This window comes from Bombyx mori, chromosome 10 (assembly GCF_030269925.1).
Source record: "Bombyx mori chromosome 10, ASM3026992v2".
Taxonomy (NCBI): Eukaryota; Metazoa; Arthropoda; class Insecta; order Lepidoptera; family Bombycidae; genus Bombyx; species Bombyx mori.
In genome coordinates, this window is record NC_085116.1 from 9,679,414 (window position 1) to 9,967,771 (window position 288,358).

The 288,358-nt window shown below is 38.1% G+C and overlaps 9 protein-coding genes and 1 long non-coding RNA gene across 35 annotated transcripts; 4 read left to right on the top strand and 6 right to left on the bottom strand.

Annotated features, from left to right (window-relative positions):
• Positions 1–3,567: 3,567 nt before the first annotated feature.
• On the bottom strand, positions 3,568–27,199 carry LOC101745811 (receptor-type guanylate cyclase Gyc76C). 10 transcript variants are annotated; one of them, XM_062670629.1, is made up of 18 exons: positions 25,368–27,199; positions 25,223–25,286; positions 19,148–19,348; positions 17,248–17,445; positions 17,098–17,163; positions 16,738–16,978; positions 11,811–11,957; positions 10,590–10,783; positions 8,974–9,151; positions 7,795–7,952; positions 6,542–6,841; positions 6,120–6,233; positions 5,628–5,768; positions 4,853–4,924; positions 4,661–4,750; positions 4,413–4,488; positions 3,923–4,081; positions 3,568–3,811 (listed from the first exon to the last, which is right to left on the bottom strand). In XM_062670629.1, exons 3-18 carry the CDS (start codon positions 19,319–19,321, stop codon positions 3,618–3,620), a joined length of 2,502 nt encoding a protein of 833 aa, XP_062526613.1. In that variant the 5' UTR covers positions 19,322–19,348; positions 25,223–25,286; positions 25,368–27,199; the 3' UTR covers positions 3,568–3,617. The 10 variants fall into 10 exon arrangements, with proteins under 10 accessions (XP_062526613.1, XP_062526612.1, XP_012544731.1 ...); XM_062670628.1 differs by having other exon boundaries at positions 25,196–25,286; XM_012689277.4 differs by having other exon boundaries at positions 24,926–25,286.
• A 7,051-nt stretch (positions 27,200–34,250) lies between these two features.
• LOC101746037 (corepressor interacting with RBPJ 1) lies at positions 34,251–37,733 on the bottom strand. The gene is made up of 5 exons (XM_004924828.4): positions 37,482–37,733; positions 37,316–37,410; positions 36,634–36,884; positions 35,410–35,665; positions 34,251–34,577 (listed from the first exon to the last, which is right to left on the bottom strand). Exons 1-5 carry the CDS (start codon positions 37,551–37,553, stop codon positions 34,517–34,519), a joined length of 735 nt encoding a protein of 244 aa, XP_004924885.2. The 5' UTR covers positions 37,554–37,733; the 3' UTR covers positions 34,251–34,516.
• A 1,408-nt stretch (positions 37,734–39,141) lies between these two features.
• On the top strand, positions 39,142–73,784 carry LOC101736434 (receptor-type guanylate cyclase Gyc76C). 13 transcript variants are annotated; one of them, XM_021347095.3, is made up of 25 exons: positions 39,142–39,493; positions 39,841–39,995; positions 51,428–51,629; positions 56,613–56,810; positions 56,896–56,961; positions 57,088–57,328; positions 58,760–58,906; positions 59,432–59,625; positions 61,426–61,603; positions 62,868–63,028; positions 64,109–64,399; positions 64,936–65,049; positions 65,892–66,032; positions 66,941–67,012; positions 67,114–67,203; positions 67,382–67,457; positions 67,703–67,861; positions 67,973–68,162; positions 68,857–68,997; positions 70,425–70,647; positions 71,039–71,183; positions 72,520–72,722; positions 72,791–72,926; positions 73,003–73,168; positions 73,251–73,784. In XM_021347095.3, exons 3-25 carry the CDS (start codon positions 51,456–51,458, stop codon positions 73,672–73,674), a joined length of 3,930 nt encoding a protein of 1,309 aa, XP_021202770.2. In that variant the 5' UTR covers positions 39,142–39,493; positions 39,841–39,995; positions 51,428–51,455; the 3' UTR covers positions 73,675–73,784. The 13 variants fall into 13 exon arrangements, with proteins under 13 accessions (XP_021202770.2, XP_021202771.2, XP_037869392.1 ...); XM_021347096.3 differs by having other exon boundaries at positions 39,188–39,456; XM_038013464.2 differs by having other exon boundaries at positions 39,197–39,493; positions 39,776–39,995.
• On the bottom strand, positions 73,739–120,398 carry LOC101746180 (guanylate cyclase 32E). 2 transcript variants are annotated; one of them, XM_038013467.2, is made up of 27 exons: positions 120,172–120,398; positions 114,298–114,433; positions 113,653–113,768; positions 106,109–106,216; positions 102,914–103,036; positions 102,409–102,610; positions 102,260–102,337; positions 98,138–98,382; positions 96,891–97,036; positions 95,959–96,076; positions 95,193–95,283; positions 90,050–90,230; positions 89,216–89,309; positions 88,320–88,469; positions 85,054–85,158; positions 84,415–84,486; positions 83,945–84,116; positions 81,122–81,341; positions 80,426–80,560; positions 79,688–79,800; positions 78,713–78,864; positions 77,632–77,730; positions 76,888–77,032; positions 76,359–76,457; positions 75,460–75,709; positions 74,332–74,440; positions 73,739–74,127 (listed from the first exon to the last, which is right to left on the bottom strand). In XM_038013467.2, the coding sequence occupies exons 1-27, from the start codon at positions 120,193–120,195 to the stop codon at positions 73,903–73,905; spliced, it is 3,708 nt and encodes a 1,235-aa protein (XP_037869395.1). In that variant the 5' UTR covers positions 120,196–120,398; the 3' UTR covers positions 73,739–73,902. The 2 variants fall into 2 exon arrangements, with proteins under 2 accessions (XP_037869395.1, XP_037869394.1); XM_038013466.2 differs by having other exon boundaries at positions 89,216–89,313; positions 90,054–90,230; positions 120,172–120,378.
• On the top strand, positions 115,775–117,760 carry LOC134199531 (uncharacterized). Its single transcript, XR_009974067.1, has 2 exons — positions 115,775–115,914; positions 116,209–117,760. It is a non-coding gene; the product is annotated as an uncharacterized LOC134199531 (long non-coding RNA).
• Positions 120,399–121,992: 1,594 nt separating the features above from the next.
• On the bottom strand, positions 121,993–129,749 carry LOC101745993 (uncharacterized). 2 transcript variants are annotated; one of them, XM_062670601.1, is made up of 6 exons: positions 129,603–129,749; positions 128,791–128,990; positions 126,317–126,466; positions 125,992–126,150; positions 122,272–125,687; positions 121,993–122,195 (listed from the first exon to the last, which is right to left on the bottom strand). In XM_062670601.1, exons 4-6 carry the CDS (start codon positions 126,125–126,127, stop codon positions 122,181–122,183), a joined length of 3,567 nt encoding a protein of 1,188 aa, XP_062526585.1. In that variant the 5' UTR covers positions 126,128–126,150; positions 126,317–126,466; positions 128,791–128,990; positions 129,603–129,749; the 3' UTR covers positions 121,993–122,180. The 2 variants fall into 2 exon arrangements, with proteins under 2 accessions (XP_062526585.1, XP_012553009.2); XM_012697555.4 differs by lacking the exon at positions 129,603–129,749 and adding an exon at positions 129,062–129,390.
• An 11,736-nt stretch (positions 129,750–141,485) lies between these two features.
• Positions 141,486–145,006, top strand: LOC732879 (syndecan binding protein; the record flags this gene model as incomplete). The annotated part of the gene is given in 5 exon segments (NM_001046880.1): positions 141,486–141,586; positions 141,719–141,957; positions 142,690–143,015; positions 144,384–144,647; positions 144,803–145,006. Coding segments are annotated over 4 exon segments (861 nt in total). The 3' UTR covers positions 144,852–145,006.
• A 621-nt stretch (positions 145,007–145,627) lies between these two features.
• LOC101740142 (sterol O-acyltransferase 2) lies at positions 145,628–164,093 on the bottom strand. Of its 2 annotated transcripts, none has more exons than XM_038013468.2 (10): positions 163,631–164,093; positions 162,202–162,445; positions 159,334–159,485; positions 154,057–154,193; positions 149,525–149,667; positions 148,953–149,082; positions 148,692–148,838; positions 147,809–147,946; positions 147,307–147,484; positions 145,628–145,932 (listed from the first exon to the last, which is right to left on the bottom strand). In XM_038013468.2, the coding sequence occupies exons 2-10, from the start codon at positions 162,435–162,437 to the stop codon at positions 145,775–145,777; spliced, it is 1,419 nt and encodes a 472-aa protein (XP_037869396.1). In that variant the 5' UTR covers positions 162,438–162,445; positions 163,631–164,093; the 3' UTR covers positions 145,628–145,774. The 2 variants fall into 2 exon arrangements, with proteins under 2 accessions (XP_037869396.1, XP_037869397.1); XM_038013469.2 differs by having other exon boundaries at positions 163,826–164,060.
• Positions 164,094–170,029: 5,936 nt separating this feature from the next.
• On the bottom strand, positions 170,030–172,171 carry CP8 (cationic peptide CP8). The gene is given in 5 exon segments (NM_001043616.1): positions 170,030–170,261; positions 170,841–170,981; positions 170,984–170,986; positions 170,989–171,034; positions 172,112–172,171. Coding segments are annotated over 4 exon segments (267 nt in total). The 5' UTR covers positions 171,002–171,034; positions 172,112–172,171; the 3' UTR covers positions 170,030–170,151.
• Positions 172,172–211,279: 39,108 nt separating this feature from the next.
• Positions 211,280–263,607, top strand: Ser-4 (serotonin receptor 4). Of its 2 annotated transcripts, none has more exon segments than NM_001044037.1 (5): positions 211,280–211,582; positions 256,506–256,585; positions 258,025–258,285; positions 262,236–262,479; positions 262,558–263,604. In NM_001044037.1, coding segments are annotated over 3 exon segments (1,341 nt in total). In that variant the 5' UTR covers positions 211,280–211,582; positions 256,506–256,585; positions 258,025–258,053; the 3' UTR covers positions 263,423–263,604.
• The last annotated feature ends 24,751 nt before the right edge of the window (positions 263,608–288,358 follow it).

Below are 288,358 nucleotides of genomic sequence, written 5' to 3' on the forward strand. Positions count from 1 at the left end.
GCCCATAGACATCCGCAACGTCAAATGCGCCACACACCTTGAGATACAGTTCCAAGGTCTCAGCATAGTCACAACGGCTGCCCCACCCTTTAAACCGAAACGCACCACCGCTTCACGGCAGAAACAGGCGGGGCGGTAGCACCCACCCGTACGGACTCACAAGAGGTGCTACCACCAGTAATTACGCAAATTATAATTTTGCGGGTTTGATTTTTATTGCACGATGTTATTCCTTCACCGTGGAAGTCCATCGTGAACATTTTTTAAGTACGTATTTCATTAGAAAAATTGATACCCGCCTTCGGGATTCGAACACCAGTGCATCGCTCGATACGAATGCACCGGACGTCTTATCCTTTAGGCCACGACGACTTCAAATCTTCAAATCTTCAAGACTTCTATTGATTGCTGTTCCTCTATTTTCTTATGCTCTTTTCGATTATCAATGAAAAAAGTTTGAAGAGTGTGGGCAGCATACTGATAGGGCGATAATTGACTATATCAGTGGGATCGCCCTTTTTTTAGAGTAGAATCATGTCTGACTCTGATCTTTGATTCTGCCGGTCCTGGTAAGCCGGTCTTCGGAATTTCAATTTTCTTTTCCTTCGAATTAAGTAAAATAATACCAAAAACCTTTTAAATTTAATTATTTTATAATTGATTTGGCAAAGTATAGTTCATATTCTCGAATTTTATCCTCTCTGGTAAAAAGTTATATATATTATGTATAATTAGGCAGCGGCTTGGCTCTGCCCCTGGCATTGCTGAAGTCCATGGGCGACGGTAACCATTCACCGTCAGGTGGGCCGTGTGCTCGTCTGCCTACAAGAGTATTAAAAAAAAAAAATACGAAATCGAAAAAAATGAGAAAACTTGCAGCTTATAATAGATGCGCTAGTCATCGCTTTATCCGATTATTGATAAATGATTAGGGTTATAAAATCAAAACAAAGGGGTACACAAAGTGAGGACACATTTTCTTTCTACAGACTAGTCCTTTTAAACGGGCTTCAAAAAAGGAGTAGGATGGCAATTAGACTGTATTTTGTGAACCTCAGAACTTTTTCTCGGCGAACTGATTTTAATGGTTCTTTTTTTTCTGAAAGGTGGTGCTTCTCATGAGGTGCTTTTTAAATTTAGATCAAGATTTGATTTCATTAGTACTTTTTAGTTATCCTTAATTAATTAGCTTCGGAAAAGTTAATGATATTTTCATTTTATAACGTTGGAGTCAGTTTTCTTTTATGTAACAAAAAAAATTGAAGCATTAACTATTGAACGATATTATAATGAGCATAATGATTTAGTTGTTGCTCAAAGTTCTTTCTCTTTCCAGAACTTTGATTCTATAGAAGCTTATTTATTGATCACTAGGCCATTAGGGGCCATCCATAAAGTACGTCACACGTTAATGGGGAGGGAGGGTATCACCGAAGTGTGACATCGTGTGACAAGGGGCATGGGGGGGTCAATACTTTTGTGACGTCACATGTTAAAATTTAAAATACTAAAACGCAAAGTTTGTATGTGAATTAAAAATTTTAAAAATTTACAAACTTGATCTATATTTATTAATAATAATAAATAATTAAAAATGAAGTGCCTGATTTACCAGTAATAGCTGATATAAAAGAGTGGATCCAAAGTCCATGGACACTCGATAATTAAGTTTTTTATCTTTAATTAATATAATTAATCGTTTATTATTTTCTAACTAGTCGTTTGTTTTTTCTGTTTTATGAAATGTTGGACTTTATGTTGATTTTATTAGATTATTATTTAATAAAAATAAGTAAAAAATGAAAATAGCTGTTTTCTCTCGATTATTTTTAAATACATACATAAATTTAAAAAATGTGTGACGTCACATCAGGAGGGGGGGGTTATAAAAATGTGACAACCTGTGACAAGGAGGGGGGGAGGGGTTCAAAAGTCCTAAAATTCGTGTGACGTACTTTATGGATGGCCCCTTATCCGATGATGGGGTATTCGGATTTCGGTGATGGGGTATTCGTTGGAGTGTTCGTTCTTTCAAGGTGTGAACTTAGGTATTTCTACTGGTCATATAGCGCATTTGTCAGCCAGCATCGGCAATTAATGCCGTCGTGCCTATTTCTGCTTACTTAAAATTATGCCAGACATTCGCTGTGATTGTATCTTGCAATATATATGCATGTATTGTAAAGACAGTGTAAGTTATGAACATGACCCAAATAACAAATAAATAAAATAACAAAAAACAGGATTAACATGAATAAATTGGTTTAGTACACTTCACCGACTTGCTGATACTATGTATTTAATCCATGGGCTTACGCATTTTTTTAAAATATGAAAGCTTTGATAACCTGCCTATAATTATTATGTAGTACCAACTAGGTACTTTAGATTACCAATCTTTGAACCATACAAAATACCCAGTCAGGTTTTTTTTTGTATAAGAAACAGAGTAATAAAAATAATATTAATTAACAAAACACTAAAGTACTATATTATTATTCGATATACCATAAGTACAATAATGTACCATATTGTTTCGTACTGAAACAGATTTTTTTCTTGTTTCGTATATTTTATTAGTATCGAGTATTAGGTAAAGAATATATGTATTACATCTTCAAGACAACACAAGTCTTAACCTAGGCGCAGTAAGGTTCGATCTCGTCTGTAGACGGCCGACTAGCCAACCAGAAGCTTGCTGAGCAACCCCTCCAAGCCTACGAGGAGAGATCGCCGTCGCATAGAATACATAACACGCGTTCCGCGGCATGCATTAATTATTACAAAAACAAAAATTATCCAACGCAAGTCACGCTTAAATATAGAACCAGCGACAATATATTCATCGTGTACCAGTCAAGGGACAGACGGTCCCACCTCCGGAAACGACGCTGAGCCCAGGGAGCGCGAGGCAGTGGAAGGATCGGTAAGTCTTCAGGCACTTATTTCGTTCCTTACTGTACACATATTAAACTTTTAAAGGTGGCATTATAATATGCCAATATATAAATTAAACATTGTAGTAGTAATAATCAACTTCTTTAGATTACTAATCTTTAAATCGTACAAATCAGGTCATCATGTCAGGTGTTTTTTTATCCCCCCGGTGAAGGTCAAGGGGCGACCCGACCTTGCTGCCAGCTCTCTCACCAGTGGCAACTTCTGGGGGGCCCGAAGGCTCCGTCGGCCGGGCGTCCTTGTGGTGAGCTGCGCTGTCTGGTTGTAGTGTTGACCGCGGTAAGCCCCTTACCTTATCCTGGTTCTAACCTCTGACGGGATCGGACGCTTGGGCGAAGAGTTTATGGGAGTCATTTAGTGGGTAGAGTCCTGAAAACATCCTTGGGCCCGCGGTTTCGCAGAGCGAACCAATCCCACATTCCTACCCCGCGCGCCCCCTAGGCGCGGGGACCTCGTAGGAATTTCGGCCCCGGCCCAAAAAAAGTCTTTTTTGTAAAAGAGACAGTATTATAATATGAATTAACAAATACTAAATTATTATACAGTATATTATTGAATATAATTAAAGTGGCACTCAGCACGTGACCAATAAATGCATTCTGTGATATATTTGATATTAACATTTGACTTAACGATTTAAATAAACTAATTAGTTTCCCTTACTGTACCGATTTCATCTTCTTTAGTCTGGTTCTAATCGTAGGGAAGTCAGGTCTTGTGTTGGGATCTTCTGCCCAGCAGTCCTTCATGCACGACACGATGTAGTCGTCGATGCCGCCGTCGATGCTGCTCGTGTCCGGACGAAACAACTCTTCGCCGTCCAACTTCGGCCGCTTCAAGCGGTCTATTATATCTGAAATGTTAGTCCACGGTATACATATTTTTAAAAGAACGAAATATAACTTACTGCTAAGTAGTAACTCAAAATGTATTTTGTACTTTTTGTTTTCATTTAAAGGCTCACCTTTGGGCTCCATTGCGACATTTCCGAAAGGGCCTTTTCTCGCTATCACTTCGTATAGAATAATCCCAAACGCATAGACGTCACCTTTTTGCGTTCCGCCCACGATGCCATTCGGGTTGTTTAATCCTCTCAACAACTCTGGTGATTTCCAAAGCAAACCTGTAACACGTCACGACTTTGTGTTAATGCCGCAAATTATAAGAACTCGTACAATTTAAGACTATTATTAATATTTAGCTATTTACTTTATAAGCAGCATTTTTTATTTATGTGACTATATGCAAAATATTTAATTCCTACACCCCAGCAGAGGGTAATAGAAAGGAATGATGATGATGATGATGATGATGATATGCAAAATAAGCTTCGCAATCTTTAGCTATTTTTATTGCGGTGTCAAACAATAAAGTTTTTGAATACATCCTGTGCCCTTCAATCCTAGTATCCGATCATTTATTATAATAATATTATAATAATAAGGTTCATGCACCTCTATAATACTGATGTTCTCCAATAAACTTGTTTTCAGCGCAATATTTCAGCTCACGAAGATCAAAATCAGCTACCTGAATGGATAAATTAAACTATTTATTTCACACAAACAACAAATACATCAAACCACTCATTCGCCACGTTATAAGTAACATAGTCTAATGTAATGAATAACATAGTCAAAAACGATCGATTCGTCTTTGACGTTTAAGGTAATATTGTTTATTATCTCAAAGCTGAACTTACTTGTAACATCCATCTTGATGTAACTACACAATTCGAGGATTTGAGATTTCCGTGAAATATTAAAGGCGATGAATGAATGAAGATCATACCCTGGAAATAAAAAAAGACAAGTGAACGCTTTCAAAAATCTCAATTTTGAAGGAGCATTGATTGGTACAGTAATATTTAACTCATAGAAAAAAACAATCATACCTTAATGAGATCGTGAATAAGCAAAGATATTAACATCTGATCCAATTTGATATCTTCGTTTTCTATTATATCCTGCAAATTATTTAGAATATGTACTCGTAACACTCAAAGGTCGCACACATTTAAAAAAAATTGCTTAATTAGCAATAAAGTTACTTAATACAGGCAACAGATCTAAGCGTTTACCTATTAGGTAAGAATATTTATTGTTGAGAAAACTTTTTTTTTTTCTCTCTTTTTATCTACAATCCAAGTATCCAGTACTTTTATTAGATGAGTTGAAATTTTCTAAGGCAGTAAGAGCGTGACTCCAGCGAGCCATCTACTCTAATAAAATGAAATGAGAAATCTTAGATTAATTTATTTATGAACACTCCTATCTATACGCAATTGTTAACGTTTTTACAGATTGCCTACTGATTTTTTTCTATCTACGTGTATATAGGTATACGAAACAACACAAACAGTCAAGTACTATTTTGTGACTTAAAAAAACGATTTTTGTTTTTATAGTAGGTATCCTATAGACATTATTAGTATTACATTACAAGCATTAGCGTTTACGATGAAACAAAATATACAGTCGAGTTGCCTATTTGTTCCAAAAATATGTCAATAATGAAATTAAAGATGCAATAGGATACGCAAAACGATTCTAAATCTTAGATGTAACTGCTTTAGGTTGAATTTCGATAAACTTGTTCGAACGCTTATAGCGAAGTAATTATTATTATTCCCTATCTATTCCCCGGTAGCCTGAGGGGCGAGAACTCACATACAAGCTCCCCTTGGCACAGTAGTCGGTGAGGATGAGCACGCGCATCGGCTCCACGACGGCGCCGATGAACGAGTTGAGATTGTCGTGACGCAGCTCGCGCAGCAGCCGCATCTCTTTCATTATGTCCCGAGATATATCCTGAACAGATTATATATCGACGGGGTGACATTTCGCTTAATACGCGACATTTATCTTTGTAATTAAAGGTCACTTTTATTTAGTATTAGCATCAACAGTTCGATGTTTTTAATTGAACTTCAATAAATTTTAGTCCATTGAAATATTAATAATAATAGCTGAAGAAGTTTTTTTGTTATGATATTTTAAACTTTAAATGGCTCTCCTGTAAAGTTGCAAAAATTTCCCTAAAACCAAATAGCCTTTCACTCCTCGATATAAACTAATTAAAACTAAATTAATATTGTAATCTCGAGTTCGTTATTTAATGGTAGTGCTTGAGATTATACCTTTTTTATGATAAATTATTACCTTCTTTTTAGAAAACTTCAATGTTTTTATCCTGACTAAATTCCCTCTGTATTGCGCCGTCGTGGTGAATTTTTGTGGGCACATTTCGTATGATATACCGCTCGCTAGACATAACTGTAACGAAATATACTATTCAACCTAATGTCGGAAATAAAAAACCTTGAAACTAGTGAAATTAGCGGGATCTACAAATATTGAAAAAAAAAAAATATTGTTTTTAAAAATGCAAACGTATCTAGTTAATTTTGCTTTGTACACATGCAGACGAGAATACAACCCATTTCACAGAGTGGTTACTGCTACTCATAAAAATGGACAGTGTCAATCAATGTTCAATCTTTCTAAAAACTGGATATACTGAGTGTCGTAGTTGGCGTTACTGATTGCATGAGATAAAATAAAAACAACATAATATTATATACCTTACTGGGCGAGCACACGAGGCCGTTGTCGGAATATCCGGTAACTTCCTGTGCGTCTATTTCCCAAAGAAAACCTTCTATTTCTTGTTTGATCTTCCATTTTCGGTATTTGCTGACCGTGACGAATAACACACAAAACAAAGTCACCGCCAACGTTCCCGTCAACGCTAACGGTAACGCCAACGTTATCAGCGAGTTGTGCCTTGGACATTTCTCGTTGTTGAAACCGCAAGACGGTTCGTCCTCCGGTTTCACGCTGTCAGGCCAATCGATCGGTATACGAGAATTCAGTTTGTAATCCTGAGAAAAAAAATCCACGTCCAAATATTTAATTCCCGTTTAACTACGTACCTACATGTGACGACAACAAAGTCAATAATGGCTTAAAACAATAATTTTATTGGGTAGACAGTTTTTTTTAGACAGTGTAGGTAGGCAGCGTAGATTAGTTTCCTGGATATACGCGTACGAACCCGAAACAAAAAACCAGTCACGAGTTTGGGTGTTCGAAAATGAGTTAAAGCCAATAAAAATGTTTCGTTCACGGAGTGTTGCAAAAAAAATGGTGGCCACGTTTGTCTCCAAAACCGGCCATGTTACGACTATTCCTCTTGAGGGACAAAGAACGGTTAATGCAAAATGGTATGCTAGCATTTGTTTGCCACAGGTCGTTTCTGAACACCGTAAAGAGAACTGCAACCGCCGCATTATCCTCCATCACGACAATGCGAGTTCTCACACCGCGCACAGAACAAAAGAGTTTTTAGAGCAAGAAAACATAGAATTATTAGACCATCCGCCGTACAGCCCCGACCTAAGCCCTAATGATTTCTATACTTTCCCTAAAATAAAGAATAAATTGCGTGGACAGAGATTTTCATCACCTGAAGAAGCTGTGGACGCCTACAAAACGGCCATTTTGGAGACCCCAACTTCCGAATGGAATGGTTGCTTCAATGATTGGTTCCATCGTATGGAAAAATGTGTCAAACTTCGCGGAGAATACTTCGAAAAGCAATAAATACATTTTTAAATAGTAATGTTGTGTCACTTCGTTAATTCCCGAAATTTTCAGTGCTGCCCTCGTAGAAGAAAAAAAAACGTTCAAGCAATCAAGTCTCCCGGTTTACTTAGCGTCCGTGACCCAACTATTTATATACCCATATTCTAATCTATATTTGTATTTTAACAGTTTATAATAGTAATTCGTTTGTCTATTATTTTTCTGTCTTGTAAAAATAATTGGTACTCACAGGAAACTCTTTACTGTTTTGCTGGAAATGAGCAACCGGTATCATACTGTAACTGCAGTTTCTATCAATCTTGTTGTTGATCGGCTTGAAAGCGAGCAAGGAGAAGTTTCCCTCGGAATCGCCACGATCATCTAAACGTATCGTCAAACCGGACACACCTGTATAGAGAGAATGTACAATTATCATATTATTTCGATCATAACTTAAAAGAAAACTTTGGTACTGAGAAACAGACTTTAAAAAATTCTATTGTTGTTGTCTGCCCGAGACTTCCTATGTGTAACAATAAAGAGACAGCTGCAGTTTTTCTATCTATCTTTCATTCACTCCTATACTGCCCCTAGGCTGCCCCTATGCCTCGCCACAACGGCCAGTCCTACGCGGCCTGCATCCAGCGGATTCCCGCGCCCTTCAATAGGTCGCCAGTCCACATAGCGGAAGGCGTACCCACGATAAGTCTTGAGCTGCAGTCCCAACTCTATATAATATGAAACGTAAAAATCGACATTCCGTATAACCCTATCACTGTATAACATGAACCGATTATAATATTATGATCCTGAAATTATTTACGAAAAGCGACTTTAGTTTACAGAATGTAGTATAGCTTTCAGTTTATTCATGTGAAAATGTGTTTTTTTATATATGGAAAAACGACGAAAAAATTGGCAATTTTCGTAATTTTAGAAGAATCATATTAATATTACAAATAATATTTAAAATATGTATATAGGAATGTAGCAGTGTACTACTGTATATACATAGATCATGTATAAAAGTGTTTACTTGCTCTAGTTCATCGAGGAAATAGGGCATATTTTTATGGATCAAACGCAACCCGCGTTTCTTCTTAAGCGTCAAAACATATTTATTTATTATATCGAGGCATGAAGTAAGGCTATACCAAATAGCCTTAAGCGACATTTTTGCCCTTTACAGGAAAGCCATTTAAAGTTTAATATTTGGAAAAAATATCATAACAAAAAAAATCTTCAGCTATTTGAATGGAGTGAACTTAACTACAGTTCAATTAAAAACATCGAACTGTTGATGCAAATACCAAATAAAAGGCACCTTTAATTACAAATATAAATGTCGCGTATCAAGTGAAATGTCGCTTAAGCCAAATAGCCTTTCATCCCTCGACATCGTCTTGGTATGTAATACAATTTGACTTACTTTTGTATGGCGAACTTTTAATCATCTTCGCCACAATGGCTGTTCCGTTAGTGACAATATTCGTTAGCTTGGCCTGCGTCAAGGGCTCCTTTTGAGTTTCCTCCTTGATTATTTCATCTAGAGCTTTAGCATAGAGCTTCACCGAATCATACAAGTACGCAGCGTAAATGGATACAAACTGAAACAATTAAACTCGCATACGTATTAATCCTTTGCTTGAAAATAATTTGCTGTTGTTGCCTTGAACACGAAGTGAAAATTCCTCCAAGAAAAGTATAGTTTAAAAAGCAAAAACTAAACGCGCTTTAATAAGCAACCCGAACTAGAATTGGAATGAACTTTTTATTATCTCGGTGATGGTTCTGGTCAGGATATTAGGCTAGGATAATTTAAATTATTGTGTATTTCCTTCGATCTTTGATATGTTTGAAGATTTCCAAGTGAATCCGACGTTAGGAAGTTGGTGAAAATTGCCTTGATAGATTCCGTCACATAGCTGAACATATATAAGCCAATGGTCTATAGTGGAAGCAGTCCGCTGTCCAGTACCAAATAACACACATCTATTACGCTAGATTCCACAGTAATATGGTTGCGTCGCATATGGAGCTTTACAGTTGCTTATCTAAGAAGGGAGAGACCACTGAACACGGAGCCACTCAGAATGTGCCGCACTTTTGTTATGTTTAAGTCTGTGGCTGGATTTCGTTTGGCGCATACTACATTGAACCTTAACTCTTGAAATAGATCAGTACACCCGCGATTTAAACATTAAAATGTAATTCAGTCAACTGTTTAATAACTTTGTACGACCATTTGAACCTGGTATCTCTTTAAATAATTTGTCTCGATACCCGAGAGACCAATAAATATCTCACGAGCAAGACAAAAAAAACTAGACACGAATTAATACTAAAAAAAGACTAGTAAAAATCAAATACTTTAAAGAATATTTTAATAGCATAGTGTCCACCAATCAAACTTAAAAAAATATGGTGTTTTAAAATAGTAATTACGTAGCTTCTTGTTGATAAAGCCAAGCGATCGTATTTCGTCTTGTTTATCATTATAAATTAAATACAGCAATTCAAATCATATTTTATACTAATATTATGAAGCTGAAGAGTTTGTTTGTTTGTTTGAACACGCTAATATCAAGAACTACTGATCCGATTTGAAAAATTCTTTCAGTGTCAGGTAGCTCGTTTATTGAGGAAGACTATAGGCTATATAATATCGCTAAGCCAATGCAAGCGGAGCACCAATAAATAATGTTTCAAAATCGGGTTTTTTTTCCGTTTTGAGAGCTTCCACTGCGTGCACTGCGGAAACGGTTAAACTTTTAATTTTAATCAATTTTAATTATAATTAATTCAATTTTAATTAGTCACTTTTAAAAGATCTAAAAAAATGTCCGCGACAGCATATGTCTATATGTTAAGTTTGGCTCATTACAAGGTTTTTTATGCTAATCAAATTTGTTCCAAAATAAAGCATTATTTTCACTTTCTACGTAAATGAAGAGGCAGGTAATATTTAGCGTTATGCCAGAGTAATTATTCCACACGGACGAAGTCGCGGGCAAAAGCTAGTATATAATAATGAAATGCACGTACCTTAATGTACTTGCTGCCAAAGACATCGGGAAAATTGAATGGTTCTAGAGAATTGTATTTCCTGACTTTAGCCGTAAACTCTTCATATTCCGGGGATGGTTCCGACGAAGCTATCACCAGTAACGACTGGGCTCTCTTTTTAAATTCAGGCGTGTTCGGACATATTAATGTCGACGATAAACGATCTTCGATTTCTGAAAAAAGAAATTCGGAAAAGAAGGTTATACAATTCCAAACCTATCCGTACATATTAGGGGCTAAAGTATGAATGTGCCGATTTGTACAAAAAAAAAAAAATTGGTTTTTTTGATTTAACATATTTATTTAATCAAAATATCTACCATTGTTATCTATACATTGCTGCCATCTAATTAGAAGGTCATTTATGCCTTTGCTATAGAACTCTGGTGATCTAGACTCTACAAACCGTGTGAAAGCATTTTGTACTGCCTTTTTAATTTTTATTTTCTTGCCTAGATGTGTGGACGAGCTCACAGCCCACCTGGTGTTAAGTGGTTACTGGAACCCATAGACATCTACAACGTAAATGCGCAACACACCTTGAGATATAAGTTCTAAGGTCTCAGTATAGTTACAACGGCTGGCCCACCCTTCAAACCGAAACGCATTACTGCTTCACGGCAGAAATAGGCGGGGCGGTGGTACCTATCCGTGCGGACTCATAAGAGGTCCTACCACCAGTAATTACGCAAATTATAATTTAGCGGGTTTGATTTTTATTACACGATGTTATTCCTTCACCGTGGAAGTCAATCGTGAACAATTGTTAAGTACGTATTTCATTAGAAAAATTGGTACCCGCCTGTGGGATTCGAACACCGTTGCATCGCTATATACGAATGCACCGGACGTCTTATCCTTTAGGTCACGACGACTTCTATGGGGGAAGCCTCCTGGGAAGAAAATTTTTTATCACGTAGAAAATTGTCCAAATCACGATAAAAAGGGTAGTCCGTTGGAGCAAGGCCTGGCAAGTACGAAGGGTGACGAACGGTTTCTAATTGCAGTTCCTGTCGAGTTAAAACGGTTCCTCGGGCTGTATGAGGTCTCGCGTTATTATAGAGCAATAATTGTGAAGATCGATTCTTGAGTCGGAGCTGTTTCACTGCAAGTTTTGCTATCATTGTTCGGAGCTCGGCACAGTAGACATTATTATATGACCATGGATTCTATCATCACAAGCAATCGTAGTATACTCACTCAACAAATACTTGGCAGAGTCTTTAAGAGAGTACGTCATCATGTCCACGAATATAACCATGTACTCGCCCTTCGCGAATAACTGCAGCGACTCCATGGCGGTCATCATCTCTATTAGTCCCGAAGTCGACCCAAGGAAAACGTAAACTGAAACATGTAGACCGGTCATGTAGAAAAAAATCCAATATGCACTATAACCGTTAGTCGGTTTTTTTTTGTGTCTATGTCATACTTTTTTTTTAATATCCCTCTCTTTTATTGATTTCCAATTAAATATGTATTACTGCTACAATTAAGGGATTGTTAAATCAGAAATGAGGCAACCGTATATAATATATATACCTAGTCAGGTCATAAGTATTGTCACACAGTAAAAACTTTTCTTTTAGAATGCTGGCCACAAAAAAGTTTATTGAATTCTAATTTCGAATTGTTCATGAACATAAAAAATGTATACTTTTAGAATTTTACTCATTTTTAAATATGGAGTGGACGTTTAAAGAAGACCGTGTTGCAGTTATTGCGTTGCATCGTTGCGGTTACGCGCCAATTCAAATTTTTAACATACTGAAAATTTTGAATATAACCAAAAGATTCGTTTATCATACCATCAAACGATACAATGAAGACTCTAGTGTAGATGACAGGTCAAGAAGTGGTCGCCCTCGGTCTGTTAGGACTCCAGCAGTGATAAAAGCTGTGAAGTCGCGAATTCAAAGAAATCCCAAACGTAAGCAGAAACTGTTGGCTCTTCAGATGGGGTTAAGCAGAACAACGGTGAAAAGGGTGTTAAATGAAGACTTAGGGCTTCGGGCATATCGAAGAAAAACAGGACATCGTTTGAATGCTCGTCTAATGGACCTGAGACTGAAGAGATGCCGTGCTTTGTTGAAGCGGTACGCGGGAAAAAAATATCGGGAAATTCTTTTTTCGGATGAAAAAATTTTTACCGTAGAAGAGAGCTACAACAAACAAAATGATAAGGTGTACGCACACAGCAGTGAAGAAGCGAGCAACCGTATTCCGCGTGTCCAACGAGGTCATTTTCCATCCTCGCTCATGGTATGGTTGGGAGTTTCTTATTGGGGCTTAACAGAGGTACATTTTTGTGAGAAAGGTGTAAAAACGAATGCAGTTGTGTATCAAAATACAGTCCTGACGAACCTTGTGGAACCTGTTTCTCATACCATGTTCAATAACAGGCACTGGGTATTCCAACAAGATTCGGCGCCAGCTCATAGAGCGAAGAGCACACAAGACTGGCTGGCGGCGCGTGAAATCGACTTCATCCGGCACGAAGACTGGCCCTCCTCCAGTCCAGATTTGAATCCGTTAGATTACAAGATATGGCAACACTTGGAGGAAAAGGCGTGCTCAAGGCTTCATCCCAATTTGGAGTCACTCAAGACATCCTTGATTAAGGCAGCCGCCGATATTGACATGGACCTCGTTCGTGCTGCGATAGAGGACTGGCCGCGCAGATTGAAGGCCTGTATTCAAAATTACGGAGGTCATTTTAAATAAACTTTAGTGTTATAAGAATCTATGTTTTGTTAAGTTCATTTTGGTATATGAATGGTTACATAATGAATAAACTTGTTTCAATTATTTTACATTAAACATGTGACAGAATTTATGACCTGACTAGGTATATATTTTTGTTATGCTATTTCGTCACGTAAATTTAGCAATAATCATATACACAGACAAAATATATTATGTAGTTCCGAAAATTACGCCGTTCCTCGAAAATTGTTTGTAAACATAAACATTTAAAGAACGATGCGATGGAATTACTTTCACAAATTTTTTTGAAGTTATACTTCTTTAGGCGCGTTATGAAAATTTATGAGAGTGAAATTTTACGATGCGCGCGCACCGTGACACAAAATTAACAGAATGAAGTTGCCCACTAAATCGCTCATTACAATACGACCGACGTAACTTGGCGAGTCTGAATATAGCCGCAGGTGAACTTTCCGAACCGTATCGAGAATTACCGAATTTATACGATGTCAAGAAAAGGGATGCGCAATATGCGTGTTTGAGGAAGTTGTTTAATCGATTTTTTTTCAAATTGATTAAAATTTAAATAAAAAAAATAAATTTTAATAAAAATAACGTATAACTTCTTACGCGCGTACATAATAAGTACACGAACTCTTTTTTTTTCAGACCAAACGATTTTTTTAATTCATAAATATTGACAGTTTGGTATTTTAAAATTTAATCCGTTGTTTTTTTATACATATCAATTAATACAATAAAGCTTTCGAAATAAACACATGACACCTTAGATGAATACTACATACGCCATCAAATATCAACTTTACGTTAAAGTTAGTAGGCGAGTTTGAAACTTATTTCAGATCGAGATTCGATAGCGGCCTAAGAGGAAACTAATGACATCTTATATAATAATATATCTATATATTAATACGTGAAGCAAAAACTTTTTATCCCTTTTTACGAAAATTGCGCGGACGGAGGAGTATGAAATTTTCCAATTCCAATTATAGTCGAATTTCGACTACTGCGGGACCTTTAGTCTACATAAATGTGTGTAAACCCAGCTGGGTTAGTAAAAGGTAACGAAAAATAATATAGAAACTAAATGCAATCTCTACTTTCTTTCACAGACTGTACAACCTACAATTCATTCGATAAACTTTTAGGCAGTAAACACAGTTTCTACAAATTCCTATGCAACAAGATGTACAGAATATTCACAAAGAAAAAACAGATGTATGTCTCTTTTTTTTCCTACCTAAGCTGATAGCCTTGAGAGGCTACGTCAGCGTAACCGGGCGAGTAAAAAATAATTCCAAATTCAAATTAGGAAAATGTGTTTTTTATTTATTTTCCGTACTGTCAAGATGAGTGATCTACTGAAGAAACTCGATACATTTTAAAAATTTACTACAAAAAAGGTAAAAATGCAACACAAGCCGCAAAAAAAAATTGCGATGCTTATGGACCTAGTGCAGTGTCTGTGAAGAGTAGCACAAAGGGGAATGCCCATTTCAGGCCCAAAGCGGACAATAGATTAGAGAAAAAATACTTAGTGCATTAATTTGGTCATAAATAAATATGCATTTACTTTCTTCCAAATGAACGCTACTCCACTTTACAATAAGTAGTTTAAAAAACGTAACTCTATTGACAAGGTTTTTGATTTTTGCGGGAAAAATATTGCCAGCATCAAAACCTTTTACGTATTAAGTAAACATTTTAAGTATATAAATAAAACCTAAGTATTCTCAAATACTGAAAATGTTTTATTTATATGTTTTGTATTATTGACTGACACTTCGCATTTCGCTTGCTGCTTGTGCTTACGTTCAAAATGGATGTGTTTTGATTTTTCTTCGATTTATTTTACTGGCTTTGTTTTATGGATTTTATCCTCCCTTCAACGACCACTTTGGCTCAGGAGTTAAGGATCACAGCTACATTCGATTATGGATACCGATCAATAACGTTTCACACTACGACTGAAAAACATTGTATGAATTGTGGTTTTAACCTGACCGAGATTCAAAACATACATTGGATAAAAATACCTTAGGAACATCTCTCTTATCATAATTAATAAATTAAACATAAAGAAAAGAAAAGTTCTTTAAGTATCTCACAATCCGACACTTATCTATATTGAAAATTAACCTCAAAACTGTTTTTTTTTAATTTAATTTTTAAAATAGTGACGTCGATTTCAATATATTTTTTAGATATCTAATACATTTAAGAATTTGAAACAGTCTATTTTTATAGTAAGTAATATTTGATGTCCATCTTGGGCCCAGCACACTATGGAGAGTGGGCATTCCCCTTTGGTTTAAGCGTTTTCAATCCGGAAATTTTAATGTCAAAGATGCACGTCGCTCTGGCCGCCCTATTACGGATAAAATGGATGCCATTTTTTAAAAATGGAGCAAGATCGGCATATCCGTAGTTACGACGTAGCTGAAGAACTGGGAATTGACCACAAAACTGTTTTGGCACATTTGAAAAAAACTGGGTACACAAAAAAGCTCGATATTTGGGAACCTCACGAGCTCACTGAAAGAAACCTAATGAACCGTGTACTCATTTGTGATTCGTTATTAGGACATAATGAAACCGGACCATTTTTGAAGAAGCTAATAACCGGTGATGAAAAGTGGATTACGTACGAAAAAAACGTGCGAAAAAGGTCGTGGTCAAAGGCCGGTCAGGCTTCACAGACTGTGGCGAAACCCGGGTTAACTCGCAACAAGATGATGCTGTGTGTGTGGTGGGACCATCGATTCTGAACTTTACTGCGAACAACTGATGAGATTAAAGCAAGAAGTTGAGAGAAAGCGGCCGGAATTAATCAACAGAAGGCGTGTGGTTTTTCATCATGACAACGCTAGACCTCACACATCTTTAGCCACTCAGCAAAAATTAAGAGAACTTGGCTGGGAGGTGTTAATGCATCCGCCGTATAATCCTGACCTTGCACCTTCAGATTTCCACCTGTTTCGGTCTCTTCAGAATTCTTTATTAGGCAGGTCAGGTTCACGTCACGAGAGGACTGCCAAAACCAATTGTCGCAGTATTTTGATCAGAAGCCCGAAAATTTCTATAGCAATGGGATCATGTCCATATCTACAAGATGGCAAAAAGTTCTCGAAAAAAATGGTACATACATGGTTCCTAGTTAAATGTAAATAAACTATATTAAAGAATGTTGTGAATTTTCTTAAAAAATGCGAAGAAACTTTTTCCCCAACCTATTATTTAAATAAAACGAATCATTCGTATTATTAATCGCGTAAGGCAAAAAATTACAATAAAATTGTTTTAGATCTCTCTAAGTTGTACGAAGATGCGCTATTGCACTTATTATGTTTGATTTTAAATATTAGGGTTGTGAAACAATTTTAGATTATAAAGTACTTACTTCTTGTTTTGTTTTTTGTATCATGAATGAACTGATACCAGAAACCGGGTGCACAGCAAGCCATTTTCTCTACGCAACATTTAAAAGTATTTATGACGGGACTCTGATGGTTTACAGTCATGTTAAAATCCTTGGCATAGTTCGCCAACGTCAGGGCTACCGTCATCCAAGATTCTTCATACAATATAGAGAATTTGTTCCATCTATAGTAACGTAGCAACGATATTAACGCTTTTGTCGCCTAAAAACAGCCGCAAAAACAGGTCATAGCGTATCTATTTTGTCTTTACAACCACTGATGATGCATACATTACTGACTCACAACACACTGCGTTGATTTAATAAAAATAAAAGACCCACCTGAACGCCCGGAGGCTCTAATCGAGCAAAGTTTGGTAGCCTAGATACTTGGTAGTCTGAGCATTTCTGAAAAATAAGTTGATTTATGAATTTTACGTTGATCCGTAACATTGATTTAAAGGAAAGCATGTTATATTTAAAATAACTCACGTAAGAGATCATAGGCAAGTTTCTGGATTGCGCAATTATGGCTTCAGTTTCACAGCGACCTTCGGGTCCGAAAAAGGCTACTACACCTGCACGACTCATTTCGGTGATGAGCCTGGTGGAAGTTACCATGTCATATTTCGTGTTGTTCCACTGCATGTGAATCTCCACATCCGGCAGCAGATCGACTCCATTGTTCAGCTATGAACAGTATTATTACAAATTAAACAAATAAAAAAAAATAAAAAAATCTATTACTTAGTTGCTACGAATAACTTATTATATTTTATTCGTAGCTTAGCTGTATTATATGAAAAAATTAACAGTACTTCTTCCGTTCTGTTACTTTGAGGTTCAAAGTAGGTCATAACGTTGACGAACTATTAAGGTGGATAGTAAGTAGCAACGTACAGGCGACTGCATAAATGCATGAACACCTCAGGGTCTATATTTGCTTGTATACTATGGTGATGGTAGTCGAACAACTTGCCCACATGCGACAGCAAGGTAATCGGTCGATAGCTGGAGAGCCTTCTCCTGTCCTTGTCGGGTTTGGGAAAGACGATAATCTTGCCAAATTTCCAAGTTCCGGGGAAGTGTCCTACCAGGAGAACGGAATCTGTCATTACTGACACGATTGAAGGAGGGAGGTTTTGTATGGCGAGGGGAAGAATACCGTCCTCGCCGGGAGCTTTGCGCCTCTTCATCGATTTGATGAGGAGGCGTAACTTGCTGGAAGTGACTAAGTCGTCATCTTCCCGGCGATTCTGGTTTAAGAAATTGGATTAAGAAATTGGACGGTACAGGAGTATGACCCGCAGGTCATTCTCGGATGTCGGATTATCTCCGACCTTCGGGACCCTATCCCGTCGGATTCCAACAGATGATGCGCAGTTCATGGCTCAAGCATTGTGCATCGAGTAGTCAACGTTTCAAATTAGATACAACCTTCAGCAATAAAGAGACCGACTCCGAAGAAGTTCATGGCTAGCCATTAAACTGCGCAATCAACCGGCAAATCCCCGAAAGCAGGGCCCCGAAGGGGCTGGCTCCCAAGGCGACCTCACGGATCACTCCAGAGATCACCTCGGATAGTTTCTCCCACAACGAGAGGAGTCAGGCAGCAAAACCAGCAGGCTGTGACTCCTGCCGACAACTGCGCCGCTTTCGTTGTGGGCGGGATGTTAATGGGAGCTGCGTGTTACCCAGAGCGCTGGGTTGTGTCTGGGGTGCATTTGCCCTAGGCTCTGAAGGCTGGCTTGAAATTGAAGCCTCCATAGTGTTGGCCTCCGATGAAGCTGTTGGGGTCTTTGGGGCGATTTGGTCCTCTTTCAACAAAGCAGGTTCTTCTCTTTCTTTCTTTTTTCCTTTCTTTGGTCTAAAAGCACCATTAATGGACCGGGAGGATCCGTGATGAAGTGTTTAGGGCGACGTTGACTGTTTACTATTCGGTCCACAGGATTGGGTACGTAATTTCCGGCGACCAAGAGGGTTTTCGTGTCGCGCCACCTTCTCAAAGTGGCGCAACGATGCCGACTGTAAATACTTACTGATTGAGTCAAGCTCCAAATCATCATGGAGATCCACATTCCTTAGGAACCATGGTGCTCCGACGGCTATCCTGCAAGAGCGTGTCTGAGAATTCCCCGTGACTACGAAAACTTTGTGGTACTGTATTCGGAACTTCAAAAGCAGATAATAAAAGCGAACCTTAAGAGTAGTTTTAGTTAAGAAATACGACTCGCGAAAACCGAAGAAAATAATATTTACTTTACCTTGTGCAAAAGTTTCTGACCTATCCATTTATTCTACCATAGACACATAACAGTACCTGACTACAATTTTATTTAAATGCGCTGTTAGAATTAAAATCGGTAATGTCAAATGCCATCGAAGAACTGACCTCTTCAAGTGCCAACGACAGTGCCCCGGAGACTGTGAGTCCTTGTCTGTCTCGCAAGTCACCGGTAAGAGCCGGTAAGTAGCCAATGGTGATATTGAACTTCTTGTGGGCAAGCGAAGGCCCAGCCAGTAAGCCCAGCGCCGCGAACACCAACACCCGCGCACCGTGCCACATGCCGTCGCCTTCACCGTGACAGTTTCACTTGAAACAATAACATTTAAGATAAACAAACGACAAAATCAATAAAATACTTAGAAATAAATTGACCAACATTTATATGAATGAATTAACAAAAATAATCATTTTTAATGGTAGTACTTATGTTGACCAAATTATTGCTTTCGTATGCTTACTCTCAGCCACCACAGCAAGGAACCATAATCCTATACTCAATGCAACCATTAGTCAGTTTACGCTTTATCTAATGAGCCTGAGCATCTTATGAACACATTCACGAACTGTGAGAGTATTGGTCATACGGTGCTCACTGTTCTTTCAACAGAAATTATCTCCGACCAGACAACACACGCACGGCCAAAATTAATACGACAGCAAAGAGTCAAGATTACACCGAGTACGATTATCGCGACAAGGTTTACACAAAGTGTTAATCTACACAGGGCAATACGCTTATTCTAGGGCCAGTTGAATGACAGGTTGATCCTGGTTTATTTAGAGCTCATTGTGAATTTTATAAACTGTAGATGGCTATAGGCTTAGGTCTGAGCGTGATATGACACCACGCTAAGGCTGGACTCATACATCCGGAATTCCTATCTGAATTCAGAGCACTACTTTTAGCATTAAATAATAAAAAAAAGAAACGCAAACGAATACACTGGATTCATCCTCTTAATGTGAATAGAGTAAGGGAAAGTCGGTCCTACAGTTCGGCTAGAAAATTACGACAGTATCCTGGCAGATTTTTTGATTACTGCAGAAAGTCAGTAGCATCGTTTGATGAATTACTATTGTACACGACCCGGTCTGTATGGCTGTTTCCGAGTCGTGTAATAATTTTTTTCTGTTGTCTGTTTTTGCGCTGGTAGAAGACGGCTGTTTCTTTCGACGGGTTTCGGCTTCTGTAACGAGGTTTCACAGGTAACTGTTTCACTAGTAACTGACAACTAACTGGTTCACTTGTAGCTGATTCACTGGTGGTTTTCTGATAACTGTACTATGTTCTATCTCGGAGATCCGCTGGTAACTGTTTCTGTCTTGTTGATGTTTCTATGTCGGAGATCCGGTGGTAACTGACTGTTTCTATGATGTTTCTATGTCGGAGATCCGCTGGTAACTGACTGTTTCTATGATGTTTCTATGTTGGAGATCCGCTGGTAACTGACTTTTGCCGTGGGGTCGTCGCGTCCCCTTGCGGGGTCGCGGAGCGGGCCTCGGGGAAACCCCTTTGCCCGGACTGAACCTCTCTGTCTATTGAGGCAGGGGTGATGCACTGCGGGATGGTGTGTAGTAGACATGTGTAAGTAATGCGAGTGATATTACTCCGGTAATATTACTCTACGATGTAATGCAACATCACACATTACGTGAAGGAAACAGACATCACACTATCACCCAACATGTTTCTTTCTTTGTCGTGTAATGTTGCTTAATACACGAACGGAACCGAGCGAGCGAGACAGACCTATCTACGCAAAAGAAATGAGCAAGCGACACGGAATTATTCCTAGTGATTTTGAACCGTATGCCCTGGCCGCTAGGTACATTTTTATACCTATGGTACGTCTGAATTTTAATATAGGTATTTGTGTTTATATTTTTCATGCGGCCAGCCGGTAGTTCCCCGCAAGTAGTTACTTAATTTTTTATTCGCAACTTTTGTAAAATCGCTAGTCGCTCGTAATTGTTTAGTAATATTTCATATTAATTTTTGTGTTTGAATTACTTAAGCACTTGTTTGAAGATAGTTTTATTATTTGTTTTAATGCGTGTTTAATAAGTGAAAGAAAGAACGGCGTCTAAATGAAAGTACAGTCCTCCTTGGATGCACTTTGAGGATATCGCGCCTAAACAATGCATCTACTGCTCTCGTATATTAACATTATTGTCGAGCTCAATTTGCAGTCTAAGTCGCCATATGAAATCCGTTCATCCCACAATAAATTATATTAAGTAAAAAATAAAATTATTATATTATTAAGTAAGTCAATCTCTGTCAAGTAATATAACAGTGTATTACAATATAAAGTTCATACTTTGTATTGTAATACACTACTGTAATGACACACCCGAATCATTACCTAAGTGATGTGTATGAACACATCATTTAGGTAATGATTCGGGTGTAAAGATACAATGTATTCGTCGTCACAGTATCTATTGAACACACCGAGTAATGTTAAGAGTGATGTGTGATGTTTTCGAGTAATATCACCTGTCTGTAAAAGTGATGTCATATCACATTACATTGGGAAGTGATGTTTTGCGCAAGTCTAGTGTGTAGCAGGCTTGGGGTTTTGAGATGGGACGACTTCTTTTCTTCCCTCTTCTCTCTTTTCACTTCTCACTTGATTTTTAAACTTCTTACTTTTGCCTATAAATGGCCATCCTTTTATATTTATTTCAGTACCTCATCTCGCGACGCGCTATCGTCGCGCCACTTTCAGAGGGTCCCGTGATCTGTATGTTACCGTAGCGAGAGCGCTCCAAAATCTTTCCTATTGGTCTGTTTACATTCTCTGATCTGATACACTCACATATTGCATATAAAATAATTTAAGATTATAAATTTTTTTACGTAATCACTTATTAACTAAATATATTAATTCTATTTGTTTGACAAAACTATTAATACCCTATTTCGTCCTGCACAACTCTGTTTGCTAGTGTATAAAATCCGAAATAATTCATAATCTGATTCCGGCGTGTCCTCGCGTGTTCGAATAGAATGTAGAAGAAGCACGCACGTTATGAAATCATAATCTTAAATGTACCGATCCGGAATTCAGAACGCTCGTCAGTATCATTCTTACCGATCGATCTGAGAAAATCATAATCTGAAAAAATCAGAATGTCTGTGTTTCTGAATGAATAATATGAATTTAGATTATGGATTCAGAGACGAATTCCGGATGTATGAGTCCAGCCTAAGACCAATACGAGCGGAGCACTAAAAATAATGTTTCAAATCGGGCCTTTTTTTCCTTTTGAGAGATTCCGCTGAGTGTGCTACGTAACGGTTAAAGTTTTGCTATAATAATGTATTACAGAATTGTTCCCCTTTAAAAGTTCTAAAAAAAGTCCGCGACAGCATATTTCTATGTGTTAAGGTAGGCTCACTATAATGTTTTTTTTGCTAACCAAACTTGCTAAACTAAAATAAAGCATTATTTGTTCATTTTTGTTTATTTTTTCGTTCAATTTGGCATTTAAAAATGTATTAGTAATTTTATAATATTTTTGCCTGGGGTTTCGCTCGTATTATAGTCAGAAAAAACCCTACTTTTAACCGACTTCTAAAATATTATCAATTGATTCTGTTTTATACATACAGTGATGGTTGTATAATTAGAAACACTACCAACGGCCCTTGACATTATGTAAGATACTTCACCGCAATCGTTTTTATTTTGAAACTTGCGACCCGCCCTCCCTTTGCTTCGGAAACATGAAATTTTATTATTGATAGCAGAGTCCCGCGATATTACCCAGGATATTGTCGTACCGCGGGTGACGCCGCGCGGTGAAGCTATTCTAAAAAAAGTACTAAATAAAATGCAGATTAAATTTTGAATTGCCGTCAAAATAATAGAAAAAGTTACTATTGAAAGAAATGTTATTCACCAATTTCAATAAAAGAACGAGCTATAGCTGCTTTTTTAAAATGTTTTTAATTAGGCGTCCGAGCGGCCAGTAATAGAAAATAAACACCTCCTCCTCATTTTGTAATTAAAAGTAAGATATTATTATGTTATATATTTTATGCAATTAATGAGTTGCTATATTATTGCTTGGTTATTAATTCTAATTATATGACCACCACTGTATATAAAATAGGTTGGGGAAAAAGTCTTTATAGTATGTCATTGTATGAACTTATAATAAAATCTCTTTGGCTATACTATTTGTATGTGGCTGGTTTTGGTATCATTAAAAGTTTAAATTTTAAGAAGATAATTCCAAATTCAAATTAGGAAAATGTGGGATTTCTATTTATTATTCGTACTGTCAAGGTGAGTGAATCTAATGAAGATATTCGATACATTTTAAAATTTTACTACAAAAAAGGTAAAAATGCAACGCAAGCCGCCAAAAATATTAACGATGTTTATGGACCTAGTGCAGTGTCTGTGAGAGTAGCAGAAATTTGGTTTAAGCGTTTTCAATCCGGAAATTTTAATGTCAAAGATGCACGTCGCTCTGGCCGCCCTATTACGGATAAAATGGATGCCATTTTTGAAAAATGGAGCAAGATCGGCATATCAGTAGTTACGACGTAGCTGAAGAACTGGGAATTGACCACAAAACTGTTTTGGCGCATTTGAAAAAAACTGGGTACACAAAAAAGCTCGATATTTGGGAACCTCACGAGCTCACTGAAAGAAACCTAATGAACCGTGTACTCATTTGTGATTCGTTATTAAGACGTAATGAAACCGGAGCATTTTTGAAGAAGCTAATAACTGGTGATGAAAAGTGGATCACGTACGAAAAGAACGTGCCAAAAAGGTCGTGGTCAAAGGCCGGTCAGGCTTCACAGACTGGCGAAACCCGGGTTAACTCGCAACAAGGTGATCCTGTGTGTGTGGCGGGATTGGAAGGGTATTATTTATTATGAGCTGTTACCACCAGGCAGGACCATCGATTCTGAACTCTACTGCGCAAGAAGTTGTAAGAAAGCGGCCGGAATTAATCAACAGAAGGGGTGTGGTTTTTCATCATGATAACGCTAGACTTCACACATCTTTAGCAAAAATTAAAAGAGCTTGGCTGGGAGGTGTTAATGCATCCACCTGTTTCGGTCTCTTCAGAATTCTTTAGGCAGTGTCAGGTTAACATCACGAGAGGACTGTCAAAACCAATTGTCGCGGTATTTTGATCAGAAGCCCCAAAATTTCTATAACAATGGGATCATGTGCCTACCTACAAGATGGCGAAATGGTACCTACATATTTTAGTTATATGTAAATAAACTATTAAAAATGGTGTGAATTTTCTTAAAAAATGTGAAATAACTTTTTCCCCAACTATTATATTACACATATATATTTGTATATACAAATATATTAGTATATATATAATATATTTAAATAGATAGATAAAATTAGAATGCAATAAATAAATAGATATTTCAGGTAAGTAGGTATGCATGTGTTTATGTTGTTTTAATCATAGTAAAACATACATGACATAAAAAAATATTTTGTTATGTACTTCATTCTATCATAAATGACACACCAATCTATTTATCACATCACTTTCTGCAAAATGGCTAGTACTAGCTGTAGGAACTTCATCTTCATCGTCATCATATGTTTCAGGTTCGAAATCTTCTGCATGTTTGGTATCCGACATGCGACCTTTGTCATTTTGAATCCAAAACATAAATAAAAATATAAATGAAGGTACATATACTTTACTGTTAATGAAAAATTGCATCATCAATTGATGTTGTTGATGTTATTTCTTATTTTATCAGTAATAATGGTTACTTTAGTACCTAACTGTATAATTATATTTTCATTTTGGGAATAAAATTTAAAATATTATATTATTATAATATATTTTTATAATGATATTAGGATGATAAAAACTTACCAATAAACAGTATAAATTAAATGAGGTTAATAAAAAAAATTGTGGGCAATAAAATTGTATGAAAGTATAGTTTGCTGCAATGATGCGCGTGCACAACACAGGGAACCAATCACAACTGACGGCATGTGACGCGACGCGATCAGATCCAATCACGTAATCAACATGGCCGGCACCACCTGCCCCTCTTGCCTTATTCCCCCAAAAGAGACCCAAAAATGGACTTCTGCGTACGTCAGGGTCAGAACTCAATATTCGTACCGATTATTATACCTATATAAAAACTCGTGAAATGCCCACCCACAAATCACTCTAATTATCAATATTATATTTTTAGTACAGCTAAGTCTTTTCATTGAAATGCCTGAAAAGATTTTTCATAATAAAATCACATCACACAGGGTAAACAAACATTTTAATGCCAATGAATCATGTATTTACTTACCATGAATGGTAAATATTCCTTGTATTGAAATGTGTCAACTTGCTCTTCATCAATGGTCAAGACATTAATTGGTCAAGATTGTCAACACATTTAAAGCCTTCAAGTACATTAAATTTTAATCTACACTTTCTTCTCTCATGTAAATATTACGAGACCTAAATATAAAGTTTTAAAAATATTCACAAAAGAATGAAACGTTTAATAACATAGTAAAAATAATTCTTCAAGATAAAACAGTGCGAGTGTTACAGAGAATAAATAACATTGTGTAGAATCGGAGTAAGAATGCAAGTTTTAATTTTACGACTTATTACACAATTAATAATTTAAATAAGTACCTACATATTTGTGACGATAAAGTAATAAATTTATTTAAATTTACGTCGAATGTCTGATACGCGCTAAACTCGTCACGAATAACAATTTGCGAGATACAGATATTAATAAAATGTTTTAAGCAAAATTCGAAATGTCTAGCTTATCCAAAGAATTTATAATTTTGGTGCAAACTGTTATCATTGATTTTTCGCTGAAATTAGCAAGTTTTAAGGTTTAGACGAATTAACCACTTCGTTGACCAAAAAAATATTATAACTTAACATCACATCACAAAGTATTCATTCCCCACGGCACTATCGATATTTCAACCAATCTTTTTTTTTTATTGCTTATTGTGGTTGGCGAGCTCACAGCCCACCTAGTGTTAAGTGGTTACTGGAGCCCATAGACATCTACAATGTAAATGCGCCACCCACCTTGAGATATAAGTTCTAAGGTCTCAAGTATAGTTACAACGGCTGCAACGCCCTTCAAACCGAAACGCATTACTGCTTCACGGCAGAAATAGGCAGGGTGGTGGTACCTACCCGTGCGGACTCACAAGAGGTCTTACCACCAGTAATTATGGTTATCTATGGTTGGAATGGTATGTTCGCAATTCAGTTAAGTTTTATAATCCTACTTATGCTGATAGCCTTGAGAGGCCATTTCAGCTTTTCCTTGACGTGTAGGTGAGCTCTCGGGGCTCTAACCGGGAGTTTTGCTAACACTGGCCCTACCAAGAGCAGTGCTTCGCAGAATCTACCACCGGATCGGAAACGCGACTCACTGAGAAGATCCGGCGAGAAACTCAGTGGGCTGTTTCTATGGGTTAATTCACTCGTCGAGCCCTTCGTCGCAAGCGACGGGTTCGACGAGGACAGTGACCGGTGCATGTGGTACCTTAAAACACCGTTAATGGATCGGGAGGATCCGTAATGACGTGTTTAGGGCGACGTCGACTGCTTATCATTCGGTCTACAGGATCGGGTATGTAATTCCCGGCAGCCACGACAAGAGGGTTTTCAAGTCGTGCCGCCTTGTCGAAGTGGCGCAATGATGCCGACTATAGATACTTACTGACTATGTCAAGCTCCAGGTCTTCATGGAGATCCACGTTCCTTAGGAACCATGTTGCTCCGACGGCTATCCTGCAAATCAGTTAAGGAAGAAACCTGCTGACATTCACGCCGCAACATTCATGTTAGATAAAGGACCAGATGCAATTGATATCTACAATAGTTTTAATTTGAATACAATAGACGAACAAAAGTTAAGCATCATCATCGGAAAATTCGAAGAATATTTCCCGCCGAAAAACAACGTGTCGTTCGAAAGGTATGTTTTCTTCAAAATTGAGCAACATGAAGAAGAATCATTTAACGAATTCATTACTAGAATCTAAACACAAGCAAACATATGCGAATTTGGCACTCTACTTGAAAATTGTAATTTCGGAATAAAATCAACCCAAATCAGAGAACAATTACTCACCGAAGCAAAACTTGATCTCACAAAAGCTTCAGCCATCTATAAAAACAGTGAACAAGCCTCCAAACAACTTAACTAATTTGAGAATAGTGAAAAAATACTCACAATAAAATAAAAACTTCAAAAATGAAAAGTTTGATTGTTAAACATCGTGGTTCAAACCACAAAGCTAGGGAATGCCAAGCTTACAACAAATTATGCACAAAGTACAACAAGGCTGGTCATTTTGCAAATATTCCCAAATTCTACTGAAACAAAAAAATACTTTAGAAGAAAATTCTACTTCAGAGAATTCAGATGAATCATTTATAGGACAATTATGTGTCGCAGCTCCAAAGATTGGACAGAAGGTGTCCAAACTGGTAACACCAAACTTACAGCAAAGCTTTTTACTGGTGTGGAGTGCAACGTCCTTCCAAAATTCATAGTACAGAAAACTCAAGCTTGTATACAACTAATTCGCACAAAAAATTAATAAGTTTCTCAAATAACAGAATGTCAGTACATTTGGAGAAGTGACGTTACAATGGAAAATAAACGAGAAAACTGCTAAAATACAATTTAAAGTTGTAGCTGAAACAGTCACGACAGTCTTAAGATTAAACACTTGTGAGAAGTTGGGACTAGTCGCACGGGCTGAAACATTGAAATAAAATTCATTCAATGATGACATATTTAAAGGGTTAGGTTGCTACAAAAATTCAGAGTATAATATTGACCTCAGAGAAAACCCTAAATTTGAAATAAAACCGCCAAGAAAAGATCCACACGTCATAAGAAATGAAGTAAAACAAGAATTAGATAGAATGGTAAAACGGGATGCCATCACACCTGAGACAGAACCGACACCAGCAGTGAGTCCGATGGTGGTAGTCAGACAAAAAGGAAAATTGAGAATATGCCCATCAGATGTGAACAAAAATATTTTAAGAAGACATTTCCCACTTTCAACAATAGAAGAGATAGCAGATAACATTAAAGGATCAGAATACTTTTCCCTACTAGACTACGAGGATTTTGACAAATTAAATTGCCAAAAAGAACACAAAATATACTAACTTTTTCTACACCACTGGGAAGATATTCATTCAAAAGGTTTCCATTTGGAATATCGTCAGCACCTGAAATTTTTCAAGAAATCTTAACTAATCCTCTCAGCAAATTCAAAAATGTAAGTATTAATTAATGATATCTTTATTCATGCCAAAAAGAAGAAAGAGCTACTTAGAAGGGTCAAAGAAGTAATAGAGACATTGGAATTTTCTAGTTTCAAACTTAATGAAAGTAAATGCACCTTTAAAGCCAAAAGAATACATTTTTTGGGTCATATGGTCTCAGCCAAAGATTTAGAAGCAGATCTTGAAAAAGTAAGAGCCATATAATTCACGAAAACACCACAGAACAAAAAAGAACCGCAAAGGATATTATGAATGATAACATATTCAAATAAGTACATACCCAACATGTCAGAATTAACCAACCCTTTGAGAGACCTGCTTCACAAGGACAAAGGTTTCAATTGGGAACTCTATCATGATGAAGCATAGCAGTTAGAGAGACTCAATAAACTTAAAAAATTTTTACAGAATCAATCAGTGTTAAAATTATATGATTTAAACAAATCGGTCAAAGTATATTGGTGCAGCACTCCTTCAGGCCAACCAGTAGCTTATGAAGTCACAACATTGACTAAATCTGAACATAATTATCCTCAGATTAAAATGAAGTAGGTATATTGGGCTAAGCTAAGCACTACTACTACTTGGGTGTAAAAAGTTCCGTGAGTATGTCTAAAACAAAGAGTCGAATCAGATCATAAGCCGCTCGAGGCAATATTTAGAAAAAAACATACAGTCAGCCCCAGCTAGATTTCAAAGTATAATGCTCAACCTAACAGCATATTCACCAAAAATTACATTTAAAATAGGCACAGAAATACCATTAGCATACTTTTTAAGCCGTGATTGTGACAATTCAAAACTGAACGACTATTATCAAGAAGACATGAAGATCGCAATAATATTACCAACAACATTTGTCTCCACCGAAGAATTGATCAAAGCAACAAAAGAAGACCCCCACCTGAAATTGTTGTTAAAAACAATAATGAAAGGATTTCCAGAAAAGGCTGATCAACTCCCTACGGAACTGCATCACTACTTCAATTTCAAAGAAGAACTAACATACTTCATAGTTCGTGACATCTACTGTATAGCGTACCTTTATCATGGATTGGAACAACACCAAGGTGATGCGAGTTCATTGAACTCCTGCAAAATGAATCGACCATATGGGACCCTCAAAAGAAATCCCATAAAAACAGAATGGCCGTTAATGATGCCTGGGAAAGAGTTAAAAACTCTTTTTCTCTTCAATGTTCTATTGACGAATTAAAAAAGAAGAGAAATTCGTGAGACATTCGTAAACAAGTGTAGGAGGAATCGCAAACGGGTTCGCAAATTGAATACCGAACCTATTTGCAGAGTTCGCGCGTATGTGAGTGGCCGGCCTTAGAAGCATGTAAAAATCTACATAAGTATATACCTATAACAATAAAAACGCCCGATCGTAACGCTGTCATTTATTCAAAGAACCCAAACATTAATATACCTAGCGCTGATCCATAAGAAACGGTCTATTCGCTGCTATAATAGTCCATGGTAAAACAGATAAAAAGAAAAACGCTACTTTAACTCGAGAACACTGCATAGTGCTTTTAAATAGAAACTTCATTATATAGAAAACGGGAAAATACTTCGAACGGTATTATTGTAGAATAGCTTTGACATCAATATCGCAATTGCTCTGTACTTACAACTCTTTCGATAACCTTTAATCTTGTAATCATGCAAAAAAATACTGTTTGTGGTTTACGCAAACTTAAATAACAATCTCTTTCCTAGAAATAATATACATAATAATATTATTAGATAATTATAAAGAACACTAGCTGACCCGGCAAACATTGTTTTGCCATATATAAGATTTCTAGGGAATTTCTAGTGTAGAAAAAAAAAACTAACTTATTGTAAGTGTGTAAGGATGTGGTAAATGAGTGAAAGAGGTATGTAGTGCTGTGAACGATGAGGGAATATATAATAAAAATAACAAAACCTCATTCAACCACATAATACCTCATTATAACAACAAAAAAGTCCAAATAAAAAAAAATGTTAGGGGTGGACAACCCTAATCACTTAGGGGTATGAAAAATAGATAGTAGCCGATTCTCAGGCTTACTGAATATGCATAAAAAATTTCATGAGAATCGGTCAAGCGGTGTCGGAGGAGTATGGGAACGAACATTGTGACACGAGAATTTTATATATTAGATAGCGACCCGCCCTCGCTTCGCTTCTGAAACATTAAAACACACATGAAACCAAAAAAAAAATTTAAAAAAATAATTTAAAAAGTAGCCTATGTTCATCAGGGACAATGTCGGCTTCTAATGGAAAAAGAAATTTTCAAATCGGTCCAGTAGTTTCGGAGCCTATTCGAAACAAACAAACAAACAAATCTTTCCTCTTTATAATATTAGTATAGATATAGATTAGGACAACTTCTAGATTTTAAGCACATTTCGGCATGGTGATGATAATCTTTTGTAGATATTTTTACGCATCCCCTAAAATTCAGGTTAACATTTTTTTTTATGAACATTAAGTTGGCGTCACTTTGATAACTTACTTACTTATTTGTATTGAAAGAAAAATTTTATATCTAATACTTAATTTCATACCATATATCTTCACAGTTTCTAGGTCAGTAAATGAGGTTGAAGAAATTAGGTATTTAGCACTTAAAGACCGAATTGTGGACCAGACGCCCGGTGTTCTTGTATATAAAAATATTTGCAGGAAGGCATCCATTTTTTTAGACATACCACATACCTAACACATGATCACGATCGACTTCCGCGATGAAGGAATGACATCGTGTAATAAAAATTGAACCTTCCAAAGCTTGCATGGGCGAACGAAATCAAGGCTCATCTGGTATTGAAGTGGTACCTGAGTCCGTAGGCCGTCATCACAAGGAGAATGCTGCCAACCATCTTGAGATTTGAGATCGAAGTTATAACTGTAAATACTTTAATATGAACGGCTGTCGAACTAGCGTTTCATCACAATTCTTTTGGAATTTAGGTAGGGATACAATTGAGGTTCCCAGGCCTTATTCTTGATGGTCGTTGTACCTTCTTGTCCGACCGTCCTGTCTATTTCTTGTGCCAAGCAATCATACGTTCGGGCTTGAATGGTAGGATAGCCATAATACACTTGAAATTTCTACTTTAACAAAAAATATACAAAGCGGCTTCCCGGATTTTTTCAAATGTCCTTAACCTCTCAATTCACCTCTGAAAATTTCTACCACCTCTGAGGCCCTCTGAGGGCCCTACTCACTAAACGACTCCCCTGCACTCTTCGCCCAAGCGTCCGATCGCCTCCGAGGTCAGAACGCGGATGAGGTAAGGGAGTTACCACGGTCAACACTACAATCAGACGGCGCAGCTCGCCCCAAGGATGTCTGGCCGACGGAGCCTTCGAGACGAATCGGAGTCTTTGAAACATCAGCCGTCTCGGTAGGGCAGCCCGTCAGGCCGCCCAGACGGTGCCGCTGGTGTCCCTGAATACCCCGCAGAACCAGAACCAGCCTGCTGGGTCGGGACGCGATACGCCTCCAACCGGTTGCTCTTTGATCAGGATTATGATATTTCTCCTTGGCGGCGCGCTAAAGTGCTGGTAGTGCGCCGCGCAGCCTCGACCCCTTCAGGTCATCCCGTGACCTTCACCGGGGGGAAGCCAGATACAATGCGGAATGTATCTGGCTCCGGCCAGATGCGGAATGTACAAGGGGCGGAATGTGCGAGCATAATCTCTCCTCCGGTCCCCGGCTCGACGGCGACGAATCGGTGCGGAAAGGGAAGAGCTCTCCCTCTCTCGTTCCGTCGCCTCCTTCTGCGATATGGTGGACTCGCAGAAGTCGAGCATCGCCTTCCAGGACGCGTCGCTGCTGAGTATCGTAGCCACGACGCGTGGCAGCGTGAGGTACTCTCCTATGACTGCGACGAGGGCGACGCGTTGTTCGTCAAATCCAGAGCAACACGCCAATGTCCGTTCCGCTGTGTCATCCTCGTCGCGGTCCGCGTAATGATGGCACTGCACCGTCGGTTCACTTCCGGCTATCTTGTGTAGTTACCGGCCAAAACAACCATGGCCGATCAACATTTGAATCAGCCGGAAGGTAAGGCGTCCGCGGTCGCGGCCCACCCAGTCCACGAGAACCGGGCGGACCGTCTCGACTGTACGGACTCCTTAAGCTGTCTTCAAGACATAATTAAATTTCCATCGCATTCAAAAATCAATTTTGAAATTTTATTAATTAAAGAAATTTTGTTTCAATGTTACTGCTCCGGACTTGATATCACTCTCGTCTGGATCCCAAGTCATAGCGGAATTAGTGAGAATGAGTTTGCTGACTCATGTGGCAAGGAATCTGTTGACATACGCTGTAAGGCTGTAACAAGTATAACAAAATTTTTCCTCGAGATTTACATTCCCTGGCAAAACCTGATATGCTTCAATCTTGGAATGAAAGCTGGCAGTTTTCTCGTCGGTAAGCATTATGGTAACTTGCAATCGACCATGCCCTCTAAGCAATGGTTTTCCTCCCACCGCCATCTCCTTTAAAAAAAATGTCTCAGCTATTATCCGTCCCGTTTTTCTTGCCAAAATTAGAGTCCGTTAGAGAAGAAGAAGAAGAGAAACGTAGGATATTTCCGCGTGTAAAATTGGCAAACACGCGGGATAAGATGTCATACTTTTTTCTCGCGGTGCACATACTATTTTTTCTCCTACCAGGCCGAAAAATCGTGGAGTACCGAGCTGGGGTCCAGGGGCGAAGCCCTGGCCGGGGGTAGGGGGACTCCGCTCCCCTGTACTCATAAAAAAACAATTTAACTGTTTTTTTAATTTTTAAATTAACTCATCTTTGTTAATACTTGACTATTAAATTTTATTGCCTTTTGTTTATTTCACTTTTACACTAAACACAATATAATATTACCAGAGCATAACATGGCGGAGAATTTTAGGTGCCTGAGAGCAGATGTAGACACTAACGCGCATGTGCACTTGTTAGTACCTAGGGAGGAAAAGTTACACTTTCTTCCCTGTATAGCGGGAGGAAAAGTTAGGCTTTCTTCCCTGTACAGCGGGAGGAAAACAGAACTTTCGGCGTAGGTAGGAGAAAACAAAAATCTCTCTAAGCACCTGTCATTTTTGTGCATACCGTATCTACTGTGACATTGGCAAAATCAACGCCAAAGGCGTTGGAGCCTCGCCGGATCTTCTCAGTGGGTCGCGTTTCCGATCCGGTGGTAGATTCTGCGAAGCACTGCTCGTGATAGGGCCAGTGTTATCACACTCCGGTTTGTGCCCCGTGACCTCACCTACACGTTAGGGGGAAGCTGAAATAGCATCTCAAGGCTATCAGCATAGGTAGGGGAAAAAAAACCCCCAGGTTTAAATTATTTAGAATTGTACTATGGCATCTTTAGGAAAAAGAGGGATTTACATGATTATATAGCCTCTAGAAATGTGGGTATGAATTTAACTACAGTAAAAACATTATTGGCAGAAAAAGTAAACATGATTGAGAATGAAGACTGGAAAAAGGTTTGCGATCATGCAATTAAATGTGAGAATGAATTTCGAAGATTTCAACACGGTCTAGATAATTACACTGATAGACTCGTAATAAATACGTCTGATAGCGACAATGATATTGACTTCATTGCTCATAGTGAATCGGAAGGAATTGAGGATTAATAATTCCATTTCTAAAGTAAAACTTCCACATATGTCTCGTATTTGGCTGCGGTTCACTGTAGCAATGCGACGTGACGAAGGTATCTATCGTAGGATCATGAATATGGTGAATGGACTTCGATCTTCTTGATGAGGAATGGTAGATTCAGATTGTCTTTATATTTCTTCTATACAAACATCCAGAGATAAAAAAAACCTGCTGGAGTTTTATCTTCCTAAGGAAATAAAACATTGACAGTAATTTGTGTTCCCGGAATGATCGAAATTCGACCATTATCATAAATTTTATTTTATTAATTTTATATATAAAAAAATATTTAGTAGTTATTGGTAATATGTACTTCATCAGTGCCAATCAGTGGCTACTAAAAAAACTATTGACAGAGAAAAAAATTGGCTTCATTCAAGCAATTATTAAGAAAAGTGCTAAGCAGAATGACTGAAATATATTGTTAACATTCTTCTGTCCTTCTAATTTATTTGTATGGAGAGTTAATTCATTTTTGTTCAGTGTTTTGATTTATTCCTGAGTTTCTTCTCCTTCTTCTTTTCCAATTTTTCCAATTTCCTGAAGACAAAATAAGATTTGACTTTAAGGTGTGGATAAAGTCTGAATGAGAGTCGAAAAGTTGATAAAACCATATTTTATCAAATAGTGTTTTTAACACTGTGAGTAGGTACATATTAATGCATTACTTTTTAATACCAGGTGGACCCATTTCTTGTTTGGATGTTATGTTGCATATTTCAAATATCACATTTCATTCTTTAAGCCTATATAATTTTTTATTTATTGCAGCCTATATAATTTTTTATTTATTGCTTAGATGGATGGACGAACTCACAGTCCACTTGGTGTTAAGTGGTTACTGGAGCTCATAGACATCTACAACGAAAGTGCGCCACCCATCTCGAGATATAAGTTCTAAGATCTCAGCATAGTTACAACGGCTACCCCACTCTTCGAACTGAAACGCATTACTGCTTCAACGGCGGAAATAGGCGGGGTGGTGGTACCTACCCGTGCGGACTCCCAAGAAGTCCTACCACCAGTGATTACGCAAATTACAATTTTGCGGGTTTGATTTTTATTACACGATGTTATTTCCTTCAATGTGGAAGTCAATCGTGAACATTTGTTGAGTACGTATTTCATTAGAAAAATTGGTACCCGCCTGCGTGATTCGGACACCGGTGCATCGCTACATACGAATGCACCAAATGTCTTATCCTTTAGGCCACAACGACTTTTTAATTTAAAATTATGTATTATTCACAAGTGCTCCACTTTGGCACCTTGTTAATTAGGTATTTTACATCGTTGATGGCATGGTCATATCTTGTTCATCCATAATATGTTGTTTATCCAAAGAAATGTTTATATGAAAGCATTCACTCACTTCAATAACTTTTTCTTTTGTTTTTTGCTTAGTTGACTGATCAGGTCATGCTCAGTAAGATTAGTAGAGTCATTATCTTCAACCTTAGCAGCAGTCAGAGGCAGTGCTCCCGGTTTCATGATGAGGCCCGTGTCACGCATCTGTTGCATGAGAGTTGGTACATCTGGTTTTTCTTCCTTTTCTTCAGGAGTTGAAGTCGATGCTTGTAATGCACGTGCCTCACTCATGGACAGTGTATACATTGTACATTCCTTATCTGAAGAGGTGAATTTAATATATGTTATTAGTACAAACTGAGACACTTTTTTTTTCATTGTTTCATAAGTACTTTTGAACTTAAATGATGAATGTTATGATCTGGTATGAGGGTATTTAAAGTAGCCATGTTGAGGAAAGGTGGAAAAATTGAAGGATAGGAAGGCAGAAGTTGAAGAAGCCCTAAGGGATCTTCTGTAAGCTGTTTAGGTCCTTGGACATCACAATGATACCTTGATACCTTGCTACATATTGAAGTCTTAGTTATGTGCTATCCTACCTTTTAAACTAGAATTTGAACTCATGACTTGATAAAAGCAGAAAAGTTCAATTTAGTAGATTTTATATTGTAGATTATACTGAGAAATTTATGAAATGACCATGGTTTCTCACCAACATCACCACCATCTAGGTGTTACCATTGTAAAGAAAGAAATCCATAAAACATAATCTCATACAGACAGATACCAGGAAAGGCTGAGGGACCATTCATAAATGTGGTAAACATCACATCGGAATTTGTTTTCAGTTTTTTTTTTGCCTATATGAATGCACACTATATGGGCCCACCTAGAGTAAAGTGGTTACCAGAGTTCATACTAACATGAATACCACAGAGAGAGAACCTACCCAGAGTTGGTTGAAGGTTGAAGTCTCAATGGTATTGTTTAATGACTCTCTCACACTCCATTGCGGAACACATGAGTGCTTCACAACAAAAATATGAAGGACAGTAATACCTACCTATGCGGGCTCACAATACATCATACCACTTTGCAATTTTCACAATTATATTGTATGCTGGTATAATACAAAGAGAATGTTACCGTTCTTTCTCTGGGAAAACTTTTGGTCATAACATAATTTGTTTAACATTTTCAAGTATCTTTAATTTTAAGTGTTTAATTTTTGGAATTGATTATTTTATGAGCTATATTTTTTCTAGAACATTTTATTTAACATAGTTACCTGTATTGATATGTCCCCACTTATGACACTTAATGCATCTTACATTCCTGACAAGTATACCAAAAGGCTGATCTCTGATTTCATTGTCTCCTTTACAATAGCTTTCTCTAGGAGCATTGTATTTCCTTTGCCATTCAAATTTATATTCTGGTTCATTGTCTTCTCTTTCCCTTTCTTTCTTTACACCAGGAGGAGGCTCATACATGAAGTTTAAACTCAATTTGTCTTTACTTTCTTTACTTAGTAATGCTCTAAAAACAATGTATAAAATGAAATTAAGATAAAAACTAATTTAATTTTTAGTAAAATAAATCAGGAATATTGTTATTGGTTAGGATATCTATTTACATATCTATCTCGATTTATGATACATATACACAAGAATAATTTGTATTATGTAGTGAATTGAAAATAATGACGGGAGAATAAAGTAGGACACTGTTACTACTGAATGATTACAATGTACTGGAAATTCACGATTTCTTTTATGGATTCCTAATAAGAAATGTCAATAAATTGATGGATAACTGATTCGTATGCTTTATTGTTAAAAAATATATTTTAAGCTTTTCACAATTTTTTGTCCTCAAAATAATATTTTATGGCCCTAATTTACTAACTATTATTATTAAACGGATAGAACAAAATCAGTTGGCTGAAAATAAGCAAAAAAAATAGGTACTTGTTCTCATGTAGATCCTGTTCTTTTTCATATTGTAATCGCAATTCTTCTTGTTTTTTCTTGTATGCATCTGTTTTCTGTTCTGCCATCCATACCTATAGCAATAACAATGATTATTATTATCCATTGATTGTTTACAACATAATTGCAATGCATTCATACAAACCCTTTTCAAATTGTCTCTTGAAGCGGGATGGAAGAATTTTTTACACATATAGTTATTGAATCCCTTTCCCATTTTGTTTTTTACAACTAGCTGTGTTTCACGAAACTTCTGAACCAAGCTCTGAACGTATAGTGATATTTATCTATCTTTTATGAAAAGTTACGTTTCAGCCCCATATAACCCATAAACATTTTTTTTTAGTACAATTTTTCCTTATTATGCACGCCAAAGGGATCTAACCCATACAGCCTTAATACCCATAGACAATATACTTTTATTGTTTTTTTTTGGAAATTTTATGACCTGGTAACTAAGACCTTTAGGTCAAGTCTTATTTTAATTTTTAATCTTATTTTTATGAAAAATAATAATATGGAGTGAAATGAAATGAAGATGATTAATTTAAGACATTAATCAACTAGGATGAAATAAAAGGAAATGAGATGAGATGAAATAAAATCTCAGTAAAATAGTGGTTATTTACTGAGATTTTTTCAGTGGACTTTTTAGTGGATCCCGAGAAGTTACGTCCAGTGGCTTTGTTTCCCACTTTCTTTCCACCAAAGTCTTTGTTACCAGTTCATAAAATCAATTAAAAAAAAATTTACAGAGGCAAAAAGAAATTACAGTTAATTTTTGCTGACAAAGAATGAAACCATTTGTATTGCACGAAAAATAAAATGGAAATAAAAGACATAAGGCAAGACAAAAGCATAGGTTTTGTGTGAGAATTAATCAACTGACCTCTCAGTAAAGCAGAAAATGTTTACTTCTGTGGCAGCTACAAAATTCTTCATTACTTTGCGGACCGAGGACTAGCTGCAACCGTTTAGGTACAACGATTTACACCCATTTTGTATTAAAGTATGGAGGTTTTTCATCATCTCAGCATCTCCACTGTCCACTGCTGAACATAGTCCTCTCCAATTGATGTTCAGTACGGTCGGCCCGTTGCTACGAGCATCCGACGTGATCCAGCGATTCTCATTAAGTCATTGGTCCATCTGGTAGGTGGCCGTCCCACACTGCGCTTGCTATTACGTGGTCCCCAATCGACGATCCTAGTGCCCCCTTGGCTGACTGACCTCCACGCTATGTGGCCTGCCTACTGCCACTTCAGCTTGCTCATCCTACAGAATATGTCAGCACCTTTGGTACTTCTACGGGGCCTACGACTCAGTGACGCACAATGCCGAGTTATGCTGAAGCTTAGTTGAGCATTATGCCGCATAATGCGCTCTTGTGCTGTAATTGGAAAACGGCCCGGATCTGCTCATTTCTAATACGCTGTCGTCGAGAAATATCAAGAATAGCCCCTTCATATCTCACTGTGCGACATTAAGTTTCCTAAAAAAAATTTTGTGAAGCCCCACCAGGAACCGTAAGTCATCACTGGTAACACACATTTAATATAAACCTTTATCTTGGAGGCGTTTATCTAACTTAAAACCTACAACAGCATCATACACAGAAAAATGACTTTTTGTGTCCAAAGATGTATCTAACACTCAGCGATTTAATATGAATAGATTTAGTATAAAACCACAAGAATGACAAGTTAATCATTATTATTGATTAGGTGAAGTTTGCAATTTACCAATTAGAAACCAGAAAGAACATTGTTGTCTCACAGATTTATGGCATATGAAACAAAACATCTGTGCTCTAGCGGTTTTTAAGTTTTAATCGTGTCTTGTTATTTTTGTATAATCTATGGTTTTGATTTTAGGGTAGTCTGTGGCGTGGTGATTAGTGATGGTGGACGAAATGGAATTATTGTGTACTTTGTAAAGCAACAAGTTTTTTGCGCACATAAACTGAAATAGTTGGAACATCGATAGTGTCGTGGGGAATACTTTGTGATGTGATGTTATAATAAAAGGTTTTTTTGGCCAACGAAGTGAATGCCGTAATTCGTCTAAACCTTAAAACTTTCTAAGTTCAGCGAAATATACGTAAAAAATCAGTGTTAACAGTTTGTACCTAAATAATAAATTCTTTGGATAAACTAGGTATTTCGAATTTTGCATAAGTACAATACAAAACATTTTATTAATATCTTAAGTATCTGTCAATTTGTTATTCGTGACGAGTTTAGCGCCTATCAGATATTCGACATAATGTAAATAAATTTATTACTTTATCATCACAAGTATGTACTTATTTACATTATTCATTGTGTAATAAGTCGTAAAATCAAAACTTGGATCCTTACTCCAATTCTAAATAATGTTATAGATATGCGTTGCTTTCTGTAATACTCGCACTGTTTTATCTTGAAGAATTATTTTTAGAACTCCGCATACTATGTTAATAACGTTTCATTCTTTTGTGAATATTTTTAAAACTTTATATTTAGGTCTCGTAATATTTACATGAGAGAAGAAAGTGTAGATTAAAATTTAATGTACTTGAAGGTTTTAAATGTGTTGACAATCTTGACCAATTAATGTCTTGACCATTGATGAAGAGCAAGTTGACACATTTCAATACAAGGAATATTTACCATTCATGGTAAGTACATACATGATTCATTGGCATTAAAATATTTGTTTACCTGTGTGTAATGTGATTTTATTACAAACAATCTTTTCAGGCATTTCAATGAAAAGACAGCTCTTATCAGCTGTACTAAAAATATAATATTGGTAATTAGTGTGATTTGTAGGTGGCCCTTTCACTTGGTTTTTATATAGGTATATGTTATATTAAAGTAGACATTTTTTGACTCATGGATAGTTGTTGAATTTCCTTTTCCAACCCTTGTTCTAACTGTTGCTAGTCAACTGTTTTGCTGTTTATGTTGTAGCTTTCTAGATGACTTGAATATTTTTTATCTGTACATACTTTTTCTAGTACTGCTTTAAGTAGGTGTTAGTAGGTTTTGTGAGTTTTTGACATTAGTTGGAATATAAAAAATATGTTTGGATTTTTTGCAATAAGGATATAAGGCAAGGAAGTTCCTAGTAACTGAATTTAGGACATTCCGAGTGCTGTGTAACTGGAGTAATAGAAATCTTTGATGCAACAAGGCAGTTTCAATTGTATGTGATGCAATTGCCTAAAGTTAAGAATTTTTGCTCCAGATTACTTGTATGAAAATTTTATACTTTTGAATTGCTCCTTAAGATATATCGAAACTACTAAAAAACCTTGCAATTTCATCTTAATTACTGAAATTATTGGAGAACCCAAAAAATGCCCCAATGCTAGCATGATGTAGAAGGTAGGAGCATTACCTGTCCATGTAGAGCTTTGGTTCTCATTGTACCTACACTGCAGTAAAAGTGTAAGATCAGCTTAACTAAAATAAGAAAATAAAACTCCAATAAAACATTAAATGTTTAATTAACCTGTTATTAGTTCGTTTACTATAATTGTGCCACCACCATATTTTTTTGTAGGGTACTGTACAGTCTGGAAACATCTTTTCTTGGGCAGTGTTGAACTTAAATTCTTCATTTTGAACTGAATAGTTCAAACATTGATTCATCAATTAGCAGAGGTTTTCGAATGGCGACATGATCATACAACTTTGCATCTCTCAGTCGCCGTTTTACTGTACCTAATCAATGATAAAGGTTTAACTGAGGTTTTTTTACTTCAATGTGCATTTCTGGAGCTCTTAAGCATCTATTTCGCTTGCTGATAACAATAATGAAATGAATGTGGTAGCTCTGGGCCTTTCCAAGCGTGGACAATCTTTTTTTTATTGCATAGATGGGTGGACGAGCTCACAGCCCACCTGGTGTTAAGTGGTTACTGGAGCCCATAGACATCTACAACGCAAATGCGCCACCTACCTTGAGATATAAGTTCTAAGATCTTAGTACAGTTACAACGGCTGCCCCACCCTTCAAACCGAAACGCATTACTGCTTCACGGCAGAAATAGACAGGGTGGTGGTACTTACCCGTGCGGACTCACAAGAGGTCCTACCACCAGTAATTACGCAAATTATAATTTTGCGAGTTTGATTTTTATTACACAGTGTTATTCCTTCTCCGTGGAAGTCAATCGTGAACAATTGTTGAGTACGTACTTCATTAGAAAAATTTGTACCCGCCCGAGATTCGAACACCAGTGTATCGCTCAACACGTTTCCACCAGACGTCTTATCCTTTAGGTCACGACGACTTCAAAATTAAGTCATCATTCTTCAATTCATCATCGACTTCAAATCTTGAAAATTGCCTGCGACCCTGTATGTAGTTATTGTGCCACGAACACAAGTCTTGGATAACCTCAGTTGTGATGTAATCCCACGTTCGGATTTGCCTTCATTATGTAAAACAATGATGACAGAATGCATTTCACGGCTAATTTCTCATGCTTTTCCCATTTTTTTATGTCTTCAGTGTAGAAAACACAAGTTTAGACTAATTGAGATTGTTTGTGAACAAACCAAAGTAAATCCAGGTAATAAGAAGTCAGAAACATGTGCTTTCAGAAGATAAATAATTCTAATTATTTACCAATGTGAAACAAAAGCAAAGTAATTAGTTATGAGCACAACATAAAAATATTATTATGACTCTACCACCTAGCTCTAGTGCAGCGTTTGCCGTTGTTTGAAAACAATAGATGATTATTGTCTTATAACTTGAAAGTAAAGAAAATAATGATAATTCTTTAAATATTCTAAGTATATTAGCAATAGAATATGCAGATGTGCATTTCTTTCATTTATCTTATGGGATTTTATTACAAACGATAGGTAATTATGTTGCTTAAGTGCAGTCTTAAACTGTTCGCCGGCAGTGTATGTTTCAAATCGTATACAGATATAAAGTATTTGTATACATATGCTTTATATTTTAAAATTGCAATTATAATATTTAGTAACATACCATATATAGATAGAAGATGTAAAACTATTCATAATATTACATATACTTTTAAACATATAATCCTATTAATATTATATTCTGATTAGGGTAATTATAATTTTTTTATTAATCTACTGAATCTAGTGAAATGAAAGATCTTGTGTGAAAGGTTAATTATTCTGTATTTGTACTAGCATTATTTAGTTCAATTCGTTCTACTGTCCTGTATATAATGCAAATTTTTATTTCAATTTCGTTATTCCCCAATATAGAGAGCGAAGGTATGTATTTGTGATGTACACAAATAAATAAGTATATAAGTAGACTTGGGTGGACTATATGACCCTAATTAAAATAAATACCTTTATAAAGAAATGATAGAAACATAATCAATATATATATATATTAGTGTTGCAAAATTATCAGCAAGGAATAAAATTGCTTACTAACAAAGAAAGTGCATATATTTTTTTTATTTCGTTTCAAAATCTGTATGCTTTGTATCTATTATTAAATTTGAAGTAAAAAAAATATCTCTGAAAGAAAAGAATATCTATTAGTGTGAATATTAATAGAGAAAATAATGAGTAATAAATTCGAAATAAATTTTGTGACTTTGATAGTAATACAATACAATGCGCTATGTTTTGCATTCATAGTTATTGACACCTCATAAAAGAGTTCTGGCAACATACTACAAACATACAAATGTTCACTCTTGTTCAAAACCAAGATAATTGTATAACATCCATGTTGAAGTACTTTCCAAGAGCTGTAATGTGATATCGAGAGTTTTGGATGGTATGGAAAGATGACCTTAAGATGCTCATACAAAGATGCCTATGATCTTTTCCAAAGCCCCCTTTGCTTTTATAATTATGTGGAGTCCATTTTGTCGATTTATTTTAAGTCCATTGAGTCATAAGCATTGAATATTGCATATTCAATTTTTATGATGTTCTCCAAAACAATAACCACTAACCAACCGTATTTTAATATTTTCTTTCACTGAAAAGACTGAAAACTGTCCAGAATGATAATTACACTTCATTCTGCTTTTCTCTTTTTTTTCTACCTATGCTGATAGCCTTGAGAGGCTATTTCAGCTTCGTCCTAACGTTTGTAGGTGAGCTCACGGGGCTCAAACCTGACTACGATGCTAACACGAACCCTAGCAAGAACCGTGCTTCGCAGAATCTACCACCGGATCGGAAACGCGACCCACTGAGAAGATCCGGCGAGAAACTCAGTGGGCTGTGTCTGAGAGTTAATTTGCTCGTCGAGCCCTTCGTCGCAAGCGACGGGTTCGACGAGAACGGTGACCGGTGCTTGAAGTACCTAAAAGCACCGTTAATGGATCCGGAGGATCTGAGATGACGTGTTTTGGGCGACGTCGACTGCTTTCCATTCTGTCCGCAGGATCGGGAATGTAGTTACCGGCGGCCACGATGAGAGGGTTCTCGTGTCGTGCCGCTTTATCGAAGTGGCATTCTGCTTCTTTCCACTCGGCAACTGCGTGTGAAACTGTTTTTTTCTGGTAGTAGGTGGCATTGTAAGCACGCACGCGTGCGTAATACCACCACTCAGCCTATATATACCGTGAAGTAGTCAAGCATTCCAGCTTAGAATGGTATAACAGCCTTTATACAAAACAAATTTGGACTACGCCCTCGTGTCCAAAAGCGGCGTTTACGTTGTGATGTCTATGGGCTCCACTCAACTTCAGGTCGCCCCTGAGCGTCTTCACTCATCAATGCAATAAAAAAAGCCTGAAACATCAACCCATAATTTTTTAACGATGAGAAATTGCGTGTGCGTAGTTCAATATTATGTTAAACCAGTGACAGGTTGTCTTAGCAATGGGAACCTATCCAGGCGGTAGAATTTATTGTGTAACACGTACTTCTTATTTACACCTAATGGATAGTGTTGATACGGATTTTTAAGAAAAGTTATGCAAAAAATGTGGTGGCTGTAGTTGTGACTGAAGAAAATTGATGATGATAGACCAATAACGAGTTTTTGATTACGCGGACGATAAGCATATATTAGGACTGAGGGCAAACAGCTTAAACGTTATGTGAATGCTGCCACACACCTTGAGATGTGAGGTCGATGCGATTTGCCAGCTTTCAAATCGGAACACAATACCGTTTCGTGGCAGAAATAAGCAGGAAGGTGGTTCCTGTCTGTGCGGGCTCACAATAAAGTCTACCGATTGTCAATATTGAGAAATGATTGAGTTGTGTTTGTGACATTCGGTGTTAAATGCTAGAGAAAATTGTAAGTTTAGCTCTCAAAAAGTCGGTATTGATATTCATATTAAGTCAATTTGAATTGGATTTGTCTAAGTTTGATACAAGTATGGTACCGTTATGGTAAGACTATAACTGAGACATAGTGTGGCACAATCGATTTTTATTATCTTAGGGTGGGAACGGCAGGGAGCGGCAATTCAAACATGACGCCAGATCGATATTGTTAGGAACTATTCCGTAACTGCACGTTCTTAGCACCCAAATTGAGTCTTGATTTAAAATGTGCTCATAATTACGGCAAACGGCGTGCGTTCAATTTCTATCAATATTATGTTTGTAGATGAGAGTCAGTATAATTTTGTATGTATTTACAGTCGAAGGCTTTACCCAAAAAGCGATATAATGGACAAAATAAATCTTACGAGGTAACTAACAACTTCATTACAATAACAAAACAAGAAATTTGGGTGAATAATTAATTCCCTCAACACATTACAGTGAGGGATTATGAAAACTAGATGATGACCGGTTTTTTTTTGATAACGCCATCTTGTTGTGCCTTTAAAGCGGTTAGTTGCCCTCCATTAAGAAAAATAGTATTAATATTCGCCAATAGATGTCGAGAAGACTTGATTATTGAAAACACGAATAAAACAACATTTTCTGAAAATAAATCGTAGCTAGATCGATTTATCGCCCCCGAAATCCCCTGTATACTAAATTTTATGAAAACCGTTGGAGCCGTTTCCGAGATTCAGATTATATATATATATATATATATATATATATATATATATATATATATATATATATATATATATATATATATATATATATATATATATATATATATATATATTAATATACAAGAATTGATCGTTTAAAGGCATAAGATTCAAATATTTGAAATCGTATTATAATATAAATGCTCCTTGAAATTATTTTTACAATTTCATTTTGCGTCAATTATTTTCATTTTATTATATCTGTCTTTTCTAAAGCCACAGTGAAAGGGCTTCAGCATTCCTGCCGTATATTAAAGGAGTACAGATGAGATTGGCAACATTTATTTAGGGGTGCGTTTATAAAATATTTATATACAATGTACAAGAAGCTAGGACAGTACTTAAAATCTGTTGTGAAGTGTAGCATTGCTCTGTAGGCTTCTGGTGTCTATAAAATGCACTGTCATTGTAAGCTCTCATACATGGGACAGACCGAGAGACATTTCAGTAAGGTTAAGAAGCACATTGCGGATGTCAATAAGAATAACTCAGTAATTTTTTTCCTACTTATTCGCTGGTATCTTAATAGGATATTCCAGCTACGCCCGGGCGGATAGGTGAGAGAGCGGGCTCAACTTGAGAGAATTTGCTAACACTAGCCCTAGTAAGAGCGTTGCTTCGCAGAATTTACCACCGGAGCGGAATCGCGACCCACTGAGAAAATCCGGCGAGAAACTCAGTAAGCAGTGTCAACGGGTTCGCTCTTCGAACTCTTAGTAGTAATCAACGAGTTCGACGAGGATTGTGACTGGTGCTGGAGGTTCCTAAAAGCACCGAAAGTGGTGAATCCAGGGGATCCGACAAGACATGTTTCGGGTGACGGCGGCTTTGCGTTGCCCCGTCGCGGTTGGATAAGACTCAGTACAAAAGTCTACATATTTTTTTAAGCTGGTGGTCTAGAGAGACCATGTCAGCGTTACCTTAACTGGTAGGTGAGTTCACGGGGCTCAAATCTGACGATGTTGCTAACAAGAACCCTAACATCTGGAGTTCTTCTATCGTAAAGATGAAACCTACGTCAAGAAAAAAATGAAATATAAAAAAAATATGTTAAAGTTCATCCACTACGATATAATATATTGTTTAGGCTCCATAAAACTGCACTAAATTCACAAAATTAAGAAAATGTTCATAAATACAGTCGCGGTTAAAAACCGAGATAATGGTATCTTGGGATAAGAACATTTTGTTATTCTGCAATTTTATTGCCATTACAAATACACCACTTAGTCATATTTTAAAAATACACGAGTATATAAAGCAATGCATGTATGACGGAGTATGACTTGAGAACGGTACGACCGATTTGGCCGATTTATTTTTTATTGTGTACGAATTTGTCAGGACAAGGTCTGTATGTAAGATTTTTTTTAAAACCCATCGATCTCCAAATTTTTGTACGATTGGCGATAGTTACTTGGGAGTGTAATTTCACTAGAATTGTATATAATAGGAACGCGGTGTCGCCACCATATCGTTTGATCTCATCTAAGCGTGCTACGTTTGAAGAGGGCTAATGAATGCACTATACGTTCTTTGTTTAATTGCTATGGTACTTAAAACTTCGACTTGCAGAATAAATCCTGAGAGATATTAGGCATGAAGGTAAATAGTGAATTCAACGTAGAAATTGAAGTTGATCCTTATCAAATAACCATGGACTTAGCATCATAAATAAACAACACTACCAACTAGACTGAGTTTGCGCCAAATTCAATTTAAAAATGAGTAACCCGAGAGCTACCCACCTCATGAAGTAATTGGTCTACATATTTATGGAACAACACCTTCAACATGTCTTTTTGTCTTATTGCACTTGTAACGTGTCTTGAGAAGCCCGTATACACAATCTACTTAATTTCTCGCTTGATCTTCTCACTGGATCGCGATACTGATCCGGCAACAGATTCAGCGCAGCACTGCTCTTGCTAGGGCTAGTGATAGCAAGTCCTTTCCGGTTGAGCTCCGTGAGCTTACCTACCAAACTGTACGTAGCTGGTAACCTATATGTATTCCTTTATAGTCCCTTAGGATATGAGCGATTAGGGAGGGAAAAAATAATCATGAGACGCAGATTCTCTACGACAATCTTAATTCAGAAATGCAGTGATTGAAACTCAGGTCAAATACCGGGGCAACGCTCTAATGCGAATCTAACCCATACGAAAGTTTTGGCGACAGTGGTCATTTCAGACTATAATGCACAATAGCTCTTTGAGATCTGGTACAGCAATAACAGCTAATGTCTATCGTGAAGAACTTCGAACAATGATGGCGAAACTCAGATAAACGGGCTCAACTTGTCAATCGATCTTCGCCATTATTGCTTGCATGATAACGCAACGCCTCACACTTGGCAAACCACTCTAAAATTACAACACTTTAGTTAGTAAAAACAAATAATTTGTAATAATTATAAGTAATTTTGTTTTGCGCTCGTATGTAAATGTTTGAAATTTACATGATTTATAATCAAACACAATACAATCGCGTTACCTTTTTTAAGTTCTAAATATAGCTCATGAGAGGCGTTATCGACGTAGACGTTATCTCAAGGCGAGATCGTGCAGTTTCATGTCGCCACTGTCGCTCTCCGGCTGAGCCGAGCGTTGAACGTCCGTGTCCCTCTCGACAAATGAAATATCTGCAAGGGTCTGTAATGTATAAACTGGAAGCTGGACATTCGAACCTATACTTACTATATACGGTTATTGACTCCATAAATAATGTGATAGTATTACTGATGCAATGAAACACCTAACTGTAGCATTTTATTCCTGGAAATTATTAATTGCCTACAACGAGGCAAACGAGCATACGACCCACCCGATGGTGCGTGGAAACCGATTCTCATGCGCGGTTTTTAATAAATTCTCATATCTGACAAAAATAAGATACGTAATAACTGTGCTTTCAATTTTCATTTTTTTTTATGCCTGTGAAAACGCGCGTGTTGTCAAAACAGCGGCACGTCAATTGGTCTAATCAGTCGCCGGCTGTGAGGCAATTACTTACTTGACAGCGTGGAAGCAATTCCTGTCTATGAACGCAGCAGGAAGACTTCCTTTGAAGTAGCCACCAAATATGTGTATTCTAGCGAATTAAATGTTGTTGGTAACAAATAAACAATGTAACATAGTTATACCTAATTGATTATACAGCTGATTCGATTTATAGATGTAATGACTACACATCGACCTTTTTAACACGCTTTTATTAGCTTGACCTGTATAATCTATTTATCTGCCTTTGTAACGGAATTATTTAACGTAATTTTCATCAACTTCAAGACGTTCGATTAAATTGAAAATTTGCACACGTATCAAGGTCATATTGAAGTACAATAATTATTATTTAAAATTTTATTATTAGGATTACTATAAACAACAAACACCACTAAGATTTAAAAAACTGATTTGAGTTTTTGGTTAGACTCGCTGTTAACGCATGCATTTTTTTGTTTTTATATGTATGCTTAGATTTATTACGAAGTGCTCGCTAATTAAACCCTTACCGAAGTTTTACCTTTAACTTTATATAATTTAAACTCATTAAAAAAAAAATTGTGCATCAAATATTGAACAAATGTTAGTTATTAACCAATATTTTAAGATAAATAATATGCACGGTGTAACACTTTTTCCAAAACCTGATTAATTGCGTGTGATTCGTGGCATCCTGTCGCATTCTTTCGAGCAACTTCCATCCGAATGCGATAGATTTGTGCTATATTTTTCTTGCCATAAATAGGGTAGGAAAAACCATATTTTAAGAGTATACGTTTTTTTTAAATTAAGATACTGTCTATGTGTAAAATATCCTGTATCAATAATTAAAACAAGCAACCATTAACAAAAATGGTTTTATGTCGTATTGAACCAAGCAGAAGACTAAATCTCCTGCGCTTATAAACATTATAGAAATATATTTATTTAGTTTGAACAATTTAAATTCAGAGACTTACACATCAACAAACGTATACAGTAAAAAATATGTAAGAATTCTCTGTTCTTTGGATTTTTCAATTTCTTTGGTTTCAATGCAGGATTTATTATAATTCGACACATACTTAATCGCTTTTCTCTCCCGGTCCACCAGTTCATTGGAGTATTAAGCACCGTTAGGGGTTGTCCGAAAGCAAAAGATTTTAGTGCCATTTTCTATCTAGTTACTAAATAAAAAGGTTTACGGCTTGGTTAATTTTGATTTTTTATCCGACCAATTACTGTACACGGTTACAATATTCTGTGAATATTTTCACAAAAGCCAATCTCGGTATATTCTCTTTTCGACTAGATAGTGATATTTTAACACGTACTTTGCCATAGCTCTACTACGGTAAGCACAATGCTGAGTTTTTTTATTATTTATTTATTATTGCCCTTGTAGGCAGACGAGCATACGGCCCACCTGATGGTGAGTGGTTACCGTCGCCCATGGACTTCAGCAATGCTAGGGGCAGAGCCAAGCCGCTGCCTACCGAAAGAAGAAGAAGCTAGATAAAGCTTTGCTAAGAACGAACTCGGCCTTCATCAAATAGTCATCTCCTGCTGAGCATTAGCTAGCTGAACATTTGCAAAGCTTTTGTTTCAGTGCTACTATTATTATCTGTTGGTTCTCTTTTTTATTATCGAAAAATTATAGATTTATTCATCCTCTGTCCTAACTAATGGTATTTTGTAGGGTATTATGAAGAGATTATATTTTTATAATTGAAGAAATAAATTTACAAATAATAATAAGTGGTCCCACCGTAGTCGAAATTTGACTATAATTAATTGAAATCATAAGCTTGTACACCATTGTGATTCTATTGTCAAAGACTATTAAACTTCTATAATCACAGATTTCGCCAAGACTACACTTTACACAAATATTAATAAAGACAAACATTACATATTTAATCTACTCTTAATTTGACCACAGACTATAAGCATTAAGAAAAGTTTGACAATAGTCAAATATTATGCATGCGTGTGTGTGTGTCAAATACATGGTAGTGTACGTAATGTTTTTTTTATTGATTTAATGTATTTTTTATGCATAACTAAAAAAAAAAAAATTACATTCTGCAATCCTTCTCTATATTCTCTATAAATGTGGTCTCCTCCGACCGCGTAATTTTCCTAAAAAGGGGTACAAAGGTTTTGTTTCACGTACTAATATATAGATTATCAGAAGAATGTACATAATAGTGGTATATTTTTTTTACATAAGTCAATAAGTAAGATGTAACTTGTGTATAATAGTTGCAACTTCTAACATTTCCATTACATGCATCAAAAATTGAGAGATGTTAATGAGAAAACAAAAACCATACTTTGCATTCTAATCGCATTCGTTGTGCTTTGACCGATGCGCCTTTTTGCGACTTTTTTGGCTACTGTCTACAAAGTCGTTTAATTTACTCTTATGAAAATGCCTTACGAACAGAAGAATGTGTTTAGTTTTTCGAGTTTAATAATAATAAAAGTTCTCATTCTCTACATTAAAATAACCTGTGGTTGACATTGTGTTAATGTAGAGGGAGAGACATTTATAAGCGATAAATTGTTACTCGAAACCGAATAAAAAAATTCACAATGAGCTTTATATAAACCAGGATCAAGCTGTCATTCAACTGGCCCTAGAATAGATTAACCTGTGTAGATTAACACTTTGTGTAAACCTTGTCGCGATAATCGTACTCGGTGTAATCTTAACTCTTTGCTGTCGTATTAATTTTGGCCGTGGGTGTGTTGTCTGGTCGGAATTAATTTCTGTTGAAAGAACAGTGAGCACCGTATGACGAATACGGTTCTCACAGTTCGTGAATGTGTTCATAAGATGTTCAGGTTCATTAGACAAAGCGTAAACTGATTTATGGTTGAATTGAGTATAAGATTAGTATGGTTCCTTGCTGTGGTGGTTGGTGGCTGAGAGTAAGCATACGAAAGTAATTGGTTAACGTACCTACTAGCATTAAAATTGACTGCTTTTTGTTAATTCATTTAAATATTGGTTGGTATTGATTTTGTCAAATATTGGTGGGTATTGATTTAGTCTTTTCTTTATATATATATTTTTTGTTTCAGGTGAAACTGTCACGGTGAAGGCGACGGCATGTGGCACGGCGCGCGGGTGTTGGTGCTCGCGGCGCTGGGCTTACTGGCCGGGCCTTCGCTTGCCCACAAGAAGTTCAATATCACCATTGGTTACTTACCGGCTCTTACCGGTGACTTGCGAGACAGGCAAGGACTCACAGTCTCAGGGGCACTGTCGATGGCACTTGAAGAGGTGAGCTCTTCGATGGTATTATTGACGTTACCGATTTTAATTTTGTTTACAGCGCATTTAATTAAAATTGTAGTTAGGCACTAGTATGTGTTAATGGTAGAATAGATCAATAGATCACAATCGATAGATTTTCACAAGGTATAATAATTAAATAGTATTTTCTTCGGTTTTAGCGAGTCATATTTCTTAATTAAAACGAAGTTTCGAATACAGTACAGCAAAGTTTTCGTAGTCACGGACGATTCTCAAACACGCTAAAAGTATGAATAAGTTTTAATTAAACTAAATGGTTTAAAACATTTAACACATTTATTCTAATTATATTTACACTGGAAACATTTGTAAAAAAAGATTACGACTTCGTTTTAAACAAGGATCTGAGTTTCCCGACTCTATATAACTGACTTTTAGTTTTGTGCGTTTGTCTGATTCTTTGTCAATTTTAGTATTCGAGTATTGTCAATAGAAAAACTCTGTTTTAGTAAAAATTTCGTGTTTAAATGTTAGAGTTAGTTAACATCTCTAGTTTTTTTTTTTTTTTTTTTTTTTTTATTGCCTTTGTAGGCAGACGGGCATACGGCCCACCTGATGGTGAGTGGTTACCGTCGCCCATGGACTTCAGCAATGCCAGGGGCAGAGCCAAGCCGCTGCCTACCGCTTAATACTCTCCACAAGCCTCGTTTGAAGAAGGACATGTCATAGCGCTCGGGAAACACCGAGGAGGGGAGCTCATTCCATAGCCGGATGGTACGTGGCAAAAAAGATCTCTGGAAACGCACTGTGGATGACCGCAGTGGCTCCAGGTAGTATGGATGAACTCTACTCCGGTGGCGGGCGGTGCGATGGTAAAAACGAGATGTTGGTATCATCTCGAACAATTCCTCAGAGCACTCCCCATGGAACATACGGTATAAAATACAGAGGGAACCGAAGTCCCTCCGCAGACCCAGAGGCTCCAAACGATCCGAGAGAATGGGATTATCGACAATCCGAACGGCCCTCCTCTGTATGGAGTCAAATGGAAGAAGCTGGTATTTGGGAGCCCCGGCCCAGAGATGGGAGCAGTACTCCATGCGAGGCCGGACTTGTGCTTTATAAAGCAAAAGTCTTTGTCCAGGCGTGAAGCACCGCTTCGCTCTGTTGAGGACTCCCAGCATTTTGGACGCCAACTTGGCTTTGCCTTCCAAATGACTCCGAAACTGGACATCGCTCGAAACGTCGACCCCAAGTATCCCGATACTCTCGGAAGGTTGCAGGGATACTCCTTGGAATTGCGGCGCCATGACAAAGGGGTCCTTCTTCGCAGTGAACGCGCAAACTTGTGTCTTTATCGGGTTGAATTGAACCAAGTTCAATTCACCCCATTCGGAGACTCGCCCCAGAGAGTTCTCCACTTCAGACACAAGTTTTGATCGTCTCTCTTGCACCACGCTCCGAGAGAGACTCTGATGGCCGATATATCGCGCATCCCCCGTGCTATCATCTGCATAGCAATGCATGCCATCAATAGACAGCATGTCATTGATATACAGGATGAAAAGCGTGGGGGAGAGCACCGAACCTTGTGGAACGCCAGCGTTAATGGTCATGGTATCAGAACAGTCACCGTCTACAACGACCGTGATGCTCCGCCCATCCAAAAAGCTAGCGATCCACTTGCAGAGACCCTCGGAGATTCCGTAAGATGGTAACTTCGATAGAAGTGCCCTATGCCAGACCCTGTCGAAGGCCTTCGCGATATCAAGGCTCACAGCAAGAGCCTCGCCCTTGCTCTCCAAGGCTTCAGCCCACCTGTGAGTAAGGTATACAAGAAGATCGCCAGCTGAGCGACCGTGACGGAAACCGTACTGTCGGTCACTGATCAGCTGGCGATCCTCAAGATACTTCAGGAGTTGTGTGTTTATAATTCGCTCCATCACCTTGGAAAGCAAGGAAGTTATCGCGATAGGCCTGTAGCTCGATGGGTCCGACCGGTCACCCTTCTTGGGGATAGGGTGGACGTGGGCGGTCTTCCATGAAGACGGAACCCTGTTAGTGCAATAAGAGAGGCGATACAAACGCGTTAGCGCAGGTGTCAGCTCAGGGGCGCACGTTTTCAAAACCACTGCGGGGATGCCGTCCGGCCCACTCGACTTATGGACGTCCAGGAGTCGGAGCTCCCGCCTGACTGCACACTGTGTGAAGCAGATATCCGGCAGGGAGCTATCACACCGGGGGATGTTCGGTGGTGTGGCACCCCCGTCGTCCACAGTCGAGTTCGAGGCGAAGAGTTTGACCAGAAGGTCAGCCTTCTCTTTCGCGCTGTGGGCCAGACTGTCATCGGACTTGCGCAGTGGTGGGAGACTAGACCTGCAAAAGTTTCCTTCTGCAGCTTTGGCGAGCGACCAAAAAGCACGGCTCCCGGAGGGATAGCTCTTCAATCGCTCGCCAACTCTAGCAACGTGCTCCGACTTCGCCTTGGCAATTACCTTCTTGTAGGACCTGGAAGCGGCGTTATATTTCCGCCTTTCCCCTGAGATGTTAGGATCCCGACGTCTCCTGGCATTATCCCATGCCACGTATGCGGACCGCTTGAGGCGTGCAGCATCCCTGCTGGCATTGTTATACCAGGGTCTGCTGCGACCCCCAACGGGCACTTCAGAGGAGGGAATAAACAATTCCATCCCCTGGAGCACCGCGTCTTTAAGACGGTCCGCACAGACGTCAGGATCAGCAGAGGAAAAGCAGAACCGCCCCCATGGGTAGGATGCGTAAAATTCACGCAATCCATCCCAATCTGCTGACATATACCGCCAAACTCTTCGATACCCGGTCGTCGTTCGACGATCAGGACGAGAGAGTGGTACGGCAGCACGAATAAGGCAGTGATCAGACGATCCAAGCGGAGCGTCGACCACCACACTGTATCCGGCCGGATCTGTGGTCAGCAGAAGGTCCAACAAAGAAGGCTCGTGCCCCTCGATATCTGGGACACGGGTGGGCTGTGTCACCAGCTGGGAGAAGCCGTAGGCCAAGGCGAAATCGTAGGCAGTCCGACCCGGGAGGTCAGTGGTTCTGGACCCCAACCACTCTTGGTGGTGAGCGTTAAAGTCTCCAAGAACCACCACCTCCGCAGATGGGTACTGCTCAAGCACGCGGTTAGTCCCCTCTTGCACATGCTCAAACAGAGCTGAACCTGCATCACTGCTGTGGGACCTGTACAGGCACGCGTAGATTCGGCTACGGCCCCCGTGATCTACGCGCAGCCACAAGAGGGAGACGATCTAGCCACGATGGCGAGAATCGGAGATAACATTAAAAGCACTAACGTCTTCGTTGCGTCACGCGCAGATACCACACAAGGTGACCTCTCTTTTCAAATGCATCCCAAGTTTATTGCGGGTGGAACAGTGGGTCACGTGTATTAATATAGTAAATAAATAAATCGTTGGAGAACCTTGTACTCTTCTACATAACGACCGACCGTTATAATAATGTATTATATATTAACGTTTATATTGCATTAGCAGAATCTATTAAGATAAATCATCGTACAGAATGTGCTGCATGCTCCTAAATCGACGATATATTTTTATAAAAAATTGACCGCGTTCAATGATAAAGTTTGTTTGATCAACGCAAACCATATCTACATTTCCGTGGCTATTAATAGTCACAGCGCAAACAAACCGTTTTTGAGAATGTCGTACACAACCGAATGTCCTGTTTTGTTATTTCAGTGCAATCACAGTAATAACTCAAGACGTTTTAGTATATTATGTTAGAGGAAAATGCGTATTAATTTATAACAGTTCAACTAGAACAGACAATTTTATTTAATTATATTAAAGTTTTTGATTAACGGCGACAGATAAATGAGCCCGATGACCTTATATAAAAATAAGAAGGGTCTAATGTCAGCCTAGATCCTGAATCCAGCTGTATAGCTTGAGCTCGGAAGACGCACGGTAGTCTCAATGACATCGGAATAATTTTTTCTGTCTTTCAAAGCGGAACGTGTGATTTCTTCAAGACCGAAATAGCATGAACTCACAATACACCATAAAATCTACTGTTTTAACCCAATACTGCTTTACCACTAGCAACCGTGCAGAATGTCTTGGGAAGATATTGTCCTATTTCGCAATATTATTCCATAATATTGCGTTGGATATTAGGTTTTACTAGGTTAGGTAACTTTAATAGTAAATATATATGTAGGTAATGATTCCAGAATGAAGTCACGTGACAGTTGTAAAATGAGTAACGGTGTCGAATACATCGTATTTGCAAAATAAAAAAAAAAGTTTTAAAACGTGTATAATAAAAATAAAAAACAAACACGTGTATTTTGATAAATCAGCGAATCTATAATATTATGTATCATTCAATTTATGGAATGTTCATGTTTCATTAGAATGAAAACTAACAACGTAATTTTGTTTACTTATGTGACACAAATTGTTTTAAAAATAGATTCCTTATCGTGTATTTTGAGTAGACTCGTCTAAAATGTTCAATGTTTAAAAATAAATTTATTCGCTTCCACACGTACATATTATGAGAGTAAAATAAATGATTTGGTTGTGTATGTAATATGTTTTTTTTTTTTTTTTAGTAATTATTAACTATTTATACATATACTTCTCCCAAGTAGTTCCATTTACTTTGTCAAATGTAGTTCTTGATTTGTATAAATGTTTTGTTCGTAATAGATGGTCAACTCAGTGTGTGTTGACTGGTTAGCGAAGCCCATAAACATGTACGTTGCTATCCACCTTGATGGTCCGTCAACGTTATGACCTACTTTTAATCTCAAAGTGGAAGAAGCGAAGAAGTATTGTTAAAATTTTTCATATAATACCGCTAACTAATGGAAAAAAAGATGCATTTTTTTAATACAAATACATATTTATAAAAAAGCTTAATGAGATTTTGCCAACATTGCATTACCTACTTAATTTTGAAGGGCTTCTTTTAAAACTGTAATAATACTGTGCATAGCTGAACAATGGAGTCGACCTGCTGCCGGATGTGGAGATTCAGTTGCAGTGGAATGACACGAAATATGACATGGTGACTTCCACCAGGCTCATCACAGAAATGAGTTGTGCAGGTGTAGCAGCCTTTTTCGGACCCGAAGGTCGCTGTGAAACCGAAGCCATAGTTGCGCAATCCAGAAACCTGCCTATGATCTCTTACGTGAGTTATTTTTAATATAAAATACTTTTCATTGAAACAATGTTACGGATCAACTTAAAATTCTTCAATAAATTCTATATTTCAGAAATGCTCAGACTATCAAGTATCTAGGTTACCAAACTTTGCCCGATTAGAGCCTCCCGGCGTTCAGGTGGGTCTTTTATTTCTATTAAATCAACGCAACAACGCAGTGTGTTGTGAGTCAGTAATGTATGTATCATCAGTGGTTGTAAAGGCAAACAGATGCGGTATGACCTGTTTTCGCGACTGTTTTTAGGCGACAAAATCGTTGATATCGTTGCTACGTTACTATAGATGGAACAAATTCTCTATATTGTATGAAGAATCTTGGATGACGGTCGCCCTGACGTTGGAGAACTATGCCAAGGACTTTAACATGACTGTAAACCATCAGAGGCCCGTCATCAATCATTTTAAATGTTGCGAAGAGAAAATGGCTTGCTGTGCACCCGGTTTCTGGTATCAGTTCATTCATGATACAAAAAACAAAACAAGAAGTAAGTTCTTTGTAACCTAAAATTGTTTCACAACCCTAATATGTATTTAAAAGCAAACATAATAAGTGCAATAGCGCATCTTCGTACAGCCTAGAGGGATCTAAAACAATTTTATTGTAATTTTTTGCATTACGCGATTAATAATACGAATGATTCGTTTTATTTAAATACTAGCGATACCCGTCCGCTTCGCTGGGCATTAAAATTAACATTATTATTTCTCACCACCACAAAAATTCTCATCATTAACGCCCCAGCAACTGGTGTAGGGAGTCCAACACTCATAGTAGCCTATCCATTAAGTACATGTATTTTCTACATGGATACCAAGTTTCAAGTCAATCGGATGTATGGTTCAGTAGTTATAACGGAACATTCGTAAAAACCACTGTAGATTTATATATTAGTATAATAGATGTCACGTAAGTGTTTAACATTTTCAAAGTACTAGAATCAATAATAAAAATATTACTGTTAAATGTATTTTTTCCGGAATGAAATATCCAAACATGTCTTTAACTTTTATGACATAAACCTCGAGTCAAGAACGTCCTTCTACTTTTCATTTGAGTAGTTTAAAAAGAATTAATTGTTATGTACTCTCGGCGTGAGCGACAAACAATTGTTTTTTCCTTGTGAATACTCCGTACATCTTGTCGCATTGAAATTTGCAGAAACTTTGTTTACTACTTATAACTTTATCGAATGAATTGTAAATTATAAAGTCTCTAAAAGAAAGGACAGATTGCGTTCTATATTATTTTTCGTTACCTTTTAGTAACCCAACTGGCTTTATATATGTATGTTTTCATATAAGAGGTTGTTAGTTTCCTCTTAAGCCGTCGTCGAATCTCGATCTGAAATAAGTTTCGAAGACGCCTACTAACTTTAATGTGAAGCTGTAAATCACATAATTATCATATTTGACGGCGTATCTAGTAGGATTTATCTGAGGCGGCATGTGTTCATTTTGAAGAATTTCTTGACTTAATCTTGAATATGAGTAAAAGTAATTTTCATGATTGGCCTCCGACAAGTGGGCCGACGACCTATTGAGGTTCGCGGGGTTTCGCTGGATGCAGGCGGCGGAGGACCGATCTTTGCGGCCTAGCTTGGGGGAGACCTATGTCCAGCAGTGGAATAGAATAGAATAGAATAAAAAAAGTAATTTCGGAACTATATTCTCTGCGTTCATAGATATGATTGTTAAATCTATGTAGCGAAATCAGATAACAAAAGGTAACATAAAAAAACGGGTACTTCATTTCTGATTAAATCAATCCCCTAATTGTGTCAGTAATACATGTTTATCTGGGAATCAACAAGAGAGGAGATTAAAAAAATATATGCCATAGACACGAAAAAAAAACCCGACTAACGGTTATACTGCATAGTGGATTTTTTTCTACATAACCGTTCTACTTATTTCAGTTTACGTTTTCCTTGGGTCGACTTCTGGACTAATAGAGATGATGACCGCCATGGAGTCGCTGCAGCTATTCGCGAAGGGCGAGTACATGGTTATATTCGTGGACATGATGACGTACTCTCTTAAAGACTCTGTCAAGTATTTGTTGAGTGAGTATACTACGATTGCTTGTCATGATAGAATCCATGGTCATATGGTGTTAGTGACATGAACGCGTGCGGTCATCCAAATTTTTTTTTAGTTATAACTTATAGAGATAATATACTTTATTGCACAATACATAAAGCACACATAGTTGCTAACTTACGCATTTAAAAAAAATGTGTAGTAAAATTTTTTGCTGTTTTTTTTCTATTTTTGTGTAGCCGCCGCCCGGCGCTTTGTTGGGTGAGGCTGATAGGACAAGTAATTTTATACTTACGAGTGTTCGCCCAGTGATCAGATTTCGACCATAATCACTGGACACCGTACAAGTACGATTCATTTTACGTATTAACCTAAAAGTACTCTTTTGTTATCGACATGTTAAAAAACCGAAAGTGAAAATCTCATTAATTTTCTTAGTAAAACCGAAAAAGACGAATCGAGAGAAAAAAGTGTTTCATAATTTTTTTTCTTTTTGTCTATTTATATGTACGGATAGGTAATTTTCTTTTCTGAATTTCTCTTTTCAGAAACCGAAGATCGTGTATCGTCGACATTAATATGTCCGAATACGCCCGAATTTAAAAAGAGAGCTCAGTCGTTACTGGTGATAGTTTCATCGGAACCATCCCCGGAATATCAAGAGTTTACGGCTAAAGTCAGGAAATACAATTCTCTAGAACCATTCAATTTTCCCGATGTCTTTGGTAGCAAGTACAATAAGGTACGTCCATTTCATTATTACGTATCATGGTTTGAATTGCTGTATTTAATTTATAATGATAAACAAGACGAAATATGATCGCTTGGAATTATCAACTAGCAGCTACGTAATTACTATTTTAAAACACCATATTTTTTTTAGTTTGATTGATAGACGCTATGCTATTAAAATGTTCTTTAAAGTATTTGATTTTTACTAGCCTCTTTTTAGTATTAATTCGTGTCTAGTTTTTTGTCTTTCTTGTAAAATATTTATTGGTCACTTGAGTATCGAGACAAATTATTTAGAGATAGCAGGTTCTGCCTCAATGCCTCAATCTCGCTTACATCATTTTCAAGATAAGCTTGCATTAATACAAGTTCCGAACAACAACATTAGGACCGTCGGTCTACCGAGCAATATCACCCGCTCGGTGGAAGATCTTTACTTTGTAGCATGCCTACTGGTGGTAGGATCTCTTGTGAGTCCGCGCGGGTAGGTACCACCACCCTGCCTATTTCTGCCGTGAAGCAGTAATGCGTTTCGGTTTGAAGGGTAGGGCAGCCGTTGTAACTAACTATACTTGAGACCTTAGAACTTATATCTCAAGGTGGGTGGCGCATTTACGTTGTGGATGTCTATAGGCTCCAGTAACCACTTAACACCAGGTGGGCTGTGAGCTCGTCCACCCATCTAAGCAATAAAATAAAATAAAATAAAATAAAAACCTACAAACTAGTTTGTACAAAGGTATTAGGTATACTAAAAACTTGTATATATGCAAACTTATCTTGAAAATGTCGTAAGCCAGAGATTCAGGCATCTGTCAAATATCTTGTGTTCTGTGATGGGTACGGCCACAGACTTGAGCACTTCAAAAGTGCGGCATATTCTGCGGCTTCGTGTTCAGTGGTCTCTCCCTTCTTAGATGAGCAACTGATAAGATCCATTTGCGGCGTAGCCATGTTTCTATTGAATCTAGCGTAATAGATGTGTGTTACTTGTACTCGGCAGCGGGCTGCTTTCACTATAGACCATTGACTTGTATATATCGAGCTATGTGACGGAACCTATCAACGTAATTTTCATTAACGTCGGATCCACTTGGAAATCTTCAGACGTATCAACGACCGATGGAAATACACAATAGTTTAACTTATCCTAGCTTAATGTCCTGACCAGAACCATCACCGAGATAATAAAAAGTTCATTCTAATATTTCGTCGAAGTCGTCGTGGCCTAAAGGATAAGACGTCCGGTGCATTCGTGTTGAAGCGATGCACCGGTGTTCGAATCCCGCAGGCGGGTACCAATTTTTCTAATGAAATATGTACTCAACAAATGTTCACGATTGACTTCCACGGTGAAGGAATAACATCGTGTAATAAAAATCAAACCCGCAAAATTATAATTTGCGTAATTACTGGTGGTAGGACCTCTTGTGAGTCCGCGCGGATAGGTACCACCGCCCTGCTTATTTCTGCCGTGAAGCAGTAATGCGTTTCGGTTTGAAGGGTGGGGTAGCCGTTGTAACTATACTGAGACTTTAGAACTTGTATCTCAAGGTGGGTGGCGCGTCTACGTTGTAGATGTCTATGGGCTCCAGTAACCACTTAACATCAGGTGGGCTGTGAGCTCGTCCACCCATCTAAGCAATAAAAAAAAAAAAAAAAATAGTTCGGGTTGTTTATTGAAGCGCGTTTAGTTATTGCTTTTTAAACTATACTTTTCTAGGTGGAATTTTTACTTCGTGTTCAAGGCAACAACAGCAAATTATTTTCAAGCAAAGGATTAATACGTATGCGAATTTAATTGTTTCAGTTTGTATCCATTTACGCTGCGTACTTGTATGATTCGGTGAAGCTGTATGCTAAAGCTCTAGATGAAATAATCAAGGAGGAAACTCAAAAGGAGCCCTTGACGCAGGCCAAGCTAACGAATATTGTCACTAACGGAACAGCCATTGTGGCGAAGATGATTAAAAGTTCGCCATACAAAAGTAAGTCAAATTGTATTACATACCAAGACGATGTCGAGGGATGAAAGGCTATTTGGCTTAAGCGACATTTCACTTAATACGCGACATTTCTATTTGTAATTAAAGGTGCCTTTTATTTGGTGTTAGACTTAACAATTCGATGTTTTTAATTGAACTGGAAAGTATACCCTATTTCCTTGATGGACCAGTTCTTTTTTTTTCTAATCTACGCTGATAGCCTTGAGAAGTTAGCGTAACCTAACAAGTCAATGGACTAGAGTAAACACTTTACTCATGATCTGTGTGTATACTGTAGTACAATTTTATTTCTTAGGTGGGTGGCGCATTTACGTTGTAGATTTCTATGGGCTCTAGTAACCATTTAATACGAGGTGGGCTGTGGGCTCGTCCACCCATCTAAGAAATAAAACAAAAATGTTCCTATATACATCTTTAGAATATTTTTAATATTTATATGACTCTTCTAAAATTACGAAAATTGCCAATTTTTTCGTCGTTTTTACTTGTAAAAAAAATCACATTATTGATCACAATCATGATTTAAGTAAAAGCAATAATTTAAAACTTGTCTTTTTTTTGTGAATACTTTCAGGTAAATAATGTTATAATCGGTTCATGTTATACAGTTATAGGGTTATACGGAATGTCGATTTTTACGTTTCATATTATATAGAGTTGGAACTGCAGCTCAAGACTTATCGTGGGTACACCCTACCACTTTGTGGGCTGGCGACCTGTTGAAGGGCGCGGGAATCCGCTGGATGCAGGCCGCGTAGGACCGGCCGTTGTGGCGAGGCTTGGAGAGGCCTATATCCAGCATTAAATGAAAGACAGATAGATAAAAAAGCTGCAGCTGTCTCTTTCTTTTTTGACGCATTAGGTCTCAGACAGGGAAAAAAAATAGATTTTTGAAGTGAAAACTTTTTGAGCATAGTTGTGATTCGAAAGTCGATGAAACGAAAAAGCGACAGTAAAAAGAGACAGACATATGTTCATAAGATTTAAGGTGGGAGGAAATGAGATAGGAAGCATTATATAGTGTTTCTTATGTTAGTGGAGATATCACTATGATCATTACTAAAACCTACAATTATCCTCTTCCCAAAATTTTACCTTCGTCTCCATTATCTTGAAGCCAACATTTTTTAGGGTTTCACTTCTACCACATGTGAATTGCACACATGTTTTTTTTTTGTTTCTCGCTACCAAAGTTTTCTTTTAAGCTATGACCGAAATAATATAATTGTAAATTCTCTCTATACAGGTGTGTCCGGTATGACGATACGTTTAGATGATCGTGCCGATTCCGAGGGAAACTTCTCCGTGCTCGCTTTCAAGCCGATAAAATTCAACGAGATTGATATAAACTGCAGTTACAGTATGATACCGGTTGCTCATTTCCAGCAAAACAGTAAAGAGTTTCCTGTGAGTAATATAATACTTTTTTACCAAAGAGAAAAATAATAGTTTTATGATCAAACGAATTATTATAAACTGTTAATATACTACAATAGATTAGAAATATGGGTATATAAATAGTTGGGTCACGGACGCTAAGTAATCCGAGAGACTTGATTGCTTCAGGGTTTTTTTTTCTATTATAAATTATTCCTTTACAAGGGATTCTCTTCACGTACTGCCGTGTAAACGCTTGGTATTACTCGAGCATTTTTAGACGCTGGTAATGCTTCATTTTATTAGATTCAAGCGGAGAATTTTGACTAAATAATTCAAGAGTACTACACAGAAGCTTAGAAGCCTTCATGATGTTTTTAATTAAGGACAACGTAGAAAATCGTTTTAACAGAATCAAAACAAACATATTCGAAATTTAAATTGAAATAAAGAATGTGCTAGAAATTGCGACGCGACTAGATGTTTGGCAGCAGGGGGACTATTATTGTTTCTTTCGTAAATTGTCAAGTATGATGTACGCTCTAACTGAAACTAATCTACGTACGTACACTGCTTAAACAAAACTGGACTTTTTGGCGGGAACGCGAGGAGTGAAGTTTGTGATTTGTTTTATTTTGTCTATTTAATGTTTCTTCAGGTTTAAATGTGTAATAAGAGTGGTTTATAAACTGTTTATTATCTGTGAAAGTGCACAAATGTGGGAAAATGAAACAAAGCCGCCGAACGTAACTTCTCGGGATCCTACAAAAAGTCCGCTGAAAAAATCTTAGTAAATGGTCACCATTTTACTGAGATTATATTTCATCTCATCTCATTTCATTTAATTTCATCCCAGTTGATTAATGTCTCAAATTAATCATCTTCATTTCATTTCACTTTATATCATTTTTCATAAAAATAAGAATATAAATTAAAATAAGACATGACTTAAAGGTCTTAGTTACCAGGTCATAAAATCCCTTAAAAAAAACCGGTTTCTTTCATATACCTAGTCAATACCCAATAAAATTATTCTTTTTAAGCCATTATTGACTCTGCTGTCGCCTTAAATGAGAATTAAATATTTGGACGTGGATTTGTTTTTCTCAGGACTACAAACTAAATTCTCGTATACCGATCGATTGGCCTGACAGCGTGAAACCGGAGGACGAACCGTCTTGCGGTTTCAACAACGAGAAATGTCCAAGGGACGACTCGCAGATAACGTCCCTCGTTGTGGCGGGAACGTTAGCGGTGACTTTGTTTTGTACGTTGGTCGTCACGATCAGCATATACCGAAAATGGAAGATCGAACAAGAAATAGAAGGTTTGCTTTGGAAAATAGACGCACAGGAAGTTACCGGATATTCCGACAACGGCCTCGTGTGCTCGCCCAGTAAGGTACATATGTTTTTTGTATTTTATATCATGCAATCAGTAATGCCAACTACGACACTGAGTGTGTCCAGTTGTTAGAAACATGTCATTGACACTGTCGATTTTTATGAGTGACGGTAACCATTATCTGTGAGTTGTGGGTGTATTCTCGTATGCAAAGCAAAATTAACTAGTTACGCATGTTTTTATTTTTTATTTTTATTTTTTATTGCCTAGGTGTGTGGACGAGCTCACAGCCCACCTGGTGTTAAGTGGTTACTGGAACCCATAGACATCTACAATGTAAATGCGCCACACACCTTGAGATATTAGTTCAAGTGTATAATCTATGTATTAGTTCTTAGGTCTCAGTATAGTTACAACGGCTGCCCCACCCTTCAAACCGAAACGCATTACTGCTTCACGGCAGAAATAGGCGGGGCGGTGGTACCTACCCGTGCGGACTCGCAAGTGGTCCTACCACCAGTAAAAAATGTTTCACTTGTTTCAATGTTTTCTATTTCTAACAATTAGATTGATTTAAATTAATTTCCTTACAGTTGAGCCTAGCGAGCGGTATATCATACGAAATGTGCCCACAAATATTCACCACGACGGCGCAATACAGAGGGAATTTAGTCAGAATAAAAAAATTGAAGTTTTCTAAAAAGAAGGTAATATTTTATCATAAAAAAAAGTATAATCTCAAGCACTACCATTAAATATATTATCCATATGTCATGTAGTATCGGTATCGTAAATCTGTGACCATACATCGCGAACTAACAGTATTGCCAATAGAGAATATTTGAAGGCTTAAAAATTTCACGTCTCAGTCTCAATTTGATCTTGCTTCAACGAAAATGAACAGCGAGCAACTGGCCTTTAAAATCATTTAGAATTGCATGTGTATTCGAAACATTCTGAATAACGAACTCGAGATTGAAATGTTTATGTAGTTTTAATTAGTATATATGAGTCGTCTATTATCAAAGGCGGCAATCTGTACATTTGGACAAAAAAATTTTATTGATATGTCAATACAGATTTATTTGAATATAATCGTCTCCTTCAAAGAATACGGTTCAAAACCTGCATTAAATAAAGGTTAATAGTTAACCTGTTATTTATCTAAGATGTCGTTCCGAAGAGTTTTGTGACTGCCAATGGAATACAAAGTCAATAATTCGTTTTTCTGATTTACCAATCATTGTCCAAAAGTCAGATTGCCGCCTTTGATAATAGTCGACTCATATATAGGAGTGAAATGCTATTTAGTTTCAGCAACATTTTTGCAACTTCACAGGAGAGCCATTTAATGTTTAAAATATCATAACAAAAAACTTCTTCAGCTATTATTATTAATATTTCAATGGAGTAAAATTAATTGAAGTTCAATTCAAAACATCGAACTGCTGATGCCACTGATAATACCAAATAATACGAACCTTTAATTACAAAGATAAATGTCGCGTATCAAGTGAAATGTCACCCCGTCGATATATAATCTGTTCAGGATATATCTCGGGACATAATGAAAGAGATGCGGCTGCTGCGCGAGCTGCGTCACGACAATCTCAACTCGTTCATCGGCGCCGTCGTGGAGCCGATGCGCGTGCTCATCCTCACCGACTACTGTGCCAAGGGGAGCTTGTATGTGAGTACTCGCCCCTCAGGCTACCGGGGAATAGATACGGAATAATAATAATAATAATAATAATCAGAAGTACTTAGTGCGAGCTTTTTAACGCTCGCGATAGCGTAAAATTTTGCTCATATTTGTATGGAATGGGATCGTTTGCCTACGTTTGCCGCTAGGGGCGCTGTTCCAACTGCATACAAAATTGGATTAACTTTTACGCTATCGAGAACGTTAAAAAACTCGCACTAAGCACACTGAGTACTTCATGTGACTTCGTTATAAGCGTTCGAACAAATTTATCGAAATTCAACCTAAAGCAGTTACAGCTAAGATTTAAAAATAAATAACTCGACTGTATATTTTGTTTTATCATAAACGCTAACGCTTGTCTATAGGATACTATATAAAAAATGACTTTTTTAAGAGTCCCAAAATAGTACTTGACTGTTTGTCGTTGTTTTGTTGTTTAATGTAGATGCCCAAAAATCAGTTGGTAATCTCTAATAACCTTAAAAATTGCCTATAGATATGGGTGTTCATAAATAAATCTATGAATTCTCTCTCTCTCTCTCTTCCCAGCTATTTATCCCACATGGTGGTGGGGTCAGCTTTCCTGACTTTACTCCTCCACTTCGCTCTGTCTTCGACATCCTCGTCAGCAACATTGCATTCTCTTTTGTCCTTCAGCACTACGTCCCTCCACCTTGTCTTGGGTCTGCCTCTAGGTCTGCGACCGGGGAGGTCGAGCAGTGGCGCCAAATTTCAGACGTAATAAATAAATCTATGAATTCTCAAAACCAACTAGTCTTAGCTAGGTAAACATTGAGATGTTAGGTATATATGTATATTAACTTTATTGGTAATTAAACAAGAATGTTTTTTGTTTAACGTAACCTTTAAATACTATTCTAAACAATTTCCAGGATATAATAGAAAACGAAGATATCAAATTGGATCAAATGTTCATATCTTCGCTTATTCACGATCTCATTAAGGTATGATTGAATTTTTCGATGAGTTAAATACTACTGTACCAATCAATACTCCTTCAAAGCTGAGATTTTTGAAAGCGTTCACCTGTCTATTTTATTTTCAGGGTATGATCTTCATTCATTCATCGCCTTTAATATTTCACGGAAATCTCAAATCCTCGAATTGTGTAGTTACATCAAGATGGATGTTACAAGTAAGTTCAGCTTGGAGATAATAAACAATATTATGTCAAATGTCAAATACGAATCCATAGATTTCAACTATGTAATTTATTTTATTAATGCACGTCACGTGTAACGCGTTGATCGAGTGTTCGTTGAATGTGTTTGTGGTTTATTGTGTAAAATAAATATTTTAATTGATTCTTTCAGGTAGCTGATTTTGGTCTCCACGAGTTGAGATATTGGGCTGAAAACGAGTTTATTGGAGAACATCAATATTATAGAGGTTCATGCTTATTATAATAAATGATCGGATGCTAGGATTGAAGGGCACAGGATATATTCAAAAACGTTATTGTTTCTCACCACTATTAAAAATAGCCAAAAACTGAAAAGTTAATTTTGCATATAGTCTCACAAATAAAAAAATGCTGCTTATAAAGTAAATAGTTAAATAATAATAATACATAGTCTTAAATTCTACGAGTTCTTAAAATTACCATATTAACACACAGTCGTGACGTGTTACAGGTTTGCTTTGGAAATCGCCAGAGTTGTTGAGAGGATTAAACAACCCGAATGGCATCGTGGGCGGAACGCAAAAAGGCGACGTCTATGCGTTTGGGATTATTCTATACGAAGTGATAGCGAGAAAAGGCCCTTTTGGAAATGTCGCAATGGAGCCCAAAGGTGAGCCTTTAAATGAAAACAAAAAGTACAAAATACATTTTGAGATACTGCTTAGCAGTAAGTTATATTTCGTTCTTTTAAAAATATATATACCGTGGACTAACATTTCAGATATAATAGACCGCTTGAAGCGGCCGAAGTTGGACGGCGAAGAGTTGTTTCGCCCGGACACGAGCAGCATCGACGGCGGCATCGACGACTACATTGTGTCGTGCATGAAGGACTGCTGGGCAGAAGATCCCAACACGAGACCTGACTTTCCTACGATTAGAACCAGACTAAAGAAGATGAAATCAGGACAGTAAGGGAAACTACTTAGATTCCTTTTTATTGCTTAGACAGGTGGATGAGGTCACGGCCCACCTGGTGTTAAGTGGTTACCGGATTCTATAGACAACTACAACGTAAATGCCGCCATCTACCTTGAGATATGAGTTCTAAGGTCTCAGTATAGTTATAACGGCTGCCCCACCCTTCAAACCGAAACGCATTACTGCTTCACGGCAGAAATAGACAGGGTGGTGGTACTTACCCGTGCGGACTTATAAGACGTCCTTCTACCAGTAAGTAAATATGCAGTCGAGACAGCGCCCCTACCGGCAAACGTAGGCAAACGTCCCAACTCCCTACAAATCTTGAGTTCACCCTTACGGTTTCGAGAACGTTAAAAAACTCGCACTAAACACACTAGGTTGCCCATAAAATGCAACAAGTTTTTGTTCTGTTCCTGGTATCGCATTTAACACGCTTTCGTACCCTCAAATATTTATTTAAAGCAGTGTTGGCACAATAATAAAAATTGCATACACTTACATGCATTACATTTTCTCTTTCTTGCTTTGTGATTTTCATTTTGTATATAAAAGAAGATTTAAAAAAAATCGTTGATAGCTACAATGCAACAAAGAAATTAAATGCTCAAAGTAGAAAATGGTGTCTAATTGTATTTATTATTTTTTAAAATAAAATAAAAACTAATTTATTAATAATTGCAGATCAAAAAATATAATGGATCAAATGATGGACATCATGGAGAAATACGCTAATAATTTAGAAGAACTAGTCAATGAAAGAACGAGGCTATTGTACGAGGAGAAACAGAAAACCGAAGACTTATTACACAGAATGCTGCCAAAGTAAGCACAGATTATCTTGACTATTGTCTATGACGACTGATACTAATCTTTAAGTTTTTTTTTCTTCTAAAATTTATAACTGCCGACACAAGGGTCAAAACGAAAAAAATTAAAATATGAAATGTATCTAAAATACAGAACAATTCTGATTCCCCAGATAAATTTATTAGAAAAATCGTGAAAGAGATATTTGTGCCTTGTTGTTGCATGTACATGTTATTAATACTTTTTTTTTTGGTAATCAAACTCCATTTCAAACTATTGAGAGGTGTGTATATGTATAAGTATGTACTAATGTAAGGTTTGTAGCTCATATGTATGAGGTGAGCACAGAACAGGAGAAGACGCAATTACAACAAGCTGTAACACGTGCCTGGTTGCAATCGGTTTGCGTACTGGTTTACATTTTGTCCAAGTCTGCTATAACGCTTTAGATTATTGTTATATCAAACGCAATTTTATTCGCTTTTATTACATCATTCAGGGGGTAAGTAAATTTATAATAATATCTTACGCACTGCAATTCAATCAGTTCACTCGCATTCATCTCTTGGTGTAGCTGCTAAATGAAGAAGTGTCTTTAAAAGAATCGCGTTCATAAAAAATAATAATCACTCCAAATGATTCTGAAGTTACCTGCATAAATTCGTGTAAAACGCAGGTAGGTAAATACATTTCGTCGAATCACCGACGAGGACTTAATGTAAAACAGTTGTGCATTTTCTCAAAAAAAAAAAAACAAAAAAAAACAACATGTTAATGTATTCACTTTGTTGTACTTGTGTTCTTTTACAGATTTGGGGGTTGAATCCATTATAGAAATATCGTGAAAAATGTCTTGAGGTAATTAACTCCCTATTAGTGATTGTAGATTAATTTGGTTTGCCTCACACGCCGGGCTCACAACGTCGCATTGTCCCAGCACACGAACAACAATGTCGCGGCTGTGGGTCACTGTTTTCATTAACACAAGTAGTAGTAGCTTGCTTTGGGGGTTGCGGTGATTTAGCGGACGCATCGGGACGGTGGAGGCGTAGCTCTATCGGTACAGACTGACACGGCATCATTATGTTCTATTAAATATAAATGATTCAACGATTCGCGGCGCATGTCATTACCGAGTAGTTGCAGTATATTATTTTTATGTAGTAATTTGTTTCGCAACGGTTATGGTATTGTTTGGTAGTGTATTTAAAAAATGTAGACTTTTTTTTTTTTAATTGTTTCCATTGATCAATCGGAACAGGTGTGTTTTGTGACTGTTTGATGATTCAGTTGTTATTAGTCTACAGTCGGGAGTGTTTTGTTGTTCTGAATACAAAAGTAGCATGAGTAGTCGGTACTTTTGTTGCGTTGATCTTGAAGTATTTGAAGCAATCGTCGAAGCAAGGTTAGTTAGGGGTAAATACAGTTGGACGTTGTTGCAGGTCAGTAGCTAGGAGGCTGACGTCCGGGGAGGGGGTTGAACCGGAATCGTTTGACTCGGTGACGATTTACTTCAGCGATATCGTCGGCTTCACGGCCATGTCCGCCGAGAGCACGCCGCTAGAGGTCGTCAACTTTCTCAACGATCTGTATACGGTATTCGACAGGATAATAAGGGGCTACGAAGTGTACAAAGTGGAGACCATAGGTGACGCGTATATGGTGGTAAGTAATTCTCTTTCTTGTAAATAAATCCTCTACTTATTAAGTAACGCATGCGTGGCATATAGGTGTCTGTTATCTATATCTATACTAATATAAAAATCTACAGTGGTTTTTTCGGATGTTCCGTTCTAACCACTGAACCATGCATCCGATTGACTTGGAACTTGGTATCCATGTAGAAAATACATGTACTTAATGGATAGGCTAATATTTGTATGAGTGTTGAACTCCCTACACCAGTTGCGGGGGCGTTAATGACGAGCATCTTTGTGGGGGTGAGAAATAATAATGCTAATTTTAAATGCCCAGCGAAGCGGACGGGTACAGCTAGTTATATACATAAAAATGTCATTCAAACATAGGTCTCTCAGGTTTTAAATTAATTTTCCAGGTATCCGGCCTTCCCATTCGAAATGACGATCGCCACGTTGGTGAGATAGCGTCGATGGCGCTCGAGCTCTTGAACGCCGCTAAAAGTCACAAAATTTCACATCGACCGAAGGAAACTCTCAAACTACGGATTGGAATTCATACGGGTATGAAAATGCACGTGTGTGTTCTACGTGTTGTACTTTAAAAATATATATATTATATTTCACGTACCGGCCATAGCGTAGGTGGAATAGCCCCTTAGGTTACCAGCGAATAAGTACGAGAAAAAAATACACATTAAATTAGGTATTGTAATGTTAGGTAAAATTGTATATACAGGGTGTTAAATTTGTAAGCCGAAAAGCTTGTGGTTTTTTTTATTGCTTATATGGGTGGTAGAGCTCACGGCCCACCTGATTTTGAGTGGTTACCGGAGCCCATAGACATCTACAACGTAATTTCCGCCACCCACCTTGAGATACAACGGCTGCCCCACTCTTCAAGAAATAGGAAGGGTGGTGGTACCTACCCATTTGGACTCACAAGAGGTCCTATCACCAAAAAAAAAATCGTATATATGTTTTTTTTTTACTTTAGAACACAATGTATCGATTATTTGCTAACCTAGTGCTTTGTAGTTCGATTCCTCACAATCTAAACCGAACGGTATAATTTCCTTGCTTTTTTACTTTTTTGGAGGTTAGGCTTTCGCATTCGACACCAAAAAAGCTTCACTCGATATTAGAATTTTTAAATATAATATTTCTGCAATATAATTATACTAATTTCATTTTCAACGAACATTCGTTCCCTCAGCGATAAATAAAATCACTATGGCAGGAAACTGTATTATTCCATGTCTATAGAATTAACCTTATTGGAAACTCATACTTTCGTTCCGTGGTAATCATACATTTATATATAAAACGCATTTTAACTAGTAACCAACCTATGTACAATATGAGAAACTAAAATAGGCGCACGGTCATATTAACAGATTTAGAGATACTTAATAACATAGATTTTTTTAAATAAAAACAAAGTAATTTAAGTAATAATACTCCGTTTATGGTGTACTGTCAGTTTTAAGATTGCTTCCCAGATGTGGAAAAGAATGAGTTAAAATGTTCGCGATAGAGTTTATAGATATTAGAGATGCATGCATAGCATCCATGTCTAATGTCTTCTTCGGTTTTCGCGAGTTGTAGATTTAAGTAAAACAACTCTTACGGCTTAATCTCGCGTTTTTTTTTTGTCATATTGATTCCGACTTTTCGAATACAGTTTTCATGATTACGGACGACTCGTCGTGCGTTGTCGTGTCGTCGTGTAGCCGAAATTTTGGAAATAATAACAATAAAAAACGCGATATTAAAACGTAGGAATAGTTTTAAATTTTGTATATGAACGAATTAAATTTATTTGATTGTTTCCTTGTACGCTTCAGTCGAAAGTGGTATCGAATCAAAAGTAATACGCATGCGCGTCGTACAATTAAAGGAGCTGTGGTGGCGGGCGTGGTCGGCCTCACGATGCCGCGCTACTGCCTGTTCGGGGACACCGTGAACACCGCGTCGCGCATGGAGTCCAACGGGGAACCGCTCCGGATCCACATATCGCCGAGCTGCAAGCAAGCGCTCGACAAGATAGGCGGCTACGTCGTCGAGCCCAGGGGCACGATATCGATCAAAGGAAAAGGACAGGTACTTCGACGAACACGATCTGTTATACGGCACGCGACGAGAATGATTGCGGTGATGTTTTCTTATAGCTCCAAACTTATTGGCTCGTGAGCGCTACCGAAAAAGCGATTCAGAAGAGGCCCGTGGAAGAGGAGGAGCGGCCTCTGTTCCGCCGGCCCAGGAGGAGTCCGCGGCTCACGGACTCGCGACACCCATCAGTCACAGGTCTGTGTACTGATTGGCAATTTAAATAGACATATTTTCATTTGAGGCGGCTACTTTAAATAAACCAATTTCACAGGAGTCATAGGCGGGGCGGTCCGACAGAGAGTATCGAGCCTAGCGCGGAACAGCGTGGAGCCCATCGTCGACAGCTTCAACCGCGGCTCGCGCGCGTCCCTGCCCGCACCCGTCTCGTACTCGCCCGTGCGGAGACGGTCGCGCACGGACTACGGTCAGAGGATCAGGTCAGGCTCAGGCTACAATAACTTTCACCAAGAACCTGCGACCTCATACGATCGTGCTTGACGAATACGGGTCTCCCTACAGGAACGCGCTGAGTTCGATCGCGTCGTCGACGGCGTGCGAGCGTGCGCGCTCCTTGGACGTGTTCCCGGGCGAGCACGGCGCGCCCGCCGGACCGGCCGTCTCCACAGTCTCCGGCGAGCGCGTGTTCAACGGGAACGCGCTCCCGGACGAGCCGCCGCCCCCCGAGGAGAGCCCGCTCCTGCGCAAGTGCAGCCTGTACAACCGCCTCGACCTGCCGCGCCGCAAGGTGCACGACTCGAGCTACATCGAGTCGTACAAGCGGTCCCGGTCGCTCGAGAACGTGGGCGACGACAAGTCGGACCGCAAGCCGGCGCGGCTCGCCATCCGCTCGTGGCTGCTCGACATATTCGGCGGCGCCGCCCGCGGCAGCAGCGCCTCCCTGCGCCGCGCCGCCCCGCTCCTCGACCGGGAGTCCGCCGTCTGATGTCCGATATCGTGTATGTATATGAAAAGCTGTTGTAAATAATACAAATAAAACGATGTTACCGTCAATTGTGAAATGAGAGTTTAATGTTATTAAATATTTCTATTGAATGCGTTATTTTACTAAGAATAATACTGACGTGGATCACTGTGCGCCCCGGACTCCGCGCCCGGCCGAGGGGCTGCGTCCTTTGACTAGGGTAGACGCGTCCGACGGCGGCCCGGCGGGTCAGGCGTCCGCCAGTAGCGGGACGCCGGCGCCGTCGCGCTCTGCGAACGAACACCCGTTGATGACCAGCTTAATGTCGCACGGCTTCACGTCCGGCAGAGGAGGCGCCGTCGCGGGCGCTTCCGTGTGCTCGATGATGGGGCACGAGACGCTCGTTTGTTCTTGCCGAAGGCTGGGGGCTTCCAATAGGTCTCCGCCTGGAACCAGCCTACTCTCGCCGATCATCTGAAATAGAGATGACGACGTACTTTTGAATTTCAAAATGTCCTCAATTTATAGATTAACAATTGATTGACACAACAAATGTAATTTAATTTTCATACGAAATCAATTATGTCATTAGACTCCAAATAATCAAGTATTTCATTGATCTCTCTCAGGCAGTCAAAGCATGGTATACTCAAAATGAATATTTACGTGATGATTTACCTCCATTAGATATTCGTCGCTTCTGTGATGCATGACATTGTCGTTATGAGATTCAAGATGATTGCCAGAAGCGAAACGAAGCTTTTTCGGAGATTCCAAACTGCAGCATCTGAAAATTGTAAATTCATGTAAAATACATATTTTTTTAATTCATAACTTTAAATAATCTGTAAAGTAATTGTGATGTAAAGGATAAAGCGCTGGCGTACTCGTATCGAGCGATGTGACTGAACCGGCGTTCGAGTCGCAGACAGGTACCAATTTCTCTAAAGATATACGTACTTGACTCATGGTCACGATGGAGGAATAACATAATTTACAGACTATATATTATACAATATACTATACATAATAGAATACAGACCTCAAGGCTCAAGGTGGGTATTTACGTTGTCTATGGGCTCAGAAAGCCACTCAACACTACGTGAGAGGTAAGCTTGTTCAACTGAATAATCGATAAAAAAGTCACAGCTTGCGCGTGCGTATGAAAAGTTTTTGTAATCTATGCTTCAGAGTTACCTTGGGAAACCCGGGAGAGGGATGAGACCTCTATTGTTAGTTGATGTTCTCCCATGCTACCAGTACAATGATATATGTTTCGAAATTTGCTAATCCCCCTTCTTTTTTTTCTTACCTATGCTGATAGTCTTGAGAGGCTATTTCAGCTTCGCCCTAACATGTAGGTGAGCTCACGGGGCTCAAACCGGAGTGTTGCTAACACTGACCCTAGCAAGAGCAGTGCTTCGCAGAATCTATCACCGGATCGGAAACGCGACCAACTGAGAAGATCCGGCGAGAAACTCAGTGGGCTGTATCTATGGGTTGATTCGCTCGTCGAGCCCTTCGTCGCAAGCGACGGGTTCGACGAGGACGGTGACCGCTGCTTGTGGTGACTAAAAGCACCGTTAATGGATCGGGAGGATCCGTAATGACGTGCTTTAGGCGACGTCGACTGTTTACCATTCTACAGGTCTATAGGTTCGGGTATGTAGTTTCCAGCGGCCACGACAAGAGGGTTCTCATGTCGTGCCGCCTTCTCGAAGTGAATCCCCTTACTCAGCGTTTTTATCGTGTCAGTCCAACCCGAATGTTCTACTCAACTTAAGCATTCGATTTCGGCATTTTTACCTGTGCAAGCCCCCGACTTGGTTCTTCCAGTTCTTAGTTTTGAGCGAGCTCCTTTGTCCGCGCGCGTGCGGCGGCGGCGCGGCGGCCCGCTCCCGGCGCCGCGCGCGCGCGCTGTCCTGCTCCCCGCCCAGCCAGTACGTCAGCTGGTCGCGCTTGCCCTTCATCGACACCAGCCCTCGCTCTTCCAATATGTATCCGCCCAGCTGATCCAACAGCGCTTTACACGCAGAGCTGCAGTGAATCTTGAGTGCTGTATTTTAAAAAAGTGACATTTTCAATAAATACACACTGGTGGTAGGACCTCAATGCTTTTTTCAGAAGTCGGTGCATTCGTATGTAGCGATGCACCGGTGCTCGAATCCCGCAGGCGGGTAGGTACCAATTTTTCTAATGAAATACGTTCTTAACAAATGTTCACGATTGACTTCTACGGTGAAGGAATAACATCGTGTAATAAAAATCAAACCCGCAAAATTATAACTTGCGTAATTACTGGTGGTAGGACCTCTTGTGAATCCGCACGGGTAGGTACCACCACCCCGCCTATTTCTGCCGTGAAGCAGTAATGCGTTTCGGTTTGAATGGCGGGGCAGCCGTTGTAACCATACTGAGACCTTAGAACTTATATCTCAAGGTGGGTGGCGCATTTACGTTCGTTCCACCCAACTAAGCAAACAAAAAAATATATAATCTAAATTTGCTCCTCTAATGGGACAGGGATTTTTACGAATTGAATAAATTGCTTTACTTTTCCAACAAAAATCCATCAATTTGTATTGGTACTAAAACAAAATAAAAGGCGATTTAGCTAACAATCCTGTACGACTAATTCGTTTCCGGCGACTTCTCATTGTGCCGGTCTTTTGTTTTTCAACTAAATATGTGAAAGGTTATCTTACGTGCTCCCGTTGATTCCAAGCGACTGGCCGTGTTCACAGTGTCGCCAAACAAACAGTATCGCGGCATCTTCAAACCAACGACGCCCGCGCAAACCGGACCTTAAATAATTTGGATCGGATTAATCAATCAAAACCTGTAACTCGACTTAATAACTTACTTTTATAAAACTTTAAATTTCTAGCGCAGTTATAAAAAGAAAATTACATATCTTCACTTTTTTTAAAGGAATACTGCTATATATGCGAACACAGTTACGATAGGATTCATTAATACACAATTTTTTTAAGACAGGAAAAAACTAGAATACTTATTAAAGCGGTTTTTGTAGATCTTTATGCTTAGTTAGAGTTTCTTAACGTTCTCGATAGCGTCAAAGTTAACTCAATTTTGTCTGCAATTGGAACAGCGCCCCTAGCGGTTAATGTAGGAAAACGTTCCAACTGCACACAAATTTGAGTTCACTTTTACGCTATCGACAACGTTAAATAACTAAGCACACTGGAGTAGTTTACATTGTGTTTTAATTACCGGAATGAATGCCGACACGCAGCATTATCCGATGCTCTGGTCGATGCCGGACCCTGAAGGCACGTGTTGCTGACAAAAGGGCCAGGGCCATTGACGCCACTTCTCCTGCGTGCATAATGCCGTTTCTAATCGGCAAACCCGATACCTGATAACAGTATTGTTGGGATATGTAATCACTACATAGTATAAAACAAAGTCGCTTTCTCTGTCCCTATATCCCTATGTATGCTTAAATCTTTAAAACCATGCAACGAATTTTGATGTGGTTTTTTTAATAGATAGAGTGATTGAAGAGGAAGGTTTATATGTATAATAACATCCATTAAATAGTGGAGAAATCATTAATAAATTAGTTTCCGAAGCGAAGCGAGGGCGGGTCGTTAGTGTTATAATGAAATACTCAGTCAATTTTTCATGTATTTGATTAAAAATATACTGAGACCTTAGAACTTATATCTCAAGGTGGGTGGCGCATTTACGTTATAGATGTCTATGGGCTCCGATAACCACTTAACACCAGGTGGGCTGTGAGCTCGTCTACCCAATCTAAGCATTAAAAAAAATCCTAACCTTGACATCTACCTTTAAAATAATGATTTTTTTATTGCCCTTGTAGGCAGACGAGCATACGGCTCTCCTGATGGCGAGTGGTTACCGTCGCCTATGGACTTTAGCCATGCCAGGGGCAGAGCCAAGCCGCTGCCACCGCATAAGTATATAGTATTTAGTAACTAGAGCACTCACCACCATATAGGCGTCCCCGATAGTTTCTACTTTATACACGTCAAAGTTTTCTAAAATTGAGTCGAAACACGTGTAGAGGTCGTTTAGGAAGTCCACAACCTGAAAGTAAAATAACGTGATTAGGAATTTTATCACGAGCGTTGATGTGAATACGTACGACCAAAGTAAATGACAAATGTGTGTGTTCCAGTTCAATGAAGTTGTTTAGGAGATGATTAAAACTAATGTTACCGTTTTAATTTCGGATTTTTTTACTGGCAATAAATTATTTGCGTCGTTTCGAATACTTTACGGTTTTCGTGGTCACGGACGCGTGATGGAGATAAAAACTTAAAAACAATTTAAATTATGTCTGCGACTCGCAGAAACCGAAGAAAATACTTATAGATTGTTGAGTGGAAAGTTAAACGATTTAAGATTTTGTATTTACTATTTTAAAGTCAACGTTTTAGTATACATGAGAATCATTTATTTACAACTAGCTGAACCGGCAGACTTCGTAGTGCCTTAATCGATAAATAAAAGACCTAAGCTTTTGTATAAAATAAACTTAAAACAAACTAAAGGAATCCGTCCGACGAGGGACACATCAAAGAAAAAACAAAATTGTTATTTTTATTTAACTCCGAGCATTTTCATATTTATTCACCTTTTAAACCTTCCACGAATAATTCAAGACCAAAATTAGCCAAATCGGTCCAGCCGTTCTCGAGTTTGAGTGAGACTAACGAACAGCAATTCATACAAAGACAATAATTGAGGAAGTTTTTAATTGATTAATTAGGTTAGGTAAGACAAATATTTTATGAGTTTTAATAGTAATAAATTACCGGTTAGTCTAGTATTTGCATATACTTCTTTATTTGATGTTTGAGAAGGAGATTTGCAAACGTTCTCTCCTTGCACATGGGTTTAATTGGTTACTGGATTCCGCAGACAAATCAATCTTGAGACACGAGATCGCAGTCTTATTAGAATTGTACAACGTTTGTCCCACCCTTAATCCGAATACATGACTGCTTCGCAGCAACAAGAACAAGGCTTATAACACGTCCTTACTACTCTCTACAATACGCCTTACTTGCAGCGGTGTGCTCTCCGCGGACATGGCTGTGAACCCCACGATATCGCTGAAGTATATAGTAACGGAATCATAACTCTCTGGCATCACTCGCTTCCCGCGCTTCAGCTGCTCCGCCACGGGCGCTGGCAACATTTCCTCTAGCAGGGCCTCTGGAAATATAATAATTGCTTAGTGCGAGTTTTTTAACGTTCTCGATAGCGTAAAAGTTAACTCAAATTTGTATGGAGTTGAAACAACGCCCCTAGCGACAAACGTAGACAAACGTTTCAAATCCATAAAAAAATAAGTTAACTTTTACGCTATCGAGAACGTTAAAAAACTTGCACTAGGCACACTGAACCCATCTCGCCGCCCTTGTGACAGGCGGTGAAATCTCGATGATATTGTGTGACAACTGTCCCACCCTTCAAATTGTAGTGTAAAGTTATTAAAAGAGTTACTAGGTACTAAATATTTCATTACCCACGGAGAAACAACTACCTACATTTGCCGCTAGGAGCGCTGTTCCAACTCCGTAGAAGTCTTAATGTAATTCCCGCCGTCCACCTCGAGATATGGGTCGCAATCTCGTACTATGAAATTACTGTCGTACCTTTTGTTTAACACTAAAACTACCGATACGGGTCAAATTGTAAACTTTTATTAAATTTACACGTTTAACGTTATCAACAACTTAGAATATGCATATAAAATTGTCATCACTCTTTTCCACGAAGAAATAACCCCGGCGGATAGCATTGAATATTAAAATCGATAACTTTTTTAATCGATTACGGGTAATTCGACTGATTGCGGGCATACCAGAAGTGTTGGTAGGTTTAGTGTTAAACCGGAACGTATGGCTGCTTCATAGCAGTAGTCGACAAGGGCTGTAGGGTACTCGCATGGCACAACGGGCCCTACGACTAGCTGAGCGGTTGATGTAAGGATGCCCGTTTACTTTGCAACATGGTTGAGTCCATGAGCGCTTACCAGTCTTTTTTTTCTCCTCTTGTAGTTGATCAGTTCGCTCGTCAACTAGAGCTTCTAGATTATTCGCATATTTCTCCATCATGGCTATCATATTATCGAATATGTTTGGTTTCCTGAAAACGAACGACCCAATTAAAACTACTTTATAAGCACGTTTACCACATTTTACCTAAGGTGGTAGAGTGAAAGCTCGCCCGGATGGGTACCACCGTCCTGTCTATTTCAACCGCCAAATAGTTGTACTATGTTCCGGATTGAAGGGCAGGATAGCCGGCCTGAGACCTTAGAACTGATATCTCAAGGTGGGTGGCGCATTTACGTTGTAGATGTCTATGGGCTCCAGTAACCACTTAACACCAGGTGGGCTGTGAGCTCGTCCACCCATATAAGCAATAAAAAAAAAGGTTGATTGTTCTCCTAAGAGTCCTGCTCTCTTATGAAGCTTTACGATCAATGGAACAGTGCAACAAAAATAAAAAATAAACAATTCTTTTAGAATGGTGTAGGTACTAGACAGAGCGCGCACTATAGTGACAAATGACGTCAGTGTAAAACGCAAAAATATACTAACTTTAAGTGAACTGTCTTATTTGTGCCCATGGCATTCCTTAAGACAACTACTATGAGGGCCGGCTTCCGATGTCAACAAATACATTAATGATATATCGATAGCAATAAAAATCATAATAATAATAATATACATATGTCAAAAGTATTGGCCCGTGCATTAATACTTACATTCCTTTACGCAACGGCCTCAATCTAGTCCTGATAGATTTGAAGTCCGGTCTGGTAGCCGGATCCTCTGCCCAGCATTCGCAACAACATTCCCGAACGCAATCAAATCTATCTGCTAGTACTTCTAGTGGAGGTCTGCGGGAACATGTTGGTAAATAATACAAAATAATTCTGGAGACTCGATCACAATAAATTACCCTTAATTCGTGTGATCTTTAAAATTGTATCTTTAATAAAACATATTTGTTAAATTCACATCACAACATTAGTTTATTCAGGATATAAATTCGGGTACTCATTATTTCTTCTAACTTCTTATTATTTATAGCTGTTCGAATTAAAATTTTTGTATTGCACAATTGACTCAGATAAGACTTCTTTAAAAAAATTAATCAATGTTATCTTAAAATTTACGGTGTAACGGAAAGATTGACAGTTTCGAGGTAAAAATGCTTGCTGTTTGTCTGGGTGTTAAATATCTATATGTGTATATTTATATATATATATATAAATATGTAGATTAGTCATTGGTTCCCATATTACAGTAGTTTGGAGCCGGATGACCACACATATGACCGTGTGCGACTTGTTCCCGGTTATTAGATAAAGTGTCTGGGATGCATTACCCGTTTTGGAGTTACATTTCCGACGCGTGCTGTAACGTTGAGATGTGTGTCGCGTGTGACACGTACCTACCTGTAAGGCGCGGGGTCGGGCAGCGCGAGGCGGCGCAGCAGGCACGGCGCGGGCGGCGCGTCCGCTCCGAAGGGCCCGCGTCGCGAGTGCAGCTCGTACAGCACCAGCGAGAACGCGTACACGTCCGCCGACGCCGACCCGTGCTGGTCAGGGCCTCGGGCCGGACCGTCCTTGCCCCAACCGGCTGCTCTGAGCAACTCCGGCGACAGGTAAACTAGACCTGAATCGATTCACGACATGTGGCTAATACGTTCGGGATGGCATCTGCAGATTTTATTAGCAGAACTGGTGGTACTTACTGGTGGTAGGACCCCTGTGAGTCCGCACGGGTAGGTACCCCTACCCTGCTTATTTCTGCCGCGAAGCTGTAATGCGTTTCGGTTTGAAGGGCGGTGCAGCCGAACTATACTGAAACCTTAGAACTTACCTAGTCAGGTCATAAATTCTGTCACATGTTTAATGTAAAATAATTGAAACAAGGTTATTCATTATGTAACCATTCATATACCAAAATGAACTTAACAAAACATAGATTCTTATGACACTAAAGTTTATTCAAAATGACCTCCGTGATTTTGAATACAGGCCTTCAATCTGCGCGGCCAGTCGTCTATCGCAGCACGAACGAGGTCCATGTCAATATCGGCGGCTGCCTTAATCAAGGATGTCTTGAGTGACTCCAAATTGGGATGAGGCTTTGAGCACGCCTTTTCCTCCAAGTGTTGCCATATCTTGTAATCTAACGGATTCAAATCTGGACTGGAGGAGGGCCAGTCTTCGTGCCGGATGAAGTCGATTTCACGCGCCGCCAGCCAGTCTTGTGTGCTCTTCGCTCTATGAGCTGGCGCCGAATCTTGTTGGAATACCCAGTGCCCGTTATTGAACATGGTATAAGAAACAGGTTCCACAAGGTTCGTCAGGACTGTATTTTGATACACAACTGCATTCGTTTTTTCACCATTCTCACAAAAATGTACCTCTGTTAAGCCCCAATAAGAAACTCCCAACCATACCATGAGCGAAGATGGAAAATGACCTCGTTGGACACGCGGAATACGGTTGCTCGCTTCTTCACTACTGTGTGCGTACACCTTATCATTTTGTTTGTTGTAGCTCTCTTCTACGGTAAAAATTTTTTCATCCGAAAAAAGAATTTCCCGATATTTTTTTCCCGCGTACCGCTTCAACAAAGCGCGGCATCTCTGCAGTCTCAGGTCCATTAGACGAGCATTCAAACGATGTCCTGTTTTTATTCGATATGCCCGAAGCCCTAAGTCTTAATTTAACACCCTTTTCACCGTGGTTCTGCTTAACCCCATCTAAAGGGCCAACATTTTCTGCTTACTTTTGGGATTTTTTTGAATTCGTCCTAACAGACCAAGGGCGACCACTTCTTGACCTGTCATCTACACTAGAGTCTTCATTGTATCGTTTGATGGTATGATAAACGAATCTTTTGGTTATATTCAAAATTTTCAGTATGTAAAAAATTTGAATTGGCGCGTAACCGCAACGATGCAACGCAATAACTGCAACACGGTCTTCTTTAAGCGTCCACTCCATATTTAAAAAATGAGTAAAATTCTAAAAGTATACATTTTTATTTTCATGAACAATTCGAAATTCAAATTCAATAAACTTTTTTGTGGCCAGCATTCTAAAAGAAAAGTTTTTACTGTGTGACAATACTTATGACCTGACTAGGTATATCTCAAGGTGTGTGGCGCATTTACGTTGTAGATGTCTATGAGCTCCAGTAACCACTTAACCGCAGGTGGGCTATGCGCTCGTCCACCCATCTAAGCAATAAATAAAAAAGAATTTATGCGATTCTTGAATACTTTTTTAATGCTTAGACGGATGAACGAGCTCACGGTCCGCCTCGTGTTAAATGGTTACCGGAGCCCATTGATATTAAGAACGTAAATGGTGCCACTTAGCCTGAGACATGAGTTACAAGTCTTAGTTCTGTAGTACAAAGACTTTTTTTTTCGGGTCGGGTGCCGTACCCCTACGAGGTTCCTTAGCCTAGGGGGGCCGCTGGGTATGTAAGGCTATGCGTCATGATAATCGCCTTATCGTTGCCGCCGCTGATTACTCCCCGAATCCTGATCACGCAGGAGCAAGTCACCGTCGTCGCCCTAGACACGTCCTTACGGATCCATCAGATCCAATAACTCTTGCATTAGATACCTTCAGCTCTAACACTAGGAGCAGGCTGAGGAACCTCGGTAACCGTACTCGTCGAACTCGACAAAGAGGTCGACGTGCAACCTAACCCATGCATCAGCCCGCTGAGTTTCTCGCCGGATCTTCTCAGTGGGTCGCGATTCCGATCCGGTAGTAGATTCATACGCGAAGCAATTGCTCTTGAGTTGTTAGGTCTCCTTCGGAGGCGCTCGGGCAGTTGTTAGCAAATCCCCCCCTCCTGGCTGAGCCTTTGCTCGCCCACCTGTCCTGGTGAAGCTGGAAAGGCCTCCGGGCCACCAGTAATCTTTCAATCATAAAAAAAAAAAAAAAAAAAAAAAAATGTGGGACTTGAAGATCTGCAGAGGTTGGTAAAGACCGTGGGCCCTAGGATGTTTTAGGGCCCTACCGCACTAAACGACTACCATGTAGTACAGCGGCTGCCCCATCCCTCAAACCGGACCGTAAGGACCGGACTGTGCGGCAGAAACAAGCAGGGATTTAACTAAAATTTATTACTACCGATCTTACTCAATTTATTTTCCTACAATCACGTAGTTACTAAGCTTTTAACGATTCTATTTTATGCAATATTATAAGTGTTGACGACCGTAAATACATAAACAAGAGACTCACTGTCGACATGCGACCTCAACGCCGTTGGTTCTGAAGGAGGCAGCTCTCCTCTCCTGAACTCCTTCAATCCAAAGTCAGAGAGCTTGACTACCCATCGAGCATCCACCAAGCAGTTAGACGGACGCAGAGACCCGTGGTACTGCAGCGGTGACTCGTGAATAAATATCATACCCTGAAACATAGTTTGTCGTCCGAAAGCTATGGTGGAATCAGTCGCTCAGGGTGTACGAGTGGACACAAAAGAAGACACGTGACTCCCGCGTGATCCGGTTCGAGTGTCAATAATTGTACAGCTTACCCTAGTAACGTCCATTACCCACAGTGGATATTATCATTCACTAAGGTCCAATAGTCATCTTACACGCGATATTATCAATATACACTATACCCTTATGGAACTGTATGTAGCAATATCCACACCTGTGTATTAAAACGTAAACATTTGCGAAGGATATACGAAAATAACTCACCCTAATAATATCGCCAACTAAAGATGCTATAAACATGTTGTCGAGTTTAATATCTTCATTTTCGAGTATATCCTGCGATTACATCGAAAACATTTTAATGAAACATGTTCAATAAGATACAAAACATTTAATTGCTATTATAAAAAAAAAATGTTTGCCTGTACTAGTTTGGATATATTCCGATTTAAAAAAAAATTTATTTATCTGTCTTGGATGCGTAGAAGGATGAATGATTTCACAACTAACCTGTCTTGAAGTGGTTACGGTAGGTCATAGACATAAGAACATTAACACCTTCAACCATATTTAGCCATGAGATCGAAGTCTTAGTTGCATGTGTGATTGATGGCTATCCCACTATTAAAATCGAAAGCTTCGCGCCAAAAAATATTTTGCATTTTTTTTATTGCCTTTGTAGGCTGACAAGCATACGGCCCACCTGATGTTGAGTGGTTACCGTGGCCCATGGACTTCAGCAATGCCAGAGCCAAGTCGCTGCCTACCGCTTAATACTAACATACGCATAACATATTAAATTGAAGAAGTTATGAAGGTAACCTATAATATCATATTATAAATACGTACTTATAATATAAAAAAGAAATAAATAACGAATAATAATTAAAAATAATTACGTACCTTAAGACTACCTCTCGTGCAATATTCCGACAAAGCGCATACATTGGGAGGTTCGATACACGCTCCCACAAACCCGTTTATGTTGTCATGTTGAAGGTCCCGCATCTGTGTAAAATCACTTTTAGTGGACTTTATTCAGTTGCTTTTTATTAAGATAGATGAGCACACGAATTCGCGTCCCGGAGCCTACATACAACTCAATATGACGCCGCAGACCAGTGCCACTCTTAACTGGTGATATTGAGTCGAAGACATTACAAATTGAAGTCGTTAGTGAACAATTACCGTAAAATGGGGCGATTAGGGACAAATTCCAACTTTATGAGCAATTTTAAGGTAGTTGTTGATGTATATAATGCTATATCAGGATCAAAATGATTGAGTCTTGGGCGCATCTTTGTTGTCTAATTTAAAATTATGCAACTAGCATTCCAGTTTAAGCAAAAAATGCAAAAATAGGTGTAATCCCTATTTACCCGAAAATTGCGGTTAATTGGGACGAAATGAGAAATTTGCTAGGGTTGGCACTACTTTTATTTTTATATATAATTTTAATTTATTTATTTATTTACTTGCACCAACAAAGTGATCATCAATAAAAAAAATTGAAAAGTGACAAAAGTACATGGCAGACATCACCTCAATTATAGGTGCAATCGACAGTGCTGATATTTCTATCTGGGTTAAGAGATTAGGTGTGTCGGTTATTCCATGGATTAATCAGATGAATACTCCCACTCTGAACAAATATTAAATATTTTATTATGTGTTACTTAGACATTTTTGTCCACCTTGAGATTTCATTGATCTTGTTACATGTCTCTGCAAAATCGACTTACTTATATTAAATTGCTTATCTATTTCAACTAAAGACTTATTCCCAATTTCGCTTCGAATAAACCAGATTTTTACCAACAAATTTAAAAAATATTGTTATAACTACATAGACAACCCTACAAACCTGTACCTATTTATACTTAGGTCGTTTCCATTTCACGTATTCTCATCCCAATTGACCCCTTTTTCGTTGTTATTTGTACCTAAGACGTCCCCAATATCCCCAAAAACAACAGATTTTTACATGTATTTTTATTTAATCAAATACTTTAAAACCAATAACAACTGAGACTTAACTTTAATATATATGCTGGTTCAAACACTAAATAACGTTTATAAATCATAGTCGTCTTCTATTATTATCAAATAAATAAAAGAGAGCAAAGTTTCTAGCACTAAAATAATTACCACCACAGGAAGTTAATTTGAAACGCGATTTTTTATAAGTTAGCAGCTATTATCATGCATATTCAGAGTTGTTTTGTGATCTTTCAACATTCTACTATTAAACTACAAAAAATGGAAGATTTTGCAACGAATATAAAACTTATATTGAGCGTCGAAAGATTTTCCCGGTTTTTTCCCGATTCGCCTTTCAATCCCTAATCGCCCCATTTTACCGGTATATAGATATGCTGTACCACAATATTTCTTAATACAATGTCAGTACGACGGTTTCATTGATGTAACCATCGAGATGTAACAACCCACAGACACAGCCCACTGAGTTTCTCGCCGGATCTTCTCAGTGAGTCGCGTTTCCGATCCGGTGGTAGATTCTACGAAGCACTACTCTTGCTAGGGCCAGTGTTAGCAACACTCCGGTTTGAGCCCCGTGAGCTCACCTACATGTTAGGGCGAAGCTGAAATAGCATCTCAAGGCTATCAGCATAGGTAGGAGAAAAAAAAATGATGTAATTTTCCTCATTTTTTTGGTGTTAGTAATGAAATCCAGATGTGAAAACTTAAGATTGATAGTTTAATATTTATTGCGCCCGTGGCTGTAATATCATCATACATCATACAGTATCTACATTATATCTATTAAGTGACTATCAAGTAGATTTTTAATAATCGCTATTGGAACTAACAAGCTCTACAGTTCTATAGCTGAATTAGTTTTATAATAATCACGGAATACAAGAAGATAGGTAGGTACTACGACCAAACTGTTGTTGTTGTGATTTATAGGAGTTAAGAAATGAGCGAAGGCATAAAAAATAGTTTATCGACATCTCGAATATGTAATATTGTAGCTTATATTATGTCAGATGTTCCCCACATAACTGTCACAAGAGTATTTTTTTTTTCAAATGTTTCTACGAATTAAATGCGTTTGGAAATAATTTTCGTAAACTGAATTTAACAAAATCTACAACGTGTCAAGTTCTTATGCTATAGAAAAGCAAAGGAATCGTTTTTATGGCCCACTTAATTAAAAAGAGACTATAAAGGTTTCAGTTCGATTCGCAAGAACTATAAAACTTAATCTTCGTTACCGACTGAACAAGCTAAATGATAGCTCATTTATAACACCTGGAAGTAACTGAAAAAAAAAACATGTTTACAAAAAAAAAAGAGGACTATTATTCACACGCAATTCTTGTTATTGTATTTGGCAAAGTTGAACGTATTAAACCGATTTGTCTTAGTCAGTTCCTTCGTGGGAGGAACATTGTTTATTTTATGAGACCTTACGGCTCAAAGGCTTTTCGTTCCCATTTCATTCGGGCTAATGCTCTTATAATGTGAGTAGTGAATTCTAATTGATACACAGCAAATAAATGCGAGTGCTTTAATATTAGGTACATTATGGGCGAGTGCGGCCTCGATTCCATAATACTGACTAAGAAATACCTATTCGTACCGTAAAGCTCGGCTGTTAACCCAAAAAACATCGGACGAGTCAGTAGCAAAATTTCAATGTAAAATTTAAAATAGATACTGTAAATATCATAAAAAGAATGGATTTATGTTGTCGTATTCTTGCGCGTATCATTCACATTTCAACATAACCACTCAGATAGTTTTCAATGTATATTTGGTTATGTTTCCGATGAAATTTGAAATGGTTCGTCGATACATATATGCAGTTGATGCATATGACTAACTACCTGCAGATCGTTGAGTCTCACATACCCCGCGCGCCCCCTAGGCGCGGGGACCTCGTAGGAGGTTCGGCACCCGGCCCGAAAAAAAAAAAAAAAAAAATGACTAACTAGTACAATGAAAAAAACACACAATACCAATTTCTTGAATATCGACGAATCATCTATAAAATGGATACTGTTAAACAGATGTAAAGTGGCATTGCTGAAGTCGCAATGACGGTAACTGCTTACTTCAAGTGACTGTATGCTCGTCTGTCTACAAAGGCCATAAAAACAATCATGAAAGACAAAAATCCAGAAAAGTACTATAATGCTTACAATTTTAAGTTCCTTTTTGATTTCTCTATTGATGTCGATGTGGTGTCGTCTAACTCGCTTGACAGCGACGAGTCTGCCGCGGTAGAATGCTACTTCAGTGAAGATCGCCGAGTAACGGAAGTCTAGGTCGGGGTTCGAACTTAGTGACACCTTAGAAAATATATAAAAATATATGTTAGCATCTACATATGTATACGTATATCCGCATATCACAAAACCAGTATCATAAATTCAAAGACCTCATTGCATAGCAGGTATTTAGCAGTTAGCGGCTACAGATGTCAAGATATTAACTTATGTCATGAGATCAAATCTTAAATCTTAATCCAATTTCCAAAGAGACCTGTCCAACATTGCAAGCAGGATCGCATGGTTGCTTCACCGTAAAAAAGGCAGAATGGTTGTTGGATCATTGTGGGCTTACAAGACAACTACCATAGTACTAGTAGCTACCAGTACCCAAGATAGGTGTTAGAGGGAGCGAGGAAAATAAGGCGAGGTTTTTAGGCGAAGTTGTCGATAGATGGCGTCATTTTAAAAAGCTAGGCTTGTCGCCTACGGCATCAGCATACACAAGCTCTTCACCATTAGTCTAAGTCCATGATCGCTGGGTCGACTTCTTCAAGTAAACTATGGCGTTATCAAAGTTCAGTTTCCTCGTACGGTCGCAAGCCGTAAAAGTTAACAACAGTCGAAGTATTTTTCGTGTTTTTTGTTTATTTTCTGTGTTGTTTCCTTTAAACCCTTAGAATGTAATTATCTTAATAAAAAAAAAGGTAATTTAGAATGACTCGAATTATCTGGAACTGGCTGCATCGATTAGCGGCTAGTGTTGTTGTATAACTTGACCTAAGCTAAGCCTTAACCTTAACCTAAGCCTAACTTGAGCTAATCACCTGACTTGAGCGAACCCCGCCGGTGCTGCCTCCTCCATTCTTCTCGTTGTTACCAGCGGCGTTTGTCGTATTGTTGATGTGAGCCACCGCGCTGCTATCTTGCTGGAAAAAATTAGCTCTGACTAACTCGCTAAATATTAATCACAGCTATAACTGCAAGACTATAATAACCCTTAGAAGTCAGAATTTTATTCGAAACATAACGAACGTTTAAGTATTTTGAAAACTACAACACGTTTGCAGAAAATACGACCTTGACTGCGAGAGATAAGGTGGACATTGACAGTATAATGTCTGCAATTTTCAATAAATAAACGTTCAGAGCTGTTTGTTAACTCTGTGAAATAAAAATGCAAATGACACAAGGCGTAAGATAAGTTTAAATAGTAAAAACCTATTGTATTTAACTTTTCTTAATTAATTTAATAACTTCGACGAATTTAGTTATTATCTAAATGTATTATCATTAATAGTATCTTCTGTGGGTATCCTTGTAGGCCCGTTTGCTTGTCTAACTTCTAAAGCCAAAAAAATGACTCATGAAACAAAGCTTACAAAGCATTCAATAAAATTATGAACTAATCTGTCATTTCAAACTGATTAATTACGTCACGAACATGAGATAAATTGGCGAAAGTACGCACGAGGGCAAACGAGGCTAAGCATGACTGTACAACTATTTACCAAACCGAATTAAAAGAAGAGATTAGGATTGGCAGTTTATAAGCAGTACAAAAACGTTCGCGTTTAACGACTTGTGAGTAGACATGGGTGTATTCAAAAACAAACCTTGTGTGAGCATGCGTGGGTACAACATGTATAAATTCCGTTTACCTACTCAGTTTGTTGGCTCGCTGTTCTTTGTCAGGAAGGTGCAGGTCCCTGAAGTCTATCTTCCAAAGTAGTGAGTCTAATTCTTGCTCGTAACGCCAACCCCGATACAAGGCGAGAGCAGCTAGTGCGAGCAATGCTAGAGTCCCGCCCGATGCACCCAGAGCCCAGGCTCCGATGTGGCCTTAGAAATTGTTTAACCACTCAGTTATTTAGTGTTCAAAATATTACGAGTTCACATGAAATGTAATACTAAAAACCAGAAGGGAACGTATTATGATTTTATCGATGGTACGATCCATCGTACGACATATGTGTATCGAATTATTTACTGTTCTAAATGTGGTATATACTTATAAGCTAACTAGCGACCCGCCCTCGCTTCGCTTCGGAAACATTAAAACACACATGAAACCAAAAAAAAAAAAAAGTAGCATATGTTCATCAGGGACAATGTCGGCTTCTAATGGAAAAAGAATTTTCAAATCGGTCCAGTAGTTTCGGAGTTTATTCGAAACAAACAAACAAACAAATCTTTCCTCTTTATAATATTAAGTATAGATAAACTATCACAAAATCTAATCTGGTCACAATTTTATTACACATTTCACTGAGCCTTTATCTCGAAATTTAGCTGGTTGAACTAATCATAGGCAGAAGAAGCCCCTTTTTAATTGTGGTTTATTACCACCTCTTCCTATTTCTGAACCGAAGCAGTAATGCATTCCGCTTTGAAGGATAGGGCAGCCGTTGTACTATAAATCTGAGACTTAGAACTCATGTCTCAATATGGGCGGCTGCATTTACATTATTGATATCCATGAGCTCCAGTGACCACCATGTGGGCCTTGAGCTTCTACAGACGTCTAAGCTATAAAAAAATACATGAAGCTTTTACATGTTCGTGTAGATATAATAATGTTAAGGGGTGTTAATGGGAAACAGATTTAGCAGCGAATTATTTCAAAACTTTGATCTATGAATTCGGCAGACTAGGTATTCAATCGAAATGTAAAGTATGTACGTCTTCCTATATTTTTCAAAGACTAAAATTTCTACATAGACCGTATAGTCATATATGGGCATTAATTTTAAGTATTTGGTCTTATCTCACAAATAATACAATACGTCGAAATACCAATATTTAAAAAAAAACCGATACTCCTCGAATCAAAAGTTTTTGAAATTCATTAAAACTCGATTTGTTATAATTATTTAAACACATCGTAATGTATTTTCTCCCACGATAGGCGAAGAAGCTTTCAACAGTTACCCAACAAAAACTAGCGTTACAGCGTTGCTCATGTTTGTTGTTGTTTATATGTTTTTGCTCATGTTGCATAATAAATTCCCAATTTTTATCAAAACTTATGGTTCAGCACTAAAAGTACACCCATGAACAATCACGGAAAAATTCACGTTATATACCCCCGGCGCTAGGGAGGGGGGGGGGGGGCTATTTCTGAAAATGAAGGTACAAGGGGCTGTGTTATCGATTCATAGTTCGATAGCGCAATATTAGAGTCCAGACTAAATTGGAAGTTCAGAAAATGTGAATAAGGTTTTTTTTTGTAGAGTTAGTACTTTATTCCCTTTTCGGATTTGCGAAAAGGGTTTTCCCTGGCTAGCTCTAAAGAAAACTGAAAATTTCAAAGTAATTCTGTCTCGAACTGAGCCCTCGCGTGATGACGTGCGAGAAGCGTAATTCTCGTTCAAATTTAGTTGTTTGTAAGAAATCGCTTTTAGTCCAAAACAGCTTTATTCTTCTCCGTTAGAATAATATCATTGCCTGAATTTTAACTGCAAAAAGTAATGTTACATTATTAATTTTTAGATTTCTTCACTTTGGGAACTTTTTCAGAAAGTCCGTTTTCGACCAAAAAAAAAATCTTAAAAAAAGAAGCGCTAACTTTTCTAAGTTAAGTAATTCATTTTGTTACTTTACAACGATTTCTCGTCAAAGACGTTCTAGTAACTACATCGAAAGAACGGAACAGTTGGATTGGGAAAACGAGGAAAATTGTGAACAAAGGAAACCGGAAAACTCTGTTAATGATGTCTTGTATTATTCAATCTGCAGAAGAAGAACTATTGAATTAAACATTATTTGATGGTTATAAACGAACTGAATTTGTATTTGAAAATGTCATTGATTATTAAACTTGTAATTGCTAATTAACTAACTCATTATGTTCAAGGTTCCGTGGCTTAATAAATAAGGGTAAGGTGTCCAGTGAATTCGTAGCACGTAAAGTGACTATTGCAGGGTCCAATATATATTTTTTCATATAATTAAGTAGGTAATTGGCCCGGTTTTGTATGTAATGTACAGAACGAATAACATCGTGTAATAAAAATCAAACCCGCAAAATTATTATATGCGTAATTATTGGTGGTAAGACTTTTTTTTTTATCGCTTATATGGGTGGATGAGCTCACAGCCCACCTGGTGTTAAGTAGTTACTGGAGCCCATAGACATCTACAATGTAAATGCGCCAGCCACCTTGAGATATAAGTTCTAAGGGTTTCAGTATAGTTACAACGGCTGCCCCACCCTTCAAACCGAAACGCATTACTGCTTCACGGCAGAAACAGGCAGGGTGGTGGTACCTACCCGTGCGGACTCACAAGAGGTCCTACCACCAGTAATTATGCAAATTAATAAATTTGCGGGTTTGATTTTTATTACACGATGTTATTCCTTCACCGTGGAAGTCAATCGTGAACATTTGTTAAGTACGTATTTCATTAGAAAAATTGGTACCCGCCTGCGGGATTCGAACACCGGTGCATCGCTACACACGAATGCACCGGACGTCTTATCCTTTAGGCCACGACGACTTGTGAGTCCGCACGGGTGGGTACCACCACCCTGCCTATTTCAACCGTGAAGCAGTTATGCGTTTCGGTTTGCACAAAGAAGAACCGCCGTTATTTTAATTCAGTATTCAAGTTATGCTGCCAAGTTAAGGACGTCAGAATTGTCTGTAGTAAGTAATAAACCAATGGATAGTCCAAACCTAGTATGTATAAATTGTATAATAACAAAAATACGACATTTTATTCATTTTAGTTCATCTAAATTTGAAAAATTCTGTAACAACAATGTGCATGTTTGTTTTATAAATTTCAGAATCGGATTCAAATCGAACACTAATATTTTTATGGCCACAATATAATTAAAGATAAATGACTTTATAATTATCTTTAAAGGATTTAAATACAGATTAATACGGGATTAAAGTTTTACTCAACCTCGTTCGATAATCGATTTTTTCCGATAATATCTTGGTAATATTAATCTGGCATCTATCCTGCGTATCGAGCAACAAACATGTAACAAACATTAACAAACTATATAGCTCTTGGAAAAAGTTAAACCTATACATATCTATATGTAAGTACCAAATTATAGAGTAATTCCTCGCGATGTCATGAGCAGCCGATGTGACAAAAATACTCTTTTACGTTTTAATCTTGTTTCTATTTTATTCGTTTTGTATTCTTCTATAGAGTTTTGACGATAAGCACGTTTATTATTTTTTATTATTTTTTATACCGTATTTATTTTTTAAGCATCACTTAGGTAATGGACCAGTAGTTTCAAGGTGCAAGTCCTAAGTCGTCCTTTTTAATAGAGCGACATAGTCCTGGATTGATTTTCCTAGATAAAGTCTTTTGATTTGTGTCCTACATACGATTCATTTGAAATATTTACTATTTAGATCGCTATTTTAGTAAGTAGTATGTGGGCGACTAGGATCTCTGTGACAAACAGAGAACGTTTAGGTAAACTTATCAATAGCCAGGCATATAAACATTCGAGTTATACCAAACGGAAGACGAGTTCGAAAAATTGCAGTTGGCTCCATACGTACTTTATATAAATATAATGCTGTCAAAGTGATAGCTTTATTTATGACCAAACACCGTGTTCATATCACAAAAATATTTAACGAAAATCTAGTTTCGCGGAAATGAGAAAACATAACTAATAATATGAGCATGACGGGCTCCAAATTCAAATGAAAAGTTATTTTTATTTTTAACTGCGACAATGTTTATGGCCAGTCTATGCAGAGAATGGTGAGTTTATTCCTTAAAGAAAGAAGTAAAACGTTAAACATTTAAATAACACGATATTGTTACACTTTTAGTGTTATTTACACTTTTACTTTTACTATCCGTTACTGCAACAACTAATTTTGTTTTTTTCTGATTTACTGATAACGAAGTATTGTTTAATTATCAGTAAATTATAAAATATAATATATACATAATACATTATTATAAAATTACACGACCGGTCTGACAAGAGTGATACGACAAAGAAAAAAACATAACTATTTCTAAACGTGTTAGACATTTAGAAAATTTTCAGATTATTTAATTACCCATTAATAAATCGCACCGATTCGCGGAACAAAATTTCATGACAACATCGTGCGTTCCATTATACATACAATTCAAGTTGGACTATCACTCGTAAACATGCTGTTGACAACAGCGACACACTCATCTAGCCTTTATCTCATTTCCCACATGACGACGCGCTGAGAATAATGAAATATTATGCGAGTGTTTCACTAAACAAATGCCCAGTTTGTGACCAAAGGTTACGGTGAAATTAATGATTGTTTTTATGTGATTTAGCAAAGTATCCTCTTTTACTACTAGCGCAGACAGACAGCTAGTTTTGGGATAACGTGTATTATAACAACTTTGGGACAGATAAGTCGATGATAACAATCAGTGCTGGCTCGCTTTGTTTGTTACAAGTAGACAATTTGAAATAAGACGTATTCTTTGCGAGCCGGAGTACTAGGTATGTATTAAGGTTCGTGTCGGGAACGCAGCGGGTAGTCGCGTGCGGGCGATGGGTGACTGCTCTGTATTGCTTGTCACTAGAACTCGTTACGACAGTTTTACGGCTCTCCGTACTTACACTAGCTAACAAACCTTGCAGTTAATGCCGCCCCGGGTCCCGGCTACATATTAGTTTTTTAGATCGCGTTGGCAGTAAACGAAATGCTCGGCTTTGTCGCGACGACACCCTTTACTGAACTAGGGTAGGCTACTTACCGATGTCGTTTACGTGATGTAAAAGATTCTTTTGGAGCCAATTAATTCAGTTTGTTTACTTACTGACGCATTTTTCTCCCCTAAAACCGCAAGGCGGCTCCGAAAGCGGTGCTTGTCCGCCCGGCCATTCCAGTTCACGCAAAAACCGTACTTCCTGTATGGGAAGGTGTAATTACAGATTTAGCTCGGATTTCGGAGTCTCGCATCTCGGATATCTGGCTAAGGAAACCGTAGAATTACGAATTACGCTATACGTTCCAGTTAACAAGTTTTTAGTGGTAAAATTAAATCTATGTGATAGTTGGCATCAGTCAGCAACTTCGAAGCCAAAATGTGACGTAAACTCTTGGAGTAGACAGCTAAAAGACACAGTTTATTCCGGCCGCGTTCACGTATGTAAGTATACTGTACGTACGTGTGTCCATCGCTTAATAACATATCTATTGAAGCTCACATTACGATAAAATTTATTGGTAATTAATTCTACATATGTACGCTTTTAAAAGCTATAATACTTTAGTACATTAACATAAAGTGTATTTTTGGATGAGTCTTTAAACGGATATATGGATGAAACATAACTTATGTATAATAATGATATTACTTACCAATTTAAATTACAAGTTATAAGTTAGCAGTTACCAGTTCAAAAATAAAATTAAATACATCTTTTAATACTATGGAAGATACTATGGAAGGATTATCTGTGTTAAAACACTTTTAATAAAATATTGATAACTGCGCGCCTACTTTAAAGCTAATCAAATCTTGTTGGTAATGTTAAAGATAATTCGTATAGAGACGAAAGGAGATATAAAATATAACAAACCGGATAAGATTTATGTAGCACAGCGAGCGGGTAGAGTCCTGGCGGTCTACTCGGGTCAATGGACAGCAGGGTGTAGTTATCTTCAGCGTCGCCATTTTCATCCATATGCACCCAGTAACTAACAAAAATACAAAAAAATCAAATAAGACTGCAATTCTTTAAATTACGTACTTATTTATTTTATGAATAAGGTGACCTTTCTTTGTATCTATTTAACATCGACTTAACCAAAAAATTCTTGGAAATTGTATTAAAATAAAGATTCAAAAGGCGAAGCGGCTTAAACATGAAGAATCTAGTTATCAGATTGAGACCGTTACGACATTACAAAAACAGTTGCGTGAAAAACCACGAAATTAAATACATATTTAAATACAGGGTGTAAAGTAACAGTTCTCAAAGCCGAAAAGGGGAAAAAACTAGTTTAAATAACTGAGCAAAAAAAAATTCCTTATAAATACGTTTGTATTTCATGAATCATTACAACCTGCATGTCAAATTCTATTGAAATATAAACATCTATATTTTATATAGAGAAAAGACAATGTGAAAATGAATCGTTGTCATTAATAACACTACTAAAGGGGAAATGGGTACACGTCCAAACAATCAACTATCAACCATGGTAATTATGAGATAATAGCTCGAGGCATTTCTTTTAAAGCTGTTCTATTTTTAGGCAATTATTTTAAAAAAATCAACGTAAATATTTTAAATGTAACATTGAACTCATATTTTATATGATACGATTTGACATCTTGAAAGCATATCCAACAATTTAAGTCATAAAATAGGTAATTTACATTCATATCCGGTGATATATTGTTTACCAAATAAATTTAATTTTTTTTCAAAGCTTTTTTAGTTAAACGTTATCAGTCTTTTATACATAGCTTTTAAAAATATAAAAAGAATAGTAAAAATATGAATACCCCATAACGCTTTTGTAGGTAGTGTTCAGCATTCGAGATGCTATAGCTCTGCCGTCGCGCGAATCTTCTCCGGACCTCAGAGCATCAGCCAGAGCGCGAGCATATACCCATATGGCATCGTGAAGCCATGCTGCTTCAACGGGTATCTAAGCAAAGAACACAGTCTTTGAACAGAAAGTAAATTAAAGAATAGGTTGAGACGACCTATCCGGTATTAACTGGGTACCAGAGCTCACAGATACAATATAAATGTCACCGCACATTTCGAGGCATGTGGTCAAAGTCTTACTTGAATTTATAATGGCTATTTTAACCGGAACGCAAAACTTTTCGATGCTGACACAGGCAAAATGATAGCATTTACACGATCGAGAAATATGACGACTCATACCATTAATTTGTTGGAACATTTATTTTTGTGTAAAATTAAAAGAAAAACATGCTATGTTTATGTTGAAGTAAAGACGGAAAATATCCTTTTCTCTCTCTTCTAAGAAGTTTTACTCACACGCTGTCACATATATCTATGCAGATTTTTTTCTTTGTTTTACTTTTTAAGTTTTCACCAAATAAATGCTAATTTATTCAACGTGCGGGTGTTTTTGTAACAGTTTTAATTTGCAATTTCTAAGCGACATTGTCGTGTTCCGTGACATCTTTTACTGGCGCACTCATTTTTCATGTCCCCAAGTTATATAACTTCGCCTCAGATAGTGCACGATCAGAATCTAAATCGTCCGTCTAACATCTTTAAACTCTACGCACGGATTTCGAAGAATGTGTAATAGAATAATTCTAGTTGACGATACTTGACTACAGAATAAGTAATTGGTTTTGGTCATTAAATTAATGGACCCCTAACTAGCCCTTGCGGTTTTATTAGGGCTATTGTTTGTTTGCATTAAAACGAATGTGGGGTGGTTTTTATTCGAATGATCATTTTATAAATTGATTGGAATACTATTGGTATCATGTTTTTTTTTTATTGCTTAGATGGATGGACGAGCTCACAGCCCACCTGGTGTTAAGTGGTTACTGGAGCCCATAGACATCTACAACGTAAATGCGCCACCCACCTCGAGATATAAGTTCTAAGGTCTCATGAGTTGCGGTGTTTAGTTAAAATTTCAATTATTTTTACAATTAAATGATTACATATTTTAATCATGTGTTCATTTCACTTTCGTACCTAATTTTGTGGAAGAAATGTTGTCTATTTTAAAAAAAAACACATATCTCCAACTCACCACTTTCCCACCACCAAGGAATTGCAGCGGATTGTTAAAATTGAACGGGGGCATCTGCAACCTTCTGTTCACTTCTAAAGCAAAAGCAGGGTAGGATGGTGACGGAGACGGCGCGACTGCAAGATATGAACGAAACGCGCGCAGAGTTCTTGGTATTGGCTCTTTCAGCAAAGGCCCGGACAGATACCGGACAGCTTCGTTAGATTCGTACTTTTCGACGTCGACTCCAATAGCGGCATACTCTCCTATCGAGGACAGAAGATGGAACATTATTGGCCTAATATTTATGGTAGATTTATGTTGGTCCGATGACTAGTGTCAGATACTGTCATCAGCGAATTGTGCCGCTCGACTGCGATGCTTATAATTAAGTGGTAACAGGATTTCATCTTGTGAGGAAAGCTATGAAAATTAATTTATTAAAAAAAAATTTTTTAATGCTTAGGTGGCTAGACGAGCTAACAGCCCACATGGTGTTAAGTGGTTACTGGAGCCCATAGACGACTACAAGGTAAATGCGTCACCCACCTTGAGATATAAGTTCTAAGGTCTCAGTATAGTTACAACGGCTGCCCCACCCTTCGAATCGAAACGCATTAATGCTTCACGGCGGAAATAGGCGGGGTGGTGGTACCTACCCGCGCGGACTCACAAGGGTTTCTACCACCAGCAATTAGGCAAATTATAATTTTGCGGGTTTGATTTTTATTACACAACGTTATTCCTTCAGCGTGGAAGTCAATCGTGAGTTGTTGAGTACGTATTTCATTAGAAAAATTTATACCCGCCTGGGATTCGAACATCGATGCATCGCTCAACATGAATGCACTGGACGTCTTATCCTTTAGGCCACGACGACTTTTTTAATACAGCGATTATCTTGCAAAGGGGATGCAGATGACGCCTAGAGCAATGGTATGATAAGTAGATTCATTATACGACCAACATCATGCCAGCGCTGGCATGTCAGCGCGACTATGTAAATCCGCCATATTAATAAACTTTTTAACATGTCTCTGACAGTATTGTCATAACGGATTTCTGTAGTCAACGGTTTTATGTAGCGTACGTCTTGAAAATATATTTAAAATTATGTAGCGTATGTCTTAAAAATATGTTTAGAGTTTAAGAACATGTTCTAAAAGTTTTGTAGTAACTTTGATTGCCAAATTTGTATTAGATTCTGTTCTAATGATAGAAAATAGAAGCGATTACTATCTTAGAGTTATACCAGTTAGTCAATATATGTATTTTATATAACTAAGTACCTACTGATATTACGATTAACGACAATATAATAAATACCAAATGTATATTATACAACGTCTACACCAGTATTTGTGTTAGTAGTAGTGGATGTTAAGTCTGGACGTTGCTCTGCCTATTTCTTGTACGACTTAATCAGACACTTCGAGGGGAGTGAAACCGTTAATACAATTCAGTTGACTGTAATCTCATGTTCCAGGTTTGGTTTCAGCTAAATTCGGGCTGTTGTTTCGTTTTTGCTAACTAGTTAAAACTATAGGTAGGTAAAACTAGGTAGGTAATGTGTTCATCTACCCTAATAAAAATATTATAAGCTTTATGTATAGCGTGTATTTGAGTTTGTATACGACTTGTTCTTTAACATTAAGAATAATTTGTACTTCGCACATCATGCTTTATCTGAATTCAACGGTCCAAAAATCGGCTAAACCCATGTTTTGTATTCAATTATGCGGAAAGCGCGCAGACAAAGTCATTGAAACGAAATGTGAAGCTGGTAACAGTTTTTATGTGAGCATTGCAGAAAAACACGAAAATTATAAACTGTCGCAATCCAGAAATCATAATATTTTTATATTTTCCAATATTTGTGCAAATTATTTAAAAACTAACAATACTTATTCGTATAGAATGTTGAATATATTCACGTAAAGTATAGTGTGTTGAATGACACAAAAACACGATGTACTTACATATATTAAAACTCAAAGTTAATGATTGTGTTTCTGATTACTATTTTATTAGTGGCATGAAAAATATAATTCACGCGCTGATAACACCGTTTTATCCCTTTATTTATCCTAGCTTATCTAGAATTTCGTGAAACAGCAACGTCGCGAAAGTGTAATTCTTGTCACTGAATGAAAATATTTGCTTCGCTCGTTTCATTACTTAACGCAAAATTTAATATTATTTACTTAGCATAGAATTTATTCTAAATATCGCTTGCGTGCCTACTGCTATGCGTGCCAGTTGAAAAAGCCTTACTTTAATATTGAACAAAATTATTATGCTTAGTGTAAATTATAACGCAAACCTGTCCTACTGATCACCGGTAAACATGTTTCGTCACATGATCGATTCCCTTGCTTTCATGATCCGCGAATAAGATGGATGCAGATCTAAATGGGACTAGATATTAGCTCAACTTTCAATGAACTGTACTAACAGTATAGAATGTAAGCTTATCGTTCGTATAGCCTTTCTTACGAAAGAATTTGTTCGGAGCGTGGAATGAGAACGGTATTTTCATTACGTGTAAGTATAGTTGTGTGGGTTAGCTCTCAAGTTACGCTGAAGTTGTTGATTTTACTATAGAAATTTTTAAACTAGAACCATGCAAGAAATTGCTATTTTTGTGGCCAATCTTTTTATAAATGTAGAAATTTGTATTATTTATCAATTTATTTATCGCTCTCTCTGTTTACGTCTTATTAAAAAACTGTAACTGAAATGAGAACATTGAAAATATTTTGGGGTTTTCTTGGCTCTGGCTCCATATAACCTGATTTTATTTTATTAATTAATTGACTCTGCAAATAAGTGCCTCCAATATATTGGATGGTTCTTTTCATTAAAAAAATCTATTTCTCCTTTATCTATTCTATCTATTCTGTTTGTCCAAATTCATTGCTAGTTGAACCGAAGGCCTATGTAGTGATTGAAGGTCGTATATAAAAAAAAACGTTGGGACGGCTCACAAAAAGTAATTTAAGCAAATGATCAATTACGCAAAAAACACAAGCAATTTAACACTTGAAATGGCATTCATTCTTCTGTGGACTTAAAATGGATGGCACCCGTTACGGTTTCCGTCGCCGAATAATGGTGTGTTGTCGTGCCAACGAATATCTAGAATTATACAGTATGTCATGATTTAGGCTACGCTATACAAACAGCGCTATCCTGTCCAATATTTTAAACTTTATAATATCTTATGCGATTAAAGCAAAGACTAAGAAAATGAAATACATACATATGTAAGTAGATTGTTGTTCTTGTTAATCAACTTTTACAGATTTCGACAATTTTATCGTTATGTTTAGTTTCGTTATTAATTTTTTTTAAAACAAGATGCAATATAAGTGTCCTAAGGGGTGCCTTGCCGTTAGAAATTTTTTTTCCTACCTATGCTGATAGCCTTGAGAGGCTATTTCAGCTTCACCCTAACGTGTGTAGGTGAGCTCACGGGGCTCAAACCGGAGTGTTGCCAACACTGACCCTAGCAAGAGCAGTGCTTCGCAGAATCTACCACCGGATCGAAACGCGACCCACTGAGAAGATCCGGCGAGAAACTCAGTGGGCTGTGTCTATGGGAATGAATTAATAATTCCTCGTTGAAATCTTCGTCGTAATCGACGAACTAACCCAGTGGTCGATTCTAAAAAGCACTGCTAGCTAAGGCTAATGTTAGTAAATTCTCTCAGGTTGAGCCCTTGAGCTCACCTGCCCGTCTGGGCGTAGTTGGAAAAGCTTAATAGGCTACCACCGAATAGGTAGGGAGAAAAAAGGTAAGTAGCCCCGCAGAGTAAGTAACCCCGAGTAGAAGTTAAAGAAAACATTTATTTCTAAATATAGAGAGTTTTGTAGAATTTAATTTAACAAAAACAGATTCACGAGCTTCGGAATGTCATTATACTTACTGAATTGCTTCTAAAAACAAAACCATCTTATATCTCGGAATAGTCCCGCATATATTATTCAAATATTCACACTCACTGATAAAACTTTCTGAATACATTGCTTAAAAAAAAAAAACGATGTTTTCAAATTTAACAAAGAACGAGAATTTGACAGTATTGAATGTACCTAATGAAAGACGTATAATAAATAAATAAGATGTAAGAATAAACGTACCTGAATCTAGCAGATGGAGCGTGTCTAGCGCCAGCATCAAGGCTATATGATCATGATAGTACCCCACAGACACGTAAACTGCAAAAAACACAACATTTAAATCCACCAAATTACTATTTCACAGTGAATTTACATCTATAAATACGTACTTCTTGTATCCTTATATGTGTCTCGCACGATATCCAAAAACGGATTACGGGAAAAGTTCCCTTCCTTATTTTCATAGTAATAAGGGTGCGTATAAGCCTGGATTGCACGTACGGATATATGTTTCTCTCTTGCTGCCTGTTTTATGGCATAAGCAAGTCGAGTATAATCGTGATTTGGCGCATTCAAGTAAACAAAGGCCACCTGTAAAACGAAATTTACGACTTTAATTAAACACCCAATTCGAATCTTAACGATTGGGTATCGTGAAATTTATTATATTCTATAAACAAACATTCAAGAAACATTAAATCCCAACAAAATATATCTTATTTGATATTATGACAAAGCCTTTTCAACGAAAATACTTATCGTGCAAACAATGTAACGAAATGTTGAGTGAAGTGGTTCCAATAAATCTGTGATATTTACTAAAGGTATTGAGTTACGAGAGGGCTTTTGAAAGGTTTTTCGATTTTACTGTGTAAATATAAGAATAACGTTTACATGCATGAAATTGAAATGCTTCAGCACGGCGACCACGGAGCGTGATATGTCGACATCTGAGGGCCTGGTGCGAGCGAACGTCGGGTAAACACGCTTGTTTGAGTTGGCCACGTCCCGACAGTACTGCGAAATCATAATGCATCTCTGAAAGTTCTAGAAATACATCTTACCGTTTCGTCTATTTACTGGAAGATCATGTTCCACCCTAAAATAACGATTTATTTCAAATCAACCGTTAAGGAATAAATGGGTCGATTATGATCATTTGTAAATTTGGAAACTGGAAGTTTTTTGTAATTAATTTCGGTATTAGTATATTATGCTTTAGGTATAAGAAAGTAATTGTATTAAAATTAATGTAGAAATGTACGGCCTTGTTTGGAAACGTGATTGTGTGTGTTAAATGGAACCGAGATGAGATATCATCTGAAAACCAACAAGAGACCAAATTTAAATATTCGTGAGGGATCTTTCAAGGACGTTTATACTCCGTATTCAGATTTAATAGGGCGGAATTCATCACATGAGCTGGTTTTTTCCACATAATAAGCGATTCGGCAAGTCCCTTGTCTCATCTTTTAAATTACGTAAAATGAAAAGTTACTGTATGATGAGAACGATCAAGCTATTCGTTGATTTGTTTGAGTTTGTTAGATTATTTGTGTGAATAACCTAAAGTTGTTGAATGTATTCCTATTATTTGTGTCAGCTATAACTGCTTATAGCTTACAGTTTTGCGATGCATTAAATAGGGTATCTCTGCTGTGAACTCGGAGCTAATTAGCATCAATTCCAATCTAAATTGAGAATAAACAAAAGTCCATTATCTACTACTATTTACTTGAATGAGAAAATTTTGAAGATAATAAAAGAGATTTCAATCCTGCCCATGAGGTTCCTTCATATTACTTACGTTCTTGCTTGCAGTGTTATTTTATTTTTTAATTTCCCGTTTCGGTAAAGTAATAGAATTAAAATAGTTATTGGAAAATGTTGAAGAAACACACAAATAGAGCTATCCATAAGTATTTATCTAAATAAATAATAGTTTAAAAAAAATTAACAAAATACGCTTTTATAGAAAATCCAACTGAAAAATAGAAAATAAATTTTAATAAATTTTACTTAGCGTAAGAAAAAATGTTTTTATTGTAAAAAAAAAGCGTGGGGTGCTTTTCAGGATATTATCAAAATAACCCTTCTACTCATATCTGTTCATAAAATATTTATAACTACTGATACCATGCGCCCCACGCTTCTTTTACAATAAAATCATTTATTCTTATATTATTTTAAATTTAAATGTATTAAAATTTATTTTCTATATTTTAGTTGGATTTTCTATAAAAGAGTATTCTGTTAGTTTTTTTAACTATGATTTATTTTTAATTTTTTTAGTTGAATTTCAATTTTTTCAATTATTTTTTTTAACATTTTTTTTATATTGAATTGTCATTGGTCCTTAATAAGTATACCAAATTTCGAGTTAATCCGACGTTTTAAAGGGGGTCAAAATCATGTTCAAAGATTCCGTTACAAACATACATACGTCTGAAGCTAAGAAAAGCGTATTAAAAAGTCTCATTATTCTGCAAAATGTTGAGAAGAATTTAGTAACGCAAAATAGGAGTTTGAAAGGCAATTAATGCGTTTCTCGCACATTCTCGTAATAATGCATAATCTTTTAAAATTTTATTGATGTTTTACAGATCAAGCTTACCAATTATTTTTTTTTTTTTTTTTTTTCCCCAGGAGAACATCGCCGGATCCCCACCCGCGCGGCAGGTGGGGATCCGGCGCCGGTATGTGGGAGTTGAACCTCACTAAAAACTCCTGCCGCTCACAACCGGCGCCCTACCTCGGACCGGGCCGGAGCCCAGTCGGGGCTATTGAAACGGCGGGACAGGGTTGACGCAGAGCACATTACATCCATCCCACCGTCCCACGGACGCCGGACCGGTGGCCGCCAGCGACACGACCACCGGTTCCCTCGTTCAGCGGGCCGAGAGCCCGCTTTGATGGCGCCGCGTTACACCTTCCCCCAGAGCGGTCGGGGGAACGCGGTCTATCATCACCCGGCTTCCTATTGCGGGTGAGCGTGCAAATCACGCCACCCCACTTCTGGATCTCTCCCCGCACAAAGCGGGTGGGACCCCTAGCTCTTAGGGGGCCAGGTCACGGATACGACCCCGGTCCCGAACCCCCTGCTCGGCGGCGGCGGGTTTCTGCGTAGTGAGGAGAGCTTTCCCTCACTCGCCCCGCCGCCTCCTTCTGCGAGATGGTGCACTCGCAGAAGTCGAGCATAGCCTTCCATGACTCATCGCTGCTAAGCATCGACGCCACGACGCCAGGCAGCGACAAGTCAGGTCCTATCTTTGCGACCAGGACACGGCGCTGCACCTCCCACGCGGGGCAGACAGCGAGCGTATGCTCCGCCGTGTCCAGGTCGTGTCCACAATGGTGACACCTCGTCGTCGGCTCAGCCCCTATCCGGCGCAGGTACTTCCCGAAGCATCCGTGCCCGGTCAGCACCTGCACCAGACGAAAGGTGAGACGTCCTTCGCCACGATTCACCCAGTCATCAAAGACCGGGTAAACCGCCTCGACGGTCCGTAGCCCCCACGTGGGGTTGGCCAATCGCCTCGACCACGACTCGAGCACGGACCGCCGAGAATGGGCCTTCCGCGCCCGCAGCTCACTTTACAAGCTTACCTTAGCTTACTTTTAGTTTTTATGACATAAAATTCTCAAAAATTTTCAAATACATCTTTAAGCTTTTTCTTCACATTTGTTCTGTTGAAAACATTCGGTACCTACGAATAAACTACAAAGGTATTACGAAAAGATTATTAAGATAACAACAATTTTATTAGTATCCGTCCCTTATTGGGTACTTATTATATGAGGAACTTATTTTAAACTAGTATATACTCGTATATCTAAAAATAGTGGGTTAACCTTTTTTTCCTACCTATGGTGATAGCCTTGGGAGGCTGTTTCAGCTTCGCCTTGACGTGTAGATGAGCTCACGGGGCTCAAACCGGAGTGCTGCTAACACTGGCCATAGCAAGAGCAGTGCTTCGCAAAATCTAATATCGGATCGGAAACGCGACCCACTGAGAAGATCCGGCGAGAAACTCAGTGGGCTAGGGGTTAACATTTCAATAGTTAAAAGGAGTCCCGTTTTGTACTTACGTAGCTAATCATGGGTAAGTTGAAAGCGGCGGCCATGCGGCCCTCGTGCACACACGTCTCTTGTGGACCGATGAACGCAGACACATTAGCCGCCCACAAAGCTGCTACCTATTAAACATACAGCTTTAACAACTTTTATATTATCTTTAGTTATAATGCTAATCATGTGCTTATTGTAATAGATGTGTAGCAGACTGGTACAGTGTGAACGCTGTGTCCCACTTTCAGACAAAATTGATGAAAAGGTTTTATTGTGTTTGCTTTTTATTTGCTTGGTTATGTGAACGAGCTCACCACTCAGTTGGATTTAAGTTGTAACTATAGTCCATAGACGTCATAGCGTGAATGCCACCGTCCGTCCATCTTGAGGCTTGAAGTCGAAGTCACATTTAAATTACGTCTGAATAATTGAAGGGTTGAAGTAGCAGTTATACTGTCATTCAGTATAACGGCTGTCCCAACTGTTCATGCCGGAAAGCATGATTAATTTGCAATACGTAGGATAGTAAGTACTACATGCTCGTGTGGGCTTACAATACGCTCTCAAAATTTTAATTACGCTAGTTTTTTTATTTTTTATTGCCTTTGTAGGCAGACGAGCACACGGCCCACCTGATGGCGAGTAGTTACCGTCGTCCATGGACTTCAGCAATTCCAGGGGCAGAGCCAAGCCGCTGCGCTAATTTATAAATTTAGTTACTTTATATTTATTACACGCTGTTATTCCGTGATTATGAAATTTGTTCCCGAAAGCGTGCTACGTACGAGACGAGTAGGCAACGGCTTGGCTCTGCCCTTGGAAATGCTGAAGTCCATGGGTGACAGTAATGCTCCCCTGCCTACAAGGGCAAAAAAAAAAAGAGTACACCGGGCATCTTATCCTCTAGGCCGCGACGACTAATAACGATGACGAAAGGGCTTTCCCGACATGTTCCCATTAAGTCAGTTATTGTCAAAGCGCTCGATATAATACCCGAGGGCCGTTATAAAGAAAATAATAATAAGTGGAAAAAATTTGGGAACGTATGAAATCAACATTATATTAATTAAACCATTTTTACGGCTTAATCTCACGTGTTTATTGTCTTTTCGTACAACTAATTTAAATTATGTTTACGAATTGTCGAAATCCAATAAAATACCAATTTTGAATTGCATCGAATTGCAAATAAAACCTTTCCTTCGCATTATCTTTCCTTTCCTATTAAACCTTTATATGAATTTTTTTGTACGCACATAAACGTATGGAAATTAAAGAAACACAATATATATAATATATACTCGTGTTTTTAAAATAAACTTTAATGATAACACAAGAAACTCATCTTGAAATCTACTAGTACAAATATCTGTCGAAATTGAACATTACAGTTCCAGCAAAGAAATACGACACCATGCTTTTATACCTTGAACTTAACGAGTTCTGTGATAAAGTGCTAAGGGCATTTAAAATAAAACGCAAGGGTTTTTTCTTTGGATCGGTGATTTGTCGGCCGTTAAACATCCCAACTCGTAAAGTTAAGAATATTGTAGTTTTTTTATCCCAAAAAGCAATAAAATACAATAGTAAATTTGTGGTTTTACATTCAGAAGGCAAGATATCACGACACAATTTTAATAAATGTTCCTTTTTATAGTTTTGATGTTGTTTTTTGTATTACGCGTTTGAAATAAACAGAGCAATCGCAATGTGTTTTCATTGTTGAACGAAAGAATATTGTATTTGTTTTTCAACTTTAAAATTTGCAACATTTTCAGTAAGTCCTACCGAATACTAATACCGTTCTTTATTCTAATTTAAACACGTTATATAAAAAAAAAAACTACTCATTAAGCATTAAAAGTAATACCCAAGTAACTATACCTCTACAATTAAACAGCTCAGACCAATAAGAAAACGCAGAAAACTAAACAGATAACTTGGTAGTTTAATTTATTGTCTATGATTGTGAGCATTTACGCTAAGATAATGAATTTTACAGAAGCATTAGCGTGCCGGTCGCCCATTTTCCATAATGAAGTTCGCTCGTTGAGGAAATTAATCAATTCTTCGTAAAGTTGTTTCAACATTTCTATCCCATCTATTAAAATGCAAATATTAAATGAAACTAATCAAAGACCATGGAAAAGATCTTTTTTTTTAGATTGAAAGATTACTGGTGGCCCGGAGGCCTTTCCAGCTTCACCAGGACGGGTGGGCGAGCAAAGGCTCAGCCAGGAGGGACGGGATTTGCTAACAACTGCCCGAGCGCCTCCGAAGGAGACCTATCAACTCAAGAGCAATTGCTTCGCGAATGAATCTACTACCGGATCGGAATCGCGACCCACTGAGAAGATCCGGCGAGAAACTCAGCGGGCTGATGCATGGGTTAGGTTGCACGTCGACCTCTTTGTCGAGTTCGACGAGTATGGTTACAGGGGTTCCTCAGCCTGCTCCTAGTGTTAGAGCTGAAGGTATCTAATGCAAGTGTTATTGGATCTGATGGATCCGTAAGGAGGAAATGATCTGAACATAACAGGGACATACTACATATTTAGAATTTTAAATGAAAAGGTGCCGTTGCCTATTATTGAAGAAAACTCGTTATTCATTCGGTTTTAATTCTGAAATTACAATGAATCACACCTGAATATTGCATATATTGCTTTTTGCTATTAAAGCAGGTTAAAAGTAGCAAGCTGCGTTGTGCCTTTGAATCACTCTGAGGCATTTTTTTATCGTCGCTGCGGCTTCATTTGATTCGTGTAAAGTGGACACAAGATACATTTATTGCGTCTAAATCTAGCGGTTAATGTCAAATAAAACATGATTCTTACGGATTTTGTACTGTTCTTCGCTGAATTTGTATTCTCAAATTGTAGATTAGTCCCGTAAGATGAAAAGCTTAAGATTCTGCAATGATTCCTAATTTACTATAGTTTTAAATAAAACTACTTTTACTGTTTGATCTCGCGTTTTTTTTTTTTTTTTATATGATCTCTGACGTTTTGCATACATTACAGTTTTCATTGTTATGGAGGACTCGTCGTGTCAACGAAAACTGTAATGTATATAAAACGTGAGAAATAAGCCGTCAAAGTCTAGGATTTTTAATAGCCGAAGAAAATGATTAAGAATTTTACTACAAGCAATTAAAACCGTGGCTAATAATAATTCTTTATACAAAAAGTTACGAGGAAACTATCTATTTTATGAGCATTTCAGATGTCTTTGTAATAAATCGTATCTTACAATTTTATTTTAGGTAAGTATTCATTGGATTTTGGAAACTACTAAAGTTTCAGATGTTTCCTGTTTACTATCGTTTTTTGTTAGAATGAAATGTAGTTTGTTCGTTATACTGAAAGCAGCATTTCTTATCGTCAGTGAATTTTACAAAAAAAAAAAACTTCTTGCATATTACTTGCTGATGGCAGCGAATTAATGAATTATTTCTGTAAAATCCGAAAATTACCTCCGATCTTCATTATTTCTATCGTGAACTAATCTCGTAAACCGGACGCGAAAGGTTTCTTCTAAGTCCCAGAGAAGGAGTATTATTTCATAATGGACTACGTTCTCAAATCCGTCGTTTCTCAAAACCCAAGAGTCGCACACTACCATAAAACGAGGGCCAATGGACATCTCTAATGTTGCGGTTAATAATTTTGATAGGTACTTCTTTTACCATCGCACAGCCCGCCACCGCAGTAGAGTTCGTCCATACTGTCTGGAGCCACTGCGTTCATCCACAGTGCGTTTTCAGTGACCTTTTTTCCACGTACCATACCGTATCCGGATTTGGAAGGGGAGCCCTTCACGTTGTTTCCCGAGCGCTATTTGTACACATCCTTCGAGAGATTCTTCCTAGAGATCGCTCATAGCGATAAGACCGTCAATTGTACTTTTTTATGTAACATAAGTAGTGAAACCCGCTCCGCTGTGCATGTTGTTAATTTTATGTAAACCATCGCTTTCTTGAAACTATTCGCGCATTCTTTGTCTTTAGCCGATGGATGGAAACATTCCCTAGAGAGACAACAGCAACTACACTAAAATTTCATAACAATAGTATGACTGGTTGAAGAACGCATGAAGAATAATCATACAAACAAATATTCACTTTTTTATTGAAATTAATAATTTAAAGTTCAGAGTATTTTAATGTTAATAGTCTCTCCGGATATATGTCAGGCATAAATTTTGAGGCTATGTGAAAAAAGTGTAAATACAAAAGTTTTAGATCTTTTTATTACCTACAACTTTGACTTTTTTCCATAGGACTTTTAGTTTTGCCGGAAATCGAGAAAAAACGTTTTTTACCCTTAAAAACTCACCCCCCTCCCCTTCCCGACCTCAGATCGTCCGTAAATTATTTTTCCTTTCATTTTTATAATATTCCCCTCCTTTTCTAATGGGTTTCATCCTACTATAATTTTTTTTGGTTTTCAAAATTATCGACCCTGGTCTAATAAGCTAATCAGAAGATGAAACTGGATCTGCGATCTTTATTTTCTCAACTATATGTCGTTTGATCTATTCCTATGCTTATATACCATTGTCCGTCATCAAGAGGGCCGTGAGCTCCTCCATCCAACCAAGCAATAATAAAAAAATCGTCTTGTTATTATAGACAGGCTCCAGTGACCACTTTACAAATAAATAATAAAGGAAGAATGCATATGCCTAATGCCTGCCTATTTCTGACGCGAATCAATTACACGTATTAGGTTGGAGATAGGCAGAAAGTGGGCAACGCGTTAATATCATCGTGACCCAAAGGGCTCTGTAACCTACTTCATACCAGAAATGAACTCGTCTACCCGTCTGTGGCTTGCTAGTTATAAAAAACAATGTCATACTAATGAGATGCTTCATTAACTTCCTAAGTTGTATTCCCTCTGATGACAGCTATTATCTAGAGATAGTAAGTAGGCCGCTGGGAACGCGGAGAATATAACTATACGTATTGATCATTTAACGACATCCCACAAATATGTATTATAATTGTTATGCTATTTATGTTTTATTATAATAACACAATTTAAGATATCAATTATTATAAAGAGCTCTTTAAAGTCTCACACACACAACTAAACAAAGTAATAACTATACATTTAAATTATTCATTAAATGCGCTAATGTAAGGTAAATCAAAGGAGATTTTGTCATTCGTATACCTTTTATAATAACGTAACTCAAGTCATCAAATTCCAAAACTAATTCCGTAGAGATCAAATGTCCATTCTGTTCGGTAGAATTATAGCCATTGTAAACTTCTGTCTATGGCCCATAAAAATTGATACTTACAACGCACGCATGCTGTAACCATCTTATCTGGAAGTGCCAGCCGCTGTAACTCATTTATTTCTGAACATTTTTATATTACTTCTACGCAGTTTGCTACGTTAATGGAAAACTGCAATTTATCTTTTTTATGGCAGATTATAAGCGAAAGTGAGTTGTTGCTCAATAGATGAGTCAATAATTCGCATGAGTGCTTTTGTTCAGGGTTCGGTAATTTATGAAATATACAGACAAATTATTTATGTTTATTGTCATTAAGATGACTTTAATAACGAAAACGCAACGAAGGAATCTAATTCTTAAAATCAGTTATCCTTTTGCTATAGAAGGGCGTATATATAGCCCGTCTGGTAATAAGTGGTTAGCGAATCTGCTTATGAAGATTGAAGTTGCGAAGCTTCGGAAGAGCAGTAACATAAGTAATGATAATGAGTGAGCGATGTGGAGGTGTCAACTAATTTTGGAAACGATAGGAAAAACTGTCAGTGCAGATTGAAGTTAATTGAAACGCTCCCATGAGAAGATTCTTTGACTTTCTCATTAAGGGGTGGTAATATATAATTTTTGAGTTCCGTAGCCAAAGGACAAAGAACTGAACCCTTGCATTTCGTTATTATCGTTCGCTAAATTTTACTCGGAGATTAACGGCTCTAAAATATATTGATGTAGATCGGTAGGTTAGACTTAGGCTAAAAGGTGAACGACCTATTTGGCGTTAAGTGGTTGCTAATCTCAATAGGCATAGCCACGTGAATGAAGCTACTTAGCTTGAGATGTACCTTCGCATACTTAATTCGATTATTTTTCTTTATTGCCATTGTAGATCTGTGGAGTAAGGAGTCATTGTCACTCATAGATATCAGCAATGACAGGGCCACAGCCAAATGCCTACTATGTCAACTCTTCAACCCAGAACACATGTATGATTCAGGGTGCGGTCACAAACAGCTCTACAAAAGGGTGGGTTCGATTTTATTACACAATGCTTTTTTCAGAAGTCGTCGTAGCCTAAAGGATAAGACGTCCGGTACATTCGTATGTAGCGATGCACCCGTGTTCGAATCCCGCAGGCAGGTACCAATTTTTCTAATGAAATATATACTCAACAAATGTTCACGATTGACTTTCACGGTGAAGGAATAGCATCGTGTAATAAAAATTAAACCCGCAAAATTATAACTTGCCTATGACTGGTGGTAGAACCTCTTGTCAGTCCGCACAGGTAGGTACCACCACCCCGCCTATTTTCAGCCGTGAAGCAGTAATTCGTTTCGGTTTGAAGGGTGGGCGGCCGTTATAATTATATTGAGACCTTAGTACTTAGGTAGGTAGGTACCTCAAGGTAGGTGGTGGCATTTACGTTGTAGATGTCTATGGGCTTCGGTAACCACTTAACACCAGGTGGGCCGTGAGCTCGTCCACAAATCTAAGCAATAAATAGACAAATATGAAGGCGTTTGTGGGCACTTTTGAGTAAGTTTTTTATGTAGAAGCTTTGCTGTTTAGGAGATCGAAATGCTGGCGCATCATGGAAATGTATAGTTATTGATGGTAAGACGTAACGTGAGTTCGCACGGGTATGTTTCATCGTCCTGGTAATTTCTCTAGCAGAACAGTTCCAGTTTCCGGGGTGGAACAGCTGTCTCAATATAGAATTGAGACTTCAATCTTTATATCTCAAAGTGGGCGATGGCGTTTTGTTAATATCTGTGGACTCCGGTAACTAGTTAACACAAAGTTGGTTGCAAACATGTCTGCACACGTAGAATAATATATGTGAAGAGAAATCTTTATCATTTAAAATCTTTAAAACACTTTAGTTTTAAAAAAATATTTTTCTTAGGCGGAATCACTCACCTGTCTGTCATTCAGTGAAGAGAGTATTTCAGTTTTGCTTAATATAATAAGACTGTATAAAATATAAATTTTCAAAAGACATTAAGGTCTTTAAATATTGTTTTCTTATTATATTAAAGAAAACGCAATTAAGTTTTTTATTATTCATTCATTCTGGAGTATTCCATATCATTTAATGTATAATTATTAAATAAAATGTCTTATCATTCCGTCATGTACGCTTGTTTCCGGAACAATTTTCAGTATTTACATGAGATTTTTTTATTCATTATTTAAAATACCCCTCTTAATTTATTCTTGTTACAGATTAAAGTATTAGGACGGCGTATTAGATTAATATTGTTAATCAAGATCAAACTAAACAAACTAAGGTATTTTGTTATGTTGAAAAACAAATCACCTGGCGTATAGATTCTTCTTCTTGTCCGTATGTTTCAGCTACAACGAAGTCCAGGGAATGTCCCATCGGCCCCAATAGTTCTTTGTTAACTTCATCCACAGCCATTGATATTGCACCTATTGAAAATAAAGTCAGAGAGAGCAAACATTATTTTGTCGCGTTCGTCACGGTGATTTACTACACTGTATCTTATTTGCCAAATGTTTGTATGCCTCGGACATTGGGTCAGGTCGATTTGGCGAACGCCGTAAACAATTACGTTTATCTCAAAGAAATATTTATGTACCGTTTGATAAATAGCTATGCGACGAAAGTGTTCAATAAAGGACTTGTTCGAAGATTGGTTAGTCTAACTTTCACACCACAGGCGGCGTCTTGGCGTTAATGGAAATTTCAGCGACATGGCAAAGCTTTTTAAGCTAAGTGCTTATTTAGCCGCATAAACATATAAGTATATATTGTAGGACTATAATTATTATTGCTCGACGCAACGAGCTTTAATGTATTTACCCACTTAGAATGTATAAATTTTTTTAAAAGCTCTTTAATATCTCGACATGAGCGAAATCAATTTTTAAAAATATTCATAAAAAAAAGCACTTAGACTCATTTATTTTATATTTTATGTTTCGTTTACAAGTTTACCTGAAATCATTATTCCTGGTTTAGGGTACGTGAAGTCTCCGGGACGTCGTTGTGATCCGGTTAAGTAACCAAGTGTAAACTTCTCTCCATTAGAGGCTTTCAGAGACATCATCACGACACACAGACTGAAACGAAACTGCGAAAACAAAGTTTTTTTATACCACAAACAATGCTTTCATTAAATTTACTACACGGCAAATTGGATCAAGTTTTAATGTCTATGGGTATCACTTCATAAACCTAGATAATACGAGAATAAAGTTGCTACTCTGAAGTATGCAGTAAAGATCGGAGAGTTCTAATTTAAAAGTTTACAGCGGCAAATCGTTCGGAGTGCACGTGCGACCAACGTTTTTCCAATACGGTTCGCTCGTAAAAATCGTAAATCGACAAGAAACTGGCATCACCACTTGAACAACGCGTTAGAGAGGCTTTTGTTATAATCCTAGTACTTCTTTAACCTTTTTTTGTAATTATGCTTCAAATTGTTTATTAGTTTGTACATTAATGTACATAGTTCTAGTCATGACTCATAAAAATCTAAGAAAAGATTTAGATTAAGAAAAAGACAGAAGAATGTAGATCTTCATGTTGAAGTCTTAGATACATCCTAGTGGATCCACCTTATCCACTCTCGCTGCTATAGGATCCTTCTAGTTCTATGGCAGCAGCAGCCAAGGCGTAGGTCGTTGTACTCGTCAATGATGGCACACTTAGTCCTATGGACGTTAGGAATGTCTTCGTCTCAAGACGAATCGGCATAGTGTTTTGCAGTTATAATTAACCCATACGAGCGACGTTAGGTTACTTTTTACACGGTTTCTTCTATGATTCTAGAATTGACTTTATAAATTATTTATAAATCTAACGTGAATGAAACCGCGGGGCAAACGTTTTACGATCGCTCGTCAAACGGAAAATGTTATCTAAGACGTTTTAACAGCTATGAACAATTTAATGTAGGTATCTAATATTAGGTTGCATATATCTTTGTAATTTGGCTGCTTTTGGTATCCGTAATTCTAGGTCATGGTTCCGTGTAGTAGGGGAGGAATGTTTTTATTTTAATAAGCTTACTGCAAGAAACATCGACTTTATTTGGAAGTTACTTATATTTTAAAACCATTCCGTTGTATCTTACTAATGAAATTATATTTATTAATGAAAACGGCATAGCACTTTCCACATTTATATATTTATAAAATACATATTACTTTGGTCAACGAACGCTCAGCAATTGTAAATTTATTTTCAATTGACATTAAAAAGACTTTAGGACGAGGTATACTGCTTTAAACGTTTTGATAAATAAGTCTACAATTACCAAGCATTTATAAATTTAAGCATTTTTCAGAGCCGAAAAAGCTACTTTTCTACGGCTAAAACATTTGGTGTATTCATTTAACGAAATATCAAAGAATCAGGTCTGTTACGTAATAAAACGAATGTAATGTCGAGAGAACCAGTCCGACGAAGTGACAGGTTTGTAAGTGCAAACTCGCACATACGATTTGTTTCACATTCGTTCCTCATAATATGTTTATTAAATGTGTTTGCGTACATTTTAGAATTTGGGACGGAGTATTGAAGGAGATCTCAGCTGTTGCCTGACAGTCCGTACGTATTTGATCTATAATTAAACACTATAATGAAATAATTCCCGTGACTGTTTTACATTAAACTAATTATTTGAAATACTGCTATTTATCCCCACCGACTACATCAACAAATAGGCAGTAGTTATTTCTGTAGCTCTATCTATTCTCGTATGAAAAACACAACAAATTTCATTAAACACTATTTAATACTCAACCGTTTCTATAAATAAATATGGTTTAGTTTCGATTGGCTGGATTGTAGTTCTATACATTCTGTATTTTTTTTTAATCCTCATTAACTTTTACATTTCAGGAGCGTCGTGTTTCAGTTCGAAAACAAGGTTGCTACTCGGATAAAAACATCGTAACTATATAATTGTAATTAACTCAAAGGCACATACTATTTTACCGATTTGCGCTTTGTCGTGTGTGTATCTACGCAGACACATGTCTGTTTGGCATTAGAGTAGAGGGCTTGTTTTGTGTAAGATATAAATATACAACTCGTGGGAGATATTTGTGCGACTATGACCGGGTTAAGTCGGCAAATATCAAAAATAAGTGGCGGCTAGCTTTCATGCAGTTGCATCCATTCATATTAACACGTCTCTAGTGACTTTTGTTTAAGTTACGATATAATTGAGCGCAAAAGACATTAAGGTCTGTCTAATGAAGAGATTTAAACAAGAAATATTATAGAAGTCGGTCTTGTAATTATTGAATACGATTTCTAAGGAATTCAGAATTTATTTTTGAGAAGTTATTAATTTAGAATTACGGCAGTGTTCTTATAACGAGCTTAAAAAACTTCGATAACTGATTAGGAACGAAACCGCAAGTATTTGTTATATTTGTTTGTGGCCTAGCTTCGAAAAATAATGTTGTTTTCGGCTGCTGTTTGTGTAAATTATCTTGGTATGTTCACGCCCTGTAACGTCTTTAAGAGTTCCGTTTCACTCACATCCTAAGAGGGTCCAATTTATGATGTCATTGGTTAGTGATAAAGATATTCAAACATATATTCCCGATTTTCGTTTTACTTAAAACAAAAGTGTATGAAACTTTCTTTCCTTCCTTTATGACTTTTATAGCTCACTCGCAGTTGTGATATATATTCGCGATTTGTAAATTTAGTGCTAGCAACGGCCTCTCTTATATAGAAAGATAGGTGTTTTAGTTTTATTGTCGAATAAAACAAACCGTGGTGACAATATTTTACTATAATCTATGGTATACTGTCATGTTGTTATCCACTATAATATAAAATTAATGTAAGTCAGTATCTGTACATAAATTGACAAAAGCAAAACGGTTATAGTTTCCTTCCCTTTTTATCAACCGATTTTTTTTTCGAGAGTGTCAGAGGTTTCTATTTTTAAAAAGAGTCAATATATTATATACTTTTTTTCAAATTGTTATTGTCAAAACAATAGAATGTAAATACATAAAGTGAATAGAACCGAATTCGACTTTCGTTCATTGATCGAGCACTGTTACTTATGATTTCACGAAAATGGATTAGTGTTGTGTGACGTCCCTATACTTAGTTATTACATATATAAATAAATTATAGCATTAGTAAGCTCATCGAAATTTACAAAATGTCCGGAATTTTTACATCTTAACATAAGAAATCAATTAGTTAAATGTTGCTGTAAATTAATTGCTTCACTTTTAGAAACAAGTTCACACACAATTTGTGGGCACATGTTATACTTTAGTCATGAATGGACTCTTACCTCCACGATTGAGATAACTGTAGATTGCATAACCATTTTAATCATAAGCAAATACTAGATACTAGTTACTACACCATACTTTTGAATTTGGATATTTTGTCACAAAAATATACCTAGTTCTATTTTCTTGGTTTGTAATTTTTACATATTTTAATACACGGCTGATAAAACTTTTTCGACTGTAAGCGGTATTAGGATCTGGGATCTTTATTTTCGCTTACATGGATGGAAGAGGTCGATAAGAGCATGATAGTGCGCAGCTACGCGGGCACGGCATTGACATAGTTGTCAGTGACGCCGCGTCATCGCGTCAATGGCCCTCGAGACACGCGTCGGTAGGAAATAAGTGAGGATGGTCGAACAAAATTTTGCAAAAAGCTTATGGGATTTCGTTCGACTCTACTCAGTGAATGAGCTCACGTAAGTGGTTGCTGTACATATCAGTGTAAATACCACCATCCATATCAGGATACGACCAAAAGATCACTTCGAATTGACATCGTTCCAGCCCTTTGATGATTGCATTACGGCAGATCCTAGTACATAATTACTTTTCATCAGACGGGATATGTCCGCTCTTCCACAGCAAAAGATAATACTATCCATCCGCGCAAGCTCACAATACTCAAAAACTTATTTAAGTGATTGATAAATTAAGTTAACTTGGGTTGGTACTCCAGTCTTAAACTGGTATGATAAAACTGGGTCTAGTGAATTTAGCACATCAATAATTTCGCCAGCACTTTATTAAATAAATTCAGAGTTAACTGCTCATTATTTCCTGTCGAAAATGTGCCAATAATATTGAAAGCTAATTTTGGAGTTTACCTATGTAGGTTTCGCGAGAATACATGTTCATTAGTATTCACGTGGTAGATGTCCCGTATAGTACGAATCAATCGATCGTACCCGCATCGACTTTTCGTGCTTTAGCATTGACTCTTGTACGAGTTTGACGAGCCGCAAGCGCCCACGCATATTGACCAATTTCGCGCCTAATACAACGATATAATAAAATTCTTATACTAAACTCCTTCCTTCTACCCTTATACTAAAATCCTTATTCTTATAACAAAAAAATAGTGTAAAGTTTTTAATTATACTCAAAGTATTTAAGATAATTTCTGATATAAATCATAAAGGTATTGAAATTTTACCTTATGATAAAAATGTGAAAACGTTATAAAATAAACCTAGAATTTTTCACTTTAAAAATTAAAGTTTTTGCTGATTCAATATCTGCTTGGTGATATTGATTAAGCTTACTCACTATAAATTAATTTACTTTGCGTGACTTGTGTTCCCGAAAGTAGGTTTTCAAGCCAGCAATTCAAAGTGAAGGTAAAGAAGCTACTTTAAATTTCATTGAATTTATGATCTATGAATTTAGAATGCATAGCTTATTAAAATAATTACACTTCATATATCAAGCATGTTTATCTCATAAATTGGAGAATATCTATTAAGCTTTCGTGAGTATTGAATGCTATATCAAAGATGATATCTATAAATTCTTTAGATTTTATACTTACTTGAGCATATTTAATATAATAGGAAATAAAACATTCTGAGGACAGAGTTTTTTGCCTAACTAGATTTCGTGTTTCTTGAGTCTAGTTACGTGTGAGTGATTTAGAATTAGATTATTCAAAACTCTATTACTACTTTTCCCCTATCAGTTCGTAGTCCGCAACAATCCTAATCTCATAATTTAACTAATTTTCTCCCAATTTCTATCTTGAAGCACGAGTGTACAATACAAGTGTCGTGCTTATTTTTATCGCGATGTAATTATGTGTTCCGATCTGAAGGGTAACTTAGCTGTTATTTATATGATAATACGATCGAACATCTCAAGATGGGTGATGGCTATTATGGTGCGGATTATGAGTTTCCGTAATCATACCCCGTGAGCTGATCTGCCCATCAACGCCTATTAAAACAATACGAATGAGATAGATGGTCAGTCTGTATTCAATAAATACCATAACTTAGTTACTATTATTATATTATATAGTTCAGATTGAGTGTGGCATCACTGAAATGTGAATAATTTGTAACTTCAATACTACCACTTAGGTACTACTTAATCTCGTTTTTATGCCCATTCAAATATTTGCATAGTAATATTTGTGTGGTTATTTTGAACCATTCTTAATTTCTTCTTTTTAAAACATACTAGCAGGAACAAAGATAATGAAATTGACATAAAAATGAAAAATTTAAAATGACTTATGCATGTAACCATTTTTTATACGAGTATCATGTGCTGGTTGTGCTGGCACGTAATTTAAAGAAAGAAAAAACCGATAGGTTTTACTTATTAACATACGCATGTACTAAGTTCGATTTTTTTTCAAATTTTTTTTTAAATTTCACCAGTATTTTAATTCTACCATATCAAAAAATTTTAATTTTCTTAGTATTAGTTTTTTTTAAATTATAATCTGGTTAAAATTAAGGATCCGAACTTTAAGTTATATTTTTGGAAGATTGATAATTTAAACATACGTAGGTATGAAGTTTTAGCGACTTACTAGCGTCCGCATCGAGGATTTCATGATTTCCTAATTTACGAAACTTTCACTTCTGAATTTTATTTAACAAGTAATCAATCTAAAATCGTCCAATTTTAAATACATTATTAATGTCATTTTATGTAGAATGTTCACTTAGTTTCCCGCCATTTTGCGAAGTATTTCCGCAAAAATAGCGGGTGCTGAGCTCACGACTACTTTCGTCCGCTGCCGGTATGAGACTAACTTACGATTACGACAGTAGACTGTATAGCTGTGCCACTTTGCTGAGGACCAGGATTAAAACTAACACAACGTAAAAAGTTCGCACTTCACTCAACAACAAGCCTTACACACCTCGAGTAGAGTTCGAGTGTTGTCTAGTCAGTTCAACCGTGACTGATACTTTGAATGGTTTTGCGTGATTCATTAATTAGACTCATATTATCTTAGTTACAGACTGCATTTTTACTATTTTTCTCGACCCATGTTATCGGCTTTGTCGATAGCTTCGTTGGTTTTCTTTAGTCCTGAGTTTGTTTTTTGTTTTAAAAAGTACATAATATTAGGCTTATTCATCAAACAAACGTTATATACTTAATTGGCACACATGAATTTATTTTTAGTCGACCGCTGTCACTCATGTCTTTCGAACAAGAGGAATAGAGGTTTAGTGGGTATCTACCACTATGTGTGATTTTTTTCTAAAAGCCACGTCATGGGTGCTCCTGAGAGACTGTAAGTAATGCATCGATATTTTTAACGGTATGGCTTGTCTTTTGATCGTCTGCCAGCGTCGGTTATTATTATATAAAAAAATCCACAAGTAACTTTTTGTAGTTTGTGTCAAAATTTTAGAGTAAATGTCCAAAACAAGTATTATAAAAAGAAATGATACCAAAGACTTTCGTTCGGAATTTTCAGAGACAGACAGTGCAACTTTGTTAAAATTTTGTAATCATTACCATGAACGTAGTACATACTACATGCCACGAGGTCGGTCAAGGTAAACATGAAACTTGTTTCATTTCTTGTAGGTATAGATAGGTTTTAAGTTACATATGAAATGCGTCATACTATATAGTGTATCTGCTGTTACGTATAGACGTACCTAATTTAATAATGCGATATTCTTTCCAATCAACTTTAATATTTTTTATTTCTTAGGGTGGTCGGTTAGGTGGGAGGGACGAGCTCACGGCCCACCTAATGTTAAGTGGTTACCGGATCCCATAGACATCTAGTGACATCTACAACATAAATACCGCCACCCACCTTGAGATGTGATTTGTAAGGTCTCAGTATAGTTACAACGGCTGCCCCACCCTTTAAACCAAAACGCATTAAACTGCTTCACGGCAGAAATGGGCAGGGTGGTGGTACCTACCCGTGCGGACTCGCAAGAGGTCCTACCACCATTAAAGGTATTGGTGTTGTTTCTATCGTAAAGGATTATTTTTGACGTTTGACGTGGTGGAACACATCAGAAGCTTTCGTCAACATGTCCGGGAGCCGTCGTACCGGTAGACGAGGAGACTTCGCCCACCCCTGGTCCCCCTGAGTAAATGTTTAAGGGACCAACGAAAGAGCCTCTGAAAACTGATTATAGGGCTTCCATTTTTTCCCCTACCAATTCGCTGGTAGCCTAAGGGGCTATTTCAGCTAAGCGCTTCCGTGGCGCTTTGATTTAGACCCAGCGGGGTATACCGAGAATGAACTGTCTAGGCGAGCTCGGTGTGGCTCGAGCTCGATCCCAGTGGGTGGGGATGGCAGACTAAATCCAATTTTGGGTAAATTGAATTCGTTTTAATGCTTTTAAAATAACCGAATTAAAATTGATCGTTTTAGTAAAAAAAATATTTAATACAATATAAAATTCATTTTGAGTAACAAATAATAAAATACATTTCCATAATATAATAGTACGTAACAATTTTATTAATACTAGTTAGAAATATTTAACTTCATTGTATGCAGTACGAATGTAATATTATTATAATAATAATTCGAATTTTGTCTTTTCTCGTTTATCACGACTGGACCTTCTGCAATAAAAGAGATTAATAATAAATAATTTTTTTATACAATTTAACATTTAAAAGAAAAGAATATTAAACTTACCATGGTTATTTCAGGGAATATAGTGCTGAGATTGAAATTGGCCCGAGATGTTCCCGAAAAACTGGCTAAAGTTCTGTCCACATTATGCCCCATGGTTTGAACGTTCGAAGTAACAAGATGACTATTTAGGAACTCTGATTGATACTGGGAAGCCATCTGATTACTCACATAGTTTGTAAATGGAAGTTCTTCGGGCATTAAATTCGCATGTCTTTTGTTGGAATTTCTATTCTGCCACAATAAATGAGAGGAATCATTCCATTCTTCCGTTTCAGTATTGAGTTTGGTTCTTTTACTTTGAAATTTTTTACTGGTCTCTTTTTTAGAACATTCTAGCTTATGTTTCGTAGCCGATTCCCTCCTGGAAGTCTTGTAATTTGACGGCAGTTTTTCTTGTTGATAATTCGAACTGTTTCTCATTTTCAGATCTTCGTATTTATGACTTGTGTAATTGTGACACTCTGTAGGTTGGTTGTAGTCAATAAAATCACCGGGAAAAGGGCCACTTGCGTAATTCCCAGTCATGAGGTTGCCGCTATTCTGCATGAAGTTGCTGTAGAAAGAGTTCGAGATTGTGTTCGTTGTAGCGTTGTATAGATTAGTGCCAGGGAATTGTTGTTGGTACGTATTCTCCGTGTAATCTAAGATCGGCGGGAAGTGAGACACTTGTGCTACACCAGTTTCTACGGTCGAATTAAACTCGTTATATTTTTGAGAGGATGGCATGTATTTAGCACTACTAATGTCCTGAATTTTCTGATTACAGCTCCCACCCCTGAGTAAGGCTTCGGCTGAATAATTGTTTTTTTGTGATTTGCTTTTTTCATTTTTGTTTGCCTTGGGTTTTGTTTGTGTATACGATACCATGTTATTATTCTCGTAAGAATTCACTATTTTGTGATCATTAAAACCGTAACCGTGCTGGGGCAATTGGTTTTCTATTCTGGCCGCGGCATTTTTACGATTTTCACTACTGAAATGTGATAAATTTTGATCGTTTGATCGAATCGGAAATTGTTTCACCGTTTTTGACGGCTCAAATATCGGTGGCTGATAGCGGGTATTCATGTTTTCGTTAGAGCGGTTCATGAGTTGAGTTACAGATAAGAAATTCCCACAGTTTTGCATGTCACTCTGTGGCTGCAATTTATTTATGGCCTCCATATTCTTCTTTTTTTCATGAGGACCAAGAGCTAGGTCACCCACTAATGTCGGCAAATTAATGGGCGGAGGATCTATACTGATTTCAGTCGTACCGAGGGGTCTTGCTGAAGGCCATATTTGAAATTCTTCTTGAGTTGTTTGAGCGGGGAAATTAGGCATTGTAATGGGAAAATAATTGCCATCGTGATAATCATGCTTTTTCGTGTTATTATTTGTGTGATTATATGTTGGTTTTTGATCCAACTGATTGTAAGCCGTTCTTTGAATGTCCTTCGTCTCAGCCGTATGATTATAATTTTGCATTGGTCTTATTTCAGATGTCATCCAATTGATGTGCATTTTGCTAGGCGATTTCTTCGTATATTTCTCCGGCAAATTTACTCCTAAAATGGGCTTGACACTATTACTATTAACAATCGCCTCTCCAACTTTCGTGTCGTAAATTTTCGGTTCATTAACTTTAGCATTCGGAATGGTTTGTAATGGATCTGTAGGCAAGTACTGTGGTTTGCAATTTAAGGATTTAGTTCCACCATTGTTTGAGTAAAACGGCGATTCTTCTGTCCATAAATTCGTGGGTTGCGAGTAAAGGCTGCTAATTGTATCTACAAAGGAACTTCCCTTGTTTGTTATGTTTTCTTTTGCATTCGACACCAATGGGATATGGAATTCTGGATTAAACGGATTGTACGTCGTCGAACAAGGCGCCGAAACTGTTGTTAGTATGTCCTTACTGAACGTAGCGTTATTGGTTGTGCAGTTAACGAAATCAAGGCCTTTATGTGACCAACCCAGGTCAATATCGTAAGTTAGTCTTGCAGAGCCCAATTTCATGAGGTTTTCGTCTACATTCGAGAAGTCGGATTTACTTTTCGAAGTGTACTTTTCCATGGCACAAGGATAAAGACCGAGGCTATTAAATTCGTGCGTGGAAGTTATTGTGCTTGTGCTGTAAATAGCATTTTTTACGGAACTAAAGGGATCCCCCTTATAGAATAAGTTGTTACTGTAAGTCGTCGTTTGATTTGGTAATGTTTTATTCATATTACAATCAAATTCTATTCCAAATGTCGGGTCGGCTGGTGTGTAATTAGTCGAAACTATGGATGGGACACTTAAATTTAAGAAAGGGTTTTCGTTGTTTGCCGTCGATACTGCTATATTAGTTGTTTTAGGGGGTTGGAGCTCTTTGATTGCTGGATTTGGTTTTTGCTTTACTTCTTGTTCGCATATGGTCGCTTTATTGTTTGGCTTGATTTTGTTAAGATTTACGTTGTGCTTGTCGAAAAACGTACTAGGCTCCTGTATTGGTTCTCGACGTCTCTGATTGTTTTCTTTGGGAGCAATAGGTACGGAACTTTGAGCATCTTCAGCGGGACTGTCTGCCCTATTACCGCTTACTAACGGGAAAGACATTAAGAACGCGGCCGTGGGTGATGCGGCGAGTAATTCTTCGGCCAGTTCCAATCTAGCGTTACCGCCGTCGACAGTTCCATCGCACAACGAAGTTTCTAGTATATTTGGCAATTTACTTTCTTTGTCTCCTTTTGTAGTCGATTTTTCGGGAACTTCGATGTTTACAATACTAGTATCATTAACGGGTTCCGTGTTCGTTTTCGATTCTATTGATTTATCTGTTGTTACAATTGAATCAATATTCGCTTGTGTTACCGTCTCTTTAAGAGAAGTTGTAGTTGGGGTAGATGCAGGGCTTGCTTGTTTTGTTGTTAGATTAGGGCAATTAGGTTTTTCAGTATTTTCATTTAGTGTTAGACTATGACTTTGAATATCATCACCCAATGGTTTTGCGAGTTCACAATTATTCGCTACTTTCTGAGATATATTCTCAGTAGATGTTAATGCTTCTAATTCTACATTGTCTGGTTTATGGTCAGATAGCGTTTTCATTTCATTAGTTTTAGGTTGATCTTTATCAGTAGAAGCTTTAGACACTTCTACAGGTCTGTTTTTTTTAATATTCCGTTTATTATTGTTATTTTTTAATTTGACAATACTTTTTTTATTTTTCGCAGACAAAGGACGTGAATACGCGGATATCGGTAAAATGTTTACCATTGTTGTTTTTGTAATGTCGCTGTTGTGTCTGGTAACCACCGGTACTGATGGCTTGTTCGTTGACGGAATGTTTGGGTTTACGACAACAAATGCGGGTGCTATTGATGGAAACAGCAATTGCCTCTGAGGAAAAATATACGGTGCTGCGGGTAGAACCACAATGGTGTTGTCTGGAGCTGAAAAAAAATTAAAGTTTTTTTATTGTAAAGTCATTTATTGTATCGAATATTAGAATTAATTGGTATAACTTGCGTAATTACTAGTGGTAGCATGAATTAACAGTCCGCTGGGATATGTGCCGCGTTGCTAGCTGTTGTTACTGCGATAGCCATTAAGCAATTGAGTCTTAGAGATTTCGATCTTGTCTCCGGCAGCAACTTTGTACCAGATTGCCTGTAAGCTCATCCACTCATCTAGTGTAATAAATGAAAAATCTAGAGGACGCAATTTTCTTCTAAATTTATTCTTCACACATAATACCTTTTAATGCAGGCTTTATTTTTGGTAAGATCTTCTGTTCTTTTAAAATTTGCTTAGGTAGAGATCTTGATTCAGTAGTTGTTGTGGCGGTCAAAAACTTTTCATTCTTTGTATGTTTTTTTGACTTTTGCAACATTAATAATTTTACATATTTGCTATCTGAAATGAAACAATTTATATTTAATTTATATTTACGTAATAATATTGAGGTGAAACTTATTTAAGGTTCGTTTAGAACCAATTTTTATCTTCTCAAAAACTGGAATAATCATTTTTGCTTGAAATCGTTTTTCAAAGTAGATAATTAAAACTAAATCATACGTACTTTTTCCTTTCTTTTTAACACCAATGAAGACCTGAGTGGACACATCTCTTTTCTCTCCTTGAATAAGCACTTGGGCGCAAGCGTCCTTACTGTCGCCTTTGATCGAAGTTGCACTTTCCAACTTGACTTGTAAAGCTAATATCTCTGCTTCTGAAAAAAATAAGTATTTTTATAAACTTAATTTAATAAATTTAAATATACTTTAATTAGCACATAATGCATGACACGCAAGCATATGGCGGCTTATGTTATGCTAAATAAATGGTTGATACTGGTTACAATAGTTCACAGGCAGTGGTAACACCACCCTTTTTATAGTTTGATGGAACTTAGGCGAAATGATTCCTTGAAACTATGAAATGGGCCGTAACATACATACATTTTTTTTTTTTTTGCTTTTAATGGTGGACGGGCTCACAGCCCACCTGGTGTTAAGTGGTTACTGGAGCCCATAGACATCTACAACGTAAATGCGCCACCCACCTTGAGACATAAGTTCTAAAGTCTCAAGTACAGTTACAACAGTTGCCCCACCCTTCAAACCGAAACGCATTACTGCTTCACGGTAGAAACAGGCAGAGTGGTGGTACCCACCCGTGCGGACTCACATGAGGTCCTACCACCAGAAAAAAATACATATATATTTTTCGGTTACATTACAAGTAGAAGGCATAAAGTTTGCTCCAATATTACAATGATAGAAAAGCCTTTATTGGTAGTGCGTCTAGTGAATCTGCTGGATTACCCTGCTTAATTCTGGGAAAGGTGGGACAGCTGTTATTCTACACAATTGAAACTTAGACCTCATGTATCCAGTTAGGGGGTGGCATTCAAGTTGTTGTGCCTATGGGCTTCAATAAGCCTTTCACTCCAGGAGGGTAAGCAGATTTATAATGCTATAGAAAAAACAATATAGAAAAAAAAGTATGTTTCATTACAACAAAAACCTTAAGTTTTAAAAATTTATCCACACATAATTTAAAAGCTTTTACATGGTTTCAATAAGTGTCACTATCCTGAATATTTAATAAAACAATGCTCAAAATTGATATTTTCATGTTTGTTTCACAAGACAATTTATATTAAAAATATTGAGTTTTAGCTCATTACAAATTTATCTTATTTCCTCTTGCAAGTATACTGGGTGAGATTTTTTGAGAAATCAGCAATACAAATATTTTTTTCATACATAGTTTTCCAATTCTGGTTTTTTATTATTTTGTTTATACAATTTTATTTTGTTTATTTAAATATTTTCTGTGATCCCGTTGTGTAAAGTTAAAAAAAAAATATATAAATCTACATAAATTAATACTCAAATAAAATAAATAAAAAAACGAATGCAATATCAAATTTACCTTTGAGTGTGAATGCAACTTGCATAAGGTCACTTGTGTTAAAAGTCATCAGAGGCTGACTTTTATTTATTTAGTAATAAAAAAAAATTACAAAAACAAGATAAATAGAGTACATAAAAACTAACAAAAAGCATTCAACAAATTGAGAAATAAAAATAAAGAAAAATAAAAGTGTAATAAAAAAAAATGTATAGACAAATGAACTGTACAGCTCAATGCTTGGATCTTAAATTTATTTTATTTAATTAGAGAAGTGTGATAAACAAATATTTAGATTTCATCATGTATTATTGTTGTATGTACTATTGTTGTCTGGGAAGTTATACAACAGACAAGATAGTGTTGGCTGTGAGAGGTTTAAACGATGAAAGGAAAGATCTTCCACAAAGCAAGTGACATTATTCAGTAGACTGACTGTCCGAACGTTGTTGTTCGGAGCTTGTATATATGCAAGCTTATCTTGAAAATCTTGTAAGCGAGATTCAGGCATTTGTCAAATATCTTGTATCGTATGATGGCTACCTGCCACATTGGCTAAGGTTACTTTTACTTGTTAGTAGTTTGAAAACTTTCCGATTACATAAACGGCTGCCTGAGCACAGCTCACTTAAGTAAACATGTTCAAGTGTATCTAAGAAATCTATTATGTTATGTATAAGCTTATATAGGAACACAATGTTAGCAACTATACATAGTGTGCTTTTTGACTGCATTGCATAAAATGAAAGAGGTTTAGGTAGGTAGGTAGATTAGATTAGGAATGAAAGGTGATAAAGGAACCATTTTTTTATTCTTCCTATCCTATTTGCGTGTACTTGATAGCCGGGGCTCCAAACTGTACAGCAATTTCCCAGAATGTTTTGTACAATCATATTGTAAATAAGAATGGTTCAACTAGGTAACTTAAATATTTTCATTGGTCTATTGATGAAACCAGAAAGACAGGAAGTACTGCTAATAATGTTATCAAATATAAATTTCTTATAATTATTCACTTAAAATATAAAATTCTGAATTTATACTCAGGAAATTTTGAAGGCATCATATTTTGAAGTGAGTATTTAGCAAGCAATCTACAATTTTAGATTACTAAAATTACCTATGCTCTTAACTTACTGAGTTGTGTTCGTTCTTGAGTACAATTAGTTAGACACAAAATTGCTTGTTGAACAATTTCAATTTTTGGATACTGTACATTTTCATTTTCTGTACTTCTAGGATCCTTGGCTTTATTCACTGCTTTAACTGCTTCTCCTAATTTTGATATGGCATCGTTAAATTTATTGCGCCTTTGTTTTTCCCATTCTCGACAACGACTGTAATTTAAGCAATTTATCAATCCTGTACGAAATACACTAATTTTACGTCCGAGATAATATTTGTTTACCTTGGAGTACGCTTATTAGTATTTTCCATGACTAACAGCCTACGAAATTGCTTTTGGGTATAAAAATATGATTTAACTTAAATTTTAACCATTTATCATAGAAAAATAAATATAGTAAACAAGTTTAACTTTAATGTTATTCTCGGGCATCAAATTGATTACCTAGTTATTATAAATCACATAGAAAATACACACATAAGCAAATAAATATATTATTCTTAAATACATACGGTACATACTACATACATAAATAATTGTGTTTTTTATTATAATAATGACATTAATGACCTAGAAATATATAGGTATGTACGGTAGGTATAAGATTTTTTATGGGATTTTATGACCTGGTAACTAAGACCTTTAAGTCGTCTTATTTTAATTTATATTCATTTTTTATAATGAAAAATGCTAGCATGGAGTGAAATGAAACGAAGATGATTAATTTGAGACATTAATCAACTGGGATGAAATAAAATGAAGTGAGATGAGATGATATGGGATGAAATATAATCTTAACTTAAAATAGTGGTCATTTACTGACATTTTTTCAGTGGAGTTTTTGGAGGATCACGAGAAGTTACGTCCAGAGGCTTTGTTTTCCCACATTTGTGCACTTTCACAGATATTAAGCAGTTAATAAACCACCGCTATTACACATTTAAACCCGAAGACACACTAAATAGCAAAATAAAACAAATTACACAACTTCACTCCACGCTATCCCGCCAAAATTCCAATAGAGTTTATGATATAGAATTTATAGAGTATTACTTTGGCTTACTGAATTTGGCCTCTTTTTTTATTTTCGGATATTTATAATTATTTGTTCGTCGTTTGTTCGTTAATGCTCGAATGTAAAAATTGTTTGTTCGTCTTTTATTTATTTATAATTAATTAAATAAATGATCCCCCTAAAGTTGGTCTCTCTTACTAGATATATTTATTTTTATCGCTCAGATTAATTAATTTTGATCAATTATCGTTTGTTCGACGACTATTGGTGATTGTTCGATCATAAAAACAATGAAATTCCCAATTATTAATTATTTTATATCTAATAAGCATCACATTCATCAGCAAACCATCACCTCACGCCTACATTGCGCATGCGCCGGTTTTGTCAGTCAGCTGGCAATGGGCGTATTTACTAGCGTTTTGTTAACAATTAGGTTATACTGTCTAATTATTTCATAAGTAGATCAAAAAAATATTGAAAACTTCAACAAACTTCAACAATACTTCAACAAAAAATGTCATTGAAGACAGCCAATTAGTCGTTAAAATACGATTAGCGCGGTTTTAATAAATTCATTTATTTTTAATGATATTGAATAATAACAAGCTTAAATAAATTTCAGTGATTTCTAATTATTCTAAGAATATTTTAGTACAACTTTCGTGTTAAAATGATACTATTCATTACAATGCCATAGGAGATGGATATGATACTTATATTTTATAATAAAATTAATAATTCCTAAATTCATTACGTAGTTCAAAAAATGTAAATGTAATGCACACAAAATCTGTTTTTGTTGAAATGATAATTATTTATAAGCTCAAGAAATATATTGCAGGGACATTTAGTAGAAATTCATTTAATAGGGAAGAAAAAACTACGTATATATTAAATGCTTTTGGGATGGCTTAAACAACGAAAGGAAGATTTTCCACCGAGCGGGTGATATTTGCTCGGTAGACCGACGGTCCGAATGTTATTGTTCGGAACTTGTACTTAAGCGAGCTTATCTTGAAAATATCGTAAACGAGATTCAAGCATCTGTCAAATATCTTGCGTTGTATGATGGCTACCCGCCACATCACTCCCCTCCGAGACTGGAGATCGTGTCATTTGGTGAGCGATGTCCGTACTGAGATTAGATTGCTAGGGCCAGTGCTGTTCGAAACCTGCGGTGAGTCGAGGCTGAGCTTGAATGCTACGTGAGTGTCGCCAGTGCTGCTCGAAGTTTGCGTTGAGTCGATACTGCGCTTGAATGCTGCGTGATCGTCACCAGTGCTGCCCAAAGTCTGCCGTGAGTCGAGACTGAACTTGAATGCTGTGCGTGTCGCCGGTAGTCCCATGTGATGCAGAGCTGCCACGCCGGAGATGTGTGATCCCAAGCGTTGATGATCCGGCCGTGGGTTGCGTTGAACTGTAGTGTCGTGATGAGGAAGTGAAGATACGTGCCGTAGAAACAGGAAGCGCGGTGAGTCGGCTGCGATGGTCCTGTTGAGGCTGCGATGCTGGATTGCTGTAGGACGACTGTCAATGACTTGCTTTTATCTGCGAAAATGCGGGAATTGTGGTAGCCGAAGTTCTTGATGCGCTGATGATGAAGTGTGAAGACTGCAATTGTTCCGTTGCAGGTCACCAGTTTGGGATGGCTTAAACGACGAAAGGAAGATTTTCCACCGAGCGGGTGATATTTGCTCGGTAGACCGATCGCCCCGCGGCGTCACCCGCGGTACGACAATAAACGCGGGTTATCATAAAATTTAATGTTTCGAAGCGAAGCGAGGGCGGGTCGCTAGTACCCTATAAACAGGATTTTATTTTAAAAAAACCTGAGTATGTGTCACCTAGCACTCAATTGCAGCTTCATGGAGTTTTTTATGTTTTAGAACTGCAATGAGTCATTTAATTGTGATTTTTAATGAGTAAAAAAATGTTATGTTCTTGTGTTATTTATCAATACAATTGATTCTGAATAAAAAAACAGCCTTGTAATAAATATCAATCAAGATACTTCTCGATAATAATAATTAAGTTAATATAGACGTAAAAAAATATTTTTTTAAATAAAATCCTGTTTATAGAGTATATATACTAAGTTTATTCTTCCATATTAAATGAATTTCTCCTAACTGTCCCTGCAATATATTTCTTAAATCTAAAAATAATTATCATTTCAACAAAAACAGATTTTGTGTGCGTTACATTTACATTTTTTGAACTACGTAATTAATTTAGGAATTATTAATTTTATCAATACATAATCGTAACTGGTCGCTGTCTGTACAAGGAAGATATCTCAGGAAAACTGTTATAGGGGGCTTTATGAACGCAATAGAAACCAAAAAAATGATTTTTAGAATTTTTGTCTGTTTATCTCTTTGTCTGTGCGTTTGTGCACGCTAATCTCAGAAACAGCTCTGCCGATTTAAATTTGGTTTTCACTAGTTAATGTGGTAAGCTTTACTTAACATTTAGTGTTTGTTTCATGTCAATCGGTTCATAAATAAAAAAGTTTTGCCAATTTAAAGATTCACGTAGCTGGGCGTTTGTAGATTGTTTACGTCTGTGCAGCCGCGCGGGTATACAAAGCGCGCCGATGCCACGCCTTCTTCTGCTTCCTTGACGAACCCGTCGCTTGCGACGAAGGGCTCGATGAATAAATTAACCCATAGGCACGTTTGTTTTCTATAGTTAAAAGATTAGGTTGACACGACTTCATAGTTATTAATAATTAAAAAACTGTAATAAAGTTAAATCGTATAATAATCTGTAAGTATTTATAATTTAGTTTTATGATAAGTACGTGTTTACCAAACAATGTTGTGTTAGTAGGGACTATTTATTGTAAGAATGCCTCGAAAAAGATCCAACCTCTCCCAGTGCAGCAGCAATGCTAAAAGGATGAAATTAGTTCGATCACAGGAATCTGAAGCAGGTCATGAGGCAATGCTCACTAGATCTCAGGAACGTCAGGCGAGGTTTCGTGTTAGAGAAACTTCGGCTCAGCGAGAATCTCGATTGAGTTCACATTGTTCTCAAAAAAAGACCACTCGAATTAGGGTGAACAGGGAACAGCGTGACGCAAGCTTGTCCATCGATCGTGAATCTTATACACTATCGCGTGAGTCTGAGACTTTCACTGATAGGGAATCCCGCCTGAGCTCCTTAGAGGGTTTGGACAGCAAATGCCCGGTTTTAGGAGACACTTGAAGAACGAGAAACACGTCTCACTGCCGATCGCGAGGCACATGCACTATCGCTTGAGTCTGAGACCTTTACTAATAGGGAAATTCATCTGAGCTTTCAGAGGGCTTGGAGAGCAATTACCTGGTCTCAGGAGACACTTGGAGAACGAGAAGCACGTCTCTCTGCCGATTGCGAGGCTCATGCACTATCGCTTGAGTCTGAGACCTTTACTGATAGGGAAATCCGTCTGAGCTCTCAGAGGGTTCGGACAGCAAATGCCCAGTCTCAGGAGAGACTTGCAGAATGAGAAGCACGTCTCACTGCCGATCGCGAGGCCCATGCACTATCGCTTGAGTCTGAGACCTTTACTGATAGGGAAATCCGTCTGAGCTCTCAGAGGGTTCGGACAGCAAAAGCTTGCCCGGTTTTGGGAGACACTAAAAGAACAGGAAGCACAACTCACTACCGATCGCGTTTCCAGTGAGCCTATGCTTCGTGATGATAATAAAGGTCAGACGCTAAAAGTTGTGGGTGTAGATATAAGTGTTAACTGCTTTTCACATAGTCAACTCGGTCACACGGTTATGTAGCTCTGTCACATGTTAGCAATCCTAGCAACCTGTATGCTTTGATCTCCGATGGCTATACGTCTATGTCGTATATAGAGAAGCAGAACTTTAAATTAGATTTATCTAAATACCCAAATGACGGTGCTTATATACCAAAATATATGTCTGCTGCCCAAAGTCGCTATTCCACGCGGACGGAGTCGCGGGCACAGCTAGTTATAAAATACAAGTATCATAACCATCTCTTTTTTTTATGATTGAATTTTTACTGGTGGCCCGGAGGCCTTTCCAGTTTCACCAGGACAGGTAGGTGGGCGAGCAATGGCTCAGCCAGGAGGGGTGGGATTTGCTAACAGCTACCCTAGCGCCTCCGAAGGAGACCTAACAGCTCAAGAGCAGCTGCTTCGCGAATGAATCTACTACCGAATCGGAATCGCGACCCGCTGAGAAGATCCGGCGAGAAACTCAGCGAGCTGATTCATGGGTTAGGTTGCATGGCGAACTCTTTGTCGAGTTCGACGAGTACGGTTACCGGGGTCCCTAAGCCTGCTCCTAGTGTTAGAGCTGAAGGCGTCTAATGCAAAGGTTATTGGATCTGATGGATCCGTAAGGACGTGTTTAAGGCGTCGACGGTGACTGGCTGCTGCGTGATCAGGATTCGGGGAGTAGTCAACGGCGGCAACGATAAGGCGATTATCATGACGCATAGCCTTAGCGAAGTACCGTTCCGACGCTGATTTCATGTATTTCTGGATAGACTCGAGGCCCAGGTCGTCGTGCAGGTCAACGTTCCTCACGAACCACGGAGCTCCGACGGCTAACCTGCAAAAGCGAGATTGTAGAGATTGGAATGTGTCTATGTGTGTGCGGGCCGCGTGAGCGAACACCACACTCGCGTAAGTCATGACGGGCCTTATGCATGCAAGTTTTGTAAAGTGTCACCTTGTTCCGAAGGGACATTTTACTTCGCTTACAGATCATGGGGTAGAGTCTACCGAGAATAAACGCGGCACGGTCACGGACTGATTTTATATGCGGGCGGAATGTCATCGATGCATCCAGGGTAACGCCCAGGTACTTGACCTTCCTAGCCTAGGGTATGGGTTGTCTAAAGAGAGTAATTGGGGGTGTGAGATTCCTCCTCCTAATCCGGGAGGAAATCCGTGTGGAGCTTCCCCTCTGAAATAGCACCGCAGTACTTTTCGCTGGGTTGATGTCTATGCGCCATTTTCGGAACCACTGTCCTAGGGCTATGGCTGCGCTCTGAAGCTTCTTCGTGATTAGGGACTTGTTTCTACTGGAATAGTAAACAGTCGTGTCGTCGGCGAATAAAGCTAACTGGGTCGGCGGCGACCGGGGAATATCGTTGACGAATAAGCTAAACAGGCGGGGTGAAAGAACAGAGCCTTGCGGGACTCCAGCTGTGAGAGGTCGTGGGGAGGAGCGGGTTCCCTCGACTCGATATCGAAAAGAGCGGTTCGACAAGAAGTCCCGTATGATGAGCACGAGACTATCCGGCACGCCCATGTTGAATAGTTTGAAAATGAAACCGTTGTGCCAGACTTTGTCGAACGCTTTTGCGACGTCGAAGAAGAGAGCTCCCGTGTATAACGGTTTTGGTCGATTTAGCCCCACAAAAATGTGCTCCGTGAGGCGGTGCACCTGTTGAACGCATGAGTGATTTGTACGGAATCCGAATTGTTCATCGATGAGAATACCCTTGGATGAGACGAAGTCTCTGAGGCGTTTGTAGAGCAGACGCTCATACAGTTTGCCTAGAGACATGAGGAGGCTAATCGGGCGGTAGCTCGTCGGATGATTTTTTGGTTTACCGGGTTTATGTATGCCGATAACGTCCGCTTCTTTCCACACTGCGGGAAAGATACAGTTCGCCATAGCGGCATTGAAAATAGATGCCAACATCACGATGAGTTGGACGGGTAGGAGTTTAATAACGCGGTTGGATATACCGTCGGAACCGGGAGCCTTGCGAGGACGTAGGTCTTTGATCAAGTCTTTAACTTCCATCGGGGTGACGGGTGGTAACGCATCCGAGGGTGGCAAGGAGACTCTGCGTTCTACCTCACTGTCTACTAATTCTACATGAACAGGGTCCACGGATTGAGTGCTGGGCGTGCACTGGGCTTGCAATGTATCAGCCAGCAGCTCTGCTTTTTCGTCATCATCGAACGCCGCGAGTCGGCCTGAGGGGCCTACGAGGGGGGGGGGGCGTAGTTACTACCGTATCAGATTTGAGAGTACGAGCTAAGCGGTAGTAAGACCTTTGGGAGGGCGCGAGTCCTTCTAAGAAATCAGACCATCTGGCATCTCGGACTTCGGCGATGCGAGACTTTACGTCGCGTAGTAAGGCACGCATTCGAATACGATTATCCACGGTAGGATACCTATCGTAGGCGCGTATCGAGGCATTCTTAGCTCTAAGGAGTTCCCTAATATCGTCGGGCAATTTGAAGCGGTAAAGGAAGTCCTCCGCTACAACTTGTTTCGATGACCTATCTAATGTCGAGGTGATGTGTGACGTTAAGATGTCTATGGCTTCAACGGTGTCTTGAGGAGACGGGGTAGAGTCCGGGCTAAACGGGAGCGATGGTGGATCAGATTCAGCCAGGCTGATGCCCAGCGTGTGCCAATCCACTACAGTCCTCGTGACGAGAACGGAATCGGGAGCGCGACCGAGCTTCATAACGACGGGACGGTGGTCTGAGTCTAACTCTGAAACTACTTCGATCGAGTGTAGGCGCAGAGATACGTTTTTTAATAACGCTATGTCGAGTATATCCGGGCGATGCGCGATATTTAGCGGGTAGTGAGTCGGGGTTAGCGGAACGACGATATCGAAGGCGAGATCATCGACTAACGCGTCAAGCCGCCTACCATTCGGAGTTGTGGTGTGTGAGTTCCACCTGATGTGTTTACAATTTAGGTCGCCCGCCAGATGACAGAGCTTCTCATGTCGAGCAGCGCCTCGATATCACTGCTTAGAACGATCTTATCCGGTGGAAGATAAACGGACGCGATAACGACCGGCGCGTGTCCCGTCAGTGAGATTCGGCACACTGATGCTTCGATATTAGCGAGCCCGGGAGGATCGAGCGGGACGCAATGCAGGGCTCTTCTATAGTAAATGACGGTACCACCACCACGAGCAGAGAGCCTGTCGTTCCTGACCATATTATAGTTCGCGATTTTAGGGTCACGGCGCGCGGGCTTAATTAGGGTCTCCTGCACTAAAAAGATATCAATTTGATGGTCACGCAAAATGTCAGAAACCTGATCACGTTGATTTGCGAGACCGTAAGCGTTAAAAAATCCTATCGTTACGGATAGGGGCTTTATTCTACTTATATACGCCATTGATTACCGGCGGAGTGAGGGGAGGACGTACGTATTTAATGACGCGTATACGTCGGCGTATTCCTGCACAACGGCGATAAAGTGTTGTGCAGTGGAGGCAGCGCGAATGGCGTCGCCCAAAGCGTTAACGCACTCAAAGTTGATCGACTGAAAGAAGTCGATCGCTAAAGCGAGATTGTCGGACGCGGTCGGAGGGCAAGTCGCGGGAGTGGGACGAGTCGCGGGGGCAGGATGAATCGCGGAGGAGGGAGTTGTAGCCGTGTTCGTGTACGGCAGCGGTTTCGCCCAGGCCGAGACACTGGGCACCGGCGCCGGAACGAACGCTGGCTTAGCCTGCGACACAGAGGGTGCCGAGGCTTTGATGTCTTATTTTAGGGGCTCGTGGTTTTTTTAATTTTTTTTTATTGCCTTTGTAGGCAGACGACCATACGGCCCACCTGATGGTGAGTGGTTACCGTCGCCCATGGACTTCAGCAATGCCAGGGGCAGAGCCAAGCTGCTGCCTACCGCAAATTCGGTAATTCGCGGGGTGAGCCTGTGTTCGACACAGGACGCAGCTAGGCGGTTCCGTCACGGTTTTTTGGTCGCGAGCGCAGAGGGCCGTGGCGTAATCGCCCAAACACTTATTACATCGGGGGCGTGCGTGATAGTTACGGGAAGAGTGCCCGTACAGTTGACAGTTATGGCACTGGCTAGGAGTGCCTTTTTTATGGGGGGCTTCGACGGCGATACCGGAGAGCCTACAGACGGTCTGTGTGTTGAAGATTTTCTTACCCTCGGGAGTAGGCTGGAGGGCGACTAGAACTAGACTAGAACTAGAACTAGATATGGCTCCCTACCGCGACCGGTGTGCATACGGTGCACAGAATTCACTGGTAAGCCCTCTTCTAACAGATCGGCCTTGACGAGCTCTACATCTAACTCTTTAGGGATTCCGCGTATTACAACGCGGAGTTCGCGCTCCTCCTGGAGCGTATACGCATGGAAACTTATACGCTTCTTACGGAGGTAAGAAGAGAGGGTCCTATGGTCGTCGGGTGTTTGAACCTTAATTTGAATGCCGTTCACGAGGTTACGGGCATTCGTGAAATTAATATTTTTGGCCTTAAGGGCCAGGCAAACTCGATTCCAAGCTGCCTTCTCCTGAAGGATAACCGGGGGAAGGGTCTGGCTTTTATTTTGTGCCACCGGACGCGGCGACGGAGTGGCACGGGCTGGGGGCGCAACGGGAGTCTGAGGGCGGGGGCGCGACGCGTTCGCGGCTTTGCTAATTTTAGCGGCCGCGGGAGCTCGAGACTCCGCGGCACGCTTCTTACCCTTCTGTACCAGGGTGAATCCATCCGTCGATGAGGCTGGGGCGAGGTCGACCTCCATGTCCGAGTCAGAGTCGGAGCACGAGGAGGCGGGCGCAGGCGACCTACGAGCAAGTGTAGGTGTTTTAGAGGGCGCGACGGAGGCCGCGGATGATCGCTCAGCAGAAACGATGGTCACGGCGGACGACGCAGTAGCTTTACTCGCCAGTATAGGCGACACGGGAGCGGCAGGCACGACGGAGGCTGCGGCGCTCGATGCAGAAGCTTTGCACGCAGGTACAGGCGACGCAGGAGCAGCGAGCGCGGCGGAGTCCTCGAGAGGGCTCGCAGTGTGATTGGCCTTGAAGGCCAGAAACTCTGAGGCGAGCTGTGGGTGGCGAAGTCGGAGGAATTCCGCGAATACAGCGTCCATGATCGCTGAGTGCCCAGGTGGGGCGGCCCCGGGTCTTGAAAACACTCGCCTTGCGGCGAGGCCCCAACTTCTCGGACCTGAGCGGTCCTATTGAACACAGGAACCATCTCCTATTGCATGGTAATGAATAGTATCATTTTAACACGAAAGTTGTACTCCTAAAATATTCTTAGAATAATTAGAAATCACTGAAAGGGGATGGCCCATTTTAGGCCCAAAACGGACAATAGATTATAGAAAAAATACTTAGTGCATTAATTTTGTCATAAATAAATATGCATTTACTTTCTTGCAAATAAGCGCCACTATAGTTTACATTAAGTAGTTTAAAAAAAGTAACTCTATTGAAAAAACAAGGATTTTTATTTTTGCGGGAAAAATATTGCCAGCTTCAAAACCTTTTACGTATGAAGTAAATATTTTGAGTATATAAATAAAACATATAAATAAATCATTTTAAGTATTATCATTAATCAATCGATTTTAATGGATTTTATGCACATAAAATAACATCGAAGACATACCCATTGGATTTTTACCTGTAACTATACTTGAGACCTTAGAACTTATATCTCAAGGTGGGTGGCGCATTTACGTTGTAGATGTATGTGGGCTCAAGTAACCACTTAGCAACACCAGGATGGCTGTGAGCTAGTCCACCCATCTAAGCAATAAAAAAAACTTTACTAGTATTGTTATTTAAATATGTACAACAAAAACAAAAACATAAAAAATAATGTGTACTCGTAAAAAAAAGATTAAGATATAAATCAATTATCGGTTATTTAAAAAAATAATCGATAGATGAATTTCATGTAATTATTTTTCTTTATACTGTCAACACTGAATTTAATCTGACTGACTGACACTTCGCTTGCTGCTTGTGGTGTTGTGCTTGCGTACAAAATGGATGTGTTTTGATTTTTCTTCGATTTATTTTACTTTTATCAATAACGTTTCATACTACGACTAAAAAACATTGTGTGAATTGTGGTTTTACCCTGACCGAGATTTTAAACCGTGTATATGAGTCGTCTATTATCAAAGGTGGCAATCTGTGCATTTGGACAAAAAAAATATATTGATATGTCAATACAGATTGATTTGAATATAATCGTCTCCTTCAAAGAATACGGTTCAAAACCTGCATTAAATAAAGGTTAATAGTTAACCTGTTATTTATCTAAGATGTCGTTCCGAAGAGTTTTGTGATTGCCAATGGAATACAAAGTCAATAATTCGTTTTTCTGATTTACCAATCATTGTCCAAAAGTCAGATTGCCGGCTTTGATAATAGTCGACTCATATGCTCTCCTTTGCTATTTTTAGATGATACTAATAATTGTGTATGAAGATGAAGAAAATATAGATATTTAAAGAATTAAGTGTGTTTTTATACCCTATTGGATAAAAATACATTAGGAACATCTTAAACATTAAGAAAAGAAAAGTTCTTGAAGTATCTCACAATCCGACACTTATTTATATAGAAAATTAACCTCAAAACGAATTTTTATTTTTATTATATTTTTTATAATAGTGGCGTCAATTTCAATATATTTTTTAGATATCCAATACATTTAAGAATTTGAATCAGTACATTTTTATAGTAATATTTGATGTCCATCTTGGGCCTAGCACACTATGGAGAGTGGGCAATCCCCTTTATTTAGCTTGTTAATATTCAATATCATTAAAAATAACTGAATTTATTAAAACCGCGGTAATTGTACTTTAACGACTAATTGGCTGTGTTCACTGACATTTTTTTGTTGAAGTATTGTTAAAGTTTTCAATATGTTTTTGATCTACATAAGAAATAATTAGACAGTATAAACGTACTTATTAACAAAACGCTAGTAAATACGGCCATTGCCAGCTGACTGACAAAATCGGCGCATGCGCAATGTAGGCCTGAGGTGATGGTTTGCTGATGAATGTGATGCTTAGTAGATATAAAATAATTAATAATTGGGGATTTAATTGTTTTTATGATCGAACAATCACCAATAGTCGTCGAAAAAACGATAATTGATCAAAATAAAGGTAATATAATAAAGATAAAGATAATAAAATAAAGATACCTAGTAAGGGGGGCTAACTTAACGGTGATCATTTGTTTAATTAATTATAAATAAATAAAATACGAACAAACAATTTTTACATTCAAACATTAACGAACAAACGACGAAGAAATAATAAAAAATAAAAAATCCGAAAACCTAAAAAAACGTGAGCTAAATTCATTGAGCCACTATGGGCACTATCAAAAAAGACGTCTTGTAATCTGTGGCACTGTTGCCAGCCCTACAGTTTTTCGGAAATTCTCTTAATTTTCAGTTTAGACCTCGAAATCTACAGTTTTTTTATGTAAGATGTTAGCGTCAACTATTTTATTAGTCCGCACGTTGGGTCAGAAATTAAAAATAGTTTCGAGCTTAATGTTGTCACATTGACACAATGACTATTTCAAAAAATTCAATAAAATTAAGTGCGATTTCTACAAAAGTAAAGATGAAACGGAAAATCAGGAAGACTTACAAATTGAAAATGGTTTATTAGCTAGTAATAATATCTAATATGCAGACACTGGAATAATTGCAACTTTGAGACTTTTGTTTTTGACATTTGACTAGATTAAATTTTGATAATTACACGATTTTTCTTGTTTTTAATGCCCTTCCTTCAATGTATTCTATTTATTACTATCATTAAATTATAAAAAATATAATATAAAGATAAAGATGTAGATTTTCTGTTTTTTAAGTTGATATTAATAATATAGTTTTCTACAGTTTTTTTGAAGCATACAGTTTTGCTCTATGCTGGGGCTGGCAACCCTGATCTGTGCTGCTGAAAAGTAGATTCGAGTTTAAATGTTTTAAAAAACACAATCTGTCGTTTAACTAGCACTTATTTGGAAGCAGAGTGTAGGTATGTACCTACTGTGAGTAAAATAGAAACTGTTGTGGGGAAAACCTCTGAAAAGATTGAGTTATAAATTGCCTTGTTTTCCGGGTATTTTGGCTTAACTATAAACTATTGTATTTTTTTTATTACTTTTAGAATTCAGTGTATCAATCATGTCGTTCTATCCGTCTCTGGAGGATATGAAGGTGGATAATATGATGAGGGCTCAAATATCGCAGCATCAAGCACCACCGTCATATGTTGCTCCGCAACTTTGTGCCACGCCTAGTGCCCCTAGTGCTACTCATGTTTACCCAACATTGGGAGAATATATGGGCATGGAGCTGTCCCAGGCTGTAATTGCGCTTAACATGCCCGAATACCAAATACAACAGGTAATATTGTCATTTTCTTAGATATTTTTTTCCTAGTTTCTTTTAATTGAAATGCTACTTAAATAATTTTTAAATAAATTTAGTATGCTGCAAGCCAGCTAACATGCCAAAAAGGTATCCCTTAAACTAAAACAATTAACTGGCTTAGTCACAAGGCTTCTGTTGTCAAGTTTGTTTATGAATCATCAAATTACTGATAACCTAATTACAATCATGTAGTTCAGTCAGTGCTATAATTTAAATATTGTGTAATTGTTATGAAAAATATACATAGGATCTAATTATTTTGAATTATGAAAGCATCAAAAAAAGTCATTTTAAGTGCCGTGGTGGAAGTGGTTTTTCCTCCTATATAATGAAATTTTGTATTAAAAGACAACACATTGTTCTTAACAAAAATAAAAGATGGGCTACAAGTTACACGCTCACGGGTCAGTGGTTGCAGATTCCATAAATAGTATAATTTGAATACTGCTGGCTACCTTGTAATGAAATATTAGTCAAATGCAATTGTTAGCCCAGAGTTCAAGGTTAGGTATTTAAAGGAACAATTAGGATACAACTGCTACAGACTACATTTGTAAAATGCATAGGCCAGGGCCCCAAATTTACTTTTCACCCTTAGCCTAAATACTATTTGGAAGAATTTCATAAATGTCAAAACTATTTTTTTGAATTTTCCTGCATATTTTAATGTCGTTAAAAAGTCAAAATCTACTTTTCATTATACAGGTTCAGCCAACAAGTAGTAATGTGGTTGCACCTCTATCATCCCAGTCCCTTTCCCTGCCTAAGGCAACTGTAACTCAGGCTATCAGACAAGTTGTTCTTTGCAAGGACAGAAATGGAAAGTGTGGCTTAAGACTCCATTCAGTTGACAGTGGAGTATTTGTATGCTATGTTGCTGCTAACAGTCCTGGTGCCTTGGCCGGCTTAAGGTTTGGCGATCAGATATTAGAGATCAATAATGTCACTGTTGCTGGAATGACAATGGATAAATGTCATGATATCCTTAAGAAAGCTCCTGCAAATAATATCACCATGGCTGTTCGTGATAGGTAATTAAAACAATTTTCCTCTTTGGTTTTTAAATAGATATCGACCCTTGAAAGGCAAACGTTACTAAGCGACAATGCGTGAACTTTACAGTAGACTAATTTAAAGTTGAAATCATCATCATCATCATGCTTTCCTATTACCCTCTGCTAGGGTGTAGGGCTCGAATAAAATTTTTCCATTTATATTTATAAAGTTGAAATACCTGGAAAAAAATATTATTTTAACGAATCTAGCTGTAGTAGAATCTAGCTAGTAGCTGTAGGATTGAAATGATTTTAATAGACCTAGAAATATATATTTTTTGCACATCGAATATGGTTATTTTCTATCATTTATGTACAAAGCAGTTATTGTCGCTTAGTCACGTTTGCCTTTCAAGCGTCGATATGTAAATATGTTTTAAAGAAGGCTTTAATCTCACTAACAAATTTCTACTAGTATTTATTAAAAAAAAACATAACATTGACACAAGACTAAATTATAAACTGTTGTATTACCCAATCAAATTGATGTTTTCACAACAAAACTGAAGGATTGTGTGTTATGTTCAATAAGAAAAAACATTCTCTTAAGCACATTCTGTTAACGGACATCGGCTTGTTATTAGTATAGCTAGTATAGATATGTTATTAGTATAGCTAGATGGCTTGTTATTAGTATTTCATTGCTATTGTAGATGGCATAACATATTCACTATCTTATATTTTATTTTTAATATAGGATTTAAAAAAATATATATGTTTGCTTTTCTATATATAAATGGTGAAGAGGTTGTTTCTCTTATACACAGCATTCCCTATTATGAGTCAAATTTGATTTAAGGATGACAAATGAAGAAAACCACAAACTACACACCGCACAAGAATTTTCACTTCTTTCATGTGCACCAAGCTATGCACCGTTTATTTAAAAATTATATATATTTTGCAAAAAAAAAAAATATTACCAGAATACGAACATACCGCCTATCTGATGGTGAGTGGTTACCGTTGCCCATGGACTTAGCAATGCCAGGGGCAGATCCAAGCCGCAGCTCAGCCCACTGAGTTTCTCGCCGGATCTTCTCAGTGGGTCGCGTTTGCGATCCGGTGGTAGATTCTGCGAAGCACTGCTCGTGTTAAGGCCAGTGTTAGCAACACTCTGGTTTGAGCCCCGTGAGTTCACTTACACGTCAAAAAGATGAAATAGCCTCTTAAGGCTATCGGCATAGGTAGGGGGAAAAAAGCCGCAGCTTATATTTCTTTTTTAATGAATGCCTCTAAATATCCAAAACAAGCTCTTTTGAAATGATACTTCACTAAATGATCATTTGAAATGTAATAATAGTAAATGGATGCTAATATTTTTTTTGTATTTCACATTTTCAGGCCATTCGAGAGAAATGTAACTTTACACAAAGACTCTTTGGGTCATGTGGGATTCCAATTCAAAAATGGAAAAATTATAGCATTGGTTGTTGATTCATCTGCAGCTCGGAATGGCTTATTGACAGACCACCAGATACTGGAAATAAACACAATAAATGTCGTTGGCATGAAAGATAAGGAAATATCTAAAATTATTGATGAAAGTCCTTCTGTTGTAAACATTACAATAATACCTTATTGTATATATGAACGTATGATAAACAAGTGAGTATGAAAGGTTAATGTTATTTATCTGTGTATGTTTTATATCAGAGTACTTTTAAACAAGCTCACTGGTTAAACTCAAGTGAGCTTTTATTCTGGAATGTTGAGTTAATCTAGCTTTCAATCGAAAAGTTTTTACTTCGCCTCTGTTACAGGATGTCATCATCGCTTTTCAAGGAACTGGATCGCACACCAGCAGCTTGAACGCTGTCTTGCTTGACTTGACATCAAATAATTCTTATCACAACTCTTTAAAATATTGTGCAATTAATATCAATGTATTCTACTTTTATTACTTTTTTTAAACAATAAAATTAAAAAGTATCATAAGTCAAATCTTTATGGACTTATCTATCACCTGCGAATTTATTTTAATCTAGGACAAAATAGTTTTAAACATAAAGTAGTGGAAGGGCTGTGAGAATGAAACATAAGCCAACAATTGAAATGAGATATGCTTAGTATGTATCTATAGTATGTAAATAAACCATTCGTGATTAATTGTTATACTTCTTACATTCAGTTAGTGCTGTTTTCACATTGTAATAAAACATTACTACCATTTTTGTAATTCAATCTGATGATTTGGTGAAAAGCAACATTGTTTGATTGTATATAGATTGTTTGAACATGCCTAATGCGAAAGAATGGTCTAGAACAACAATATTGTCATATTTATTTTTCTCAACATAATTATATGTCTTTTGCGTCGGTACTTGTTTAATTGGGAGTGCTATTCCATAGAATTATAGCATTGTGAGTAATGAAGACAATTTTTTTTTTAAATGTCTATAACTATTATTTGCCTCCTATATTATTATTATAATTATATGTTGCACTAGTGAAAATGTAATAGATTATTACGTTTTTTATTGCAGTTATTCTAGTTATTCAATATTTTGCTTTTGTATTGTATAAGCGTATAAAGTTTGTATGACAATATTACTTTTTTATTAAATTAAATATAATAAAACTTCGTATTCCATTCAAAATATAAATTTATTATTAAATAAAAAATAAGTATTATCATACGGTTTTTTTTTTTATTAATATGCAATATCAAAATTACAATAAATCATTGTACTATTAAAGCTATCAACGCTAAATTGGCCCATATACAACCTTTGTCAATATAGGACACTTAAAGGATTTTGGAATGTCCAATCCGGTTTAAGTACCACTTCCGGGCATGACCATGATTTTGGTATGAAAAAACTGTCGCTTTGTGAGGGTGGACAATTTTTTCGAGCGAAGTATTCCATTGAATAGAGACTCCAGAGAAGTCCTGCAAATTATGAAAAATATATTAATCAACACTTGTAAGAAAGCAGACAGTACTTCGTTTTTATTGTAATCACGACATTTTTCCAATCAACACCCTCACACCCCAAATACCACAATAGCCAATAAATAGGCTTACCCAGGTATTTTTTTATTATGAATACCTAATTTAACTTTAACTGTTTATCTTTTGTTCAGAGAAACACAACATTTGTTGTTAGTAACACTTCCATATCCTATTCATAACCACGGATCTCGAATATACCGCGAACTTACAACCACGGAAAGCCTTGAAAGCTCCGACTGTATCTAAAACCGCGTGTTAAAAAATTTACCCGCCCAACTTATAATCATGTTGGCCGCTATTTTAAATGCCGCTTTGACGAACTGCATCTTTCCCGTGGTGTGGAAAGAAGCGGACGTTATCGGCATACACAAACCTAGAAAACCTAACAACGAACTCATAAGCCACCACCCGATTAGCCTATTTCCAGCGTTAAACAAGCTGTTTGAACGACTGATTCGTAAACGGACGGTGATGAATCACCTCGAAAGACATCCTAATCGACGAAAAGTTTGGATTCACCGCAAAACACTCGTCCATTCAGCAAGTGCACCGCCTCACGGACCCCATCTTAATAGGGTTAAACAGACATAGATCCGTCTCCATCGGAGTCCTCTTATTCGATATCGCGAAGTCGTTCAACAAAGCTTGGCACAACGGTTAATTTATAAACTGTACACAAAGGGAGTGCCAGATAGTCTCGCGTTCATCATACGAGACTTCTTGTCGAAACGTTCGTTTCGGCATTGAGTCTGGAGAACTCGCTCACTCCGGCAACAAATTTCGGCCGGAGTCCAATAACGGTCTACTCTTTCCCCGCTACTTTTTAGCCTATACATAAACTATATACTCCGGTCGCAGGAGACCCAGTTAACCCTTTTCGTTGATGATACCGTTATCTACTACTCGAGTAGGAAGGTGGACGTCGCCCTCCTCACACCACTGCTATGCACTGAGTCTGTGAGCTCATCTACACGTCTACGCGTAGCTGGAATAGCTCCTTAGGTCACCAGCGATTACGTAGGGGAAAAACGTGACTATTACTACTAGCCAACTCTTGCCCTAAACCACTTAAGGTTTTTTTCCCAAAAATACTAGGGGATTTATATCTATTTTGTATAAAACACCTACGATTGAACGGAATCTTTTTTAATTTGTCAAGACCCAAAGTAGGGTCTGTGGTTATTTTTTCAAAACAATATCTTAATGTATTATCGGTCCAGTGGTTTATTTTCTCTATAATTACTGACATAATGATGTATTATTAATAAGAACGATTAAAACTAAACACTCTATTCAATAAATAATACTTACCGTTTCCAAAGAAAAATGAGAGCCACATTATTAAATTGAATGCATTAGGAAAACGCCTTCCACTGCTTGCGGTGAGTGGTAACATCAACAGTCCGAATACACCAAATTCCATTAACAAAACAGGGTAGAAGAATCCAAAGGATAAGGCCAATATTATTTCGTGGGCCACTGCTGAAACCTACAAAATTAAGTGCTTTATCCAGTGCTTCGATTTTTAGGATTAGGTAAATAATTAGGTATCAAATTCAAGTTTCAATCGGCTTATTACGATTAACTGCTCGATGCTAACCTTGAGAATGGTCACTATTTATTAACAATAATTATTGCGGTTTTAGATAATAAGGAGAGCATTCTTTCTACTACTTCGAACTTGTGACGGGGAAGTAAGCGGTGTGGGGCTAAGCTTGGTCACATTTTCGTAACTTCTATTATTATCAACTTCATATCTTAATCGAGTTGACATTATTATTTATTTTTATTATCATGCTTTTAATATACTTACAAAAAATACGATGAATGTGGAAATGGCTCGACCGGCACGTGGCGCCAGTGGCTTGTAAATGTGGTCTCTCAGCCAAGAATGTACAACGCGATTCCATGCTCTGTAGTAGTGTGAGAAACGAGAGGTAGTCCACCATTCCTAAAATATCGAAATATTTTGTTAATTTGTAGTGATTGTTTAGATTACATTTTTTTATTTTTTATTTTTTTTTATTGCTTAGATGTGTGAAGGCTACGACCAATTAAAATAATATTAAGGTGATCTAGATGCGTAGATAATACAACGAAACCTTGAAGGTAATAAATACGATGTGAAATGGATGACATTAAAGTTTAAGGTTGTAGACAGTAGGTACGTGTGTTGATATTCAAGTTCAACGAGGCAGTATGCGATCTAAGCTTTTCGAGCAAACCTTCACAGTTAATCAGTTTTGTTAAAGATATAATTCATGACTTCGTGGGTAAGAGAGCTAGTGAACTTGTGTCTGGTTAAGTGACGACAATGCTTGGGTTCATATCCTTCCCCCGAGTACTAATTATTTTGAAACAAATATGTAGGTACAACCTTTATGAGGAAATGATACCGTGTAATCTAATCAGTTTCTATAAATTAGGCATTTACTGGGGGTTTGCCAAATGTTTTTTACTTATCCTGATAGGGAAAAGCGTACTTTGTACGTTTACGTACTTTGTATAATACCTACCGTGAAGCATTCATGCGTCCCGATTTGATGGGCAGGAAGCCGACATTACAGTAAAATTAGGACTCAGACTTCATGTCTCAAAGTAAATGACCTTAGTAGCAGTAGTAGTTAGTAAAATCATAATCTTAGTAGTTAGTAAAATCATAAATGACCTTTACCTGATTGTTTGGTATTTATTACCTCGTAAAATAATCTGTCTCCAAATTTGAGCATCTCAGCGAAGGCATTTAGCCACGCATGAAGAACACAGTAGAAACCGCAGAGAAATGATATAAATCCTGGAAGTACACAAGCGAACATTCCACGAACTACCAAACCGGCTTCCACCTGAGAAATTTTGAAGTTTATAATTTAATATAGGTATGTACAGTAAAGAGCAAGATTGAACCCCACAATGATAAATTCTATTTTTCAGTACTAATTTTGTGACATATTAATTACCTTGCTTTGTCTTCCATAATCAGACCAGTAAGGTAATATGAATCGTTCCCAGAGGAAGCTGTTGTATAAAATTATTGCGGCAACTTCGAGGAAGTGAAATAGTACGAAGGCCCACCTTATTGTCTTTGTTCTGAAATGAGGGTTTCATTTAGACTATACGTACATGATAAAAGGAATTTTGTTCGAACTAAATGCTACTTATTGGGTTAGGTATATCTGTAATTTTTTCAGTAAAAATACATTACAAAAAAAAATTCATGCATTATTGTACTTTTTACAATTTGCAAGAAAGTGTATAATGAATAATTTAAAAAATTCAATATGCAAGAACATATTTTTTATTGACAGTCTTTGTGTCACTGATTTGTATGCAAGCTCTGGGTCTATGTAGTTACATTGTTTCTTGATTTATAGTGTTTTTAATTGAACGGAGAGTACCTACTGTAAAAAATATTCGTGATGATACCATTATACCACCACACCATGATGATACCATTACACCATGGCTAAGCCTGCCACTGTATTACTAAGAACTCTCACCGATATTGTTTTATTAAAAAAAAAAGAGTTACCTTGGATAATGATCTCTATAAACGAGCGTGGGTGCAAATAAGAAGTAAATATAATGCTTGAAGGTCGGTAGCGCTGGACTCTCGTTTTCACCATAGGGAGCGCACGCTATCGCTACTGCATGAATTTTCATTAAGAATCTGAACTAAAAAACACATTTACAGAGTACGTTTTCAAATAGTATTTTTAATGGCTGCCCAGGATTGAGTAAAACAAGTGCGCTTTTGTTTTGCACAGGCAGCGGCTAGCGAGTTAATGTTTATGAATTTCATAAAATACATTTACAACTCGACCAAGCTAAGTTTGCACGTCGCTGGAATGCGGCGCTCCGCCCGCTTCCCCGCTCACCTTCCCGCGATCGCCCTGTCGCATCAGTACGGTTAGCATCTTTGTTGCCGACACGCGTCATACGAGTTTTCGTCTCCCTATCCGTTGAATTTTAATTTTTTTAATTGTTCTAGTTAGGTTTTTTGTTGAAGTTTAGTTATATTAATCGACTACTTTTGTTAAGTTTTTGTTGAACTGTTGTTACTGAACGCTTAACCTTTTATTAATTTTTTTACTTCGAGAGGATTGTTTTGGGCAACAAAAATGAAAGGAAAGGTCACAGTGAAGGGAGAAACATAATCCTGAAAAGGAAATATGAAGGAAAATTATTACTGAGCAATTGGGATACAAAGGGGACGGCCCATTTCAGGCCCAAAGCGGACAATAGATTAGAGAAAAAATACTTAGTGCATTAATTCTGTCATAAATATATATGCATTTACTTTCTTGCAAATAAGCGCCACTACAGTTTATAATAAGTAGTTTAAAAAAAGTAACTCTATTGAAAAAACAAGGATTTTTTTTTTTGCGGGAAAAATATTGCCAGCTTCAAATCCTTTTACGTATGAAGTAAATATTTTGAGTATATAAATAAAACATATAAATAAATCATTTTAAGTATTATCATTAATCAATCGATTTTAATGGATTTTATGCATATAAAATAACATCGAAGACATACCCATTGGACTTTAACTTGTAACTATACTTGAGACCTTAGAACTTATATCTCAAGGTGGGTGGCGCATTTACGTTGTAGATGTATGTGGGCTCGAGTAACCACTTAGCAACACCAGAGTGGCTGTGAGCTCGTCCACCCATATAAGCAATAAAAAAAACTTTACTAGTATTGTTATTTAAATATGTACAACTAAAACAAACACATAAAAAATAATGTGTACTCGTAAAAAAAAGATTAAGATATAAATCAATTATCGGTTATTTAAAAAAATAATCGATAGATGAATTTCATGTAATTATTTTTCTTTATACTGACAACACTGAATTTAATCGGACTGACTGATACTTCGCTTGCTGCTTGTGGTGTTGTGCTTGCGTACAAAATGGATCTGTTTTGATTTTTCTCCGATTTATTTTACTTTTATCAATAACGTTTCATACTACGACTAAAAAACATTGTGTGAATTGTGGTTTTACCCTGACCGAGATTTAAAACCGTGTATATGCTCTCCTTTGCTATTTTTAGATGATACTAATTGTGTATGAAGATGAAGAAAATATAGATATTTAAAGAATTAAGTGTGTTTTTTATACCCTATTGGATAAAAATACATTAGGAACATCTTAAACATTAAGAAAAGAAAAGTTCTTGAAGTATCTCACAATCCGACACTTATTTATATAGAAAATTAACCTCAAAACGAATTTTTATTTTTATTATATTTTTTATAATAGTGGCGTCAATTTCAATATATTTTTTAGATATCCAATACATTTAAGAATTTGAATCAGTCCATTTTTATAGTAATATTTGATGTCCACCTTGGGCCTATCACACTATGGAGAGTGGGCATTCCCCTTTAAAAAGTGCAAGAATACCCGGGTGGTCTTCATACAAAAACCCGATATCGCTATATTCTAATGTACCTATGTATAATATATTGTTAAAAACAATAAATGCAAAGTAAAATCTAACAAACATTTGTTTACATTTTTAAAGTCATAGCGAATCCTTTTTTCAGACTATACCTAAGCGGCAGTGTGACGTAATCGATGCGAGGTGCAAACTTAGCTTGGTCGAGCTGTAAGTATCGTGTTTCCGCGTAGCGCTTTCGTTGGTGCTTACACTAGTCGTCGCAAGCTAAAAATATGTATAATGTAATGCGTTGAAATATGTACTATAATGGTTAAAAATACTATTCTGGTCACCTTTGCTGACAACAGATAAAGTGTCCCAAAAATTCCTCTGCGAATTTCATTCCCGTGGTCATCAGTGCGATGGAAAGTATCGTCAAATTCAGTGCTTTGAATGTGTATAATACAATATTGACAAATATAATTCAGTTTGCATTAGTTTATAGTTTGATTTAGCATGAAATTTCTAAAATTTTACGAAATCTTTAAATACCGATAGCTTTATTTAGCGATAATTTTCGATATCAATTAAAAAACTCTTTAATTTGTAACAAATTAATCCATGTCTATCTATTTATTAAAACTAGTGGCAAGAAAATCCGATCAGTATGGAGATGTGCACGAATAAACAAATAGCTACTTCTATAATAAACAACACTGATTTATGTTCTAATACTCGTAGATACGTCCGCGATTTGGTCCGGAAAATAATGTAATTTTATATTAAAACATAAAAGTTAAAAATAACATCGTGTAATAAAATTCAAACCCGATAAATTATACTTTGCATAATTACTGGTGGACGTAGGACGTCTTGTGAGTCCGCATGGGTAGGTACCACCGCCCTGCCTATTTCTGCTGTGAAGCAGTAATGCGTTTCGGTTTGAAGGGCGGGGCAGCCGTTGTACTGTAAAAACGGAGACCTTAGAACTCATATATCAAGGTAGGTGGCGACGTTTACGTTATAGGTGACTACGGGCTCCGATAACCATTTAACACCGGTTGCCCCATGAGCTCGTCTCCCCATCTAAGCATTAAAAAATATATATATATATGTATATAGATTATATTGATTTAGTAAATTGGTTTTGTGAGACGAGATTCCTAATTAAATCCAAATTTAATGAATTTCATTTATGTCACACTTCAAAAGATCTCCAAAGTTCAATCAATTAACAGTCAAAGGATGTTTTTGGCTCTCCGTCTTGTCGTTATTGATTTGTTAATAAATGTTTATTAAGAGGTTGTGGAATTACATTAAGTTTTGTTCTTAAATGAAAGTAATTGAATTGTATTGAAAGCAACAGAATTAGTGTTTTAAACATTACTTTGAAGTAGTCTAAAAACATATACATTTTCATAAGTTTTATAGGTAGGTAAACTATAAGATATAAACTATTACATGTATTGTTAAGTGAAAAGTAAACGAATATATTATGGTTTTTTGCCGATTAGGGGGGTCTAATGTATCACCATTGTTATACTACGATGTTGATTAATGACGTGGGCGCTGGTTTCATTTTCAGTACTACAATAGATTCGATGCTCTAGACTTGGTTATATAGTAGCTATATCTTTGGACAACATTAGCTTGTCCTCTCTAATTATTTTTAAGTCTAAAGTCCTTAAAAAAAAGTGTGTGTGTCCGCTCCGACGCACGACTGGAGTTTACTGGATATAAAAAATTAAACGAAACAATACGAGAAATAGTTCTATATTACGACAACACGATACACTACAGATTATTAACAAATTAACGAGACACAAAACAAACGACTAACAAATATATGAAAATACAATAATGAGAGAAACGCGCGATCAGTACGAGGCTTTGTGGCGGACTGCCGGCGCAGCAGCCCGGCGTCACCTGCGATAACGCATTTCGTGTGACATGCGCAATCAGGCGCATAACGCATTTCGTGTGACATGCTAGTACGATTTTGGTCCCCATAATTTTCATACCCCGGGCCTATATATGTAAATCGATTCTAAAGGAGTAAACTCCAATAAACTTTGATGAGCAGCTCGTAAAGTTATAAAAATCATCCTCGTAAATATTTTTGTGAATGAATATCCGTTGATGATGCTTCGTCAGTAGCAGTTCCCCGTGATTAACTGACGCTAGGCACGCTCTCTGACAAGGGTTTCAACCAGCTGATTTATGTTACATTTCACTTTAAAGGTCTCCTTATTTTTACTAAGTCTTTGTAAAATACCGAATACTTTTGCTTGTTCATTACACAATTACGAAGTGTGAATTACGTGATATCCATTTTCAATGATGCTGTATGCAATTTTATACCTAGTACTTATATATCGCACATCCATTGGCGGACCTGCTAAATTGTACAGCCAAGATCTTAGATCGATAATGTCTAGAAACTAGATGTCTACTGTATTTGGTCTTTGCAGTTGAGTGAGTTAGCTAAGTTCATAGGTGCTTACGAGAATCTATAATTTACTAACGTAATAATTTTGTTAGAGTCCTACATTTTGCAGCTATTTTGACAGCGAGATAGAGAAAGCTGTAGGTTAACGAATAAAACAGTTATGTATTTATGAATGTATGTTTAACGTTTGCAAAATTTTATTTATTAAACTTCAAGCTTACCATTTCACATGTTACAACTGCCGAAGATGCCAACGCTAGATGTCTCCTTCCCAAGTCCACAATGGGTACCCCGATTAATACCATTTCCACGGCGATCAAACCAATAACCCCCAGTTTAGATAGACTGTCACGAACACCTGTGTTTTTTTAAACTTTTTAATACAACCGTAAACCTCTGAAATAAGCAAAGTAATCACATTGATTCGATTCGGTAAAAGTTTAAATTAGAAATGTTAATTCGACCGCGTAGAAATTATTTTAAAATCCTTTTCTTGTTTGTTCGCCTAACAAACAAATGACATGATAGCTAATAAAAACTTTTTGAAATGTTATTAAACTTAAGACTTTGTTTCAAGACGATTAAATTTATCACTTAAATGTTCGTTTTTAATTAATTTCTTTGCTGAGTTCAGTTTTTCACCTCATTTTTACATTTAAATTTATAATAAGTTCTACGCTATTCGGCCGATTTTGAACTTACAAGTGATCATCGTAGCAGTATGTAATTGTATTGATAAATAGTATTATCGTATCTAAAACAAGCAAATCTAGACAGCGTCTAAGAAGACTAATTTATAATTGGTGGTGGTGGTGGTGAAGGTGGGTGGCGCATTTACGATGCAGATGTCTATGGGCTCCAGTAACCACTTAATACCAGGTGGGCTGTGAGCTCGTCCAACTCAAATCTAAGCAATAAAAAAATAATTACTTAATTACTGGTGGTAGGGCATCGCACAGATATGTACCACAAGCCTGCCTATTTCTGTGAAGCGTTTCGGTTTGAAGGGTTGGGAAGCCATTGTATTCTAAAACTAAAACTCAGAACTTATGTCTCAAAGTGGATGCCACGGTCCACCTTGAGACATGAGTTCTAAGTCTCAGTTTTTACAGTACAACGATTGCCTCACCCTTGAAACCGAAACGCATTACTGCTTCACGGCGGAAATAGGCAAGGTGGTGATACCTGTCCGTGCGGACTCACAAGACGTCCTACCACCGGTTTGTTAATATTGTGCTGTCCATAATTAATTGTGTTATATTCTCAAGGAAACGACTTTTTAAATATAATTCAGTCAAAGATTGTAGGAGTAAAGAAAAAAAAATGTCTCTGTTTTGTCACTACGTGAAGTAATCACATTGCAACAAATCTTTCGCGATTATTTCCGGATCCAATTAATCAGTACGCAGATTATAAATTTTAGGAAGATTAAAATAATAGCCAAAAATATTATGTAGGTATCTATCAATAATTTCATGTTATAACATAAGTCACTTGTAATTTTGTTTAAAGATAAAATGTTGGGACTTCCTTTTCCTCATTCCTTCGTCAATCCCCTATCCACGCCATCTGTTGATACTACAAGAAAAACTACGCGCGTATAAAAATGGCGCGAAGTGTGTAAAAAAAAACTAAAACATGGTGCCGGTGCAAAAACAATAAAATTGTGATTTGTTGATCAATCAGCACATATAACTCTCGCCAGTGAGAAAAATTGAATAGTGCATCAACGAAATACAGAGTGAGTCCTAAAACTTATCCTTTTTCCAGTCCCAAACATCTAAATTCAAAACATAAAATAAAGTATTTTTTTTATACAACATGTATTTATTTAAGCCGTGTTAATAGTTCATGCACATGGTTAGCCAAGCGATTAATTGGAGGATACGCTGAGAGCTCGGCTCTGTGCGAATTGTAACAAAAGGATGAAGCTGCAACTCAGTGCCTTTAGCTTTGAAATTTTACTATTTTATATCAAAAGAAACGTTTCTTGATCCAAAGGTAGTAAGTAACTTTTAAATGCGTATGACTTACCTACGGAAATGTAGGTAATGTTTTTAATTGTCTTTGTAACAAACTTCCGTGATTTCATTGATAACGTTTGATGTATTCGTACTAACTAGTATTAAGTGATAAAACTATAGGTAATGACAAAGGTAAGACTATCGAATGGAGATTATTTGGTAGGAGGACGGTCCGAATTTTCCAAATGTCAGCTTCTCTTGGAAATATAGGTAAACCTATTCTAGTTTGCCGGATTTGTTCTTCGGTACAGAGGCTGAGACGCATTTTTCTAGATAAAAAGATCTACGATCTATCTATCTTACGAATTACGTACAATTTACGAAGGAAATAGGAAAGACCATCATGTATTAAAAATCAATAACATGTAAAAATAGTTAAAGAGTGTAGGTAATGTTAGCACGTATCCTTAAGCTCTTCCTACTTAAGGAATTATGCTTTCCGTGTTCGAAGGCTAGGACAATTACCTTTTATTTATTTATTTTTTATTGCTTAGATGCGTGGACGAGCCCACAGCCCACCTGGCGCTAAGTAGTTACCGGAGCCCATAGACATCTACGACGTAAATGCGCCACCCATCTTGAGATATAAGTTCTAAGGTCTCAAGTATAGTTACAACGGCTGCCCCACCCTTCGAACCGAAACGCATCACTGCTTAATCACCTCTAAATACAATTGCAACTTTGACCGTATGTATCGTGAAGATGCACTCATGCCAATGGCTCCCTGTAATAATTTTAAATAACTAAGCTATATCATAGATGAAATTCTGTAAGTTTCACCATCACAAGTGAATAACACATTTATATTAATAGTGCCATTAGTAGCACACAAAGGATAATTAAATCCAAAATGTCACACGTGGCAAATGTGCCTATTTATTCTAATGATATCATACAATCTAAATGACATTTTCAGTCTTAAATGTTCGTAATCGTCGAAACTGATTGAGGTATTAAGGGTTGGTGTTTTCAAGCAATCATTATTAATTGGCAGTTACGAGCTTCAGCAAGATTACGATATTTATCTAGTCGAAAGCGATACTAAAATACTGATGTTAGATAAGTTTAAGAAACTAAAGACAAAGCACTCCAGTGCATATGAAACAACATATTATATTTTAGATAATAACATAAAAGCCTTTCTAATAACATTTAATAATTAATGACTTTCATTCGTACGCTTACAGAGGTTTGTAGGGGCTTAAAAAACGACGCTCCTTTAATTTGAATGTTTCCATTCTGAAAAGCTCTTTCATATTTGTGACACAAAAAAGCATATTCAAGATAATGACGTGGAATATTCAAGGTATTATGAAATGGGTTTTTAGGCTATTGTCTCGTATCCAAAGCGCTAGTACGAACGGCATTAAGATCGTATTGAAGTAAAATATTTAAATTTATGAAGTTTTCAAAATATAAGTAAAACAATAAATACACTGATATTTTCCAAATTAATAAACTAGACTTAACTTTACTTACTTATAAATAGAAAATCTGCGTTAGCTCACCGCCGGTTGGCAGAGTTCCTAGAAGGCTGGCAGCATTTCCACGTTGGATAGCAATGCTAATTCTTTGTGTAAAATACGTACCAGCCTTCTGGTCTCCCGAGGCCTCAAAAAGTTTTTTTTTAAGGCCCTTAAAAAAGCTTTTAGCAGATGGGCCCCAGGGGCCCAAAGTTTCCACCCCAAACGGAACAAAAATGTAATCTTTAGAGAGATTTTCATATTTCCGTCGTTTGAGGCCTTCAGCCGTTGAAGCAGCGCTGCCAGCGTTAGAATTAGTCCCAGGAAGATGTGTCGGTGCCGTGGTATCTACACAAATCGCATCCCAAACGAGCGACCGACCCATCTTCCAGGGAATTATCGACATACCGTCTGGTCTCTTACCATCGCCTCGCACCAAACCATTCGGTTCTAGAATGGCTGGCACGCCGGCGCTGACAAGGGCCCGACGGATGATGTCATTTATGCTGGCGTGGCGGGATATTCTGCCAGCGTTTATCACGCATGAGAGCCCGTGGTAACCAAAGCGGTCGAGAATGTTGCCACACTGGCAGTGATGCTGAACACAGCAAGGTGCCCCCAGGCGAAGACAGGTTGCTAAACGAAAGCTATTGTCGGACATTAGAGTGCCGGTGTGAAGTGATGGATGGGCCTGCAACCATAGCCCCGATTCCCATTCTGCAACTGCGAGGAGGCGAGCACGCTCTGTTAAATCTCTACATGAGTCAAGTAAATTTTTACGTATTAATTCACAGAGCGGCTCATCCCACAATCGCTGAGAAGTCGGGACCGTGGGCAGATCAGTATTAGGGCAGGTTAGTAACCACTCATTTCTTGCTTCAGTCATATAAGTGATTTTTGGATCCAATAAAGGCGAAGACAAAATTTTAGAAACGAGTTCGTAAGTACTGTGGACTGACCCAAGAAATGCTGGTAATGAAGTAATGCTGAAGTTTTCCAAGTTTGCATTCCAAGTAACCTATTCAAATTAATTTTTAGCGCACATGACCATGAGGACTGTGTGCTCGTCGGCTTAAAAAATCTTCATCAATGTGCAGAATAAGGTCTTATGTGATATATAATAATTAGAGATTAAAGATGTTTAAAGCATAGGTAAGATGGTACGTGAGCCTACATACCTAATATTCTCTATATTCGAACTAGGCAGGGTTATAAGTTGCGTTAAATTCATATCGATTTCGTTTGCTTTAAAATTTAAAAGTTCTGTAGTATTTATATTACATATAATTTGTCTTGTCTTGTAAGAAAAAATGTCTGATGCAATTATGATGCATACGCAGGGGACTGAAAATAATTGAGGTTCAAAATACCGGCGACATCCCTATTCTGCCCCGGCTCGACGGCGATAATTAGTGCGAAGACAAAATTATTAGAGTAGTTGCTACTGCCTACTTAGTTGTTTACCAATAAGACTATTAAAGTTTACCAAAAGTCTGCTTACAAACTATTTGAAAAAAAAAAAGATGTAAACCTAAGTCTTGCCTGTAACCTTTTTTTTTGTTTGTGTTTTTAACTGTTTTAAATTATACTCAATTTTGTTACTACTGTGATAAATAAGTAGATATTTACTGATATCAAATCGGTCAATATTGACCCCGATATCAAATCGTTACAGTGAAATGGAAACTTTTATTTGTAAGAGTTCATTCCTGATAACAGATATCGACATTGAATACAAATTGTACTTACTGCATCGTATAAGAAAACAAAAACCGAATTCAATTTATTAAATGAAGTTTTTCAAGGACAGAGTAGAGCAATTAAAAAAAAAAATACTACTTCTTTAATATTTTTGTATAATCATCCTTTCTTTCCCAGTGCGAATCTCGTATACGTGTTTTTTGTTACCATAGCCTACGACAAAATCCTGTGCTGTAGTATATGTAGTAGCCTTAGCCCTTTAAGCCTAGAATTAATTACTATAGCTATTGAAAAATATCATAATAAATACCTGTATTTTTGCGAAATAGTTTCCTCGCCGCCGCGTATATTCTTAAAGCCGGGTAAAATGCAAGGACAACAGCGAATTCAAACAGCCAGAGTAAAGCTCCTCTTTTTATGTCGCCAAAACCGGAGATAATCACATTTAACCCAATATTTATTCTGAAAAATATCAAACGTATTTATGTATTTTTTATTCAATACGAAGCTTACTTTTGAAATGAATTCATAAGATAAGATTTAACAACTGAATATCATTATTAGTTATTGAGTTTTTAGCAAATTGTTACGTGTAAATGTTTTTCAAGGTTAATAAATAAATTATTTCAAGGTTATTTCATTATTGTCAGATAGACGGTAAGACGAAGCCCCTAATCCTTTTTTCAGACATAGGCCAAAGTTTCAATAGTATTGTATAAGGATTGTTCCACCTTTTAAAACGGAAAAAATGAGTGATTCGCGGCAGAAATATACAGGATGGTGCTGCCTATGGCACCTAATTCGATTCTCATCAATATTTTCTCCAGTCTTCACGATTAGTTGACACAATTAACACTATTGTTACGGCTTAATCTCGTGTTTATTATTTTAATTTTATTATTTCTGACGATGTTTATAGGTATCTACTTAACGTTTTTTTGACTAAGATGTTATTCATCGAAATTTTAATTAACTCATGCCTTTTTTGTAATCGAAATTATTATGACTATAATTTACAAATAATCATAATGGAACAATTTCCATTATGATTAGTTATTCCAATTCCCATCGTGAACAATTTCACGATTATAGAAAACAAAGATTTTGTATTTAACATTAAAATTTATAGGTTGTACAATTAATTTTGAGCGTAGAACTAGTGCGGGATCGAAATCGCAAGATTCTTGACGGCAACATTTAATCTGAGAATGTAATTTAGTTTAGGAATCTAATCCCAAGTGTTTGTGGATCTCTTTAAGCTCTTAATGTGTATTGGACATTGGGATCACTTAGTTTCGTTTGCTTTTGTGGTGTGATCAATTAAGTCTGTTCAAGTTGAATCACCTCTAGCTTACAGTTTGTAAGTAGATTTAGGAGTATTACAGTAATTTAAATTTAAGAAATAAAATGTAGACATACAAACATTGATTTTATTTAAAAATAATGTAAAATTGTCTAAGGTAAACTTTATTTAGGTATCTTATATTATATTTATGTGTATAAAAACGATTCAAATAGAAAAAAAATATGTTTAAAAATATTAACAAAATACGCTTTTATAGAAAATCCAACTAAAAAATAGAAAATAAATTTTAATAAATTTTAATTAAAAATAGTGTAAGAAAAATGTTTTTATTACTGAAACTGAAACTGAACCTATATGAAACTGACATTATTATTTATTTTTCATTTTTAGGTTGAATTTCAATTTTTTAAACATATTATTTTCAATTTTTTTTAAATATTGAATAGTCATCGGTCCTTAATAAGTAAAATACCAAATTTCGAGTTAATCCGACGTTTTGAAGGGGGTCAAAATCACGTTCAAAGATTCCGTTACAAACATACGTCTGAAGCTAATAAAAGCGTATTAAAAAGGATTAGTAATGCTAGTAACAACTAGTACCATTATATCTGTTTCGATAATGGTATAGCGAAGCAACCGTCATACGTTTTTTCGGGGTAAGAACGAACAACATTGTGTTTTGCTATTTAAAGCTTGTTAAAACGTCTTCTAATGTGGAATTCACGAGCGGCGCATTCTTCCGAAAAGTATGCATAACTTTTGCATGCCCCGCAAGTATTTAACACAAGAGAAATGTCGTAATTTTGAACAGCTCACACAAAAATATATGAGACTAGCTGACCCGGCAGACTTCGTAGTGCCTCAATCGAAAAATAAAAGACCTAAACTTTTGTATAAAATAAACTTAAAACAAACAAAACGAATCCGTCCGACGGGGGACACATCAAAGGAAAAACAAAATTGCTATTTTTATTTAATTCCGAGTATTTTCATATTTATCTACCTTTTAAACCTTCTCTGGACTTCCACAAAAAATTCAAGACCAAAATTAGCCAAATCGGTCCAGCCGTTCTCGAGTTTTAGTGAGACTAACGAACAGCAATTCATTTATATATATATAGATATAGATAGATAGATAATGTTTAACTCGTAATAAATTGTATTGTCAAAATTTTAGATCATTGTAGACAGTATCAAATATTTTACACGAAAAAGCAACTTAAATGAACATCGAATATTTACGGTTGTCTAAACTAAAAAAATATATAGGGTTTATTTCTTTTATCTATCAATATATTCCCTACACTGTTTTATTCCATTATTTTTACTGTATTCGGCGAAATGGAGTGAATTTAATTTTTGCTGTCTTGCACTAGATGTACAAAAGATAGCTTACTTTTCGTTTAATCCTCACAAATAATTATTAGTACTTTTTAAAATTACCAACGTTTTTCATTTAATATCAATTTTTCCATAAACTATGACGAAGCTCACTTAATTGTTAAATAATTATATAAACGAAAATTAAACTAATTACGGAGGTGAAAGTAAAAAAAAAAATTGTATTTCAAGTTCTGTATGGGTATTTTCACTCCGAGATCGATCTGTTCATTTTGTGCCCTGTCTGAGGGGTTTTAAGGGAGAGAGCGTCAATAGAATTTTAAGTACATGTAAAAGTATTTCAAAGTTTTCGGCACCGGAAATTCCTCTTAAACTATTACCGGAACCCTTAGACTCCATAAAGCGGATGTCACTGCATACCTTGAGACAAGATGAGGTAATAGAAAGATGAATATGTGATAAAAATTTAAGCCCGTTCTAAAAATCTAGGTGACTTATTTTTATCAGTAAGAATTGTTTAGTTTAGCTTACTTTCCTCTTTCCACAAGGTCATAAATCATGGTGTCGAACAGCAGCATCAGCAAAATGACTACGAAAATATGGTACAGGGCTCTTATATGTGGAGAATTGTCTATAAGAACCGTCAGTGGCGACTCCCTGGTCGTAAACTCTGAATCAACATCACCATTCTGCTTAGTGATATTTTTTTGATTACTGTCATAATTCTCCGCCCTCTTTCTATGCCGAACTGTATTTGAAGTTGACATGAGTATGACTGAAAAGAAAATGAATTTAAAATTAATATTTATAATTTTTATGACCGTGATGCTGTTTTAAACATCCTTTTTTTTTTTTTGTCTCCCTAAGCTGGTAGCCTAGAGAGGCCATTCCAGCGTAACCGTAACTAGTAGGTGAGCTCACGGGGCTAAAATCTGACGATGCTAACACGAACCCTAGCAAGAGTCGTGCTTCGCAGAATCTACCACCGGATCGGAAACGCGACCCACTGAGAAGATCCGGCGAGAAACTCAGTGGGCTGTGTCTGAGAGTTAATAAGATCAATGCAAAGCTGTAGTGATGAAGTTGATATTATAATGATTTATAAGTATATTGATGAAGTTCAAAACATTTGGATTCAATTCGAAGTAATTCAATATTCCTTGGCCGATTTCGGCAATAGCCACGTTAATTCCGTTTCGAATAATCACGGTGTACTCATGTATGGCTAATATAGCCTATTTTATTCCTAAGCGTTTGCACACGCGGGCTGGTGAGTACGTACTTCACGCAGGTTGCTTCAACCAATGAGCTTTCTGGTGTTAGATATGTTTTTTTTTTTTTCACCAGTACAAAGTCAGTACGAAGTTTTTATATCTTATTGAAAGTAGACAGAGGAGCTCATGGCTAATTGGGTATTCGGTCATAATGAGTAGACCATCCAGCATAACGTGGATGACGCTAGCCACCTGAAGATATGAGGTCTAAGTGTCAATTTTAATGTGTTGCGGCTGCACCATCCTTCTTATCCGACCGAATAACTGCTTCACCAAAAAATACGTAGGATAAGTTGCTGCTACTCCAATTAGCGCTGTAGTCTTCATGGATTACAGAAATCAGTTAAAGACTATTCGGGTAATAATTTGCTTAGTCTAAAACACATACACAAAACATTGAGAAGTTGCAAGAGTTTTAAAACCCGAGTAAAATGGAATTGTCGAACAAGTCGGGGATATCAAAGTTTTTATTAGTCTTAATTATTCTACATTAGAAACTGCTTTCAAAATAATAGATGATTAAACTTTTAAGAAGAACTTGCATTAAATTGTAGAATAAAAAAAAACAAGAGATGCTTTTGATGAATAACGTACAAAAATAAAACGTACAAAAATAATAAGAAAATTAAGCATATTCTTTTTGTGAGATATGTAAAAGATAAAAAAAAAACTAAACGTTTACTTACGTAGTGCACACACAAACGAGCAGAGTGCTATTGTTTAAATAAAGTACAAGAAAAATTTATAAGAAAAACTATGTTTCTAATCAACACTACTTCAACCAACAATATCACGTACACTTAATATTGAGGGTATATTTATTTTCTATTACGGAACAATCCGGTTGTTTACGACTTGCACTAGAAATGAACTGAACGTACCGGTGTTAGATACAAAAATAACCTTTCACACCAGATAAGCTTCGCTCATTAGAAATATCATTACTATTTTCAAATAACACAACACTAATACATGAGAAATGCACCATTTAATTTGTGCCTAAATGTTTCCGCGACGCACTTAATACAATTTTTATACAAATAGAATAATCGGACAGGAAAATAATTTTAAGTAACATTATCCGTAGCTGTGTTATCGTTTGAACTAACGCCTAATGAAACGATTTTTTATCAGTTCCACATTTTGATTTTACTATCAACTAAGGCAAGAACGCTTATCTGGTAAATTAAAATATATAATCATTTATGTTGTTTATTGAGCCTCTACCATTTTTTTATTGCTTATATTGATGGACGAGTTCACAGCCCATCTGGTGTTAAGTGGTTTCTGAAGCCCACAGATATCTACAACGTAAATGCGTCACTCACAGGCATATCCTGTGTATTTCTAATTCGATGCAGTAACGCAGTCAGGGTTGAAGGTTGAGACAGCAGATAAGCAATACAGTTAATCACTTCCACCTCATATTTTAAGGTTTATATTGGTATTCACGTTGTGAAGCTCATGGGGTCCGGTATTTAGCACGAGGTGGAACATGAGATCATTCACGTATTTATGCAATAAATTAAATAGGTAATACCTAGTCAGGTCATAAATTCTGTCACATGTTTAATGTAAAATAATTGAAACAAGTTTATTCATTATGTAACCATTCATATACCAAAATGAACTTAACAAAACATAGATTCTTATGACACTAAAGTTTATTCAAAATGACCTCCGTGATTTTGAATACAGGCCTTCAATCTGCGCGGCCAGTCGTCTATCGCAGCACGAACGAGGTCCATGTCAATATCGGCGGCTGCCTTAATCAAGGATGTCTTGAGTGACTCCAAATTGGGATGAGGCTTTGAGCACGCCTTTTCCTCCAAGTGTTACCATATCTTGTAATCTAACGGATTCAAATCTGGACTGGAGGAGGGCCAATCTTCGTGCCGGATGAAGTCGATTTCACGCGCCGCCAGCCAGTCTTGTGTGCTCTTCGCTCTATGAGCTGGCGCCGAATCTTGTTGGAATACCCAGTGCCTGTTATTGAACATGGTATGAGAAACAGGTTCCACAAGGTTCGTCAGGACTGTATTTTGATACACAACTGCATTCGTTTTTACACCTTTCTCACAAAAATGTACCTCTGTTAAGCCCCAATAAGAAACTCCCAACCGTACCATGAACGAGGATGGAAAATGACCTCGTTGGACACGCGGAATACGGCTGCTCGCTTCTTCACTACTGTGTGCGTACACCTTATCATTTTGTTTGTTGTAGCTCTCTTCTACGGTAAAAATTTTTTCATCCGAAAAAAGAATTTCTCGGTATTTTTTTCCCGCGTACCGCTTCAACAAAGCGTGGCATCTCTTCAGTCTTAGGTCCATTAGACGAGCATTCAAACGATGTCCTGTTTTTCTTCGATATGCCCGAAGCCCTAAGTCTTCATTTAACACCCTTTTCACCGTGGTTCTGCTTAACCCCATCTGAAGGGCCAACAGTTTCTGCTTACGTTTGGGATTTCTTTGAATTCGCGCCTTCACAGTTTTTATCACTGCTGGAGTCCTAACAGACCGAGGGTGACCACTTCTTGACCTTTCATCTACACTAGAGTCTTCATTGTATCGTTTGATGGTACGATAAACGAATCTTTTGGTTATATTCAAATTTTTCAGTATGTTAAAAATTTGAATTGGCGCGTAACCGCAACGATGCAACGCAATAACTGCAACACGGTCTTCTTTAAGCGTCCACTCCATATTTTAAAATGAGTAAAATTCTAAAAGTATACATTTTTATTTTCATGAACAATTCGTAATTCGAATTCAATAAACTTTTTTGTGGCCAGCATTCTAAAAGAAAAGTTTTTACTGTGTGACAATACTTATGACCTAACTAGTTATTTTCACCCTGAATAAATATTTCATTAGTAGTATTTAGTAGTGGTAAGGTTTATTCTGACTCTAAAGTGGTAGGCATATATTAAGTGTATAATCTATGGTGGTAGGCATCAACGTTGTCCTTTTTGGCCATTAAGCAGTCATGCATAGAAGAGAGACACAGCCATTAAACAGTACCATTGTGAATTCGACCTTATGTATTAAGACAGGTGATGGCATTTACGTGGTGGCATGTTTATTTAGCCTAGTAACCAATAACATCAGGCTATCTACCCATCTAGAGCAATCTATACATATAAATAAAATTAGAGTGTCTGTTTGTACTATTGAAATAATCGCTTTTTACTACATGCATATAATATATATACGGTACATATACCAAAATAACATATTTTACAATTTTTGTCTGTCTGTCTTTCTGTCTGTCTGTCTGTCTGTTTGTTCCGGCTAACCTCTAGAACGGCTGGACCGATTTTGATGAGACTTTCACTAATAGGTAGCTGATGATATAAGGAGTAATTTAGGCTACTTTTTTAGACTAGCTTCGCCCCGCGGCGTCACCCGCACTTATTGTCGTACCGCGCGCAACATGGCGGGACTCGCCTATCAATAATAAAATTTAATGTTTTCAAAGCGAAGCGAGGGCGGGTCGCTAGTATACAATAAAACACAGCTTTTTCCTTTCAAGGAACAATCTTTTACAAGAAATAGTTAGCCTACCTGTGTGATAAGAGGTCGGAATTATTTTGGTATTTAATGAAGCGTTAAAGTTTTTACTTCACTTAAAAATATTGAATCGAAATCACAAATCTAATCTTAGGGATAGTTCAGTTTAATCTTAATCAGTTTTCTCGGGTCTATTATAATTAACTTCATGTGTTGAATGTTTAAAAGCTGGTATAGATAAAAAGGGTCGAGTTAATAATTCATTTCGTAACGGAAGTGTGATTATGGAATTATGAGTTGGCCCCTGTCATCCTTTATTTTGATAAGTACCACGTTTTAAAATAAATAAAAGAAAATGAGTTTCGGTCGACGTTGAAATCTTACAAAGGATCAAAGCCCTCAAAAGTAATTTCAGGTTGGCTTGGCTTTTGTTTATTTTTTAATTAAAAAACGCAACAGTAATGAAAGTGTGGTTTGTTAATTACTTTTATAGTCAGCTTAAAGCGCTTAATAATGTAATGCTTGTGGTTTTTAGATAGAATATTAAATTTAAAATTTAGTGTGTGTGTGTGTGTTCTTCTTCCTGCTTCGACTTAATTATATTCAAGTGGTTTTTTTAATGTACTGCCCTTGTCGGCTGACGAGCATACGGTCCACCTGATGGTGAATGCTTACCGTCTCCCATGGACTTTAGCAATACCAGGGTTAGAGCCAAGCCGCTGCCTACCGTGTGCCGAGTGTGTGCGGTTACCATTTCATGTCCTTCCTCACTCATTGCTGTAAACAATCTTTCAGTCTATTATGCATATTATTATGCATACCTAACTTCTTCTTCTTGCCTTTATCCCACATTATGTTGGGTCGGTGCAGCATGTTCTCTTATCATGCTCCATAGGGATTTGGTATTAGTTTTACAACCGCCCGCCCGCCTCATGTCAAGTCTCCTTGGATTATATTATCTTTCGTAGCATATCTATTGCAACGTGCCAAGGGAGCGACATTTCTGAGTGCGGAAAACGGAAAAACAACGGCAAAAAACGGATGGCCGTTTTTGGTTCTATTACGAGTATATGTATTTTATCATTTTAAACATTTACATTAAAATTTTTATTTTCAAGTGCACAATCGACGTAAGTTCTTAACGCATTATTTTTAGTTTGCGAGACTAGTTTCCGACCCAACCGGTGTTAAGTAGTCACTGGAGCAAATAGATATCATATCGTGAATACCACCGTTCACCTTGATACGTCAGATCAAGAAGGTCTCGACGGAGTATGGGTCAATCGTCATATTGCCAATATAATTGGAATAAAAAATTTATCTTAGCTACGCCGAAAGTTCGGTTATCGTCCCGCTGTACAGGGAAGAAAATCTTACTTTCCCTCCCTGGGTACTGACAAGTGCGCATGCGCGTTAGTGTCTACGTCTGCTCTCATGCTCCTAAAATTCTTCGCTATTGTTGTGCTCGGGTAATTTGCAATATTGTGCTTAGTGTAAAAGTGAAATAAACAAAAGGCAATAAAATTTAATAGTGAAGTATTAAACAAAGATGAGTTTATCAGACAGTTCTTATTCGATTAGTAGTAGTTTATTTAAAAATTAAATAACAGTTAAATTGTTGTTTTATGAGGGGGGGGGGGCACCACCAAGCCCCCGCCATGGCTTCGCCCCTGGACCCCGGCTCGGTACTTCACGGGTGCTAAATTTTTTACATTGTCGAACTTTCGGACTGGTAGGCGAAAAAATAGTATGTGCACCGCGGGAAAAAACGCGTGTTTGCAATTTTACACGCGGGAGGAAATGTCCAACTTTTTTCCCTTGGTGCACAATGTACTATTCATGCATAACATAAATATTTAAGGCTTAAAGATATTCCTAATAAATATGTCACTGATATACAATAAGTTGAGAGTTAAAGACCAATAAAGCCACAGCTGGCGGAACGGAATGGCGCATCGTAAACAATGAAAAACCATAAAAGATTTACGGGCCTACACAGTACACGAAAAAACTCACCTTGGAAAATGAGGCGTCCTCCATTGTTTTGTTTTTCTTTCATAAATTTGTGAATATCTACTGAAACCTTAGTTATTCCCCTTTAGGTCCCTCAAGTACTCAAGAGGATTGGTAAATCGTTAAGACTCTGGATGACGATGCTCAGTGTCCATAGAAATCACTTGGCTTAATAAAAGGGACTTAGATTTTAAGAAAAAACAAAGAGAATAACATTTAAAATAAAACCGATTAAGAAACATCGTAATGACGTTTTAAACATAATATTATATAAATAACATAACATATGTTATACCCTGGAAACGGATGAATGTTTGTATTGGTTGTATTGTAGTTATACATGTGAATATCACTATACATGTGTCACTATGCATGTGAATACTTCTTGTTTTTTGTTTTCTTTTTTTCATTAACTAATTTGGAAGCTCGCTCTCTATGTACATTAATATGGGTTTTACTGAGTGCATTTAGATTGCAATCTAGATCAGTTTTAGGTACTATTTGTATGATTTAGTTAATAGGTAGTGTACTGTAATGATTGTGATTTGACACCTCGTATATAATATATATTTATTCATTTTTATTTATGGATGCACAAAACAAATCACAATATCAAATATATATAATTAATTCATATGATAGTACGGAGGACAGTATACGCATTTATAGAAAGAATTAGTGATGTTTCGGAGTTTTACGCAAAACAAATTGAAACGAATGCTTTATTTACCACTTTTGAAGAGTATATTCAACAACGGGTGCAAATTATTTTTTATAAAATTAACAAATATAAATTGATTCCATGGTCATTTTCTCTCCTCTTTTTTCATGGCACTTTGCCTGTTTTGGGATAATTATTCCAAAAACTCAATCATAAATACGATCTTAATATTGTGGCCTCAACAATTGTTATATTTTTGCCGTAAAAATACAGAAATAAGTGCATTCTTGATGGGCGATAACGGAGAAAATGATCCATAGTAAATAATTCTGTTTGAATCATCGTTTTGATGAAATAATGAAAAATCGCATTAAATAAAACAATTTAAATGTTTATTATACTCGTATGAAAATATTAACTGTTAGTATTTATTTCCAAAATCAGGAACACATCGGTAATATGACAATAATAATGTTAAGTTAATTTAATTAAGTTAAATAGTACAAGTGAGGAAAACATTATGACTGAGAGAAAATTACATTTCGAAGAATTATTTTTGTGAAACCAATAATGAAATTAGTTAAATAACATAATATCGTCGCAACTAATTTAAAAAATAATCTACTTATAACGAACAGTTGGCCAAATTGTAATATCTTCTATATCAAATTTGGGGAATGTGACTTTGAATTTTTTTTTTATTACCAATAAGTCATTTTTAATAAATTTGTCTAACCCTAGTCTCCAAATTTGCACAATTATTAGAGACTTATGAGAATATAATAATTATACTCGACGAGTTACATACATTGTCCCGATATCCTGACAGGGTTACCTGTATAATACATACTATTTCATTTCGTTTTTGTTCGGTTTATTAAAAATTCATATTTTTTAGTTTCAAATTTCTATATTTACTACAGTGCATATTATTATCAATTTTATTCCGTACACAAATTATATTTCGAACAGGTCGTGATAGAAGTATTGCAAGCTTATATTTTCCTGCTAATGAAAACGACTACACAAGCTTAGTGCAAACTCTTTTGATGCATTTGAGAGGCTCCTTACACACAGCGGAGGGGGTTTCGCCTAGTTCCTTCGAATAAATCTTGCAAGTTGCACCTTCACCTATAAAAATATATGGGAGAAAAATTAAGTATGAAAAAATTAGTTTATACTCTGATATTGGCACTGACAAGTTGTAAACTTTAAAAAATAATAGGAATCGGCAGATGAAGACAATCTGACTTTAACAAAGCTTTGTAATAAATATGATTATAATAATTTTTTGGCAAGAAACGTCTTTTTGTTCTGGTGGTTAATGATGTTGGCAACTATTCCGGTTTTAGAATCTAACTCTTATTTGGAGTCAAAAAAATTGTTGAAGATATCGTCATGTCCTAACGCAAGATGTACTAGTTTATGTTTGTATTCCGATATACACCGACAGAGCACACGATAAAAGTGTAGCTTCTTCTTCTTCTTTGTCGTTTCCTCAGTACTGAGGGTCGTGACCATCTTGGTCCTGCTTTTGCACCAGCTTCCTCCAATGTTGCCTGCATTCGGCCTGCTTAATGGCGCCCGGGACGCTGGTGTTTGTGGCCTCCTTGACCATGTCCGTCCACCTGGTTGGCAATCTTCCTCGAGTGTAGCTAGGGATCGTTTAATCTCGTTGATCTGATTTTTAATTTCTGGTAGTAAACTTACCAAGTAAAGTTACACAAGCGGGACAACAAGCACACTTTCCAGCGTGTCTGGCGCGATGCTCAGTGTTCTTAGGGCAAACAAGTGGTGGCTGTATGCATGGATTTTTTTCACAGTAGTCTGTACCACATACCAAAGCACCGTACGCTGCTGACGCAACGCATGCCACCAGCATTATAAAAATCAACGTTTTCATTCTGTAAAAATATTAAAGAAACAATATAAACTATGTTGTCGCTAGAATAAAGACGGCCACAAGTCCTGCGCTAGCTAATATTTAGTGTTAATATTTAATATTTAGTGTTCTTTGTGCTGTATTAATTTTTCAAGGAATATTTTAATAATACAAGTCCGTTATCAACGAACAAAAATCACCTTAAGAAAATCTAAAACGAAGATTCAACTTTTTCAATTCTTACCTCTTTATTTCTCAAAGTTTGAAGCCAGACCAACTGAATCAATTTCAAGAATGCAACGGTTCGCTGAGTCGAATTAAATTTGAATAATATGCTAAGCCTACCTCAATATTCTGTCTAACGTTCGGGATTTCATGTGAATTTATTCAAGTTTCAAGATAGAAAATATTCCGCGAAAACGTACAAGAGAAGGCAAACGTATTTCATTCTTTCAAACAAAATATTATGTTGTTCTAGGAAATAATACATTGTACAAATTTTAATACGCTGAAATCTATATATATACAAATGAATTGCTGTTCGTTAGTCTCGCTAAAACTCGAGAACGGCTGGACCGATTTGGCTAATTTTGGTCTTGAATTATTTATGGAAGTCCAGGGATGGTTTAAAATGATTAAAAAAATATGAAAATGCTCGGAATTAAATAAAAATAATAATTTTGTTTTTCCTTTTTTTTTGTTTTAAGTTTATTTTAAACAAAAGCTTAGGTCTTTTATTTATCGATTGAGGCACTACGAAGTCTGCCGGGTCAGCTATACAGAATATATTTTCAGAACTAAAACTAGGAATTTTTACGACGAAGCAATATACTATTTGTCTGGCCGTGTTGTCGGAAGTGTCACAAGTGTATTTTGAAGGGCGACTAAGGAATTCACGGGAGAATGAGCAGCAGTAGGTATTCTTTGAGAATCATGTCAGCGTACTCGTATTGTACGCTCGCACGGGTATGTACCACTATCCTGCCTATTACTGCCACGGTACAGTCATTCTGATCCGAAGACTGGCAGAGCCGTTATACAACAGAATTGAGAGTTCGACCTCATAAAAACTTTACATAAAAAAACATAAAAAACTTACTTGAAATTTTTGAATACGTTTCTCGTAATAGTCTTGAGTGCAAGTTAAAATACTGAATGTGTAGATCCGGGAGATGTACGAGTATTTATAAGAATGACGACGAGATAACCCTGCACCTTGTTTGAATTTTCTACATTCTCGTTATCTTCAGGATTCATCCATTTATTATTGCAATATATATAAATCACAACATTGCATAAAACCTAAATTTAATTGAACACTCTTCTGCAGTTTTCTCACTTTACCTTAAGTGTCTGCGAATACATTGCAAATAACATCAAATATACGCATGTATGTTCGTGGGGGACCCAAATTATGTACAGTAATATATATAAGTATATAAGTATACATTATCGCAATATATATACATCACAACGTGAATGCTCGGTCACCCCCATCCCCTTCATAGATGAAAGGTTCGGAGGACGCCAGGAGGATCGTGAATTCCGTGCAGTCCTGGCTTCCCGAATGAGTTAGATGCCGAGCTCGTCAAGGCCGATATTCTCGAAGAAGGTCTATCGGTTAATTCCGTATCCACAAAGAGCGCGGGAGGCTTCGGTCACCGTCCTCGTTGAACCCGTCGCTTGCGACGAAGGGCTCGACGAGTGAATTAACCCATAGACACAGCCCACTAAAATTCTCGCCGGATCTTCTCAGTGGGTCGCGTTTCCGATTCGGTGGTAGATTCTGCGAAGCATTGCTCTTGCTAGGGCCAATGCTAGCCACACTTCTGGCTTGAGCCCCGTGAGCTCACCTATACGTTAGGGTGAAGCTGAAATAGCCCCTGAAGGCTATCAACATTGATGGGAAAAAAAAAATGAAGACGTCCATTTGAAGCTCGTGCCTACGTACTCATTACACAAGAGGTCGTGTCGCCGTCCACAGGCACACTGCGAGCCGCCTTTGTGTTCGCAGCGATACCGTCACTCGGTGGGTATCTGCGAGTTTACTGCGCTCCACGCGTGAGGGCTCACAGTGGTCTCGTTCCCACGTACTTACTTGATACAGTATCAGATACATTACATGCTACACGGCTAAGTGAGTATCCTCCTTTTGATAGGTATCCTACCGAGGAAATTCGTATTCGAATGCCTGTCCTACAACGCGACGAAAAATCTCGAATCGCCGAAGTCCGAGATGCCAGATGGTCTAATTTCTTAGAAGGACACGCGCTCTCTCAACGGTCTTACTACCGCTTAATGGTACTCTCAAATAGAATACGGTAGTAACTAAGTTGTCCCTTCGGAAAAGGTGACACTTTACAAAACTCGCATAAGGCCCATCATGACTTATGCGAGTTTGGTGTTTGCTCTGCACACACATAGATAGACACCCTCCAAACCCTACAATCTCATTTTTGCAGGTTAGCCGTGGGAGCTCCGTGGTTCGTGAGGAACGTCCGCGTACACGACGATCTGGGCCTCGAAAACACGAAGTCAGCGTCGGAACAGCACTTCGAAGTTATGTGTCATAATAATCGCCTTATCGTTGCCGCTGCTGACTACTCCCCGAATCCTGCTCACACAGGAGCTATTCACCGTCGACGCCCTAAATACGTCCTTACAGATCTATCAGATCCATATACTGTTGCATCAGACGTCTTCAGTTCTAACACCAGGAGCAAGCTTGGGGACTCCGGTAACCGTACTCGTCGAACTCGGCAAAGAGTTTGACGTGTAACTTTGCCCATGTATCGGCCCGTTGATTTTCTCCCCAGATCTTCCCAGCAGTTTCATTCGTGAAGCAGCTGCTCTTGAGTTGTTAGGTCCCCCTTGGAGGCGCTCGGGCAGCTGTTAGCAAATCCTACCTTTCCTGGCTGAGCCTTTGCTCGACCTGGTGAATCTGGAAAGGCATCCGGGCTACCAGTAATTCCTCAGTCCTAAAAAATATTAATGTTACTTAAAGAACCTTTTGTTGTGAATCTATGAAGACTATGAAATATTACGTCCAATTCTCTCGTGATTCAACGAAATGCAGTTTATCTTAATTACTGACATTTCGATTGCTTGTATGTCACTATTAAATAAAATATTATCTTGGGTCCCGACCTTTCGATGATTAAGTTTAATAAAAATTACTGAAGCGTGAAGGAGAATAGACGACAATGCAATGTAACTTTTATCTGCAATGTTGCACTTACTGACATATGGAATGAGCTACAAAGTACCAACTCCTGAGGCTTCTGATTAGCTTAATGAATTTTCAACTTAGAGCTGAATTTACTATAAATTCAATTTTTTTATGAATGATCAATTACTGGTGGCTCGGAGGCCTCTCCGGTTTCACCAGGACAGGTGGGCGAGCAGAGGCTTAGCCAGGAGGGTTGGGAGTTGCTAACAGCTACGCGAATGCTTGCAAAGGAGACGTAACAACTCAAGGGCAGCTGCTTCGCGAATGAATCTACTACCGGATCGGAATCGTGATCCACTGAGAAGATCCGGCGAGAAACTCAGAGGGCTTATGTTTAGGTTAGTTACATAAATATGTAACTATACTTGAGACCTTAGAGCTTATATTAAGGTGGTTGGCGCATTTACGTTGTAGATGTCCATGGGCTCCAGTAACCAATTAAGACCAGGTGCGCTGTGAGCTCGTCTGCCCATCTAAGCAATAAAAAAAACATATCTTTTAACAATGCTGAATCAAATCATATCTAATTTTTAATTATTTTATAGGTACCGTAAAAATAATAAAAAAATTAATTTGGACTAGAAATGTAGTTAACCATTACCATTAACCAGTTACCATTTACTTAAGGTTAAATGCGCAGTTTATTATCTTACAAAGAACAAATTAGATTCAAAAGTTATAATTAACTTAAGCCTTCATAAATTTTAAGTCTATACAAATTCGTTGCGTTAAAACGGTAGTAATATGCTGGAACTAGAAAACAGTTTTTTTTTCAATCCTAAGTTAACTTTATTATCCTTATTGCCCTATTTTGCAACAATACCTAAATTACCTTAAATAAATATATAATTATTTCCCTGACTGATTCATGAACGCAGACCCTAAGACATTGTTGTTGCAACATGAAATTTTGGCTTATTATGTTGCGAACATCCATTGAGTAATAATAATAATAATAATAATAATAAAGCCTGTTTATTTCCAAACCATAATGATAATATATTACATGCGATTTAATATCTAAATATACTAGGGTAGAATTTCTTTAATTTTCTTTTATTCGCTAACGTTGCTTTCTCCTGTATCAATGATCGGAACCCCTTCTCGGGTAAAGGCCTCCTCCAGCTTCTTCCAAATTCGTTTGTCCATGGCTTTCCTTATCCAATCGCTTCCTGCTATCGCTTTTATATCGTCTATCCATCTTTTTCTAGGGCGCCCTCTTCTTCTTTTTCCTCTTGGTCCTTTCCACATAGTTGTCTGTAATGTCCATCTTTTGTCTGTGCGTCTTGCTATATGTCCTGCCCACTGCCATTTCTGTTTTAAAGCATATTGTAAGGCATCTATAACTTTAGTTTTTTGTCTAATTTTTTCGCTTTTTACTTTTCTTATTTTTAGTACGCTTCTTTCCATTGCTTTTTGACATGTTATTAGTTTATTTTTTGTTTTGGTGCTGAATGTCCACGTTTGGCATCCGTATGTAAGAGTAGGTAGGACACAGGTATCCAACACAATTTTCTTTAGGTAAAGGGGGAATTCCCCTTTCAAGATTTCCTTCAGGGACCAAAACTTTTTCCAACTCATGTTGATACGCCGCTCCACCTCTAGTTCTTCATTTTTGTCATCGAATGATAGTTGTTTTCCCAGGTATATGTAATTGCTCACATATTCAAGCGGCTTTCCTTTCAAGTATATGGCGTTAATGTAATCATTAGTAACTATTTTTGTTTTATTTTCGTTCATTTTGAGGCCCACCTTTTCGCTTTCTTCATTTAAACTTGTTATCATTCTTTCTAATCCTTTGCTTGTTTCAGAAAATAAGACAATATCGTCTGCGAATCTGAGGTGTGTAATCCGATCTTTGTTAATTCTAATCCCTTCCGCCTGCCAGTTAAGATTATCAAAAACGTGTTGTAGTACCATTATGAACAGCTTAGGTGAGAGAGGGTCTCCTTGTCTTACGCCTCTACGGATCGGTATATCAGGACCTCGCGTCTCCAGTTTGACTTGGCTTACGCTACCTTCGTAAATGTCTTTCAGTACTCTTACATAGTTTTCGTTTATGTAGCATTTATTCAGCGCTTCCCAAATAGCATCATGAGAGATCGTATCAAACGCTTTGGCGTAGTCAATGAAAGCAATGTAAAGTGGCTTGTTGAATTCCTTGTATTTCTCCATTACTTGTTGTAAAACTTGTATATGATCCGTTGTAGAAAATCCAGAACGAAACCCTGCTTGTTCTACTGGCTGATAGTTATCTATCTGCGGGCTCAGCCGGCTTTGTAGTATTGACGTGAACAGTTTGTATACACTTGAAAAGTAAAGATTTCCATTGAGTAAAGATTTTTGAAAATGTTATCCATAGAAGAGTAAAATAAGTGACGAACGTTGTATGGAAGGCCGAACATAAGCAAAGTAAGGAGCACGAAGTAACATATAAATACGTGCTTCTAGTTAGAAATAAATATACACGTTAACCGAAATTTTTCAAAATTTTAGCCATAACAAGATAAATCAGTAGTTGAAAGTTTAATTATTTATGAAATTCGTCATTGGAGGAAAGAGCATAATATTCATTAACAAACCTATAAACTATAGAAAAAATATTTGAAATATTATATGAAGATATGATATTTAGAATAATAATAATATATGATACATATATTATATCCTGAACCACATACGAAGCCAACAGAGGTGGGTATGACGTCATTTTAAGATTTGATCTGTGAAAATATACGTTTATGTTAAACCACAATACATGGACAATATTTGTTCTGGAGGGTTGCTTAGCTTTGTGTACAAAGGCCCTAAGCTTGCACACGGTACCCTTAGAGCGTGAATTTCACTCGTACTCTATTGATTTCCTAAAGACAATGCTGAGACATTTTTTTAAATTTTAGAACGTAGGCTACCGTCGCTGTAGCAATTATGTTTTGAAATATTATAAACATTTTCCAAAATCTAAATAAAACGACTCAATTCACAACACAAGCGTTCCCTTATGGTAATACCATTTGCGCAGAGGAATTGAGTTCTGACCGGCTATGCATACAATCATATGAATTGAATTAAATCTGTTCAATTTATCTAAATATCGCATGTAAATAAGATACTTTGCTTCAATGGTTGTAATAAAATGCGTATATTTAGAAGAAAAGTAATTTGTGAAAGTGGAAGCAAACATTCTAATGCACATTTAGCTCATGCATATGCACATTTATGGCTTGAAAATACAGGCATGTTCCTCAACTACTTTGAAATTGAATGTTCTTATATGTGAATGTTTTTATAGTGAACGAAAGAACTTGGGATATTTGTGCTTTTCAAGCATATTAGGTATCCGTATATATATTTTTATTTATCAGATGAGTGTAATAATGCATAACTATGTCTAATTTTTATGCAAATATTTGCACTCAAAATGCGACAGACTTTTCACCTTAAAATCAGGAAATATGCTAAGACAAGAAACTATACAAGGATTTTTTAAAGGAATTAAATTAGAAAATTTAGTAAGATACATACTAGGTATATTATATAGACAATTTACATTTTATATATCGTGAGCCTTGAAAAGTAAGTAAAGATTAGGTACTAGCTGTAAATAGCCCGAGAAGGAACAAACTATTATTTTTTACGTATTTTCACCAGATAAAACAATCTTTTGCGATATTAACTTTAGAATTAAACAGGAATACTTATTTATATAACTCACAACGTAACAGAAATTGAGATGAAACATTTTTTTTTATGTACAACCTTTATTCAAGAGTTCTTTACGTGGAAAAGGTTGCGGCTGACCTTTGCCATTTTGTTATATGATATCACAGGAGCCTAATGGACTTTTATGGATATTCTAATGAAATTTCGTGTAACCAAATCCTGTTGAGTGACTCTTGGCATATATCATACTGTTATCAGGAGAAGGATTATGTTACAATCATTTTAAATATACACTTAAATGAGATTTCATTTGAAATTTGTAAGATTTCGAAAATTATGAGATTTAATTTATGAATTGGAGTTTTTGAAATAAACAAAATTATGTTAAGGAAGTATAAAACGCGAAACAAGTAGATGATAATCATAATATTATTGCACAAGGACGAGCTTGGATCGAAATCATCTTTATAGATATACAATTAAATGAAATTTGATTTGGAACTACATTTAGAAGGTTGTAAGATTTGATTTACAAGCTAGACTTTTTGATATAAATAAACTGACGCTCAGTTACAAGAAAATAGGGAACAAGTAAATGGTAGTTATAATATCATTGGTCAAGGACGAAATTTACGGTTTACAGTTGAGCTTAATCTGTGGGAGCGAAATAGCCACTGCGGGACATAGAGGTCTCCAAGGACATAAAACATATGTCTAGTCCGAAATTCATACATTTAACGCAATAATATATAAAACACGGACTTTGTAGGTAGTGCAGTAGTTGGCGCTCCTGACTGTTGCGCCGAGGGTCGAGGGTTCGATTCCCACATCGGGCAAATATTGTGTGATGAAAAGGTTTGTTTTTTAATAAATTTTTTTATGTTTTTTATTTTTATTTAGTTATGCATATATTGAAACTTGTATAAGTAATCTTTGTCAGTTTCTGGTTATGGGTAAAACACAGGGAATCCTAAATTGGGGCCGGATGACCGTGCGGATTTGTTCTCAGCTATTTTATATATAATAAATATATCAGTTCAATGTTATACAACATCACAAGTCACGACGTCACTTCACGTAATGTAATTCAAATTATCATATAGATTTCATTACTGTACAAAGCAGATCTCATTTCCAACATTTCATAGAAATATAATATTGAAATGAGAAATAACAAATTATGCGTAGAGACAAGAAAAAATCTACCATTGATGATCTTTTTTCTTTTTTTTTTATGATTGAAGGATTACTGGTGGCCCGGAGGCCTTTCCAGTTTCACCAGGACAGGTGGGGAGCAAAGAGTCAGCCAGGAGGGGTGGGATTTGCTAACAGCTACCCGAGCGCCTCCGAAGGAGACCTAACAGCTCAAGAGCAGCAGCTTCGCGAATGAATCTACTACCGGATCGGAATCGCGACCCGCTGAGAAGATCCGGCGAGAAACTCAGCGAGCTGATTCATGGTTAGGTTGCACGGCGACCTCTTTGTCGATTTCGACGAGTGCGGTTACCGGGGTCCCTAAGCCTGCTCCTAGTGTTAGAGCTGAAGGCGTCTAATGCAAAGGTCTCTATGGATCTATTGGATCTGATGGATCTGTAAGATCTCTGAAAGACAGCACTCACCTGGTGCGGTGAAGGAATAACATCGTGTAATAAAAATCAAACCCGCAAAATTATAATTTGCGTAATTACTGGTGGTAGTACTTGTGAGTCCGCACGGATAAGTACCTATCACCACGCTGCCTATTTAATACTAATAATACTAAATAGAATAAAAGTACTAAATAAAATGGAAATAATAAATAAAATAGACTAAAATAAAATGGATTTCTTCAAAAGACGCCTACATAATCAGTAATAGCAAATATGATTGCCACAGATTATGGATCCTTGGCTGCATTACAAAACAAAAGAACTTCAATAACTCTTCATTTAAAAGCTACATTTTAGTCTAGGTTCTATGGAATCATGTGAATGTTTTTTCACATGTACATATAGGTATGTATGATCACGATATTTATTCCGTATCCTTAATCGTTCCAAAGGGAGCAGTGAGCAATGTGGGCTATTAATTCGTGAACCGCAATGTAACGGATGTAGACGAAAGCGATGGTTCTAATTAGTTACTGTGCTCTTTTAATGTTAACCTTTATTAATTTAACATTGTATTATGATACAGCTTTGATCGTAAGACGATCATGAGTCTCTGTAATGCTAGAGGAATATTCGAGCCGTTAGTTTATGCAGAGTAGTCTTTTAAAGTTTCATTAAAAAAATGACCCAAGAAGACTCTTTTATTTGCTTAAACATAAATAATATAATTAAAACTACTTTATTGCTGATGAAAACGAAATTATTGTTTCTTAATTTCTGTTAATAGCACATTGAGATCTAACAGTTTGTTTGACGTTGACGAATATTAAACAAGTCGAAAATGATAATATAATGAAAATAAAAAAAACGCGAGATTAAACCGTATAAGTGGTTTTTACTATATTTTTGATTCGCGAAAGTGCACGGAAGGCCCATTCTCGGCAGTCCGTGCTCGAGTCAGTTGGCCAACCCCACTTGGGGTCTATGAAGGGTCGCGGCGGTTTATCCGGTCTTTGATTACTGGGGGAAATGTGGCGGAGGACGCCTCACCTTTCGTATGGTGCTAGCTGCCTGGCATCGTGGCGTCGATGCTTGGCGGCGAGGACTCCTGGAAAGCTATGCTCGACTTCTGCGAGTTCACCATCTCGCGGAAGGAGGCGGCAGGGCAAGTGAGACATAGCTCTCCTCGCTATGCAGAAATTCGCTGCCGCCGAGCAGGGGGCCGGGACCGGGGTCCTATCCGTGACCTGGCCCCCTAAGACCTGCGGACTCCACCCGCTTGGTGCGGTGAGGGGCCCAGGTGTGTCCGGCACGCCACTCACCTTGAAACATGAATTCTACGTGTCAGTTTTTACAGCAGGTATAACAGCTGCCACTTCCTTAAAACCGAAACGCATTACTGCTTCACGGAAGAAATAGGCAAAGCGGTAGTACCTATTGTGGTGAGTAGCCATAATACAACGCAATATATTTGACAGATGGCTGAATCTCGCTTACGACATTTTCAAGATAAGCTTATATAAGTTTACCGAAGATTGACCGAATTATCCGGTCACCGTCGAACCCGTCGCTTGCGACGAAGGGCTCGACGAGTAAATTAACCCTCAGACACAGCCCACTGAGTTTCTCGCCGGATCTTCTCAGTGGGTCGCGTTTCCGATCCGGTGGTAGATTCTGCGAAGCACGACTCTGGCTAGGGTTCGTGTTAGCATCGTCGTCAGGTTTGAGCCCCGTGAGCTCACCTACTAGTTACGGTTATGCTGAAATAGCCTCTGTAGGCTACCAGATTAGGTAGGAATAAAAAAACCCGAATTATTACAGTCTCTAATGTAATTCTACAAGGCCTGACCTGCTTTGTAATTCAATGCAATGATTTACTAGGTTTTAATTCGAGGGGTATAACCTAAAAAATCAGCACATTTTTTGAAAAATTCTTGGTAAATATCGTTGGCCATCGGAACGTTAAAATTAACGACTTAAATTTACTGTTGAAACTACAACATAAAACGCAAAGCTCCCAACTGTTTCGTATTGACACTTGAAACGACTATAAATGATTCAAATAAAAACTGTAATATAAACCGAGAGCCAGTATTGATGGCGTGACTCTTAATTTACCAATGCGTTCATTACTCGCTGCCTTCAGTGACGCCGCTCGCAGCCTCCGTAAAACGGCTATATCGATCGATTGTTGCCACAAATGAATTATTGAACTCCTAAACAAAGCTTTATGTTCTTTAGCGTTCCTGTCGGAACTTTTCTTATTGGTACATATTACCGTACGCGATATCGGCCTACCTTTTTACTGGTGGCAGGACCTCTTGTGAGTCCGCACGGGTAGGTACCACCACCCTGCCTATTTGCCGCATTTCTGCCGTGAAGCAGTAATGCGTTTCGGTTTGAAGGGTGGGGTAGCCGTTGTAACTATACTTGGGACCTTAGAACTTATGAGGTGGGTGGCGCATTTACGTTGTAGATGTCTACGGGCTCCAGTAACCACTTAACGCCAGGTTACTTAACGCTCTGAGCTCGTCCACCCATCTAAGCAATAAAAAAAAACCTAATCGAAGCTACTAAAGTGAAGTGTTTCGAAGTGAGTGTTTCTAAGTGGGAAAAGCTAGCCAAGTTTCTAGCTAATTTTCTAGTCTTCTCATTGGGTCGCGATTCCGATTCGGGAGTAGACTCAGCTAAACACTGCTCTTTCTAGGGCTAGTTTTAACAAGTCTTCCCAGGCTGAATCCCGAGAGTTCGCCTACCAAACCTTGCGTGGTTGGAATAGCCCTCACTTAGGCTACCAACAATTAGGTAGAAAGAAAAGCTTTGATGGTATCTGCTATATTCTTCAAGAAACTTAATGGAAACAAACCGTTCTTATATGCTTCATTTTTTGTGACTGGTAGGTATGCTTAGATTCCATACTCCATAGCTGATCCTGAATATCGTCGTTGTCAAATCAAAATCTGCTATGTGCACTTTTGAGATTTTTACTTTTTGACCTTTTCGTATAGTTCACAGCCCTATCGACCGTATAAAAAAAATTGTTATGAGTCTATACCTTTAATATTTATCTATAGCTTTCATTTGATATAGTTCTTAAAAATTCACCTTCATATAAAATTTTATAGGAAAATGTTTTTATTCGTTAAATCAAAATAGAGTTTTTGCACATAGCAGATTTTGGTATGACAGCGACGATATGCTCCTTATAGTAAGTACATTATTATCAGTTATTACAAAACAAAATTGATAACTTCATTACACTAGAAACAATGTCGCTATAATATGTGCTTGATGGTTATATTCCCGGAGCCTGCAGTGTTTGATTATATATAAACCTTCAAATAATTCTTCATTTCCAAAAATGTTTCTTCTTTTACACGACAGCATAATTTCATTGTAGATGTCACTCCTAATTGAGTTCTAATCACAAGGCATTAGGTAACAGGCGCATTATGTTGTTGCACAATTATATCTTGTAAGAGCGACATATTTGAGACAATTTAATGGTCTCATTTTCATGACAAGATATGATTCCAGATTATTTTTCTCCGGTCACTGCAGCTTTTTTAGATTCTAGTCTTAATCACAAGTGATCTAATTAAATCCGTTATTACTCGAATAATTTATAGTTTTTTAATATTTACAATTCCTTAGGGCTTAGTTGATACCATCATGACGTTAAGTGACTTTAAAAATCCTTTTTTAAATATAATTACGCAACGTTTATAATTAGCACACATGAAATATTTACAAGAAAATATAACGAATTTGTCATTTAATAAAGTAATAAGAAAATAAGTAAATTTTTTAATGAACTCGATATCTTTTCAATATATTCCACAAACCGTTCAATTATAACCCGTTCGCTCCAGATGTCAAGAAATGTTTGTGCAGCAAGGCATGTTATAAAGTTAATTAAACTACGTGGGAATGGGGCGTTCGCTCCCGGCCATTTCATTTGGTATTAATTTTATAATTTTCATATTTTAGTTATTTGAATGCAACAGACGGTTGGAAGAGTTCATCTCATTGCCAACCTGCGGTTGCCATATGTGGTTAAATTGGAATTATTAATTTTGTTTCTATATCAGGTATTTCTAAAATCAAATAAAAATTTCTTTGTCTGTTTTTTAGACGACACTAGAAACTCCCACGAACATAAACTTTAATCTTATTCAGATGAGAGACGTGCCAAAATATCGGGACAGGAGTGGACAAATACCCAAAAATTTAATTTAATATATAAAAATAAAATGGAATTAACTAATAATATCGAAAATATAAATAATCTACAGTTAAATGTTATAATATATAAAAGAGTTTCAACAACACATTATAATTAAATTCGTGAACTAGCAACAATGAACACTCCTTCTGTCAGAAATAATATGAATTATGAATACCTTATTCGAGAGAGTGAGAAAAGTTACCGTATAAAAAAACGAAATAGAAAAAATCACGTTGAATTATGTTGAATAAGTGACACAATGTTTCCTCATATAAATGTGGCGGCGAGAAATACACATATAACGAAAACTTACTTCGTCGTTCCCTACTCTGTTATCTCACCTTATTTTACTCACTTATAAATAAAATACTGGTTGGGTGTCTTGTGAGCCCGCCCGGATAGGTACCAACACCCTGCCTATTTCTGCCGTGAAGCAGTAATGCCTTTCGGTTTGAAGGGTGGGGCAGTCGTTGTACTATTACCTTAGAAGTCATGTCCTATGGTGGGTGGCGGCATTTACGTAGTAGGTATGGGCTCCGGTAACCACTTAACACCAAGTGGGCCGTGAGATCATGCACCCATAATATAAACAATAAAAAAACTTTATAATTTTTATTTTACGAACTAAGAATATTAAAACTAAAAGACGCTATTTTGTAGCTACAACTGCGAGGCGAACCGTACAATCCGGAGACATAGACTGGAAACATGAAATATGGAACGTACATATCTTCCATTACGTGAAAATGCAATTGGACATTGAAATATGAGGTCATGAGAACTGATATTTAATATCGTTGGTAGTTAGTTACATCATGCCAAACAAAACTAGTACAAAAAATGTTTACAGCCATCCATTTCCGTTCTAAAGTAAATTGTTTTTCCAAACATGTCTTTGTGTAGATAACATCTAACATCTTTACTTAATTATTGTGACATGGCAATATCAAAGACCAAGTCTTCGTACACGACGTGTATTTTTTGTGTAAAAGCTTAAGTACCATTGTGACAGTACCCTCGTCACAGACCGCACAAGACGTGCGGCTTAACAATTCGACACACAGTGGAGGAAAATAAACAAAGGATTTTCTGTTAAGTTACTTCTAAGGAGCTTATGTTTTATCAATCGTATTGGTGAGGTTGTAGAAAAAAAATCAATGCCTGTTGCAGTCTAACCTTACCGCGGCATGATTACTTTAGCAGCAGCAGAAGAAATAAGATTGCAAAATGGTCTTAACCCTACGTTTGTGTACATCATACGCTACTTTCAGCTATTACATTTTTTCTAGTCTATCTTCTTCGACCCGTGTCCATCCAATGCTGAGTGTAGGTCTCTTCGAATGCACCCCATTCTCTTCGGTCTCTTGCCTTTTTCATGCAGTCTCTACCAACCACTTTGACCAGGTCATCGGTCCACCTCGTTGGTTGTCTGCTCACGTTACGACGTCCAGTACGAGGTCTTCACTCCAGTACTTTTGTGCCCCACCGATTGTCAGTGCGACGGCATATGTGGCCGGCCCACTTCCTCTGCTTCCACTTTTTCCGAGCAATCACTTTGGCTATGTCAGTCACACCAGTTCTTCTGCGGATTTCGGTATTGCGCATTCTATCCCGTAGAGAAACTCCTAACATAGCCCGTTTTATGGCTCTTTGCGTGACTTACAGTAATTTCTAGTACACGAGGCTATATGTCTGCCTTCAGAGGATAAGGCGTACGAATGCAATACTAAGAGTGTTCCCTAAAAAACAGCTTCTAGGTCGAACTACGACATAGTTTATCTTACTGTTTATCATTATTTAGGTATATAGTCACCCATTTTGATATTTGAGATTGTGGTCTTAAATTTGAAATGGATGTCTCGCCCTTCAAATAGATATGACTGAATTGGGACAGCAAGAAGGCGGCACATTGGTGATAATTACACTGGTGGACTCACAATATTCCCTATCATCGGTTTTCGGTCATGAACTCATAAATTTTCATTCCGGATTCGAAATGCAAATTCTTATGTTACATTGAATTGCAGATTTGTATTAAACGTATCCGAGTTTTGTTTCATTTTGGAAGCGTCGATTAGTCTGGAAATAATTTGCAATTTAGAACTAAGTTAGATAATTATTAAAACAATAACTTCATTGAATCAGACAAGAATCCTCCAGGTGAAAATATTACAATGCTCGTTCACTGTGGTTAACCAAAAGGCTATGGGTTTGTGTATTTTAGGGTATTTGTTTATTTTACTTTATATTGCGTAGTATATTGTGGCTACCTTGCTTCATAGGCATCACGGTGTGTTTTCCAACACTGAGTTTGAAACAAAAGGCCGTAGACTTAGTTGTATTGTCTAAACACTCTCCCACCGTACAAACCGGAGTGCCGGATTACTTCGCAAGTAAACAGAATAATGCTAACCCACGCGTGGTAACAATGTGCACTTCCCCTAAAATTCTAGCTAGCGATAGTAGTAGGCTGGTTTAATACCGAGAGAAAAAAAGCTTCTTGTTTTATCTCTTAGTCTCCTGTTACGATACTCACAGGGTATACGAGTATTCTCTATTATACATATATACTATGCTGAAATCACATAGTCAAAAAGTGTATACATATAATACTGGTCAAATATACCTGCTTAATAGTTACATTTTATACAAAAATAACATTTTTTGCTGTTGTTTTAATTGCTATTAAAGTAAAAATCTAAATATGGTCTATAATAATGTCGTTATTTCAGATGATACGTACTGTCTTTGGTTTCTGTCAGGTTATATTGAATAAGTAAACTTCAGTCCACAGTTTTTCATTGATCACGTGGAAAACACTTCCTTTTTAATACGCTTTTCTAAGCTTCCGACGTATGTATGTTTGTAACGGAATCTTTGAACATGATCTTGACCCCCTTCAAAACGTCGGATTTACTCGAAATTTGGTATACTTATTAAGGATCGACGAAAATTCGACATTAAAAAAAAATTAAAAATTGGAATGCAACTAAAAAATGAAAAGTAAATACTAGTTTAGAAAACTAACAAAATACGCTTTTATAGAAAATCCAAGTAAAAAATAGAAAATAAATTTGAATTAAAAATACAATAAAATCATTTTTTCATTAAAATTAAAATCATCAATTACGCTTTATTACAATAAAATCATTTTTTCTTACACTATTTTTTAATTAATTAAAATTAGATTCTATCTTTTAGTTGGATTTTCTATAAAAGCGTATTTTGTTAGTTTTTTTAAACTATTATTTATTTAAATATGATCAGCGTAGGAGATTAATTGTTTTGGATGCGGTTGTCCGAGGAGCTTACGGTCCACCTGATGTCGAATTACCAGAGGGCAAGACAAGTAATATTAATGTATAAATAAACTCAACTATACGATACAACAAGAAATCGTGAATTTGCGTAATTTAATATCAATCGCATACAAATTTTGTGCACTTTTCTTCACAATGTGTCTACCAGTGTCCGCCTTGTGTGACATGAGTTTGAATTCCATTTTTTTTATTCTATTGCATAGATTTTATCGCGGGCCTTGAGCGCGGCTTGAGAGCGGAATCATGAAATTCCGTAACGAAAAAAACCTTCCACCCCTCACTACGCCTACTATGTAGCTCGCGTTCAACACATTCACACGTTGCGCATATGTAGTGTTTAAAGTAAGAAGTCTAAACACCGATTGATGTACTATCAAAATATGTGATATAATTTCGTGGGTAACACAACGATAGCGCGATTTAGCTTTTGCGTCAAGCGCCATCTATCGACGACAAACGGAATTGTAAAACAGAAAATTATATCACCTTACAATGCGTTGGGCGTGCCATTTTCTATCGCTTAGTCGAAGAATTTTATTACTACTCCTACTACTCATTCAGTGATTGGAGTGGTATTTAAAATAAACTAGCTAAACCGTTGATTCTGGGTGAATGAGAGTTAGAACTAACATCCAAAGGCGTGTCTCTATCCCATGTAGCACCCTCTAGTGAGTGCGCGGTCAAAATGGAATACTCACAATGTAGCAGATTCATTGAAAGTTAGCCCACTGAGTTTCTCGCCGGATCTTATTTTATTGTTGTTTTAATATTAAATTATTATTGTCGATTTATAATTGCATAAGTTGATAAAAAATGCTATGCAATAGCTTTATCGCGGCAGTCTCCGAGTGCCACACGTCTTATTTATATTCCGTATACCTTTATAATATGTCTTATCTATGATATGACTGCTGTCGAATTATTCGAAAACGCATTTGTTTTAAAGCAAAAATTGGAATAACGATTGCAGTTCGAAGATACCACCGCTATGAATCTACACAGCGTACCTATTTTTTATTATATTTTCATAATAACTCGGAAACGTACGAATTAACGATATTTTAAGCAAATTTTATATTAATATTACTGAAAGTTGTGTAATATAGGGCGTGGGTGGGCATTTAAAATGTTGAATTATGATTAGAGTAGCCAAACAGCTATATGTTGTAATATGTACCTACCTACATCCGTTTTTATGGAAATGATAATGTTCGTGTTTCAAGCTCTGAACGAGCATTTACGTTATTCGATTTATCTTCACACAACTGGTTTGGATTTAACTAGTAATTATTACTAAATTACTATGTAAAGCCAAAAAGAATATCACAATTCTGGCAATATTCAATTTGGAATTACCTTTAATTGTTCCTTTAGTGCGTCCAAATTAAGTATTTCTTACAAAAAGGTTTCCCACAATAATATTCGATTGTAATGAATAATTCAATGTAATATTAAATTTTTAATTGCATGTAGATATTTATATAATTTTAGCGGGTTCTGTAGTCTATCTAAGCTGCTTGATGATTTTTTACATGTGTCGTATGACTTGTCTCAACTGTGGGATCTTCAACGGAGAGTCTCTAAAAATGATATAAAAAATGGTGGTATAAGTTTGTCATGATCCTCTGATGTGAAAAGTGTGGTTTAGTACCCACCAAAGATAAAAACCACTAAGCGATAAGCGATTTTTGTTGTCAGTGCATAAGAAAAAAAAAGGAGAAGACCTACTGAATTTTGATATAAGATTTCAACTCGTAACAAATTTTCATTTCTGCACACATTATTATTAACGACACTTTCAAAAGCACCCGACTACAGGGCACAGTCGAAGTTTTATGTTGTTTGGCTGTCGTTAAATTTCATTACATATTCTGAAAAACGATGTTGAATTTATTAATTTCTCTCAATTTAAGCTAACTGTATAGTAAGCTCCAACCGAATCACAGCTATTGAGAAGTGAACAATTAGATTTAAAAATAAAATAAAATAAATGATAAATAAAGGTCTGTCATAACAATAAACAGTTCCAAACATGGGAAATTTAAATTGATAAAACAAAATATCATTGGGCCTATCGTAGAGTTTCTACTGGTGACAAGACCTCTTGTGAGTCCGCACGGGTAGGTACCACCAACCTGCCTATTTCTACCGTGAAGCAGTAATGCTTTTCGGTTTGAAGGGTGGGCCAGTCGTTGTAACTATACTTGAGAACTTGTACCTCAAGCCGGGTGACGCATTTACGTTGTAGATGTCTAGGGGTTCAGTAACCACTTAACACCAGGTGGGCTGTGAGCTCGTTTACCCATCTAAGCATAAAATAATAAAAAATGTCGAAGAAACCCGACTTTTTAGAATCCGAATGGCATTGACGTCATTTTTAACACAAGTTTGCATCTACAGAATATATTTTCTTTGACGTCCCCTATGTGATAAAGCTATCAAGCAATGTTATCTGTTTTTTTTTTCCAGGGGCATAGTTCATAACGATGCTTAAAAAGAAGATACTGAGTGCACTTTTAACTGATTGTTGAAGCGCAAAAATTAAATTCTACTGAACGAGTTTTTGTTCCATTTGCACAGAAGCATGAAAGTCTGAAATTTTCAAGACGATGCTTGTTTACTCATTAAGTAGGTACTTAGCACTTCGCTCACTGGAATAAAGCATTGAATTTCTCGATCCGCCATTTTGTGTTCAATATATGTAAGGCATCAATCTTTTTCTTAATTTCCTATCCTATTAAGCTAACATGGGCGTCGAGTTAAAATGTGTATAACTTTATGACAAGCTGTCGCGGTCGGCGTGATGTTATCCATCTTTGGTGGCAGCGAATCAGAAATTTACAAATGAGGAAAATAATTTTTGAGCTAAGTAAGAGTTATAAAAGTATTTTTTATTTATTGCTTATATGGGTGGATGAGCTTACAGCCCACCTGGTGTTAAGTGGTTACTGGAGCCCATAGACATCTACAACGTAAATGCGCCATCCACCTTGAGATATAAGTTCTAAGGTCTCAGTATAACGGCTGCCCCACCCTTCAAACTGAAACGCATTACTGCTTCACGGCAGACACAGGCAGAGCGGTGGTACCTACCCGTGCGGACTCACAAGATGTCCTACCACCAGTAATTACGCAAATTATAATTTTGCGGGTTTGATTTTTATTACACGATGTTATTCCTTCACCGTGGAAGTCAATCATGAACATTTGTTAGGTACGTATTTCATGAGAAAAATTGGTACCCGCCTGCGGGATTTGAACACCGTTGCATCGCTCGATAAGAATGCATCGGGCGTCTTATCCTTTAGGTCACGACGACTTCAATTCAATGAGAAAATTACTACTACAGCCGAAAGATAGATACACTATGATCATTTAATATTATTAACACACATACACAGGGTCTCGTCATTCCGATTCAGGCACCCGTCGCGTGCTGACGTGCTCATCGACCGTTCGATTGCCCGACCTCGGTTCGGGGCACATCTGGCGTCCAAGTGTTTTTCTCGGAAGTGACTACCTGTGCTAATTGCGTCGCATCGCCATCTGTGAGCGGGCGGACCCCTAAATTCCAGGAATTCGTTCGGTAACTTAGTGGCCCGTTTGCAAGCGGACGGCTGTGTGCCGTAATTAATTGCGATTATTACAATTTTTGGGGCCTCGCCGTAAGGCGAGTGTGTTTTTAAAGTCCCGGGGCAGCCCCCCCTGGGCACTCGTCTATTATAATGGAGTCCACGGTCGATCTGTTTGCAGAATTTCTTCGCCTTAGGTACCCAACGCTATCGGCAGAATTTTTAGAATTCAAGACCCATCACGCAGCGAACTCGCCGGCGGTCTCTGTCGCTCCCGTCGCTCCTGCGTCGTCCATCGCGGCCTCCATCACGCCCGCCTATCCCGTGTCCCCGATACTCGCGCCCAAAACTTCTGCGTCGACCGTTGCAGCTTCCGCCTCAACCGTGCGTTCGTCGGCGACCTACGTTGCTTCCGTGCGTTCGTCCACAGCCTCCGTCGTGCCTGCGTCGTCCACTGCGCCCGCTAAAACACCCACCCGCAGGTCGCCCGCGCCCTCCTCATCCGATTCAGAGTCGGACATGGAGGTCGACCATTCCCCCGCCGCCACGACTGATGGATTCACAGTAGTCCAAAAAGGTAAAAAGCGCGCTGCGGAGGCCCGAGCTTCCGCGGCCGCTAAAGTAAGCAAAGCCGCGAACGCGTCGCGTCCCCGCCCTCCAACCCCCGTCGCTCCCGCTGTCCGTGCAACACCGTCGCCGCGTCCAGTGGCACAATCTAAAACTCAGACCCCTCCCCCGGTAATCCTTCAAGAGAAGGCAGCTTGGGACCGAGTTTCCCTGGCCCTTAAGGCCAAAAATATTAATTTTGTCAGCGCCCGTAATCTCGCTAACGGGATTCAAATAAAAGTAACGTCACCCGACGACCATAGGGCCCTCTCAAGTTACCTCCGAAAGGAGCGTATAAGCTTCCACACTTATACGCTCCAGGAGGAGCGCGAACTTCGCGTTGTCATACGTGGAATCCCGAAGGAGCTAGATGCTGATCTCGTCAAGGCTGATCTGATAGAACAAGGCCTACCAGTAAATTCCGTGCACCGCATGCACACCGGCCGCGGTAGGGAGCCATACAATATGGTTCTAGTCGCCCTCCAGCCTACCCCCGAGGGTAAGCACATTTTTAACATACGGACCGTCTGTAAGCTCTCCGGTATCGCCGTCGAAGTCCCCCATAAAAAAGGCACTCCTAGTCAGTGCCATAACTGCCAACTGTACGGGCACTCTTCCCGTAACTGTCACGCGCGCCCCCGATGTGTTAAGTGTTTGGGCGATCACGCCACGGCCCTCTGTACTCGCGACCAGAAAACCGCCACCGAACCACCTAGCTGCGTCCTGTGCCGAACACAGGGTCACCCCGCGAACTACCGTGGATGCCCCCGAGCTCCAAAAATAAATCGCCGCGTCGCCCGCCAAAACCGCCTCCGAGCTTCCCGCCCAGACATCAAAGTCTCAGTACCCTCTGTGCCGAAGGCTAAGCCTGCCTTCGTGCCGGCGCCGGTGCCCAGCGGCTCGGCCTGGGCTAAACCGTTGCCGTACACGAACACGGCTGCAGCTCCTCCCTCCGCGATTCGTCCCGCCCCCGCGATTCGTCCCTCCCCCGCGATCAGCACTCCGACCGCGTCCGATAATCTCGCTCTAGCGATCGACTTTTTTCAGTCGATCAACTTTGAGCGTGTTAACGCCTTGGGTGACGCCATTCGCGCCGCCTCTACTGCACAACACTTCATCGCTGTTGTGCAGGAATACGCTGACGTATACGCGTCGTTAAATACGTACGTCCTCCCCTCACTCCGCCGGTAATCAATGGCGTACATTAGTAGAATAAAGCCCTTATCCGTAACGATAGGATTTTTTAACGCTTACGGTCTCGCAAATCAACGTGATCAGGTTTGTGATTTTTTGCGTGACCATCAAATTGACATTTTTTTAGTGCAGGAGACCCTACTCAAGCCCGCGCGTCGCGACCCTAAAATCGCGAACTATAACATGGTTAGGAACGACAGGCTCACTGCTCGTGGTGGTGGTACCGTCATTTACTATAGAAGAGCCCTGCATTGCGTCCCGCTCGATCCTCCCGCGCTCGCTAACATCGAAGCATCAGTGTGCCGAATCTCACTGACGGGTCACGCGCCGATCGTTATCGCGTCCGTTTATCTTCCTCCGGATAAGATCGTTCTAAGCAGTGATATCGAGGCGCTACTTGGCATGGGAAGCTCTGTCATTCTGGCGGGCGACCTAAATTGTAAACACATCAGGTGGAACTCACATACCACAACCCCTAATGGCAGGCGGCTCGACGCGTTAGTCGATGATCTCGCCTTCGATATCATCGCTCCGCTAACCCCGACTCACTACCCGCTAAATATCGCGCATCGCCCGGATATACTCGACATAGCGTTATTAAAAAACGTTACTCTGCGCTTACACTCGATCGAAGTAGTTTCAGAGTTAGATTCAGACCACCGTCCCGTCATTTTGAAACTCGGTCGCGCTCCTGATTCCGTTCCCGTCACGAGGACAGTGGTGGATTGGCACACGCTGGGCATTAGCCTGGCTGAATCTGATCCACCATCGCTCCCGTTTAGCCCGGACTCTACCCCGTCTCCTCAGGATACCGCTGAAGCCATAGACATCTTAACGTCACACATCACCTCGACATTAGATAGGTCATCGAAGCAAGTTGTAGCGGAGGACTTCCTTCACCGCTTCAAATTGCCTGACGATATTAGGGAACTCCTTAGAGCTAAGAACGCCTCGATCCGCGCTTACGATAGGTATCCTACCGTGGAAAATCGTACTCGAATGCGTGCCCTACAACGCGACGTAAAGTCTCGCATCGCCGAAGTCCGAGATGCCAGATGGTCTGATTTCTTAGAAGGACTCGCGCCCTCTCAAAGGTCTTACTACCGCTTAGCTCGTACTCTCAAATCGGATACGGTAGTAGCTATGCCCCCCCTCGTAGGCCCCTCGGGCCGACTCGCGGCATTCGATGATGACGAAAAAGCAGAGCTGCTGGCCGATACATTGCAAACCCAGTGCACGCCCAGCACTCAATCCGTGGACCCTGTTCATGTAGAATTAGTAGACAGTGAGGTAGAACGTAGAGCCTCCTTGCCACCCTTGGATGCGTTACCACCCGTCACCCCGATGGAAGTTAAAGATTTGATCAAAGACCTACGTCCTCGCAAAGCTCCCGGTTCCGACGGTATATCTAACCGTGTTATTAAACTTTTACCCGTCCAACTCATCGTGATGTTGGCATCTATTTTTAATGCCGCTATGGCTAACTGTATCTTTCCCGCGGTGTGGAAAGAAGCGGACGTTATCGGCATACATAAACCCGGTAAACCAAAAAATAATCCGACGAGCTACCGCCCGATTAGCCTCCTCATGTCTCTAGGCAAACTGTATGAGCGTCTGCTCTACAAACGCCTCAGAGACTTCGTCTCATCAAAGGGCATTCTCATCGATGAACAATTCGGATTCCGTGCAAATCACTCATGCGTACAACAGGTGCACCGCCTCACGGAGCACATTCTCGTGGGACTTAACCGACCAAAACCGATCTACACGGGAGCCCTCTTCTTCGACGTCGCAAATGCGTTCGACAAAGTCTGGCACAACGGTTTGATTTTCAAACTTTTCAACATGGGCGTACCGGATAGTCTCGTGCTCATCATACGGGACTTCTTGTCTAACCGCTCTTTTCGATATCGAGTAGAGGGAACCCGCTCCTCCCCGCGACCACTCACGGCTGGAGTCCCGCAAGGCTCCGTTCTTTCTCCGCTCCTATTTAGTTTATTTGTCAATGATATTCCCCGGTCGCCGCCGACCCAGCTAGCCTTATTCGCTGACGACACAACCGTTTACTACTCAAGTAGAAACAAGTCCCTAATCGCGAGTAAGCTCCAGAGTGCAGCGTTAACCCTCGGACAGTGGTTCCGAAAATGGCGCATAGACATCAACCCAGCGAAAAGCACAGCAGTGTTATTTCAAAGGGGAAACTCTCCGCTTATTTCCTCCCGCATTAGGAGGAGAAATATCACACCCCCGATCACCCTCTTCGGCCAACCTATACCCTGGACCAGGAAGGTCAAGTACCTGGGAGTAACCCTGGATGCATCCATGACATTCCGTCCGCATATAAAAACAGTCCGTGACCGTGCCGCATTTATTCTCGGTAGACTCTATCCCATGATCTGTAAGCGGAGTAAAATGTCCCTTCGGAACAAGGTGACACTTTACAAAACTTGCATAAGGCCCGTCATGACTTACGCGAGTGTGGTGTTCGCTCACGCGGCCCGCACACACATAGACACCCTCCAATCCCTGCAATCCCGCTTTTGCAGGTTAGCCGTCGGGGCTCCGTGGTTCGTGAGGAACGTCGACCTTCACGACGACCTGGGCCTCGAATCGATCCGCAAACACATGAAGTTAGTGTCGGAACGTTACTTCGATAAGGCTATGCGTCATGATAATCGCCTTATCGTTGCCGCCGCTGATTACTCCCCGAATCCTGATCACGCAGGAGCAAGTCACCGTCGTCGCCCTAGACACGTCCTTACGGATCCATCAGATCCAATAACTCTTGCATTAGATACCTTCAGCTCTAACACTAGGAGCAGGCTGAGGAACCTCGGTAACCGTACTCGTCGAACTCGACAAAGAGGTCGACGTGCAACCTAACCCATGCATCAGCCCGCTGAGTTTCTCGCCGGATCTTCTCAGTGGGTCGCGATTCCGATCCGGTAGTAGATTCATACGCGAAGCAATTGCTCTTGAGTTGTTAGGTCTCCTTCGGAGGCGCTCGGGCAGTTGTTAGCAAATCCCCCCCTCCTGGCTGAGCCTTTGCTCGCCCACCTGTCCTGGTGAAGCTGGAAAGGCCTCCGGGCCACCAGTAATCTTTCAATCATAAAAAAAAAAAAAAAAAAAAAAAAAAAAAAACACAGGGTCTAAAGTTTAAGATGAGCGAATGTTCGAATATTCTGGAAAGCGCCTAATTTACATACTCTGAAATCTTGAAAGGCGTTCTTTGAATTAGAATCTTTACATGTGATGTACTATGAATTGAGTATAGTTCTAGTTCAGACATCTCAATCCTCTATCTACAACGTTTGTAAAAGCCATCAAAAAACCTTTCGCCGGTACTATTTCGTTTTCAACGGCATTTTTGTAACTTTAGACTAACGAGATAGGGATTGTTTTTAAAGTACTTGATATTGTTGAGAAAGCGAGGCTTCAAAGTTTGCGAGCTGAGAGCGCTTGATCAAAAAGTACGTTTCCTTGAATAGAAATTAATGGCAGGCAACCCGGTATCAAGTTCACACTTTCAGTTTGATAGGGTGTTGAAAAAAAATATAGTACTGTTAAATAAAGGTTTTTCAGTGTTATAGTGTTGATTTTCGACGTACACATTAATTAATTTGGTAAGGTATCCATAATTTTCTGGATAATTCTATTATAATAATAGCAAAATCTTATTGTAGATTCTTCGGTTGAACTGAGTCCCACACACCTTGAGATATAAGTTCTAAGATCTCAAGTATAGTTACAACGGCTGCCTTACCCTTCAAACCGAAACGCATTACTGCTTCACGGCAGGAATAGGCAGGGTGGTGGTACCTACCCGCGCGGACTCACAAGAGGTCCTGCCATCAGTAATTACGCAAATTATAATTTTGCGGGTTTCATTTTTACTACACGATGTTATTCCTTCACCGTGGAAGTCAATCGTGAACGTTTGTTGAGTACGCAATGATTTTTTATTATAAAATATCATTGTGAGTACGTATTTCATTAGGAAAATTGGTTTAGATAATAATCCTTGGATTCGAACACTGGTGCATCAATCAACACGAATGCTTCCTTTAGGCCACGACGACTTCAAAGTCAGTAATTTTTTTTATTGCCGTGTAGGCCGACGAGCTTACCGCCCACCTTATGGTGAGTGGTTACCGTCGCTCATGGACGTCAGCAATGCCAGGGGCAGAGCCAAGCCGCTGCCTACCGTTTAATACTCTCCACAAGCCTCGTTTGAAGAAGGACATGTCATAGCGCTCGGGAAACAATACCGTGGAGGGGGAGCTCATTCCATAGCCGTATAGCAGTATAGACATTGTGTACCAGCCTATCCTATTATGATGGACGTAAAGAAAGACAGTGCTAATTTTCTGATGTGAATTATCTGTAGTTATATTCAGAAATAATAATGTTGCTGATACAGTTGTTTTTGTGATAAATTCGATTGCGAAAAGGTTCATAATTTTGTTAGCTAACGTTTTTTTTTTTCTAAAAAGTAACCCTCAAATTGTAATTCCGTTCACAAATGTAGCAAAAATATACAAAGGACCAACAAAAAAAAAATAGTATCAAAAGAGTTTTGCAGTTTTTCTCTTCAATTTTGATTAAATTACAACGATCACCTGTCTAGTGACCAATCAACTCTGAATTGTACAGCACACACAATGCAGGTATGTTTATCAACGTTCGCTTCGTTTTTCGCAAATGTTTTTGCTGCCAAATTGAACCGTGTACGTACGCTCCCGTCTCAGTTGTTAAATTAAGGTAAATTTAAATTGGTTTACACTTTAAATTACAATGCAGAGGTGTCGCGTATTATTCGAAACGGGGGCGCGTGCCGCCGCTCGCCACAACAACGTAAACACGCACCCGCTTCTTGTTTTAATTTCAGCTACGTTTTGTTTCTATACTTAATTACAGCGATGTTTATTTGATTGCGGTGTACCTTGATGTACGTTAAAAAATATGCTGGTTTATAAACTAAATAACGAATATACTTTTGGGTGTCAGACATATAAATTAAACAGACTAACTTTATTCACACTCTGATTTAATCTGCCAATTTTACATTGATGCGTCTTATTCAACTACCCGCTTCTGTTTTTTTTTTTTCTACCTAAGCCGGTAGCCTTGAGAGGCTATTCCAGCGTAGCCTTAACTAGTAGGTGAGTTCACGGGGCTCAAACCTGACGAAGTTGCTAACACGAATCCTAGCAAGAGCCGTGCTTCGCAGAATCTACCACCGGATCGGAAACGCGACCCACTGAGAAGATCCGGCGAGAAACTAAGTGGGCTGTGTCTGAGGGTTAATTTGCTCGTCAAGCCCTTCGTCGCAAGCGACGGGTTCGACGAGAACGGTGACCGGTGCTTGAAGTACCTAGAAGCACCGTTAGTGGATCGGGAGGATCCGAAATGACGTGTTTTAGGCGACGTCGACTGCTTTACATTCTTTCCGCAGGATCGGGAATGTAGTTACCGGCGGCCACGATGAGAGGGTTCTCGTGTCGTGCCGCTTTATCGAAGTGCCGCATCGACGCCGACTGTAGATACTTACTGATGGACTCTAAGTCCAGGTCGTCATGGAGGTCGACGTTCCTGACGAACCACGGGGCTCCGACGGCTATCCTGCAAAAACGGGATTGAATAATTTGGAATGATTTTAAGTGAGTGCGGGCCGCGTGAGCGAACACTACACTTGCATAGGTCATGACGGGGCGTATGCAAGTTTTGTAGAGTGTCACCTTATTTCTAAGGGACATTTTATTTCGCCTACATATCATCGGGTAGATTAAATGTCTCAGCCGACTATCCCCTCTTGTCTGGTCACGTGGCTTAGTCACGTGACTTTAAAAGCAGTCAATTGAGCAACTAATAAACAATAATATTTAAATGTTTTGCAATACAAACCTCATATTAAATAATAATTCTTAATATCTACAGGACTTTATATAATCATATTAACATAAATAATCATAAACCTTACAATACATTTAGTTTATAAACCAGATATACCAACTATAAATATACTATACACATATTATACCAACCACTATCAATATCAGGTATACTATATTTTGTGTCGTCGTGGCCTAAAGAATAAGACGTTCAGTGCCTTCATATTGAACGATGCACCGGTGCTCGAATCCCGCAGGTGGGTACAAATTTTTCTAATGAAATTCGTACTTAACAAATGTCACGGTGAAGGAATAACATCGTGTAATAAAAATGAAACCCGCAAAATTATAATTTGCGTAATCACTGGTGGTAGGACCTCTTGTGAGTCCGCACGGGTAGGTACCACCACCCTGCCTGTTCCTGCCATGAAACAATAATGCGTTTCGGTTTGAAGGGCGGAGCAGCCGTTGTAACTATACTGAGACCACTTATCTGAAGGTGGGTGGCACATTTACGTTGTAGACGTTTATGGGCTCCAGTAACCACTTAACACCAGGTGGGCTGTGAGCTCGTCCACCCATCTAAGCAATAACATTTTTTTTATACCATCTATAAATTTGAATTACGAATTTTATACATATATTTATCTTCTTCGTATAGGTACTATTTTCCTTGTTGTGAATTTTAAACAAAATATTTTTATTGGCATTAAAGTCAATCGCTTACGATCAACCTGATCGTAAGCGATTGCTTATATCGTAAATAATGTTTGTGTGTTCATCGTCTCTTCGTTTGGAGCCCATAAACCATTCAAATCTTAACAACAAGTACTAGCGTCAATGTGCTTAATTACTGTAGTAATAATCGTAAATAGTACTTTACCGCCTTATTTATTATGCTTGCGTAACAATCTTGCATTTAATTTTGATTGATAGCCAAAACACATAAATCCAAGTTAGTTGTGAAATTAGTGTGACTAAAAATTTAAAATTGTATATGAGCTTCCAGTAATCGACTAAGATGGGCTCTAGGCTCTGCCACTTAAGATTAATAGCTTATGTTGTGTATAGTTTAAAAACTATAAAACATGGTTAAATAGTAAGCCGAATTAACGATTATATTTTTGATACTTGTCAAGGGCCAAATTAGAGTGAAATTATAAAATTATTGTATTGTCATCGCTCTTTGATGCGTGTGCGCGTTTTCGGGTTAAATTTTAGCACCTTAAAATCGGTGAAAATCCTCATACATACCAAACAAATAAAAGCCTGTTTAAAATATAATTTCAATACGGGCGATTTTCCTACGAGATTCCCGCGCCCAGGGGGTGCGCTGGGTATGTGGTGTTTTGAATTTAGATGTTTGGGACTGAGAAAAGGTTAAGATTTAGGACTCACTCTGTATTTCGTTGATGCACTATTCAATTTTCTCACTGGCGAGAGCTATATGTGCTGATTGATCAACAAATCACAATTTTATTGTTTTTGCACCGGCACCATGTTTTAGTTTTTTTTTTTTACACATTCTTCGCGCCATTTTCATACGCGCGTAGTTTTTCTTGTAGTGTCAACAGATGGCGTGGATAGGGAATTGAGGAATTAATAAGGAAAAAGGAAGTCCCAACATGTGGTACTTGACGATCTACAGATGTTGGGAGCAGATCGCGGGCCCAAGGATGTTTTAGGGCCCTACCGCACTAAGCGACTCCTCTGCACTCATAAACCCGACGTCCGTTCTCCGACCGGGGTCAGAACCCGGTCAAAGTAGGGGGGGGGGGGATCCCAAGGTCAACACTACAACCAGACTCGCGGCGCAATACATCAACTAATTAAATGGCATATTCAAAATATATTGACTAAGTAAAATTAATTGTCGTCAGTGACGTTTCCCATGAGGTTAAAATCATTTACGAAACCAATTCCCCCACGTAATTAGGTGTGACGATTACATTATTATGAATATAAATTGCTAGAAAGAAACTTTTTTTGCCTATTGTAAAATTTATTCTATACTTAAGTGATTAAGATCTGTGATCTATATTTTATGCATGTAATTAGATAGGTATAGTTAGGTACATAAACAGCGCATATTCCACTAAGTAACTGGAATTGATCTATACTAGAACTATGCGAATTAACGTATCATTTCGAGTTTCATTTTTACACACACACACACACACACACACACACACACACACACACACACACACACACACACACACACACACACACACACACACACACCACACACACACGCACACACGCACGCACGCATGCACGCACACATAATGAATTAACTTTAATGACATTTTAAAATACCATAATATATTTTTTCTGGAGCAATCAATAAATTATAATATTCTACGTAGCTACATATGTGTAGGTAGCTAGCGTCTTATGTTAAAATGACAGGGTCCATGTCACACATAAGGTAATGTGAAGGCATTAGTCTTACTTGCTCTATTCCCTTGTCACGGTTGATAACGTTAAGCCTCGCCGACTGTCCTAGACGTGTTTATTAATATTAACATATTCTACAGACAGACTAAATAGCGGACGACAGCTTGAATTAAGATCCCAAATCTACTCTGAGAAATGTCATTTTGTACAAGTACTCGTACACATAAAGTTACTTTTCACCAAATGGGTTTATATTTTTGGAAAATTTGAGAAGCTCGCACCGTATTTATAGCATTGAATAAGCCCTAGGAGTTACTGGAATCTTATTAATTACCTTTTTTCTTTACATTTCTTCGTCTTTACCTATGAATTTTCCGTTTCAGAATACCTGCCATTTGAAACGTAATATATGTATTGCTGACAACAAATTCTAAATATCTAACATAAATCTATATATATAAAATGAATTGCTGTTCGTTAGTCTCGCTAAAACTCGAGAACGGCTGGACCGATTTGCCTAATTTTGGTCTTGAATTATTTGTAGAAGTCCAGAGAAAGTTTCAAAGGTAGATAAATATAAAAATTCCTTTTGTTTGTTTTAAGTTTATTTTATACAAAAGTTTAGGTATTTTATTTATCGATTGAGGCACTACGAAGTCTGCCGGGTCAGCTAGTCTAATATAAATTTCATTGCATCTACCATTATCTACTCTGCACTACCTTTGGTTGACTGGTAGAGAATGCCTTAGGCATTCAGTGCGCCAATGTAAATTTTACGTAAAGTCTAATAAATAAATAAATGCAATTGAATTTTATAAAAAAAAATATAACAGATATCTTTTGCCAAATTCAGTCATTTGTTTATTGATTGGTGTTTTGTTTTCACCACATTTATATTTTTTCATCAATATAGACATGATAAAAATCGAGTAGGTAATTATGGAATCCCAGTTCCGTTGCGGTAGTGTAAATCTCCACGTCGGAATCATTCAAACCAATTACAACCACATTTGTGTACATTTGTAGTGTTGTTCACTTCATAGTTCATACACGTCATCTAGCCCATAGACACAACTCGCTGAGTTTCTCGCCGGATCTTCTCAGTGGGTTGCGTTTCCGATCCGATTTCAGATTCTGCCAAGCAATACTTTTGCTAAGGCTAGTGTTAGCAATGAGCCCGGTGAGCTCATCCACCAGTAACAGCACAGCTGAAATAACCCCTAGTGAGCTACTAGTGAATAGGTAGGAAAAAAAAAACTTCAATGTAAATAAATTATAGCAAAATGTAACTCAGAAGGTTGTGTTAATTCGTCGCCGATTATTACTTTAGTATATTTTTTTTTAGCAAAAATGATATCTAACTTATGAATTAAATGAAAAAATCAATTAATAAATGTAAATAACCCAGGACCCAAAGAAGTTGAACTTATAAACAAAGCTTTGTAAAACTTAAGGGGCTGGTAGATATAAATTCAGAGAAAATTATCAAACAACAATTTGAACACGGAATTTGATTTCAGAAAATGTTCCAGGAGTTTCATAGGATTGTAAAGGAACGAACATTTTGCAGGGATCTAAAATAAGTGTAAATAAATATAAATAATAAATAGCTTTACATCGATCCGTTTCTTGCCAGGCTGCCAGATCATGCAATCCATGTTGACACATCTCTCCATGTTCACCCACTTGTTCTACTATCTAACGTACATCAGATGATGCTTTACTGTTATCAAATTGAAACCATGTACCCATAAAAAGCAAAGAATTTTGACTTTTAGATGCTTAGGCGTTATGTATGGGCGCTCATATGCTTAAATGTACATAGAGTTGAGCACACACACTTCACGCAAATCAAAACAAAACGTTGCAAGAAAAAAAAAATTAAAGCATGTACATACAGCACTGCGTAGGACAATTATTATTTGTTGGAAAGAATGAAATAAAATTTTTTTGTGTGTAGCAAAAGTTTAACGTTATGAGTATGTAATGTTTAAACAAACTATAAACATACGTACGCTATACGGGATGTAAGCATCGAATATTCAATTATTCAGCGAGTCGGGGTCGGAACGTACCTTTGTTCAGCTCTGTGCTATTCTTTGAATGGCAAAGGTCGCGTGTCCTTCTCATGCTATGTGCCTTCATTTTTAAGGCTCTCCAGATGATGCAAATGTTTCGTGTAGCTTACCAGCCCTTGATGCTTATAATATAATATTATAAACAAAATATTATTTTGTATTGATAAGTAAAAATATGAAATCATACTTTCGGTAGATAATATTTTATCGCATTTTTCATGGTTTTGTGAGAATTAATGGGTAGGTACCAGCATCAAGTTTATTTATGGCCGTTTTGCTTTTAAATTTAATGGTACAGACAACCATTAGTTTCGGATTTAATGTTGTAAAAAACTTATGATAAAATAGATTAGATTACCAGTAGTTTATTGTCGCGTGATCTAACCAATTATTACGGGGCTAATCAAATATAATCGATATTGATAAGTAAAAATATGAAATCATAATTTCGGTAGATAATATTTTATAGTATTATTCATGGTATTGTGAGAATTGATGGGTAGGTATCAGCATCCTGTTTATTTATGTCCGTCTTGCTTTTAAATTTGATGGTAGAGACAACCAGTAATTTCGGATATAATGTTGTAAAAAACTTATGATAAAATAGATTAGATTACCAGTAGCTTATAGTTGCGTGATCTTACTAATTATTACGGGGCTAATCAAACATATTCGATAGGTACTACTCCGAAATCTAAACCCGTGGTAAAGTAGTTAAGGTACACAGAGGGGGTGCTCGACTTCTGCGAGTCCACCATCTCGCAGAAGGAGGCGGCGGAACGGGAGAGGGAGAGCTCTTCTTCCCTCTCGGCGCCGTGCCGCCGCCGTCGAGCCGGGGTTCGGAGGAGGGCGTTTGTCCAGCTCCAGCCCCTATGAGGAGGCAGTCTCCTCCCGGTGATGGTTACGGGGCGACCTAAGGGGGTTGAGGCTGCGCCGCACGCTACCGTCACTCTAGCGCGCTGGCACCAGGAGGACGACGGCGCGTCGGTGGCTGCAGACTGCGATGCGGTCCGCATTTTCGTCGTCGCTGTCGTCGCCGAACATACTGTTGAAGAGCAACCCGGTCGGCGGTATATCGCGTTCCGACCCGGCAGGCTGGTTCTGGCCCAGCGGGGTATCCCGGAATACCAGAGGCACCGCCCGGGCGGCCTGGTAGGGCCGCCGTACCGCGGAGACCGACGTCGTTGGTCGTCGACTATCGCCTCGACGACCCGTCGGTCGGGCGTCCTCGGGGTGGCGCCGCGTGTCTGGTTGTAGTGTTGACCGCGGGAACCCCCCTACTCTGAACGGGTTCTGACCCCGGACGGAGATCGGACGTCGGGTGTAAGAGTGCAGGGGAGTCGTTTAGTGGGTGGGCCCTAAAATCCTTGGGCCCGCGATCTGCTCTCAACACCTGCAGATCGTTGAGTCTCACATACCCCGTGCGCCCCCTAGGCGTGGGGACTTCGTAGGAGGTTCGGCCCCCGGCCCGACAAAACAAAAAAAAAAAAAAAACACAGAGGGGACGTCATTTAATTGAATCTCGTAGGTAGCGTGATGTTTAGAGTCTGTACAAAAAACATTATTCCTTTGTATGTGAACAGAGGATCGTTAAATATTTTAGAAACGATAATTGTATATGCTTGGACGTGGCTTCGGTTTCATTTAAGGCGTTACCGTCTTCCCCACCCTGTGGAACCACTCGATCGATAAGACCATCAAATGTTTTTCGATTACACATTTGACCCCATTACTGAGATTTTTAATCAGACCAAGCGAGATTTTGAAGAACTTTTACTATTTTGACATTCTCTGATCAAGACTGTTTCATATCTTGACTTTTTTGATTTGCATAAGTTTCATCACTTAATAATTTTTTTTCTTTTTCCGAAATTTAACTACCAGCCATTTTTATTAAAAACTATGGCAGCTGTAGATTTTTAGTGGCTTAACATACGTGAAGTATTTATAATATGTCATAGAAATGCCTGAGGCTGCCCAAGGCTATAGAGGTTGCCTTATTTGGGTACTCCTCTGGTGATTAAGGTGACCAAGGCTCTCCATTAACTGTTTAACTTACTATTACTAGCCCCCAAGAACCAAGTAACCCATTGCTATTCATATAAAACACCCAAAGCCTGAATTACTATAAATCAACAAACTTTCTCATTCAATCTAAATCTGACGCTAAGCACATAACGTCTAGTTAAAACACATAATTTTGAATAGAATTACATACATTTGAATAGTCATCTAATTTGTACGGAAGCAATATTTGCTGCAACAATAGACATCACTTCACATCTAGGATGAAGTACTCTTAAGTGGATTAAACGCCGAACAAAGACGCTTTATTGCGCACAGTTACCCGCCGACGCCATCGCGAACATATGGTCTTTGTTAATAGTCACCTTCTATTGTCTGTACTGCGTTCCATTTGTATGTAATATTTCAATTTATTTTTGTTCGTGTTTATAACATAGGCTTCGCGACGAATTGGTTTTTATTTAGAAAATTAACACCGATAAGCATTATTTATACCGCACGTTTTTTTTTTAATATTTAGTTTACTAGTTAATTCTGTACATTAAGTGTTCGGAACGCCCGTAAAAGGTTTAATTTTTTGTTTTTTTATCTATGCTTGCCAAAAAACTGTCAGCTATGAGATGTGCATCTTATTTTTTTTTATTGTAAAAGCTTCCTCATCAAACCCCAAAATTTAAGCAAGCAACTATCCGCTATACTAAGACTAATAATCTGACTATCTATCTAGACTATCTGTATGTTCATGGAGTCACCAGCAGCTTGGAGTACGATGGGGGACAAGGGATGATCTTCCACCGAGTAAGAGTATTTGCTCGGTACACTGACGGTCTCAATGCTTTTCGAAATTTTATCCTGTCAATGTTAACGACATAAAGAAGCACTTTTTTTTATTTATTTTTATTGCTCTTGTAGGCAGACGAGCATACGGCCCACCTGATGGTGAGTGGTTACCGTCGCCCATGGACTTCAGCAATGCCAGGGGCAGAGCCAAGCCGCTGCCTACCGCTTAATACTCTCCACAAGCCTCGTTTGAAGAAGGACATGTCATAGTGCTCGGGAAACACCGTGGAGGGGAGCTCATTCCATAGCCGGATGGTACGTGGCAAAAAAGACCTCTGGAAACGCACTGTGGATGACCGCAGTGGCTCCAGGTAGTATGGATGAACTCTACTCCGGTGGCGGGCGGTGCGATGGTAAAAACGAGATGCCGGTATCATCTCGAACAATTCCTCAGAGCACTCCCCATGGAACATACGGTACAGAATACAGAGGGAACCGAAGTCCCTCCGCAGACCCAGAGGCTCCAAACGATCCGTGAGAATGGGATTATCGATAATCCGAACGGCCCTCTTCTGTATGGAGTCAAATGGAAGAAGCTGGTATTTGGGAGCCCCGGCCCAGAGATGGGAGCAGTACTCCACGCGAGGCCGGACTTGTGCTTTATAAAGCAAAAGTCTTTGTCCAGGCGTGAAGTACCGCTTTGCTCTGTTGAGGACTCCCAGCATTTTGGACGCCAACTTGGCTTTGCCTTCCAAATGACTCTGAAACTGGACATCGCTCGAAATGTCGACCCCAAGTATCCCGATACTCTCGGAAGGTTGCAGGGATACTCCTTGGAATTGCGGCGCCATGACAAAGGGGTCCTTCTTCGCAGTGACCGCGCAAACTTGTGTCTTTATCGGGTTGAATTGAACCATGTTCAATTCACCCCATTCGGAGACTCGCCCCAGAGAGTTCTCCACTTCAGACACAAGTTTTGATCGTCTCTCTTGCACCGCGCTCCGAGAGAGACTCTGATGGCCGATATATCGCGCATCCCCCGTGCTGTCATCCGCATAGCAATGCATGCCATCAATAGACAGCATGTCATTGATATACAGGATGAAAAGCGTGGGGGAGAGCACCGAACCTTGTGGAACGCCAGCGTTAATGGTCATGGTATCAGAGCAGTCACCGTCTACAACGACCGTGATGCTCCGCCCATCCAAAAAGCTAGCAATCCACTTGCAGAGTCCCTCGGGGATTCCGTAAGATGGTAGCTTCGATAGAAGTGCCCTATGCCAGACCCTGTCGAAGGCCTTCGCGATATCAAGGCTCACAGCAAGAGCCTCGCCCTTGCTCTCCAAGGCTTCAGCCCACCTGTGAGTAAGGTATACAAGAAGATCGCCAGCTGAGCGACCTTGACGGAAACCGTACTGTCGGTCACTGATCAGCTGGCGATCCTCAAGATACTTCAGGAGTTGTGTATTTATTATTCGCTCCATCACCTTGGAAAGCAAGGAAGTTATCGCGATAGGCCTATAGCTCGACGGGTCCGACCGGTCACCCTTCTTGGGGATAGGGTGGACGTGGGCGGTCTTAAATGAAGACGGAACCCTGTTAGCGCAATAAGAGAGGCGATACAAACGCGTTAGCGCAGGTGTCAGCTCAGGGGCGCACGTTTTCAGAACCACTGCGGGGATGCCGTCTGGCCCACTCGACTTATGGACGTCCAGGAGTCGGAGCTCCCGCCTAACTGCACACTGTGTGAAGCAGATATCCGGCAGGGAGCTATCACACCGGGGGATGTTCGGTGGTGTGGCACCCCCGTCGTCCACAGTCGAGTAAGAGGCGAAGAGTTTGACCAGAAGGTCAGCCTTCTCTTTCGCGCTGTGGGCCAGAGTGTCATCGGACTTGCGCAGTGGTGGGAGACTAGACCTACAAAAGTTTCCTTATGATATAGGGCCTTCAGAGAGAAACGCTCCTGATAATAGCAGGGACTACTTACTATGGTATGAACTGTTGAAATGAAGAGGTTTCTAGTTACTAATACACATATGGTCGACCCGGGACCTCAAGTTACTCCGTGGACACACTGTTGTTAGGCTAAATTTCGCTGAGGACCGTGCGGCATGATTAGTAGACTATTATACTCCAATGAAATCACAATGACTACATCTTATCCTCACCGATATCGATCAATGTTGATACCCCTATCTTAATATATATATATATGTCGTGGATAACGACTTTTAGTTGTCGTGGATAACGACTTTTAGTAATATTAAGACGGTGGTTTTGATTATTATTTTAAATCACAAAACGAAGGGTAGACTCCGTAACGCCACAGTATAAAATGGCGGTACGTGGACAGAGTCGTGGCATTCCGTGTCAGACAGTCATTCCGTCCGTCTCAGTCAGTCGGTCTGTCGGTATGTGCAACGAAACTGTCGGTTTATCCTGTCATTGTGAAAGTTGTGTGTGTTGAGTTTCAAGTATTGTTATTCAAAAAGTTTTATTAACTAAACTGAGTTCAATCGAATACGAGTGATGACGAACCTACCGCTCAGCCATCCCCGATATGTGGACTACTTATTGGAGGTGGCACTTAAATTGGGTTATCGTCACTCGATATAGGTGGCATGAGTTACTCTTACTAGATGGAAGTAATTGTAACGATAGTTTGTGGTTGATACATAATACTGATGAAATACTGCTCAGATTGAGTTGTTTTGTAATAACTCTGGTTTCTAATGCTTATTGAGCATTAATGAAATCACGAATAGTTGGGTAATTAAGTTATCTACTCACACAGGTTAACATAGTCTGTTAAAGATCTTGTTGAAAGCTAACGTTATGGTTTGTAATGAAACGAATCCTAATCCTCAATCGTGAATGTATCAGGAGTGGCCGAGACGAAACCTGTCAGATATTGCAGAAGGTTGTTTTCCTTGCAGGAGCGTCACACAGGGACGTGTGACATGTCAGAATGGCCGTGTCGTGGATAACGACTTTTAGTTGTCGTGGATAACGACTTTTAGTAATATTAAGACGGTGGTTTTGATTATTATTTTAAATCACAAAACGAAGGGTAGACTCCGTAACGCCACAGTATAAAATGGCGGTACGTGGACAGAGTCGTGGCATTCCGTGTCAGACAGTCATTCCGTCCGTCTCAGTCAGTCGGTCTGTCGGTATGTGCAACGAAACTGTCGGTTTATCCTGTCATTGTGAAAGTTGTGTGTGTTGAGTTTCAAGTATTGTTATTCAAAAAGTTTTATTAACTAAACTGAGTTCAATCGAATACGAGTGATGACGAACCTACCGCTCAGCCATCCCCGATATGTGCTGACATATATATATATATATATTTCTTCTGTGCGTGTGTTTATCACTGAACTCCTCCTGAACGGCTGGACCGATTTGAATGTATTTTTTTGTATGCGTTTGGGTGGCACCCTGTATTGTTTAGATTCACAAATCAGTCCGGCAGCTGACGCTGCAGTCAGTATCTAGGTTATTTATCTATACTACAACTAAACGGCTGGATCGATTTGAATTAATTTTTGCAGGACAACGTCTGTCGGGTCCGCTAGTAGTACTATATATTGTGTAGATATACTGTACCGCTCAATAAACATTACCGAAATTATACTACTGACTAACTAATATACCAAACTGAAATTAAATCTAATCAACAAAACCCTTAGCTCGTTTTTAATATGATCTTGTACAATTGAAAGTATTTTTAGATATAATTTATAACACAGTAGTCGAGGGATAAAAGACTTTTTATGTTGCAAACAGGCACGTTTTAAATTAAGTTTACGTCGGTCACGACAATCTTTAGAACCAGCCGAAACAAACAGAGGCGTAATTAAAAAGTCACAATCCCTGAAAAAAAAAATTTTTTTTTCGTCCGTATAACTAAGTTTTTTATTTCCATAGCATATTAATTATTTTGTAGACAGAGATTGTTATATGATAATAAGGTACAGCGCCTGTAAATATGTAAGCAAAACAGGCGTAGATACCATTCAACAATCAAAAACTTCAACTATTTTTTTATATTTATTACTGGTGGTAGAACGTATGTGAAGCGTGTTGATATTCTTCGGTGCAACTGGTGTTAAGTGGTTACCAAAGTCTAAATATAAGTGTTACGCCAAATCGAAAATTATGACTGCTTAAGAGCAGAGGAATCGGTAGAGTGGTGGTGACTTTTTTTTCGGTCCGGTAGCTGAATACCTTAGGAGGCCCCAACGGCTAGAGAGCGTGTGGGTTATGTAGAGCTTGGTAACTGGAGTCACCATTCGTTACTTGCATTTTCGCCTGACGCCCGATCTCCGCTAGAGATAGAAACTAGGAAAGGTGAAGGGGATTTCACTGCCAACACTACAACCAGATTCACAGCTCTCCCCAATTACGTCCAGTCGACGTAGTCCTCAAGGCGATAGTCCACGACTCTATGTCGGTCGTCTCCGTACGGCGGTACGTTCCATCAGGCCACCCAAGCTGTGTCGTTGATGTCCTGGGATACCTCGTTGGGTCATAACTGTACTTACTGAGAAATTGTACTTTTTAATAATTGGGAAATTTAATCTTTTGTGATCAATTAAAATTAATTTTGCATACATACAAACAAACTTGACAAAGAATAGCCCGGGAATTAATCAACGGTGGTAACGGCGTTTCAATCGAAAATGAAACTAGAGGTTTTGAAGTGGAAAAAATTCCAAATATTTGAACATAAGAGAAGGACGATGAAACGAAATTATAACTGATTCAAAAGTTATAAGAGTAAATCTCAGCCTAGTAGATCGTATTTCTATAATTTTTCTTACTACTTACTGATCGGAAGATAGCTCCTACTATTGTCACCTGTTCGTAGACGTAAGAATCCACACCTTATTTTTCTAGTTAGATATTGAATACCCCCCTAATTCGTAACGTGAATAGCCGTGGTAGATACCACCATTCAACATATTATTATTACTAAATCGGTTCCGCTTTGGAATGTTGGACAGTCGCTATGTTATACCATTAAAACATCGACCGTCGGCGTTCGTGTTGTGATTGATGTCTATGCTACCTTGCAACCACCTTAGACCAGATACCGTGAGTTCGTCCACTCAACACAGGCAATAAAACTTAAATTGAAATGATAGTTACAGTAATTTGGGAGGCCAACACTAAATCTGCTGTATATGTACGATGATTTAAAATGTAAAGTTACCACGTCTGAGAAGAACAATAAATACAATCTAAAAATTTTTTTTAGACAAATGGTAACTTCGATGACGTTTGGTTTAGTTCTTAGCGAGTTAGGTACATTAAAAATTTCTAAAAATACGTATTTACTATTTTAAAATTATTCAATTACATACATCTAGTTTACAATTACATACAATAGTCTCTACGAGCATGAATGAGTGACAGTCGCCATGAAAAAATCGGATAATACAACATTGAAAACGTTAAGATTCAGTATAACATTTAAACTAACACGTGTTTCCATCGTATCAGAGGACCGAATTGGTGATGCTACGTACTGTTATAATATTAAATATGATTTTGAGGATTTTCGGAGGTTTCTGCGGTGACGTCAGAGCGGGTGGAGAGGGCGGGCGCGGGTAAGAAAGCCGCGCGCCGGCGCTTGTCGAGCACCCCGGCCGCACTGTATGTGTACCTCTAGGTACTATCTGTTGCGCGCTGAGCGCGATGGACGCGTCGCTTCCGCGCCGCTGTCGACACGCGCCCCTCGTGAAACCGTAAACATTCCGCGCGACACTTCTGTTATAAATCACTATACTAGGTGAAAATAAAGTCTATGCTTTTTGACTGATTTGACTTATAGTGATTTTTTTTTGTTGCCCGTGACTTTTTGCTATGAAGTTTAGATAAGTGGTGGTTGGGGTAAACGTCCCGTCCGCCGCCCGCAGTCTAGTAGTTTGGTGTAGTAGTCTCATGAATCTTAGGATTAGTTGATGCATTGAGCCGACGCCGAAAAAAAACGGCAAGTTAATTTTTTTCATATTTTCCAATTTCACTTTTCTATTGTTATTGCATTTTTTTATTTGTATTTTGTAATTTCATGATAAAATGAATTTTAGAATTTATTTGTTAATAATAAATACATAATAATATATTTATTTATTCTGTCTATCTATTCTTTTATAAAATCTTGACGGATGCACTATTTTGTCTTCGTTTTATACCGATTTCGACTAATAAGCTGCAATACGAAGTTACTTAGGAAGGCGGAATTAAATATACCATTCCCTTAAAAATATCTATGTTTATTTTTTAAAAGAACATATAATATTTGCAAATAGAGAATAAAATTAACGTACAGCATTGCCATATGACATAAAAAAAAATGGTATAAAATATTTCTTCATTGATTTAAAAGGCAGCAAAAGAAAAAAAATTCATAAAATAGATAAAAAACTTTCACAATAAATGCAGTTAATAAAACTTCAAAATCCATTTATTCTAGTCACTTTTCAACATCTCACATTGTTTTAGATTCCTTTTCTTTTTACCGTACACCAAACCACTATACATTTTGACAAGCCTTTAAAATTAAAATTTGAAAATCTATTAAAACCTGCAAAGTTTCTATTGGCGAATAATTGAAACGACAAATATTAAAGGCAATTACATTTTTTCGTGTTTTTGTTGTCCGGAGGCGATAACCACACATCGAAATCTAATATTAAACAACATATGCAGTGTTACATACATAGTGATGTGTTTATCAATATATTATCAGACAAGTCAATGTCTATGTTTTAAACGCACGAAAAAATAGCACCTTTGTTAGAAAGCTACATGTGTATATATAAAGAAAAACCTTTATCATTTAAAACTTTTAAAACTATTTATATAAAAAAAAGTTTTTTATATCACACAACACAATCAGATTTAAACTTATTCTGCAAGTTATCAGTCGACAAAATTCATCTACCTATTTAACTGCCTTACCTTTGCCTTAGTTGGACTACCTGTGTTCATTAATTATTTTAACATTTTTTGGAAACATAATGTGTTTCTTTAATTGGCTCATGTTTGGGAAAACATACAGTGTCTAGTTAAATGCTGTTCAAACATTGTTGATTAAATAAATAAATAAATTCTTAAACGAAATCACTCACCTGTCTGTCATTCAGTGAAAAGAGAGTTCAATTTTGTATACTGTTTAAAATATTAATTTATGGCTTTAAATTTTGTTTTCTTATTATGTCACAGAAAACGCAATTAAGTATTTTATTGTTTATTCATTCTGAAGTATGTATTCAATATCATTATAGTATATATATTAAATAGGTAAGAAATAAAACCCTACAAAAAAAAGGCATATTCAGATGTCAAACACTCAGGTATTTTCGAGGTTCATATTTATTTGTCGATGTGTATATGATTTACATTCATGTTGTTACAAAAGTATATTTAGACATCAAATAAACCTCAAAACTAAACTAATTTTAGATATTGTTTCATTGTTTGTAGTTCGCGCATTGATAGTATCTTTGATATTGTACACTGATTGATTGATGCTCTATATCCAATGATATTTTTAATCACATCCGAATGTACGCGATTTTTGAAATTACAATGAAATCATGTTTCAAGTAGATGTAAAATCGATGAGTGAATGTTTAAAAATCCGAATATCTGCCATTTAAATATTCTGCGCAAATAAAAAAACAAATCTCAAACTGCTTAGCGTTTCTGATAGACTGATATGTTTAGTAGGTGTTTAGTAGATGTAGTTATGTTTTCCTGTTAGAAACCGTTCAAATTATTAACATTTTTTTGGTAAGTTTCCTAATTTTTTTTTAATTCATATGAAAGTTTTTGGATCTGTTTTATTTTTCAATTTATAACGTAGCTTGTTAAGTCGGAATGAGTTCGTACTTTTAGACTCTTACGCCTTAACCCGACAATTCTGAAATTAAATGTATTGTTATTTAGTATAATTAGGTTAAATATGGATAATATAATATCAAATATAAAAGGTTATTTTGTTTCACAATACATAACATAAATAGTAATCGCGAAGTAGTAGTCACAGTGTTAGTAATATTTTATTACATTTTTGTTACTTGCAATTTCGAGGGTCTATTGGAGAATGATAAACTTATAGCGAACCTTTTTACTGAGAGCAGTTTTCCAAGTAAAGCTGCCAATACGTAGCTGTTCTCCAAATGCGAAACGACACGTGCTTTCTGTACAGATTACCTCTTTCCCTTTCAATTTCGTGTTCAATTTTACACATACATATTCTATTAACTTTAGTTGAAACGAAAAATTTTCATCTAAAAATTTTTTTTTATTGACTTAATTGAGGTTATTTGCTTTTAAAGGCAACTTTCTACGTAATGCTTAGAGATAAAATCTTCAATAAAATAATAACTGATCTATACTAATATTATAAAGAGGAAAGATTTGTTTGTTTGTTTGTTTCGAATAGGCTCCGAAACTACTGGACCGATTTGAAAAATTCTTTTTCCATTAGAAGCCGACATTGACCCTGATGAACATAGGCTACTTTTTTTTAATTTTTTTTAATTTTATTTTTTTGGTTTCATGTGTGTTTTAACGTTTCCGAAGCGAAGCGAGGGCGGGTCGCTAGTAGTATAATAAGCTCACAATCCACTCGGCATTGAGTTATTATTAATCACAACATGAATTGAGGTATGAGGTAGAAGAAAAAATACACGCCATTCGTTATTTTAAAATAAATTGAAATCATTGGATTAATTCAAATTGAAATTAGCTGAAAATGTAAGCTGTTGTAGTCTTCTATACAATATATTTTATATTGCATATTTTTCTTCTATAAAATATTGAATATTTTATTTTGTACATATTTTATATGTTTATGCGTACGAACTAATGCAGTCATTACTATCCTAATGACTCATAGTGAAGACAGACCGCTGACAAATCAGGCCGCGTTGATTGAGGCTGGGCATTCAATAATTCAGACCAACATTTTAAGTGGACATTGTGGTTAGATGATGGTTTTCGTTGAGTATATAAAGCTTTCACGAGAACTTTATTCTCTCGTATGCGATGGATACTCGCCAAATGGAATTTACCGGTTTTACCTGGAACCACTCATATCCGATCCAGTGCACTTTCAGCGTTGCGCTACGCTACGTCATGCATTCCTTCCAAATGTTACTGTTCAGATTTGGATACCATGTACATCCGAATTACATTGAAAACTAGTTTTACCGCTCTTCAACGGTGCATGATAGCTTAGAGGTCGAAATAGGCGTGATCGATGGGTTCGTATTGTGTCTTTCTTACTGCTAATAGAAACTACTTAATCTAGTAACAGATTTTAACATCAATAGAGTGGCAATAGCACTGTCAAATTTAGTAATCAGCTTTTGATCAGTAATCAGCTTTATAGTCTGCCTTAGACACCAGTGTAGAAACAACATAGTTTAAATAAGTGAATTAAGTACGAAAAAAGAAAAGTAAACTTAGGTTTTCGTAATTACAAAATATCTGACAAAAATACGAAATCCGATCTCATAATACAACGGTGACCCTGTTTGCTAAGTAATAAATAGGCTAAAACTAATATACTGCATAATACATATAAAATAATTAAATTACAGTGATAGATAGATATTAAGTGATATTTGGATGTTTAAAAATAACGGCCAATAAATATAATAAAAAAGTAATTTGATGTCAGGATTGTGTATGTCAGTTTTTATTTATGTTTACGATGCCCATTAATTTTCTTTCTTAAATTACGAAATCTTTTGATAAGTTTGCGCTTTTATGCGAGAATGCATTTTTTTTATAAAATTTTAACAGCAACTTGGCGGAGTGCAATATTATAATTGTTATTCGAATTAAAATGCTTAAAATCCTCAGTTCTTATTTAAGCTACGAATTCTAATTTATTCGCTATTTCGTTCTTCTGCCTTCTGCTTTCCTTCTTTATTATTTGTAACTGTTACACCAATACAACGAACATTTCGGCCTGAAAAGGGGAACTTACGTCTATGGGCTGACGAGATCATTCAATATCCGATAGGCCTTTAGCTCTGCCGCCCAAATCAATTCAACCAACAAAAAAATTATATTTATAATATTTATTATTATTCAAGAAAGTTCCGATTACGATTTATTTTATTATAAAAAAATGTAGACATACTTTTTTGTCTTGTTGCGTTCGTGGACGTGTGCTTCAACATGCCGTTTTTTGGCATAAATGACGTAAGACTATATCTTAAGGTGTTTGATTTAGAACTATGGAAAAAAATGGAAGAGAAAGAACTTTAATGTTTATTATATAGATCTTGGGGCAGCTGGCATAGACTTTGCGCATTAGTCGTTTTTGCCATAATTAATAAGCACTATAAAAATAATGGTAACTCAGGCCGCATTTTAAAACGTCTTTCGTGCATAGTAAATTAATATTTCTCGATTGCTACTCTTCTCAGTTTTAGGCTTACCGTGCAATTTCAACTTATCTGCTTCGTGGGAGAAAAGTCGGAATCTAAATCACTACGGATGCTGTTGCCTTTTGATTAAGTTCTTAGCTATATCTAGAATTGCCTTTCCCTTGGGGAGCCTGAATCTTATCGCGCAGTCTTTTCGTTTGCCATTGTCAATTTTGATTACATAGGGAGTGAGTGACGAGCAAATATCGCTATAAAGTAATAAAATATATATGATGTATATAATGATAGTACCCAATATATGCAATTTATACATATTGGGCACTAATTTCCCATCATTCGCCCGTAATAATGATATCTTCAGAGATTTTTATACCTAACTAAACTCCAGATTCTACCTTAGGCAATTTGAAAACCTGCGCGACATAACGAAACAGATTTTTTAGCAACAAAACTATCAAGCAAGATAGTTTCACAGCCACCGACCTGATTAAATTTGCATATAAAATTTGAGTACATCAATGCATATTTTCGTTATTACAATATTAGACAGTTAAATACAGTTTCAAAAGTGATAAAACGTGGGCCCTTAACCCAAGCGTGTGGGATTGCGTCACGCACCGAATAACATCTACAGATATGATATCGCCATTTAAGTGCCTCCAAAATTGTGTCATCAAAAATACCGTTCAGATAACCCAGTTTCCCGTGAAAATTTTGCATGAGCACGTAATTTTTTTATACCACAATTTACGTTTTGCGCGAGAATAATTTCAAGTGCCTGCGAGAAAATATGTTGTACGAACGTATACATATACTAAGGTCGTCATGTTTCTATGTCTGCAATGTCTCGTGTGTTATTTTTAATGCGTTTCTATTTAGGATGAGCTCCCTAGGTTCAACTGAGAGTGCTTACTAACGTTGACCCCAGCAAGAGCAGTGCTTCGCAGAATCTACCACCGGATCTGAATCCCGACCCAATGCGGACTGAGCATTAGTAACTTGTAACGAATGATTGATATCTGCCTACTGCCTTTGAAAGCGAAATAATCCCATCGATGGCTACAAGAAAACCTGGCGCTTTAGACTTTGACGACTTCACTACGATTTGCTCTCTATTTGATAGTTTTTCAGTTTTAAAGCAAACAAATCATAGCGCTGGAGAAACACCAGGAAGTGACTTTAAATTAGTAGTGTAGTTATTATTATTGTCATCTATAGTGGTATAATTAATTGAAAAGACATTCATTAAATTTAAGAAAAATCGTAATCTGTCGTAAGATATACCGTATCGTATTATAAAATAGATCGTAATTGGAACTTTCTTCTAAAATAAATATTATTTGCTGTATTACAATTATTTCATACATCTTATATTTAACTATTATCATAAGTAACTTTTTACTGGTGGTAGGACCTCTTGTGAGTCCGCGCGGGTGGGTACCACCACCCTGCCTATTTCTGCCGTGAAGCAGTAATGCGTTTCGGTTTTAAGGGTGGGGCAGCCGTCGTTACTATACTTGAGACCTTAGTACTTGTATCTCAAGGTGGGTGGCGCATTTACGTTGTGGATGTCTATGGGCTCCAGTAACCACTTAACATCATGTGGGCTGTGAGCTCGTCCACCCATCTAAGCAATAAAAAAAAAAGTAATTGTCTTTTTCCTATTCGAATCAAGAAAACTTCTTTAAAATATAAAAAACCGTTTTTTTAAGTTTTTAAAAATAATTACTAATGTCTTCGTATAAATGTTCAAAGAAACCATTGATCTGTCACCGCGCATACTGAATAACGAAGTTATTTTTTACTGTCGAAAGAAACGACGATAAAGCAAAACGAAGCACGTTATTAGATTAATGCGTTTTCCCATACTGTAATTTACAGCCGTTACGATAAATATACGGAAATTTTCATGGAATAATTCGTAAATAACTCATGACTTTTTGATAGAAACGAAAACATAATATTCTTTACTCTTTATTTATGAACGATAATCTACAGATAATAATTGGAAAAAATACTTTTAAAAATACCTAATAACTATTAGCCACCTTATTACTTACTACATATTTGCTGTAAGTAATTTTTAGGTAATTTTCATTCTCTGTGTTAATTATAAAATGTACACATTTCGAGACACACTAATGAGAAAATTAAAGTATTCTTACTTTTTTTTACCTAGATTAATTACATTTCGTCTCTTGCCGTGGGTGTCGTAAAGGCGACTAAGGATTCATTGTGGAATCATTAGTGTGGAGAGTAACTAAAGTACTGTTATCACCAACCGGTTTTTACTGGTGCTAGGCAGTATTGGAAGCCACCAGGTAGCACCATCGCCATCCTGATTATTTCTACCGCAAGTAGCCATGTGTTATATACAACACAATCGAGACTTCGACCTCATGTTTCAAGGCTGCCAAGCATTAGCATTATGATGTCTATGGGCTTCAGTAATCACTCAGTAGCAGGTGGGCCATGAGCTCAATGACCCAAATAGATAATAAAAAAGGGACTTATTGAGTAATTGAACACACAATTGTCTTGATGTTCAAAGAATTTTCTTATCAACTCTACAATAATTATTTTGGTATTTATTTTACATACATTTTACACATTACAACAATTTATACACATCTTTTTATTACCTAGATGCGTGGACGAGCTCACGTCCTATCTAGCGTTAAGGGATTACAGGAGCCCATATGTATTAACAACGTAAATGCCACTACCCACCTTGAGACATGAGTTCTAAGTATCAATACTATTGTGTAATAACTGACTTACCCTTCAAACTGGAAAGCATTACCGCTTCGATGCCGAAATAAGGAAAGTGGTGGTACCAACGCGTGTGGGCTCACAAGACGCCCTAACATCGTACATATTATGTTTGTAAATTCTAAACAAATAAAGGAGAAACCCCATTTTGGGCCTAAGCGTTACACGAATGGGATATGTACCAAAAAATTCGTCTATTTTGCTTGATTAACCTATTAAAATCTTAGCTTCATTGACAATGGCCAAGTGTAGAAAATAAGTTGAATTCAATTTTTTGTTTTAAACAATCTTTGTAAACATCTGCAACACTTATTTCAATATACGTAACTAGCTCCACAAACGTGCGGATTAGAATTAGAACATCCATAAAATAGGATCGATTTAGTGGAAATCAAGTGTAAAAAATAATTAATACTCTTTTGCTTTAGGATAAATGACTGTTTTTATAGGTATTTTAATCAATGTAAATAGACTTAACTAGAGTATAGCCATCGAATCGTGACACAACTACTTACAATGGCGGCAATTCAAAATATCTACAACTGACAACATTAAATATAGCATGAAAGGGTAGTTTTGCATTTTTATATTAATGTGACTATGCCATAGAAAAACACAAATGTATCAAATCGTGTTATGTTATCTTTAATGTTGCCAACTGAAGATATTTTGGATTTTGCCGTAAAGCAGTAATGCGTTTCAGTTTGAAGGGCGGGGCAGCCGTTGTAACTATACTGAGACCTTAGAACTTATATCTCAAGGTGGGTGGCGCATTTACGTCGTAGATGTCTATGAGCTCCAGTAACCACTTAACATCAGGTGGGCTGTAAGCTCTCGATGGGTATCTAAGCAATAAAAAATAAAAATAAAAAAGGCATGAAATAATATGAAATGAAATGTGATGAGATAATATGGGAGCACGTAATGATTTATATTTTATATAAAAAAGTTATCATATAAATATAGTTTTTCATATAAAAAAGTTTTCATTAAAATTAAAATAAGACTGACCTAAAGGTCTTAGTTACCAGGACATAAAATCCCTTAAAAAAATCATTTCGTGCGCAGCGCGTTTCGCATTACGTTGTTTTTAATTTTTGGCTTTCATTCGTTTTCGTAAACAACCTAACGCGCGATTTCTCGTAACAGGTTCCATTTTTATTTTAAAGCAACCTGTTGCTGCAACAGGTTTCGTAAAAAATTACTCATCTTTAGTAGGAAACAGCCTCAAAAATATCGTTTTTATTAAAATATCTCGAACAATAAACATAACCTAAAATGTAAACATTGTCTGATTTTACCAAGTTGGCCATTGCTGGGAGACCTGAAAATTGGGCTCATGAAACCTTCTTAGGTATTGTATCTTATGCCCAAATTCTAGCACTGTAACGCCAGGCCCAAGTTTGTATGGATTTCGGGTTCGTCCTTTCTAGAGTACCCGCAATTGGAATAAATAAAAAATAAAGCGCCCGGTGTATTCTTGATCATACGCCAAGATTATGCAGGGGTTTAATCCACGGACAATTATAATATATTTTTAAATTATTACGATTATAATCTAAGTTCACGTTCTAGTTCATAATAAAGGAACAATATCTTCTAAGAAAGCCAAACATAATTTTTTTTTAAATTTCTGTTAAAACTGGCAGTAAGGAACCTTGTTCCTTCATCTTACTCAATTCTATTGCTAAAGAATAATTTGTTCGAATTTTAACAATTATAAATCCGGTTCCATTGAATCTTTGATCTCAAGATGGATGTTGCAATTTACGTAACGCAGTCGTAAGACTAATGAAACCGTAAAATAACATCAACAAAAATTTCCGTTACTAAGTGACGCGACACTATTTCAAAATTAGCAAAACAATCGATATTTTAACAAAGTCTCCTATTCGTTTTAAACTCATAAAAATTTAATACTTCAGCATTCTCCAACATATACAAGAGTAACAAAGCCAGTATACAGGTGTGAAAGGCACAAGGTAATGAAACAGAATTATTATGTATTCCAACGTATTTTCACGTACTTCGGTCACATCGATCGTAGATACCCCGATAACTTAGAGAACCTGATGGTAGTTGGTCAGGTTGAAGACGTAGGAAAGTGTAGTGCAGCAAGTGGACAACATTTCGAACTAGACACGATCTTCAGCAATGAAGAGACCGACTCAGAAGAAGAAGAATAATGAAATAGCACAACGTGACATACATATATCTTAATCGATTGTCAGTTCAATCTCAATTAATGCATCGCATCGTTTGTCAGGGCGCGGATAAATGCTGGAGACGGGCACAGACGACACCTTGTGGGCGGAGTCTAATCAACACGCCTTATTAAGTTTTAATGAAAACAGATATTGATTCAGAGCTCCGTAACTATACACGTAGTTTTGAGTACAAGACTTTGAACGGATTGTGTCGTAGGTGAGGCAAGGTTGTAATTATACATATATAAATTATTTCATCTCGTCTGCAATCGAGAATTGGATTCAGTGGAAATAACAGAGCTTTGTCGCCATCCTGGGCGGCGATGCATCTATTTTTAACGAGACACATCAAGGTCATTGTGTGCTTGAGCCACTCGAATCTAATGAGCGATAAATTCATGGGTTACATTCATGAAATCTTCACGTGCCATTTTCCTGTTGTCATACCTTGGACGTTGTTTTTCAATATAAATAGTGGTAGGACCTCTTTTGAGTCTGCACGAGTAGGTACTACCGCCCTGTTTATTTCTACCGTGAAACAGTAACGCGTTTCGGTTTGAAGGGTGGGGCAGCCGTTGTAACTATACTGAGACCTTAGAACTTATATCTCAAGGTGGGTGGCGCATTTACGTCGTAGATCTCTATGGGCTCCAGTAACCATTAACACCAGGTGGGCTGTGAGCTCGTCCACTAATCTAAGCTATATATAAAAAATGTAATTTACATAAATACACTATATAAATTTATAAATTTACCGGTACCCCCAAATTACGTTTAAACTATTGATATTATGGTCTAACTTAGGTTTGTATTTTTTATTTTCTATCTTCAAAAGCGTTATTGATATCCGCATAGCAGTTTGAGGAATAGGGAAGCAGTTTTAGCAATGTGACATTGCATCTAACAATAACTTGTTTTGTCTATGGAGTAGTAAACGTAAGCTTTTTTCCCCTCAAAGCTATTAAAAAACTTCAAACTCATGTTTCAGGCAGTATGTCTACGCTGTGATCTATATATTAATACGTGAAGCAAAAACTTTGTATCCCTTTTTACGAAAATGGCGCGGACGGAGGAGTATGAAATTTTCCACAATTATAGAGAATATAGAGAAGAAGTGCACAATGCAATTTTTTTTTTAAATAATGCATAAATGATACATTAAATCAATAAAGAAAACATTACACACCTACATACCACGTATTCGACGCACACACGCATGCATACTATTTGTTGTCAAATTTTTGTTCTTGACGTCTGTTGTCAAATTGAGAATAGATTAAATATTGTTTGTCTTTGTTAATATTGTTTATAGTGTAGTCATGGCTATATTAAGTGTATAATCTATGGTCATGGCGAAATTTGTGATTATAGAAGTATAAAATACAATCATAATAGTGTACAAACTTACAATTCCAATTAATTATAGTCGAATTTCGACTACTGCGGGACCTCTAGTATATATTAATTCATCAGTAAAATAAACAACTCAATTTAATTTGTACACTATGGTGTAACAATTTGGTTCTGTTTAAAATAACAGAATTTAAAAAATAACATTAAAATACAATAAATGTTAAATATGGTCGATGAACGAGAAGCTTAAGATAAAGAATTGTCGAAGTTAAAACGTCATGTTCAGAAATTTCTTTTATTTAGCATTAACAATGATATCGAGAGACAATGAAATCCAAAACATTTACCGCTCAGTCGACGATTACACAATGCGATGTTCTTTGGTGAAAGAAAAACACGTAGAAAATTAGCTTTGTTCTATCAAAGCCTGCGACAAATGATAAGGCACATTGAATTAGGCACACTCGAGAAAGATTTCTTTTGTATTTTTCATTAAGTTGTCTTCATTGTCTGTCGGGCAAACTGTGACGATCATAATATAAAATCTGTGCTAATGCGATTTTAACTTTTTCAATTTAATATATATATTTTTTTAATTGTGATATTTTATTATGTAAACTTGAATTGAAAAATAAAACGCACATATCTATATAAATTGGAAAGGTATTGGATGAAATGAATCAGAATTAAAATTATAAATCAGTACCTAAATGTGTGAGTTTAAAATAGATGGTTTGCGAACGCTGCGGTATCGTTTTGCCTGATTATTTCTGCTAAAGACTAAAAAGGAATATGTATGTAATAGAAAAGTTTCCACTTTAGCAATTTAAGTTACAAAATCTGTTGTTTATTGAACTAAATATACTCAAAGAGCAACTGTAACGAAACCTATTTTTAAGCAATTTAAATGACTTTTTTTTCGGTTGGAACCTTTCCAAAAAATATGGTGTACCTTATATCCTACTTACTATCTTATACCTTTAAACGAGCAATTCTTGTATATATATATAATCAGAATCTCGGAAATGGCTCCAACGATTTTCATAAAATTTAGTATACAGGGGATTTCGGGGGCGATAAATCGATCTAGCTACGATTTATTTTCAGAAAATGTTGTTTTGTTCGTGTTTTCAATAATCAACTCTTCCCGGCATCTATTGGCGAATAATAATACTATTTTTCTTAATTGAGGGCAACTAACCGCTTTAAAGACACAACAAGATGGCGTTATCAAAAAAAAAACCGAGCAAAGCTGGGTCATCATCTAGTTTATAAATATCTGTTTAAAATTAATCTTTTTTAAATTCCTTCTAGAATATAAAAAGTACAAAGAGCAGCAAGCGAAAATGAGGAAACCTATTTTTAATTCTAAGCGATGCTCTGGAGGCTTGTGAATTATTAAACGCAAAAACAAAGATCCTATGTGCTTGTCTCGTTTCAATTAAGTTAATTCAGGACACAGAATTCCATTTGCTCTCTGACAATCTCAATCCCTCGGCTTATTACTGGAGGTGTAGGTAATCTAATAAAATGGTCTCGGAACAGGCAGAACATTTGAGACATTATTAATTATGTTTTATCACGTTAGCTTGCAAGATACAATAGGAATAATTATCTTAATTGCCTACGAGTTTGGTTGATTTTATCAAAAGAAATTAACTTCATGACTATGAATTTTGATTTTGCAGTTCTTTTAAATTCATCGTTATAAACTCCGTTCTCACTGAATATTTTAATGTAGTTGTGTTGTGTTGTTTATGCGAATCAGGGTGCATACGTGAAATTAATGACTAAATTTAAAAAACAAAGAAATATATTTCTTTATCAACCCTTAAATTTTAAGTTTCTGTTAAGTATTCAAGCGATTTAAAAATAACATCTGATACTACTCCATATTTTTGCTCTAGTTCAACAATTGATTTGTACCACAAAACATTCATGTTCATTCACGTTTACCGGTGGTAGGACCTCATGTGAGTTCGCACGGGTAGGTACCCCACCTATTTCTGCCGTGAAGCAGTAATGCTTTTCGATTTGAAGAGTGGGGCAGCCGTTGTAACTATACTGAGACCTTAGAACTTATATCTCAAGGTGGGTGGCGCATTTGCGTTGTAAATGTCTATGGGCTCCAGTAACCACTTAACACGAGGTGGGCTGTGAGCTCGTCTACCCATCTAAGCAATAAAATAAAATAAAAAGCTTTAAGCCAGTTATACGTCTGACGGTAGTCACATTTTCCTAGTGATCGCAGTTGAACCTTCACGAATTTCATCATCGAGGAAATACGCCACGGTCATGTTGTGAGAACCAACGCCTTAAATGATCAAACGAATGCTCCCCTCTCAAAATAATTTTAAGGACGAACAATGCGACCTCGGGGACGGAGTAAACTTTGAGAATCACAAATCGTCACAAACATATTTTCACGCTAATGCTATGTTTTTTACGGACGAAAATTTAAACTTTTGATAAAAACATTTGAAACTCGATTTTCTCTATTAAATATTTTGATCATTGACTAACTTATCTTATGTTATCAGCCCAAAATTGTCAGTGTGCACTGTGTATCAACATTATCGAGGAAGTCCTGAGGGCATTTGCAAGCTTCCATCGCGTCAAATTGTTGATTTCCTGGATGAAGTTAAAGTATTTTTGCTTAACCTAGCAAATGGAAATTATTTTTCGTTTACGTTAGGATGGTTCTCCGGTTCGGGTTCAGGAATGATATCTTCACACCCTGTATATAATGTAAAATAATTGTATCTCGTGAAATGCGAAACGCTTGCTTCGCTCATAAACAAGGGCTCGGAAAAACAGAATATATTTGTACGAACATATTTCATAAACAATGTTATGGAGTAACATAATATATTAAAGTACGACTAAATGGGACTCACTGTCTGACCTAACTCTGTTGGATTTGATTTATGTGTACGATAGTTTGTTCATTTTACAATACAAACTGTTGTACTATAGTATATAGGTACAATTTGACAATGTTCATGTTTTAAGTTACATTGAAATCCAGGCTGGTAACAGGCTATGAATAATAAGTATTCTCATTAGTTGAAACGATTTGACATAATAATATATTCATGGTACTATGCCAGAAACCTTATCTAGAGATATAGATAAGGTTTGTCCAAATAATTTTCTACTTATTTGGATTAAAAGCTCTGCAGTGCATAGCATACGGCCAAAAAAACTAGAATTATTCCTTTATTGATGCGAAGTCGTTTAATAATGAAAAATTGTTAAGTTAACATGTTCTGTAGCTACTCTTAATATTTAGTATCTTTTATTACTAGTGGTAGGACCTCTTGTGAGTCCGCACGGGTAGGTACCACCACCCTGCCTATTTCTGCCGTGAAGCAGTAATGCGCTTCGGTTTGAAGGGTGGGGCGGCCGTCGAAACTATACTGAGACCTTAGAACTTATATCTCAAGGTGGGTGGCGCATTTACGTTGAAGATGTCTATGGGCTCCAGTAACCACTTAACACCAGGTGTTCTATGAGCACGCCCACCCATCTAAGCAATAAAATTTTCCATGAGCAATACCCAAATTTATAAACACGTTGCACTAAATAGGTACAACATAATATGTTACGTTACGTGAATTCTTTATTGTTATACGCCTCAGTTCGGAAACATTAATAAGTAATTACGCACATAAATTCCAACTTTACTAATAAGCCATGCATTAAGTATGACTTGCAACTTCGAAATGCTCACGTAAGAAACGCCTAACCACTTGCTGAAACTGTATATTTAGTTAGGAAATGTTACCATTTATGTTTCATTACGGTTCCAGAAATCGTATACTTATCTACTGTTCATATTGTTTATACAGCATTAGTCTGCGCTGACAACTGAGTTACCAAAAACGGGAAGAGGATTTCCGGATCCAAATATTGTTAAGTATCTGCAGTAATGTGTTAAAATTTAAACAATTCACGCAAGAATTTTCCTGAATTAAAGGTTTAGACCGAACACACACAAGATATTATTTTTGGCTGCTTAGCCTAAGAGACGAGAAGTGGTAAGGTGTGATTGTTGATTGATAAGAAGTAAACTGTAGACATTGATTGTTACAGAAGTCAATCTACTGAGTCAATTAATATTGTGTTTAACTAATAAGCATGGTCCAGAGTGTCGACAAGTATTATAGCTAAGTTGTATATATCTTTCATTTTGACTCCAAAGATTGATACTATAAAAAACTTGATGTAATTATGTATACAATACTCCTGGTCTAAGAGTTACGTTAGCTACCTTACAGAAACGACATTAGAGTACCTCGATAGTACCACTATATTAGGTGGTTAACCACGAAATTCGATTTGGCATGCAGAAAGTTATACTTCATCATCATCATCATCAGCCTTTATTTGCCCACTGCTGGACATAGGCCTTCCCCAATGCGAGTTAAGTTATACGAGTAGTTATATTTTTTTATTTTCAGGCAACACGAGGTATTAAATTTTCAAGGTAGCTTGTAATACATACGAATTTCAAACAACAAAATTTGGATCGCTAGCAATTACATCAGCGTGATGGAAGATCTTCCCTTTGTCGTATACCCCCAGACGTTAATCAAAAAACGAATGATTGAATTTGAAAATAGAATTCTGCATTATTTAAATAAAATTCATTTGAATTTAAAATTTATTTCAAAGCATATATAAGTTACGTTTCAAATGGCCAGTATTGTAAAACGGCAACTTCATAGATAAACAAATGCATATTATTTTCATCAGAAATACACGCATTTTCCAGTTGTATGATCATAAAACTCATACATTGATGTATAAAAGTAAAGTGATCTCATAATTTACTTTCATTATTAAGACGCAGGCGTGTATTAATTCACCTCGCGGCAAGGTACCTGGTCATCAATTTCAAATCGAATCTCTTTATCTTGTTCATAAAGCCCATCTACAACTTTCTACTCAGATTGTAATCGATTTGTTCCAGCGCTAAAGAAAAGGGACAATGAATTTAAGTGAAAATTCTCTTTGCCTCTTATTCGTTCTCTTTTTTCTTGTGTGCACATTTAGTAGCACTACTCTGTCTATTGCTGCCATGGAGAATCATGTATTCAGGTCTGATGGGCGGGTATCCCAACGTAAGTAGGATAAGGAACAACCGCGAACTCCGGTAATAGCTTAACTGAAACTTGGACAATGACTTTTTATTTATTTATATAAAAATGAATTGCTGTTCGTTAGTATCGCTAAAACTCGAGAACGGCTGGACCGATTTCGCTAATTTTGCTCTTGAATTATTTGTGGAAGTCCAGAGAAGGTTAAAAATTAAATAAATATGAAAATGCTCAGAAGTCAATAAAAATAACAATTTTGGTTTTTCTTTAATGTGTCTCCCGTCGGACGGATTGCTTTTGTTTGTTTTAAGTTTATTTTATACAAAAATTTAGGTCTTTTATTTATCGATTGAGGCACTACGAAGTCTGCTGGGTCAGCTGGTTTATTAAATAAAAAGAATATCAAATTAAAAATCTCTAGCCAGAATATTAATAAAATCAGATGAAATTAATTCCACTGGACCTCTAAGCCTCAGGGTTTACGTCTGCGACTTAAGCACTGTAAGTGATCTTCATGCTCGAGAAACTCGTTAAACTTCAAAATTTTCTGGGTTCAGTTTTTTCTAGCTAGTCATCCTTTTTAAGAAAATGCTAATAGATTGGAAACTGTATAGTATTGTCATCAAGATACAAAAACAAAAATTGGACTAGATATACCCCGGGGTTTTAGTTACTTTGAATTTTGTAACAGTACTAATGTTTTGACTTCTTTTTCGTAATGAAAATTGTACATTTTTATCCGATAGCAGCATAAACAAACATTTTCTTTTTTATTAAATTGTTATTGGACTTAAACTCGATTTTTAGCAAAGCTACCTTTTATTTAATTTTAGTTAAGTATATTAAGTTTTCTTAAACTAGTTCCAGGACAAATTAGAAAGAAAAAAGAATTAGCATATAAACTTTAAACTCCTAAAACACCCGCTTATTCCATACAACTATGCATATATTATTTTAATTCCTGTAGAGTTGAAATTTTCAAAGATACTTTCTGGCTGGATGCTGTTAGCAGCATTTATGTTAGCATAAAAAGCATCAAGTGCCAATATTTGAAGCTTAGGGTCTATGTTGTTTAATCATAATATACCTCTAAACATATAGTCAGTACAAAAGTCGTCGTGGCCTAAAGGATAAGACGTCCGGTGCATTCGTGTTGAGCGATGCACCGGTGTTCGAATCCCAGGCGGGTACCAATTTTTCTAATGAAATACGTACTTAACAAATGTTCACGATTGACTTCCACGGTGAAGGAATAATATCATGTAACAAACTCGCAAAACTATAATTTACGTAATTACTGGTGGTAGGTCCTCCTGTGAGTCCGCACGAGTAGGTACCACCGCCCCGCCTATTTCTGCCGTGAAGCAGTAATTCGTTTCGGTTTGAAGGGTGGGGGAAGCCGTTGTAACTATACTGAGACCTTAGAATTCATATCTCAAGGTGGGTGGCGGCATTTACGTTGTGGATGTCTATGGGCTTCGGTAACCACTTAACACCAAGTGAGTTGTGATCTCGTCCACCCATCTATGCAATAAAAAAAATATACATATTTAGAAATAGACTAGTTTTCATACAATAGGTACTACTAGCTGACCCGGCAGACTTCGTAGTGCCTCAATCGATAAATAAAAGACTTAAACTTTATTTAATTCCAAGAATTTTCATATTTATCTACCTTTAAACCTTCTCTGGACTTCCACAAATATTTCAAGACCAAAATTAGCCAAAGCGGTCCAGCCGTTCTTGAATTTTAGCGAGACTAACGAACAGCAATTCATTTTTATATATACCTATACTTCTATAGATTGTTCTTTTTTTTGTTCAACTTGTATCTTAAAGCCTGTCATTTGCAAACGATGTATAATAATTTGAGGTAGCTATTTTTCGCTATTACAATGGCGCCATTAAATAATTTTATAGCACATGATAATGAAGAATAATGCAATAAATTTTTTTATAACTGTATGTTGCTCAAAAATTCCACCTGTAAACTTCAAAAAAGAATACTTTAACGATAAATTATGTGCTTACGAACTTCGTTAGATAAGTTTTTGTTGTTCACACGAACTTCAAAATTAACTTCGGGCTCTTCAACATTATCCATATTTTATATTAAGTTAGAAATTAAACGAATGCTTCGAATAAATTACAACACATAGAGGGCGCAAAGTAACCAAAAGTTCTGCTTGAATATACATTGCTATTTTTTTTTTTATTGCTTAGATGAGTGGACGAGCTCACAGCCTTCTTGGTGTTGAGTGGTTAGTGGCTACTTCAAATATTGGCTCTTGATGCTTTTTATGCTAACATAAATGCTGTTAACAGCATCCAGCCAGGAAGTATCTTTGAAAATTTCAACTCTACAGGGATAAAATAATATATGCAAATAATATTGCTTTGATGAGTGGACGATCTCAAAGCGCACGTGGTGTTAAGTGGTAACTGGAGCCCATAGACATTTACAACGTAAATGCGCCACCCATCTTGAAATATAAGTTCTAAGGTCTCAGTATAGTTACAATGGCCACCCCACCCTTCAAGCCGAAACGCATTACTGCTTCACGGCAGAAATAGGCGGGGTGGTGGTGCCTACCCGTGCGGACTCACAAGAGGTTTTACCATCAGTAATTACACAAATTATAATTTTGCGGGTTTGATTTTTTATTACACTATGTTATTCCTTCACCGTGGAAGTCAATCGTGAACATTTGTTAAGTACGTGCTTCATTAGAAAAATTGGTACCCGCCTGCGGGATTCGAACAACGTTGCATCGTTAGATACGAATGCACAGGACGTCTTATCCTTTAGGCCACGACGACTTCAAACATATCTATATCGTAGACTATACCTATAGAGTACCTATAGAGTATATCTTCACACTCTTCTCCTTCTTTGTACTTGTGCTTACTGTACATTGTAAATAAATTGATAGCATTTTAAACTTCAGCTGCTCTTCAACTTGCCAACTAATAATTTCATAACGAAAAAAAAAAAAACATTTAGTTTAAAAATTACAAACATCGATATAATGTTCCTTTTATGAATTACCGACGTCTGAAAATAACGTATTATCATAAACAAATTTTAAGGATGCGCGCATACTGTACGTCTCTTCTAAAAAAGTTAAGCGCCTGTTGCTTAACACGTTGACTGCGAGGCTATGTGAGGCATTTTTAGCCAATGCGTATGAGGTCTTTCCGAGGCAAGATTGAACTTGTTTACCGTATGAGACATGTGTGCTTAGTGCGAGTTTCTTAACGTTCTCGATAGCGTAAAAGTTAAGCCAATTTTGTATGCAATTGGAATAGCGCCCCTAGCGTCAGACGTACGCAAACGATCCCATTCCATACAAATATGAGCTACGCTATCGAGAACGTTAAAAAACTCGCACTTAGCCAATGATAATCCCCAAAATGTTTTGGAATATACCCATACTTATAGAAATGTGGACTTGTACCAAGCGTAAAATTTTGACTGCGGCATTAGGAAATAGTCACGTGTGGGGCTTTTAAAGTCGCATAACGCAGTCAACGTGTTAAAATATTAAGACGCCTAAGTGTAATCGTAATTCACAAATGAAAAAAAGGCATTTTTTTAACGCAGCGCTTTTAGTAAATGTTTTCTTTTCATAGCCTGGTCATCAATATAACTAGTCCATAAACTGCCGCAAACTTGTGGGATAATTTATCCTTGTCTAACGGTCGCGTGGAATAAAGAAAGTTATCGGACCGGCACATAAGAACAATATGTACCCGAACTGTGAACAGACGATTTAAAAATAAACGAAACACCATTTGGCTAGTTTCACGATAATGTTAGTGTTTGTGTCTCTTTCTTCATCTAGTTCTTTTATCATAACTGTAGGTACTATTCTTTCTCATTATTTATTGCTTTAGAAAGAATGTGATAGGTTCCATTTAAAAAAAAATCAATAGGCACTAGATTATATATGTTTTCTTGATTCCGAATGAAAATTGTTGTTATTTTTATTACTCTTGTTAAATGACGAGCGTGCGTGTGTATAATGATCTACAAGTCGGACCTTTGGTACGTGATAAATTATTTTTTCCAAATACGCAGTAGATTATATAAAAACGAACCTTAAAAGCCCTAAATGCAAACCATTACATAGATTTTTAAATAAACTATAGAAATGGCGCTTTCGATATTTGAATGAAACTATATAATATATATATAATATATATTAATATATCTATAGCGTGAAGCAAAAACTTTGTATCCCTTTTTACAAAAATTGCGCGGACGGAGTAGTATGAAATTTTCCAAACTTATAGAGAATATAGAGAGGAAGTGCACAATGCTAATATTTTTTTAAAATAATGCATAAAAGATACATTAAATCAATAAAGAAAACATTACACACACTACCATACACACACATATACTCTTTGTTTATTGTCGAACTTTTGTTATTGCTTAAAGTCTGTAGTCAAATTGAGAATAGGTTAGTAATGTTTATCTTTAATATTAGGTACAAGTATTTGTTTATAGTGTAGTCTTGGCGAAATCTGTAACAATAGTACCATAATAATGTTGAAACTTATTATTTCAATTAATTATAGTCGAATTTCGACTACTGCGGGTCCACTAGTTTGAATGAAATACGTGAACATTTTCACGTATACAATATGCAAATAGTTGATGGAACTTGAAACTGCGAGCGTAATCTGCTAACTGCAGACTCGTTACTCCGCTTCTAGTCTGATGTAGTGTGCAATCATGAATATTAATACAGAATCGTTAATTTTCATACTGTCAATATATAGGTAGATCCTTAGTAATAAATGACTATGAGTTAATGTCCTTCTTCAAACGAGGCTTGTGGAGAGTATTAAGCGGTAGGCAGCGGCTTGGCTCTGCCCCTGGCATTGCTGACGTCCATGAGCGACGGTAACCACTCACTATCAGGTGGGCCGTATGCTCGTCTGCCTACAAGGGCAATAAAAAAGAAAGTTCGTATCGTAGCTTTAACACAGTTTCATGGTAAGCCAGACTCTAGAAATTTATAGAACATTCGTTACAAATGTCTAGACACAAAACAATAACACAAAATAAACATTATTTACGATATTCGATTGTGATATGTCAAGGTATTTATTATTTACTAGTTGACCCGGCAGACTTTGTAGTGCCTCAATCGATAAATAAAAGACCTAAGCTTTTGTATAAAATAAACTTAAAACAAAAAACAAAAGGAATCCGTCCGACGGGGGACACATCAAAGGAAAAACAAAATTGTTTGTTTTTATGTAATTTCGAGCATTTTCATATTTTAAACCTTTTCTGGACTTCCACAAATAATTCAAGACCAAAATTAGCGAAATCGGTCCAGCCGTTCACGAGTTTTAGCGAGACTAACGAACAGCAATTCATTTATATATTAAACGGTTTTATTTAGCTCGACCTGTACGGAATTTGTTTTTTATTTATTTGGGTCAAAATTTGAAATTGAAATTTAAGCACCTTCCCGTTGTCAGATTGATCTGAAATTTGGTACATACATTTAATTTAGATGACAATACAATACAATAAAATCAATGACATTATAAATCTAAGATGGCCGCCGATACAAAATGGCGGATTACATATTTTTCCTTAAACCCCTCAATATGGGTATCAAATGAAAGGGCTACACTAGTAAAACACGATGATTATGTCAAAATTTAAAATTCAAGATGGACGCCGTTCCAATATGGCGGACTAGGTACATATTTTTCCACAACCACCACAATATGGGTATCAAATAATAGGACTACACTAGCAGAATACTGTCATTATGTCAAAATTTCGTATTAGGTGTTACAAGTTACAAAATGGCGTATTAGGTGGGGGCATGATTAGTCGTGTCGAGAACAGTTGCGTCCAAGATTGTGTGACGTTAGAGGGGCAGATAAAAAAAATTAGGTAATTAGATACCTCGTTAGTAAGCGGTAGCTATATCACCCAAGTTAAGGTACTAGGTTAAAACGTGCCGAGGACTGTATGGCATTAGGGTGGGTAAAAATGTAATGTCGTCAGCGGTTCCCCCTCAAGATTGGGCGCATCTTGTTGTATATTAAGCCTTGCCCCTTTGCTGGACTTCTGGCGGGGTCGACCGTCAAAATGCCCCTTAATCGTGGGAACAACATGGTAACAATAAATAAAAAAGCAAACAAAAATAAAAACGAAACTGCTACACAACGAAAAAGAAGGCTCGAAAAGGCAAAAGAAAAGTATAGAACGAAACGTGCAAAGGAGAGTGAAAATGAAACCCACAGTTGACTACAGAAACGAAGAGAACGGTTAGCAACAGAAACACCTGAGCAACATGATACCAGGTTAATAGCACAACGTGAGAGACAAAGGCAGCTGGTAGAGTTAGAAACACCTGAGCGTCATGAGTGCAGGCTAGCATCACAACGTGACAGACGAAGAGAGCTAATAGCGTCAGAAACACCCGAGCGTCATGAGTCCAGGCTAGCATCACAACGTGACAGACAAAGAGAGTTGTTAGCATCAGAAACATCTGAGCGTCATGAGTCTAGGTTAACAGGACGGCGTGAGAGACGAAATGAGTTAGAAGCTTCAGAAACACCTGAGCAACGCCACGACAGGTGAAATAACCAACGTGAGCGTGCACAGCAACGCAGAGCTGAAAATCATGTACAAGCGTTTGAAAATGCTATTAACACATCGTGTATACACGTTTGTGACATTTGCACGAAGCATTGATATCCTAACCAAATTCATACTGTAGGTTACAACACAGCTGTATTAGGATATCTACCTGCAGAACTGTCTTCAAAAACAACATTACTTTTATGTTCGCGCTGCCAAACACATGTGACCAGTAATAAAACAATAGCACGATCAAAGGCGTACTGGAATAATCTGGATCCAGGTTCAATACCAGATGAGATTCAAGCGCTGACGCAAGCAGAGCGGTGATTGCTGTGTAGAATCATCCCGCTTGTTAAAATCGTAAAATTTACTGGCTTTTTTTTTTTTTTTTTTTATTGCCCTTGTAGGCAGACTAGCATACGGCCCACCTGTTGGTGAGTGGTTACCGTCGCCCATGGACTTCAGCAATGCCAGGGGCAGAGCCAAGCCGCTGCCTACCGTTTAATACTCTCCACAAGCCTCGTTTGAAGAAGGACATGTCATAGCGCTCGGGAAACACCGTGGAGGGGAGCTCATTCCATAGCCGGATGGTACGTGGCAAAAAAGACCTCTGGAAACGCACTGTGGATGACCGCAGTGGCTCCAGGTAGTATGGATGAACTCTACTCCGGTGGCGGGCGGTGCGATGGTAAAAACGAGATGCCGGTATCATCTCGAACAATTCCTCAGAGCACTCCCCATGGAACATACGGTACAAAATGCAGAGGGAACCGAAGTCCCTCCGCAGACCCAGAGGCTCCAAACGATCCGTGAGAATGGGATTATCGACAATCCGAACGGCCCTCCTCTGTATGGAGTCAAATGGAAGAAGCTGGTATTTGGGAGCCCCGGCCCAGAGATGGAAGCAGTACTCCACGCGAGGCCGGACTTGTGCTTTATAAAGCAAAAGCCTTTGTCCAGGCGTGAAGTACCGCTTCGCTCTGTTGAGGACTCCCAGCATTTTGGACGCCAACTTGGCTTTGCCTTCCAGATGACTCCGAAACTGGACATCGCTCGAAATGTCGACCCCAAGTATCCCAATACTCTCGAAAGGTTGCAGGGAAACTCCTTGGAATTGCGGCGCCATGACAAAGGGGTCCTTCTTCGCAGTGAACGCGCAAACTTGTGTCTTTAACGGGTTGAATTGAATCAAGTTCAATTCACCCCATTTGGAGACTCGCCCCAGAGAGTTCTCCACTTCAGACACAAGTTTTGATCGTCTCTCCTGCACCACGCTCCGAGAGAGACTCTGATGGCCGATATATCGCGCATCCCCCGTGCTGTCATCCGCATAGCAATGCATGCCATCAATAGACAGCATGTCATTGATATACAGGATGAAAAGCGTGGGGGAGAGCACCGGACCTTGTGGAACGCCAGCGTTAATGGTCATGGTATCAGAGCAATCGCCGTCTACAACGACCGTGATGCTCCGCCCATCCAAAAAGCTAGCGATCCACTATACGGGCAGTACGGTTTCCGCGGACAAGCAGTGTTGTTTGCCCAAGATATCTTTGAGGTCAGTGAAAGATTACCTAATATGCTTCCAAGATCTTCCAGCCAGGTGGGTATCGTTGTAGTTACAGAACGTTTGGAGAATTTGAACATCACAAGAGAGTTCACAATATCTCACGAAAAATTCTACAGCGCTTTAAGATGGTTAACTAGAAATAACCCACTTTATAGAGATGTACGCATTGACGAAAATGTCCAGATTAGTGAACAAGACTTAATACGACTTAGTGTGCCAGATATACCTGAAAACGGTGAACCTGAAAGAATTGAAATTCCAAATGTATTCATTAGTATTAATGACGTTGCTAGAATTATTCGGGCTTCATGGCATCAAGGTGACCACAGCGTTTTCACTTCGGGATTTGCCGGCGTGCAATGTAACGGCATGCACGTTATTTACCTTAAAGCCATACAGTTTCCAGCAAAATTCAATTATGGTACGGCTGAAAGAAGGATGTTGCCCTTAGTTTTGTCATGGGCATCTACCGTCCATAAAATGCAGGGCAGCACCGTCGACCATGCAGTAGTATATTTATGCTCAAAATTGTTTGAGGAAGGACAAGCATACGTGGCTCTAAGTCGAGTCAAGTCTCTGGAAAGGCTATCTATGTATTGAGGAATTAGATTGTACTAAATTATCAGGTAAGAAACCATGTAATAATGATGCACTGAATGAATTAAATAGAATGAGGAATATTCGGTAGACAATTTCACTAAATACTAAAAACAAGAAAATAAAAATCGGTAAAAAAACTTTTAAGTTAAACGGTTTTATTTTATGTGCACTGAAAACTACAAAATAAATAAATAGTTACTTACCTATCAACCTACGTAGGTCATCTCGGTCATTAATATCTCTGATGGTAGTGGTTGTCATAACATGAACCATGTCAGCGGCCGAAAGGCAGTTCATGAAAGAACACTAACACCAGGGTTTGCTTGGTAGGTAAACTAAGCACACACTATAACAAGTAGGTATTTTGACCTTCTAGTTCAGAAATATTTTAGTACTAGGCAGAATAGCTTTTAGGCATATTAGACTAAAATAAAAACGTGGGGCCCCTCTGAAATCATACCTATGGCAGAGCATATCTTATACTTTGGTAGATCATGAGCTCGGCGTTCGCTGGTGAAGCCGCCACGGCTGGTTATTGATGGTCAAAACCTCCAGTTACGATTATAGTAAGTCGATTCAGCGGACCCTGGACTCCGGAGCTATGAGGTTTTGGATGCGACCGGGATAAGCCGCTAGGATGATGATGATGACGATTATAATAAGTCGATACAATCCACACTTAGTATAGTAGAAAGTAATACAGAAATAATAATGGGCCCCACGTTTTTATTTTAGTCTAACATGCCTAAAAGCTATTCTGCCTAGTACTAAAATATTTATGAACTAGAAGGTCAAAATATCTACTTGTTATAGTGTGTGCTTAGTTTACCTACCAAGCAAACCCTGGTGTTAGTGTTCTTTCATGAACTGCCTTTCGGCCGCTGACATGGTTCATGTTATGACAACCACTACCATCAGAGATATTAATGACCGAGATGACCTACGTAGGTTGATAGGTAAGTAACTATTTATTTATTTTGTAGTTTTCAGTGCACATAAAATAAAACCGTTTAACTTAAAAGTTTTTTTACCGATTTTTTATATATAGATTATTAAAGCAGTAGTCCGAAAACGGAAAAAAAAAACGATACTTTCATAGGACCACTTTCATGTGTGTCTGTCTGTCTGTCCAACGTTTAAGAACGTTTTTCCCTGGGACACAAACGTATCATGCTTAAAAATAAGTACCAATTGCTAAGATCTACGTCGAAGATCGTTCAGTCACAAAATTATTAAGATTTTTAATCAACACAACCAAATGATATAGCTATAATTTTATTTCACCTAATCATTGATTGATTGATTCATCCGACCGATTTCAGCCATGGCGACCACTTTGACTCCTATCCGTCGATTTGGCGCTCGTGCGCTCGAAGATGGCTTATATAGCCTATCTTCGCGGCAAAACTCCTTGCGCATTAAGGGCACGTAAGCACGCTGTTCTCATAATTATAGGTTATGGCAGCAGGTGGGCGGGCCTTCAACTGGTCGCGTTTGTAATCAAGGTCAGCTTTACGCTGATACTCGAACTCGCGTACTTTGCTGTTCACCATCCTGCGCCATTCTGGCCGCTGTGCTGCCAAGCGCTCCCATTGAGAGGGCTCTATATCACATCTCTTCATTAACATTAACACACTACCGAATGAGCTATAATCATGATATTCCACAAGAGTTAACGTCTTATAGCATAAGTAAAGTGAAAACTCGAGAAGTTTTTGTAGTTTACAACCTTAAAGTTGTAAGAAAGTATCGAAGCTGACAAATTTCTATTGCACAGAAGGTTTATGTACAGTAAATTAACGTTGTCTTTCTAAGACGCATACAGATAATTTTTAAATGGCTTGGTACATCGAAATTTCTGTTTTAATTTTATAATAGATATATAGCTAATGAAATAGTTATTACGAAGTACCTTATTTTTTATTTATAATAATTAATATTGGAACTTTTACTGAAATATGGGAATTTCAATTCTGTAGTTATAATTTCCGCGTAAAACACTAGCCGCCACGATACTTTCATTCATGACGTCACTGGTCAATAATAATAAAATGTCCATTCAGGTCAGGTTTTTACTGGTGGTAGGACCTCTTGTGAGTCCGCGCGGGTAGGTACCACCGCCCTGCCTATTTCTGCCGTGAAACAGTAATGCGTTTCGGTTACGTGTGGGGCAGCCGTTGTAACTATACTGAGATCTTAGAACTTATATCTCAAGGCGGGTGGCGCATTTACGTTGTAGATGTCCATGGGCTCCAGTAACCACTTAACACAACGTGGGCTGTGAGCTCGTCTACTAAAAAAAAAGGTAAAGAATAGTGTAAGTACGCTTAGATTTTTTTTAAAGAAAGAAATAAATTAATTGTTATAATGGAGAGGGTTATTAACCGTTTTCCAAAAAAAAACGCACAAGGGTAAATCAATCTATATGTGCATTAACCAGTTAAATTCATTTGAAATCTCGTACACACATATGAGTTATACGATTTTAAAATCTTCGATCGAGCACTCGTGGGCTCGTTAATATGCTCTTACTCCGACCCAGATTTAATATTTATACGAAGTTTACTAAAAATAAAATTGTTTGTCAAATTATTTAATTAATAATTAAATAATAATTAATCATTAAATAATTTACTTTAATTAATTAATAACTTACTTTAATTAATAATTAAATAATTTACATTAAAAGAATTCACTGTCTTTTTCTACATACATATGTGTTAAAACCTATAAATTAGTTGATACGAAATAAAAAATTGATTTGCACATAATTGATTTGTCCGATTTGATTGATTTGCGCACAAGTGTCGATCTCGTGAGATAAACAAGACGATAGCCTAATTTCGATATAGACTATGAGTTCATAGTCAATATCACGAGCAATTAGAATCAAATAAGGACGCGGCCGAGTAGGTACGTAGCGCTAGAGGTTTAAGGTTTCAGTCTGCGGTCGAGTGGTTGGGGCGCCGCGTTCACAATCAGTTCGTTTCTATTCCAGCGAGCAGCTGCGGAATCGAAGCGGCGCGTGCTCCCGTCACCGTACACCCGACACAAAATACTACTTACGAACCTACGTTCCCTCTTAAAAGGGTCGATCGTACATTAATCTACAATCTTATCCCAATAAAGGATCTTTTTTTTTCCTTGAAGCTAAAAATGTATCTTTCCCAGTCCTAATAGAGTCGAGTATCCAACTCAAGAACGTTATTTATGAAGTATTTCTATCTCAAGAAAATGTCCACTAGACTACTAGACTCGATATTCGTGAATGGCTATAGAGACGAGAATAACGCATATTAGTTGAAAGCAATTTTTTTTCCTATTTGCATTGTAAGAGTAGTATTTTTATAGACATAAAAAATAATACTTACGTAACTGGAAACAGTTTAGTTTTTTTTATACCTTCGTTGTCGAACTACAGAATGAACTATGAATAGGGATTGATTTTAAAAACCGCGCAAAATGGCGCAAGAGGTTTTCTTTAATTCAAGGAAACTTTATTTTAATGGTGGATGTGGCACGTATGCCTGACCTGTATTCAAATACCTTCTTGTATAAAATGCTTTTACTCTTGCCAAGTAATGAAACGAAATTTTGGTTGATGACGTATAATAAAATTTTATAAATTATTATTTTACTCACAACACTCACCCAGAAATACCCTTAAATACTCCAGAACCTTATAGGCAATTAAGTGCTTTTATGTCCTTCGTAAATTGGATTATTATAATAGCTGCTCTGGTAATTTTCCTTATTAGATATATCGTTTATTATTTTTGTAACGATATCAATGTTATTTTTGGCTGAAAATATTCTACTTATATGGCTTTTCACAGATTATCTTATTAATGTTTCCATCAAAGATCAACTAGAGCTAATGTTTTAATATCTAATTTAATGTTCTTATCCATAAAACATAGGTGACATAATTTATTCAATATTGGTGCCATAGTATATTTCCGAAAACTATAATAAAAAAATATGTAATTTAATTTATATAATTAAATGTAATTTACCTTTGAAAGTGGAATTGTTAATTACAATTAGAAGCAACACTTACACAATATGAAATATAAGTTGTAATGATCTGTTGTTTTACATATAAAGCAACAAACTACAACATCGAATAACAAAATCGGACAAGCAATCGATGTGTTTGTTCGTTGAATATATTGTTACGTCAGTGGGATAGATTGTTGAATATTTATGATTTAGATTATCTTTCTATCTCGTTACAGAATTATTATTTTATCTAAGGTTTTCCTTAAATAAAAGAACTTAAATCAGATTAACAGTTAGAAATACCTATTTGTTTTCAATTAATAAATGTAGAATGTACTAAAAGTTACAGTGAAACTGTAAGTCCGCAATGCTTTGGAAAAATAAAAACCGCTGCGTTAACGATCCCTTATATGTAATTTGCCGAAAAGACTTATCTATTTATCTAAACAACATGACACCAAAAAAAATATTTTTAGTATTTGCGTGACGTTAAAAATATCCTATGATTAAACAATGAAGACAGATCTGCCTTAATTGGTTTATGTTATTAAAATTATACTTATGCATTGCAGACCGTTTAATATCGAACCAAAAGTTGCAAGTTTACAAGTTGCAAAGAAAACGCTACTATATAGAAAGCATTTCACTAATAACCCCGAATAACTACTTTGGAGATGATACAGTTGATAAGAATCATACGATTCCTTATTTTTATTTACTTAAGTGCGTCTTGTGCGAGCGATTAATTATCTCCGTGTTGTTTGTCGGAATCCGACTACAAAGGAAGTACACAGCCATCTACTTGGAAAGTAAAGTAAAGACGATATAAATAGGGTTTCTTTTTCAAAGAAAATACTTTGTTTTTTTGATATACGAATTTCAACGCAAATTTATAGGTTGCCGTTGTTGGTCGATTTTTCTTATAACCAGATTCGATTTTAAAATTTATCTTATTTGCTACTTCGGCTAGACGAGCCTATAGCGTAATTGATGTTAAACGTTTACCGAAGTTTGACTACAACTCCAATGTTGATGGCCACTCCGCAATATGATCGAAAAGAGTGTCTTAATTTTTATTTTTATTGCTTAGATGGGTGGACGAGCTCACGGCTCAAGTGGTTACCGGAGCCCGTAGACAATTAAAAAAATAAATGTCGTGAACGGCGTAAATGCCGCCACTCATCTTGAGACAAGATTTCTAAGGTCTCAGTTGTAACAGTACAACGGCTGCCTCACCCTTCAAACCGAAACGCATTACTGCTTCACGACAGAAATAGCCAGAGTGGTGGTACCTACCCGTTTGGACTCACAGGACGTCCTACCACAAGTAACATAAAGTAATTAACTTCCAAATCGGAACGCATGACTGCTCTGGTACAAGATGAACAAATTCCTGGTAGTCAATATTGCAAGCTTGCAACATGTCCTAACATTAGATCATTCTGGTCAACCCATGTATTTTTTATTTTATTTTATTAAAAGTCTGATTGTTAGGCAAATATATTTTTTAAAATACTAAATTAATTTAAAACGGAATTTACTGTATTTTACTGGTGATAGAGCGTCTCGGAAGCCTGCACAAGTAAGAGCAACCCCTTATTTCTGCCATGAACCAGTAATGCGTTTCGGTTTGAAGGATGGGGCAGTCGTAATACTTTTTTCTTTTCTTTTTTTTCTTTTTTTTTAACAATCACGCCACGTTAACTGGTCCCGTGGTAAGTTCGTAAAGAACTTGTGTTACAGGTACCAGATAACGGAAATAAATGTAATATTTTTATTATACACATACATATATTTAATATACATCCATAACCCTGGAAAAGACATTTTTTTATATTTATCATACAAATATCTTCCCTTGGCGGGATTCGAACCCGCGACCCCCTTGTGTAGTGACCATGTCACTTACCACTACACCAGACGGCCGTTAAACTTAGAACTCATGCCTCATTGAAGCATTTACGATATTGATGCCCGATGATGATCTATGGGCCCGGTAACTTACCACTTAACACCAGGTGAGCCGTAAGATCGTCCACCAAACTAAAAAAAAAAAAATTAACGAAAAACATTCGAAGCCTGCATAATAATTAACATTTTGGTTGTTCGAGTTGAAAGGTGCGGCGTTACATGTATGGATGTTAAAAAAGGCTTACGTATAATTTATTTCAAAACAATTTTTCTGTTAGCTTAAAAAGATTCTTCACAGCTTTTTAGAGCTATTGTATTTCGAAGTGGTCCACTCCAGACAGCGGATAGTTGAAGTAGGTTAGTTTGATTCAAATCTTTAAACGCCTAAAGGAATGAATCGAAATCATTATATTTAAACATGAAATGTGTTTAGGACTACGGCTTAAGATGTAACATTTATCAACGCTTGAGGTGTACAAACTCAATTAAACAAGAATTGGTTTTATCTCGCGCCAAATAATCGTGCTAATCGTAATTCCCAGCGGCAATAATCTTAAAGTGTAGTCTTCGTTACGTTGGAATGATAAAGTCTTAAAATGACCTATTTCTTCATTACGGAATATCTTAATAGATTTATCTGGTAATTAATGTTTGAAAATTATATCCGTGAATTTTGAATTATTCGAGAGGGGAAGCCTTTGAGAATGATGTAAATGGGCAGCTAACTTCATAGCTCATCTGGTACTTACTGACTGGTAATAAAATCACAATGCGACTGCTGCCTTTTAACCGCGGCCCTACATAATCGAAATCTGTTTTGTAGCAGTAGCAGGCAGAATGGTGGTGCCTATGAGAATGCCTACTAATCGATTGCTAAAATACCTGATCTAATTATCACATAGCAAGTTATCTTCGATGGAGCCTGGCCCCTCGCCGAATTTAATACAATTTCAGTAAATCTCCACAGTCTTTGGAGACTTGTTTCGTCTCTATAAAGCGGATTTTTTAAATCTAGTGGCCGAAACTCATCAAGCTTTGTGAGGATTACGAGCGCTTTTTGCTTCACTAATTTAAATAGAAAAATATTTTGATCCCTGATTCGTTAGAATGCTTTACAGTACATTAAGATTCGTCGGGAATTCGATGTTCAAGTCTCGTCTTACAATTCAATATTTATTTGCAAATATTTTGAAGTTAACAATTTAGGCATCATTTCAATTTCTTCATATGATTTTTCTTATCTTCAATGCGATTTTCTTTTTTCTTTGTAGAAAAAGAAAACCGTCATCATAATCGTCATTTTCGATGTGATTCTAATCCAGTGATAGATTCTGCGAAGCACTGCTGTTACTAGGGCCAGTGTTAGTACACTCTCTCAGTTTGAATCCCGTGAGCTCATCTACCAGACAGCGTAGCTGTTATAACCCCTTAGGCTACCAGCGAATAGGTAGGAAGAAAAAATGTCTTATTGTACTTAAAATCACTGTATTTATTTTTGTAAAATTATGTATCGAAGTTTTGGTATGCTACCAACCCAATTTAGCTATTCAAAGGGGGAACGCTGCCAGTATCTCATTTACGTCATATTTAAAAAATATGCGCGTTTTCACTTTCTTATAATTTTAGTTAATAATGTTTAACTGGATAACAATGATAGTAATTAGAACGATTGTCATCATGAAATTTGAGTCTTATGGGTGGGTCTCGTAACGTATTGGGAAGTTGTATAAATCGTGATAGATACCTAAGCTTCACTAAAAGTTTTTTAAATGAATGCATTAAAAGGACTGATTTTTTTTAATTAGAACTTATCCTACTGGGGGATTTTTTCAATACTAAAAAAACTGGTATTTAATAGGTATAAAAAAGTCGCAGAAGTATAAAAAAATAAAAGTGTCTTTATTGTTGACAAAAAATTTGCTCAATGAAATTATAACGCATTATGGATAAAATTATTTGAATAGTCAAAAATATTACGGATTCTGATATCCATCATGATTTTAAAATCTTTTCCAATCATATCGATCTAATTTTAGGAATGCAACAATCAATTAATTTTCACAAGCTGAGCAACATACATCATATTGTTTGGAATGCTCGAAACCCAGTTTAGATCACAATCAATTTGTTGGCCTCGATCTAACTGAATAACTTAGTTAATCCGCATGAAAGCACTTTGCTTGAATAATATTTCGCCTAGTATAGTGTCTGTCAGTCACAATTAAATCACATTTGATGCTATCAATATCAGTTAACAATCCTTTCTAAATTATAGCAGGAGGATTTCAAAGTGGCAAACAATATACAATGAAGGTGCAGAAAAATCTAGCAATGACACAAAATATGAAAATTGTATGTGTTGACTCGGACGTGTTGATAGTGCTTATTCTGTATGCTGCACAGCAATGTAGCCTTCGAATTTCAACAGTGGGGTAATAAATTCCAACAGAATTGGGATGTCACGTTGTGGTCTCAATGGGTTTCACTATTTGCATAGTTTCAGATGATCCGACAGACGATCTGTCTAGATAGGCATATTAAAAATACTTTTATCTTCGTCGTAGTCGTACTTTTAAAGCTACGCTTGTTTCTTTTCACAATACTAATTTTACTCATACTAACAATCCAAATACACTGTATTAAACAATATTAAGTCTTAATTAAAATTTCAAGTAGCAAGAGATTTTGAACCAAGTAAAATCTACAATATAAATCTGCTTGCCTTGTGGTTTATCACTAAAGCTTAATGCGCTAACGAGATTTACACCTTCGAGAACTCAGCACAGCTTCACAAAGCACTCAGCTAAACATTGTAGTGAATTTAGCCCAATTTCAGCCCAGTTCAGCAATAGTGTTTAGGTTGGAACACTATAGGTTGAATAATATTTTAAACATAATACACAGTTTATATACAGAGAATTGATAGAAGATGCATCTAATCACATACATCGTATACCAACAAAGCACATAAATTTGGACATGATTTACGCTATTTAAAAAAGTTTCTAAGTTTTACCATATTTTACTTGTAGCCAAAATTTGAAATAATAGACAAACTTGTGAATACCTTATTTTCTTTTCATAGTAAATTCTCGAACTAAGTTTGGTCACAATGGACTTGCCTGATTTATTGCATGTTTTTTTTCTTCGAAGCTGTGCCATTTTCCTTCATTTTGAAAATAAACCTATTATTTTAGATTCATTAATACTATAATCAACAACTCTTTATACAAAGAACCGTCATGGTCGGATGTTGCCTAACACTCCAAATTCTTTTGATCTATTCTTATTGCCAATTATACTTAAATCCATTACTTCATTAATTCTGAAGTTCCAGAATATTTATTCAGGTGCAGCCTTCCTTTTCCTTAAACAGCCTGTGTATACTAATCTAGTTCTAATCGACTACGAGACGAGATGTAGAAGGCATCACATACTTCCACTGGAGGAAAGACGTAGGATAGCTGATATTGTTCTTTATAGCAAAATAGCTCAGTCTGAGGTGGACTCGTCTTATCTTCTATCATACTAATCTAGTTTGCGTCCAGTGTAACCAACCACAATAATAATAATTATATAAGCAAATTCCTTTCCATGCTCTACGACCGAATTATTTTGATTTTTTTATAAATCCTCCATTTCTAAACTAGAGTGCAGAGTATCATGTAGACGATCTCATGATGTGCAAAATAAACGGGATTTAGTACTCAAAGAGCTTAGCGTGTGTACATCGCGTCGTATCAAAGGTCATTGTTGTAAGCTTCGAACTATCTGCAAAATAAATTTCCCGCTTAAATAAACCAGCTAAACGTTTTCGCCTGAACAAAATTTGAATTATTGGGCAATTTATGGATTAACACACACTGTATGCCGCCATGATATCCAGACATCCATTCTCATGAAACATCGGATCAGCTGAAATTTACCTTTTATTTATTATTTATTGTACACCGATGTTTTACAAATAAAGGCAAAATTTAATGATATGTACAAAAGGCTAGTTTAAGTGGGACATGATTGAGAGATATGAGTTAATAATAATTAATACGCTTTTATTAGCTTCAGACGTATGTATGTTATAGTATGTTAGCATGTAACGGAATCTTTGAACATGATTTTGACCCCCTTCAAAACGTCGGATTAACTCGAAATTTGGTATACTTAGGGCCTTTGACAATCGAATATTAAAAAAAATATTGAAAAAGTTGAAATGAACTACAAAATGAAAAATAAATAATAGTTTAAAAAAACTAACGAAATACGCTTTTATAGAAAATCCAACTAAAAAACAGAAAATAAATTTTAATAAATTTGAATTAAAATTAGTGTACGAAAAAATGATTTCATTGTAAAAAAAAGCGTGGGGTGCATGGTATCAGTAGTTATAAATATTTTATGAACAGATATGAGTAGAAGAGTTATTTTGATAATATTCTGAAAAGCACCCCACGCTTTTTTTTACAATAAAATCATTTTTTCTTACACTAATTTTAATTCAAATTTATCAAAATTTATTTTTGAAGTGAAACTTCTTTAGGCGCGTTGAAAGTAAAATTTGACCCGCAACAGATTCGGTACAGTTGAGAGAAAAAATACAATTTAGGACGAGCGAGAATGAGAAAATAGAGAGAGCGTCTCGTGAACCACTATAATGTGGAAACGGAGTGAACGTGAAGTGAAAAGGACAAATCGAGCTAGGTCGTTTGTCTTGTACACAGCATTCCATATTATAGGAGAAATTTGATTTAAGGATGGAAAATTAAGAAAACCACAATAATAAAAACCACAAAAGAAGTTTCACTTCTTTCACGTGCACCAAGTTGCACGCGCACCATTTTTTTTATTATAATCGAGAGAGTACTTTGACAAAATTTTATTTATTTATGAACACACAAAAAAGAAGACATAGTACAGAGTAATAGGAAAATTATGTACAAAGGCACTGCTTATTTCTTTAAGAAGTCTCTTTCATCAGACATGCGAGAGGATTATGAGAATAATAATTAAAAGTGATGAGTGTGTGTAGAACAGCTAAAATAACAAATACAATATGAGAATTATAGTAAAGCACATACACATAGCTAATATTGTTAAACTTGAATATAAAATATTATAAGTAACACAGTATATACGAAGAGTATAGAACAATGAGTATGCTTGTATTTTGGAACTTCCAATGGGAATGCGTTGCGGAATTAACGAAATAATCATTACGATATGAATCATAGTGAGCTTCATGTACTTTTTTTTTCTTCGATGGTTGGACGAGCTCACAGCCCACCTGTTGTTAAATGGTTACTGGAGCCCATAGACATCTACAACGTAAATGCGCCACCCACCTTGAGATTTAAGTTCTAAGGTCTCAGTATAGTTACAACGGCTGCCTCCACCCTTCAAACCGAAACGCATTACTGCTTCACGGCAGAAATAGGCAGGGTGGTCAAATATTTTATTTACTACCTTGAAAAAATTTATTCAATAACCCAATTAAAGAGAGTAATACAGAAAATGAATCTAAATCTTATGATATCAGTGATTATAGTCGGTTTTTGATCACTGAGCATTCACTAGTTCATATAATTCGGAGAGCCATTTGTTCGTATGAATTTTGAACTTGACCGTTTGTCGGCTTACAGCTGTAGATTACATATCAGCAACAGATAAGCTCGTCGTGATACTAAAACACATTGATATTTCTATTCATACATTTTTGCTGATTACAGATTAAATAGACTTCTTTGTCGGCCTTTTTACCGAAGCGTATATTAGAAAGAAGTGGCTTTTTTATTAGACGTAGACATAGATGCTGGTAAGTAATGAGAGCGTTCTTCATAAGTTGCAGTTGCATGCAGTAGATGTGAGGCGACACGGGGAAGCATTTTATGTAGTAATTTGTTTCTTTATCGTTTTGGAACCCGAAACAAGATCCCGCCCAGCTGAGTCTTTGAGCTCGGTCGGTGAAGTTAGGACGGACAAGAGAGATCCCTTTTTCCTAAAAAAAATATGCTTAAAGGCATTTTTTTTTTTTTTTTTTTTTTTTTTTTTTTTTTTTTTTTTTTTTTTTTTTTTTTTTTTTTTTTTTTTTTTTTTTATGCTTGAAAGTTTACTGGTGGCCCGAAGGCCTTTCCAGTTTCACCAGGACAGGTGGGCGAGCAAAGGCTCAGCCAAGAGGGGTGGGATTTGCTAACAACTGTCCGAGCGCCTCCGAAGGAGACCTAACAACTCAAGAGCAATTGTTTCGCGAATGAATCTACTACCGGATCGGAATCGCGACCCGCTGAGAAGATCCGGCGAGAAACTCAGCGGGCTGATGCATGGGTTAGGTTGCACGTCGACCTCTTTGTCGAGTTCGACGAGTACGGTTACCGGGGTCCCTAAGCCTGCCCCTAGTATTAGAGCTGAAGGCATCTAATGCAAAGGTTATTGGATCTGATGGATCCGTAAGGACGTGTCTAGGGCGTCGACGGTGACTGGCTCCTGCATGATCAGGATTCGGGGAGTAGTCAGCGGCGGCAACGATAAGGCGATTATCATGACGCATAGCCTTATCGAAGTATCGTTCCGACGCTGACTTCATGTATTTCCGAATTGATTCGAGGCCCAGGTCGTCGTGTAGGTCAACGTTCCTCACGAACCATGGAGCCCCGACAGCTAACCTGCAAAAGCGGGATTGTAGGGATTGGAGGGTGTCTATGTGTGTGCGGGCCGCGTGAGCGAACACCACACTCGCGTAAGTCATGACGGGCCTTATGCAAGTTTTGTAAAGTGTCACCTTGTTCCGAAGAGACATTTTACTCCGCTTACAGATCATGGGGTAGAGTCTACCGAGAATAAACGCGGCACGGTCACGGACTGATTTTATATGCGGGCGGAATGTCATCGATGCATCCAGGGTAACGCCCAGGTACTTGACCTTCCTGGCCCAGGGTATGGGTTGTCTAAAGAGAGTAATCGGGGGTGTGAGATTCCTCCTCCTAATCCGGGAGGAAATCCGTGTGGAGCTTCCCCTCTGAAATAGCACCGCAGTACTTTTCGCTGGGTTGATGTCTATGCGCCATTTTCGGAACCACTGTCCTAGGGCTAGGGCTGCGCTCTGAAGCTTCTTCGCGATTAGGGACTTATTTCTACTAGAATAGTAAACAGTCGTGTCGTCGGCGAATAAAGCTAAATGGGTCGGCGGCGACCGGGGAATATCGTTGATGAATAAGCTAAATAGGAGGGGTGAGAGGACAGAGCCTTGCGGGACTCCAGCTGTGAGAGGTCGCGGGGAGGAGCGGGTTCCCTCGACTCGATATCGAAAAGAGCGGTTCGACAAGAAGTCCCGTATGATGAGCACGAGACTATCCGGCACACCCATGTTGAATAGTTTGAAAATCAAACCGTTGTGCCAGACTTTGTCGAACGCTTTTGCGACGTCGAAGAAGAGAGCTCCCGTGTATAACGGTTTTGGTCGATTAAGCCCCACAAGAATGTGCTCCGTGAGGCGGTGCACCTGTTGAACGCATGAGTGATTTGTACGGAATCCGAATTGTTCATCGATGAGAATGCCCTTGGATGAGACGAAGTCTCTGAGGCGTTTGTAGAGCAGACGCTCATACAGTTTGCCTAGAGACATGAGGAGGCTAATCGGGCGGTAGCTCGTCGGATGATTTTTTGGTTTACCGGGTTTATGTATGCCGATAACGTCCGCTTCTTTCCACACCGCGGGAAAGATACAGTTCGCCATAGCGGCATTGAAAATAGATGCCAACATCACGATGAGTTGGACGGGTAGAAGTTTAATAACGCGGTTAGATATACCGTCGGAACCGGGAGCCTTGCGAGGACGTAGGTCTTTGATCAAGTCTTTAACTTCTATCTGGGTGACGGGTGGTAACGCATCCGAGGGTGGCAAGGAGGCTCTGCGTTCTACCTCACTGTCTACTAATTCTACATGAACAGGGTCCACGGATTGAGTGCTGGGCGTGCACTGGGTTTGCAATGTATCGGCCAGCAGCTCTGCTTTTTCGTCATCATCGAACGCCGCGAGTCGGCCTGAGGGGCCTACGAGGGGGGGCATAGTTACTACCGTATCCGATTTGAGAGTACGAGCTAAGCGGTAGTAAGACCTTTGGGAGGGCGCGAGTCCTTCTAAGAAGTCAGACCATCTGGCATCTCGGACTTCGGCGATGCGAGACTTTACGTCGCGTTGTAGGGCACGCATTCGAATACGATTTTCCGCGGTAGGATACCTGTCGTAGGCGCGTATCGAGGCGTTCTTAGCTCTAAGGAGTTCCCTAATATCGTCGGACAATTTGAAGCGGTGAAGGAAGTCCTCCGCTACAACTTGTTTCGATGACCTATCTAATGTCGAGGTGATGTGTGACGTTAAGATGTCTATGGCTTCAGCGGTATCCTGAGGAGACGGGGTAGAGTCCGGGTTAAACGGGAGCGATGGTGGATCAGATTCAGCCAGGCTGATGCCCAGCGTGTGCCAATCCACCACAGTCCTCGTGACGGGAACGGAATCGGGAGCGCGACCGAGCTTCATAACGACGGGACGGTGGTCTGAATCTAACTCTGAAACTACTTCGATCGAGTGTAAGCGCAGAGTTACGTTTTTTAATAACGCTATGTCGAGTATATCCGGGCGATGCGCGATATTTAGCGGGTAGTGAGTCGGGGTTAGCGGAGCGACGATATCGAAGGCGAGATCATCGACTAACGCGTCAAGCCGCCTGCCATTCGGGGTTGTGGTGTGTGAGTTCTACCTGATGTGTTTACAATTTAGGTCGCCCGCCAGAATGACAGAGCTCCCCATACCGAGCAGCGCCTCGATATCACTGCTTAGAACGATCTTATCCGGTGGAAGATAAACGGACGCGATAACGATCGGCGCGTGTCCCGTCAGTGAGATTCGGCACACTGATGCTTCGATATTAGCGAGCGCGGGAGGATTGAGCGGGACGCAATGCAGGGCTCTTCTATAGTAAATGACGGTATCACCACCACGGGCAGAGAGCCTGTCGTTCCTGACCATGTTATAGTTCGCGATTTTAGGGTCACGGCGCGCGGGCTTAAGTAGGGTCTCCTGCACTAAAAAGATATCAATTTGATGGTCACGCAAAAAGTCAGAAACCTGATCACGTTGATTTGCGAGACCGTAAGCGTTAAAAAATCCTATCGTTACGGATAGGGGCTTTATTCTACTTATATACGCCATTGATTACCGGCGGAGTGAGGGGAGGACGTACGTATTTAATGACGCGTATACGTCGGCGTATTCCTGCACAACGGCGATAAAGTGTTGTGCAGTGGAGGCAGCGCGAATGGCGTCGCCCAAAGCGTTAACGCGCTCAAAGTTGATCGACTGAAAGAAGTCGATCGCTAAAGCGAGATTTTCGGACGCGGTCGGAGGGCAAGTCGCGGGAGAGGGACGAATCGAGGGGGCGGGACGAATCGCGGAGGAGGGAGTTGTAGCCGTGTTCGTGTACGGCAGCGGTTTCGCCCAGGCCGAGACACTGGGCACCGCCGCCGGAACGAACGCTGGCTTAGCCTGCGACGCAGAGGGTGCTGAGGCTTTGATGTCTGGGCCGGAAGCTCGGAGGCGGTTTTGGCGGGCGACGCGGCGATTTATTTTAGGGGCTCGGGGGCATCCGCGGTAATTTGCGGGGTGACCCTGTGTTCGACACAGGACGCAGCTAGGCGGTTCCGTCGCGGTTTTTTGATCGCGAGTGCATAGGACCGTGGCGTGATCGCCTAAACATTTGACGCATCGGGGGCGCGCGTGACAGTTACGGGAAGAGTGCCCGTACAATTGACAGTTATGGCACTGGCTAGGAGTGCCTTTTTTATGGGGGACTTCGACAGCGATACCAGAGAGCCTACAGACGGTCTGTGTGTTAAAGATTTTCTTACCCTCGGGGGTAGGCTGGAGAGCGACTAGAACCATATTATATGGCTCCCTACCGCGACCGGTGTGCATACGGTGCACAGAATTCACTGGTAGGGCATCTTCTTCGCGTTATCCCATATTATGTGGAATAAGGGCATTAAAGTATCACTCATTTTGCATCTTTATTTATTACTTAGATCACATAGCTCAGACCAAATAGATAAATAAGCAAGCAGGCATGAGAAGAGTTCACCTATACTATCTAGAACTACTGCATTCATTCACAGTGCGTTTCCAAAGATATTTTTTCCCACGTAAGTTTTCCCTTGGAATGAACTCTCCTCTACGGTGCTTCCCGACTGCTATGACATGTCCTTCTTCAAATGAGGCTTACGGAGAGTACTCAGTGGTAGGCAGTGACTTGTAAGTACCCCTGGCATTGCTGACGTGTATAAGCGACGATAGCCGCTCACTCAGGTGGGCTGTATACTCATCTACCTACAAGGGCAATAAAAAAAAATATATAGGAAATCGAGTAAGTGAAAATATGTAGGAAGTAAAAAAAGAAAACAAATTAATCATCGAAAATTCACACGCAATCCACTCATCGACACATTTGTTTGATTCGCGGCGGGGATGTTGATAGACAATAACGGAACCAATCACGCGAAGTACTATTATTGGTATTATGTGTTAAGCACAAAAGAAATAACATTTAATTGATTGATAGTGACCGCCCGGGGTAAAGCTTTAAATTGGCTTCAAAAATTGAATAAGATCAGAAAAATACTTCTGTTCATTCTACATTAAAATACAATTAGTATTATGCGTTAACTAGGTTTTAACTTCTCTGACTGACAACCTAGGAATCTGGTACAATCACATCCTGGAGTAGCCCGAGTCTGCCAGTTTTACTACTGTTGAGGCAGCACTCGTCTTAAGTTGGATTAAAAGATTGGACCTTAACATGGGATTCAGAAAATCCCAGACCCTGTGGTTTTATCGACCTAAAAGCATCGTGGATGCTTACATCATCGTTGGAGATGTCCGTATTGAATTCGGGGTACTTTTGAATTACCTCGGCCTAATGCTAGACAGCTCTTGGAAGTTTAACTCTCGCTTCGCAAGACTGCTTCGAATGGCCGGCGGTCGGCTTCTTCCCTACACCGGGGGCCTGACGATATCCCGCTTCTATATGAGGGTAATGCGATTGATAGCTTTATACGTCACCGCACGGAGCCATTCTTTGTAAGCGACATGTGTATTGTTGGAGACGCCAATTTAGGTTCTGGAGGCAAAGGCTGCTGATTAACATTTAGCAGAATTTACCTCTGTGCTCGAGACGTTATTCTACACTACATATAAACATGGTCCGTGAGGGCTGGCCAATCCATCGATCGGCGTGCCAACCATCGAGGCGATTCGCTCAGTGTTCCGGGACTGGATCAATCACGACCGCGTACTCCTCACCTTTCGGCTGGTATGGATGCTGTCCGAGTATGTTTGTTTTGGGAAGTACTCGCACCAAATTGGAACTGAGCCGATGGCTGAGACTCATCGTTGTGGATGTGACTGAGATCTCGCATCCCAGTTGTACCTTTATCGCACAAAGAGATTGTATTTAATTTCGACATTTCCCGCCTATTGTCAAACAAACAGCACTTTTAAAATATAACAACAAGAACAATGATGTATGTATGTAGAAGAGTTCATTGATTCTAGTTTATTTGAAGCGGTCAAAAAGACAGATGTCGAAACCATCGAGATATGAAATTTATTACCTTTGATTATTACGTTATTCAGTTTATCGCTATACATTTTAAATCGCATAATAACGTAAATATAATTTAGGTCCTTGAAGTAAAGAGGAAAATATGTTAAAGGAGTACCAATAAAATAAAAATGTATTTAATTAAACCTATCGAACGTACAAAAATAGGTTCCATCCGTTCAATAGAAATTGAAATTAGAGAGTGCGCGTAGACGTGAAGCGCCTATCGATCGGCACTGCAATAGTGTTATGGGCACACAGAAAAATGTGTTTTATTTGTTAAAATACTTAACGCTTTGTTTTAAGGTTCAAATTGCATGACACATGAAAAAATTAACAGTAACATCGACTCGCCCAGACTACAAGGTGCAGGCAAAGGTTGAAGCAGCCGATTTCGCTCGACGATACCTTTCGACGAAAGCTTTCGAGGCTAAGGATCCAGCACGGTCCGCTGATATTTTAGCTACCGCGCTTGGATGACACCAAGACTGGGTAGTGGCTTACCCTGGTCACCGGTGGTAGGACCTCTTGTGAGTCCGCGCGGGTGGGTACCACCACCCTGCCTATTTCTGCCGTGAAGCAGTAATGTGTTTCGGTTTGAAGGGTGGGGCAGCCGTTGTAACTATACTTGAGATCTTAGAACTTATATCTCAGGATGGGTGGCGCATTTATGTTGTAGATGTCTATGGGCCCCAGTAACCACTTAACATTAGGGGGGCTGTGAGCTCGTCCACCTATCTAAGCAATGAAAAAAAAAAATCGTTGCACCCCTACATTGCGAAAGTCGAAGCATCACGGCGTTTTGTGCATCACCACACGGGAGCACCTAGTCTGCACGGGTAGGCACCACCACCCTGCCCATTACTGCCGCGAATCAGTAATGCAATCCAGTTTGAAGGGTGGGAAACAATCTACAATCGAGACGAACACCAAATAAGTCGATACGATAAGATCAAAACATTTGAGCATCACGAGAATGGCTTGTAAACAGGAATGAAACGCTATTTACAATGTTTCGATTGCCGCAACCTGTTTACTCGAACGTACAATTCACTCAATGACATAAAATAATCTATCCTTTTGTTTCCGTGTTCAATGAAGCAATTTTGACACAACATTTTGTTTGAATACCGAATTCATTTATTCTTATTTCAGTGTACTATAATTTTTTTTAAATGCAAGTTTGATAATATGGGTTAATATTTATTTCACGTTCGTGAACGAGACGTTTGATTACATTCGTTTGCATTTAGTGTTTAATAATTTAATAATTCTTACACTTTAAATGACTTAAATAGTAACGTGATGTTCAACAAAATAATCATATTAAATAATAGTACGGTTTGTATTTGTAACATAAAATAGCTAGTTAATAGTTTATAAATAACTAACTAAACAAAGCTCTATTATAATTAACTGTCTATAGTTGAGCCTTTTTTGCCTACCTAACCTAGCCTAAGGGGCTATTCTACGCAAGGACCGGTAAGGAGCTTCTGGGCTCAAACTGAAAAAAATGCCAAGACTGACCTTAGTCGTACTGCTAGACCGTAGTGCTTCGTTGAATCTACCACCGGATCGGAATCGCGATCCACTGAGAAGATCCGACGAGTGGATTTTGTCTACGGTGCTAGTTCACACGTCGAACTCGTCATGACCGACCAGTTCGACGAGAACCGTGACCAGTGCTTGAAAAGCCTATAATGACATAGTTGAGCTTTCCTCAAACAGCTACACTAAAAATTTGCTAAAATGGCAAACTCGTAACCGGAATTAAATTACCCGGTTTGTTAACGCAATGCTCCGTACATTAATTAAATATATTAAACATAAATAACTAACGCAATCGTGTAACTTGATCGGTGTTCAATGATCAGCAGCGATCTCATTACTCGGAAGCAGAACTGCGCCCTCAACTGTTTCTTATTTATGTAATACCAAGATTGTAATGTAAATCGTACCCGGAACGTATGTAGAGTCATTGTAGATTACATCATCATTCATTCTGATTACTATTAGCTAATTTTATTAAGTAATTGACATTGTAGATGATGTACTATGTCATTTAAACTTTAATATACTGATATTTAACGTTGTGCATGATAGCAATTGTTACGTTTTCATTTATACAATTTTCGAAAAGAGTTTCGGCGTCAGTAGTGCTATCGCACTGTATTATATTTATTTTTTTTGTCAACATTTTCATACTGAGACATTGTTTCTTTTATAGTGAATAAAACATGCCACTGTGTGGAATCGGTATACAATAACACCGCCCAATTTCGGTGGATTTCGTAAACAAGTGACTAACAGATTTAGCGGGAAATGGACACAGCATCATACCACCATACTGTGATCAGCAATCGGCATTTACTGATGACAGAGCGCAGTGTTAGCCCACAAAAATAAGTATATTAATACCAAGCTACTTATTTCAGCCGCGAGGCAGTCATGCTTTCTGGTTGCAAACATTCTTCATTCATTCTGGACTGGTTAGGTGTTCCGACAGCGCTACTAAGCCGGTCATTAAATACATGTTTGCTAATTTTCAATGTGCTTCATAGTTACGTAAAGAACTACGGCATTTAAAAATGTGGAAGCAACACAAAAACAATGAATCGATATGAGTTAAAAACGTTTCTTGGTAACCATTGGTCGCATTGTAAGAATCGCATATATTTATCTTTAAAAAACCTAATAGACGAAAATAATTTGTCCACAGATTGAACGTGCGCAGTAAACAAAAGGCTACGATGTTGGAGAGGGCTGTGATCTACTTCTTCCGAAAATACAACACGGACAGTAAGCAGCTCTGATTACTAATAGGAATGAATCTAGGCTCAGGCTTCCTGTCTTGAATTCCTTCTACGTTAAGTCAAATCTTGGATTACCTTGGGAAAACACGTTATTGTCATTATCATAGTTCGAAGATTGTACGCTAAATTTAATTTCAATCCGAAGATGTTAGGGATTTTAAAATTTATTATATTTATTTATTATTTAGAATTTCTGATGCTATGATTTATGTAAGAAATCGTGATTGTTATAAGTAACTTAATAAACATGAACTGATGATGGGCGATGAATGATGGATTCAGGTTCATGAAGCACAAGATACTTGAAACGCTAACGCTGAGACATACCTACGCAATCCAAAGCAAACGCGATCTGATGTCTTAATAGCGTTATTAGCCGAATTTCCGGTCACCGTCCTTGTCGAACCCGTCACTTGCGACGAAGGGCTCGACGAGCGAACTAACCCATAGACACAGCCCACTGAGTTTCTCGCCGGATCTTCTCAGTGGGTCGCTAGGGTCAATGTTAGAAACTCTCCGGTTTGAGCCCGTGAGCTCACCTACAAACGTTAGGGCGAAGCTGAAATAGCCTCTCAAGGCTATCATCAGCACAGGTAGGAGGAAAAAAAAGAAGCCGAATTCATTAAGAAGCTCCGGTGGATTTGAAATAAAAAGAACCGCTCTGTCACGCCATTTCTAGTTCACGTCCAGATCGGTCACATAGGACGCCACCCAAGAAAGTATTAACTTAGCAAAACTATATTGACATTTTCGTACTTATTATTGGTGTATGTTAACATGTAAGGTCCCTTGTCTTTAAAATAGGAACGTTTTTTTTTTTTTTATTGCTTAGATGGGTGGACGAGCTTACAGCCCACCTGGTGTCAAGTGGTTACTGGAGCCCACAGACATCCACAACGTAAATGCGCCATCCAACATGAGATATAAGTTCTAAGGTCTCAAGTATAGTTACAACGGCTGCCCCACCCTTCAAACCGAAACGCATTACTGCTTCACGGCAGAAATAGGCAGGGTGGTGGTACCCACCCGCGCGGACTCACAAGAGGTCCTACCACCAGTACAAAGTATATGTACCAAGTATATGTTGGCCTCTTGGCAAAAAATAAGTATGATAGTGGTAGCGACCCATGTAAACTAATTAATAATCTACCACCACCAGTTTATGTTGAGAAGGTTTTTGTCTTATGGTCTGGGCATTGGAAATATTTCATGGACACTCCATGTGTTTTCTTACTCTATAGTATTATTTATAAAGCAATATACATTTATGATAATTATTCACTGCTATATTGTTAGAAATCTCATATATTATTAGAAACCAGCTGTTAAAATTTGTATTCGTAAATTTACAAAGCCCTTGATTCAAGTTTAATACAAATAAGCAATACAAAAGGATAAGTAAATGAGGTGTGTTTGTTTCATTAGTAGGTGAGGTGGAGGCACGGTGAAAGGGCATGGAGGGCGCGGAAGGGCAAGAGGAGCTAGATTGGGAAGCGCTGTACCTGCGCCTCCCGTTGCAGAACTGCTCATGGAACTCCACAGGATGGGAGCCGAACTGGAACGTGACTGTGGTGCCCAATACAACCTGGTGGCAGGCATCCGCGCCCTTCGACACGCCCGCTGCCCTGGTTCGCGCCGCAGCCAAAGCCGTCGTGCTCGGCTTACTTATTTTAGCTACTGTTGTTGGTAACGTAACATTTGATTCTATTTTAATACGCTTTTATTAGCTTCAGACGTATGTATGTTAGTATGTAACGGAATATTTGAACATGATATTGACCACCTTCAAAACGTCGGATTGACGCGAAATTTGGTATACTTATTAAAAACCGATGACAAATCAATATTAAAAAAAATAATTAAAACAATGAAAGTTCAACTAAAGATTGAAATATAAATAATAGTTTAAAAAAACTAACAAAATACGCTTTCATAGAAAATCCAAGTAAAAAATAGAAAAAAAAATTTAATAAATCAGTAGTTATAAATATTTTATGACCAGATATGAGTAGAAAGAAGTGTTATTTTGATAATTTCCTGAAAAGCACCCCACGCTTTTTTTACAATAAAATCATTATTTTACACTATTTTTAATTTAAATTTATTAAAATTTATTTAGATAGTAAGTAGTTTCATGTGTTTAAGTGCGTATTAAATGCGTGTTAGACGTCATTTTGTTGGTATCAAACCAATATCTGCTATTTGCAAAAAGTATGATTTGTGCACGAAAATTATGTTTGGATACCAACATAATTTTCGTGCACATTACCGTCATATTACCGTCATAATAGTCAAAATGTTAAAATCTCTAACAAATACACAAAGGAGATATTGATTTGGAAACGAAGAGATGTTGGTTTATAGGTAAGTTCGAAATATATCACCAAGCCGAAATTAGAATTTTAATAAAAGAAGGCTACTCTGTGTATTTCTTTGTGGGCAAATAAACAGAATTATAGTTTGTTTATATCATATTAGCAGTTTAATTTAAGAAGTATAATATATAATTAAACAAAAGCCGGTAACTGAATAAGCAATAGCCTCCTTAGCAAAACTACAACAGATAAACGAATACTCTTTATTTTTCCCTGATGCACTTTATGATACGGAAGCATTTTCATGAATGTGTTATAATTTGTTTCAGAGCTCATAACATAAAATCCCAAGATAAAACGTTTTTCTAGAACAATTTAAAAAAACACTACAGTCGGTTTCCTAAAGCGAATAAAAAAAAGAAACAACATTATTTTAGGAAAATAAACCTAACCCAATTTTCGATCTCGTACAACATCCATTCTTATAACAGATTTTTCTTTCAACCTTTCTCATAACGGGTTGGAGCCAGGCCGCAATCAATCTCGTACGTGGCTGGTGTAAAAGAGATCAATATTTCAAACTATTATGGATAAACCTCCAGATTGATACCGAATTTTGTGAAATTTCGCTTTCGTAAAACGAAATCTTTTCAATATTTCACTTCAAAATTACAACAAATTAAATTTAGCCCTACTTTTGGAACGATGTTCCTTATGGGACGATGCGGAGGGGTACCCTAGCCGGGAAAAAGCGTCCGTAACGTAAGATTTTTATTATTATAGTAATGCACACAGTGTACGACTTAACTTTGTAATAACGTACAAAAAATAACATATTTTTTAATGATTCATTGACCACGATCTCAGAGCGTTCGTTTGCGCAATATACTAACTCTTATGCAAACAACCGTGAATGAAGCACAATAAGTTCGCACGCTACCGCAAGACCGTGGGTTGTTGCGAAACCTCCAGTTTTTTTTTATACCTCGAATTGAACCTAAAATTAATATTTTTATAATAAGAAACTCCGTTCCTATCCGGAGTCCCACGATACCACACATCTTTTTTTGTTACCATACGTAAAAACGTTATCTTAAATCCCAAATGGTGGTACTTGGGTACCTTCACTAATCAGCAATATGAAAAGCACAGTTCATCCGCTGCCTACATTTTAGAACGTTTCTACGGTTATTGATTTTTAATAGATTACAATAGGGAATGTAAATTATAGGTTTCTTACGTACTTTAAAATGGCAAGCCAAACTTCATATTAAGCAGTCAAAGCAAATAGGGTTCACTTTAATATAAATAAAACTCCTAATACAAAATGAAAGGCTGTCATTGAATAGGTTTCTGTCTGTGAACTTAACAAAATAACTGTATTATATTGTGACTCAAAGTGACAAGTGACAATGATTGTAGTCGAAACGAATTTGTTATCTCGACCAAACTTGATGTCAGCAGAACGTGAACTGTATTATTTATTTACTTAAATGTATCTATACTATAATATTATAAAGAGGAAAGCTTTGTTTGTTTGTTTGTTTGTATTGAATAGGCTCCGAAACTACTGAACCGATTTGAAAAATTATTTCACTGTTTGAAAGCTACACTATTCCTGAGAGACATAGGCTATAATCTTTATTAAAAAAATTTAGGGATCCTTACTAAAACTCCAATAATGTAACCCAAGGTGTAAAAAAGTACCTAAAATATTCTTTTCATCGCGTGGCCTGTGAAAACTATTGATGATAGAATAAAATAATGTAGGTGCTATGACTTTGTAGAACACATTATTAAGCTATTGCATAGATTTTATCGCGGGCCTTGAGCGCGGCTTGAGAGCGGAGTCCAGAAATTTCGTAACGAAAATAGCCTGACACCCCCACTACGCAATAACTAAAACAATAATTAAACCAATAACTAAAACCGCGCAAGGTTCAAGGGCAGCCCGAGGAAAGTGCGCGTCTAGTATATTATAAATGGCAAAAAGTGAGATTTCTCCATTCTTTATTCACAAAAAATATTTTTTTGTTAGTTCAATAACCATTTCACGAGCATTAGAGCATTTGAGCGAATACATAAAAATCGACCATAGTCTCTGATAACTCAATATTTCTCAAAAGTTTTAACTAAGTTTCTACTTCTTTTTCTAAATGAGAATCAGTTATTTAGGAAATAAAAAAGATACAAGTTTTTTCGTTATCTCTTTGTACATATATCATCAGATCAGATGCAAGTATGGCTCTAATATATTTATAATATATTTTTAAATAATATTTTATATATATATTTTATATATGCATAATATATTTTAAATATAAGTAAAAAAATATATTTTTTATTTCGTAGATATGTGATGTTACATCTTAAATATACCGTAGCTATTTATCAATAATCCTTTTCCGCAAATAATAAAGATCGACCTTAGCCGATCTTAACACATAAGAAATACGAAGCGTGTGTGAGTTTTAAAAATCCCTAAGGAAAACAGTTAGAGTGGTTTCTAAGATGAAGGAAATACATTTTATTCGGACGGTAATAGCAGAGCAACGGTATTTGATACTTTAGAATATTTTAGCTTTTAACATAACGAATTCGGAATTTGTGTTTGTTTGTTTGTTCGTATTCTATGTATTCACGCGTCGCTTATCAGAGTTGAAACTTTGTACAGGCCTTTTATTATTAGAACTTCACGGAAGGCTTCGGACAGTACTTTCAACATATGACAGGTTGCGCATGAGTTGTTTCTGTATAACGTGTAGTCGGTATAGTTTTCATCTATATCTATACTAATATATAAATCTACAGTGGTTTTTATGGATGTTCCGTTATAACTACTGAACCATGCATCCGATCGACTTGAAACTTGGTGTCCATGTAGAAAATACATGTACTTAATGGATAGGTTAATATTTATATGAGTGTTGGACTCGCTACACCAGTTGCGGGGGCATTAATGATGAGAATCTTTGTGGGGGTGAAAAATAATAATGTTAATTTTAAATGGCCAGCGAAGCAAACGGATACAGCTGGTTCGTATATAAAACTTTGGTTGTAACAGAGAAATTTTGTTAGTGGATCACGAGTCTGATCCGGTGGTAGATTCTGCTTTATACTGCTCTGCCTAGGGTTAATGTTAGCAAATTCTCTCCGGCTGAGTCCGTCTGGCTTACCTACCCGTTTGCGCGTAGCTAGAATAGACCCTTAACTCTCTCGGCTACCAGCGAATAGGTAGGGAAAAAGAGTGAAATTTAAAGCGCTAACATTAAACGTTAATTTTTATATTTCGTAACTCAGTTTAATACATATAATTTGCAGGTAATGTGTTCGTGATAGCTGCAATATTGTTAGAGAGACACCTCCGTAGTGCGGCCAACAATCTGATCCTGTCCTTGGCCGTGGCTGACTTGCTAGTGGCCTGTTTGGTGATGCCCCTCGGCGCGGTATACGAAGTCGCGCAAAGATGGACCCTCGGACCAGAACTTTGCGATATGTGGACTTCAGGCGATGTCCTGTGTTGTACTGCTTCTATCCTACATCTAGTCGCTATTGCACTCGACAGGTACGCACTTTCAAACACTGAATAACTGTAGACTTTAGAAAATATTTCGCTAATCTTAACTTCCTATCATTGTTTTAGGTACTGGGCTGTGACCAACATTGACTACATACACGCCCGTACAGCTAAGCGGGTGGGTATGATGATCGCCTGTGTATGGACTGTTAGTTTTTTTGTGTGCATAGCTCCGTTGTTGGGATGGAAAGATCCGGACTGGAACCGACGCGTATCCGAAGATCTTAGATGCGTGGTCAGTCAAGACGTTGGATACCAGATTTTTGCGACGGCTTCATCATTCTATGTGCCGGTTCTGATTATTTTAATTTTATACTGGCGGATATATCAAACCGCTAGGAAAAGAATACGTCGAAGACGTGGAGCTACAGCCCGCGGCGGAGTTGGACCCCCGCCCGTGCCTGCCGGCGGAGCACTGGTCGCCGCCGGGGGCAGCGGAGGTATTGCGGCGGCAGTCGTCGCCGTTATCGGACGACCTCTTCCAACGATATCTGAAACGACCACGACCGGTTTCACGAATGTTTCATCGAACAACACGAGCCCCGAAAAACAATCTTGTGCCAACGGCCTCGAGGCAGATCCGCCGACCACGGGTTACGGTGCTGTAGCAGCGGCATACTATCCGTCGCTCGTGCGTCGCAAGCCCAAAGAAGCCGCTGACTCTAAACGGGAAAGAAAAGCGGCTAAGACATTAGCTATAATCACTGGAGCCTTTGTGGCATGCTGGCTTCCTTTCTTCGTGTTAGCGATTCTCGTTCCGACGTGTGATTGTGAAGTGAGTCCCGTGCTGACTTCGCTGTCTCTCTGGCTTGGATATTTCAATTCTACTTTGAATCCTGTAATATATACGGTGTTCAGTCCCGAGTTTAGACACGCGTTTCAGCGTCTGCTGTGCGGTCGACGGGTGCGCCGCCGCCGCGCCCCGCAGTAGTTACCTACCCTCGTAGATCTTTCAATCCTACCCGACTGACCACGTCTAGTTCGCATACACTTACGTTATCTTGTTACATTTTCAGAGATATATTTATACCCCTTTATTTTTTGTACGTAATTAATATAATTATAATAAATGTAATGAAAACCTGTCTAGTAAATAAATCACAAATTCTCTTTAAATTCATGTTGTTTTATTTAACCCGATAATCAAGTTTAAATTTTTATAAAAAACTAGCTGACCCGGCAGACTTCGTAGTGCCTCAATCTATAAATAAAATACCTAAACTTTTGTATAAAATAAATTTAAAACAAAGAAAAGGAATCCGTCCGACGGAGGACACATCAGAAGAAAAACAAAATTGTTATTTTTATTCAATTCCGAACATTTTTATTCATTTATCTACCTTTTAAACCTTCTTTTAACAAATAATTCAAGACCAAAATTAGCCAAATCGGTGAACCCGTTCTCGAGTTTTAGCGAGACTAACGAACAGCAATTCATTTTTATATAATAGATAGATAGATACATATATTGAATTTTTCTCAAGTTGACTTATTTGACTGGCTATTGACGTACTGATGTGTTAGTGTTGTTGTGCTGCGACCACTTGGTACTTATTAGGTGGTAACAGATCTCGAAGTTTCACTGGTGGTAGGACCTCTTGTGAGTTCGCACGAGTAGGTACCATCACCCCGCCTATTTCTGCCGTGAAGCAGTAATGCGTTTCTGTTTGAAAGGTATAAGTTGCCTTTGGTATGATTATAGATATTTTTGAAAGTCGTCGTGGCCTAAAGTATACCTATTTCTGCCGTGAAACAGTAATGCGTTTCGGCTTGAAGGGTGGGGCAGCCGTTGTAACTGTACTTGAGACCTTAGAACTTATATCTCAAGGTGAGTGGCGCATTTACGTTGTAGATGTCTATGTGGTCCAGTAACCCCTTAACACCAGGTGAGCTGTGAGCTCGTCCACTCGTCTAAGAAATAAATCTAAAAATAAAAAAAGCGCTAACACCACTACGTGAATACTTTCCCCGGCTTAGTGTGTACAGCCGATGTTTCAATTACTTCGTCACAGTGGGTCTCTTATCATTCTAAACGAAACATAGCTAATTCAGGATAGATATAAACAAAATTGCGACGCCTGAGATCGACGATCTTTATTTTCCTAGCAGGACGGTATTCTTTCAATGGTAAAAGACCTTTCGTGAACATCTATAAAATATTTTTTTATTTAATGAGCATATTATAGTTGCATATCGTCTATGCAGCAATTTTTATTCGTAACTTTAAATGTTATTCATATACTAATGTTATGATTAATTTCAACCACCGAAAATACCATTGTTGGGTCGTTTTCAATTTTACGGCCAAAAAAGTAACGATTTCATGAATTTAAACTTTCTCAAATTTTCCATTCTTTCTGATTAAATAAAATTGCCGCATTTGAATATCGAACCAGTGATACGAATGAGATTTGGGGTAGTATTTAATGTATAACTCCTAATTTAACAGTGCTTACGAATATATAGTTATAGGACCACGTGCCTTTTGTCATGACAACAAATTTACTGTACTTATAATTACGGTAACATTAAGTTTATGAGAATTAAATCAAATAACTCGATTTTGGACCCTAATTAGAAAACGACCCAGTTTCTGTACAACTCTATAAGTTCTAAGTATCTACTATGTCTTCGATTTGAAGTACGCGCTAATAAAAAAATTCACAACACAAAAGATTTCGAATCTCTTTCGAACTCGTTAAAAATACTGTGTCGTAATTTTTTTTTCTTATACTAATACTTTTCTTGAGTTATTATATTGACCGTAAACCTCGGATGGTGTCATTTAACGAAGAAATGTTCATGTCTTTAATGTGCCATTATGATCCCCGCTTGTCTTTATATGTTACGGGACAATATTTTTTTTATTATTATTACTAAAAAGATAAGTTACATCGTAATTTTCTTTCTATATTGCTTAATAGGCGATAACGATTTTGTGAACACTTGTGTACGATAATTGTCAATACACATCATAATAAATAACTGATTTCTCTGACGTGCAATCAATAATGAATCTATCATGTAAATTCAGGATAACAACTTAAAGCCATCGTAATTCCACAGACAGAATAAATTTGCTGTAAAATAAATGAGGCTTAGATAAATTTACGTATTTTGCACGCCCTCCATTTGTCATTCTCGTAAATATATATATTTTTAAGAGAGCCCATGTACGAAGTTTGAAAATTGGGCATTGTAAATACGGTTTTCTAGATAACTTTGTCATGAAATGATTAAAATAAAGGTCTAGTACTAGATTCGGATATCGTGGACATAAATGAAAAAAAAAACCGTTTTTATTAGCAAACTATTATTAATATTTTTTTTACTGTTATTATTTAATAATATATTTTAAAAGTTAAATAACCAAGTTATAACAATGAACCGATTTGAGGGGGTTATTCGATATCCTCATAACCCCATTCTGGTCTTATTCGAAATATAAATTATTATTTAATACCAGGGTAAGATTATAATAAAGTAACAAATATTTATGTCGTTTGTGAATAAATTTACCAATGTTGGTATTTGCTACAGAAAATAAATAAAAAAAACAGTAAAACTCAGAACATAAATTTTGCGGTCGAGATAGATACCTCTCTCGACAAATGTATTTCAGCATTTCTAACATTCAATCGAATAGGGAGTACTCGGAGGATAGTTTTGTGTGCACTATAGTATTGATTGGCGTACCTCAACTGTTTCCCATCATAAATTGGTTTGTGAATCTACTGTACACTCCAGCGTTATCCAATCCACAATGTACACACGTATCGATTCCCAAATTTGCATACAGATTTAAAATCTGCTTTCAAATCGAACTACCCATCCTACAGTTCTAAAATAAATTAAATCACGCAGTCCTTTAATTGAAATAACCGTTTACATTACTGTATAAAGCCTTCCTGCGTGCTCATTAATTCCTTAATCCGGGTTGACTATAAAAGCCACTCCTATTGTGCCCATTTCTAATCTGCCTTCAATACCCTCTGTGAGTTAGTGAGGCCCGGCCGCCCATTCCAGTCGGCTTTGGATCAAAACTAACATTCCCAATTCACTATAAACGGAAACTCTCAGATCACAGTAAATCTAACTTAAAACTTTGTCAAAGTAACTTTAGCCATAAACAATAGTAGACTTACTGCCTTGTACTGGCTGGCCTATATATTCACCTAAGTATTTATATCAACGGACGAGATGTGGCAGGACGAGATTGTATGCAAAGCAGGAAAAGACTGGATGACCACGGCTAAAGATAAAAAAAATGGAGGAAAAATATATTCTTTGGAGGAAGTTTTTAACCTGAGGGGGTCCACATTAGAAGGAGATTAAATTGCACGATTAGCAGATTGATTAACCAGATTAAATACCAAATTAATTAAACTGTTTATAATTATTGTGGAATCAAATAAATCTATTTTATTGTTATTATTATTCATATTAAATGTTGTTCAAAAGGATGTCATTATTTTGTTAAAAAACGAGAAGACTAGCTGAGCCACGGTTTATCTTAAACGCTAAAGAAACATTACAAGTCCACTGATCTCTAATGTATTGTACTTGTAACATTTAATTCTTTAATAAGGAACCTCGTCCAATAAGTTTAATCTTATTAAAAAAAAAACATATTTATTTTCTTTATTCTGGCCCACCTAAAGTTTTTGTGGAAATGTTTACTTTTTATTTTGGGGCTTAAATAATGTAACTGAATTTTGAAGTAAACACAAAAGTAGTACTGGGTTGATGTACTTCATAAATTTATGCGGTATCATTTAAAAAAGAATTAATCTTGTACAAGCTCTTAATTTCACACAATCGGAATTGAAACAAACAATATCGATCGTAATTAGCGACTGTTATGACACGAACACACAATGACAACACGAAACTAATGATAACAAGCAAATTCCTGATTCCATAACACAACAATTTTAGTTCGACAAGATTACACGTTGTTTGATTTGAATAATAGATTGTACATTGAATTTTGTGACGAGTACGCGGTTATAAACATAATGGCTCTCAATCAGCGCCCCTCGTTAACTGGATGGAGCACAAAGTTTGACAGCAACTGTTCTCAACGAACGATCTCGACTTTCCACACCATTTGGTGTTGTGACCAGTGAAAACTTTACGTAACAAACATGGCCGTATCCGTTTAATAAACCAATATGATCGAACGAACCATAGCAGACGGTATATAGTCGGAAGCCGACCCAACAGTGAAAGCACGAGTAAGTTGGTTTGCATAAATTTCAATGATTTATTAACTTAAACAAAACTGTGTGTTATAGTACGTTATTGTACGTCCTTCGAAAATTACCACATACATAAGACTAAGGCAGTTGAAAACTATATTTAGTACGAATTTAAAAATTTCCTCAAACTCGTTCTTAGTTGAAGTATATGTATGTTATTTTTTTAAACGGTATTTTAAATAGTTTATTAAACGGTATTAAACGTAGGTAACTTAGGTATTAAACGGTTACTAAATACCGTAGAAATTACAACACTAATGCTTCCATTCAAAGTTCAAATCAGAACGCATGACTGCTTCGTGGCTAGTCTAGCTAAGACGGTATCTACCCGTATTGGTGGTAGGACCTCTTGTGAGTCTGCGCGGGTAGGTACCACCACCCTGCCTATTTCTGCCGTGAAGCAGTAATGCGTTTCGGTTTGAAGGGTGGGGCAGCCATCGTAAATATACTGAGATCTTAGAACTTATATCACAAGGTGGGTGGCGCATTTACGATGTAAATGTCTATGGGCTCCAGTAATCACTTAATACCAGGTGGGCTGTAAGCTCGTCCACCCATCTAAGCAATAAAAAAAAAACCTAGTGAACTTCGTACACATTAATAGAAAAGAGGGAATAATTATCTTGGTAGTCGCTGGCCAAGTGAAAGGAAAAATACCACGGAGCTGCGACCTAAGGCTCCAGTAACCACTTAACACCAGGTGGGCTGTGAGCTCGTCCACCCATCTAAGCAAAAAAAATATTAAAAAAAGAATGAACTTACAATATAGAACATATATTTATTACATTAGGGACACCAGAATAAAATTTTCACGATATGAATAAATGGTGACCAAAATTTTCATACTTCATTATTGCATTGCTCCAGTTCACAGGTGAGAGAGAAACTTGAATTCAATTAATCAACCAAAACTACATAGCATTCAGAAATTATTTTATTTACACATTTGCATGTTATTCAATAGTAATCAACATAATGCCCTGGATTTCAATATGGCCTGAGTGACATCAAATTTCACATAATTCTGTGTCATTAAAAGTTAATTTGTAGCCACTGTTCTGCTCATTTCAACCATGATTCGGTCACGTGTATTGCTCTGAAAAGCGGCTTAGACTTTAATACTTTAATAATTCATTATAGTATTGATTGTTTTCAATTATACACTAGTTGAATTATGTTACAAAAAAAGCCCAAACCGAACTATTTGAACGAAAAATGTACGACGAATACATACGCAATAAAACTAAATAAATCTACAATGGCTATAGAAGATAGGCATGCTTGGGCACATAAGCCCCCTTTATCACGTAGTAAGTACCCAGATAGCGGGGAGGCACAATTAAGGTAATGTGATATATGGCGGCACTCGGCAGAGGTTTTATTGCCACAGCTGCGCCGGCTGTCACCTCACCTTTTAACTTAACGCCGCAGACAAAATAATAGTTATGTAGGTAACGTATTAAATGGTAGCAACAGGTTATACTGGTGATTGATCGATATAGTGTGAATAAGGCGATCATTAATCACGGGTCGGTGGTCACGGCACTCGCTGTCCGACAAAAGCTTGCCTACGACCCTAAACGACAATCGTGGCAAGGTCGTATTAGTTTCATTACAGTGATAAAATGTATATGGGAAAACCAATATAATGAATTTCGAAACATTGAAATAAATGTCTATGAAAATTTTTCTTCGTGTAATATTAATTATCGTATTGCTAAATTTTCATAGTAGTAATTAGTATATACAGGAATAGTAATTTAAAATTTCAAGAGGACGTCGATATGAGGGTCTAATTACCAATGACACATCGGTTTGGCTTATTTTTGCTACATGAATTCTAATTTATTTGTTAGAGCAGTCATTATTTATAACAGCAATGAAATCGAGACCTCTTATCTCAAAGTGAGTTGCGGCATTCAAAATGTGATATCTACGGACTGTAATCCACTTTTCAATGAAGCTCAATGAAAAATAAAAAATTGTTCAGTTAAATATGAACCTAACCGCAGCCAACATTTTATGAAAACGAATATTGAGTGCATTGAACTGTCATTTCCACACATAAGAGAGCGGTTCTCTTTTTGCATTGGAACTGGGGCATTTCAAGTAGTACTCGGTCGAGAGCAAAGGCTAGTCGGCGGAGGCGGCTACGATTCGGTGTCGACGTCTAGGGGTGAACGGCGGCGGTACGGGAGCTGCGGTTTCTAGGGATGGCACCAATTTCATTTTCATTATAGCATGATTTTTCCATTTCACCAGTGATTGTTTTTATAGCTTAACTTTAATATAGAGTTTATTGATCTAAACTCATCTAGTCATGCTCCTCGTGTATGAGGTTCGTGACAATCTCCACCCATGACTTTCGTCCTCACGATGTTCTGTCTCCAACTATTCGAAGAGCACCTTAGACGGTGGAAGCAAGTGTGGTGTAGTCAGATCAACGTATCGGGTCGCAACTTCGCGATATTTTTCCTTTCACTTGGCCAGTAACTACCAGTTTTCAAGATAATAATTCCCTCTTTCTTATCAATGTGTACGAAGTTATCCAGGTTAAGGCAGATGCCAGAAAGCCTTTGTTTTTATTTCAATCGTAGCGAGTATTATTTATACTATACGAATACGAGTATTATTATTTTTATTCGCTAAGATTATATTAGTTTGAAATGCAAAATCCATAGGATCTGCAGCATTCGTATTATTGAATGTAGTTTATTATTGTCGATCCGATTAACTAAAAAAAAATAGAAATAATAATACTTAACGTTTTTGTTTTTGCTATTTTAGCATATTTTTTTTAATGACTTTATTAAATGGTATTTAAGAATTCGAGAATTCTCGTTGAAATTTAGAATTTACTTATACCTACATTACTTACGTCTCTACTGAAAATGATATTGTTTTTTTAATAAAGAATTTAAATAAATGTATTAAAAAACTAGAAGTTTTCCATTACTCAATTCTACAATTCATCATGAGTTTTTAATTATTTATCATTTAAGCTTTTTACTTAGTTTGGCATTCGCTGATAACTACTTACTGTAACTGGAAATTATCGGCTGTCAAACACCTAGATTAACTTATCTTTTTCTATCTTGTCTTAACGCATTATCTAATTTTGTATATTTTTTTTTATAATATGAGTATCATCCCTATTTCAATCTCTTTCTTCTTCTGGACCGTTTCTTATTATTTAAGGTCAGGAAAACTGTAAAAAAGGTATTTTTTATTTAACGAGCTCACAGCCCATCTGATACATAGTGGTTGCTAGAGCCTTAATAGACTACACAGCGTCAATATCGCCACCTGCGTTGAGACATTAAATCAAAATGTTAATTGTATACTATAATGGCTTCCACACCATTGAAATGGAATAAACAACCGCTTCGCGGCTAAAATATGCACAAGGAGGTACCTTCCCGTGTGCGCTTTTTTTATTGCTTAGATAAGTAGACGAGCTCACGGCTCACCTAGTGTGTTAAGTGGTTACCGGAGCACATTAACATCTACAGCGTAAAAGCAGTCACCCACTTTGAGATATGAATTCTGAGGTCTCAATATAGTATACAACGGCTGCCCCACCCTTCACACCGAAACGCATTACTACTTCACGGCAGAAATAGGCTGGGCGGTGGTACCTACCCGTGCGGACTCACAAGAGGTCCTACCACCAATAATTACGCAAATTATAATTTTGTGCGTTGGATTTTTATTACACGATGTTATTCCTTTACCGTGGAAGTCAATCGTGAACATTTGATAAGTACGTATTATATTTCATTACAAAAATTGGTACCCGTCTGCGGGATTCGAACACCAGAGCATTGCTAGATACGAATGCACCGGACGTCTTATCGTTTGGACCACGACGACTTAAATAATTTAATTGTTATTTAATATTTTTTTAAATAAGTAACAGAAATTAATGGGATTACTGCGATCGGCATTATCATTTTGCAAAGATTTTGTTACAAAGATTTAACTTTGCTTACGAACTATTTTTTCTCTCATATATCTTCTACATAATGGTCAATGCCTTACATGCAAACATAAATATACTATTTAAAAAAAACCATTTACATGATCTATAGAACTTTGCTCCTTACCAAATTTTATGATTGTAGAATGAAAGAAAAGTGCCCTTCAGGATTTTATGAGTGACAAAATATAGCTTTACTTTTTGGTTGCGTTGACTGAGAAGCTTGAGATTCTTTATACTCCCTTCCACCGTAGGTAGACCTTGATTTTTTGTACTAATTCAATTTGTTGCTTCTAACAGTTCCTCAAAAATTCAGTCCTAAGTCAGACGGCATTATGATCCGAAAGGGTTCCGTATTATTTCCCATTGAGACCTTGCCGAATACATAACAAATACAAATATGCATTTTCAGGTAATATACAACTTTTTCCTTTGTTAAACAAAGTAACTTGAGAAGCCACAGCGGAATGCATTTACATGCGGTGTTAACTCCAGACGATGTTTGCCGAGCGTGCCATTACGGGCAGCCATTAGTTAATGGACTACAGGTTAATAGGAGCAAAAAGCGTCGTTACGTGTGGTGACGTGACACCGCCAATATCACGTCTCGAGAATTCTAGACACCAACATATTTTCAATAATCGAAACGCCCGTACTGAGATGGAATTTCGATTTAAATGAGGTCTTAAATTCTTTCAGCGCAGAAAATTACTATGCTTATGATGAATTCTGAAAAACAGACTAAAAACAAACGGTAGATAATGTTACTATTATTATGCGTTGAATATTAAGATTGATGTTAAAGATTTTCAACAAACAATAAATGTTTATTTAGTGTCAGAAAAAAAATGATTTTTTATTTATTAGAAAATATTGTAAGCACTGTGCAGAAAATACAATGCCAACAAGTAAACTAACGCGCTTGTCCTTTGAAATTTAAATACACATGCAGTTTTCATCCAGTTCAGTCCACTGTGTAATTAGTTCTTTGTCAAAGTCTAGCCAACCGACAGCGTTCCGGATGAACACTGCCTCTCAAAAGTTCCAGATAAATACGGGACATTTAATCACAGTACACACTAATGTTTGTTCGCAATTATGCACAACCTGATGCACTTTTCCGTTGTGAAAGGAGTATCAGAAAAATCATAATATCATTTTTAGGAATATAAAGTAAAATCTATATAAAAAGTACCTGAATAATCATATAGGGCGTAAGGGGCCGGTGTAAAATAATATACGAACGGTAAGTATAAATATAAATACAAATAAAATTTATTACCGAAATCTAATTTTAGTTTTGGAAGAACTAAGGAGCTCATTGTATGATAGTTCCTGGATTCCTACCCCTAATATAGATTATCATCATCATCATCTTCGGCCTCACAACCCAGGGCGAGCTTTAGCCTGTTCCAGAATGTCTTTTAGACTCCTCTATTCATGTCTTTCTCCTTCCTCCTTCCTCCTTTTTGACAGCAATTCCTTTGAAGTCTTGCTTTACGCCATTTCACAATATCAAACATAATAGAGATAAAGTGTAAATAAAAGGGGTTAAAGTATGAAATTGCCGTTTTATTGTAATAGGTACTTCGAATTGACATAGAACCTTCATGGTTTGAGATTTTTGAGTGAACCTTTTTTCAAATGCTACCTATAAGGTCCTTCTTTTAAAAAATGTGCAATATTCGACTATCGACTTTCAGTTGTCTTTTTATTCAGCTTAGACAAGAAAGATGGATACTTCGAAAATTCGAGTGATTTTTGAATACGAGTTTCCACGCGGAACTAACTCTGCAGTAACAAACAGCTCACCATATCAATGTTGCGTTTGGAGAAGGGGCTGCTAATGAACGCACCATGCGATTTTGGTTTAAAGGCTTTCGTGATAGAAATTTTGATTTGAAGAATGAACCATGTGGAAGACCGCCCATACATGTGAATAACAATGAATCTAAAAATATGATGGAAACCGATCCGAACCATACTACCCAGGAATTAGTGGAATGGTTTAACATTACTTTAGCAACAATATTGACGCATTTGCATCAAATCAATAAAATAAAAAAATATGAAAAATGGGTGCCTCATGATTTGACTGATCTGCAGAAAGAAACGCATGTTGGAGCTTGTGTTACCTTGTTGAATCGATACAAAAATGAAGGAATATTGGATCGAATTGTGACATGTGATGAAAAGTGGATTTTTTACGATAATCGTAAGCAAAAAATGCAATGGCTGACCTCAGGTCAAACGCCACAACAGTGTCCTAAAGCAAAGCTTACCAATAAAAAGGTAATTGTAACTGTTTGGTGGTCTGACCATGGTGTTATTCACTATAGCTTTCTCCGATCTGGTCATGCAATAACGGCAAATATCTACTGTGCTAAACTCCGAACAATGATGGCAAAACTTGCAGTGAAACAGCCTCGACTCATGAATCGTTCTTCATCATTATTGCTCCATAATAACGCGAAACCTCATACAGCATGAGAAACCGTTTTAACTCTACAGGAACTGCAATTAGAAACCATTTGTGACCCTCCGTATTCGCCAGATCTTGCTCTAACGAACTACCATTTTTTTCGTGATTTGGACAATCTTCTACGTGATAAAAAAAAATCTTCCCAAGCAGTACGAAATGCTTTCACACAGTTTGTAGAATCTAGATAACCAGAGTTAAATCGCAAAGGCATAAATGATCTTCCTATTAGTTCCTATTAGTTGGCAGCAATGTAAAGATAATAGTGGTAGATATTTTGATTAAATAAATATGTTACTGAAAAAAAAAAAAGAATTTCAATTTTTCAATACAAATCGGCAATTTCATACTCTAACCCCTAATATATTAAGAAAAACAAAGAAGAATCGATTTAACAGAATCGAACACCAACAAACATTCCGAGCATTCCGTATAACAAATACAGAACTGTTGGTAGCTCGACGTAGTCCCGGCGGGCTTAAATGCGGCTAACATGATACAAAATTAAACCAGCTCTGTATAGCTGGAAAATTAATACGTTTGAGGCTTTTTTTTGGGAGAAAGGACTACCGGTGGCCCGAGGGCCTTACAAGTTTCACCAAGGCAGTTGGGTGAGCGGGTCCCAACCAAAAATCACGGTTGATCTCATACGTCTTAAGGTGGGCAGCGGTATTCATCTTGTGTTGTCTACGGCCTTCGGCTACCACATAAAGCAAGTTGAATCGTGAGCCCATCAACCAATCTACGACAAGAGAAACGCACAATATTTCAAATGATAGCAAAACTTGCAGTGAAAAAGCCCCGACTCATGGATTTATCTTATCTTATATCTATATGTATACTAATATATAAATCTACAGTGGTTTTTACGGATGTTCCGTTATAACAACTGAACCATGCATCCGATTGACTTGAAACTTGGTATCCATGTATAAAATGCATGTACTTAATGGATAGGCTACTATTTATATGAGTGTTGGACTCCCTACACCAGTTGCGGGGGCATTAATGATGAGAATCTTTGTGGGGGTGAGAAATAATAATGTTAATTTTAAATGCCCAGCGAAGCGAACGGGACAGCTATATAGTTATATATAAAACTATATAACTTATATTACAGCTTACAAAAACATAACCGTAACGAGACCTCGAGATACAATTATTATCATTCATGCACAGTATTCTCATATCATTTAAAGAACCCATCCACGATAAAGAGCTAGAGCTTTGAACACGCGAAGCATTTCTAAAGAATAAACGAACCGAGCTGCCAGGTATTTTTATGAAGATGTTCCACTGAGGAAAAAAAGATAAGTTTTTGTCGAGCTGTAAAATATGTTTTTTTTTTTTTATGATTGAAAGTTTACTGGTGGCCCGAAGGCCTTTCCAGTTTCACCAGGACAGGTGGGCGAGCAAAGGCTCAGCCAAGAGGGGTGGGATTTGCTAACAACTGCCCGAGCGCCTCCGAAGGAGACCTAACAACTCAAGAGCAATTGTTTCGCGAATGAATCTACTACCGGATCGGAATCGCGACCCGCTGAGAAGATCCGGCGAGAAACTCAGCGGGCTGATGCATGGGTTAGGTTGCACGTCGACCTCTTTGTCGAGTTCGACGAGTACGGTTACCGGGGTCCCTAAGCCTGCCCCTAGTATTAGAGCTGAAGGCATCTAATGCAAAGGTTATTGGATCTGATGGATCCGTAAGGACGTGTCTAGGGCGTCGACGGTGACTGGCTCCTGCATGATCAGGATTCGGGGAGTAGTCAGCGGCGGCAACGATAAGGCGATTATCATGACGCATAGCCTTATCGAAGTATCGTTCCGACGCTGACTTCATGTATTTCCGAATTGATTCGAGGCCCAGGTCGTCGTGTAGGTCAACGTTCCTCACGAACCACGGAGCCCCGACAGCTAACCTGCAAAAGCGGGATTGTAGGGATTGGAGGGTGTCTATGTGTGTGCGGGCCGCGTGAGCGAACACCACACTCGCGTAAGTCATGACGGGCCTTATGCAAGTTTTGTAAAGTGTCACCTTGTTCCGAAGGGACATTTTACTCCGCTTACAGATCATGGGGTAGAGTCTACCGAGAATAAACGCGGCACGGTCACGGACTGATTTTATATGCGGGCGGAATGTCATCGATGCATCCAGGGTAACGCCCAGGTACTTGACCTTCCTGGCCCAGGGTATGGATTGTCTAAAGAGAGTAATCGGGGGTGTGAGATTCCTCCTCCTAATCCGGGAGGAAATCCGTGTGGAGCTTCCCCTCTGAAATAGCACCGCAGTACTTTTCGCTGGGTTGATGTCTATGCGCCATTTTCGGAACCACTGTCCTAGGGCTAGGGCTGCGCTCTGAAGCTTCTTCGCGATTAGGGACTTATTTCTACTAGAATAGTAAACAGTCGTGTCGTCGGCGAATAAAGCTAAATGGGTCGGCGGTGACCGGGGAATATCGTTGACGAATAAGCTAAATAGGAGGGGTGAGAGGACAGAGCCTTGCGGGACTCCAGCTGTGAGAGGTCGTGGGGAGGAGCGGGTTCCCTCGACTCGATATCGAAAAGAGCGGTTCGACAAGAAGTCCCGTATGATGAGCACGAGACTATCCGGCACGCCCATGTTGAATAGTTTGAAAATCAAACCATTGTGCCAGACTTTGTCGAACGCTTTTGCGACGTCGAAGAAGAGAGCTCCCGTGTATAACGGTTTTGGTCGATTAAGCCCCACAAGAATGTGCTCCGTGAGGCGGTGCACCTGTTGAACGCATGAGTGATTTGTACGGAATCCGAATTGTTCATCGATAAGAATGCCCTTGGATGAGACGAAGTCTCTGAGGCGTTTGTAGAGCAGACGCTCATACAGTTTGCCTAGAGACATGAGGAGGCTAATCGGGCGGTAGCTCGTCGGATCATTTTTTGGTTTACCGGGTTTATGTATGCCGATAACGTCCGCTTCTTTCCACACCGCGGGAAAGATACAGTTCGCCATAGCGGCATTGAAAATAGATGCCAACATCACGATGAGTTGGACGGGTAGAAGTTTAATAACGCGGTTGGATATACCGTCGGAACCGGGAGCCTTGCGAGGACGTAGGTCTTTGATCAAGTCTTTAACTTCCATCGGGGTGACGGGTGGTAACGCATCAGAGGGTGGCAAGGAGGCTCTGCGTTCTACCTCACTGTCTACTAATTCTACATGAACAGGGTCCACGGATTGAGTGCTGGGCGTGCACTGGGTTTGCAATGTATCGGCCAGCAGCTCTGCTTTTTCGTCATCATCGAACGCCGCGAGTCGGCCTGAGGGGCCTACGAGGGGGGGCATAGTTACTACCGTATCCGATTTGAGAGTACGAGCTAAGCGGTAGTAAGACCTTTGGGAGGGCGCGAGTCCTTCTAAGAAATCAGACCATCTGGCATCTCGGACTTCGGCGATGCGAGACTTTACGTCGCGTTGTAGGGCACGCATTCGAATACGATTTTCCGCGGTAGGATACCTGTCGTAGGCGCGTATCGAGGCGTTCTTAGCTCTAAGAAGTTCCCTAATATCGTCGGACAATTTGAAGCGGTGAAGGAAGTCCTCCGCTACAACTTGTTTCGATGACCTATCTAATGTCGAGGTGATGTGTGACGTTAAGATGTCTATGGCTTCAGCGGTATCCTGAGGAGACGGGATAGAGTCCGGGTTAAACGGGAGCGATGGTGGATCAGATTCAGCCAGGCTGATGCCCAGCGTGTGCCAATCCACCACAGTCCTCGTGACGGGAACGGAATCGGGAGCGCGACCGAGCTTCATAACGACGGGACGGTGGTCTGAATCTAACTCTGAAACTACTTCGATCGAGTGTAAGCGCAGAGTTACGTTTTTTAATAACGCTATGTCGAGTATATCCGGGCGATGCGCGATATTTAGCGGGCCATTCCGATAGAGGCACCCGTCACGTGCGGACGTGCTCATCGTCCACTCGATCGCCCGGTCTTTGTTCGCCCGGCTTTTGTTAGCCCGGCCATTGTTCGCGCGGCCTGTGTTTGTGGTACATCTGCCGACTAAGTGCTCTTTCTGGAAGTTTTTATTTGTTTTGTTTCCTTTTGTTGTTTCTGTGTTCGTGGTACATCTGCCGACAAAGTGGTTTCCTGCAAGTATTTATTTGTTTTGTTTCTTTTCGTAATTTCTGTTTTGTTGTGCTTTTTCTTTGTCCTGTAGTAATCGCGCCGCATTGCCACCTGTGTTCAATAGAACCGCTCAGGTCCGAGAAGTTGGGGCCTCGCCGCAAGGCGAGTGTTTTCAAGACCCGGGGCCGCCCCACCTGGGTACTCAGCGATCATGGACGCTGTATTCGCGGAATTCCTCCGACTTCGCCACCCACAGCTCGCCTCGGAGTTTTTGGCCTTCAAGGCCAATCACACTGCGAGCCCTCTCGAGGACTCCGCCGCGCTCGCTGCTCCTGCGTCGCCTGTACCTGCGTGCAGAGCTTCTGCATTGAGCACCGCAGCCTCTGTCGTGCCTGCCGCTCCCGTGTCGCCTATACTGGCGAGAAAAGCTGCTGCGTCGTCCGCCGTGACCATCGTTTCAGCTGAGCGATCATCCGCGGCCTCCGTCGCGCCCTCTAAAACACCTACACTTGCTCGTAGGTCGCCTGCACCCGCCTCCTCGTGCTCCGACTCTGACTCGGACATGGAGGTTGACCTCGCCCCCGCCTCATCGACGGATGGATTCACCCTGGTACAGAAGGGTAAGAAGCGTGCCGCGGAGTCCCGAGCTCCCGCGGCCGCTAAAATTAGCAAAGCCGCGAACGCGTCGCGCCCCCGCCCTCAGACTCCCGTTGCGCCCCCAGCCCGTGCCACTCCGTCGCCGCGTCCGGTGGCACAAAATAAAACCCAGACCCCTCCCCCGGTTATCCTTCAGGAGAAGGCAGCTTGGGATCGAGTTTGCCTGGCCCTTAAGGCCAAAAATATAAATTTCACGAATGCCCGTAACCTCGCGAACGGCATTCAAATTAAGGTTCAAACACCCGACGACCATAGGGCCCTCTCTTCTTACCTCCGTAAGGAGCGTATAAGTTTCCATACGTATACGCTCCAGGAGGAGCGCGAACTCCGCGTTGTAATACGCGGAATCCCTAAAGAGTTAGATGTAGAGCTCGTAAAAGCCGACCTGTTAGAACAAGACCTACCAGTGAATTCTGTGCACCGTATGCACACCGGTCGCGGTAGGGAGCCATATAATATGGTTCTAGTCGCTCTCCAGCCTACCCCCGAGGGTAAGAAAATCTTTAACACACAGACCGTCTGTAGGCTCTCTGGTATCGCTGTCGAAGCCCCCCATAAAAAAGGCACTCCTAGCCAGTGCCATAACTGTCAATTGTACGGGCACTCTTCCCGTAACTGTCACGCGCGCCCCCGATGTGTTAAGTGTTTGGGCGATCACGCCACGGCCCTCTGCGCTCGCGACCAAAAAACCGCGACGGAACCGCCTAGCTGCGTCCTGTGTCGAACACAGGGTCACCCCGCGAATTACCGTGGTTGCCCCCGAGCCCCTAAAATAAATCGCCGCGTCGCCCGCCAAAACCGCCTCCGAGCTTCCGGCCCAGACATCAAAGCCTCGGCACCCTCTGCGTCGCAGGCTAAGCCAGCGTTCGTTCCGGCGGCGGTGCCCAGTGTCTCGGCCTGGGCAAAACCGCTGCCGTACACGAACACGGCTACAACTCCCTCCTCCGCGATTCGTCCCGCCCCCGCGACTCGTCCCTCTCCCGCGACTTGCCCTCCGACCGCGTCCGACAATCTCGCTTTAGCGATCGACTTCTTTCAGTCGATCAACTTTGAGCGCGTTAACGCTTTGGGCGACGCCATTCGCGCTGCCTCCACTGCACAACACTTTATCGCCGTTGTGCAGGAATACGCCGACGTATACGCGTCATTAAATACGTACGTCCTCCCCTCACTCCGCCGGTAATCAATGGCGTATATAAGTAGAATAAAGCCCCTATCCGTAACGATAGGATTTTTTAACGCTTACGGTCTCGCAAATCAACGTGATCAGGTTTCTGACTTTTTGCGTGACCACCAAATTGATATCTTTTTAGTGCAGGAAACCCTACTTAAGCCCGCGCGCCGTGACCCTAAAATCGCGAACTATAACATGGTCAGGAACGACAGGCTCTCTGCCCGTGGTGGTGGTACCGTCATTTACTATAGAAGAGCCCTGCATTGCGTCCCGCTCGATCCTCCCGCGCTCGCTAATATCGAAGCATCAGTGTGCCGAATCTCACTGACGGGACACGCGCCGATCGTTATCGCGTCCGTTTATCTTCCACCGGATAAGATCGTTCTAAGCAGTGATATCGAGGCGCTGCTCGGTATGGGGAGCTCTGTCATTCTGGCGGGCGACCTAAACTGTAAACACATCAGGTGGAACTCACACACCACAACCCCGAATGGCAGGCGGCTTGACGCGTTAGTCGATGATCTCGCCTTCGATATCGTCGCTCCGCTAACCCCGACTCACTACCCGCTAAATATCGCGCATCGCCCGGATATACTCGACATAGCGTTATTAAAAAACGTAACTCTGCGCTTACACTCGATCGAAGTAGTTTCAGAGTTAGATTCAGACCACCGTCCCGTCGTTATGAAGCTCGGTCGCGCTCCCGATTCCGTTCCCGTCACGAGGACTGTGGTGGATTGGCACACGCTGGGCATCAGCCTGGCTGAATCTGATCCACCATCGCTCCCGTTTAACCCGGACTCTATCCCGTCTCCTCAGGATACCGCTGAAGCCATAGACATCTTAACGTCACACATCACCTCGACATTAGATAGGTCATCGAAACAAGTTGTAGCAGAGGACTTCCTTCACCGCTTCAAATTGTCCGACGATATTAGGGAACTCCTTAGAGCTAAGAACGCCTCGATACGCGCCTACGACAGGTATCCTACCGCGGAAAATCGTATTCGAATGCGTGCCCTACAACGCGACGTAAAGTCTCGCATCGCCGAAGTCCGAGATGCCAGATGGTCTGATTTCTTAGAAGGACTCGCGCCCTCCCAAAGGTCTTACTACCGCTTAGCTCGTACTCTCAAATCGGATACGGTAGTAACTATGCCCCCCCTCGTAGGCCCCTCAGGCCGACCCGCGGCGTTCGATGATGACGAAAAAGCAGAGCTGCTGGCCGATACATTGCAAACCCAGTGCACGCCCAGCACTCAATCCGTGGACCCTGTTCATGTAGAATTAGTAGACAGTGAGGTAGAACGCAGAGCCTCCTTGCCACCCTCTGATGCGTTACCACCCGTCACCCCGATGGAAGTTAAAGACTTGATCAAAGACCTACGTCCTCGCAAGGCTCCCGGTTCCGACGGTATATCCAACCGCGTTATTAAACTTCTACCCGTCCAACTCATCGTGATGTTGGCATCTATTTTCAATGCCGCTATGGCGAACTGTATCTTTCCCGCGGTGTGGAAAGAAGCGGACGTTATCGGCATACATAAACCCGGTAAACCAAAAAATCATCCGACGAGCTACCGCCCGATTAGCCTCCTCATGTCTCTAGGCAAACTGTATGAGCGTCTGCTCTACAAACGCCTCAGAGACTTCGTCTCATCCAAGGGCATTCTTATCGATGAACAATTCGGATTCCGTACAAATCACTCATGCGTTCAACAGGTGCACCGCCTCACGGAGCACATTCTTGTGGGGCTTAATCGACCAAAACCGTTATACACGGGAGCTCTCTTCTTCGACGTCGCAAAAGCGTTCGACAAAGTCTGGCACAATGGTTTGATTTTCAAACTATTCAACATGGGCGTGCCGGATAGTCTCGTGCTCATCATACGGGACTTCTTGTCGAACCGCTCTTTTCGATATCGAGTCGAGGGAACCCGCTCCTCCCCACGACCTCTCACAGCTGGAGTCCCGCAAGGCTCTGTCCTCTCACCCCTCCTATTTAGCTTATTCGTCAACGATATTCCCCGGTCGCCGCCGACCCATTTAGCTTTATTCGCCGACGACACGACTGTTTACTATTCTAGTAGAAATAAGTCCCTAATCGCGAAGAAGCTTCAGAGCGCAGCCCTAGCCCTAGGACAGTGGTTCCGAAAATGGCGCATAGACATCAACCCAGCGAAAAGTACTGCGGTGCTATTTCAGAGGGGAAGCTCCACACGGATTTCCTCCCGGATTAGGAGGAGGAATCTCACACCCCCGATTACTCTCTTTAGACAACCCATACCCTGGGCCAGGAAGGTCAAGTACCTGGGCGTTACCCTGGATGCATCGATGACATTCCGCCCGCATATAAAATCAGTCCGTGACCGTGCCGCGTTTATTCTCGGTAGACTCTACCCCATGATCTGTAAGCGGAGTAAAATGTCCCTTCGGAACAAGGTGACACTTTACAAAACTTGCATAAGGCCCGTCATGACTTACGCGAGTGTGGTGTTCGCTCACGCGGCCCGCACACACATAGACACCCTCCAATCCCTACAATCCCGCTTTTGCAGGTTAGCTGTCGGGGCTCCGTGGTTCGTGAGGAACGTTGACCTACACGACGACCTGGGCCTCGAATCAATTCGGAAATACATGAAGTCAGCGTCGGAACGATACTTCGATAAGGCTATGCGTCATGATAATCGCCTTATCGTTGCCGCCGCTGACTACTCCCCGAATCCTGATCATGCAGGAGCCAGTCACCGTCGACGCCCTAGACACGTCCTTACGGATCCATCAGATCCAATAACCTTTGCATTAGATGCCTTCAGCTCTAATACTAGGGGCACCCTTAGGGACCCCGGTAACCGTACTCGTCGAACTCGACAAAGAGGTCGACGTGCAACCTAACCCATGCATCAGCCCGCTGAGTTTCTCGCCGGATCTTCTCAGCGGGTCGCGATTCCGATCCGGTAGTAGATTCATTCGCGAAACAATTGCTCTTGAGTTGTTAGGTCTCCTTCGGAGGCGCTCGGGCAGTTGTTAGCAAATCCCACCCCTCTTGGCTGAGCCTTTGCTCGCCCACCTGTCCTGGTGAAACTGGAAAGGCCTTCGGGCCACCAGTAAACTTTCAATCATAAAAAAAAAAAAAAAAAAAAAAAAAAAAAAAAAAAAAAAAAAAAAAAAAAAAAAAAAGATATTTAGCGGGTAGTGAGTCGGGGTTAGCGGAGCGACGATATCGAAGGCGAGATCATCGACTAACGCGTCAAGCCGCCTGCCATTCGGGGTTGTGGTGTGTGAGTTCCACCTGATGTGTTTACAATTTAGGTCGCCCGCCAGAATGACAGAGCTCCCCATGCTGAGCAGCGCCTCGATATCACTGCTTAGAACGATCTTATCCGGTGGAAGATAAACGGACGCGATAACGATCGGCGCGTGTCCCGTCAGTGAGATTCGGCACACTGATGCTTCGATATTAGCGAGCGCGGGAGGATCGAGCGGGACGCAATGCAGGGCTCTTCTATAGTAAATGACGGTACCACCACCACGGGCAGAGAGCCTGTCGTTCCTGACCATGTTATAGTTCGCGATTTTAGGGTCACGGCGCGCGGGCTTAAGTAGGGTCTCCTGCACTAAAAAGATATCAATTTGGTGGTCACGCAAAAAGTCAGAAACCTGATCACGTTGATTTGCGAGACCGTAAGCGTTAAAAAATCCTATCGTTACGGATAGGGGCTTTATTCTACTTATATACGCCATTGATTACCGGCGGAGTGAGGGGAGGACGTACGTATTTAATGACGCGTATACGTCGGCGTATTCCTGCACAACGGCGATAAAGTGTTGTGCAGTGGAGGCAGCGCGAATGGCGTCGCCCAAAGCGTTAACGCGCTCAAAGTTGATCGACTGAAAGAAGTCGATCGCTAAAGCGAGATTGTCGGACGCGGTCGGAAGGCAAGTCGCGGGAGAGGGACGAGTCGCGGGGGCGGGACGAATCGCGGAGGAGGGAGTTGTAGCCGTGTTCGTGTACGGCAGCGGTTTTGCCCAGGCCGAGACACTGGGCACCGCCGCCGGAACGAACGCTGGCTTAGCCTGCGACGCAGAGGGTGCCGAGGCTTTGATGTCTGGGCCGGAAGCTCGGAGGCGGTTTTGGCGGGCGACGCGGCGATTTATTTTAGGGGCTCGGGGGCAACCACGGTAATTCGCGGGGTGACCCTGTGTTCGACACAGGACGCAGCTAGGCGGTTCCGTCGCGGTTTTTTGGTCGCGAGCGCAGAGGGCCGTGGCGTGATCGCCCAAACACTTAACACATCGGGGGCGCGCGTGACAGTTACGGGAAGAGTGCCCGTACAATTGACAGTTATGGCACTGGCTAGGAGTGCCTTTTTTATGGGGGGCTTCGACAGCGATACCAGAGAGCCTACAGACGGTCTGTGTAAAATATGTCCGGAATAATATTAAGTATCCGTAGCTTTGACAATACCTGTCATGAAAACAATAAGTAAGGTTAATCACGGTTAGTATTACCACAGTTATGATGAACTCAACTCGGTTTTATAAAATAAATAAATATTTTAATAGATTATCAAAATCATAAATAACGATTTATTTCAATCATCCGTCACTATTTCCATTATATCGAAATAACTATGATATACTTGTAAGTCAAATGTTATTACATTTAGAAAACACTCTTCAAAATGTGTCCAGCAGTTTTTACGTGATACTTGAATGAACAAAAATACCCTCAAACATAAATTAACAAATCGTTGATTTCTTTATAGTAAAGACCAGAACTAGATATCTTATAATTGCTAAAATAGACATGATATATTAAACATATTTTTAGTTTTATTTGTATGATTGTTCGTGAATGCGTCCACAGAACATTTATCCGATTGAATTAAATTTTTATAAATTTGTTCACGCTCTGAGAAAAAAAAATCGTCAAGATACCAGCTACCTACCTGTACATTTAGCGTGCATGTAATGTATGCGTGTAATGCACCAACACTATTGTAATTATAAAGCGGGAGTGCGTCTGTACATAGAGAAACTAATGAAAAGATTACGCTAATCTGGTAGATAAGTATTATTGTATTTGGCGGCCCTATGATAATTTTTATTTATTATTACTATTTTATCTTTTTATTCGAGTATCAAACAAGAATGACAATGAATTTTGTGTAACCTTTTTCTTGTTTAAAAGTGCTCATAGTAAGAACTGATTTAATTCAATGAAATGGGACTGAGCTGTAAAATTTGCTCGGATTATGGGATCTGCAGCTATCAAATAATAATCCAATTTTTTACAGAATTTTATCGAAAGTAAAATAACTAAGTAGTATAAGCTGATGTTTAATTTATGTACACGAAGCCGCGGTCTCGCACTTGTCATAAAATAAAATATATTATTGTAATAAAAAAGACGCTTTGATAGGACACCGAAGTTGAAGCTAAACAATCTTAGGCGTTATTTTAGTAGAATATCAAAATACAAAGGAAAATCTGATCTATCCTCTTGAATCTTCTCGATCGCATACAATACCCAAATGGTAAAATATTATAGGTCTCTTTTTTTGCTGTACTCCTCAGATAATTTTGTTGACAACTGAACACTGATCGAATTACAATAGAGAATACATTATTAGACGTTATGATATTGAGTGGGTTGAGTGATTGGCCAATTTACAGCCATGACAGACGGTAAGGGAGGCACACGGCCCATTACGCAGGCTGAGGAGAGGAGCTATCCATCACGTCACTAACGAGTAGGTTACATGACACGCGCTCTAACTCTTCGGTTTTTTTTATATATAAACGCAATGACATTCGGCTTCAGGTTCTGTTGAGTTTTGTCTTACACGTACCTTCTGTAAGACAATCTATGTTAGATCTTTCGAACTATAAATACCTTCGAATCAGAATATCGGTGTTACCGTATTATGTATTGTAAATTTATCCAAATATTGTTAGTTTAACTAGTTATATGTAAAACATTTAGCTGCGGCTTCACTTGCCTCTGGCTTTGTTGACATCCTTGAGCGACGGTGCCACTTACCATCAAGGTGTGTTGCATATTCGACTAGTCTCAGTGATTACGGTGGAATTGTGATCGTTCAGCAAACACTAATGTATATAATAGGCAAATGAATAAAAAATTGAACATTCAAACTTCAACAACAACACTTAAAAAACTAACGTACATTAATTAATTCTAAATATTGATCTGTGATCGTAGTCTGATTTCAAGCACTGGATAAACACCATAACACTATAAGGTACCTCTTCGATAAAGCTAAGCATCATGATAATCACCTCATCGTTGCCGCCGCTGTCTACTCCCCGAATCCTGATCACGCAGGAGCCAGTCACTGTCGTCGCCCTAAGCACGTCCTTACGGATCCATGAAATCCAATAACCGTTGCATTAGACGCTTTTAGCTCTAAAACTAGGCTCAGGGACTACGGTAACCATCCTCGTCGAACTCGGCTAAGAGTTCGACGTGCAACCCAACCTAAACATCAGCCCGCTGAGTTTCTCGCCGGATCTTCTCAGCGGGACGCGATTCCGACCCTGTAGTAGATTCATTCGCGAAGCAGTTACTCTTGAGTTGTTAGGTCTCCTTTAGAGGCGCTCAAGTAGCTCTTAGCAAATCCCACCCCTCCTGGCTGAGCCCTTCCTCGCCCACCTGTCCTGGTGAAACTGGGAAAGCCTTTGGGCCACCAGTAATCCATCAATCATTAAAAAAAACCCATAAGGTACTTAAGATGCTTTTTAACATTTGGATGAAGCAAATTTTTGAGTAAAAGCAGCCGCTACCATGATTTCCAATAAATGTTTCCATTTACTTGATAAATTAAATATTTGTCCACTCTAACATTGTTTATCACTCTACTTCCGATTGTAGGCGAGTTATTCATAAAATGGTAGGAAAAATATGTACACATATTAACAATTTATCCATATGTGTAGTAATTTAATAATTTTAATAATCATTTTTAAAAGTGCTATGTTTATAGCGAGTCAAACCCGATTTACTTTATCAATTATGTATTCAGTACAACATTGACATTCCATCGCCGCGAGTTTGTCTCATAAAAGAGATTGCAAACGTGGATTGAATTTCAGTAGCGAAGGCGATCGTGAATTCAGACTATTACATATTATTTTATAGATCCGAGTGCACTTTTATTGTTTTCAAATAAAACGGTAAAAAACAGTAACACTGAGTTTTATTGAAGCAAAAATAAAATTCGTTAATAATCCAGAAAAAGTTTACCGTCCATTTTTACTACATCGACAATTACAGACATTCACTTGAACGTGGATTGCCAATGTTCGTCAAGGATTTTTTTTATTGCCATTGTACTTCACCCGAGGACTTCAGCAATGCCAGGGACAGAGCCAAGCCGCTGTTTTGAAGGTATTCAATCTTTAACTCTCTTTGTATCTATTTGGATAGATGAACTCAATAGCATTTCTTAACAATTGTAAACTTTAAACATTTGATGGTGGTAGGATTAACAAGCAAAAATGTTCATAACATCATGTTTCGCAAATATGCCGACAAACGAAAAGAAATTATTACTCGTTCAAATATAATTTGGTAGTAAAGCTCAGATCACAATAATCCATGGCTGATAACGCGATAAATTAGGAGATCAATTCGCAATGAATCAAGATTAGAAAGATTATCCATCTTCATTAATAATAAATTGTTAACTCCCTGCACCTGCACACATCACATGATATCTCGTCGTACTACGAAAACAGTATCTACGCAACTAACTTCACCGAGAACAATATTCAATTTAATCATTGTTATAAATCCATCTCATTAGTAAGTTTGATAGTTTGAGCAAAAGTAGGAGTAATAAACTTATAATATCACGAAAAGGTAAACGAATATCTTAAGAGGCGTTTCAACGACTGAATTAAATAATACGCGCTAGATTTAACGTGATTTCATTTCTTTACACTATATTTTAAATAAAAATCAATTATTAAAAAATGATTTAAAAAACATCTAAATAATTTGTAGGCACAAAGGCAACCTGAAACCTGACCACCAGTAGAGTAGTGGGTTGCACATATCCTAGAGTTTAACGTACAAACATAAAAATGATTAAAGTAATGGTTCAATATACTACAAAGTTGTTTATTTTATTTCTCTCTTTCTTTGAAGTTCACTCATTAAGAATTGGTTTCATTTAAAGCTCCGA

Bases quoted from the DNA above. Each gene is read 5' to 3' on its own strand.
- LOC101745811 (XM_062670622.1), bottom strand. From the start codon at position 19,321: ATGTGGCACGGTGCGCGGGTGTTGGTGTTCGCGGCGCTGGGCTTACTG. The intron at 16,979-17,097 runs GTGGGTCTTTTA...GGCTGTTTTTAG, and splicing joins TAGAGCCTCCGGGCGTTCAG to GCGACAAAAGCGTTAATATC. The intron at 4,489-4,660 runs GTAAGTTCAGCT...TTATCCATTCAG, and splicing joins CATCAAGATGGATGTTACAA to GTAGCTGATTTTGATCTTCG.
- LOC101746037 (XM_004924828.4), bottom strand. From the start codon at position 37,553: ATGGGAAAGGGATTCAATAACTATATGTGTAAAAAATTCTTCCATCCC. The intron at 37,411-37,481 runs GTTTGTATGAAT...TTATTGCTATAG, and splicing joins CAAGAGACAATTTGAAAAGG to GTATGGATGGCAGAACAGAA. The intron at 34,578-35,409 runs GTGAGTGAATGC...TTTTGTCTTCAG, and splicing joins CAAAAGAAAAAGTTATTGAA to GAAATTGGAAAAATTGGAAA.
- LOC101740142 (XM_038013468.2), bottom strand. From the start codon at position 162,437: ATGTCAACTTCAAATACAGTTCGGCATAGAAAGAGGGCGGAGAATTAT. The intron at 149,668-154,056 runs GTAAGCTTGAAG...TGTGTTTTTTAG, and splicing joins CAGTTGTAACATGTGAAATG to TTCAGATTCTTAATGAAAAT. The intron at 147,485-147,808 runs GTAAGTATATTA...TTAATTTTGTAG, and splicing joins CCACATTCATCGTATTTTTT to GTTTCAGCAGTGGCCCACGA.
- LOC101746180 (XM_038013467.2), bottom strand. From the start codon at position 120,195: ATGAAATCCTCGATGCGGACGCTA. The intron at 88,470-89,215 runs GTGATTAGCTCA...ATATTTTCTAAG, and splicing joins GCGGGGTTCGCTCAAGTCAG to GTGTCACTAAGTTCGAACCC. The intron at 84,487-85,053 runs GTACGTAATTAT...ATGTAATCGCAG, and splicing joins GCACGAGAGGTAGTCTTAAG to GATATACTCGAAAATGAAGA.
- LOC101736434 (XM_021347095.3), top strand. From the start codon at position 51,456: ATGTGGCACGGCGCGCGGGTGTTGGTGCTCGCGGCGCTGGGCTTACTG. The intron at 67,458-67,702 runs GTTCATGCTTAT...GACGTGTTACAG, and splicing joins AGAACATCAATATTATAGAG to GTTTGCTTTGGAAATCGCCA. The intron at 68,163-68,856 runs GTAAGGGAAACT...TAATAATTGCAG, and splicing joins AAGAAGATGAAATCAGGACA to ATCAAAAAATATAATGGATC.
- Ser-4 (XM_062670343.1), top strand. From the start codon at position 258,054: ATGGAGGGCGCGGAAGGGCAAGAGGAGCTAGATTGGGAAGCGCTGTAC. The intron at 258,286-262,235 runs GTAACGTAACAT...TATAATTTGCAG, and splicing joins TATTTTAGCTACTGTTGTTG to GTAATGTGTTCGTGATAGCT. The intron at 262,480-262,557 runs GTACGCACTTTC...TCATTGTTTTAG, and splicing joins GTCGCTATTGCACTCGACAG to GTACTGGGCTGTGACCAACA.
- LOC101745993 (XM_012697555.4), bottom strand. From the start codon at position 129,090: ATGGAAAATACTAATAAGCGTACTCCAAG. The intron at 128,991-129,061 runs GTAAACAAATAT...CTTAAATTACAG, and splicing joins ACTAATAAGCGTACTCCAAG to TCGTTGTCGAGAATGGGAAA. The intron at 126,151-126,316 runs GTACGTATGATT...GTTTCATTTCAG, and splicing joins TGTTAAAAAGAAAGGAAAAA to ATAGCAAATATGTAAAATTA.